Source organism: Mytilus trossulus, chromosome 2, assembly GCF_036588685.1.
Source record: "Mytilus trossulus isolate FHL-02 chromosome 2, PNRI_Mtr1.1.1.hap1, whole genome shotgun sequence".
Taxonomy (NCBI): Eukaryota; Metazoa; Mollusca; class Bivalvia; order Mytilida; family Mytilidae; genus Mytilus; species Mytilus trossulus.
In genome coordinates, this window is record NC_086374.1 from 24,554,496 (window position 1) to 24,759,959 (window position 205,464).

The following is a 205,464-nucleotide window of genomic DNA, read 5'->3' on the forward strand; positions in this document are numbered from 1 at the left end:
TAACATACCCAAACGTGTTATTCGCCAAAAGTTGCCACTAAAAAGGCCAGAACATCTAACAACATCTAGTACTTAGATGACCTCAGTGACATCAATAACCATTACAGAAAATCAATGATTTTGTTCCGTCATTTATACGGTTCTTTCATTTTCTGTTTTTATTACTAGTCACATGAAAATTCAGGTATTCAAGAAAAACACTTCAACGGGGAATCAACTAGTAATTACTTTTACTCATCAAAATAAAAACAAGGTATTAGATAATGGTAAAGATGTATTTACAATCTTTTAAGATATGTCAAAGGCCTTTGATAAAATTTGATTCAAAGACCTGATTCTTCAAACTTAAACAATTTGGCATCTTATTGTTTTCTGGTGTAAAGCATTTTTTGCTGCAATCAAAATGTGTTTTGTTATTGCAAAGTATGTTTTATCCCTTCTTAAACAAGATATTTGTATCTGCAATGTCATTTTTTTTTTCAATTCATTCATGCAACAATTATCACCAATTTAATTATCAAGAAAACTAAACATGTGACCATGTTGTTAGTTATATTATGACCTGGAATGAAATTCCTTTCATGAATAATCAGCTTCAACTTGTTTTGTTCAAGATGTTTGATGCAGTGGTCATCCGGATAAGATACGAATGCAACGTAATCATATTCACTTGAGTCTTCATTCTCATTCTCTATAGAAGTATATTTCATTTTAGCTGTATAGTACAGATAGCGAAGTTTCCATTGTTGTTTATAGATAACTACTGCATGTTTGAGTTAAACATAGCAAAAAGGGAAAGTACTCATTCAAGGTGTCTTCTTTGAGAAAAAGGCTAACAAAAGATTTATGGCTAGTTGTGTGTAAACATATTTAAAAGAAATCATCATTTATTCAATACCCGCACAACGAAATTGGCAATAGGTACCAAGATTATAATATAGTACGCCAGACGCGCTTTTCGTCTAAAACTCATCAGTGACGCTCATATCAAAGTATTTATAAAGCCAAAAAAGTATAAAGTTGAAGAGGATTGAGGATCCAAAATTCCAAAAAGTTGTGCCAAAAAAGTCTAGGTAATCTATGCCTGGGATGAGAAAATCCTTAGTTTTCCGATAAAATCAAAATTGTGTAAACAGGAAATTTATAAATATGACCACATTATTGATATTCATGTCAACACCGAAGTGTTGACTACTGGGCTGGTGATACACTCGGGGACGAAACGTCCACCAGCAGTGGCATCCTTCTTTTCTTATGGAAAATCAGTAATGCTATATATGCGTAATTCAAAACAAAAATGGACTTATATCAAATGGGAAGAGGAGGTAGACCAAAGAATATTTTCAACCTTGCAATGGGTTCTCCATATTTTACTTAAAATTTACAAGCACTTCTGTGACATCTATGGATTTATAAAAACTGTTCAAAGATAACAATGTTACATTAAACGGTATGCAAAACATGCACTTTTCTTAAAAAAACTCATCAATTGCATAAGAATGCTTGCTGCTGAAATTGAAATAAACATCTTCATATCAGATGTCTAACTCAATTAATAATAAAGACTTAAAAACTAACGAACGGAAGTGGGGTTGTTTTTTTTTAGTTGAAAGGTAACAAATTACAATATTTGCTAGAAAAAAAATGTTATTAAAAAAAAAGAATGTTATACTGTGAAAATTGATAAGAGATTTTACCAATTGTGCAGTAATCCGGGTTAAAGACTTTAGCTTGCACATCCAAAGGGTCAATGAAGTTGGTCGGAGACGGGTACATTTGATGGACAAATAAAGTAGGTCAAGGATTATTACAAATTGCAAGACCAGATCAAAGTCAAGAACATCTGAAGTGTCAATAAAGTTTGTCAGCCATTAGAACATCTGATGTCCAGTGCAGTTGTTCAATGACTAGACATCTAATGTCCAGTGCAGTTGGTCAATGACTAGTACATCTGATGTCCAGTGCAGTTGGTCAATGACTAGTACAGTACATCGTATGACAAGTGCAGTTGGTCCATGACTAGTACAGTTGGTCAATGACTAGTACAGTACATCGTATGACCAGTTAAGATGGTCAATGACTAGTACAGTACATCGTATGACCAGTGCAGTTGGTCCATGACTAGTACAGTACATCGTATGCACAGTGAAGTTGGTCAATGACTAGTACAGTACATCGTATGACAAGTGCAGTCGGTCAATGACTAGTACAGTACATCGTACGACAAGTGCGGTTGGTCAATGACTTGTACAGTACATCGTATGACAAGTGCAGTTGGTCAATGACTAGTACAGTACATCGTATGACAAGTGAGGTTGGTCAATGACTAGTACAGTACATCGTATGACAAGTGCAGTTGGTCAATGACAAGTACAGTACATCGTATGACAAGTGCAGTTGGTCAATGACTAGTACAGTACATCGTATGACAAGTGCAGTTGGTCAATGACAAGTACAGTACATCGTATGACCAGTGAAGTTGGTCAATGACTAGTACAGTACATCGTATGACAAGTGCAGTCGGTCAATGACTAGTACAGTACATCGTATGACAAGTGAGGTTGGTCAATGACTTGTACAGTACATCGTATGTCAAGTGCAGTTGGTCAATGACTAGTACAGTACATCGTATGACAAGTGAGGTTGGTCAATGACTTGTACAGTACATCGTATGACAAGTGCAGTCGGTCAATGACTAGTACAGTACATCGTATGACAAGTGAGGTTGGTCAATGACTTGTACAGTACATCGTATGACAAGTGCAGTTGGTCAATGACTAGTACAGTACATCGTATGACAAGTGCAGTTGGTCAATGACTAGTACAGTACATCGTATGACAAGTGCAGTTGGTCAACGACAAGTACAGTACATCGTATGACAAGTGCAGTTGGTCAATGAATAGTACAGTACATCGTATGACAAGTGACGTTGTTGGTCAATGACTTGTACAGTACATCGTATAACAAGTGCAGTTGGTCAATGACTAGTACAGTACATCGTATGACAAGTGCAGTCGGTCAATGACTAGTACAGTACATCGTATGACAAGTGCAGTTGGTCAATTGTTACGGCCAGAAATCGCCTTTAAATTGTAGCCAACAAAAGACACAAATCAATAGTAAAATTTAACAATATTTATTATACAAAAGTTTACAAGAAGTATTTTACAAATATAAATGTTAACTTAACTGTCAAAATATGAGTCCACTCTTTTATCTGTATCCGGAAATCTTTCGGAATCCAATCTGAATATTACGTTCACTACTAATGTCACAATCCAGTATGATGTTGTTTGTAGAATAAAAGTGTCAATCCAAATGCTGTGAATACTAATGTCTATCAAAGTCTATGTCCAAGTTTAATTATGAGAGTTTAACTTTAGTGTCTGTATATATATAGTTGTGACGGATTATTCTAGAACACGCTAGAACGGAACATTGTGGAAAATCCTGGAAAGTTACAACGGAAGTTTCTGGAATAACGTAGAAGTTTAAATTACGCATCTTTTATAAGGATTATTCTAGAAAGTTCTAATCATTCTGTGATTGTTCCAGTGATTCCTAAACTGCACAGTTATAAGATTATTTGGTAAACAACTATCAGGCCATACAACACAAATTAGGCCAACATAAATAAACATAATAATTACCATATCATAACACCTCCCCCCTTAAAAGAAGTTTTAGTGTAACCAAAACATATCATGAATAATATGAACAAAAATACATAATATATACAAAGTTATTTAATAAGCTCTAGATAAAGCATCTGCTATTACATTATCTTTACCCTTAATATGTTTTACAATTACATCATATTCCTGTAACAATAAACTCCACCTAGTAAACCTCTGATTCTTGTTTCTCATTTTATGCATGAAGGTGAGAGGATTATGATCAGTATAAACAAGAATAGGATGCACAGTTGGATTCAAATATACATCAAAATGTTGAAGTGCTGACAACATTGCAAAACACTCTTTTTCAATAGTTGAATAATTTTTCTGATGTTTATCTAATTTGTTAGAAAAATATGATATAGGTTTTTCAACATTATCATCTGTCTCTTGATATAAAACAGCTCCTATTCCTACATCGCTTGCATCAACGGCAAGTTTAAATTGCAAAGTCTGGAGTAATCAGAACTGGACTATTAATTAAAAGTGATTTGCTATTTTCCAAAGCGTTTTGACAATTTTCACTCCAGATAAATTTAGAGTCTTTTCGTAAAAGATGAGTCAATGGTTGAACAACAGTAGCAAAATTTGAACAAAATTTCCTGTAAAATCCAATCATGCCTAAATATCTCATAAGTTGTTTTGGAAATAGCTTCCACTTTAGCCATTATAGGTTTTACTTGACCTTGGCCAACTGTATGCCCTAAATAATCAACAGTGGCCTGACAAAATTCACTTTTACCAAGATTAACAGTCAAATTTGATTTTGACAATCTATCAAAAGTATCATACAAATGTGTTAAATGCTGTTCCCAGCGATCACTACATACAATTAGATCATCAATATAAGCATAACAACAGTCTAAATCTTTTATAACATTATTGATCATTCTTTGAAATGTAGCTGGAGCACTTTTCATGCCAAACGGCATTACAGTATATTGAAATAAGCCATCTGGTGTAACAAAAGCTGATATTTCACGAGCTCTCTGTGTCAATGGAACTTGCCAATAACCTTTCAATAAATCAAATTTACTCACAAATTTTGCTTGACCAATATTGTCAATACAATCGTCTATCCTTGGAATCGGATATGAATCAGATTTTGAGACTGAATTTACTTTTCTGAAATCAGTCACGAAACGAAAGATTTTATCTGGTTTTGGCACAAGGAGACAAGGAGAGCTCCATTCACTGTTACTCGGCTCAATAATATTATTGTCAAGCATATATTTAATTTCTTTTCTCATAACTTCAAGTTTGAGTGGATTGAGCCGGTAAGGATGTTGCTTAATTGGAGAAGCATCTCCTACATCAACATCATGACAAACAGAAGTGGTTTTGTTTGGCACATCTGGAAAAAGATTTTTAAAAGAAAATACCAAAGTTTTTATTTCTTCTCTACGATCAAAAGACAGATGTGCAACTTTTGAGTCTAAATTTGACAAAATTCCTGAATTTTTCAATCTAACTGTCTCTTCCATAGATTTAGAACTAAAAGGTTGTTCAATTACATCTGGTTTGTCATGATTGTTCTCAAATTGAACCATGCCTAAAGTGGCAACTGGTTTACTATCACATACATTAGTACGCTCAAAATATGGTTTTAACATATTAATATGACACACTCTATTTTGTTTGCGCCGACCAGGAGTTTTTACAATATAATTCAAATCATTAATTTTACTCTCTATTGTATAAGGACCACAATATTTAGCCTGTAAAGGATGTCCAGGGACAGGCAGAAATACAAGTACCTTATCACCAGGCTCAAAAACTCTGTCCCTGGCATCTTTATCATACCATATTTTCATCTTGTTCTGTACATTTTTTAAGTTTTTCTGAGCAATTTGACAAGCAGTATACAATTTTTCTTTAAATCTAGATACATAGTCTAAAAGATTCAAGTCAGTATGTTCAGTAAGCCACTTTTCCTTAATCAATTTTAACGGTCCCCTTACAGTATGACCAAATACCAACTCAAAGGGACTAAATCCAAGGGATTCTTGAACAGCCTCTCGAACCGCAAAAAGTAGAAAGTGAACTCCATCATCCCAGTCTCTGTCAAATTGAAGACAAAAAGTTCTAATCATGTTCTTCAATGTTTGATGAAAACGTTCTAAGGCACCTTGAGATTCTGGATGATAAGCACTTGATCTGTACTGAGCAATCCCTAACTGGTATACGACTTGCTGAAATAAACCTGACATGAAATTTGATCCCTGGTCGGACTGTATAGACTTGGGAAGTCCTACTAATGTGAAAAATTTGATCAAAGCTTTGACGATAGTAGGTGTCTTGATATTTCTGAGCGGAATAGCTTCAGGAAAGCGGGTAGATGTACACATGATTGTCAATAAATATGCATTTCCAGTCTTGGTATTTGGTAAAGGTCCAACACAGTCAATTAGAACTCTGCTGAAAGGTTCGTCAAAGGCTGGAATAGGCAGAAGTGGTGCTGGTGGTATTTTCTGGTTAGGTTTACCAACAACCTGGCATATATGACATGATTTGCAGTATTCTGCAACATCATTTCTAAGTTTAGGCCAGTAAAAATGCTGCAAGATCTTAAGGCTAGTCTTTCTGATACCTAAGTGTCCAGCCAAGGGGGTGTCATGGGCAAGACCAATAATTTCTTGCCTATAAACTTTAGGCACCACCACTTGGTACACCACTCTCCATTCCTCCTCTGGGGTAGCATCAGGAGGCCTCCACTTTCTCATTAAAATGCCGTCCTGATGGTAATAGCATTCGGCCACTTTGTCTGCTTCGTCCTGTGGTTGAGCTCTCAGGCTGAGCTGGAGAACCTCAGGGTCTTTATGTTGTTCTTCAGATAAATTCTTTCGGTCTAATGAATGGCTGTTAACGTCTGGCCATGGCATAATAACATTCTTGTTAACACTAGGTGGTTTTATAATGGCCTTTTCTGAGTTACCAGGATCTTCAATATCAGCTATAAAAGTGTCAGAAAGGTCCATGTAATCAAATTTGTCTTCTTTCAAATTATCATCTTGTTGTTTTCTAGCCATCGCCCTAGTAACAACACAAGCTGGATACAATTCAGCATCATCTTCAGGTGATTTGACATCCACCACCGGTTCACTGGTAACAATTGGTTCAGCAACCACTTTGTTCCTAGCTAGATCATTTCCTAGCAATAATGTAACACCCTCAACAGGGAGATTAGGACGAACACCTACAACAACTGGTCCAGTTACCAAATCTGACTTCAGATAAATTCGATGGAGAGGAACATCTATACAACCTAACTCTACACCTTGTAACAAAACGGAGGCACCAACAGAAGTCTTCTCAGACAAAGGCAACACACCTTCTAACAATAAAGACTGAGAAGCTCCAGTGTCCCGTAAAATCTTAATAGACTGAAGAGTGGTATCATCAACAATAGCAACAAACCCATCAGACATAAAGGGTTTGTATTCCTCCATATAATCACAAAAACTGGACTTAAAAGCCTGACTCGCAGGACATTCCAATGTACTGGTAATATAAGGTGTCGTACAAGCACTGGTCTTCGGCTTATTATCTCGTTCATTCTTCTTCTGGAGTCTAAAACAATCAGCCATCAGGTGACCAATCTTCTTACAATAAGCACAAGTCAGTGACTTCTTCTCAAAAGTATCAAATTTTGGACTAGACATATTATAACTGGACTGACTCTTATTCTGTGGAACAGGCTTACTATCAGTATGATCAGTGCTTTGATTTTTGTAATTTCCACTGGAAGTATTAACATTTTGACCCTTGAAACTTCTTTTATGTGAAAGAGTATAATTATCTGAAATAACAGCTGCATCATGTATTGACTCAACAGTTTTGTCGTCTAAATGTGTTTTTAAGTCTAAATGAACACATTGTTTGAACTCTTCTAATAACATCAATTGTCTTAGGTTATCAAAATTGTTATCTGTTTTCTTTGAAGTAAGCCATTTATCAAATAGATCTTCTTTTTCCCGAGCAAATTCCACATAGGTTTGCGAATCAAACTTTTTATAAGATCTAAATTTCTGTCTATATGCTTCTGGTACTAGCTCATAGGCTTTCAAAACTTCCTGTTTCACTGTGTCATAATCAGAACTTTTTTCTGATGGAAGTGCAGAATATATTTCAGCGGCCTTGCCCTCAAAAACACTTTGCAGCATCGTAGTCCAATATGGCTTTGGCCATTTCAAATTATTAGCAATTTTCTCAAACTGTGGAAAATATTTATCAACTGTTTTTACACAAAATTTCGGAACCAAACGTATGTTTTTTGCTGCATCAAAATAATCTGATTTTGACTGGACTTTAGTGTTGCTTTCTTCTTTGACCATTTCAATTTTCAGTTTTTCCATCTCTAGCCTTTCTCTCATTTCAAGTTCTTTTAATTTAAATTCATCTTCTTTTTCTTTTTTTTCCATTTCTAACCTTTCCTTCATTTCCAATTCTGCTTGCAATTGTTTTAATTTAAATTCATGGTCTAATTCAAGCTGTTTTAATTTAAAGGCATCAACATGTTCGACCTTAAGATCAAGAGCCTCTTCACCTAAAATTTCTTCGTCAACTAATTTGTCTATAACCAAATTTTTTATAATTTGTTTTCTCATAGATACTTTAAAAACTAATTTCAGTTGTTTAGCAAGCAACACTAATTCCTCTTTCTTTAAATTATCAAAACTCTCCAGGTCTGGCGTTTTCAAAAATTTACCGGCATCAAATGCCATTTTGTAGAATTTTGTTGGCTAGTTATAATAAAAATATTAAACAAATTTTGATTAAAATATTTTTAAGATATCCCGGACGAGCCCCCAATTTCTGTTACGGCCAGAAATCGCCTTTAAATTGTAGCCAACAAAAGACACAAATCAATAGTAAAATTTAACAATATTTATTATACAAAGGTTTACAAGAAGTATTTTACAAATATAAATGTTAACTTAACTGTCAAAATATGAGTCCACTCTTTTATCTGTATCCGGAAATCTTTCGGAATCCAATCTGAATATTACGTTCACTACTAATGTCACAATCCAGTATGATGTTGTTTGTAGAATAAAAGTGTCAATCCAAATGCTGTGAATACTAATGTCTATCAAAGTCTATGTCCAAGTTTAATTATGAGAGTTTAACTTTAGTGTCTGTATATATATAGTTGTGACGGATTATTCTAGAACACGCTAGAACGGAACATTGTGGAAAATCCTGGAAAGTTACAACGGAAGTTTCTGGAATAACGTAGAAGTTTAAATTACGCATCTTTTATAAGGATTATTCTAGAAAGTTCTAATCATTCTGTGATTGTTCCAGTGATTCCTAAACTGCACAGTTATAAGATTATTTGGTAAACAACTATCAGGCCATACAACACAAATTAGGCCAACATAAATAAACATAATAATTACCATATCATAACACAATGACTAGTACAGAATATCGTATGACAAGTGCAGTTGGTCAATGACAAGTACAGTACATCGTATGACCAGTGCAGTTGGTCAATGACTAGTACAGTACATCGTATGACCAGCGCAGTTGGTCCATGACTAGTACAGTACATCGTATGACCAGTACAGTTGGTCAATGAATAGTACAGTACATCGAATGACTACTAGTCATTGACCAACTGTACTTGTCATACGATGCACTGTACAAGTCGTATGACCAGTTAAGTTGGTCAATGACTAGTACAGTACATCGTATGACCAGTGAAGTTGGTCAATGACTAGAACAGTACATCGTATGACCAGTGCAGTTGGTCCATGACTAGTACAGTACATCGTATGACAAGTACAGTTGGTCAATGACTAGTACAGTACATCGTTTGACCAGTGAAGTTGGTCAATGACTAGTACAGTACATCGTATGACAAGTGAAGTTGGTCAATGACTAGTACAGTACATCGTATGACCAGTGCAGTTGGTCCATGACTAGTACAGTACATCGTATGACCAGAACAGTTGGTCAATGACAAGTACAGTATATCGTATGACCAGTGAAGTTGGTCAATGACTAGTACAGTACATCGTATGACCAGTGAAGTTGGTCAATGACTTGTACAGTACATCGTATGACAAGTGCAGTTGGTCAATGACTAGTACAGTACATCGTTTGACAAGTGCAGTTGGTCAATGACTAGTACAGAACATCGTATGACAAGTGCAGTCGGTCAATGACTTGTACAGTACATCGTATGACAAGTGAGGTTGGTCAATGACTTGTACAGTGCATCGTATGACAAGTGAGGTCGGTCAATGACTAGAACAGTACATCGTATTACAAGTGAGGTTGGTCAATGACTTGTACAGTGCATCGTATGACAAGTACAGTTGGTCAATGACTAGTACAGTACATCGTATGACAAGTACAGTTGGTCAATGACTAGTACAGTACATCGTATGACCAGTGAAGTTGGTCAATGACTAGTACAGAACATCGTATGACAAGTGCAGTCGGTCAATGACTAGTACAGTACATCGTATGACAAGTGAGGTTGGTCAATGACTTTTACAGTACATCGTATGACCAGTGAAGTTGGTCAATGACTAGAACAGTACATCGCATGACAATTGAAGTTGGTCAATGACTAGTACAGTACATCGTATGACCAGTGAAGTTGGTCCATGACTAGTACAGTACATCGTATGACCAGTGAAGTTGGTCAATGACTAGAACAGTACATCGTATGACAATTGAAGTTGGTCAATGACTAGAACAGTACAATCAGTGAAGTTGGTCAATGATTAGTACAGTACATCGTATGACCAGTGAAGTTGGTCAATGACTAGAACAGTACATCGTATGACCAGTGAAGTTGGTCAATGACTAGTACAGTACATCGTATGACAAGTGCAGTTGGTCAATGACTAGAACAGTACATCGTATGACAAGTGCAGTTGGTCAATGACTAGTACAGTACATTGTATGACAAGTGCAGTTGGTCAATGACTAGAACAGTACATCGTATGACAAGTGCAGTTGATCAAAGACTAGAACAGTACATCGTATGACAAGTGCAGTTGGTCAATGACTAGTACAGTACATCGTATGACCAGTGAAATTGGTCAATGACTAGTACAGTACATCGTATGACAAGTGAAGTTGGTCAATGTCTAGTACAGTACATCGTATGACAAGTTGTGATATACCTGACTTAGGTTTTGGGGACAAAAGACGAAGTATATATATTGCAAATAAAAAGAAGAACTTTCAAATTATGATCCTTTACTTTGGATTCAAACGCCAAAAGAGGCTGATACATGTAATCACCACAACAATCATGGTAAAGACAATACAACGTTTCCGGAAAGTACGGATTCAACATACAGATATATAACAAAGTGCAGTTGGTCAATGACTAGTACAGTACATCGTATGACCAGTGCAGTTGGTCCATGACTAGTACAGTACATCGTATGACCAGTTAAGTTGGTCAATGACTAGTACAGTACATCGTATGACCAGTGAAGTTGGTCAATGACTAGTACAGTACATCGTATGACCAGTGAAGTTGGTCAATGACTAGTACAGTACATCGTATGACCAGTACAGTTGGTCAATGACTTGTACAGTACATCGTATGACCAGTTAAGTTGGTCAATGACTAGTACAGTACATCGTATGACCAGTGAAGTTGGTCAATGACTTGTACAGTACATCGTATGACCAGCGCAGTTGGTCCATGACTAGTACAGTACATCGTATGACCAGTACAGTTGGTCAATGACTAGTACAGTACATCGTTTGACCAGTGAAGTTGGTCAATGACTAGTACAGTACATCGTATGACCAGTGAAGTTGGTCAATGACTAGCACAGTATATCGTATGACAAGTGAAGTTGGTCAATGACTAGTACAGTACATCGTATGACCAGTGCAGTTGGTCCATGACTGGTACAGTACATCGTATGACCAGTACAGCTGGTCAATGACAAGTACAGTACATCGTATGACAAGTGAAGTTGGTCAATGACTAGTACAGTACATCGTATGACCAGTGCAGTTGGTCCATGACTAGTACAGTACATCGTATGACAAGTGCAGTTGGTCAATGACTAGTTCAGTACATCGTTTGACCAGTGAAGTTGGTCAATGACTAGTACAGAACATCGTATGACAAGTGCAGTCGGTCAATGACTAGTACAGTACATCGTATGACAAGTGAGGTTGGTCAATGACTAGTACAGAACATCGTATGACAAGTGCAGTCGGTCAATGACTAGTACAGTACATCGTATGACAAGTGAGGTTGGTCAATTACTTGTACAGTGCATCGTATGACAAGTACAGTTGGTCAATGACTAGTACAGTACATCGTATGACAAGTGAAGTTGGTCAATGTCTAGTACAGTACATCGTATGTCAAGTGCAGTTGGTCAATGACTTGTACAGTACATCGTATGACCAGTGAAGTTGGTCAATGACAAGTACAGTACATCGTATGACCAGTGAAGTTGGTCAATGACAAGTACAGTACATCGTATGACCAGTGAAGTTGGTCAATGACTAGTACAGTACATCGTTTGACCAGTGAAGTTGGTCAATAACTTGTACAGTACATCGTATGACAAGTGATGTTGGTCAATGACTAGTACAGAACATCGTATGACAAGTGCAGTTGATCAATGACTAGTACAGTACATCGTTTGACCAGTGAAGTTGGTCAATGACTAGTACATTACATCTGATGACCAGTGAAGCTGCTAAGAAACTTATTCTGTTACATTTGAAGGGCCATTCAGGTCCGTAACTAGGTTTTTTTTCTCTCAGTAAAATGGCTTAAAAAGTCTGTTTTCCTTACTTTAAATAAAATCAGTATTGCTTGAACCTGGAAGCAGTTTTATGCAAAAAGAAGCTGAGATTGCTGTTCGGTGGTGAGCCAAGGCGTCTTGAAGACCGTACTTTGACCTATAATTAACATTAAATACATTGTAAATGCGGATTTTTTTCTCAATAAACCAATAACCAATTTTTAAACCTGGTACTTTACTTGGCATGTGGCTAGCAGAAAAGGTCCTTATTCCCGTCAGATTTTCACTTGACCTCAACCTCATATCATGGACCACTTAACAAGGTTTCTTGTGGTCATGTCCATATCTTAGATACTATAAGCAATATGTTTACTATATTTGGTGTATGTAATTATAGTAAGGTGTACAGGTGTCATCTCATCATCAAACCTCATTTTCAGGGTTCATTGTACAATGTTGATTTTTTGTTGTTTGATCCGTTTCTCGGGTACTATAAGCGATAGGACCATTACAATTTGTGCATGGAATTATTGTAAGGTGCACACGTCTGTCTAGCATTGTTCTCATTTTCATAGAACATTGCATTGTTCTCATTTTCATAGAACATTGTTGATGTTAAGTTTATGTGATAATTGTAATAAAACAATATGGACAACTGGCATTTACCACCATGGTCTTTTTTTAGCCATGTCTGCCATGTTGGTTGGCAGGTGGGGTCATTGGACATATTGTTTAAACTACATATCCAATTGTTTCGAAGAAGATTTTTGTTGAAGTTGACATACAACAATGACCACCACTAAGTCAAGTGAAAAGCTCACTTAGCCTTTGGGTTCAAAAGATTAAAAAATGTCAATATTGTTTGGAAAGGTACTTGAAATACATGCATTTTAATTTTAATTTTGTTTATTTAGACCTTTGATCAATATTCATGATGTTATCATCAACATAAATGAGGAATGTGTCCACGGGACACAGATGATGCCCAGCTTGACAATAATGTTAGGAAGGGACATTACTCAAGAATGGTATAAAAGAACAGAATCCCAATGTCCCCACCATTGCACATAGTTTATCTGTAATTCATCTATTCCAAGGAAAAAGGGCAATAACACGACCAAGCCATTGCTAATATAAACCTATAATTGAAGTTTCATAAAAATCTGGAGAGAATTGAGCAAATAAGGGCAATAACAATACAGTAACTTGACCTGTATTGGTTTACTTTTGTGAATTGTGACTTGAAAGGAGAGTTGTCTCATTGGCACTCATACCAAATCTTCCTATATATATTTTCCATAAAATAAATGTTTTAAAGTGGCATAATAACTCATTAAAAAGTAACTGATCAGCACTGATTCTCAAACTCATTTAAGCCATTGCTCATATAAAACAGAGATATAAGTTTTTCAAAAAAATCTAGCTAGACTTATACAAAAGACAGCCCTAACGATACAATTTTCAATAAAATTAATTTTCCAAGGGCAAATCTCTTCTAAAAATAATTGATGGATACTGATTTTTGAACTCGGCCAAGACATTGTTGATATAAACCTAAGATATATAAGTTTCATAAAAATCTGGCAAGAATCGTACCAGTTAGAGCCCTGCAAAGATGGACAGACAGATCATGACCGACACAAGGTGTTTGTTATGTGGGAGACAAAAATCAAATCTAAAAGTCTGGTAACTCAATTTCTTTGTCATAATGAAAGAAATTCATATACTGTATATCTTTTTAATCCTGTGTCATAAAAATTTCCATCATAATCATAAAGAACATTTTCAAAAAACTTTAAATAGCACTTTTTGATGCCATATTTAACAAATTGTTTATCCTTTCTTCTAATTTCCTCTTTTACTCACAAGTGTTTTTATTACAGACAAGTTTGCATACAATATTTTATTTCCTATAATAGTCATACGTATAACTGATGAGACATTTTTCAGTCATACAACTATTTTTTTGTCTGATTTTAACCTACATCCTATTCAAAGCAATTTATGAAAATAAAACATAAAGCAACAACCTGTCTATATAAACATACAATTTTCTTACACTCATTTAATAATCTTACAATCAACAAATCCCAATGTTTACATTTTACAAATTTTCTAGCTTTCATGCAATACACATTTATAGATATACACAAAACAAATTAAAAATCAAAATAAGAGTTGACACTTAAAAATGTCTTGACTGCTACAATATTTGGTTTACTGTGAATCAAATTTTTGAGAAACATGTAACAATGTCAAGATCACAAATACATTATTTCCCATCATAAATTTCTTTTGCATTATTTGTGTGCAGAATTATTAGAAACCAAATATTTAACTTTATCTCAACAATCATTTTAATAATGTATGCAATATTTACTAAATTAACAGTAATTTGATGGTCGATAAGATTTGAAATGAGACCATAATCACATGATACCTGTCAAAACCACAAATGTTTTTAATAAAGAACTTTCACAAAGTTTGTCAATCAAGTATAATTTGTTAGATTGTAATAAAAACAAACACAACTTACATTTAGATTATGTAACGGAGATCATAGCCATGTGATTTGGATAAATTTCTGACAACAAAAACACATGCTAAAAATTGTCAACCTATGATGTATAATTACCCAGAAAAGGACATTTAACCTGATAATTGGATGAAAAAGAGAACAAGGTCAAATATAACATTAACAAATCTGATAAACATTTTTTCATGTACAAAATTTTACTGACTTATCTATCATATGTCATTACTGATAAAATTGACTTCCACACTTAGGTTGTCGTCCCTAATTCCTGACACACTTTGCATACACATTGAAATCTTAATGTTACCTCATGTTTAGTTCATATCTATTCCTTACAACAAATCCATTTAATGAATATTGGTAAGCATCTATCTAAAGGTCAAAGCCTTTTGACATGCAAAACATAATACTTGTTTGAACCAACCAACTATCAGATATATTTGACCAATAATGAATTTGTGTTTGATTATTTAGGATAAATAAAATCAAACAATACGTCAAGTAAGTAGGTACTGCATAGTGGGTCATCTCGAATTGAGGACATAGAATTTTGTTTTAACCAACTATTGTTAATCTGTTATGCAGATCTACTGAAGATCTTGAATCTGACAACTAAATGGTGAAAGTGAAGTTAAAGATATACAATTGAAGTCAAATGAATACTCCAATATACTCCTCAGCACATTCAAATACCAAACATTGATGACCTGACCTCTGCATCATGAAAATGAGGTCAAAGTCATATGACATAAAAGAGAGTATGACAATTTGAAAGATCGAAGATGGTTAATCTTTATTTAACAGGGAGTGTACCTATCCATGAAGAGTTAATCTACATACCCAGGCATAAACATTAGAGACAATAATTGGTTAAAAAAGTCTCAAGATCAAAAACAACCATACAAAAATAAGTTTACTTAAATGAGAATGAGAACAATATATAAGGATATTTGTAAATGCATAATGCCATAATTCAAGAAAAGTATAACCTGCATCACTTATTTCACCAATTTATGTTAACATATCATACTGTGGACTCATTATTATTCCTAGAATACCATTTTGGTGAGTTCCATGAGTAGTGGTGGACCACAAATTTAAATATTCAACAAAATGCTTTCTAGGCTTGTATGCAGACATGAGTAAAACCACACATTCAAGTGTCCATAAAACACAAGTTTCCCTTAACCCACAAAATTGGTAACTATGAAAATAAATGAATCAACAGTAGTCTATATAGCTTCTGCACTACTTATGGAAACTATTGTATTGTTTATTAAAAACAAGTCTGGTTAAACATGGCTTGTCAAATATAACCCAGATAAATATTATATATATTGATTTCTGTTCACACACAAAGCTATGCCCTCTTTGTTTATTGAAAAATATTGATGTTTATTTTTGCATTCAGCTATCAAAAGTACATCCTCATCTACTGTAACTGAGCAACTAACGTTTTATAATAACCTAGTCTAAACAAGAAGACATTTTACCTACAAAATGTCACCAATATAAGAGGTAAGATATATGCATGTGAACTAAAACCATTAACACTGAAAATTGATGATTTTGTAATGTTGAACAAGGACTAGAACTGTTTCATATTTTAAGAAAACTGTATTGATACAATCAGATAACAAAAATAGCATATCACAATGAATACGGAGTAAACCTTAGATAAATATCACATTGCATAAAGTTTATTAATTTATATGGAATTCATATTTCTATAAAAATTGAAAAAAAATCAACAAAGAATGAGTAGAAAGCTGCATTGAAAATTTGAAATATACAAGTCATTTTCTTAAATCATGAAGAAAATTTCATGTTTGTCTATGATAATCACAACAAACAATAGCTAAAACTAAACAATTACTGACCTTGTCCAAATTAGCAATGCATTTTGTTTATCATATTTCATTTATCACATTCACAAGAACACCACACTCAAGCATAAAATTTAATGTCAACATTTTATTTTGGTTATTGTACAGTGACAAGCTATCTAAAACATCTAAGTCATTACTGGCAATAGAGAGGTTGACAGAAAAATCTAATAACAACTTTCACATACAAAACAATGCCCCCTTTGTTTTGAAATAAAGCAACAATCTAAAATCCCATTGGCTTGTGAGTACTAACTGATAGTGATTAGTGCATGTAAATTCTAATCAAGTCTATTGCAAAAATGGTGACAGTAATAGTGGTTCTATAGTACCATGAATATGATGTGACTTGTCAAATATATGAAGTACCGTAATTTAAACATTCTTTTTTACCTTCTGTGAATGCTTCTTTATGAAACTGTTTTCAATTTTATGTTTAAATGAAATGAACCTACACAACATGTAGAAAAATTATTTCTAAGTAAAAGAACTATAGCACTTTATTATTTAACATAAACAAACCAGATCAATAAATGAATTAAATATATCAGAAATGGTATAAACATATGTATCAATAAATTATGAAAATTGTAACAAGTTAGACTTTATAGACGTTTCACAAGTCTTTATCATTTTAACTAGAAAATGACTAAAAAGAAATATCAACAGTGACACCAGTGTAGATCTACATCACAGCTGATCTTCCAGTAATGAAATAATCCTAAAAGGAGCATATATCAATCCTGAAGAGACGAATATCTGTTACCAAGTGATAACTGTTGGTTAACTTTATTAGAATCGTCTATATTTCTACCTCCGGACTGTACTTTTTCAAAATCTCCTCTAGATCCACTAAAAGATAATAAAACATTTTAATAAGATGAAACAGACCTGTCATACAAAGGATTTTTGGTTTACTTCATATTTTGAGGGGCCATACATAATTGAATTCTTAGAATCGGTTTTGTCTACATAATTTATATACTTCTAACTTTCAATTTTTAACTTTATTAATAGAAACAAGCATTAGTATCATCACTGTATGTATAAGTTTTGTACCTGTAACCATTTGAGTGAGGTTAGCTAAAGTAACAATACAGAAATTGAAAGTGACACCACAAAATACAAACTTGATCTATCTTGTAATACCATCATTGATTTTCCCCTATTAGTTTTTGTTAAATTTGCACTTTTCAGAAAATTGTGCAGAATTTCTCTTCAATTCAAATAAAAAAATACTTGGCATGAGAAAAGTTTCATCCTGTCCAGTACTATTGACGAAATATCACATAACAAATCATTGCATATAAGAAAATGACCATCACTGGAAGTTAACCAATCAAATGTTCACCTCTTTTATTATAACCCTAAAATTCAATCCAACCTTCCTTTTGAGGTACAGAACCTTGTTATGCTTGTGGTACAATTTCAAAGAGACCCATACACTTGTTCTCAAAGTCATTGTCTGGAAACCAAATGTCTTCAGACAATGACGATATTAAAGTTAAACCATTATATAGTTGCAAAAAAATTGCTTTCAGATAACATTATTTCAGAATATCACATGCATTATTTACTTATAAAACTGAAGTTTATATACGATACATGTATACTTTTAATATCTACACACCCTGAGCTTCCCCAACTGTTAATCTCTGGAGCGTTGCCCCCTCCTAATGTAGGGAAATCGTCTTCACTGTGTAAATTTGGAGCATTTTTTTTCCTTCTTGGTGTAGGTCTTGTTGGTGTTCCTGTTGCTGACTGGCCTCCTGATCTTGCACCAGGAGGAACATACTTTCCTAGTTTTGGTTTGTCATCTTTGGAAGGTTCAGGTTCAGGTGGTGGAGGTTCTGGCATTGCTGTTGATGCTACTTGTACTAAAACAACAAATTATCTATTAAAAAATTGTAAAGGTTCTGCAGAACCAGGGCTTCCAAAATTTTTCTGAGCCAGCCGGACATTTTATATCTGATCCGAATTTTAATTCCTAAGACAAAAGTCACAAAAGGCAATTATGGTAATCAGATGGCCATCCCAATGATTGACATCAAATTAAAATCGATATTAAACTTTACTTTGATATGAATTTGATGTTCTGACATAAACTGTTAAAATTGGCATTGCATCATTCAAAGTGTGCACATCAGCGTGCTCATATCTGCATTAGACTCTTTATTTGTGCAAAATGAAGTTGTCTAGAACTTTACTTTCGTTTTTAAAGTCACATTTTTCAAAACCGGATGTTGACTTGACAATGGTAAAACATGGACCATAAACAGATACGTAAAATCCGTGTACGTTAACATAGAACTACTGAGCGAAGAAGCTCTTTCTACGTTATTTCTTCAACAAAATACTTGAAATGAACGTTAGATACAGGTATCAATGATACTTTTAGAATTTTTGAAGAAATGTAGGATGCATAATTGAATTTCCCACCTGTGCACATGCGCACACGTGTTCTTGTTCATACAACGTAGTGCTGACGATTTTTCATTTAAAACCTTTTCAAATGATTTATCAAATCATGTTTATAAATGTATTTATTATATATTTTAAATGAATTAGATACAAGCTGCTGAAATGTACGAAAATAATTGTGAATGGACCGATTAATTTATACGATGTCCGGTACTGAAAATAGTTTACCTGCCACCTGAACAGGTAGTTTTCAGCTGTCCAACAACTAATTAGCCTTGATTAAAATTAGAAAGTATTTAAGTAGGGGTTGTTTTGATAGTTATTAATAGTAATTAATCATCATGTCACTTTTATGACCGGAAATGTATAGCTGTTAAAGGCAAAATGTTGGGTCAAAAAAATCGTGAATTTATATGTTAAAATGACCGAAAAAGCCTTTGAAACTAAAAAGTATATGACCGTTTCATGCTTTGCCCAGCCGGTCTTTTACCGGACATTAAACAAATGACCGGCATATATGACCGTTTTGGAAGCCTTGTGCAGAACCCAGTGTCTTGCCTACTTTTGCTGAAACCAAAAAAAGTTGCAGGCTCAACAAAAATGTGGAGAAAATATGTGATATGCATCAAGTTCAACTGATGTTTAAATTATTTCTAAGGGGTACCAATTTTCATGGATAGGGGAACAAGAGTGTTCACACTGGATTTTTCGCCTTCTTTACTATAAACCATTGATAGTATATTGACATTCCTTAATATTAAGCTTTACTACAATTATCAGATAAACTTAACATAATCCAAGAAAATGTGGTCAAGGTCATATAAACCAACAGGGTTTCCCCTGGGTCAATTATTTTTTTCGCCACCTCTTTCGCCAAAACAATATATTTTTTTCGCCAAGTAACACAAATATATTTTTCTTTTAAAATTTTCCTTTTTTTCAGCCCCCCCCTTCCAATCATCTTATCACTTAGAATTGATCCCTGGTGTAAAGTGTAGTCATACAGCATTGAAGGGTTACTCTCATGCCAACCTTTTGAATAGATTTCTTCAAACCGACAGTTTTCTTTTCATGACCATCGTAAATAAGTAAAACTATATGCTTGAAACGACTTTGAAGTACCCAATCAAATCAATGATCTATATGAAAGTTAAATGATAAAGTTTTAAATCAGAGAACTTTCTTGCTTTTGAACATTTTTTGTCATAACAACAATTTTCATTTCTGGACTATCATTAAAAGAAGGACTAAAGAGGAAGCGTAAACATTTTGTTTCAAAAACGTGCGTCGCAAAGTGGTTAATAAATCCCTTTTGTGACATGTGACAGAAGCCATTTAACCATATCATTTTGTCATATCATACAATCAAAGACCACACCTTTATTAATTAGTCCTTTGATGTCGATAGCTATGAATGCAATCAGCTGATTATTGATTTTCTGTCAAAATCTTAACGAGTTCAAGGTGAATTCCGAGTATTGCCTGATCGGTAAAGACAGAGAAATCCGAAAAAGGTAAATAAACAAGATGGCTGAAATAAATATATCTCTTTCGCCAAATTCTTTCGCCAATGAGGAATTTTAATCGCCATAATTATTATTTTTTCGCAAATTGCGAAAATGGCGACCGCCAGCGGAAACCCTGTAAACCAAACAAGAAATACATGTAGTACACCTTACGATCATTCAATATACTTAATTTAGTTGACCTATTGCTTACAGTAAGAAACAGACTTTACCAATAAAACTAAATATTCACCAATTAACCATAATATGAGGTAAAGGTCATATGAACCATGCCAGGCAGACAATAGCTTTCGATCGTTCCACAGCAGTCTTACATGTATCTCCTAAATCATACACTTTGTTATACTATTTGTATTGTATTGAATTAAACATTTCAAAATGTCTCTCCTGCTTCACTCATTAAGATTTATTTAATGTTGAGAGTCTTCTGATAAACTTTTAGGAGTATAACAAAAACTTAATGTTATCAATGATCCATGTAGATGAGGTCAATATCAGATGAAACCTGTCAAATGAACAGGTACAACTAAGCTACTATTTTGAGGGCTAAGGTAGTCATTGTATTAGGTCATATCTGTCAAATGACCTGTATTTGGCAGGTTTGACCTTAGATTCAGATGTGCTCTAACTTCTTCGAAGGATAATAAACAGTAGAAGTGAATATATTGAATGGCTGTGCATTTTGTTTACAATTCTGCACCATGTAGAGATGATTGAAAAGGGAAACATTAAATGGGGTTATGTATGGAAATATTATCATACAATATTAGTTAATGTACCGGTAGTCAAAATCACCTTCCCTTAACTGTTAATAGAAAATAATCAAAATCAGTAAAAACAAACAAACCAGGGTGAGAAGACTGTTGGGAACCATGCCAAGGGCCTGAGGCAGCTTCTCTCTTTTCTTTAGTCTCTCCATCTTCTTCGTTTTCATTTTCATTTTCTTCAACTTCTCCTTCCTCTTCTTTGCTGTGAATAGAAAGTATTTCTTCATTTACCTATATGCACTCATACATAATTTAACAAGATGCTTTTAAGACTAAAGAGCCTCACATAAAATCAAAATTGTCATCTTTAAAAATTTAGTATTTGTTTAGTATTTATCATCACACCGATTTCAAAAGGACACTTTAGTAATGATGAAGGATTTGTTTAGTGTTCTTCATAATTATTATAAGTTTCAAAAGGGCATTTAGTAATGATTTAGGATTTGTTCAGTGTTCCATCATCATACAGGTTTCAAAGGGAATTTAGTTATGATTTAGGATTTTAGTGTTCATCATCACACAGGTTTTAAAAGACCAGCTGTCATTTTTAAGCATTTAGTAATGATTTAATGTTTGTTTAGAGATCAAGCAGTCTTCAAAAGGGCAGGGAAATTACTAACTCAGACACTGGGCACAATTGATGAATCTTCACTTGAAGGACTACATCTTCAGGCCACATTTAATAAATGCTGTTTTGATTGGGATTCCATTCAAACAAAATATTACTCTATCATTGTGACATATTTCATGTAAAAAGATAGACATACAATGTATATAGATATAGGAAGATGTGGTGTGAGTGCCAATGAGACAACTCTCCATCCAAATAACAATTTAAAAAGTAAACCATTATAGGTTAAAGTACGGCCTTCAACACGGAGCCTTGGCTCACACCGAACAACAAGCTATAAAGGGCCCCAAAATTGCTAGTGTAAAACCATTCAAACGACAACTACTGTACATCAGATTACATTTGTGTATACATTTATTACCATTTTCATAAAAATACAACAGTGTGACATTGCCAAAAAAAATGGCCTTACTTAGATATTTGTAAATTCTGTATCCTCAACCCACTGTAGTCTGTTTCTGTTTCTGCTTCAAAGTCAACCCATTCTTCATCATCTTTCTTCATGAAAAAAAAAGAATCAAAATGCAAAATTAATTATTGTTAAATATGTTTTTATATCAGGAATTGCCATTACCTGTTTTTTTGCAGCTGGTGCAGATCGATTCTGACCAGCTCTGGAATTTTTGCTAATTGTAATTTTTTTTACTTTTCTTTTTGTTTTTACACTCAACAACAAGGCACTCTAGTTTATTATTTATATTATCAAAATAGTGTATTTCTTAAAGCACACATGTGATAAAAATTAACTGTCACCTTTTTTATCTTCAAAATGGTTAACATACATTTGTATGTTAAATAATTCAAGGACAGGTTCAAATGTATTTTAACTTACTGGCCAAGCAGACTAACACTTTTAATTAATTTGCACTTCCAGATTTTAACTGGCCCTATAAAATTGAAAAATTATTGCCTCTTGGATCTGAAGTTATGTTTACAATATAAAAATATATCATATCTACATTTATGGATGACCCCTAATTTCTAAAATTGTTGAGCTTCAGCATCAGAGCTTGCCCCATATCAAATCAAAGCGCTGTAAGCACTGTAGGCAGTTAACCAAAAACCAAGGCAAACATAATTATGAAAACTGTGGCAATGTTGCTTCAACTTTTTTTTAAAGATTTAAAAGAACAAACATTAAACATTCATATATAATTGTGCATTTATGTTCATTTAATGAATTAAACATTAAGGCAAATAATTCATATTTTATCAAGGTTTTCAATAGCAACGCACATGACCACGAATGGTCATGAGTCTTTCACGAGTCAGCAGTGGTACAAATTTGCAATGATTGCAGTTCTTCTAGTTGAGCATAATTGTTCGTATTAGTTGACTGTTAGTAGTTCAAGTTGACTTTAGTACGAGCTTGTAAAAGTATGAATGGACTGGCTTCCCTGGAAAGAAAATTGAGTTTGTGTTTTACAGTACAAAAGTTATGAGACACAAATCAGACAAATGTTTACTACTAGTACTACAGGGATCAATGGTGAGGTCTGACTGACCTGTCCATAGTAAATGTAAATGACTCCCACCTTCACCCCAAGTCCATGATGTCTAAGTTTAGACTGATAGCAAAGTGATATGCATATGTGTCGCCTATGAGATTGACCTTGTATGTCATTCAATCTTTTTGAAATGAAAAACAGGAATGAATATGGTTTAGGCGTTGGTATCTAAATCTTTTACATGTTTTACAAGTTCTCAAAACACACACAAGAGGGTGTGGCGTGACCCTAGGGACTACCCCTATTTTTCATTTGATTTTTTATATTGTCCCATACATGAATATTATATACATGTATGGTTGATGGGTGGGGATCTAAACCGTTATCAATTTTTCAAACAGGAGGGGTGGGGGAACCCACTGACTTCCCCTATATTTCATTTGATTTGTTATATTGTCCAATACATGAATATATATTGTTGAGGGTGGGGATCTCACCAGTTTCTAAGTATCAAACAGGAGTGGGTAGGGTGACCCTAAGGACTCTCCCTATATATTTCAGTTCTCATATATGGTTTAATTTAAAGGTGGGGATCTCGACTGTTTCCAATTTCTCAATCAGATGACTGCAGGGACTTCCCCTATATTTCATTTAATTTAGACTGACCTATCAAAATTGAGAAGAAAAGAATACCCCTTGAAATTGCAGTAATACGTTTAACTTGAAAAGCATTAAACATGCATTACCAACATTTATCACTGATAAAAAAAAAATTATACTGTTACCAGGAACATATATATTGTTAGATCAACTGTTCCCAGCTGTCACTTGTACTGGATTTTGACATTAAAATTGGTGTACAAAATATTTTCTGCTTTTTCTTTCTTTTAAACAATTTTGGTTTTCAATTCTAGTGTTTATATTTATTTACCATGCATAGCCGTATTTTGTCACCTGTCTGGATTTTTTTAGTTGATAGCCCCAAAACCCGTGATTACCCTTATCCGCTTCCGGAATCAGATCCGATATTGTAATCTCGCAGCAGCCATTTTGTTTACAATGTTGTTTTTGACAGAAAGTGAGATACGATTTTACTCTGATTTACACATTATTTATCGGCGATTTTCTGTATAAAGCTAGCGATTGAACAAATTGAACATCGCTGTCATAAATAGTAATGATGAAAATAAGTTTGAGATCGTTTTTTAGGAAACTTTGGTAAAAATGTTTGCAAAGTTATTTTTTTATTTTCTTCCAACTCAAGGTCTGTCGGCCGGCGTAACTAGTTATTAAGTAGAAAGTCCGACTGCAAAAGTGGAAGGTCACAGACCCCGGACCACCGCTAATTTGAACCCCTGCGTCCAAATTAAAAGATTCGAAAATTTCGTCTTCTAATTCAAAATTGCCGCCAACAGCATGATCAGTTAAACTTATATACGTAGTTGACTACGTATTTAACGACAAACAATATTCCTACGAGTTTTGCAATTTGGGAAATCTTAACTACTTGTCTTTAGAGATTTTCGGCGATTAAATATTTCATACATTTGTTCTTTGACATCTTAGCCAAAAGCTCAGGGGATAATAAACTTCATAAGGATTCCTAATGTGCTCTACTTCCTATGGGCAACTTCAAAATTTTTGGGAAAATCGACGATCATTTAAGTTTTTTCTGGTCATATTTTTGGTAATCCAGAATGAAAAGTATGAAAAAACTGTCCAATAAGTTATAAATAATATAGTAGCCAGCTAGATGATAATAATGGCACGTATTTCAGCATTTATTGGGTAGCACACAAATCCAGGGTGCTCACAAAGATTAAACAAGCAGTTACACAAACCAGGTTTCTTGTGAAGAAAAAACTGTTTAAAACAACAAACACTGAAAACCAACATGAAATGAACAGGCATTTTCAGGTAAAAACCTTTCTAACAAAACCTGCATGAAACTTAACATAGTGAAAAAATTATGTATAGGCACGTGCCTCAAGTGCCTAACAGCAGCTACGCCCCTGTCAAACTACATCAAGTTAATTAGAAAATCGAGAAATAAAATCGCCACGAAGTGGACTAGCTGGGGATAAACGCGAAATAAAGTATCCGGGAAAATAAGTTGGTTTACAGGATTTCTTCTCTCCTGTTGGTTAAACCCAAACTGATTTGAAGTATAAACCATTGATTACAGTAATTTTGAAAGCTATTACAAACTTTATAACTTCTTCTAAACGTGTAACTGGTTAAGCTAGTCCGAGTTTACTCTGAAGTCCAACGGCTGTTTTGCCATCAAGCTAGGGCAGTGGGACGTCAGGGCTTGTCCCATATCAAAAAGTTAATATTTTTCCGTTCAAAATGGATGCCTGCTTCATTGCTTCTGGGACAGACTGACAACCTTGGATCAATATAAATCGGGCCTCAATTTGTTTATTTTTCATTTATCTTTTCATTTAGGTAAGTTTCATCTACCTGCCACCCTTTATTTTCTCTTATTTAGACAGTTTTCACAGTGACCCCTCGATTCCGTCATTTTAACCTTCATTTTTAAAGATTGTCATGTGATCAATTAGAAAAAGTAAGGCACAAGGGATTATGGGAGCATACATGTATATATGCAAATGACCCTAGGTAAATATGAAAACATAAAGTCATAACACCTTGTTCATTTACAATGCAAATAAGGTTGATCTGCTTCCGATTGTTAAAATGGTTGGCTTCTAATTATTCAAATCTGATCTCCTATAAGAGGCTGAAGAAATATAAGGAATACCGAAATTAGCATAAATATTTGCATAATTTTAGTCTTGGGGCGGTGAAGTGCTTTACCAGTGAAGTCTCTAGTAACTTGACGTTCATTTGAAAATGAAAGAAAAAATGTCTGTATTAATGGGCTACTGTGAAAGCTTTCTAAATATGACAAAATAAAGGTTGGCAGGTACATAAAACAATTTTAATTGGTTTTGTGTTTAATAACTTTGTAATCAAGTTTTGGCAAGTAGGGTGTATTCTTAAAAGTATAATTGATTTCATTGTCTCAAAACAAATCGAGACAGCATTTTTTATGTGTTGAATAAATCTTAATCATGTTTTTGAGAGTGTATTGTTAAAGAAAATAAATTATTCCTTTCTAATTAAAGTGGGATTCTGTCAACGTTTTATTTTGTGTTGAATAACACTTAATCATGTTTTGTTTAGTGTATTACCTATAACTTTGTTTCAAAATGAAGTGAGATTCTGACTACGTTTTTTTGTGTGCGTTGAATGAATTTTATCATGTTTTGGTTTATATTATAGTGTATTGCCAGAGACATATATACACATATATATGTGTATATATGTCTCTGGTATTGCTATATTTTATTATTTAATTGTTTCAGATCAAAGGGACCAATTAAGCTGTTAAAAACAATTATCTTTTGTGTTTTTCATTTAAAATATTTAATATTTTACTCATACCAAGCTATAAATACATTCAGTATTTACATCAAAGCAATTAAAACAAAAATCATGATTTTTCAATTATTCAACTGGAATTTGAATTAAAATTGGGCGCGAACGTGTAGAGTGCTAACAGACCTTGGGTGCGAACGTGTAGGGTGCGAAAGTATATTGGGCGCGAACGGACCTGATACCAAAATCGTCAGTCTTTCCCAGAAGCAACAAATCATCGCATCCATTTAGGATGGGAAAATATCTTCTTTGTGATATGGGACAAGCTCTGACGTCCCACTGCCCCAGTTTGTCTGTCAAAACAGCTATTTGATGTTAGAGTAATCTGGGACTATGGTTTAGCATGCATCTTGTGGTACCGACTGCAACATATGCCAGGCTACAAATTGATTGTAACAAGCAAAAAGTTGTGTCAAAAGGTTACCATGTTAGTGACTAATGACCTGAGCTAAGATTACATTGGTAGTTTTTCTTTCTTCTGATTGTGCTTCGTTTTCTTTATCTTGTTTCTTCTTTGACTTCTTGATACCGGCTTCCTGTTGGGCTAGGAAGTCACTTGGGGTTAATTTTGATTTGCTCTTCTTTTTTGTTTTGTCTTTCTTGGCAAAAAAATCATCCAGACTATTGTCCTCCATGTTGTTAATGTTTCTTTCTTATCGACAAATAAAAATCCTCACAGAAATGCACAAATACGCAGTTTATTTAATGGATCAAACGTGCAAGTGTTGCCCTCCATGCGCAAGAAAAACAGTACCGCAGATAACAGGACCGTGCAGTATTTATTTATGGATCTGTAAATGATACGAATAAAAAACTTGTGTCTTATAAAATTCGAATTAAAGGGTATTGTTTTTATCATGATATAATTTAAAACATTTAAAGAAAATAATCACTAGATTTGTTATTCATCATAAAGGGGCCATATTTTTTCTGTTCTGTACAGGTATTCACCTCCGTTTAATCGGAGCACTCCACTTATCGGATGAGCAATTTAATTTACACACCGAGATTGCGGATATCTTTATATTTACATTAAAATATGTACGACTAAAAGAAATATTTTAAAAGTCTTAAAATATTACGACGATAAGTTAAAAATATTATGTACACATCACAATTGCGGTAATAAGAATCAACACGATATCACGGTAAAAATGTATGCAGCTAATGTTCACCACTTGTATCACAATAAAAATGTACACAGCACAAGTTGCAAATACTATATCACGATAAGAAATGTACACAGAACTATTGCGGCAATAGCGTTCTCCACTATGTTATGATAAAAATGTTATTTACAGCTTATTTAATAAAACTATAAGTGCCCTGCCAAGGCTATCATTAAAAAGTATAAATCACGCACTTCTTGATAGACTGATACAAGTTAGCTTGGCATCCCATGCAGACTGTACAGACTATATTGGATATTGCTCTTGATTTGAAGATATTATAGAGTGTACTAGTTAGCTTGGCATCCCATGCAGACAGTACACACCATATATTTACGATTTCGGTGTTACATTACTTGAAAACTTTAATAGTTAATATCTAGAACATTTTAGTAAGACTTATTTGCTATTTCAGTATTTAAATATATACTTTAGATTTATAAAAGTTAAAATCTAAAATAATTAGAGCCTTCATACATTTCTTTTACTTGATGTCACATAAAAGTTTTGTTCGCTTTATATGTAACTGGTAGCAAAGATCTTGTGTTTGCCTTTCTATATCCAGTAGCTTGTCCATTGGCTGATTATTCAGTATATTTGTCTTAGAACAATCCAGTATAATTTCTATCAGTATTTCATCATTACTGACGTCGATTGTACCACCCCCTTCTATCTCTCTTAGCTTGTTGACTAGCTTCGCCATGCATTTTTGTCGTACATAACCGAGCCTAGTACATTCCAGGAGAAAATGTTCAAGGGTTTCATCATTGTCCTTACATAGCTTACAGTCAGGCAGTACTATATTTTTACTGAATTTTGCTTTTATACTTTGAAGCATGTATGTACCAGTTACTAGCTTACATTTCAATTCCGCTTTTTTGATGTCATATTGATTATTTCGAACACATTTCCAAATGTTATGCGGATTATTTACCGGATTATTTTGCAACGATAAATGTTTGAGTGTTGGTTTTGTATTACATTCTTCTGTCCAAATTGAAGACCAGTAATCATTTATGGCTTTTTGAAGTTGTTTTTTCCAAATATATTTTGATGGAGGATTTTTCATAATTTCTTCTGCTGTTGGGAGTTGATATTTTTGTAAAATTTTGCTTATACGACAGATGAAGGAATTGTCAAATTCTGTGCTGATTTCTAGTTCCCATTCTAGGATTTGATGTTCTATTGAGCCATCTAGGCGAGAAATTGAAAGAAATAAGGCTAGCATGTTTTTGTCCAGTACCGATTCAATGGGTTCAGCTCCTATTAGTATATATACTGCTGCAGATGCTGTCCTATCTGGTAGACATTGAAATTGTTTGAACATTTTCCTCTGTAACTTTTCTAGTTCAGATACATCCTTTTTCATGCATATTTGTACTTCGAGCCCATAAAGATAACGGGGGACAACATATGTTTTCCAGATCTTTTTAAGTACCAGCGGTGACATTCCTGTTCTGGCATGTAGGCCAGAACCTAGCAAGGCATATATAGTTTGCCGGCCAGTTTTTAGCCTTTCGTCCAAGTTGACTTTGCTATTTGTTGCCCTGGTGATACCTAGATGCTTCAGCTTTTCTACTCTTTTTATTTCTTTTCCATTGAAGCTGTATGAATGCGTTTGTTGCTTTAATCCTTTAGATACGCACATTATTTCTGATTTGTCTGGATTAATTTTAACCATGTCTCTTTTAGTGTGGAAGTCTATAATATTGAGCATTGCCTGTAAATCTGACCGCTCACCCAGTAAGGCAATATCGTCCGCACATGTAGGAGAGCCTACTTGTATGTTGCCTATTTTTGCGCCTAGATTACTACTGGATATTGCATTGAGAATGGTATCATTGTATCGCTTGTATAGCAGAGATGATAATTTTGCTCCTTGACGAACCCCTTGCATGATATTAATACTTTCTGATGTTTCATTATTCCACTTGATTTTGAGAGACAGATCTTGATAGATGTTCCGTAGTAGGATCCACATATCTCCCTCAATTCCATCATGATAAAGCTTATTTAACATGATCTCATGACTCAGGGTGTCAAATGCCTTTTCTGCATCCAGTGGAACAAGTTCTAATAATATTTGAAGAAGACGATATATTAGAATAGTTTCAGTTGTAATAAAGGCTGCAAAGAGGCTTGATGCGCCCTCTGTAAACCCTCTCTGTAATGGATTTTGCGATGGTAGTAGCTCATATTCTAGTCTTCCTTTAATGATTGATTCAAAGATTTTAGAAAAGATACTTGTTACAACAATTCCCCTGTAATTTCCAGGTACGGTTTTATCCTTCTTCTTTTTAAGAACAGGTGTTAATAAACCATTTTTTAGATTTTTTGGAACATCCAAATCGGAGAAAATATCATTGATTATGCTTGCGATTTCTTCTGATAATTCATCTACAGCATATTTGTAATGTTCAGAACTTATACCATTTTCGTCTGATGTTTTGCCAGTGCTTAGGTTCTTAATTGCACTTTTAACTTCTTCAGGTGTTGCTTGTTTAATTTCTTTTTTGGAATGTTGATTTTCAAAAATGATGTCATTTTGTAATTTAGCCAAGTGGAAGCGTTCCAGGTCAAAGATATTTTTGTCATGATTTGGTGTTCCGAGTTTTTCGAAATGTATTGTCCATGCTTTTAGAATACTTTCTCCTTCAAATTTCTCATTTCCAATGTAAAGAACGTCAGTATTTGATGAATGATTAGATCGTTGTTGCTTTATTAATTTATGGAATGTTTTGCTGTCTTTTTCTGAAGCTTGCATGATTTCATTTATGAACTTTTCCTTCTTTGATGCATGTGCCTGTCTCTGTAGTTGTCTCAGATGACGTTTTTTGTTTTTGAGAGCCAGCTTTTCTTGATCTGCATCCTCATTTTTGTTGGTTTTATCTATCCAGTTCCTATGTGCAGACTTTGCTTCTTTAGATGCTTGGCTAATTTTGCTATTCCATATGCCTTTCCCAACAGATTTTAGTTTTTTCAGCTTCCTGTAGCTCGGAATAGATTTTGTACCAGCTTTATGAAGTGTTAATTCCAATTTTTGTATACGTGATTCTACGGTACCCGAGAATTTCTTTTCTCCAGATGTATTGTCTAGACTACTTTCAATAGTTGACTTGTAGAGGCTTTTGTCGCATTTTCTCCAGTTTGGCCTTGTATATATTTTGACAGGTCGTAGAGAACATCTTTTAACCTTTAGAGCCATATTTGCAGTGACTAGAGTATGATCAGAGGTATTTGTAGGATCAAAATCAAAATGTATTTCTTTCATTCATGACAATCTCAAAGCAGAAAAAAATGACTCCTAGATATTTCGGCCTATACATGACCAACTCGGACTATAATAAAATCGGCCTCTCAAACCCTTTGACTATTCTTTCAGTTTCAACCATTGTTTTCTATACAATTGTGTCCAATTCTACAAACAGCAAACAGTTGCCCTATTAATATAGCCTAAAAAGAAAAGCAATAGTGAAAGACATAATCCATCAATAAAGGCCATGATAACCTGGATGCGCTATAATAATTAGTTATTTTAACCAAAAAAATAACTGGAAGTAAAATTAAAAGGAAATCACAATTTACATATGTTAATTCGTAAACATAATAAGGAACTGTCCCTAATATTTGGAATATCAGTGGGGCTGACCCATACAACCAAAGTTCAAGTAATATGGTTATTCTTATTCAATTTAAAATGCTCAAGTGACACCGAGGCCACTCGAAATGCTCATCTCCAGTGTCAGAGGTCTTGATTATGAAAAAAAAAACATATTTCAATACTACCAATTATGCAACATTCAAGCAGAATAAATTACTCATTTTATAAGTTTGACTGATGTGAAAAGCTTCAACTGCCAAGACACAAGTAATCGCAATTATTCAAGACAAAGAGTGAAATCTGTTCGTATTTATAGTAACAAGCAAGTTATCTGTATTAGTACAGGAATTACATGATTGTCAGTGAAGACAAACTTTACATTGAATCGTACAGAATATAACTATAATGTCCTTACATTTAAGCGGAATACTGTTTTATATTTGTCTCTGATAATAGTCATTGACGTTACGCACGTGTTGGGTGCCACTATCTGGCTTAGGAGGATAATTAAGACAATCTCACTTTTGATCGCATTTTCTTTTTTCAGTGTATCTTGCTTTTATAAAGTGGGAGTGTGGTCATTAGTAAGATATCTCTTTGTTATACCTCCGGGGCATTGTCTTTATGAAATATCAGAGTTAAACATTTCGACATCTTATATGCATAAATTAATGCAGATCTGTATTTTCATGCATATTAAACGAGAACTTTATTTTATATAGATCAGACCATTTCATGAAATTATGTTATGATAAATATGCAAGAAAATTCGTATACAGTTTAACGTTTATATGATAACGCGAACGTTAAATTACGGTTACGGTTACATTTCATTGGACATCTTAGATCGTTTCGGATTTTCTACCTGCAACTCAAACAAAAGTTCATATCATATATCATTTTAAAGGAAATTAAATGTATCTTCCATTCATATCAGGTGTTAACAAATTTGAGATCATATATATAATAGTAGAATTTCGTTTTATAAAAAGCCTCTGACTTATTCTTTGTCACGGTTATCATAGTTTTGTCCATCGGGACATTATATTGGACACGGGAAAAATGACGATGTCAGTTTTAAACGGTGATAAGACCGCAGTTACATAATGATGACTTCAGATAGCTTCTTCGGGACATGTTTAATTTTTCTGATATCATTAAAATCCATTTTCGTTCGTTATATCTTATGAAAATGAAGACAGAAAGTTTGTTTACGGGTTGAGCAGCTAATTGGGACATTTTTACACTTTTTTTATTTAAACTCTTCTGACAATCTTCCTTCTCTTACAGTTAAAAACGTCTATTACTTCATATAACGTATAATGTAAACACTACATTTGTAAAATTTTAAACCATTCTACTTTAATACTAGTGAATCTGCACTGTGATTTCAAAGGCGCACATAAAACAAAATTGTAACAGCGGGACACCCTTAAAATGACGTTTAATATAGGCATCGAAATGAGCAAAGTTTTCATTAAAAAATATCCAAAGCACAAAATCATCTATGTAATTGATTTCTATGGCTTATTTCCTTTCGAATGATATGCATTACATGGCCATTTATTGTATATGATAAGAGATTTATTTTGAATAACCCGCCTTCTAATCCATATTTCCAAAGTGACACCAATATCGTGCGCAATTACATTATAAATTATCAGTGGCGGATCCAAAAGGGGGAAAAGGGGGGGGGGGGGGGGGGTAACTTCCTTTTTTGGACGATAAATGCATTTCAATGGGAGCATATAGTTACCCCCCTTTTACCCTGGGTTGGAACCCCCCTTTTAAAATCGCTGGATCAGCCCCTGATTATGATGTTTTTGTATCTGATAAGTGGGTTGGTTATTGATGCAACAATCATCATTCCTGGACGTCAGATAAGCTGAACAGCTATGAACACCGAGTTCATACATATATAAAATATTTACAAATGGAGACCTACATTTGATCCTTTGTTTTGTAATAACTATGAATTGGGTTATAGGTTATATCAATAAAGACAAATAAATCCTGATTAGAGTAGTAGATAATTATCGTCCTAGATAACATATTGGTTAAAAAGAAATAGGATAAGACTGCATATTGTCAATCCCAATTTTAATTTCCTTCTTAAAAGGTCTATTTTTTTGAGAAAAAAAGTTAACTATAGGTACAATGAACTACAATTTTAACACAATCTTCCCGATTCATGATTTTTTTCAAAATTAACTCATTGCTAGTATTTATTTATTTTGATTTAAGTTCTATCAATATTGTACATTTCTCATTCTTTGCAAATTCTCTCTTTTCCGAATCAAATGTGATCATATGACAAATTATAGTTAAATTCCAACTAGCTTTAATAACAGTGTCCTTAAATATTATTGTCAGACAGAAACATGATAATCAAACTCTTCATGCTCTATTCAATAAATAAGAACAAAAGTGAATCTAGAGTACGGTGGCTTACAGTTGTTACTTTCTTTGTCATAATCTGGCGGGGTTAAACATGTTAGCGGGATTCCAACCCTCCCCTAACATGGGACAGTGCGACATAACAACGAACTATAAAAATTAAATCAGTTGAAAAAGGCTTAACTCATCAGATGGACAAAAATACAAGCGGACGTGGCCGGGTACTTGTACATCCCAACAACAAAAAGACACTACGAACAGAAATGAGAGTACTCGCAGTTAACTGACAACTATTTCAAAGCCAATAACAACTAATAAAAAAATCATGCATCTAAGACTAAATTATCAATCAACACACATCCAACATATAATCATTTAGTGTAAAAATGTAATAAACAGTCAGAGAAAACCAGTCTTTGAGTTGATACCTGTATCTTGGCATTACACAAGACTGGTTTTCTCTGACTCAGACGACAGATTGTAGATCCATAAATGTGTTTATGTGAATAACATACTAGTAAATTTTAGTTTGCTTTTAATTTAATGATAACAAAATCAATAATTATACCAATGAAAAAAATATTCAATGATCTTATTACAGTGTTTAATTGGTAACCTTTTAGAATAAGTTTATTTAAAGGAGCGATAAGTTTACCAGCATCATTTCTAAATTTCCGGACACGGTTAACAACTTTTCCGTAAAAATGAGGATGTGCTATCCCGTTTGGGATAAGTTTTCTAAAGGTACAACCAAACTTCAAAACCAAATATTTATCTATGGAAAAATTTAGTAAAGGTTTTAAGTAGTTTATGGTAAAGATATCCCTGGTTTAATAATTTACCAGTTAATAAACTCATCATAGATACCAGGACTAAATTGTGTATATACGCCAGATGCGCGTTTCACCTACAAAAGACTCATCAGTGACGCTCGAATCCAAAAAAGTTAAAAAGGCCAAATAAAGTACGAAGTTGAACATTGAGGACCAAAATTCCTTATAGTTTTGCCAAATCCATCTAAGATAATCTATACCTGAGGTAGAAAAGTAATAGTATTTCAAAAATTCTTAATTTTATAAACAGTTGATTTATAAATATAACCATACTACATAGATTACGTTCGTTAAAGTAAAGAGAGGTAACAACAGACACGGGCATGGCGAACGAGCTGTGAAATATAAACACCGTAAGATGGTGCCAAAGGAACATCACCATCTAAAACTACAAAATCAACAATAGGGAATGAAAAATCGTCCCTTTTGTCGTAAATTTTAGTGTGGAGTTTCCCGTTTAAAACCGAAATATCTAAATCTAGGAAAGGACAGTTATTGTCGTTTACATTTAATTTATTTAAAGTAAGTTCCATGGGGTAAATTTTGGCAGTATATTGAGAAAATTCTTGATTATTTAACGAAATAATATTATCAAGATAACAGTAAGTGTTGTTGAATTTATCAATTAAATGCAATTTCGTGACATGTTTTACTTTGTTGGGCAATATTAACAAAATATGCCGTATGTTATCCCAAACTTAATTTTTAGATCGACGACCAGTGTGCTCATGACAAGTGCATCGAGTAGAACGTTTTTCAGGCATGATCGAAGTTGTTTGCATCAAAAGTGCTTAAAAAACTTTACCAGACATGTCAAGTTTTTTTTAAGCATGACAAGACTTAATAATTAGTCTGTCATATAGTTATTTCCACCTCCGAGTAGTGCTGGGCTAAAATTGGCGTGGTATTTTTCATTTCCTTATATGCATTTCTTGTACTGCAATACTTTCAAACCCTTTAATTGCAGTGGTCATGCATAAACAATCCAATTAAAATATATAACTCTGATTTCGCTACACTACATTAGAGCGAAATCGGAGTTCTATATTTTAATTAGATTGATACATATCGTGCATTAAAATTCCTGTTATTATAAATGTCCACATTAAATCTATATTGTTATATATGAATTATAATCATTTGAGTTAGAGCACCTGAAGTACCTTACATATGTGGCATCGCTGTGTAAGTCAATATATCAACATATTGATAAAAATTTATCTGGTGTACGGGTACAATCTGGACATAGATATGTCTGTACCTAACATTTATATATCTAATACTTTAAACTTTGTATCTTTACTATTATTTGCCATTCATCTTCAATGAGGTTCCTATGGGAAAAAGAAAAAAAAACACCAAATTAATGTAAAGTTATTTAACCGAAGTTGCAAAAGTAAATATTGATTATGCTAATATATATATAAAATGTGAAAAAAAGTAACTTTTTAAAGTGAAAATTCATTCATATTCTTTGCGCGAATTAAATACGTTTATCAAAAGCAACTCCCCATTTCCTCCTCTTAAAACTCCCTTTACTCAACCGCATATCTAAAATTTTCTGTATTCTCCCCATGTAGAATGTAAAATGATGGTGCCTTTTAATTCATTACGGATTTTGATTACTTTTTGTTTGATATGTATAATCTCAGGTATGATTTTTCTTAATGCAGGTTCTGATAGCTCTATTTCTTTGAAATACTCATTTGATTTTCAATGCTAATTTGATCATTTGATATTTACCCGTGGGACAAATATGATATACCCCCACAAATCGAAAAAGAGTAACTAAGGTTTCTACGAAAGTGTTGGCCATTTCGATCTCAAAACTTCAAAAAATACAAAAATCTGCGATGAATAATCTTGATTATTTCTTGATTTTAGTATGAATCCGTCTTTATTGATCATGATATAAAATAAATGTACAAATGAATGATGTGATTTTAAATGAATATGTTCTGCTTTCATGCATTACTTATAATTTTCAAAGAAAAAAATGTTTTGTATTCTGTAACTTTTAAAAGATTTTGACAAAGTTAACCACATATGTCTTGTATACAAACTATATAAAGCTTATAGTACTGACAAAAGCTTATTACATTGCCAGGAAGATTATCTGCATGAAGGAAATCTGATGTTCAGTAGTTGTCGTTTGTTTATGTGGTTCATAGGTGTTTCTCATTTTTTTTATATAGATTAGACCGTTGGTTTTCCCGTTTGAAAGGTTTTACACTGGTAATTTTTTGGGGACCTTTATAGCTTGCTGTTCGGTGTGAGCCAAGCTCCGTGTTGAAGACTGAACCTTGACCTATAATGGTTTACTTTTATATATTGTGACTTGGATTGACAGTTGTCTTATTGGCACTTATGCCACATAATCCTATATTATATGAGTAGTGCAGCATACTTCGTCTTATTCCTGTTGTAATCTATTCTTTCTATCTTTCGCTTTTACACTTGATGACCAGTTTCCTGTCTTCTGTATGGTATCCACTGGTCCATATACCTTCTCTTTGAGTGGTGTTTCGGGTGATATTTTTGTCTATCAGTGCCTGATGTATCTTGCATGACTGTAAAAAGGTTTGTAGTATCTTGCTCTGCTACTCCACAAGGGCAGATTGGAGATGGAACAACTTTTATGCTTTTTAGATGTTAATTGAGTCTGTTGTGTCCTGTCCTCAGTCTGAAGATGGTAGTTTGTTCAGATCTTGTTAGCTGGTGGTAACTGTCTTGTTGCTGAGTGGTGTTGAACAGAAATTTGATGATAGTCTTCATCTCCGTGTAGCAGATCCAACATGTTAATGCGGTTAGGATATTGAGGACATTCACCATTTTTCTTTAATTGTTCTTTTTATTTAAATGAAAGGGTCATTCTGATAAATAGCCTCAGCTGGCTTCTCGAAGGCTACAATTAAAACTATTGGTTGTTGGAAAAGAGACGCTTTCCTATGATCAAAATATGTGCAAATTGGTAAACACGTGTTTTGTTTTATAAAGAGATCAAAGTTATTTGTCGTAGTATAGTATCAACATAGTTAAAACGCACATCATTATCATTATCATCTTTCTTGTAACCTCTATCGTTATTTCTTCATCCCCTGTCTTTTTCCCCAAGTAAAGTTAAATAATAAATATGTTGTTTATATTATATATTCGTGCTCACATTCAGTTTGTATTTTTATATATATTGTATTGTGGAGAAGACTTTAAATGTATGGTCTATTGTGTCTGATCCTTTTTGCTTTGAGCAAATAAAATATTTTTCAAACTAAATCGGTGAAGCAGACTGGACTTTCCTCCTGTTGTTGTTCAGCACCATTCTTTACTAAGTTATCGGCTTGTTCATTACCCCAAGATCCACAGTGGAAAGGGATATACTGAAGTAATGTTTTAGACGTTTGATGATGTATAGAGCTTGTCCGAGCTGGGTTAGCTTGACGTGTGTCAAAGCTTGTAGCACAGAGAGGGCATCAATCAGGCATAATACTTGAGTTGCGTTATCAATTTAAAAAAAGAAAATGTGGTCTGATTGCCAATGAGACAACTATCCACAAAAGACCAAAATGTCACAAAAATTAACAACTATAGGTCACCGTACGGTCTTCAACAATGCCCATACCGCATAGTCAGCTATAAAAGGCCCCTATAAGACAATTTTAAAACAATTCAAACGAGAAAACTAACGGCTTTATTTATGTAAAAAAATGAACGAAAAACAAATATGTAACACATTAACAAACGACAACCACTGAAATGCAGGCTCCTGACTTGGGACAGGCACATTCACAAATAATGTGGCGGGGTTAAATATGTTAGCGGGATCCCAACCCTCCCCTAACCTGGGACAGTGGTATAATAGTACAACATAAGAACGAACTATAAAAATCAGTTGAAAAAGGCTTAACTCTTAAGATGGACAAAAAAAAAACTTTGTTTTTCTGGGTTTTGCAGCATGAATAAGAGCGTCTTGTTCAGCTCTGTAGTTTTAGTAATGTAGGCTTGTTGCATGGTATTGCCTTTGATTGATGATCTCCGTTAGGGTACGTAATGTATATTGTAATGTTTGAGGTAATTTTCACGAGGGATCTGTTCTAAGCCCTCTTCAATTTGTTTTATGTATTAATGATATTGCTGATAGGTTTACATCACTATATCGGCTTATTGTTGATGACACCACATTAAAAATTTCTTGTAAGTATGGAAACCAGATTATAGCAAGTATCCACATAATTACATATCTTAAACACTGGGGAGTTACTTTCAGTAGTGACGCAAAACGGAACTAACTTTTTGAAAGAAAATTAAACATTTTTTCGTTCACTTTTTTCGACTTTCCTCAAATTAATTTTGAAAAATTTAACCTACTAGGTTTTTTTCGACCAATTTTTCAATATCGGCCTCGGAAGTGTAGGACAATTGTGGAATATGTTTTTCATAATAATTCGAAAACCAGGTCTACCAATTTTCACTACGGAAAGTGAAACCTTGTACTGGTCCGGCTATCGTTTGGCGTCAGATATTTATGCCAAGAAATCCTCGCTAAAAATTCCGGTCGACCTCTTACGGCACCCATTAGTAGTTAAAGATTTGATTTCATTCAACAAATTAATTTATGACCTTCATGCACGTGTCGTTTAGAATACGGCAATATACCAAATGGTCAATATTAATCATCCATCTAATTTTATTCATGGGTATTTGCAGAATTTCAACGGAGGCAATTTCTTGGCATGGGTGCCGATCTATGTCTTTCAGATCATGTTGTATTCTAGACAGCATGCATAGCCTATTTTGTTTCCTGCGGTCTTCAAGGCCAATTTTAATGAGTTTACCATGTATGTTTAATACACAGCCAGGTGTACGGTCTGTTTAATTTTTATTAACAAATATTCTAGCTGCTATTTTATGCATTTGTTCAATTGCATTTATTTTAATCTGTTTTGCTCGGTCCCATACCGTGCGTGTATATTCAACATACGGTCTTACTATTGTTTAATATACTAGTTCTTTATCCGTTTTAGTGCAGTCTTTTAGGTTCCTTCTTAGCCTAGTGCAAGTTTTGTTGCCTTTGACCTCTATATTGTCAATATGTCTGTCCCAGGTTATGTTATCACTGATTGTTACTCCTAGGTATTTGCTGGCTTCAATGGTGTCTAATGTGTGTGCATGTAGACTGTAAATAGTTTATATCACAGGACGGTTCTTGGATTGTATTCGGATTACAATGCATTTTTTTCGCATTGTTCAAAGCTCATATGCCATTTATTTACCCAGTCAGTCCTCTAATGATGTTAAATCTTTCTGCAGTAGTTTACTTTCTGATTGGTTGTTGTTGTAATGGTTCCAGTATAGAGGAGGTTGTCGTCCGAAAATAGTGTGATCTCTGATGATGTTGCTGTTTCTGGCATGTCGTTTATGTAGGCCTATGCAGGCAAGGGGAGAGAGTTCTGCATGGTAAATGTCCACAGACAGCACCCTCTAATAACGCTTTGTATCCTGTTTTTTGTTTAGGGTAAATTCTGTTATACTCAGGTTTATGAAACTTTATCAAACGATTTTGCTAAATCTATTAAGATGATTATCTACTTGGCTGTTCCAAGTACCTTGCCTGCCAAGTCAACTCCGAAAAATAAAGAAAAGTCATGCTTTTATGTTAGTTTATCCACTGACCGGAAAATTTTAAGCGAGTGAAATCGATAAAGTTAAGCATGCAGGTTGTCTGTAAAAAGTAGTAAAAACACAATAAAAACACCTATAACACAATTAAAAATCTTGTTCTCGGGATACAAAATCTTGTTTTCGGGATATTATGTTGTTCTCGTAGTTCTCGGGAAATCGTGGTACCGGGTTGTCTATGATTATCTAGAAATGATGTCCATGGTGATTGCAAATAAAAGAAAGAATAATAAGTTGGTTTGTGAAAACTTTATCCTTAATTATCCGGAAAATCAACATATAAATTAGAGACAAAACAATTAAAGTCAACTCATTTTTCAAAACGCAAAGTGTGCTTCATAGACCGTACCATATCATGAGACCTGTCAGCCGCTATTCGCGAAAGGTTATTTTTGAATTTCGAATTCTGATGTGTATTACCGTAGGGCTTTAATTATATCTGGTATTATTTTGTTGTTGATTTTGGGGGGTTCTGTACTTTCCAGTTTTCTGCAATTCTTGAAGTGTAATCATAAATAAGCAATCAAAAATTTTCAGTCCAACATTTGGTAAGAAGAGGACACCTCATATGAATATCCAAACACACCCAGATTTCTTCTAATGACATTCGGATATCCTTTCGGAACTACAAAAACCGCGGGAAAGTATAATAGAACATAAACAAAGTTTCTAACGAAAATGCAGAGTTACTGCATTGTATTTGCAAGAAATTGACGAATTATTGTAAGTATTTGACAATACACACTAAGATGTAACCTAACCGGCGAAATGAAATGAAATGAAACAATTTTTAGCATTCCTTAAAAAGTTAAAATTAAAAGACTAAACTGCTAAAAGCATAAAAATGCATAGTCCGAGTGACTCTGAGATTACTCTGTTACTCTGACGTCTAGTCCAACGGCTGTTTTGCCAGACAAGCTGGGTCTGTTGTCCCATGGCCCCAGCTTGCCTGGCAAAACACTCCTTGGATGTTCCTGATCCTGATCCTAAGGTCAATAATTGACATGTCTTGTCTATCTTGTACTAAATATTCCTCATACAGTGCACCATTTCTCCTGGTAATTTCTTGTAAGTACTTAGAAAATTAGTTTAGGCGCAGGATCAGGTATCAGGACTTTCTATAGTTCTTGAAAACGCCCTGATTTAAATATATATATATTCTCCTAATATGAGGCAGTAATTACCTGTGAATGGGGACGAAGTCTATGATTTTTTTGTAAATCAACAATGTTAAAAAGAGAAACGGAAATACCGTCACGTTTCCGATATTGGGTCTGTTGTTAGGGATTTTAGTTGTGACGTTATTCAAGGTATGATTTCATATTCAATGTAAACAAAGAAACGCTGTCAACAGGTAACATTTTTTTAATAACAAACATTTTTTTAAAATGAATTAGTATTAGTTCCTTTTTTAGACTGATAAATATACATTTTATTCATAGTCTCATGGAAACAAGACCGGAAACGGAAGTAGATTTCTGCGCCGATCCGGAAATTCAAAAACACGACAAAAAAAAATTGAACCATTTTGAGTTCATTAGTACAATGAAAAATTTTCCTGATTTTTAAAAATTTTCTACTGTAATAGGGGACTTCGTCCCCATATAATTTGTGCAATTTTTTCGTATGTTTCTCTCTTTGATGGTGAAAATATTGATTGGATGTCCAGTGGAATTTTAACTAGTTCTAGTTATCTTTTTAAATCCTCTCTTTCTTGGTGGTATCTTGGACAGTATATCAGATAGTGTTCTATTGTTTCTTCTTCTCCGCATTCACAATATGGTGTGAGGGATTGACCTAACTGGTTTCTGTATTTGTTTAGTCTGCTGTAGCCTGTTCTTAATTCTGATAGTATTCTTTCAATTTGAGTGTTAGGGAGGTCTAGTTGAACTATTTTTCCAACAATAAGCACCAGATCATATAGGTGTCTTCCTGTTTCACCAATTGTCCATCTGCTTTGCTATTTCAGTCTTGTAGACATCTTGATTGCACTTCTGACATTTGACATAGTTATAACATTATATTGTTCATTTAGTGATGAGGCTTCCTTTGCAGCATCTTTCGCCAACAGGTCCGCTATCTCATTCCCGTCTCTATTAGCATGGCCTGGGATCCAAGATAGGGTTGTTAGTATGTCTTTCCCAAGAGTGTCCCCATACTTTCCTTAATGTCTGTTATGGTATCTACAGCCTACAGCAGTCTGGCTATCTGATAGTATTTTGACCTCCGAAAACTGGACGTCAGAGTAATCTTGGACTGAAAAATGCCTAGTCCAAAAATTATGACATTTGGCAAGGCTATTTTTCTTCTTCTGGGATGTCTTCCTAACGACGAAGGACTCCCAGAAAAAAAGGCAGATATTATTATTTGGACTAAAAAAATGCCTGTATTTCTACAATTTATCATGTTGGAATTTAGTCCAAATATTTATGATGTCTTGGAAGGCTAATTTAAATTTTTGCTTTGACACTTTCCTGCAATGTAAGGCATCAAAGAAATAAAAAATAATAGCCTGTCAAGATGTCATAAATATTTGGACTAGTTGGGATTTATCTAGTCCAAATAGTTATGACACCTTGCAAGGCTATTTTTTTCTATGAGCCTTCCTAAGATATCCAAATAATTATGACGTCTGGCAAGGCTATTTTTTCTTTTATCAGGGATGCCTTCCTATGATGTTACCAGAAACCAGTTATTCCAATTTCACGGCTTTAATTTTTTTTAAAGATTTTCACAGCTTGAAAAAACATTCAAGATAAAATGCAAATGAAATTTATACTGAAAAGCCTTAGCTATCAGTTTTATTTTCCATTAGATATACTGTTCCCAGCTCCATGTAAATTTGTTTTGTGTTAGTTATGAGAAGAAAAATGATTGGTGCCTTACTATATGTACACTGTATAGATACTAAAGAATATTCGAATACCTGCAATTTATCATATTTTAGGTTTTATCTATCATCCTATTAAAAATATACCATGCATGTACAGAATGCACAGTACATGTATGATCAAATAATAGAATTCCCACGAAAATATGAGTTATAACAGCACTGGATTTTCTATATCAAAATCATTCTAAAGACATTTTCAGCTTCAGCATTCTTTTTATTTAAAAGTAATATACATTGCAGAATATCTGTTAGAAAGAAAGAGTATCATGATACAATCATACCTTTTTGCAGTCAATAATATTTTAAAGCATCATTTTACAATATATATGAGAAATTATAAGAGATATGATGTTTTATGTACCATTAATTTATCAGTGTATCACCTTTGTAGTTTCAGGTCAGAAATGTCCATTGTATTGGCAACAACGTGGGACTATATGTTATAGATTTAGATATGTCAACCTTATGTCTTGGAATGATGCTGAAAATTGGTGTAAATCTCAGACTGCACATCTTGTCAAGTTTGAAAATACTAATGAAAGGGTAAGATATATAAATAAAGCCATTAAAAATTTATTTTATTAACAGGGTTTCCTCATTTTATTTTGCAGACTTGAAGACAAAATTATCTTGAATAACAGGTTGAGGAAATTTAATCTTTGATTGATTTTTCCTGTAAACTGTACCTAAAAATTAACATGGGGCATATTCTATTGCTGAGAAAACAATATGGATTCATTGGGTTGGTTTGTATAGGCAGCAATTTACAGTAGTTATATTTAATGATTGTTTTGTTAAAGACTATATTTTCTGTTTTTATTCCTGAAAGTCTTGATTAATTTGTATTAAAACATTTGAACTCCTCCCATGGCTCATTCAAAAGATACAATGGCATGGCATATATATGTCATTTAATGTCTAGGCCAAATAAGCATGATAAGATAGTATACATGCATGTGGTTTCAGATATATCTAACAAAAAAGTTAGGGTAGGTAGGTAGTTAGTTTTAAATTTTTATGTTTTTGTTACATAGAGTCTATGGGAAGAATATTCTGACTTTATCAGTGCTTAATAAAAAAAAATGAAAACAAAATCTTCTTGTTGGGCGTAAGTTAAGACTAAAAAAGTAGGGTAGGTAGGTAAATGGAACAACACATACAATTTTATTTGGCTCTATCTATTATGGTGGTTAATTTAAATTGTTTTCACTTGTGCTCTCATGTGAATATAAGCATTGTTTCTACATGTTCTACAGCTATAAATAGTCTCCCATTAAATATTTGATAAAGCCTCAAATTTTTTTTTTGGAGAACTGCTAAATTTTAGGAATGTAATGATTATGATTATAGCATTCCGTTTCTTCACTGTTTTACCTCATTCAATCCTTCATTCATCTGTCAGTCCATCCATCCATCCGTCAGTCCATCCATCTGTTAGTTAGTCCATCCATCTGTTCGTCAGTCCATCCATCCATCAGTTCATCCATCTGTTAGTCAGTCCATCCATCCGTCAGTCCATCCATCTGTTAGTCAGTCCATCCGTCTGTCAGTCCATCTATCTGTTAGTCAGTCCATCCATCTGTTAGTCAGTCCATCCATCTTTTTGTCAGTCCATCCATCGGTTAGTCAGTCTATCCATCTGTATGTCAGTCCACCCATCTGTTTGTCAGTCCATCCATCTGTTAGTCAGTCCATCCATCTGTTAGTCAGTCCATTCATCTGTTTGTCAGTCCACCCATCTGTCAGTCCATCCATCTGTTTGTCAGACCATCCATCTGTTTGTCAGTCCATCCATCTGTCAGACCATCCATCTGTTAGTTGTCAGTCCATCCATCTGTTAGTCAGTCCATCCATCTGTTTGTCAGTCCATCCATCTGTTAGTCAGTCCATTCATCTGTTTGTCAGTCCATCCATCTGTTAGTCAGTTTATCCATCTGTTTGTCAGTCCATCCATCTGTCACACCATCCATCTGTAAGTCAGTCCATCCATCTTTTAGTCAGTCCATCCATCTGTTTGTCAGTCCACCCATCTGTCAGTCCATCCATCTGTTTGTCAGACCATCCATCTCTTAGTCAGTCCATCCATCTGTTTGTCAGTCCATCCATCTGTCAGACCATCCATCTGTTAGTTGTCAGTCCATCCATCTGTTAGTCAGTCCATCCATCTGTTTGTCAGTCCATCCATCTGTTTGTCAGTCCATCCATCTGTTAGACGATCCATCTGTTTTTCAGACTATCCATCTGTTTGTCAGACCATCCATCTGTTAGTCAGTCCATCCATCTGTTTGTAAGTCCATCCATCTGTTAGTCAGTCCACCCATCTGTTTGTCAGTCCATCCATCTGTTTGTCAGTCCATCCATCTGTCAGACCATCCATCTGTTAGTCAGTCCATCCTTTTGTTTGATAGTCAATCCATATGTTAGTCATTCCATCCATCCATCTGTCAGACCATCCATCTGTTAGTCAGTCCATCCATCTGTTTGTTAGTCCATCCATCTGTTTGTCAGACCATCCATATGTTTGTCAGTCCATCCATCTGTTAGTCAGTCCATCTATCTGTTAGTCAGTCCATCCATCTGTTAGTCCATCCATCCATCCGTCAGTCCATCAATCTGTTTGTCAGTACATCCATCTGTTTGTCAGTCCATCCATCTGTTTGTCAGTCCATCCATCTGTTTGTCAGTCCATCCAACAGACATTTATGTCTTTAATTATACCCCCACTTAAGAGAACTTGTAACATTTTACAAATGATAGTCAGATTGAAATTTTTTTGTCACATCTTTCTCAGGAACTACAATAGAAGGATTTCTGAAAAAAACATGTGATATTTTTTTCAGATTCATCACTCAACAACTTCCTGTTTACCTAAATATTTGGGCGGGATGTCATCAGTGAGCAGAAGCTCACACTTTCACTTGTTTTTTTTTCATAATAAAAAACAAATAAATAAATTATCTACAAGAACCCAATAAAATAACAAACAAGATGACAAAAATGTTAATAAGATTTGTTGACATTTCATTTTGATTATTTTTATCTGCAGAGTTGGATGATGAGTAGAACAACACAAATCTTAACTCAAATCAAAAAGCCGAATTATAGATTTTGGACTGGATTGAACAATTTAGATCAGAGTACATCAGTGTATACGTGGGCTGATGGCAGTCCTGTCAGTCCTCTTGTAACGTAAGTACATTTCTCTTGGATTTGTTTGTGTCACTGGGTTGCTATCTTTTTAACCTATTCAAATATCTCATTTAACTTATCTTGTACACAGAAAATCTTGGAGTATTTGCATGCATAGTGAGGAGTGAATTTCCATCAATGTACATCCCTGTTAATTGTTAGTAATGTCTATAAGTCTTATTTGATTTAGTTTGTTTATTTCATGAAAAATATATAATGAAAGAACTCATCATGAATTAATATTAAAGGAGTCAAATACATGATTTTTATAATTAAATTTTACTCTGTTTACTTCATTTATTTATTTCAAATTTCAGGCGAGGTCAAGCAATATCTCCCAGTTCAACCAATCATTGTGTTAAAATAGATGGAAATAGATTAAGAAATGTGAACTGTAATACCAAGTTAGCATATATATGTGAAAGACACATAGGTAATTACACTTTAACCTGATTAGTTTTTAAAAGTAACTCATGTTTATGTGGCTGCTATGATTTATTTCTAAAATTCAATGCATTTTTCAAGATATTTATCAATTTAAGCAATTTTTAATTCTTAAAACAAACAAAAAAGGATATGAGCTTTCCTTATCACTTGGCGTCTGTCTTCTTTATCTGTTAACTTTTTGAAAATTATTCTAAATACTAGGGCAAAAGAAATTGGCAAAAATCATCCTTAGGGTATCTATTTTTTTGTCAAGCCTGCAATTATGTTGCAGAAAGCTCAACATAGGGATAGTGATCCGACAGTGGGGGGCGCATCTTCGCTAGCCAAGGGTTACGATCCACTCCCGCTCTCTTCACCCTTGGCGGATTGAGATAAAATTTCGGAGACACAAGATAAGGATTTTTATTGGTTGCAGTCAAAACTCGCTGCATCCAATCAAAATGCGCCTGTAACATGATCACGTGTAAATGTAGAAAGTGTTTGTAAACAATTGCCACGTGTTTTTTGTGCAACAAGCCTTTACATCCCTAAACATACGACTATATTTAGTGAAAACTTGAATGTTTTTGATCAACAAATGGAAGTTCATGTGTATGTTTCATGCACAAATGCATGAATGTTGACGTATGCTTTCATTTCCGGCTTTACCAAGTGTGTAGCATCTAGACGCTACCGTGTTTTTACCTCCAAGCTGAAGAGTTCAAGTGCTACCATTGGTCAAGACTAATGTATTCGGAATTGGCGTGGTTTTTATCTTCCGATAGATGGCGCAACATTGTTATCACAAATGTTGGCTCAATCCGCCAAGGGTGAAGAGAGCGGGAGTGCAGGGGTTAAAAAATTTTGTTACAGCTAACTAGCCCAGGACTTGTTGGCAGGAGGATTATACTAGCCCTGTTTCAAGAACTGCTAGCCCATCAAAACCAACCTGCTAGCCCAAGTATCACTTACAAATCACTCAGGGTTTGCTGCATAAGACGCTGGGAATGTGTGTCATGTTTTGAAGGCATTTGTACACTATAATTTAATAAAATAATATACATAGTCTCAGGCTTTTCATCCTCAACAACCGACCTTGCCCACGGGAATCTTTCATTCCTTGTCGCTATGAACGTTCTTTTTCGCTTGTCCCGATCGTACTTTCTATTTTTTTTTAGATGTATCAGCCTCATAAGAATCCCCTTCATTTGCCGATTTTCGTGTTGAACTTGAAGTTGATGAAGTTTCTGCGCTTGCCGTAGTAAAATATGTTGATATATTTTGTTGCATTGACATAGTTTCGTGTTCCCGGCTTAAACAGTTGTCCGACAAGAGTCTAGACGGATCAATACCTATCAATACATTATACCCCCCGGTACCGTTAATTGAAAAACTCGACAGAACCAATGAAAAATATCCCCGTTATAAATCGATATTGAAAGTACAATAACTGTGATCAATACATGATACCGGGCCACCCGGAGTTATTTGTTCTATTTTTAAAACATCTATTTTTAAAACATGTTACTGTGCATGAGGTGAGAACCTGTACAAACCAGTTCTGATTGGCTAAGACAGAAAAGTGATGAAGGGATTTTCCACTTTCTATTTTAGACATGCCAAGATTTTTTTGTTACTAGTCCGTCGGGCATACTGGGTTATAAGTTTTGGTTGCCCGAGACGTAAATGTCTAGTCCCGGGCGTCAGGCTAGTGGATTTTTTAACCCCTGGAGTGGATCGTAACCCTTGGCTAGCGAAGATGTGGGGGGCGGTGCTAGTTAACTATTTAAAAGGTTGAAATTTTAGAAGGTGAAAGACCTTGATGCTTCATACTTTGTATATAGATGCCTCATGTTACGAAGTTTCTGTCAGTCACATGTCAAATGTCATTGACCTCTTTTTCATAATTCAGTGACCACTGGAAAAAAAAGTTCAGAATTTTTGTAAAGTTTAATGCTCTCTTATTATAAGTAATAGTAGGATAACTATATTTGGTATGTGCGTACTTTGCAAGGTACTCATGCCCGTCAGACAGTTTTCACTTGACAACGACCTCATTTCATGGATCAGTGAACAAGGTTAAGTTTTGGTGGTCAAGTCCATATCTCATATACATTGTACTGTAAGCAATAGGGCTAGTATATTTGGTGTATGGAAGGACTGTAAGGTGTACATGTCCAACTGGCAGGTGCCATATGATCTTGGCCTCATTTTCATGGTTCAGTGGTTATAGCTAAGTTTTTGTGTTTTGGTCTGTTTTTCTCATACTTTATGCAATAGGTCTACTATATTTGTTGTATAGAATGATTGTAAGGTGTACATGTCTAGCGGGCAGATGTTATCAGACCTTGACCTAATTTTCATGGTTCAGTGGTAAAAGTTAAGTTTTTAAGTTTTGGTCTTTTTTATCTAATATTATATGCCAAAGGTCAACTATATTAGGTGTATGGAAATATATTATGATCTATATGTCAGTCACACAGGTTTTATTTGACCATGACCTCAATTTCACGGTTCATTGCACTGTGTTAAGATTTTGTGTTTTGGTTTATTTTTTTTTTAAACTATAAGTAATAGGTCAACTTTATTTGTTGTATGGAAGCATTGTTAGCTGTACATGTCTGCATGGCATGGTTCATCTCACCTTGACCTCATTTCATGGTTCATTGATCTTTGTTTAGCTATCTTGGTTAATGTTAAGTTTATGTGACAGTTGTAATAAAACTTTATACTTAGTACTATCAACATAATATCAATGATTAGTAAAGAAGGGGAGACATTTCAGTGTGTACACTCTTGTTAAAATGTATCTGATGACCCAGCCAATCAACCAAGATGGTAATGATGGCTAAAAATAGTACATGTGGGTAAAATGCAGTTTTTGGCTTATATCTATGAAAATGTTCATCAGGTTAACTTCTATCTTCCCTGAATTTTTGAGACACATCAGACAACCGGTTAAATAGATGCTGCCCCTGAATTGTTATTTTTCAGGAAGTTTTGCAGTTTTTGGTTATTATCTTGCATATAATAATACATAGATATAAACTTTTAACAGCTCAGTTAGATCTACAAATAAGCCAACATGACTAAAATTGTCAATTGACCCCATTATAAGGAATTATTGTAAAAATGAAGTTTGGCGTATACCTCTGAAACCAAAGCATAAAGAGCAAATATGACATGGGTTGAATATGATCAGGTCAAGACCTATTTGCTCTGAAATTTTCAGATGCATCAAACAACCTGTTGTTTGGGTTTTGAATTGGTTATTTTAAGGAAATTTTTCAGATTTTGGGTGTTATCTTGAATATTATAAAAGATAGACTTAAACTGTAAACAGCTAAAATGTTCATCAAAGTATGCTCAACAAATAAGTCAACATAAACCAAATTATTTAGTGACCCCTTAAGGAGTTGTTGGCCTTTGTAGTTAATTTTTAACAATTTTGGCGTAAATTTTGTTATTTTTTGCAATAATCTTCTACTCTGAAACTATTTGGCCATCAGTAGGATATGCAGTTTTAAAATTATGTACAATGAACTCTACTGTCAACCTACATGGCCTACATGGCTAAACATAGAACATAGGGAAAAAAAAACGTTTTTTGACTTATTATTCTGAAACTTAAGCATTTAGAGTCAATCTGAAATGGGGTAAAATGTTCATCTGCTTAAGATCTATCTGTCATGAAATTTGATCATGTTATTTCGATACATCCTACATGTCCTATCCATGAACATTTCCAGAAATTTATCAATGTTATATATGCACAGATATTCAAGTTACAAAATCATGTTGTACTTGTTATGAAAATTTTATTACCTTTGCAAGCTTAAGGTGCAGGAATATTATATCTGTTCTTAAAATATAAATGATGTTATTGTCAAAGTCATCTTGAAGATTGGAGTTATATTCCTTTGTCTAGAACTGTTGATAAATCAACTACAACCAATGCCTTAATGCAATTTTTGTTTCGCCTTGACAGAGTAAAAAAGCGAGACATAGGTAGCTTTTTCCGGCGTCACAGTCAGCATTGGCGACCGCGGCATTGGCGTCAACAATGTATTAGTTTGTGATTAGGTCTAGTTTATGGGGAACCACAAGTGGTAGGTCAATCATATTTGGTATGCAGTTGCATAAGTATTGGCACATCTCATTTCCATAGAGATTATTTGGCCCTGTCCCCTCAGTCATGGTCTAATGACTTAGAAAGTTTTGATTATTTTACATGTATTAGTTTGTGATTAGGTCAGTTTATAGGGAACCACAAGTGGTAGGTCAATGATATTTGTTATGCAGTGGTATAAGCATTGGCATATCTTATTTCCATGGAGATGATTTGGCTCTGCCCCTTTAGTCATGGTCTATTGACTTTGATTTTTTTTTCTTATTTTTAATACATGTATTAGTTTGTGAATAGGTCAGTTAATCGGGAACCACAAGTGGTAGGTCAATGATATTTGGTATGCAGTTGTCTAAGCATTGGCATATCTCATTTCTATGGAGATAATTTGGCTCTGCCCTCTTAGTCATGGTCTATTGACTTTGATCATTTTTCTTAGTTATCATGTATTAGTTTGTGATTAGGTCATTTCAAGGGGAACCATTAGTGGTAGGCCAATGTTGATTGGAGATTGTTTAGCCATGCAACTCAGTTATGTTTCATTGACTTGGAGAATATTTGCATAACTTGTGTAAGATGTTAAAGTATTGCTATTTTGATTTCAGCATTTCCATTATGAAAATTACAAAAAGGCAAGACATATATCTCTGTGATAACAGTTTATTAATTTTATTTCCAACTGATTAATTAAAGGAATCTTTATCCTTCAGTGCCTTCAAGCACTCTGACTTGCTTATATCTCTAAAACTAAAGCACTAAGAACAAATCTGGCATGCAGTAAAAATGTTTTATAGGTTCAGATCTATCTGCCCTGACATTTTCAGACAAATCAGGTAACACACTGTCTGATTGCTGCTCCTGAATTTGTAATCACAAGGACATTTTGCAGTATTTGGATTTAACATGACCAAAATCTTCAAATGACATCTCATTAGAGTTATTGTCTCTCAAAGTCATTTTCTACTATTTATTGCTAATTTTTGTATTTAAAAAAAAAAGATCTGCCCTTAACTAAATTTCGAAGCCAAATTAAATCAAACTAAGCCTCAATCATTATTTAGGGATCTAATACTATTTATTATGATTTAAACTTATTTTACATGATTTCCCAAACCCTTGTAGATACCAGTGATCGACATATGATCTTGAGAGCTTTAACTTTTTTACAGGTATTCCACTCACCTGCAACAGAGATGCTGGGTGGCAGTCTTTTAACAACTTCTGTTATAAAGTATTTAATAGGAACACTAACAATTGGAATGGAGCTCAGTAAGTTAAAATACACTTTATGCATTTATATGTCCCATTTATGGGCATTATGTTTTTTTTTTAGTCAGTCAGTTCGTTCGTCTGTCGGTCTGTTTGTCCTGCCTGCTTCAGAAAAAAATTGTTGGTCGAGGTATTTTTTTATGAAGTTGAAGTCCAATCAACTTCAAACTTAGTACACATGTTTCGTATGAGATGATCTTTCTAATTTAAATGCCAAATTGTAGATTTTTCCCTATTTTCACAGTCCACTGAACTAAGAAAATGATAGGGAGGATGGGGCATCTGTGTACTGGGAACACATTCTTTTTTCAAATTAGAATGATAATAATTTTGAAGATAACATCTTCATAGTTTGTTGATTTAATAAGTGACAGATTCAAAAGTTGCAGCCTGTAAATCTGTGGAAATTAATGCTGATTGCAGAAAATTTCATTTCATGGTTTAATATTACTGTGCGATAAATGAAATCCACTTAAAGTGTGCCATCCATCACTAAAATAGTATATTCTTGTACAGGCTGTAGATTAGTTTTCCTTTGTCAACATTAACAAGACTCAAGTCTAGACTGAGAGATTACATAAATCATGAACAAGAATTATGTTGACATTTAGTGCTAGTATAGGGAAATAAACTTACAATACAATTTCAAAGCCCATGGATAATTAATAAATGCTGCCATTACATGAATATTACAATGATATGAACTGGCATTCTGATTCTTATACATGTACATATATTTGTATGTAGATTTTCCTGAAATCTCATTAATAAAACTTTGATTTCTGTCCATTCTTTAATGTCAAATGTCAATAATAAATGCACACAATATTTTTTGAGTTTACAGTATTTATCAGTGGTATGCTCTTCACTATCTTACTCTTAATAGCTTGTACATGTGTAATATGAATTAAAAGGAGATGGATGAAGTTCTGTCTGTCATATAATTTTTTAAACCATTTATAAAAATTTTGAAGAATGATACACTACAAATGATTAGTCAGTTTACTACACCTGTCATGCTGTAGTAATTTAATTTGTTTTAGAACAATTTGTAACAAACTGGGAGGAAATATATTTACAGCAGAAAGTACCGCAGAAGAACAAATTATACATGATTTTGCCAAGACTACTCATAAAAATTACTGGATTGGTATAAAAGCTTATCAACAGGTAATAATATAAATGTATAAAGGAAATAGAGCTTCTAGTGATCACAATGTGTAACTGAAGAAGCATTATATTTGAAAACAATTCAATATTTTAAATTTGTTAATGTCTCACCTAATGTATCAAATTACACAATACAATTATAAAAGATATATTCTATATACGTAAGGGTACTCTCCCCCTGTCAAGATTAGTACCGATTATCAGGTTATCTGCATGTTGATATCGTAAAATATCAGCTGTGAGACATAGTATGAAGCTATTTGTCGAGTGAGCAAAGCGAACGAGATCAAAAAGCCTTCATATAATGTCAAGCAGTTGATATTTTACAATATCAATATGCAGATAATCTGATAATCGATTTATCGGGCTATATTTGCGTGTTTCAGAAGTGTTTTCTTTGTTTCACTAGCACACAAAAGATGACTTGATAAGTTCGGGTCAAAGTTATTAACGTCGGTTCAAACATTATGACGTCGCTGATATGTCCGGGTCAAAGTTTTTAAGGCCGGGTCAATGTATTTGACGTCACAAAGCCATGATACGGAATAATATTAAGAGCTGAACAGAGAGATATAGACAGTGGGATCACAAATAATACCAAATACAACATTGTATGCTGATATTCTCCATATAATTGCTAGAATGAGCTAATCTCATGCCAAAGTAAAGTGAAAAAAAACTTTGTTTGAATATTTTGATTATTGAAAAATTATTACATGGAAAGCAAAAAGAATTTATAAACTCAACAATTTTCAAACAGCCAAATTGAGATCTACAAACCATTTCAGTGGTTAATATTTTATTTTAAGGAGGGGTCTCTAAAATTGATGGCTAAAAAAAATGTCATTTTTAGTATTGCATATTTTTGCCCCATGAGAAATTCAGGCTTATTTGGATGCTAAGGAGAAAATAATGACATACTTTGTTTTCATTGACCAAAGTCTTTGTATAACCATTATGATATGGATACATTTGACAAAAATTGCATTGACAGTTCAGTGGATCTTTAAGAATGCCATGAACTACAATGACTTGTTTCCCATGCTGAGATTTTTGTCTATTTCAGGGTGGTTCCTATGCTTGGCTGCAACTTCCCAACAATACTGTAGTAAATCCTGTATTTTGGGCTAGAACACCTCATTTACAACGGTTTGTATATTTATATTTTTAGAAAGATAAAGTGAATAATGCACTTTGAATTTGAAATCTTTCAATATGTCTCTGATTTGAAATCTTTTAATATGTCTCTGATTTGAAATCTTTTAATATGTCTCTGATTTGAAAGGTATCATTGATAATTTAAGATTTTTGGATAATAAAATCTCGCATCTTGGCACACATACACTACAAGTTTCTTTTACTTATAAACATTTTACAACCTTTTAAATTTTCATTAAATTATTTTTTAATATTTAAGCTATACTTTATTGTAGTTTTAACATGGGTAGGCGTTATATTCATGATTATTTTTGCCCAAGTGATAGTGAGCAAATGTGGCAATGTTTTGAACAACATGAATGAACGGTTGTATACATATACTGGTGTATATTTTTCAGAAGTCAGTATAACAGGACCTGTGCAGCAGTTCTGTATTCCAGATCATCATCAGACATAGCATGGCAACCTGTCAGATGTAATGCAAGGCAAAACTTTGTCTGTAAAAAGGCTGAAGGTAGGAAGATGTGTTTAGTCTGCAATAGTCATCTTTACTGGTTGCAGGCTGTCCAAAAAATGATAACACATATATTAAAAACATTTCCTTTGCTTTTTTTCTGGATTTTCCGAGAGAAAAACCCCCAATTAAATTAAAAAATTCTTACAGTAATTATTTTTTCTATTTGAAAGTATTGACAGGACTTTTACCATACCAGGAAGTATTTTCATTTTGCAGTTTTTGCAATCTTTGCATTTACTAAAATGGTGATAGTTAAATCACTCACAAAAAATAACACAAAAACTGTATTATTTTGCAGGATCATGTCAGCCTGGATGGGTTGCACATCAAAACAGATGCTACCAATTCAACACAAGATATTTATTGTCATGGCAACAGTCAATGCAGTTCTGTAGAGGCCAGGGAGCTAGAATGGTAGAATCATATGGGTCAGTATAAAAAAACAGTGTTGACCATCACTTGGAATATATAATCATTGCTTTGGGGATTATTGTTTATAATTATTTGTTTGTTTGCTTAGAGCTTAGAGGTGAAATGTGTAGTTGAAGAAGCATTTTAAATTAATATGTTATATCATGACATTGCTAAGAAAGAAAAAGATTTTCTGTACAATTTTTTATATCCACTTTTTAAAACTAAACATTATATAAATATTGATTAGCAATACCAATCAAAAGTTGATATCTTATTCAATGACAAATTCAACTTTTTGTATATTTTGTTTTATATCAGAAATACTTTTGAACACAATAATGACTATACTATCCCTATTTAAAAAAAAAGTTTCAAAAGGTTTTTCTTGCAGAAAGCTCGACATAGGGATAGTGATCCGGCGGCGGCGTTAGGTAACTTCTTAAAAGCTTTATATTTTAGAAGGTAGAAGACCTGGATGCTTCATAATTTGTATATAGATGCCTCATGTTACGAAGTTTCCAGCAGTCACATGTCAAATGTGCTTGACCTAATTTTCATGGTTCAGTGACCACTGAAAAAAAAGTTCAGATTTTTTTGTAATGTTGAATTCTCTCTTATTATGAGTAATAGGATGATTATATTTGGTATGTGCGTACCTTGCGAGGTCCTCATGCCCATCAGACAGTTTTCACTTGACCTCAATCTCATTTCATGGATCAGTGAACAAGGTTAAGTTTTGGTGGTCAAGTCCATATCTCAGATACTATAAGCAATGGGGCTTGTACATTCAGTGTATGGAAGGACTGTAAGGTGTACATGTCCAACTGGCAGGTGTCATCTGACCTTGACCTCATTTTCATGGTTCAGTGGTTATAGTTAAGTTTTTTTGTTTTGGTCTTTTATTCTCATACTTTATGCAATAGATCTACTATATTTGTTGTATGGAATGATTGTAAGTTGTACATGTCTAGCAGGTAGATTTCATCTGACCTTGACCTCATTTTCATGGTTGAGTGGTCAAAATTAAGTTTTTGAGTTTTGGTCTTTTTATCTAATACTATGCCATAGGTCAACTATATTTGGTGTACAGAAATATTTTATGATCTATATGTCAGTTGCGCAGGTTTTATTTGACCTTGACCTCATTTTCACGGTTCATTGCTCAGTGTTTAGTTTTTTGTGTTTTGGTCTATTTTTCTTAAACTATACGTAATAAGTCAACTATATTTGTTGTATGGAAGCATTGTTAGCTGTACATGTCTGCCTGGCATGGATCATCTAACCTTGACCTCATTTTCATGGTTCATTGGTCTTTGTTTTGTTATCTTGGTTAATATTAAGTTTATGTGACAGTTTTTAATAAAGCTCTATACTTAGGACTTTCAAAATAACACCAATGATTAGTAAAGAAGGCGAGACATGTCAGCGTGTGCACTCTTGTGTACATTAACCACATGTTATAATTCACAGGGAAGTCTGACTTATTAGAGGGGAGTATGAAGTTTTGTTAATGTTGGATCATCTTAACTAATCAAACGTTGATTTTATTTATCAATATTTACATTCAGTGGAATAAAATATTTTATTTTGGATGCTTCAGGTTGATTGTATTTTTTTTGTTTTTGAAAGGAATACTGCTACTAATTTTTTGAAATCGTATGCCGATGAATTGCGGTCAGCTGGTGTTGGTACTTATTGGATAGGAGCTACAGGTAAATAGATCAAATTATTCAGCTCTTAAAAACAGAAATTTGGTTCTTTGAACTCAGTTTATTGCCTGTAAAGATCAAATAGAAATTTAGAAAATCATTTATAACTTAAATGTAAATTGAAACATTTGATAAAATTCTTCATTACATTTAAAGAAACTTTATAAGCACCAGTTTTTCTAGAAAGGTCACTTTTCAAATATGTATTAAATATGTTTTTCATACCTCGTTAGCTATTGTGAAATGACCAAAATGAATATTTTCAGAAGAGTAATATTTTTTTTCAGATAACAACACTAATACTTACAAGTGGTCCATTGGAGCTGCTATAAAATATCAGCATTGGGTTCATAATCCACCAACAAATACAAACAATAGACAAGACTGTGTTTATGTCAGTACAAGTAAGTCATTACCTTGAAATAATGTAGATTAATGTGACAGCATAAAGTCAATTCATAGAAATAAGTGGACCCAGCAATGAAGGATGTGTAAGTCATTACAAATTCATCTGGATGTTAAAGAATATAGAAATAAGAAGATGTGGTATGATTGCGGATGACACAGAAATTTACAACTATTGGTCACTGGACAGCCTTCAACAATGACTCATCAGATAGATACAAATTCCCACATCAAAATGACACTATGTACAGATCTGAAAGTACTTGCAGATACTGACAGCTAGTTCAAAGCCAATAACTAATAAAAAAAAATCATGCATCTGAGACTAAAATATCAATCGGTAAACACATCCAACATCCAATGGATTTAGATAAAGATGTCATAAACAGATGAGAAAAACATGACCTTGTGTAATGGCAAGATAAACTTATCAACAGATTGTAGAGCCATGAATCTCAGTAGACAACATTTCAGTGAGAGTTGTCTTCAGGTACACCAAACTTCAAAACCAAATCTTTATATCTATGGAAGAATTTGAGAAAAGGTTTTAAGTAACTTTCCGTAACAAAATTCCTGACTTTTACTAATTTACCAGTTATACATAGATTACGTTTTAAGAAATCCAAAACGTTGCAACAGACTTGGGCATTCTAACCGAGTTGTGATTTTAATATAACCTCCTTTAGATGGTGACAAAGAAAAATCACTGCCAAAAAAGGGAAAATTAACTGTCATTTTGGAGGTCTTTTATGTGCTTTATTTCCTTTCTCAATTTTATTAATGGGTTAACTAGAGTTAAAGAAATGTAGTATCACACTGGATAAGGTTGTGTTTCTCTATAAATGACTTTTAGATAATATGTAGTGCAACTTAATCTGTTTTTTGTGATATTCTTTCTATGTGACATCATCAGCATGGCTTCCTTTTTCTTGACAATACAATAGTGAAACAAGTTTGAGCTTTCTAAAAAACTAAGGACTGCTTCATACTATCCTAATTTATGGTTATATGTGTGCATGTTGTTGTTAATTTATTTTTGGAAATGTGGTATTTTAGATATTGATTGATATAAATTGGATTAACCTTAAGATTGTGTGTTTTACACCCATGCTTAAATCAAAAATCACTTTACTGGTTGAAACACATTTACAAATAGACACGACTCTGGAGGTGTGCCGCTCTGTAGGTTTGGCCTAGATAAGCGAAAATTATGAAATACAGATAATGCATTTTTGTAAAATTGTATAGGAACATTTAATGTCAAAACAAACTGTGCTTATTGCAGATTAACAAATCAAATAAACACGCATTTATAATTGATATTTCATATTGAATTCAGTGCGCAATATATGAAAACCAAAATGAACATGAATTACTGACAATTGATCAGAACTGTAATACACATAGATAATTTTTGGCATTTGATGCCTTATCCTAAGACGAGAAAAGTCTGTAATTCTTTATCTCATATAGGCCAATAGCTGTTGCTGTAACTCAGTCGCATTATAAAGCAACCAATCAATCTATTTATGATGAGAAGTATGTCGACTGAAACTAATAGCTCCAAACCGTGATGCGAAGCAAAACAAATGAAATCCAGAAAATTTGATGTTTTTATTGGATTTAAATAAATGAAAAACTGATCAAGAGAACCATGCAAAACACATTATGACTTAAAAACAAATATGAATTATAAGTCCCCAGTTGCCATATTGTAAATAAATGCATATACTTTTAGATTCTTGAATAAATAATAGTTTAGTACTTAGTCTTTATATATATTAATATACTTCTCATCACACTTACAGTTTATTACAAACTTCAGACATTTGTCCTTTAGAAATTGAGATTTGGGTTTATGCTTATGAGACAGCAAATCAAGGCATTATTATAATTTCTGTGTTAAAGAGTGTATGGGTGAACAAAGAGACATTTATTTGGTATTAGATATAACCACTTATAATAAATCAAGAACAAGTGAAGTCATAAAATTAAAATTATATTTATTATAATTGGAGTTTATTATGAACTTGTCATCTCACTCTATTGGGTAGTTAATTATCTTTGCACACGGTCTATGATGTCACAGTGCACATTCCATTCTTATCTATATTGCTACGTCATTACTTCTCACGATGTTGGTGTATGATATCTGATGCAAGGAATACATGAACTTCTATTGTTTTGGTCAGCTTTTTGCCACCATCTCCCCACCACTCTCCTTGCTGTCAGTGCCATGAGGACTTTCATTGATGTTATATATGTGGTGTACAAGTTTCGATTTTGTACAGGTTATAACATGTACAAAAATGTTGTACATGTTATAACTTGTATGATGCAAAAATACAAGTTATAACATGTACAAAAGTACCCCATACTGGTTATTTTGATGTTTTAAATATATATCCTCTACTTTGAAAGCATTTATTTGTAGCCTTTGGATGTTTTATGCTCCATTGGCGGGTTGTTGTCGTTAGACACATGTCCCATTTCAATTCCCAATTTTATTTGTATTTACACATCTATCCTGGCCTTCCTCTAATGTCTTTTAGTGTCAACTAAAATGAAAGTATTTTACTATTGCCTTCAAAGTGGACACTCACAATTGTAATTCATCAAATAAAGATATGTTCATAGATAGTCATAAGAGGATCATAAGACATGTCCAAAGATATATATCTTAGGACAGGTCTTCGGAATGCTTTGTAATACCAACCCCTGGACATTAACTGTATCAAAAAAGGACAATACACACTAACATGAAGGAATTATACAGTAAAAAAGTTATGAAAATATTATTGAGGTCAATATCATCTGTTATTCCATATTGGTATTATTTTAGTAGTTTTCTCTATATGAATAGGATTTTGAATAAAAAAGCATATTCACCTGAGAAAGTATTATTGACCGCGCTAAAAGTCACTCACTTTTACATGCTACGTTATGGTAAAATGTTTCATGTAAAATTTGTTTTGGTATATGTTTGTCATCAAATACATTTTCTTTCCTCGGAAAATGGAATAAAACAATTACTGTCTTTTGTTTCGGTAAATACGGGGTTTTATTGACTTTGAAAAACTGATATTCACCTTTTTCAAAAGTAAATAAAACTGCATATTTACCTCATCAAAAGACAGTAATTGTATATCATTCTGTTGCAATAATAAAAACATATTCTTATTTTTTGATTTTGTACAAGTTAAAACCATTTTTAAGCAATATTTTGTACAGGTTATAACATGTATGAGGTACTTTTGTACATGTTATAACTTGTATTTTTGCATTATACAAGTTATAACATGTACAATATTTTTGTACATGTTATAAACTGTACAAAATCGCAACTTGTACACGACATATATATTGTTACATAGTGTGATGATTATGTTATATACTTTTTGTTTAGTATTAGAATTTTACAATTGCTTGTCATTATTTTACTTGATTAAATTTTTTATTTTCTTTGTATTGTAATAACAAATAATATTAACAATTGAATCAATTTTTGATACCATACTGATGTATGGTCTAAATACCTTATTGTTAACACCATACTACTTGGTCTTTGTACCTCTTTTTGACACCATACTGACGTATGGTTTAATTTTCATTGTACCTTGATACTTATTACATATTTCTGATACCATACTGACGTATGGCCTGGTTACCTTTCTATGGCACCATACTGACGTATGGTTTAAATGCATCATTTGACACCATACTAACATATGGTTTTAATTTCTTATTTTGACACCATAATGACTTATGGTTTAAATTACCTTTTGACACCATACTGACGTATGGTCTAAGCACCTCTTTTTGACACTATACTGACGTATGGTTTAAGCACCTCTTTTTGACACCATACTGACGTATGGTTTAAGCACCTCTTTTTGACACCATACTGACGTATGGTCTAAACATCCTATTTTTGATACATACTAACGTATGGTTTAAACATCTTGTTATTTTATACCATTTTTTGTTTGGTTTATACTTCTATACAATGTATTGTTGGAACAATATACTTATGAACCTTTTATATTTGTTTGTTAAAATCTTACTTTTTCATCTATTTTATGAATGGCTATTTCAATACAAAATTTTTAGTCAATCTATGAAAAATTATCTCAATTCCAAGTTTCAAGATTTAGTTAGAGTTATCTCCCTTTGCATCTGGAGATAGAACATTATACATTATTGGTTTTTAATTGCGGTTGTATAAGTTCCCAGTTGCTATATTGTAAATAAATGCATATACTTTTAGATTCTTGAATAAATAATAGTTTAGTACTTAGTCTTTATATATATTAATATACTTTTCATCACACTTACAAACTTCAGACATTTGTCCTTTAGAAATTGAGATTTGGGTTTATGCTTATGAGACAGCAACTCAAGGCATTATTATAATTTCTGTGTTAAAGAGTGTATGGGTGAACAAAGAGACATTTATTTGGTATTAGATATAACCACTTATAATAAATCAAGAACAAGTGAAGTCATAACTAAGGGAAACTATGAATTAGCTTTGATTAATAAAAAAGATATTTTTGTTAATGTATAACCTGCTTTGCAAAAAAACATACATTTCAGATGATAGAAATGGTTTATGGCGACCCACACCAAACTGTGGAACTAAGAGGGCCTTTATCTGCACTATAGGATTTAACAGACCTGTCAAAACAATTACTACTCCAAGACGTAAGTTCTTTTTCTCATTTACAAACAGTTACTTCTGATAATTGCACTCTAACTTAAGTTTGTCTCATTTAAAGGTTATGAAAACCAAACACATTGCTATAAAGCACAAGAAAAATAGAATCCTTTAAAAACTAGCAATGAAAACAAATGGTCTCAATAAGTATTAATACATATCACAATCAAGCTTTTTTCAGTGTTTGCTGTTCTGGATTGACATTTATTCTTTTCAGGATTCATGGTTGTTGTTGTGTTTTCAGTAAAAGACAGCTTTCCAAATCAGCAGTGGTCACAGTGATATATCACAAAATTGTCATACTACCTAATCCATGAGTTAGAGGAGAGTCATACCACATCTCCCTATTTTTATTTTATTCATCATTTCCTAATTAGACAAAACAACAAAAATGACTAGTGTATCCATAAGACAACCAATAATTGAAAAGTTTATTCCTTTTATGAACTTTATATTAATAAAACCCCTGATTCAATCAATTAGAGTGAATTTTGCTAGTTGTTACCATTTAGCTTCAATATATTTTAGATATATTTTTTTTCAAGTCCTTGTTTCAATCCAGACTATGTTGTTTTTTAAACTTTGCAGCAACACTGAAGTGTGATGCCCGTTGGACTTTGAATAGTGGAAATTGTTACCAATTTAATGACGCCAAGAGGAACTGGGATAGTGCTCGACAAGATTGCAAAAACCAAGGAGGAGATTTAGCTACAATTAACACAAACAGACTTCATAGCTTTGTTATCAGTAAGGAAATATAATATAATGATAATACATAATAAAAAAAATCATCTTCATGATTTTTATTAAAAGATCCTTTTTCACAAGGCAACTTTGTACTTTTAAGGAAAATTAAATGAATTTAAATCAACATTAGTGAAGGTACTTTGTACCACCTTAAAATCAAAAGCAGTATGATATATTCCTGAGGAATTTGCTCATTTAATTCATTCAAATCATTACAGTTCTAAACTGTTATGTTCCACAAAATATCCGTTCACATTTAAGGTCAAGGCTATTGTTACTAAAAGTAGACAAAATTTGTGCAAGAACATGGTTTCTGGATGCTAAATACTTAAGTGGGAATTCAACAATATCTGGATAAAGAATAATATTTGTGTAACAATGATCCATTAGCTGTCAACTTTTCAAACCTATGCAGATGAAGATTGGTGAAGAACAATTTTTGATGGAAGAAGAAGGATTATTACTTGACACAAACACCAAAGCAATTTTATTACTGAATTTTTGGCTTCACAATGAGGCTTAATCACATACTTGCCAACCTCTGACAATGGAAAATCATGTCATGACATGACATGACATGTCAAAAAGCGTGTGAAAACGCGTGATGTAGATGCGGAGTTTTTAATATGAATGTGGTAATGTTCATAATTTCACATACAAATTTGTTTATATAAAAAAACTATATATTCTACTGTAAACTTTTTTTGTATTAAGTGGTTTGTTACTGTATTTTACTTTTAAAGCAACAATCCATGGCACATATTTAAAACAACTGCCAGTTTCAAGTTTAGCTACATTTATTTGATAATTTCATATAACAGCACTCAATATAAATGTAACATAGTCAAGTTCTGATCAGAATTCAGTGTCAATTTCTTTATAATTGAAAATGCTCTCCCACAGTAGGGATTGGTATTTGACTGAATAAGCTTCTTCAAGATTTAAAAGAATCTCATAATGTTTTGTTCATTTTGCATTATCTCTGCCATTGCTTCCATTGCCTGGTCAAAGCTGGGTAGTTCATCAGATGATAGTTGGTATTATGAGAGCTGATCCAACAGTTCTGTGATATTTTTATCCCCATGACCTGTAGAATTCTGTTGGTTAGATTTGAATTTGAAATTGAAAAAGGAAAATGTTTTATGAATTTGATTTCCATTAAATAAACGTGTTAAATGCTTATTTAAATAGCTGCATTGTATTTCTCCTCTCACACGTATTGTTATAATCAATGCAACATAGAATGCACAATGCGTTACTTGTCACACGATCATTTAAACTCGAACTCCAAAATATATAAATCTTGAATCTTGGTACCGTACATATACATCGTTTTGGCTTATCAATTATCGGCTCTTTAGACGACGGTACATGCCATGAAAGCGACCTATTTCTGTGCACATTATCCTTACAAAGTGAATTTGAAAGAAAGTCATAAAATCGTAAAAACTAATCACAAACTACTTACCTTTTATTGTTTGTTCATATAGAAAAATAAACAATATGGCAGCCAAACAAAAACTTCGAATTTTTCGGTATTTATTGCCGAATAAGGAAAAAACCCGAGAATAGCGATATCACTAACGACCAAAAAATGAAAAGAACGAAAAAGCGTGTTATTGCGTGTAAAGTGTTGAAAAGCGTGTACACGCCATGTGACAAAATTCACACGTGTAAAACGTTGAAAAAGCGTGTATTACACGCGAATATCATGTCACTTGACATGTATGCTTAATCCCCAAAGTAACAACACAACCAACAACCCAAATTCTTTGTGAAAAACTATTTTTAGAGTCCAAAAACTATGGGAGGTGACACCTATATCATATTACTTTAGTAAGACTTATTTTTGAAGCACAAGTAGGTTATGTTACCAGTACGTTTTTAACAATGATGATCGAATCCTCACTTTAAATGAGATACTGTTTCCATATATAAGACTTTTAAAGACATGTAAATAATTTCTTAGTTAGAATACCAATTACTTATGACCTGTTTAAGCCTGATGACACAATTTTACTTATCTTTTAACAGATCGTATACGTACACAAGAATATTGGATTGGTTTGAATGATAAAACTCAGAACAGAAAATTTATATGGGCATCAACAGGTTTGCAGGTAATGATAATAATTTAAACAGAAAACAGGAAATTGTATTTTGTGGTATTTAAAGATTTTGTAAAACAATGTCTGTCATAATGAAAACTTGAAATCTTATAGAAAACAGTTGGATCATGAGGTAATTTTTGAATGAAATAAATAAAAAAAAAATTAAATGATAAATGATCTCCCTTTTACAAAGTCTTGAAGGGTACAACACATAGTGATCCTAAATTATGACCTTTATTCCACTGTCATCAACAGTATGTAAACCTTTTATTATTGTATTTCAAAATTTCTAATATGAATTCAATATTAAACTAAACTGTTTTCTTGTCTTTTGCTTGTATCAAAGCAAAAGCTTAAACGACAGGGGTATCCATTGCAGTAGTTGTAAAAACATTGCTTGCTATTTATTATCAAACCTTAGCCAAGGTCTTAATAAAGGGAAGGCATGAGAAAAGCAATTATTTAGCCCATAGTGAAAATGGACATAAATTCTACACTTTTATGACAATATCAAGAGCATGAAAAAACTCAAAATTAACAAGACTTTTAAAGAATTTTTCAGTTGTGTAATGTTTTACCATTAGTTTTGATAGTATAGATAATCCTATTTACAGATCATAATTGGAAGTATATAGTCTTGTTTCTGATCTGATTATTCAACAATGTACCTTATAAGAATTGACTTTTCAGACAAAATTTAATAAATGGTGTCCTCATGAACCTAATGATGATGGAACCGAGAACTGTATTGAATACAAAAATCGATGCTGGAATGATAAGTAATGTTAAGCTGGATTAAAATTTATTTGTCAGAAACCTCCGAGTAGGTATTGAATAGTAGGAACAAAGGTCAAGGATATCCATTTTTCAGGCTCCATGTAATTTTGTAGCTAAAAGAAATTTTGGTCACAATTGTTATCTACTTTCATGTAAATACCAATTAAGAAGACCGTTGAATATTTATTATCTGTTAAAATATTCTGTTCAACTTTTTGATACAAAGTTGCAACGAAAAAGAATAGAAAAGATACAGAAGTTGATATTTCTGAAAATAAAATGCAGCCTGGGAAGTGTTAATATTTATTTGACCTTATAACATTAACAAAATATTTGTACAACTTATATTATGATCTTTCACATACATAATTCATTCCAGACAAAATTTAGAAAATGGTGTCCAAGGGAACCAAATGAAAGAGGAGGACAGGAAAATTGTATTGAATACAAAAATCAATGTTGGAATGACCAGGGGTGTAGCACAGGACGGAAATTTGTTTGTCAGAAACCACCAAGTATATCTTTGTTTTTTTCGTCAGAAATTTTATCCCATTTCCATTTATAAATACTGGCAGTGTGGTGGTGGAATTTATTTATGCACTTATTAAATGTTGTCTTCTTACCTGCTGAATAATCATTTCATATAGATTCCAAATATTTCACTATTAAAGTTACATATGCATAAATTGTGTTAAGTAATGTTTTCAGGTTGCTTTATTTTTTACTTAAAATTTGATTTAAATGTTTCAATAATAATTGCAATTTTTATTTTTTTTTATTTTAAATACTTCAGAAGTATATTTTATTAAAAAATAGATGCAGTTTCTTTAAAATGAGAAATGGTAAATGGAATTGATTGTATTTTACATTTCATGATAGTAAATTTGAACAATTTTCTTTTTGGATGGTACTAATTTCTTTCTTCTTTTTTCCTGCCGTTAATTATTTGCCATTCACCTGTCTGTTGATTTTTTGTCCTTGACACATTTTTGGGACATAGAAATACAGGGCATCTATCTGTGTGTCTTCCTATCATCAATGTCTTGATCTATAATTTTTGCAGGAGTTATGTCTTTTATTCATGTTTATGTTAAAATTGCATTGTTAGCACTCCCACGCCTATATATATAATTTTATTTATAGTGCAGCCTGATATAACAATTATTTTACATACATTAATACGTCAATCAGTCAGCCTTCAAAGGCTTACAAAGCATTGTCAATTAATATCTATAATTTGCGCTAATATAGAAGATATGAAATTAATACTTCAAGAACATTTTAAAACAAGATTATTTAAATATCACAATGAGAAAGTAACTGAGTTCTGATTTTTGAAATATTGAATATATAGTTTGACACTAGTTTACAGTCTGTAGTTAGCAATTTAATGAGTATTTCGTCATCAGAAAGAACGGAAAAGTCTACGTTGTTACGTTGCTGAAAGTCAGCGAAGGCATTGTTTCTTTCACACAAATATAAAGGACATTTAACTAAAAAATGTTTTTCGTCCTCAACAGATACATTGTCATTACAAACTTTACAAAAACGTCTATTTGACGGGATACCACGATAACGCCCAAGTTCTAATTCCAACGGAAAAGTCCCACAATGCATTCTGGCTAAAGTCGATCTCTGTTGTCGTGTCATATTAGTGGTAATGTACTGCTGTTTTTCAAAGTTTGTTTCAAGACATCTAAAAGTTCGTAATTTTGGCATGTTCACAATATCCAGTTTCCATTTATCGTGATGTTTTTGACGGAGCAAAAGTTCTGAGTAGTTAGCAATAAATTTTACATTTAGTCCATTTGTGTAGTTATTGTTAAATAGTTCCAAAAGTTCACATTTTTCCATCACTGATTTTAGCTTTTAGCTCGTTATACCATGTTTTCTTATATTTTTCTGATAAAGTTGAATCCCATTGGAAAATACGATTTGGAATTCGACCTATGTGCATACTTGTTATTCTATGCCAAAGTCTTATCATGTTACACTGGCGACGGATATTTGCAGGGGTCCAACCCATATCACCACAAATAGCCGGAATCGGACTACATTTTCCAACTCCCATAAATGTCCTGATTGCTCTGTATTGGAGTCTTTCAATATTATCGTAAGGCTCGTAACCCCAGACACCCGATGCATAGTCCATGATTGGAACAACTGTACTTGTAAATAATTTTGTGTATGTTTTGTAATCAAAACCATCCACCAGAAAATATTTTGATGATAAGGCACCAAGTGCTCTACTACTAGCTGCGATTAAGAATAGAACTAAACATTTTGGCAACAGTTGACAGTAAGCTTATACCACGATATCCAAGTGGATCACGATAGTCTTTTCCATCTTTTAATATAGGATGAATAAAAATTTTGTTACAAAGAATTTCGTTTGGTAAATTATCAACACCTACTGCTTTACCTAGTTTCACAAGTCTCATTGCTTCTTCTGTTTCTTCAATTGAAATATTTTCATTAAAAAGTTTGACCGCTAAAATCTCATCATCTTCATCGGTTACGCTATTGAATTCGCTCCAATTGTTCAGTTAGTTCGCTTAAATTGTCAACGAATGTATCTTTTACCAGTGTATTGTCTAATTTAAATAGTTTGGAATATTCGCTTTTCCATCTTTTGAGGATTGTTTCCTGGTCTGTAGAGAAGCTTCCATCCTCCATACGGACACTGTCAATATCTGGTCTATGTTTTTGCGGCCCTAGCTTATCGATTTCTCTCCAAAATTTCTTCAGATTTGAATCATTTAAATTCTTAATTCTGTCACGAATCGATGCCTGATGAGTGCGTTCACACTGCCGTAATCGATTGTCAAATTGTTTTCTTTTTTCGATAAAATTGCTCCTGAGAAAATCCTGTGTCCGTTTACACCCTTTACATTTTAGATAATCCTTTTCGGATCGGTTAACTTTAGTAAGTAGTTCTCTTAACTCAGTATTCCAATATGGTTTTTGAATTTGTTTTCTCCGTTTTTTTGTAACATATCCTCCGGCATCTTTAAAGGGTAAATGATTATTCATTTCACTATGAAGTACAGTTACAAAGTTTCGGTATAATTTATCGATTTCGTTTTTAACATTTAGACAACTTTTTGTTCAATAACACTTAGAATAGCTCTCGTGCATCGTTGATTTGCGAAAATATCATTCGGAACATTACATACATTATACTTGCGTCTTTTGGAACATACATTACATTACCTATATTTCTTTTGAATTATTATGAATTTTATGTCAGAAAAGTCATGGAAGAGTGTCACCCAACTAATTATAACATGAGTTATGTCATATGGGATAGAAATAAATGAAAAATAACATAGTAGGAATCTCTTGCAAGATTTTTATTAAAAGTTTAAAAGAAGCAAAATGATTTTTTTTTTTTAATAATTATTCCTGTTGGTGTTGGATAGATGAAATATATGCAATGCATTGAACTCTGTATTTCTTATGGTTGCATTTTCACTTTGAGTATATAAGCACCCAACCAATAACATAGATATATATTAGTATAAGAAACCAACAATAATATCATAAAAATACAAAATTTAATAGTATGGATTTTATAGCTGTTCATCATTTGGCGAGTTACTGGATATGGGCACTAGCTTTTTATTCTGTAGGAATTCTTTTTAAAAAAATCTCCTGCTTAAAAGTGGCTTTACATCATGATCAACAAAAACATAAAGTTCTCTTCAAATTAGATCATGATTTTAATTAAATATTCATCAACAATGAATTATTTATTTTTCAGAATCTATTCCATTAGGCCCACCAATAACAACTACTCCAAGTAAGTTACTATTAATTAGTCTTTAGGTTGAACTTTATTTATTAAAGACAAAAATCAGTATCCAAATCAGTTCCTTTGCATCTCGTGCAACTTGAGTGTCATGAAATTATGAAAATGTTAAGTTTACTTTATCTTTAAGACTTTCAACTTTCATCATGGTCAGTTAAGTAGTCGAGACATTTTAACGTGTGCACAGCTGCTATATTTGGTGTAAGATCCAGATCAATTCACATTCTTAAATTATAGCAAATTTTCGTAATATTCTATATAAATGAGAAGACGTGGTTTGAGTGCCAATGAGACAAAGTTCACATGTATACATGTTAAGATGTGTGCATCTCTATTCAATTATTATACTGTAAATTCAGAAATTATTGCTATTTTTTTTATTATTGCAAACAATGCAGCTTGTTTATTATCGCAATAAATTTAAACTCACATTTGGATTTTTTTAATATGAATTAAACATGATTTTTCTCAAATATTGCAAAAATTAAAATCCCATTTTAGTCCAAAATGAAAAAATCCAAATCATAAATTTCTTAATTTACAGTATTTTGGATTTAATACAAGGGCTGATATGACTATACTGGTAATGAGTTTATTCTTTTTCTTTAAATAATTTATATTAACTTTTGAAATTTGAACTTTTTAGTGCCATTTAGTTTACATTGTGGAGTTGGATGGGAAGAGGATCCATCATCAAAGTATTGTTATCAGTTCCGTGATGACCAGATGTCATGGAATGATGCACGTCTGGCTTGTAAGAGAATGGGTGGGGACCTGGCCAGCATTCATGATAGAGAAACACAGGTTTATATAAACAGTACGTTTACAATACATGGTCTCTTATCATTCAAGATGAGAGCAATTCAATAATTACATAGAAAACTGTATTATAACCAAACAACCATACACTTGTATAGCCTTTATGTAATATAATATAATATATAAAGTTCGTATAATGAACTGGTTAATCCAGTTGTGCTGTCAACTTGCATAGTCTCACTAGAATAGAATTTTTAAATTGAAGCACTTCTGTTGATTTTCTTTTAATATTTTTTCAAAATTTGTGTATATTTTAATTATTTTTGATGAATAATTTTTTAATTTTCATATAATGAGTTGTACAGTTTCTGTTTTGATTCCATTTTTAGATTTGTTTATAAATACTTGTATCATTGTTTTTTATGCATTGTAAATGTGAAAACACAAAAATACTAAACTCTGAGGAAAATTCAAAAAGGAAAATCAAAAATCAAAAGGCAAAGCGCTTAGGGTAAATGTTCATTTAGATAAGTGCCATATAAGCACTGTAAATAATAATAAATAATAATAATAATAATAATAGTCACAGTAAAGGAAGACTTCCTCAAGACAATTAATAAATTTTCCATTTCTATATATGAGGGTGTGGATGGTGAGGTCTGTTATTCTGTAAACAATTAATTTTCACCCCTTTTTTCTCTAATCTTGAAAAAATTAGACCACACATTTCTCTAATCTTCATTTTTTTTGCCCGTTATTCTCTAATCTTCATTTTTTAAGGGCATTATTCTTTAATCATTTAACCCCATCCAAACCCTAATATATGTACAAATTGATTCACTGAATTTATCTGATATGGCAGATATTTATGAACCAAACAAAGTTTAAAAACTCATCAAGTTGATGGGTTTGTATTTCAAATATTGACTCTACATTTATATTATTTTTTCATTACAGCAAGATCTGCTACAATGAATTCAGTAGCTTTATGGCTTGGTGGAACTGACACGTCAAAGGAAGGCGGATGGACATGGAGTGATAGAACACCATTTAATTATGTCAACTGGGCACCAAGTACATATTTATAAGATATAAAGCTGTATTGATAGTCTATCTATACCAGACAAACATACAACCACATGCTTTGGAGAGGTTTTGAAACATACAAAACAGTAGCAAATCAAACAATATATATAATACATTTCAAAACATACACACAATAAAACATTCAATCAAGAGTTTAGCTCAGGCAAACATGAAACACAAATGTTTGATTTGGCAGCTTTTAAACACATGTTGACTTGAGGCAGGTACATGATTTAGTGGTATGGTTAAACTTAAATAGGTTTTGTGATGATGAACTGTGTGCTTTAACTTCTTAAAACTGGTCAAGACGGCCCCTGATATCAACTAAAGTCATGTTCTTTGATATTCATTTTTGGCAGCTATCAGTTTATGCAAATTACTAAGTCAACACGGTTAAATTGTTTATTTTATTTAAAAAAATACAAAGAGTAGCCAAGAATACAGTTGGATTGTTTATTTTATTTCTAAATAATACAAAGAGTTGTCAAGAATACATTATAACATTGACAACACATGATGTTTCTGTTTCTTGGCCAAACCTCGTTCAACATCGTATCCGAACTCTGGAAAAAAAAGGTCATGAAATCCTATAGTACTGCATAGTCCGCACCCCTTCCATCAATTTCATTCCCAGGGTAAAAAACCGCGGACTATACACCCCTTTATACGGTATTTTTTGTATATTTAATAAACTGACCTGATTTTGTTTAGGGCAACCAGACGATGCCAGACATAATGAGGACTGTATGGGGTACTATGTACAGCAAGGTCACACATGGAATGATTTCCCATGTAACTACAGGAATGGATTCATATGTAAAAAATATTGTACGTATATTAATTGTTTCCCTAATATGTTATAAATAAATACCTCATCTATGCAGATTTATTAAAATGATTTGAATTCAAATTGCAGGTTAATTTAATGTTATTTGGTTTAATTGTAATAAATTGAATAGGAAGAAAGGTTTGACTTTCTTGTTGCAAGGATGTTATTATTTTAAATAAATTATTGCTAATTTAGGTCAATTTCATAGTTCTGGTGACATTGCTATTCACAGCTTTGGGTGTCAATCTGCCATCTAGTGATGTACTGTAATTATAGTTTATCGTTGATTATCTCAATGATGATTGATTTTCTGGCTTGAGCTGGTACAGCGAAGGTGAGAAAAGCAATCTAGTTGAGATGACCAATGATAATCTGTTTATCACTATTTCACCTGTGACGATCGATGTTGTCGATTTCAATGTCAATTTCGTTAGCAGCGCCAAGTGGCCTCCTTAGTTTCTAGCAATAATTTTTCCATCTCAAGCGAGAAGCATGATATGAAAATTATCACAAAAAAAGATTTAACCCTTTCCTCCATAATGACACCTTTTGACGCCACCCCCTTTACTCCATAGTGACGCCTTTTGACGCCTGTGTAGTACCTCAGTTGAAACACTTTGACTGCAAAGTGTCTGCAGTTGACTTAATAAAATTTGTATCTAATATGAAAAGGAATATCATAGGAATATCTGACTTACATTTATTTGATAAAATAGTTGTTTTTCGCAATGCCTTAATACTTTAAAGCATATGTTTAGCATTTTATCAAAAAAATCCAATATGCGAATGCAAAAAAAAAAATTCAATGGAGGAAAGGGTTAAGGAAAAATGCACAAAATAGCGATTATGTAAATTAGAGATGTGGTTTGATTGCCAATGAGACAAATATTCATGTTAGTACAAAAGCACTGCCTATCAAGCTGATGGTACCTTCTGGGAATTAATGTCCACTATCTGCTGTACCAACCCAGTGCTAGTAAAAGAATAAACACTTGTGGTTTTTGTGAGTCAAAAGAGCTTTTCTTGATTTACCATCACATGCATCAAGAATGCTCAAACCTGAACATTTGGAAATAATGGAAGTTTCAAAATGGTGCAACATCAGGAGCTTTATGACCAAAAAGGATGTTTACAGAATGGCCAAATTCATCTAGGTCAACTTTGTCTAATGGAGTTTAATTTCTTAGTTTAAGAAGTAATATTTCACTTTATTGATTAGATATTTGGTAACATGGTCTTCGTTGGTCATTAATGTGTAGTTGTCGTATTGGCTATTAAACCATATCTCTTCATTTTACATTCTGGTATATCAAAAGATGGCAGATTTGAGTCACATTTAAACAGGGGTATCATCTATGTTCCATGGACACATTATACATATATTTAAATTTCTGTTAAAATATATAGATTGAAATGTAAATTTATTTAACATATTATCAGAAGTGTTTAACTTCTCCAATAAATGTATCAATTCTGATTACATATGTAAACAAACTGTAAATCTTTTTACAGGGGGACCCAGAACAACAATTAAACCAAGACCAACTCCACGAGTTCCAGGTAAGAATAATCTATTGTTAAGAAAGCTTAATTTCCAAAGACAAACATACAAACTGCATGTATTTCAACTAAATGGTATCCTGAATAACATTTTAGCGTAAGATATACATATATGGTATATCATCTCTGTTTGACCATAGAATTTACATAATTGAATTTCATGTTCCCTTATTTATTTTATATTTAATTGAAAAAAGGTTAACATATATCAATCTATCTTAGCATAGATCATATCAAAAAGCAGTTCTTTTGTAATCATACCCAAAAGATAAAAAAAAAAAAATTATTGCAAGTTTGAAATACACTTTATCTTTAAAAGTAATTCTTGGCAGATTTTGGCTATGAAATAGCAAACTATGTCTTCTTGAAACTTGAAAAAAAACATTTCCTCATTACACAAATTATTAAAAATAATTTCTACATTCCATACTTTGTAAAATAGATCACAAATTGCATATTATTGGCATTCTAACGACACATGTTTTTCATTTCAATTACATCTAAATTTTTTCCTCAATGAAAAGATAACCTTTCATGTACATCTATACTTTCATATCTAATTGGAGAAACACTTGCTTTTAATTTATCATATGCACTTCTGTATTTACATGACATAGTAAAACTTATCTATACTAAGTACTATCTTACAGCTGGACAGTTTTTGGGATGTCCATTTGGATGGAAAAAACATGCAAACTCATGTTGGGCTTTTATTAGAAAAAATATGACTGCAACTGCTGCAAGAACAGAATGCCAGCGGAGAGGTGGTTACCTAGCAACAGTCAACAGTCGGGATGAGCAAAATTTCATACAGGCCAATTTACCTAGACGTATGTTTAGATATTTCTAAGTATTACTTTATATAATTTCTTATAATGCTGAGGTCCATTCCCTAAAGAGGGAAACATTTAACATATGATGCAGAACTGCAATGTGCAAAAGAATCCTCAACTTAAGATATTGCCTTTTTAAAATATTAAGAGTATGAACAAATAATTCATTAGCTATGATCTTGTATTAATATTAAGTAGCTATGATCTTCTATTTATTTGAAGCTTTGATCTTCTATTTATTTGAAGCTTTGATCTTTTTATTTATTTGAAGCTATGATCTTCTATTTATTTGAAGCTTTGATCTTCTATTTATTTGAAGCTTTGATCTTCTATTTATTTGAAGCTTTGATCTTCTATTTATTTGAAGCTTTGATCTTCTATTTATTTGAAGCTTTGATCTTCTATTTTTTTGAAGCTATGATCTTCTATTTATTTGAAGCTATGATCTTCTATTTATTTGAAGCTTTGATCTTTTTATTTATTTGAAGCTATGATCTTCTATTTATTTGAAGCTTTGATCTTCTATTTATTTGAAGCTTTGATCTTCTATTTATTTGAAGCTTTGATCTTCTATTTATTTGAAGCTTTGATCTTCTATTTATTTGAAGCTTTGATCTTCTATTTATTTGAAGCTTTGATCTTCTATTTTTTTGAAGCTATGATCTTCTATTTATTTGAAGCTATGATCTTCTATTTATTTGAAGCTTTGATCTTTTTATTTATTTGAAGCTATGATCTTCTATTTATTTGAAGCTTTGATCTTCTATTTATTTGAAGCTTTGATCTTCTATTTATTTGAAGCTTTGATCTTCTATTTATTTGAAGCTTTGATCTTCTATTTATTTGAAGCTTTGATCTTCTATTTATTTGAAGCTATGATCTTCTATTTATTTGAAGCTTTGATCTTCTATTTATTTGAAGCTTTGATCTTCTTTTTATTTGAAGCTTTGATCTTCTATTTATTTGAAGCTATGATCTTCTATTTATTTGAAGCTTTGATCTTCTATTTATTTGAAGCTTTGATCTTCTATTTATTTGAAGCTTTGATCTTGTATTAATTAATCAGCTATGATCTTCTATTTATTTGATATGATCCTCTATATTTTTGTAGCTATGATCTTCTATTTATATATAGCTGTGATCTTTTATTTATATGAAGCAATGATCTTGTATTTATTTATAGCAATGAAAGGACTGTTCTTAGGTGGTAGTTACTGGATAGGACTTAGTGACAGAGTTGTTGAGAATTATTTTGTCTGGGATGATGGAACACCAGTGTTGTATACAAACTGGAATAGTAAAGAGCCTAACAACTGGAGGAATATGAATGAAGATTGTGTCAGTGTTTGGCTCCAGGTAAGCTGGGTTTTAAGATATATTTTGACACTGATCCAAGTCTGTGCCAATGTTTGCAAGGCTAACTTATAAAATATGTTTTTCTAATATATATATATATATTTATTTTCATACACTTCTTAAATCATTTAGACTCCATACTCAGTATGCTAGTCATCAGAATATTTAGGAGAAAATTGAATATTAAACTGTGAGTTGATTTATTTTCATGGATACTAATTTTTGTGAACTGAATGAAACTTGCAGTTTCAAGGGTATTTGATTTGATGGTTTAGCCAAAGTTTCCATTAAGTGTAAAGAAAATTTGTAATGTGTTGTTTTTAAAAAAGATTTTCAAATAGGCCTATAGGCTGTATCCACAAAATTCATCAAAAATGGTATCTCACAAAAAAATAAGGATTCTACAGTACTGTAATTTCTCAATTACAATTCCGTGTGGAAGAGAGGTTGAAGGGAAATATCAGTTGAGGGTTTAAAATTATCTTCTTGTATAAGTAAAAGCTCAATACTTGTCCCTTAGCTATGCTGACCTATGAATCCTATTTGAACTGGATATGCTCATGCTCACCTTTTTGAGCATCAGATTTTTTGTTAAATTACAACATCCCTGCCTTAATTTCTTTTAGATGTTGTCTATTTGCCATACACCTGTCTTTAATATGATTCTATTGTTTATTTATTGTATTTTTTACTTTGTTGTCTATTTTATTTCATTAACTGTCATAGTTTTATATTTGTAATTTTAGGGAAGAGGTTGGAATGATATGCCATGTAACACTGTATCTCAGGGTTACGTGTGTAGAAAAGGTGTACAGGTAGTAGCTACTACTGGACAGAATCCATTATTCCAGGGATGTACAAACCCTGTAAGTACTACAGTATTTAAATAGAATGAGCCACATCCATATATTTCTGAAATTTAATTTAGTAAAATGTTTATAAAGATACCAAAAAGCCTTACAAATTTCTCTCATAGTTGAAGTCTTCAGGCTTGTAGCCAGGAATTTCCAGGGCGATACAATTATAATTAACTTTAACAGTTACATTTCAAACAGAACGTCAACTTTAACAGTGCTTATTTGTATTTGAGGGGGTGTCACAAGCCCCTCCAATCCCCCTTATATATATATAAGTACATATAAACAAATGTATATTCATAATTCTTTCATCCTCACATTGCATTATGCATATTTACTTCTTTTAGAGGAAATCAATGTATAACATCTTAATTTTTTGGGGGTTATTTTGCTGAATAAATAAAAAAATATTTTTTTTAGTTATGTGGTCATTTAAACTTAAAGTAAATATCAAATTCTTCTGATTTACAGTGGAGAGGATATGGATTTGGAGCATCATGCTATGCTTTGTTGGATCAAAATAATGCCCAACGTCTAACATGGCAGGCAGCCCAAGCCTCATGTCAATCAAAGTATAAAGGTCAGCTGGCAACAGTAAATGACAGGTAACCACACACATATATATTGTAAATAATGCCCAACGTCTCACATGGCAGGCAGCCCAAGCCTCATGTCAATCAAAGTATAAAGGTCAGCTGGCAACAGTAAATGACAGGTAACCACACACATATTTATTGTTAAGTAAAGGAAAAGAGGATTGTGAATATCATAACTCTTCGTTTGATTCAAAGGAAAATGAAACCTATTTCCAAAGGCAGCCTTCATTTTATCAAAGATTGGCAATTTTTTTTTTGGAATTTCTTTGTGATATGATCTTCATGTATGAAAGCAAAGGATATATTTATTCAATTATGTATGTAATTATGTATCACTACTAATCCAATTATTTTTCTTATACAGACTCCAGATATTCTCTTGTTATTCAAATCTTGAAATAGCTATAGGGTACATTTGTATTTGGACAGGTATGTTCAATCTTTCCTAGCCAGTTACATAGACACCAGAACAGATGTCTTTTGGATTGGACTAACAGATAAATCTACCCCAGGGACTTATAGTTGGATACAAGGACAAACAGATTACTTTACATTCTGGGACAACACACATATAGGTAATATCTAAGACAGATTACTTTACATTCTGGGACAACACACATACAGGTAATATCTAAGACAGATTACTTTACATTCTGGGACAACACACATACAGGTAATATCTAAGACAGATTACTTTACATTCTGGGACAACACACATACAGGTAATATCTAAGACAGATTACTTTACATTCTGGGACAACACACATACAGGTAATATCTAAGACAGATTTTGATAAGGTTTTTTCTGATATGGTTCAAGACAATGTAAAATAAATGTATTCAATATTTTTAGAAATGCTTGTGCAAAATCAGCTTGAATCATGAACACTGTAGATATTTAAATGACTGCAGATATTTAAAATGAATACAAGACAAATGTTGAAAATTGTAAAAAAATATTAAAAAAGGGCAAAAGAAGTAATGTTATACCAGTAAACTATTTCACATCAGATATATTGCACTATACCTATTAGCATAACCAGGATTTCCGAATATACCCTCCATTCATATTCAAATCTGAAACTATCTTAATATTTAAAGCAGCATTTGATAATTTGATAAATGTAATTGTCTTTATAATATTTAAAGTTAAAAACAGTAATTCATATTTATTGAAATGCAAAAAAAACCACTATTTTCTTCAGGGAATGAAAAGAATACTTGTGTAGCCATGAGAACAACTCATCCAATTGGATTATGGGGAAATAAGCAGTGTACTGAGCTCCACAACTACATTTGTGAAACACCAAGGACAGGCTTCACTGCACCTCCATCAACAATTCCACCCAATGTTCCCTGTCCTACAGGTTGGAACCAGTATTCGTCCTACTGTTATAAAGTATGCTGTTTATTATTGTAACATACAGTACGCCCAGAGAGTTTGTAATCGCAAACTTTTATCACCGATTTCCGAGTGTAGCGGTGTGACACCGCGAATCACGGATTCTACTCCCAATTTCCTCCAAAGATTCTCTCCCAACACCGCGTGGCTGTTAATTGGTTTATTGCCCATCGGATGAACTGAAAATTAATGACGCGTGACAACATAATCGGATTAGCCAGATTTATTACCTTTGTACATTTAATCGATCTTGATAGCACCTGTGTGCTTTAAAATACGTTATTTAAATGTCCATTCATTGTCAGATAAAAGTGTGACATTTTTATTTAAAATAAGATGATTATTCTTGTATGCATATGCCCATGTCAATGTCATATGAAATAAAACGTAAAAACGTATAAAAATACGAATAAAATACTTATTTAGTATTTTCATTATAGTCCGATCAGTTCATAATTTTTGTTTTTTCAACAAAGTTTCATCAAAGATGATTTTACCACAATTAGAACCTTTTATGGCCTACTCAGTGAGCAATATCCGGTTCATTAATAGTTCAATATTATATAATTAATATCAACTGGCTTAAAACAAAATGATGTTTTTACGGTAATTTGTCCAATCTAAATCAAACCCTAAAGTTAATTTATCGGACCAACAAGTGAACTCTGTTACTTTCAATTTATTTTAAAATGTAAAATATTATGTTCCACTACCTCGGTAGATTACCGACTTGAAATATTTGAATTTAAAAAAGAAACTTCAAAGTGACAAATAGTTTTGTATGCAATGTGGCAGCCCTATATTCATAAATACTGAGGTAATTCCCCGCCCAGACACAACACAATAATCACAACCTTATTTAATTATATGAAGAAATAAAATCACGTGTTTTTTTATCTGTTATTGATCTTTTATTATTTAAAATAAAATTGGATTGGCGCAATCCGTATTTTACTGCTCGTTAAAAGTCCTAGTTATAAATATAAAAAGAAGTATTTCAACAATTTATACTATAGAATATTAAAATGAAATTATATCGTACAAGAATGAAATATGTAAAAAAAAATGTGGATCGGATTTTTACGATTTTTACATGCATCCTGTTTTCATCTACCATTAATGTATAGTGTTGACTATGGAAGTATAAATAATGTCCAGGTTTATGTCCTCTGTTGACTGAGAAACGTATAAATAAAAGGCTGATGTTCGTTTATTCAGAAAAGGAATAAAATTTAGAATCCGGTTAATTAATTGCAAAAGGACCTTCTAGAGCCTCAATCTTAACGCACACAAATGTCAATCATTACAAAGCAAGTTTAAACCTTCAATGAATTTTCCCACGGTTATCCAGAAAGGTCACCTGAGTTTACTGTTACATGATACTATTTCCCGCCAAATAAAAATCTCGTGGACAAAATTAATGTCACTATTTTTAGCATTCAATATTGTGAGGGAGGTCAAGTTCAAGTTGAACCACGCACTGTTGATCACTGAGATGCGTGTCGTCTTCCCACGGCAATTAATTGTTTTAAAAATATTTAAAGATCACTGTTCTAAATACAACACAAAAGTTTACATTCATTGTGCGTAAATGAATATTATGCAACGACGAGTTGATGCAGCTATAGATGTATTCCTGTTGCAGCCGAAATGTATTATATATATCCTAAAGTAATGCTAATCGTGAAGTGAAAATGCCGTAGACTTATTAAGCATAACGAATGGTGAATAGTATTTTCTTTTTTACTTGCATATATACAAGTTTTAAGACACGTAATTTTCTTTAAACTCACTGCTCACATTTTATACCTTCAGCGTTAGTTTCCGTTTATTTTCACGCAAGTATGTCTCTTTTCGTAAGTTATATCAATTACCGATAAATAAAAAACGAGGTCATAATCAAGTATAGATTTTTTTTTATAATACTTAATACAATTGAAAGCATTAACAACAACGTTTTGGATTTTAAAACTTTTATTTTGTAATCGTAAAATGGAAATGGCGTAGAATAATTAGCATAACATATAGTGAATAATATTTTCTTTTTTACTTGTAGTATAAAAATTTTGAGACGTGTAATTTTTCTTTAAACTGCCCTCATTTATTCAGCGTTAGTCTCCGTTTATTGTTGCACAATTATATCTCTTTTAGTAAATTAAATATTTATTTACTGATAAAAAAACGGAAGTCAAAATCAAATATAGCTGTTTAAAAACTTGATTAAAATGTACAGTGTAATTGAAAGAATTAACAACAACGTTTTGCTTTTTATTTTAATCTTTCATTTGTTTCAAGCAATCAGATATAACCTGATAATCAGTAGACAGGAAATACAATTGTTTAATTACATTAGAAATCTCACATACCTTGACTGTCACGTGCCGGCATAGATCAGACGGATTAGGGCAATTAATTACCTGGTGTCACACCGCGCCACACCAGACTGGGAGAGATGTCGCTAATACAATAAACAAAAGGTAGCGGATTTACGCGGAAGTCGGAGGGAATATTCCCAAATTTCTCCGAGAATTTTGGGAGGGATGTCGGAGTTTCCTGGTGTTACACCAGCAAAAATATCGGAGTATGGAGTTTGGGATTACAAACTCCTTGGGCGTACTGTACATTCTTTTGGGAGGGAGGAAATGTGTGCATGTCTAACATGGTTGTAAGAAAGTCTTTATATATGAAAAAAGGTAGAGCTACAAAAAGAGGAAGTGTCTCTTGCCATATATAAATGGGATGTTTTATGTTATCCTCACTTATTTTTTTAGAGCAGGCTAACTAGTTTGTGATGTTTTCTGATGTAGTATCCATGCTGACCTATAGTTGTTAATGTCTGTGTCATTTTGGTCTTTTGTGGATAGTTGTCTCATTGGCAACCATACCACATCTTCTTTTTTATATCATGTTTACCGGTATTTGTGTTAAAGTTTTATAAGGCCCTATTTAACTATGTTTTATTTTTCAGAAATACTCATCAGCAGCACAGAAATTAACCTGGGAAGCATCAAGAGATTTTTGTAGAGGTCTTGGTGGTGACTTACTCAGTATACATGATCAGAATGAATTAAACTATATAAAGACTACTTTACTGATGTAAGTGGATAAATTAGAGTAAATTTCCTTCTATCCTTCTGTTGTTGTATTGTCCCTTTTTCTATCAACTATTTTATGTATTTGATGGGGTCTATGTTTCTCAATACTCATGCAGTATATTTTAGATGATTGCTTGCCATTTCCCCTTTTCTCTCTTGCTCATATGTTGTTTGTCTGTGGACATATGCTATTGGTTGCCTCTTGGTATAGTCATATTTTTCTGCAACATTTAAGGGCATTATGTTTTTTGGTCTGTGAGTCCATTCGTCCATCTGACTGTCGCGCTTAAGGTTAAAGGTTTTAAAAAAGTTAAGGTCAATTTCACGATCCACTGAACATACAAAATGATATTGTGAATATGGCTTCCATGTTCTATGGACACATTCTTGTTTTCTTTTGCATTTTAAATTAAGTTTGTTTACAGTTTTCAGTAAAGTCTCTACCTAATGCTTGTAACACATGTAAAATATATAATGACATCATAATTGTTACCAATGGTGTAATTTTTAACTATTTTTTATCATAATATTTTAGATATTGTTAAATCTTTCTTGATTTAGTTCTGTTTTTTATTATAGAGATGACACAACTTACTGGACTGGACTCAATGATCGTGTTAATGAGACAGGATATGTTTGGAGTGATGGATCTGGATTTGATTTTACAGCCTGGGCTCCCAATGAACCTAATAATTTTAACAATGAAGACTGTGGACAGATTGTAGGCTATACCACACAGAAAGGACTTTGGAATGACAATAACTGTTATCTGTCTCTCAACTATATCTGTAAGATACAGAGAGGTAAGTTTGTGCCTTTATCAGTTACACATGAGAGATACAGATAGAATTATCACATTTTTGTTTAAGGGCATACGATACAGTTACTGGGGAGGTAACAACTTTGCTAACGTTAATTGTTATTTTTGCGAAGTAAAACTATGACATATCGGGAAAAAGATTCATTTATCGACTGATTTTTATCATTCAAACTGATTTAATTTGCATGGACCCCTATTTTTTAAAACATCATTTTGTTTCATTTTGCAGGAAGATTATGTGGACCAAATTTTATAAAACTGTAAACAGTGCATTTTTTTTTATTTTGATAAAAATACAGCAAAAAGTACATTTTTTTCTCAATTCATGACCATTTGATAAACATGAGTTATTACTGAATAAAACATGCATACGTTTTTAGGATACTTATAAAATACAGAAATTACAAATTATTTAACAAAAAACAATGTGTTTATCTTTTTAAACAAAAAAGTTATGGCTTTTTTGAAAGGGAAAATACGTACACAAATCTGAATTTTGAGCAAATATACAAAATTTCAACCTCATTTAGCTACAAAATTGGCACATGAATATTTGATTAAATCAGGCAAAAAATAGCTTATATGGAAATTTTTGTCAAACTGTGAATATGGGATCAAAACTGTATTGTATGCCCTAAATAACGTACTTTAACAAGTTGGCCTGCAATGGTAAGCTGATTAAGTTGGTATGGAAAAATAATATGTCAATAATCTTCTTTTTTATGTCCCATTTTTAGCTCACCTTGCCTTAAGGGCTAAGTGAGCTTTTCTCATCACATTGCGTCCGGCGTCGGCATCGTCAATCGTTGTTAAGTTTTACAAACATTATCTCGTCTGAAACTACTGGGCAAAATTAAACCAAACTTGGGCACAATCATCATTGCGGTATCTAGTTTAAAAAATGTGTGGCATGACCCAGCCAACCAATCAAGATAGCCCCCATGGCTAAAAATAGAACATAGGGGTAAAATGTAGATTTTGGCTTATAACTTTGAAACCAAAGCATCTAGAGCAAATCTGACATTGGGTTAAATTGTTTTTACAACAAAAAAATAGATTTTTACCACAATTTCCAGTCCACTGACTGAACATAGAAAGTGATAGTGCGATTGCATGGGGCATCCATGTACTATGGACGCATTCTTGTTTTTTATCATTTTATCTCCACAACATTTTCTTTCGTAAAATAGAAAATTACATGAAGTTCCGAAAAATATATCTATTACAAGTTCAAATGAACAGTTGTCTGGTTGTATGAATGATTTAGCTACAGTTCATTGACAGATTGATGTGGATTATACATGGACACAACATATTGCTGCATTAATGTATGTGGCATTATTAATTTACATATTTAAAGAATCACTTCCTGTATGAAATCCCCCCCCCCCCCCCCTAAATCAGTCTGTAGGATGATTGGAAAAAGGTACAGAGAGATACAATCAGATAATGATGCCTTTTACATTTTATTTCATTAAGAAAAAAGTCACCAAGTATTACTTAAATAGATATTAAATTGTTGGACATTTTTAGTGTACTGGAGGCTTTACATAATTTCAATTTAATAATTTTTCAGGAACAGTACTTCAAACTACTGCTGCTCCAGTGACCGGTGTTACATGTAAGTTGATGAGTATAGATAAGCAATAATGTCACTACAGTAAAGAAAATAAATTGTTAATTCAATAGTAATGGCACACATTGATGACTTTAAAAAGCATCTTATGAATATAAAAATTAGAAGATTTGAGATGCCAATAAAACAACTATTTACCATAGATAAAATGTATGAATATAGCCCAGGACATGGACTTCATTGAGATGACATGTATCATTTATGCCATATATAAACCATGTTTTTAAGGAAGCTGGCTTTTCATGTTTTGGATTTTTTGTCATATTTTCGGAATCCTCTGGTTTTATCCATTTGCATGCCTTGAAAAAATTTGCCTGGTGACCCCCATTTTTCTTCATATAAATATTTTACATGTATAATTATAAGTCATCTGCAAATGTCTTATAAAATTTTAATTATTTTTTAATAGTTTTTGAGAACTTAAACTTGTCAAGGATAAAGCTATGAAAAGTCAAGAGAGAATATTTTCCCGCCAAAATTTCAATGGCTAATATCTCGAAAACAAGCACGGTGACCTATATCTTTTTTTTTGCTTTTTGGATTCCTTTATTAGTCCCCTATCAATATAAACTAGTGGTTTGAAAGTTAATTACTTTTGAAACGAGAAGCGAGCTCCCTTAATTAATATAAAGACATCGGGATAAACAGATAGCAGAAATACACGTAAAAAGTGAACAAGTAAGAATAGTAAAATTTTGATAATCTCTGACATCATTGTCAACTCATTTTATATTTGCTGCTAAACCTTGATTATCTCAAAATTGTATTTTCAATTAGTTCTTTTTTTTGTTTTTTTGTTTTTCAAATTGTGTAAGTAATACTGTGATAAGTATTGAATGTGAAAGCTCTAAACTATTTCAATTATAGCTGCTCAGTGTGGGGCAGGCTCCTGGGAGTTGTTCAATGGAGCATGCTATATGACCAATCCACCAGATGGTGCTAATTCGTCACTATCATGGTACCAAGCCCAACAGTTTTGTTTAGCTAATAAAGCTAATTTAGCCAGTATTCATGCTCGGGATGAAAACAATCTTTTATTAGGCATGGTAAGTTAAATTTAAAGATTCATTTAAAGCTTTAAAGTAGTCTTGCCACCCTTTTACTATGTCAGAAGGACCGGGTATGGAATACCAAGAATGTTGAGTTGTTAGTCAGAGCATTTTTCAATTTTAGAGATTTTTATGCCCCACCTACGATAGTAGAGGGGCATTATGTTTTCTGGTCTGTGCCTCCGTTCGTTCGTCCGTCTGTGCGTCTGTTAGCTTCAGGTTAAAGTTTTTGGTCAAGGTAGATTTTGAAGAAGTTGAAGTCCAATCAACTTGATATTTAGTACACGTGTTCCCCATGATATGATATTCCTAATTTTAATGCCAAATTATAGTTTTGACCCCAATTTCATGGTCCACTGAACACAGAAAATGATAGTGCAAAGTTCAGGTTAAAGTTTTTGGTCAAGGTAGTTTTTCATGAAGTTAAAGTTACATCAACTTGAAACTTAGTACACATGTTCCCTATGATATGATCTTTCTAATTTTAATGCCACATTAAAGTTTTGACCCCTTTTTCACGGTCCACTGAACATAGAAAATGATAGTGCGAGTGGGACATCCGTGTACTATGGACACATTCTTGTTTTATCAAAAAAGCCAAAATGCATAGAGTAAATGCTGTTATCAGAGATGCTATTTTCGGAGAGAAATTAAAATTTTGGAAAGATAATCACTAATAAACCTCAATTACAATTTTATTTAAAAAAGGTATTGATATTAAATAAGCCTGTTGAAATATTATGAAGCTGTGTAAATTTATATGCATGATAATTTTTATGCTCCACCTACGATAGTAGAGGGGCATTATGTTTTCTGGTCTGTGCATCCGTCCTTCCGTCTGTCCTTCCGTCCGTTCGTTCAGGTTAAAGTTTTTGGTCAAGGTAGTTTTTGATGAAGTTTAAGTCCAATCAACTTCAAACTTAGTACACATGTTCCCTATGATATGATCTTTCTAATTTAATTGTCAAATTAGACTTTTTACCCCAATTTCACGGTCCACTGAACATAGAAAATAATAGTGCAAGTTTCAGGTTAAAGTTTTTGGTCAAGGTTGTTTTTGATGAAGTTGAAGTCCAATCAACTTCAAACTTAGTATATATGTTCCTTATGATATGATATGATCTTTTTAATTTTATTGTCAAATTAGACTTTTGACCCCAATTTCACGGTCCACTGAACATAGAAAATAATAGTGCAAGTTTCAGGTTAAAGTTTTTGGTCAAGGTAGTTTTTGATGAAGTTAAGGTCCAATCAACTTCAAAACTTAGTACACATGTTCCCTATGATATGATCTTTCTAATTTAATTGCCAAATTAGACTTTTGACCCCAATTTCACAGTCCACTGAACATAGAAAATGATAATGCGAGTGGGGCATCCGTGTACTATGGACACATTCTTGTTCTAATATGAAAGCAACAGTATTTTATGCCCCATTTATGGGCATTTTGTTTTCTGGTCTGTTCGTTTGTTTGTTTGTTCGTCTGTCCAGCTTCAGGTTAAACTTTTTGGCCTAGATAGTGTTTGATTATGTGGAAGTCCAATCAACTTGAAACTTAGTACACATGTTCCTTATGCTATGATATTTCTAATTTTAATGCCAAATTAGAGATGTTTTTTTCCATTTCAACGGTTCATTGAACATAGAAAATGATCGTGTGGATGGGGCATCCATGTACTACGGACACTTTCTTATTTATTTGTGTTTCTTTGTTGAAATTAATTGATACATTTTGAGGTATTATATCAATATTGATAGATGTTGCCTAGCTAAGAAGACTTAGATTTTTTTTCGATTTTTTTAGACTTCTAAGTTGAATCAAGATGAATTTTGGATAGGTCTGAATGAACTTGAGAAGCCTGGAAAATATAAGTAAGTAAATTTCAACTAGATTGTAAAATATCTTAACATAACTTGTATTAATAGCAAAACTTATTTAGAATTTGTCTTGCGCTTAAAACCTTATGAAATATCCAGATAAGACTTGCATTTGTATCTAGAATAGAGAATTGAAACAGGGAATGTATCCAAGACACAATAACCCTACTTAAGATTGAAAAACAACCTCCAATGGGTCTTCAAAGCAGCGAGAAAATTCTGCATCCAAAGGGGAGCTACCCCCTTAACAATAATGTATACTAGTTCAGCAAAATGGAAGGATCTATATATTTCATTATTTGTCTTCGTTTTGACTATATCACTCTGCTCAGTTCTTCATATAATTACATCACAAGTTAAATATCATACTGACTGATAAGTGATTTTAACCTTATTTAACAAATCATTATGACCGTTTACCAGTCTTTGGTCTTTCTCATCAATCATTTGAGGATCTTGATTTTTTCCAGTGGAACAACTTCTTCTTTTCTTAAGGTGAGCAAGCTACATAAAGACTGCTTTAATAACGCAAAACATTGATAAGAAAATTCTACCTGTATTAAAGGAAAATATTTTATTTGAGGATCTATTTATAGGTGGAGTGACGGCTCTGTACTTGATTTTGATAGCTGGAATGGAAACGAACCCAATGACGCATTTGGAGGTGAAAGATGTGCAGGATTGCTTTCCTCTAATGGTTAGTTCATTATTAAACTGATTACTAGCTTCTATTTTCCATATTCCAAGTGACCTTAGCATGACCCCTCTTGTTAAAATCTGGTGATTGCAATATGCATGGATCTGTCATTTTAATAATCTATTATTTGATTGTACAAGTTATACACGTGCTCAATATCCTTGTTTTTTGTTGATCGTTTACTATAAGGCTTCAAAACACAAAAATTAATGAGAGGCCATACTTTGAATTCATAACAGACAGAGAAAAAAAAAGATGACTATATGAAATTTTATGTAAAAAATGATAAAATAGTGCACAGAAGATTTAGTTTATGATATACATGCATTGGTTCAAGAATTGGATAAACATTATTTTTCACCACTCACTCGTTTCATACGACTTTAAAGGTTTTTAAACTGGTTTTGGAAAGCAAAGGAATGAATCACATAAAAATGGTTTTTTTTGGTGAAATATGTATAGTACATGTGTTTAATTCATATTATATATATTCATATTTTATGCCACTTTATGAGCATTTTGTTTTCTGGTCTGTGGGTTGATTCTCTGTCTGTCTGTTCATTCTTTAGTTCCTTTGTTTTTGTTCTTCAATTCATGCCGCTTCAGGTTAAAGATTTTGGTCGGGTAGTTTTTTTTATGAACGTTGAAGTCCAATCAACTTAAAACTTGGTACACATGATCCCTATGATAGGATCTTTCTAATTGTAATGCCAAATTAGATATTTTCTGCCATTTCAACGATCCATTAAGCATAGAAAATAGTAGTGGGGATGGGGCATCTGTGTACTGGGGACACATTCTTGTTTTACATACATCTTTCATGAAATTTGTTAGTAAATTCAATTGGGTTTCATTATTGTGAAATGCTGAGGGTAAAGTGAATGAACAATTTATGCAGTTTTACAATGGTTTTAATAGGGAACTGGAATGATGACAATTGCAACCAACAAATAGGATTTATCTGCAAAAAACAAGTAGGCTCTGTTGGGCCTGTAACTCCTGCACCACCACAGTTAATCTCTGGAGGTTGTTCTGTCAATGGATTTGTACCAGAACCATATGGTAGGTTGTAATACTGTAGTGTAAGTGTATATGGTAAGTTGTAACACTAGTGTAAGTGTATATGGTAAGTTGTATGACTAGTCTAAGTGTATATGGTTAGTTGTATGACTGTAGTGTAAGTATATATGGAAAGTTGTACAACTAGTGTAAGTGTATATATGGTAAGTTGTATGACTGTAGTGTAAGTGTATATTGTAAGTTGTATGACTAGTCTAAGTGTATATGGGTAGTTGTACGACTGTAGTGTAAGTGCATATGGTAAGTTATATGACTGTGTAAGTGTAAATGGTAAGTTGTACGACTAGTTTAAGTGTAATTGGTTAGTTGTACGACTAGTGTTAGTGTAAATGGTAAGTTGTAACACTGTGGTGTAAGTGTATATGGTAAATTGTATGACTGTAGTGTAAGTGTATATGGTAAGTTGTACGACTAATCTAAGGGTATATGGTAAGTTGTACAACTGTAGTAAAAGTGTTTATGGTAAGTTGATAAATTCATGTAGTAATTTGTTTATTCTGTTTTCTGGATTGGTAATTTCTTGTGGTTTGTTGTATCTTGTTACATATGTACTATATCTTCAGGTAATATTAATGTTAATCTAAATAGAATGTTGTCAAAAAAAGTCTTGTGGTGCATTAAATTATGTGAACTACATCTTAAGTTGATAATACGGTGTGCAGATCTACATTATTTAAGAAATGGCTGTTATATTTTTTCTGTCTATGAAGAAATAACATAAAAAATGTGGTGCACACTGAATAAAGGGCGTAGTGGGTTATTTAACAGTGTGCACCACATTTTTTATGTTATTTCGAATAGACAGATAAAATATTACAGTCATTTCTTATAATTTAATTCTAAATTCCATTTTAAACCGTAGAAAACCATGAAAATACGTTGATGACGTCACGGTCACATGACTAAATTATGTCTATGGGCTCATAACAAAATAACATCAGCCAATCAGAAGACGCGTAACATCCAAAATTAAATTATGTGTTGATATATGCCTTTTACTTACATAACATTTTTCTTCTTCAGGTAACAAATGTTTTTATGCCAATAACAACACAACTCCAACAGATTGGAACTCAGCTGTGAAGTTTTGTAGAAACTTTGGTAATGGATACGACATTGCTGCAGTCAACAATGAAATTGAACAAGGTAGAATATCATATGAACAGTCATCTTTGCTAGCCAAGAGCTTTACGATCCACTCCACTCTCTCCACCCTGGGAGGATTGAGATCATGTGTAAAAGTAGAAGGTGTTTGTAAACAATTGCCGCATGTTTATTGTGCAACAAGTCTTTACATCCCTAAACACACAACTATATTTAGTGACAACTTGAGAATGTTTTTAATCAACTAATAGAAGTTCCTGTGTATGTTTCATGTACAAATCCATGAATGTTGATGTATATTATCGTTTCTGGCTTAACCAAGTGTGTAGAATCAAGACGCTACCATGTTTTTACCTCCAAATTGAAGAGTTCAAGTGCTACCATTGGTCAAGAATAATGTATTTGGAAGAGGCGTGACTTTAATCTTTCGATAGATGGCACAACATTGTTTTCACAAATGTTAGCTTAATCTGCCAAGGGTGGAGAGAGCAGGAGTGGATCGTAACCCTTGGCTAGCGAAGATAATGTACGGTAACATTAGGAATAAATAGAGGTCTATAAACTTGCATAAAATGTGCACACTGGGTTAAAAAAGCTGTTCTCATATGCTTTATCGCAGGCTTAATATCTATATTTAACCAGATTTTTGTGACAAAAATGTCGGTTATTGATTTGGGGATGCTCGGCGGGCGGGCGGCAATCAAATGTTGTCCGTGCATTAACTCATGAACCGTTCAACCAAAGCTTTTAAAATTTTAATATGTTGTTACTTACAACTAAATGAAGGTCAAGTTCAATAATGGTGATTTTGACTTTTACCGTTCAGGAGTTATGGTTCTTGAAAGATTGAAAAATGGTGTTTCCAGTAGTGTCCGTGCATTTACGCATGAACTGTTCTACCAAAGCTTCCCAAATTTTAATATGTTGTTACCGATGACAAAATAGAGGTCAAGTTCAATAATGATGATTTGGACCTTTACCGTTCAGGAGTTATGGTTCTTGAAAGATCGTAAAATGGTTTTTCCATTCACTTTGTTGCATTTACTCACAAACCATTCAATCTAAGCTTTTCAAATTTTAATATGTTGATACTGATGATAAAATAGAGGTCAAATTTGATATTGACTATTTTCACTTTCAACAATCATCAGTAATGGTTCTTGTGATATTGCCATGACACAAATAAATGCTAATTAATCCGGTTTGCTGTCATTGTGACAGCCTCTTGTTTTTTATAAATTGTACCAAAATATGCTGAATGAGTTGAAGATGAAATGCTGTTTTGTTCATGTGACTGAATACTAAAATAATGCATTCTGTGACTCAAATTAAAGTTGATATTTAAGATAAAAAATCAAAAACTGACTGACATAAATGTTCAGCAGACTTCACCCTTTTCAATACCAATAGGAAGACAGGATTATGTGCCCCAAATCAAATACTGTTTCTTCCAGTACAAATCCAAGGAGTTTTTATCTTATGCTTCTGCTTTATTCCATTTTTTTGCCTATAGAACTAATTGTCCATTGTTTTTTACATTTTACCTTCTTTAGCTTTCCTCACTTCCTTGATACAAGGATTTACAACAAATCTATGGATTGGACTGAACAATTTGAGACATAACAATAGATTTAATTGGCAAGATAACTCAGCATTTTTCTACTCTAACTGGAATGCAGGAGAACCTAATGGTAACTCACAACGTGGACTGGGGAGAACAGTAAGTAACATAAACAAACTTACAATTATAAGCTGGAAATACATTCACTGGTCAATTGCAAAGTTTGTGACATCAATAAAATCTTAAATTAAGGAAATTCATAAAAAATGTCATTTCATGGAACATTTAATCAATCACTGAATCTATTTGATTTAGGTATTTTTCTGATCAAATTGTTGGGAAAAGTACGCCAAAATATAAATAACACTGACAGTGTGATATTCAGATTTATTGCCTTGTAAGGGATTGTCATCTATTTATTTAGAATTTGTCATTGTTAACTAATCACAAAATGAGAACAAGAGACAAGTATGATGGGACCAAAACTACAGCAATGAACATTTATTTGCATTTAATATCTTTTTTTTTCAGGAAGATTGTGTAGAAATGTATGTGAAAAGTGTTATAGCCGGTTCTTGGAATGATCAACAGTGTAACACACCTCGTAATATTTTATGTCAAGGGCCAAAAGGTAAAAAAATGGTTCTCTTTAACCGTCTTAAAGATTTTGTTCTTAACTGATTTGAAATCCAGGTTTCAAGATATTAAGAGTACCAAAACCTATAATGGATCAAGATTCAAATGGGTTTAGAACCATTAAACACATTTTTGCATTTACCATAACATATATTTTGGTATGTACCATTTAACACTTTTTTGCATGTACCATTCAAGCATTCTTCTTTCTAGTAAATAACTAGAAGATTACATTTTCACAATTGTTACTCGATTGCTGTACCAGTTCAATCCAGAAAATCAATCTCGTTGAGATAATCAACGATAATCTATAAGTATATAATAGTGTATAAGTGACATACAATATATAAGGGTGAGTAAATTCCTTATGGGGTGAGAGCAAAGCTCAAATTTTCATTTTGAATTTGTATTAGGTCACTTGCACACTGTATAACAAAATTATCTCACCAACTATCTTAAGATGGTACCCAACGCATTCACTGAAATTTATTTGGCTCGTTTAATGGGGTTTTTAATTTTCATAAAAGTTTCACAATTGATTTCCTTTGACTATGACAAAAATATAAAAATTTCCAAAAATTTGAACCAACCATTTTATCAGAAAAATTACCCTGGTTATATAGCAGTTTGACAAACACTAATTTTGATCATTGAGAAGCTTAATATTCCTTTAACAGCACAAAGTAATTAAAACGTTTAGCTGATTTTACAGAGTTATCTCCCTGTAGTGTTAGGTACCACCTTAACCAGGGCTTCTTAAAATATATTTGAGCTACCTGGACATATTTTGTCTTATCCTGATTTCAATTCCCTAAGTCATAGTAACAAAGGCAAGCATTTTAATCAGTTGGGCATCCTACATGTATATCAATATTGATTGACACAAAATCAAATTTAAACTTGATTTTTTATCTATGTTTTGAGGTAAACTGTTCAATTGACGGTATATTAATATCTGCCTGAGACTCTTAAAAACATTGAAGTATAATGTAAAATATCAAGGTCAAAATGAATTTGAAAAAGTGGAGTCTTTTGAATAAAGTCTTACTATCTTCTAAACTATGCAAATGACTTTATATCAAAATATGATCTTGTAATTTTTTTTTTCAGCTGTAGGTCAGGCTACTCCATCCCCACAGAAAAATTGTAGAGCAGGATATGTCTCCCATGGAACAAGTTGTTATAAGTTTGTAAAGACACCAGTCCAATCATGGCAACTGGCAGAAAATTTCTGTCAAGGTGATGGTGGTGTTCTTGCATCTATCAATTCTAATTATGAGAACTCATTTATAGAATCTCAAATGGGACCAAACTTTGATTACTGGATAGGACTACAATTTGACCAGGTATAACTTCTTATCCTGTCCATGTATAACTGATTTTCCAGTTTTACCTATTTTTATTTTGTTATTGTTTTTGGAATAGCCCTAGATTTTTATTGACTTAACTTTTTATATTTTTACAATTTATTTCTAACTGTAACATATTGAATTATAACTGTTAATAAATTATGAATAGCAGCTACTGATGAAATTACTGTGGATTAGTTTATTGATTGATTATTTGAATTGGTGGTTCACTTGAACCAACAATACCCATGATATCCACAGTAACAGATATTGCTTTTTTAGCTCACCTGGCCAGAAGGGCCAAGTGAGCTTTTCTCATCACTTGGCGTCCGTCGTCCGTCGTCGTCGTCCGTCGTCGTTAACTTTTACAAAAATCTTCTCCTCTGAAACTACTGGGCCAAATCAAACCAAAATTGGCCACAATCATCATTGGGGTATCTAGTTTAAAAAATGTGGCGTGACCCGGTCAACCAACCAAGATGGCCGCCACGGCTAAAAATAGAACGTAGGGGTAAAATGCAGTTTTTGGCTTATAACTCAAAAACCAAAGCATTTAGAGCAAATCTGACATGGGGTAAAAATGTTTATCAGGTCAAGATCTATCTGCCCTGAAATTTTCAGATGAATCGGTCAATCGGTTGTTGGGTTGCTGCCCCTGAATTGGTAATTTTGAAGAAATTTTGCTGTTTTTGGTTATTATCTTGAATATTATTATAGTTAGAGATAAACTGTAAACACCAATAATGTTCAGCAAAGTAAGATTTACAAATAAGTCAACATGACCAAAATGGTCAGTTGACCCGTTTAGGAGTTATTGCCCTTTATAGTCAATTTTTAACCATTTTTCGTTAATTAAAGTAATCTTTTACAAAAATCTTCTCCTCTGAAACTACTTGGCCAAATTAATCCAAACTTGGCCACAATCATCTTTGGGGTATCTAGTTTAAAAAATGTGTGGCGTGACCTGGTCAACCAACCAAGATGGCCGCCACGGCTAAAAATAGTACAAAGGGGTAAAATGCAGTTTTTGGCTTATAACTCAAAAACCAAAGCATTTTGAGGAAATCTGACATGGGATAAAAATGTTTATCAGGTCAAGATCTATCTGCCCTAAAATTTTCAGATGAATCGGTCAATTGGTTGTTGGGTTGCTGCCCCTGAATTGGTAATTTTGAGGAAATTTTGCTGTTTTTGGTTATTATCTTGAATATTATTATAGATAGAGATAAATTGTAAACAGCAATAATGTTCAGCAAAGTAAGATCTACAAATAAGTCAACATGACCAAAATGGTCAGTTGACCCCTTTAGGAGTTATTGCCCTTTATAGTCAATCTTTAACCATTTTTCATAAATCTAAGTAATCTTTTACAAAATCTCCACTGAAACTACTAGGCCACAATCATCTTTTGGGTATCTAGTTTGAAAAATGTGTCTGATGACCTGGCCATTCAACCAAGATGGCCGCCACGGCTAAAAATAGAACATAGGGGTAAAATGCAGTTTTTTGCTTATAACTATGAAACCAAAGCATCTAGAGCAAATCTGACAAGAAGTTAAATTGTTAATCAAGTCAATATCTATCTGCCCTGAATTTTTCAGATGAATTGGACAACTGGTTGTTGGGTTGCTGCCCTCCTATTGGTAATTTTTAAAGAAATTTTGCCGTTTTTGGTTATCTTGAATACTATTATAGATAGCGATAAACTGTAAACAGCAATAATGTTCAGCAAAGTAAGATCTACAAATAAGTCAACATGACCTAAATGGTCAATTGACCCCTTAAGGAGTTATTGCCCTTTATAGTCAATTTTTAACAATTTTCATTAATTTGGTAAATTTATGTAAATTTTTACCAAATATAGTTCTCTGTTACTAATGGGCAAAGTTCATGATAGATATAATTGTAAGAAGCAAAATCGTTCAGTAAAGTAAGAACTCAAACACATCACCATCACCAAAATACAATTTTGTCATGAATCCATTTGTGTCCTTTGTTTAATATGCACATAGACCAAGGTGAGCGACACAGGCTCTTTAGAGCCTCTAGTTTTGGCTGACAGTTAAAATATCTAACAGACCCAATGGTGCAACTTAGGCTGTATAGCCAGTCAAGGTTGTTAAAACTTCCATCATTATTTTATAACAAATATTGCTTTTTATAAACCCCAAAGTAAAAATATAACATATATGACAAAAGTTTACACCTTACAAAAAGAAAATGTTACAGATTAAGGAAAGACTGATTTGTGAAAAAAAAAAAAAGATAGATAAAAGTCAATTGGTACTTTAAAAGATAATTGATTTGAATCATGGTTTGAAATACAGCCTTATAATTACACTGATAATTAAAAAATGTTTATATATATGTATTTTGATATATTCTTCCCAGTTTAAAGGTACTTATCACTGGCAAAAGAGTTGGCCTGTTACATTTACAAACTGGGGTTATGGTGAACCAAGTCAGGCACCATCAGACAGGTGTGTTAAGTCAAAAAATGGACTATGGGATGATACGACCTGTTCTCTTACTCTAGGATACGTCTGTGAAATCAATTCTGGTAGGTTCGAGTGTATTGACAATAATTAATCATAAACACATACTGAACTATAGAGGTCATAACAAAGTTTGGCAGCCTAAAATGTTGGGGTCATTTATTCTTAATACACATTGAACTGCAGGGAATATTGAAATAAAAAAAAATATATTAAAAAAGGTCAATAGGACTTTAGATTATTACCTTTTCAAGATTTAAATTTTTTCAATATTATTTGATTTTAACCTTTCATAATGGTCATTATTTCCACTACTTGCATTGTTATAAAAATAAGAAAATGTGATATGATTGCCAATGGAATAACTCTTCAACAAAATGCCCAGAAATAAAACAACATTTTGTATTTTGTTAAGTTTCCTACAGGTATGAAAGGTTGGTTTTGTTATAATCAAACTTTACCTGAATGTGCTTTAGAGCAGCTTAATTGAAAATTGTGTGCAAGAATTTGATGCATGATCAATTAACATGGCTGAAATTTCTAAAATAGAGTAGAGTGGTTAGCATATGCTTTTGAATATTGTCTCAATATTTATAAAAGATATATATATAAAAAAAACTGCTACCTAAAATCGATGAAGATGCCAATATTTGGTTTTTGATGAGCCTGCAACATTTGTCAGAAAGCAAGACATAAGGATGGTAAGGGCAGTGCTAAGGTAGTTTCCTTAAAGATTAATATTTCATAAGGTAGATGATCTGGCTTCATACTTTATATATAGATGGCAGCATCATCATGCCTTATTTTGTTAAGTTTCTGTCTGTTATATGTTAATTTTCCTTTACCTTATTTTCTTTTACATCTTTTTCCTGGTTCTCCCTTATAATGTGAATAAATAGACTAATAGTAAAATGTTTGGTTTTGCATACCTTGTAAGGTCCTCATGTCTGTCAGAAAGTTTTCACTTGACTTATACCTCACTTTATTAATAAGGGAATAAGATTCAGTGTAAGTTTTCGTGGTTAAGCCCATATCTCTGATACTATTGTATAAACAATAGGTGTGCTGCATATTTTTATGGTTGATCTTTTTGGTAGATATAATAAACAATAGGTCAATTATATTTTGTGTATGGAAAGTTTGTATGGTGTTCATGTCTGTTTGGCAGCGTTCATATGACTTTCACCTCATCTTCATGGTAATTGGTCATTGACAAATTTTCATTATTTTGTCAGCTTATAAAATACTATAATATACCAATACCATAGTTCAGATATATTTGGTGTAATGAATGATTGTAAGGTTTACATGTAATTCAGGAAAGGTTCAAATGAATATGACCTCATTTTCATGATTCATTGGTCAATAATAAGATTTTGTTGTTTTATCTAGTTCTCAGGTACTATAAGCTACACAACCACTATTTTTGGCGAATGGAATAATAGTATGTTGTACATGTCAGGCTGGCATAGTTTGAATTTGTTATGTTTATTTGATACGTGAAGGTAAACCTTTATATTACAGACTTTTAACATGAAATCAAGGATAAGTAAAGCTAAGGTACATTATTAACAATTCCAAATATTGGGTGACTTATTTACACAGTATGAGTTTTTATTCAAATGTATTTTAAAGTGGGCTGCAGTCTTATAATGTCTAGTTCTATTTATAGCTCAGCCTCCAATTCCAACACCTGCACCACCAGGACATTGTCGTAACCCTGGTGAAATAATCAATGGAGACTACTGCTACTATTTTAGTCCATTTACATACAAGGACTGGCCATCAGCTAGATATGCATGTACTAGACGCTTGATGGATCTTGTCAGTATCACTTCTCAAGTTGACCAGGATTATGTTTATATGGTTATGTTGAATGCTAGGTCACCTACTGCACAACATACAGCACAGAATATCTGGGTTGGTCTCACAAAAGGAATAAACAGTAAGCATTTATTTCTCATTTGATTTGATTATATTTAATTTGCATGCATTTTGTCATGTAAGGAGCCATCACATGATGTATATTGTATTCATTTGAAGATAATGTTTTCCCTTTATAACACATTCCTTCATCTTGGAAAATCAACTCACCAAAAACCTGTGCTGACTTAGGTAAATCAGATTGGATTACTTGTCACACTTCTCTAATGCCAAGGCTGTAACTAGGCTTCTTATTTTAGTGAGGCAAAGTAATTGAGCCGATCGAAGCGAGGCGAATTTTTTTTTTGAGGGTATGAAATGAATGGTGCAAAATCCTGCATTCTAGGCATTTTCAGAGAGTTTGATAATGTTTTGAATTTGGACATTTTTTTTATAAATTTTCATATTTTAAGACTTTTACTAACACCAAATTTTTAACAACTTTTTAAAATTTATATGTAAGATAATCATCCAAATATCACTGATTTGGGTCTGCTGCCAGAACATAAAACAAACATCGATTCAGTAGAGTTTGCCAAATATTTCTATGGCCGGTTCAGTCAAATCGTTGTAGAATCATAATTTGGTCTGCTGATATCCTTATCGCGATGAACATGGAACATGGCAAGACGCACAATCTCTTGCCACTCATGAATGCTCTTTTCCAATTTTCAGTCGTTTCAGGGCAGTCTTTGTTTCTAAAGGTAGCACATTATCATCAACAAAATGATCAATGTCTTCTTCCAATTCCTTCTCCATCAGCAATTCGGTAGCAGCATCAGTAGTAACAGTTTTGTTTGCAACAGGGAATTAAGCTTGCCTGTAAGCACCATCATACAGTTGCAGTTACAAAATATTAAACTCGCTTTTATGCTGACAAAGAGTAGACAAACTAGGAATAGAATGAGATAAGATACATGTATATGTATAATGATTTTTGTATATGATATGGGTACAGGGGAATTGAAATGGAGTTTTTGACGTTTACATGTAGGTCCGTTATTTCAAATCAATTCTGGAAATAGTTGGTGATATTTTAGTTCAAGAATCTATAATTTGGGTTAGGGTTTGGGGTGTCCGATTCCCAAACCCAGAATATAAAGAAACAAAATTACCTAGTCTTGAATAAGTAAAGACAAAATCCTGGGTTAAAGGTTCTTCCATTCCTCAATAATATCAAATTGGAATATATGATATTCTTTCAATTTTTAAGGTTAAAGAAACATAGATAAAAACTAATCCATGCATGTTTCATATCTTTTATATTTTATTTATCTGTAAAGAGAAAGATTAAAGATCATGAAAGAATACACAGACAGGACTGTCCCCTTGCGATACCAAGTACTTGATTTGTCAAAAATTGATGAAACGGAAAAATGAATACGCAGACAGGACTGCCCCCTTCCGAAGACCAGTACTTGATTTGTCAGTCTACTTATCGTTTTTGATTGTTCTAATGAAGTTGTATGCAATACTCAGACTTTGTTCATAAAACACTTGTTTACTAGAAGTATTCCTTCTTTACCTTCAGTGTCGCTTTTCTAGCTTTTTCTGCAAGTGCCTGTTTTAAACTATAGATCCATGATGATTATCGTTCACAAGCACTTGTCTCAGATTTTTTTTTTCTATATACCTTAATATCAAGGTATATAGGATTTTTTTTCTGAAACAAGTGCCTGTGTTATCGTTACTAGGTTAATGTTATCGAAAAACATCACCCTTAGAGATGCTGAGTTATATCCAGGAAGAATAGTTTAAAAGGAATGATGACAACTAAAAGAAATTAAGGTTGAGACAGAACAACAAATGACTATTATGTTTATATATGTGTATAAAAAAAAAAATCAGTGTCGAAATTTTAGTGAGGCAATCCTCAAGGGTAGTTAAGGCCTTGAATGCATTCTTTAAAGTTCTTTCTTGGAATGAAAAAGATTCAAAAGTGTCTATCTGAGTATGGATCTGCAGTTTTGGTAAGTCATTTTTCAGGCTAAAATAAATATTGAAGAGAATGTTACTTTCTATTTGCGGTTAACTTATTTCTGTGTAAGTTTTTTATTAGAGATCATATATTTGAAATTGTAGAATAGATGAACAACCTGTATTGTCTTATCACATAGAGGTATACTGTAATCCATAGTCTAGCATCTAGATATAAATAGAATTGTGAAGATTTATGTATTCATGACTTCATTAGAGTTGTTTTAAGATATGTTCAAAATTGATACCCCACCAAAGGTCTTGCTTTGTAAATTGTTAACATCAGTATTAATCATCTGTTTCTGTGCCTCACCCGAAATTCCCAAGCCAGGGCTCTTGCTGTCATATTCGTTTTCTAGTTGATGGTGTATGTTCTATCAAATTTGACATGCAACATGACTTTAAACTTTACCACAAACAAAAATTAAAAAGACATGATATGGGGTATCCATCCTTGACACAAAATCAATATATGCACAGCAAAATTCACAAAAAGCAAAGGAACAGAGCTTTTATTGCTGTTTTTCATATCAAAGTCACGGTGAGACCTTCAGCATGGAGCAAAACACACATCTCACTGGTAGTTTAGGTTGTCCCTAGCACAAGTCTATATGTTTCATCACAGTAGTAGATAAGTGCTCAGACACCTTAGACAACACATGTTTTTAAATCTTTGTTCCTTCAGGTATTTAGGCATTCCATAAGTTTATTTTGTCATTGGAATTGTAGGTGGTTTTATGTGGTCAGACAATACTGCTGTAAGCTACACTAATTGGAACGCTGGTGAACCATCAGATCCTGTGAATGCAACCAACGAAGAATGTGTAGAAATGTACAGAGACACTGGCAAATGGAATGATATCCCCTGTGACCAGAAAAAATCTTTTGTTTGTAAAGGCAGAGCATGTAAGTGATATTAATGTAACCAATCTTTGGTATACAAAGGCCAAGACTTAGATGAAAGAATTTTCTTGTGTTTGAGAAATTTTCTTTCCACATAATCCATTTCAATAATTATTTGCATTTCCCTTTTATTTTTCATTGATATATTATTTCTTAAATTCCAATATCTATCTGCTGACCAGCATATGAAAAATAAAAATGTATTAAAAAATGATTTGTACAGCTTGTTACAAAACTTACTTGAATTAGGTCTTTAAAAAAAGGACTTTGTTAAAATACACCTAGAAATGGTCTATACATTTTTGACAAATAAATTCCTTTAACTCTGGAAAGACAATGGAATTGATATATTTGAAATCATAGATATAATAAAATAAAGCTTTTCTTGAGAAAGGGAAACATTAACCAATCGTTTTGTTATGATCCAATAAAGCAAATTTGTGCAATCCTGAGATCTAAATCCCAATATTTACAGGTTTAAATTCATTACATCCATGAAACAAAACATGGTTCTGCTTATATGATATCACATTTGATAGACAAATGAAATATATTTGTTAAGTATTTTAAGTGTGCCCCAAAAGAAAAGCATTGAATAATGATAATGGTTCAACACAAGCACTATAATGAGATACATTGTACTTAAAACTAGAATTACATATTTAAAAAGAGACATACCTGCATATTCATACCTACTACCAGTACTTGCAAAGGAGAAAGTGACTTATGAATATGTTTTGAAACTGAGTGAACTGAAAGCTGCTAACAGAAATCCAAAGATTTCCACAATGTAGTACCTTCCTGATTTACACAAAAAACCCTGATACATTACATGAACCCCATCACTTTAAAATGGATCTTTCAGTAAATGTGTGTGAAGAAATACACAGCACACATATAATTAAACCACATGCATATTAAAAGCAACCTGCATAAATCAAAGCAAGCAAGCTAAAAAACAATTTTGAGTGAACTTGAATCTGTTAATTATACATAAGTAATTATATTTGATGCACCAATTTGTGACAGTTTTGGAGGAAGTCATTGGTTGAAATATTGATGTAATTATTTTTGTTTGCAGTACTAGGAGCTGGAACAGTACCTGTAACCACACTAGCTCCAATTACACCACCAAACGTTGGTCCAGTGACTCAACCTAATGTTGGTCCAGCAACACAGCCTATTGTTGGTCCAGGGTCTACTAGTAAACCAAATGTTGGTCCTGTAACTTTCCCAACATTTCCGAATGTGTTTCCCACACGAAATACACCAGCACCAAATAAGAATAATGTGCCATATGTACAGCCAACTGGATTTATAAATGGTCCAAAAAATCAAGCTCAGACAAGGGTATTAAGTAAGTAGAACTCATTGTTACTTAGTATTTTACTTAAGACTTAGATTTTTGTTTCAAGTGATGAAAAAGTGTTTACTGGAGAAAGAATGAATCAGCTAAGAATTAGATAAAATTTAACTGTACTTATAAAAGGAAGAAAAAAGTAAAAATATTATACAAAAAGGAGATTTAATTTTTGTTAAAAAAAGGGTACTTCCTTCCTGTATCTTGTGTGTTGGAAGGTATGCTATTATCTCATTATAATATTCAGATTACTTGAAACTCAGATTTTACTTAATTTTGATATGTTTGTACTTGAAACTCAAATTTCACAAGTTTCGTTGTAAACAAGTTATATCCTTTGTAGGTAATAAGACTGGGTTATCAGGTGGAGGCTTGGTAGGTGTTTTAATCACTGTTATAGTAGTGTTAGGTGTGGTTGCAGTGGTAGGCATGCTATTCTATAAGAAACGTAATCCATCGCCCGGTGGTGGTGTTGGTGGTGGTGCCGGCAGTTTTGACAATGCGTTGTACTATAAAGGTAATGAAGAAGTTAACATCAATAGCAGTGGTGACTCAGGTGAAGCAGATGCATGATCTGACAGGTCAAGGTTGAATTAGTTGTCATGTGACTCATGTTGCCTGGGAATAACATACAATATACAATGTTATTGGAGGAACATTCAAAGACTGAGTATGTTTTATAGGGCACAATACAAGAACAGTTTTAATCGAATTTTAAATAGTTTGTTTCATTTTGACACATCAGAATTTTTTTGCCACTGAAAGCAAATTTGCACTGAATAACTTTTATTCTTTTTTTTTTGCAAAAGTTTAATCATAGAACAGAAAATCAAGGCTCTCAGTGCATAACATGCTCAATAAGTTTAATAGCTGTTTTTCTATGTCTGTTACATTCCTATTTTTTCAGTGAGATGCTTTTATCTTATTATCTATGCATCACAAAAGGGTTCAATTACATGATAACCATTATATAAAGATCAACATGACATTGAAATAATATTAGGTTTCTGAAAAATTTCGGGAAAAAATTCAAAATGCGTGACAGAGTTTTATGTTTCCCCTGTTTCTAAGCAGCATTCTTGTATGTTCTTTATGACATTTAAAATTTCACTTTTATTGCCTTAGGATTTTTTTTACAAGATTAACAGATTAACATATACAAACTAATTGATCATATTTCCATATTGTAAATAAATTTGCACATTTAAACTCAAGTTGTAAATGATGTAATGTTCGCCAGTTTTGTATGCTGTATATTGCTATTTGTGTTTATATTTTAATTACTGGTCAGCTTTTTATTTTTATTGAAAATCTATAAACCAAGAAGAAAACACGAAATGTGACCTTAAGACCTGATGACAATGCAGTTAGATATTATATTTCATTTGTGTACATATATTTGCGACTAGCATTTGTTTAGTAGTGAACATTGTATCGAGTTTTGTTTATATAGACTGGTATGCAATTGTGCAATAACACTCATTTTTTCCATTTTTTTCTATTCATTTGTGCAATAATGTGTGTTTTATAAACTTTTGTGCAATAATATTTTAATTTCTCAGTTTTTTCTGAGCATTTGTGCAATATGTTTTAGACTGCTGTGATTTAGTGTAATTGTTTTCCTATCAATCATTTGTGCAATTAACTCAAATACATTGTGATTACATTGTTGTGTTTGAATAGATTTATAAACATCATATTTGTTTTTATTACCACTTTTCCCAATAGACAAGAAATGTATTCTTCATGAACTAGTTCAATGACTTTAAAATATTGTCAAGTTTTACATAGGTGTATAAAATCAGTGCAAGTAACCAATGGTTGTAAGAGTGGGGAGGGGATCCAAAATCCCAGGATTTAAAACATGAAATCCTGAGGTCCTGAATTTAAAAAAAAATAAATCTGGACCCTGAAAGGATCAATCCAGAAAAATCCAGAGCTTAAAAACACCCGATATCTGACGTCCTGAAAAAGGTCCTGCCCCCATTCTTGTAAATAAAAATTGTAGAAACAAAGAATTACATGCCTTGTGAAAAGAATACACTGCCACTTTCTGTTGGGATAAGAATATTGACGTCCTTAGTTGGGAGAATGTCTAGCCTTCAGTAGGTAGAAGAAAGTAGCATAATGCTTTTAGGAACCTGTAGGTAATTGATTGTAGACAAAATTTCTGCATCAAGCCAAAATAAAGTCCTTTGTCAATGGCAATCTAAAAGTCTTGTAACAACTGTTCCCTCATATTTAATATGGCATTGTTGAGATCAATTTCATGTTCAAATGGTTAGCTTAGTGTTCATGATTAAGTATGTGCCTAATGAATTAAACATATATCAGTTACAGTGTTCTTAAAAGGTTTATGACCCCTTCTGTAGCCATTTTTGTACGAACTTTTCAAACTTCAATTGTATAAAAACTACAGATATTATGAATAATGGAGATATGCCATTTTGTATATATACGAAGGGGAAACTTGATGCAAAGCATTATTACTTACTGTTTCATTGCGATTAATAGAAAAAGAGTACTTTGTTGCAAATAAACCAAGATTTTTATAGAAAACCCACAGCCTTTAAGACAGAGATTTTTGTTATAAACTTGAAACATAGATTACGCACTTGCTTTTCTATGATGTGCTAGTGTTTATTTTTTACAAAAAGTTCTAATCAACCTGTAAATTCCAAAATACCTCGTGCTGAGTCACTAAAGTCACCCTAAAAGGTATACTTGATCTGGTCCATATTTTTATTTGATAACTATATTAATAAAATTATTTTAAGGAAATCAATGCTAGCACTGCATGCAGTAATCCTATACCTATCAGTCATCAAATTGCCAAATATGAGAGTACATGACAAGGATTAAGGCAGTGGATTTTCTATAAAATTTCCATATGGTTAGCATTGATTCAACACAAGGGTACATAATCATGAAGTTTAGTATGCTATTTGATGTTTTAGGGGTTGTTACAAAAAATATCTTTACACAGTATATCTCTGGAGCTAATTCGAAAGTACCGGCTTAAATATACACATATACAGATGCAAGCTATGTCATTCAGACTGTCAAAGTATATTTGTTCCACCTATCAGAAGTTCCACTTTGTTATAAACATTATGAAGGAACTTCTATTCTGTGACACTGTTGAATACCTGTGACAACTTGATACATGTATTAATCTGACAAAATATCAAAACAGTGAGTTTGCTGCATTTGGTAATATTTCTAGCTTTAGGAACATTCACCAAGACAATCTCCAAGGAATAAAAAAAAGTCTGCACAATGCTGAAGGAACAATAAAAAAAATATTTATTTTTTGCTATATATAAAGCTTTATATTTCCGAATAAGACCCAGATGATTATACCTTGTTTGCCTTATGTTACAAGTTTCTGCCTCACATGCCCATTATTCTTGATCTCATTTTCATGGTTCTTTGATTATATGATTTTTTTATAGTTTTTTTGTCATGTGAAATAATCACTTATCACTAGTAACAGGATAATTATATTTGGTAAATATGATCCTTGTAGTGCCTAAATATCAGTCCGAGAGGGTTCACTTGACCTTGATCAGTGATCAAAGTTATGTTTTCGAGATTAATCATATCTCAGATCCTATGATCAATAGGTTAACTATATTAAGTGGTATGGAATGATTGTAAGATGTTCATGTCAACTAGCAGGTTATCTGATTTTTATCTCATTTTAATGGTTCATTGAACAATAATAAGTTTTCGTGGTTTGGTTGACTTCTCAGACAATATATTCTTTTTCTGGAAGGGTTGTAAGGTGAACATCTCTGACAGGTTTCATATGACATGAATTTATTTCTGTGGTTCATTGGTTCATGCTAAGTTTCAGTCATGTTTTTTATTTATAGTTTATAAAAGGTTTATTTATATAGGGCAGGGTGCAAAAAAATGATTGATTGCATATGGAACCAGATGCTCCGCAGGGCGTAGCTTTATACGACCGCAGAGGTTGAACCCTGAACGGTTGGGGCAAGTATGGACACAACATTCAAGCTGGATTCAGCTCTAAATTTGGATTGTGATTAAATAGTTGACACAGCATAGGTTTCTGACACAGAATGAATGTGTTCTAATGAACTTAAAATTTTTGTTTTCTCTTAGAGCAATTCACTATGCAGTTGAATATTAATCCTCTCAAAAAAATGTTTGAAGAAATTTTCTTTTTATTTATGAAATTTCAAATGAGAAAAATTGAACCCAATTTTTTAAAACACATCCCCCTTTCCCTTATTCCAAAACTAATCTCAATTAAAATATTCTAATGGAGTTTGCAACAATAACTACTCATTTAAATACATCATAAAATATTAAGATGTAAAAAAACTGCTTGTTATCACTGAATGGTAAAGATTATTTAAATTTATCAGTTGGTAGTAAAAAGTGAATATACATTGTATATTGTATATGACAAAGATTTAAGTTGATTCTGGACAAAGAAAGATAACTCCAATTAAAAAAAATTCTTGCTATTGCACAATAAGATATTTCTTGCTTACTATTCTGGACAAAGAAAGATAACTCTAATTAATTTTTTTTTTGCTATTTTGCAATTAGATATTTCTTGCCATTGCACAATACTGTGCAATTGAACAGACTTGCTATTGCACAATACTTAATATAATAATTTTAGATCCTGATTTGGACCAACTTGAAAACTGGGTCCATAATCAAAAATCTAAGTACATGTTAAGATTCAGCATATCAAAGAGGCCCAAGAATTCAATTTTTGTTAAAATCAAACTTAGTTTAATTTTGGACCCTTTGGACTTTAATGTAGACCAATTTGAAAACAGGACAAAAAATGAAGAATCTACATACGCAGTTAGATTTGGCATATCAAAGAACCCCAAGATTCAATTTTTGATGAAATCAAACAAAGTTTAATTTTGGACCCCGATTTGGACCAACTTGAAAACTGGGCCAATAATCAAGAATCTAAGTACATTTTTAGATTCAACATATCAAAGAACCCAACCGATTCATTCTTTGTCAAAATCAAACTAAGTTTAATTTTGGACCCTTTGGACCTTAATGTAGACCAATTTGAAAACGGGACCAAAAGTTGAGAATCACATATACAGTTAGATTCGGCATATCAAAGACCCTCAATTATTCAATTTTGATGAAATCAAACAAAGTTTAATTTTGGACCCTTTGGGCCCCTTTTTCCCTAAACTGTTGGGACCAAACTCCCAAAATTAATACCAACCTTCCTTTCATGGTCATAAACCTTGTGTTTAAATTTCATAGATTTCTATTTACTTATACTAACGTTATGGTGCGAAAACCAAGAAAAATGCTTATTTGGGCCCCTTTTTGGCCCCTTATTCCTAAACTGTTGGGTCCTAATCTCCCAAAATCAATACCAACCTTCCTTTTGTGGTCATAAACATTGTGTTTAAATTTCATTGATTTCTATTTACTTAAACTAAAGTTATTGTGTGAAAACCAAGAAAAATGCTTATTTGGGCCCTTTATTGGCCCCTTATTCCTAAACTGTTGAAACCAAAACTCCCAAAATCAATCCCAACCTTTCTTTTGTGGTCATAAACCTTGTGTCAAAATTTCATAGATTTCTATTAACTTAAACTAAAGTTATGGTGCGAAAACCAAGAAAATGCTTATTTGGGCCCTTTTTGGCCCCTAATTCCTAAAATGTTGGGACCAAAACTCCCAAAATCAATACCAACCTTCCTTTTATGGTCATAAACCTTGTGTTAAAATTTCATAGATTTCTATTCACTTTTACTAAAGTTAGAGTGCGAAAACTAAAAGTATTCGGACGACGACGACGACGCAGACGACGACGCCAACGTGATAGCAATATACGACGAAATTTTTTTCAAAATTTTCGGTCGTATAATAACTAAAGCATGACTGGATTTGACTTCCTCATTAGCAGTCTGTGCCCCTCCACCCTTATGAAAATTTCCACCCTTATGAAAATTTGTAGATCCGCCACTGTTTATGAGACTACAATTACACATATCAGTCTAGTGTTTATCAGGTACTAAAAGCAATAGGTCAATTATATTTTGTGAAAGGTGAACATCTGTATGGCCAGGTTCATCTTCTTTCTTAACTTGACCTCGTTTTCATGGTTCATTGGTCAATGTTCAGCTTTAGTACTTGGGTCTATTTCTTAGATGCTACTAGTAGCTATATTAGGTTTATGGTATGATTTTTAAGGTGAACATATTTATCTGTCATGGTTCCTCTGACCACCAGCTTGACCTCATTCACATTGATTCATTGATTATGTACATAAAGGCAACAGTAGTATACTACTATTCGAAATTCATAAATTGATTGGGAAAAAAACAAATCCAGGATACAAACTTAAACTGAGGGAAACACATCAAATACGACACAACAGAAACACAATACTAAAAAAAGTAACACACACAGAAACCAACTATTATATAATGGCCATTTTCCTGACTTGGTACAGGACATTTTTAGAAAAGAAAAATGGTGGGTTGGACCAGGTTTTGTTATTACTGTTTGTAACCAAAGACTGAATATGTTCAAACTCTTTTATGTAATTTTTAGTTACAACAAACAAAAGAACTATGTCAATTGGACATGCTTTGATACCATAACTGCCCCTGAATTTTAACTATAGTGCCTAACAAGATTTTGTGAGGTAGACGAAATTGACTTTAAAACGATCGTATTGACTTTTAATGTGCAGAAATAGGCAGATCGGACATATTTTGACTTTATTTACTTACTTCTTAAGTTTATTATGATAGATTATAATTTTACCTGCCGTAGTCGTGCGTAAAATATATATCGGCATTTCTCTTACGAAAATGACTTGTTTAATAGAACAAAACGTATTATTTGTAAACTTTCTCTTTAATCTTCACAATAGGCTTTAAAAAAAAATAACCTTTCAACTGTATATTCCGAAAATTTTGTGAAAATAGAATAAGTGGCAATTCTTACCTTTCATACCTTAACTTTCATTGATAAAACTTGATATTGACTCGTCCAGTGTCCAGTTTGAAGGTCATTTTAGTTACCATACACATTCATGCACGTTCTAATTAATCAATAGTCATGCATGAAAAGCATAAACAAGTTTGAAGTTAAACTATAATAACAACTTAATCCAATCAAATCGCCTACGATTCAATAACAATGACCAGTCCACATCATAAAAATGTATAGGGGTAAACTAAGTAGGGATAAAATGTCAGATATTTTAAGTTTATTATTTTGCAATAACGAATAAAAAAATTTTAACCAATAGATTTGTTATAATTTCTTAAACATGTCGTTATGTATTGGTATAGTTTTTGGATCTTTCATTAGCGTATTCAAGGCTGTAGAAAGTTTGGCCTTCAAAAGTCAACATAATCATTGACTTTATACAGGAAATTCGTCTTTTTAAAACATTGACTTTTTCACAAATAATACTCGAAAACAAATCAAAATCATTTCTTAAAATACTGCAAAAAAAATAATTCTGATTGATGCAGTGGTATTGTCATAAATTGCACTGTAGTAAACAGTGGTACAGCAAACGTCGAATTCCCTCACACAATGTTATCACACACTATAGATAACATTTTTGTTCGCTTTGGAGGTTCCGTTTATCGTCAAGTTATCGAAATTCCAATGTGAACTAACTGTGCACCACTGATTGTGGACATGTTTCTGTATTGTTTTGAGTTACAGTTTATGACTGAAATCAACAAAACCCCATCGAAACAACATCTGATACAAACATTTTACAATATTTTTAGATATTTGGATGATCTATTGGCTCTCAATAATGACGACTTCAGTATGTTTACTAAAGGAATTTTTCCTGTTGAACAAACTTTAAATAAAGCTAATACTATCAATGACCACTGTCCTTTCCTCGATCTTACAGTGCTTACCCAGTGACCTTTGGGGTATCACATTAGCAATGACTAAAACAGTTTACCAAATTGCAGTTAGATTTCTACTCCAACTAACTCATTAACTGGTCAAATATTTTAACAGATTGCTCAAGTGAAATGTTAGTAAGAAGTGAGTGCTGTAAATTAAAAAGTTATACTTTCCATCCAGACTTAGTTAGTTGATACCTTTGTCAATCATTTCTAACACAAATAATATCTTACTATAGTATGAGTCACTGAATAAAAAGGTATAATTTTGACATGGAAACTTCTATCATAGATAAATATTATAAATGAATAGTTCAAAACATTGTTTTGTAGGTGTATATTTTATAGCTTTGTCTTCTCAGATGAAATTATTGTGCAATTGTGATTCGAATAACATTTTCTATACAAATAACTGATCTGCTGGTATTAAAGGGAAAAAAAAGAGCTTTCGGTGGCCATATGTTACCTTTCCACGTCAGTTTTAATCTAGCGGCGTACTACAGTACATGATATATTAGGCATGAAGATGTTATTGTTACAGATCAGCTAAATTATCTATAGTAAAGGATCCTACAAATTAATGTAAGATACAGTCACAGAAAATAATTATATTCATAAGTACGTCTGAGTCAGTGACAACCCTACAACAGATGTGTCCATCGGATCGCCATCAATGATGGTGATACATGGCTGTGTACATAATGTATATACAACTCGTCTAAACATCAACCCAACAATGTTAGATCTGTAAATTTGCTTTCGCAAATTTTTGGTTCTTCCCTCGCCGGGATTCGAACCCATGCTACTGTGATATCGTGACACCAAATCGCCTGCACTGCAGCCGTCCCGCTAGACCACACGACCACCTGGGCTCTCAAAAAAAGAGCTTTCGGTGGCCATATGTTACCTTTCCACGTCAGTTTTAATCTAGCGGCGTACTACAGTACATGATATATTAGGTGGCCATATGTCCATCGGATCGCCATCAATGATGGTGATACATGGCTGTGTACATAATGTATATACAACTCGTCTAAACATCAACCCAACAATGTTAGATCTGTAAATTTGCTTTCGCATATATCATGTACTGTAGTACGCCGCTAGATTAAAACTGACGTGGAAAGGTAACATATGGCCACCGAAAGCTCTTTTTTTGAGAGCCCAGGTGGTCGTGTGGTCTAGCGGGACGGCTGCAGTGCAGGCGATTTGGTGTCACGATATCACAGTAGCATGGGTTCGAATCCCGGCGAGGGAAGAACCAAAAATTTGCGAAAGCAAATTTACAGATCTAACATTGTTGGGTTGATGTTTAGACGAGTTGTATATACATTATGTACACAGCCATGTATCACCATCATTGATGGCGATCCGATGGACACATCTGTTGTAGGGTTGTCACTGACTCAGACGTACTTATGAATATAATTATTTTCTGTGACTGTATCTTACATTAATTTGTAGGATCCTTTACTATAGATAATTTAGCTGATCTGTAACAATAACATCTTCATGCCTAATATATCATGTACTGTAGTACGCCGCTAGATTAAAACTGACGTGGAAAGGTAACATATGGCCACCGAAAGCTCTTTTTTTGAGAGCCCAGGTGGTCGTGTGGTCTAGCGGGACGGCTGCAGTGCAGGCGATTTGGTGTCACGATATCACAGTAGCATGGGTTCGAATCCCGGCGAGGGAAGAACCAAAAATTTGCGAAAGCAAATTTACAGATCTAACATTGTTGGGTTGATGTTTAGACGAGTTGTATATACATTATGTACACAGCCATGTATCACCATCATTGATGGCGATCCGATGGACACATCTGTTGTAGGGTTGTCACTGACTCAGACGTACTTATGAATATAATTATTTTCTGTGACTGTATCTTACATTAATTTGTAGGATCCTTTACTATAGATAATTTAGCTGATCTGTAACAATAACATCTTCATGCCTAATATATCATGTACTGTAGTACGCCGCTAGATTAAAACTGACGTGGAAAGGTAACATATGGCCACCGAAAGCTCTTTTTTTGAGAGCCCAGGTGGTCGTGTGGTCTAGCGGGACGGCTGCAGTGCAGGCGATTTGGTGTCACGATATCACAGTAGCATGGGTTCGAATCCCGGCGAGGGAAGAACCAAAAATTTGCGAAAGCAAATTTACAGATCTAACATTGTTGGGTTGATGTTTAGACGAGTTGTATATACATTATGTACACAGCCATGTATCACCATCATTGATGGCGATCCGATGGACACATCTGTTGTAGGGTTGTCACTGACTCAGACGTACTTATGAATATAATTATTTTCTGTGACTGTATCTTACATTAATTTGTAGGATCCTTTACTATAGATAATTTAGCTGATCTGTAACAATAACATCTTCATGCCTAATATATCATGTACTGTAGTACGCCGCTAGATTAAAACTGACGTGGAAAGGTAACATATGGCCACCGAAAGCTCTTTTTTTGAGAGCCCAGGTGGTCGTGTGGTCTAGCGGGACGGCTGCAGTGCAGGCGATTTGGTGTCACGATATCACAGTAGCATGGGTTCGAATCCCGGCGAGGGAAGAACCAAAAATTTGCGAAAGCAAATTTACAGATCTAACATTGTTGGGTTGATGTTTAGACGAGTTGTATATATATATATATATATATATATATGTATATATAGTTACGACACTGTTGTCAGGTCATTAAAGATTGCATATTTTGGTTTTAATATTGATTCAACTATAGGGCCTTTGCATCGGAATTATTAGTTATTCTAAAACCAGTTGTCGGCTTGATACGGGTTATGTTCTTCTCATATATTTTGGAAATTAATTTATGATGGTATAATACTAAACACCTAACGGGAGGGAGTGTGCTTGATAATCATATGACAAAGACATGATCTTTCAATCAGATGTCTGGAGCTGGAATGTCAGTAACTGCTAGTAGTCCTTTGTTAATTTATGTATCATTGTCATTTCGTTAAGTTTCTTTTATTACCTATTCTGACATCGTAATCGGACTTCTTTAAAACTGAGTTTAACTGTGCGTATTGTTTTGTGAGTGTTTTCTTCATTGGCTAGAGTTATAGGGGGAGGATTGAGATATCAAAAAACAAGTTTAACCCCTCCGCATTTTTGCGCCTGTCCCAGTCAGAAGCCTGTGTTATGATTTTTAATTTTAGTTTCTTTTATATATTTTGGAGTTTAGTATGACTTCTATTATCACTCAACTAGTATACATTTTTGATAAGGGACAGCTGAAGCAAGCCCCCGGGTGGGGATTATATAGCTGCAATAAAGACCCATGTGTGGCCTTTGGTTGATATTTGCTCTCTGGTTGGGCTGTTGTCTCTTTGACACATTTCCCATTTCAATTCTCAGTTTTATAATGACATTACTAAACTAAGTAATCGAAATGACTCACTTTTACTGTTAAACCCGGACACAAAATGCACAACCGCTATATTTGTCGACTTGTTTCCGGTTTTTGGATTTGAAATATTGATTAAGATTCTATAAAAGAAATAATGTCATGTTTAGCTCACATGCACCATAGTGAACTTAATTGGCCATACACACATGCAATACGCATGTTAACTGATTCCAATGAGCTGTATAGTAATATCTTACTATACAAATCCTTGACTATGCCTGCAATTTAAAACAAGTAAAATATAATTTAGCTGATCTATTTATGATCTATGAAATGCAAACGTATCCGGATTGTTCCCTTTGATGACCTCTCCCCTTATGAGATGTACCAGAATGGCGGTTACTATTTGTACGATACCCCCTATACCGGCTGGTACCAGGGAAAAGGGGAAATCATAATAGTGGTCTGCATTTCTGGTATGCAGGTTCTTGTTGGCGGTTAATGTTGCGGTTAAAATTCTTCCACAAGCAACCAGTATGATTAATCCTACAAGAAAAAGTAAATTCTGTATACTTACTATCAACTCATACCTACGGAAGCGAATTAGTCAGTGCCACTCATTTTTATGCCCCACCTACGATAGTAGAGGGGCATAATGTTTTCTGGTCTGTGCGTCCGTGCGTCCGTTCGTCCGTCCGTTCGTCCGTCCGTCCGTCCGTCTGTCCCGCCTCAGGTTAAAGTTTTTGGTCAAGGTCGTTTTTGATGAAGTTGAAGTCCAATCGACTTCAAACTTAGTACACATGTTGCCTATGATATGATCTTTCTAATTTTAATGCCAAATTAGAGATTTTACCCCAATTTCACGGTCCACTGAACATAGAAAATGATTATGCGAGTGGGGCATTCGTGTACTGAGGACACATTCTTGTTTATAATATTTTATATGTTATATGCGTTTGTCTCATTGTCAATCAAACCACACCTCATTTTATGCACAGTATGGAAAAAGTATTAATAATGAACATTTAGTACTCATGAAATAGGTAAAAAAAACCACTTACAATAGTATTGTTAACATGATTTTGGTTCTCTTTACGACGACGACGCAATCAGTTAAAAGTGAAATCACAAAAATACTGAACTTTCGAGGAAAATCTAATCGGAGAGTGACTCGGTCCATAATCACATGGCAAAATCAAACAACAAAACACATAAAAAACGAATGGACAAGAACTGTCACATTCTTAACTTGATACACACAAACATAATAAATAAAATAGTCAGACTATGAGTACAGCAGTCATCTTAGACCTGATTATAATTAATTTATGTTGAGTTTTCTCTTCCCTTAAAACAGAGACCTACCTCCAATAACAAACAATATAACGGAGGCCAGTAGTAATCTGTGTGTCCTGTTGCCTTTACGGTACACACACAGAATGATGACACCTATGGTACAAATAACAACAGACAACATCACCTCCACTTGAAACTCTATCATCCAAAAAACTGTTCTACAATAAATTAAAAATGATATTTCACTCACACTGTTGCATATTTTACGAATATCATTAATCATTCTAAATTTTGAGAACCATTTGTTTGCATATGTATTGACAATGTAAAATCTTACAATCATTTTCTTATATACTTTATGTGCTACACGACTCGTGCGCTTAGATCATGTAAATAAAGGAATCGCACAAGATAACCACAGCAAGGTGTATTTACAATATACTGGACACAGAAATTTTATGCATTGTAAACAAATGTGTAGGGCCAACTTTCTATGAAAGTTTGCCAAAATGTATTTAAATCTACTTTTCACAGCTTCAGACTGTTGCTGTAACTCGTTTTGTAATTCTATTATTACAAATTTTGAGATTTGTTTTTATAAAATACTCTATAATGAACTGTATTAACTAATATCGCTATGACAATAAATCTATTTCGAATTATAAAAAGAATTTTATACTTGATGTATTAAAATACTTATCCCGAGTAATATAACATGCTCAAAACAATACGGGTCGTCAAAGCAATTCAGAGGTATTATTTGTTTTGTAATGATAATTATGTTATCCTTTTCTTATTTCAATTTCCATACAATAGGTCAAAAGTGAGATTTTTCTGGGAGTGACCTGCGACCATTAGCTTCACCTCCCCATTTTAACTCTTCATACGCAGTTCATTGGCTACAATAACTTGTGTTTTAACGGGGGTTTCTGGAATAAAAAGTATTGATTATTTCATAGATCACCCCACAGCTGCATTATATATATGTCATGGTCGCCATTTTGGATTTTTTTAACAGAGCAAATCAGTTAAAAGAGAAGAAAGAAATGTATCCCAATAATGGTTTCATCTGCCATAATGTATCAATCGGTCTATTTCATTTAGCTTATTAGCCAGGAAATGGATTGCCATAAATTAGTGTTACATTTATTTTAACTAAAGTGGCATAAAAAATCTTGATCAGGTTTTTTTTAACACTATAGTTCTGTAGATGAACAGTTGATATCTTTCTATTTGGAGAAAATGTACAAACGGCGAAATCATTGTTATTGATTATTTAAACCTAAAAACAATCTAAACGAGAGAACTAAAGGCCTTATTTCTGTACAAAATAATGAATCGAAAAACAAATATGTTACACAGCAACAAACAACAAAGATACACACAGAATGTGGTAGGGTTTGACTAGATAGATTTTGACAAGGCCTACCATAATAAAATTAACGGTACCAATTTTCTTGCACCAGATGCGCATTTCGACAATTCATGTCTCTTCAGTGATGCTCGTGGCCAAAATATTTGAAACCCAAAGCTTATATAAATGATGAAGAGCTATAATCCAAAAGGTCCAAAAAGTATAGCCAAATCCGTGAAAGGAATCAGAGCTTTGCATGAGGGAGATACATTCCTTAATTTATAATAATTTCTAATATTTCGTAACAGCAAATTTAAATAACACAAAAAAATCCGTATTTTCATGCCAGTACCGAAGTACTGGCTACTGTGCTGGTGATACCCTCGGGGACTAATAGTCCACCAGCAGAGGCATCGACCCAGTGGTAGTAATAAATCAAATGGTCAATATTTCATACATTTTTCTTACATTTGATAAAAAAAAAACATTCAATGTAAAAACTCAATTCAAAGCTGTATACTTTTGAAACATAAAATAGTACAACATAAGAAAACAGAAAAAAAATCAGTTGAAAAAGGCTTAAATTTTTGTGGATTGGTTGTGACAAAGTAAGGAATCAAAATGGTTACTTACGAACTTTGTCTGTTATTGTACTGGTATATTTCATAATAAGTTGATATTTGACACGATGTTGAACATGTTAATCCATAAAATAAGCTAAAATAAAGACGATGAGTGACAGAAGGGTACTCCACGACAAACCATCCAGGTATAAATGCTGCAATTGCTATGAAAATAGCAGCACATATGCCTAGTACTAACGGTATCGCACTGTTAATCATAATTTAACCAAATAAAGATTGAACGTAGTAAATATCTTAATATTTAATTCATCTAATTATAAGTGTGTCTTTTGAGTTTCCGGATTTTTTCACCCTTTTCCTGTTTACAAGTGTTTTCTTATTTACACATTTTGCATACAGTATATTAACATTAAATACATTTATTTTATAAATTAAAATCTTATTATGTAATTAAATCTTAAATAGGACTGCATTACATTTACCAACCAAACCATTACTTTTCTCTTGGAAAATGTATAAAACTCATCTATATATGCAATATTGTCATTATTCAATGACTAAATTTTGTATATACGCCAGACGCGCATTTCGTCTACAAAAGACTCATCACCGACGTTCGAATCCAAAAAAGTTAAAAGGCCAAATAAAGTACGAAGTTGAAGAGCATTGAGACCAAAATTCCTAAAAGTTTTGCCAAATACAGCTAAGGAAATCTATCATCTTTGATTCTAGTCAGGTTTTCTTTCTTTGTGACTGTGTGTATAAATAATAGTGAACATCATTGAGTTACACTTCAAGAAAAGATATAAAGTATATCTATGACAGTATGTAACACACACAGTTTGATATAAAAACACTGATAATATACATAATATATATATACTTATTGTGTCAAGAGTCAATTAATGATACTATTTATTAAAACGCATTTGGTCTTGTAGACCCAAATCTATGTGTTAACAAATGTGCCGACTGTTTACACTATATTTAAATGGCCTTTCACCACAACTCCTACTTAGTACTGTTATAGACAAAAGGTTCCGTGGTAGATTTTAGCTTAAACACATGACAAAGAATCGTAAAGTTGCCCAAAATCAAACAAAATGTCCACTGCAAAGATTAATTAAAATTGATCCGTATACACGAACTGACCACATGGTTTCTAAAATGACATGGATGCAGATCTTCATTTTAGACACGACTGTGGTTACAATTAATAACAACAATAAACTGTATATTATACGATAATGCATGCCTGAAAACATTTTTTTTAAACGTTTTTTTTTATGTTTCAAAAGTATACAGCTTTGAATTGAGTTTTTACATTGAATGTTTTTTTTTTATCAAATGTAAGAAAAATGTATGAGATATTGACCATTTGATTTACATATTTTACAAGCAATATGAATTATAACTGTCAACCAAAAAGTGACTCAATCACACTTAGACAAATGTCTCTTGTGAATTTCTATTCACAAAAATATGTTCAGCGATAGAGTTTGTGAGAACATTACAACAGACTATTCGTATTATTTACCCTTTTTAAAACATTTACCACCATTCAAAACGCAATGACCAACATACTCTTTTTGTTGGTTTAACATGTACAATATCTTAATGTTGCTTTTTTTATTTTATTTTTAAATAATGATTCTGTTTTTTTCGATACAAAGATCTTCATTGATACTGCATTTCATAAGAGATTAATGTTCTACAAGTTGAGATGTATGTGTGCCGATGAAAGGGACTAAAAAGTATGCACTAGTTTACTTTGTGCATCACAATCTGATTTATATCTGTAGTGATTGACATATCTATATCAAAGTTTGTTCGATCATATACCCTGTAATCGTACCCATTTGTGTATATTACATATCAGTTTAATCCATTTTATGAACCGAGGTGCTTCAGGGGAGAACGTCTCTATATTTTATTTTTCTCTAATTTAATTAAATAAAACACTATTTAGCAACTCAATCAAAAAGAGTACCATATTTGAAGTTTTCTGGTTAAAAGATATTTGAAATCTAATTGGATACCCGCTTGGATATTTGTACAAATTTTGAAGAATATTAAGGCATACGTTTTATACATTATTTCGTAGATATCTATAATTTACCAGCAGTTTACCTTCAAGATACCCCAATTATCATTATTATTGTTAGCCCCTTATTTTCTCATTTACTGTCCTTAAGTGTGTTCATTGACTATGGTGTAATGTGTTTCATCAACTGTTTACGGGTTTTTATTAGCATATGTCTTATCATTGGAATCTCAGGTAAGATAACGTATTTCTCTTTTGATGTTACATGCTTTTCCCCTTTGTCATGCACAAAATAATGGGGAGGGGGAGAGGGTTTGTACTCGCTTTCCTCACAATCACGAAATTTGGTTCACATTACATGAAACATCAGTGAAAAAAAAGGTTCATTAATACCTTTGCTTGTATGGCATTTTGGTGACTTTTAATGCTTCAATTCTTGTAAAGAACAAACAGAAAACGAACAAAGGAACGAATTATTAATTCTAAAGATAATTCTATTTAAGAAGAACAAAAAAGAAAGTATCACATTTTAATAAGGCAGCAACCCAACATCACAGCATGAGACTAAAAAAACAAAATATGTCAAATTCAAATGATTTCTCAATCGGAATAGTGTGGTTGAATATCAATTATACAGTGATTAATTGATTGGTAACTACTTAACACCAGTCAGTAAATGTTGCATGCATTTTCATGAAAATAATGTTACGAACAAGAAATATACTAGGTTTTTGACCGACAAGCTGAGTCTAATTTTTAAAAGTGCTATCTTACATGACTCATATCTCGACTTTCATCCAGAAAATGACAATTAGGGTTGGTTGAGTGACTTCAAAATAATTGACTCAGCTTTCCAATTGTGAATTGTTCATTTCTGTGTAGCAACCTTCCAGTAGCGTCTGCAAATGGAGTACTGTGTCTTCCAGTTTATACGATACTCTTGGGCCTGCGTTTTCTGCCATGATTTATATAATGAATGGTTCCTACTTATAAGGGCTTGTATGCTGTAATTGAAATTATTCATTGAAAGTTTTCTGTAATCACGAGTTGGTTGACCATTATGAAATATCTTGTTCGAAAAATGACCACGGATGTGTTTTAATTGTCGTAGCTCCATTCACTTTCTCTTTTCCTCCACTGTAAAAGTTCTAAACGAGATATATCAAGACAGATGCAATTCATCGCACCTTTATTGCTCCATTGGCTTCTCCCTGTTTCTCATACAGTTCCCATTTCTTCCTTATTTAAATCCCCTCGGCTTCTTCATAGTTCTTTATTCAAGAAGATAATAAATGTTACGTGACAAATATTCTCGAGAAATTTCATTTTACAAGAAAAATATATATATGAAGTTTGATAAGGAATGCTATTTTGCACTGGATAAAGTCAGCGCATATATATATATGTATATACCGTAATGCTGGTTTAACACTATGACTCTCTTTCAGAATTAGGTGGTAGCATTACACTGTATCCGAATGACCTCTCAAGATTACCATGTAAAAATGTACAATCTATGCAGTGAAAGTTTCAGCAATTTTCTTTTTATTGATTGATATATCTGTATGTCTTCCGTTTAAAGTATTCAGATTGTGTTGATCTATTTTGCAAGTACTTTTTTAATTGTCATTTAAAACAAATGTTTTTTTGATATTACTGTGAGTTTAACATAACTGATTTGATATTATTCAGTGACTGATATTTAAATAAATATTCATATCATACACATATACGAACTATCATATCCTTTTAGAAATTGACCTTTTGGTTGAATTTTTAATCTCATTTTTACTGACTAAATTGCATCAATATGATTGTTACATCTTGTTTTGTAGTGAATTTTCTTTTTCTTTATTTTAGGTCTAAGATGTCCCCTATACTGGCAATTACAGAATGGCGATTCCTGTTACCGGTTTAGATTTAGAAATTTGTTATCATGGGGGGCTGCGGAAGCATGGTGTCAATCTCAAAACGCACATCTAGTCAAATTAGAAACTGCCACGGAAAGGGTAATGTCACACAACATAATAACTTAATCTTGAATGACTTTATTTCTAGTCAAGTAAGAAACGACCACGGAATTCCTTTAAAAAAAAGTGATTAAACAAGGATACTGGTTGAAGTGACAAGTGGACAGTTTGACATAATTATGTCTATTTATTGAGTTCAATATTTCTGGTCTTTGTTTAAAATTTTGTTCCTATATTTTGAAGCTTAGTTTCACATCCCTTTTTACTGAACTAGTACATATTTTTGTTCAGTTTAGTTTAAACAGTATTTTATTTGAACAAATTGAATTGGATTGAGCAAGAGGCATTGCCAATGTTAGCCCTTCACAAAACAAGGTACAATATATTACACTCAAACAAAGCAACGCATACACAAACATAATTGGCAATATAGAATTGATTTTTCAAAAATATTTCTTAGCTGAATGATTCTTCAAATAGTTAACTCAGATAAAAAGCATGTCTATTTTAAGAATGCTTCTAATCGTTAACTCAGAAAAAGAAAAAAAAGAAGAAAAAAATAGATATAAAAGTTTTTATATTCTGAGTACTAAAAAAAAGTAATAAACTCCTACATTGAGTTAGAGGCCGTGCATTAAATTAAAAAGTCTCCAGTGAGCAATATGATAGGTTAAATAACTAATTTTTCAAAACAATTTGTTTTATACCTTGTACTTATTTGACTTAGCAATGTCTTTTATCATCTGTTAATTTGATGGATGCTCCCAGTTCTAGCTGGATATTTATTACAATGTAAACCTTTTAGGGCATAAAGATAGGAGAGCATCTTGCTGTTTTTTTATAATAATAAAAAAATACATTCTGTTATTCTTGAAGAACAAAATTTAGTAAAAATAACTAAATTTACAGAAACACATATATCACAACACAAATAAACATAAGCATTTTGTTATAAACGAGGTCGACTATACTATATGGGGATTTTGTCATTGTTAAAGGCTTGCGATTGCATATTACTGCTTCCATCCACTTCTTTTTAACTTAAATGAATTGTTTATTGCCAATCATGTATACCAAATCTCTTTATTTTTATATAAACAATTACCATAAGCAAATAAACATACACACAATTATTGAAAATACTCAAGTTATTATGTCCAGTCTATGAATACAATTGCAAATGCGGACCTTGGTGGCCAAATTCTAAGTAGTTCTAATACTGTTATCACTAGCCAGTCAGTCAACACTGAGGTTGTTTGTGCACACGACTCCAATCTTTTTTGACTAGGATTGTCAGTTTTCCTATCGAAGGTTGGTGGTTTTCTCAGGAAATAGCCTAAAGCGCTTAAAAGTGGCGTTAAAACACCAACACAATCAATCAACTGCAATTGCTTTTATCGAATCGGTTTATTTATTTCAGGACTGGGTAGCAGGCAATTTACTGAAAGTACAACAAAATAGTATACGCAACAACACCAGTATTACATCATTTTGGACTGGGTTGAATAACAATGGAACCTCAGGTGGAAACTTTGTATGGGCAGACGGATCGGCAGTCGATCCTACAGTAGTGTTAGTTAATTTTAGAAAACCTGATGCTTAAGGTGATACCTAACACTACAGGGAGATAACTCTGTAAAACCAGCTAAACGTTTTAATTACTTTCTGTTGTAAATAGAATATTAAGCTTCCCAATGATCAAAATTAGTGTTTGTCAAACTGCTATATAACCAGTGTAATTTTTCTGATAAAATGGTTGGTTCAAATTTTTTGAACTTTTTGTATTTTTGTCAAAGGGTCGAAGCAAATACTTTGTCAAAATTTTATGAAAATTAAACGAGCCAAATTAATTTTAGTGAAAGTGTTGGGTACCACCTTAATTTCTAAAAAATGTTGGGTTTTTTTTGGTTTTTTTTCGATATGTGCTACAATCAAACATTTATGACTTGGTCATCTGTTAAGAAAGTCAAAAACATTAGCCTTAGGGGAAAATTTTGCCTTTGATCTATCTGTCGATGAAATTAGAAGTTTACTGAAGTCCTACTATACATCCTGGTCGTTAAGATCACGTGTTTTAAGCTATGATTAATATGATATATGTTATACAAGTGGTGAATCTGAATATGCACGTAAAAATGCAAAAAAATAGATTTTTTCAAAGGGATGTGGGTTGTTCATGTATCAATAATATAGCACTTTGAGCAAAAACAACCAATTGTTGTCCCTGACCTCGTATTAAAGTAAACGGGGATATAAATTTCGTAACGCAATGTATTCTTAGATAAAAAAAAAAAAAAAACAAACCCGAACCTTTTCATGCCTATTGAGTTTGCAACAATGATTTTGCATAGGAAGGTTTTCACTATACACATTGTTGCTTTGAATAACTTCCTTTGTATTGTTTTACCTTTTCGATTGTTAGGTGTTTTTCTTTCGTTTCACCTCCCACCAATCCCCCCCAAAAAAAACCCAATATTATGCCATCTTTATATAAAATTTGTTTCAGGAAAGGACAGTCTATTGTTATATCTGCACAACGAGGAAGATGTGTAAAATTTGTAAACAACAAATTGACGAATGTCAAATGTGCAGAATCAAACGGTTACATTTGCGAGCGACATATTGGTATGTGAAAGTTTATATGTATTGTGTACTGTTTGTTAAATCTGTATTCAAGATAATATTTAAAGTTTAAAAGTCAAATAGTACTATACATAAGAAGACAGACACGGAGGGATTTTGTTTTAAAAAGAGGGAGGAAAGATACCAAAGGGACAGTCAAACTCATATATCTTAAACAAAAAGACAAACAATAGTAGACATGACACAACATAGAAAACTAAAGAATAAACAACACGAACCCAACCAAAAACTAGGGGTGATCTCAGGTAAAATCGAGATACCGATTTGGTTGTTTTTTAGCACAAAAACGAATATCTATAAATTATTGTAAGTATAAAGCAATTTATGTTTGACAGTGTTTTTTGACAAAAAAGTTCCCTTGTTAAATTTCAAATAAGCATATAATTTCACATGCTGTGTAATTGTGTTTAATTTGTATATTTACGAAAGAATATATATAGGCCTTCTAGCAAACTTTTTGGATAACATTGACATAGACGGTAACTGATACTGTATGCACATAAATTACTCGCAAAACGAAATCAGATATATTTTAATATCACCAATCATGTTTAATATTGTGGAAAAAAGTCACATATTTTACAAACCACCATTATTCTACTTAGGAGATATTGACTCCATTCCTTTCGTTGTTTAAAACTTTTCTAGTAAATTCTTTCTTAAATATGCAAATAAACTAGGATTACATTTTTGTATTTACATCAGACGCTTTTCGTATACAAAAATCTCATCAGTGACTCTCGAATCCCAAAAAGTTGGAAAGGCCAAAAAAACTACAAGTTTGAAGAGCATTGAGGACCCAAATTCCTAAAGTTTTGCCAAATGCAGCTAAGGTAAAATATTCATGAGGTAGAAAAACCGTAGTATTTCAAAAAATCAAAAGTTTTGTAAACAGTTAATTTATAAATATGACCATATCGATGATAATTCACGTCAACATTGAAGTGCTGTCTTCTGGGCTGGTGATACCCTCGGGGAAACAAAACCCCAACCAGCAGTGTAATCGACCCAGTGGTTGTAAAAAAATTCATCATAGATACTAGGATTAAATTTTGTATTTACGCCAGACGCGCATATCGTCTACAAAAGACCCATTAGTGATAGTCGAATCGAAAAAAGTTAAAAATGCCAAATAAAGTACAAAGTTCGAAATAATTACAAATCATGCGAATAGATACTTTTATTGTGAATTAAAAAAAAAAAATAAGTAGCGTACCCTGTTATTACAGGTTTATGTCAGGTGTTAAAAAATATCAATAAAAACAATGTTTCTTATATTGTAATATAGGTTTTGTATACTGTTGTTTTGTCTTTTTCGTGTTTTTTTTTTAACATGGCGTTGTCAATTTGTTTTCGATTTATGAGTGAGAATGTCTCTTTGATATATTTTGCTTCTCATTTATACTTGTAACAGGTACAATTACATTTTGGAAAATACAACTGTGAAAATAGAGTGGTTATTTCAATACAGCATTTTTTATATAAAGAAATTGATATCATCATGTGTATATAGATAGCATGAGTGACACTTGGATCAGTATATGTAACAGGACGAATAAACTATATGTGTCTGTAAATTCTGCAAATAGTGTATGAATATATTTGATTTAATCAGAATGCAATGGTTATTCAAACTCATTTTAAGTTTATAATACATCTTTATGTTGGCAATTTAACACACACACAATATACAATACTGCTTACGGTTAGAATTTAAGATGCAAATGTTACAAATGAACGTACCCGTTGCATAAAACAAATCAACAAAAGTAAAATAATATATGAGGCCAATTTTGTATGTTTTGTTTAAAAGTGAAAAAACTAATAATTGAATATTTGAGAATCTATCAAAGTGTTTCTTGGCCTGTTTAACTGGGCTACCGTAGATCTACGGGTCAATTCAGTACACAACAATATATTTTAGATTTTTGGTGGTAATTTTACAACCTTTGAAATAATGCCATACCGGTTATTTAGAGGTAGATTTTTTTTTGTTAAACATGAACAATTACTTGTATCTGTAATCTGTCAATGCACAGATGAAAAATATATAGAAATTTTTCTTCGTCTTCTTAAGACATATATCCATACTCTTGCTTTTCTAAACGAAAACTCTAGTAGAGTGAAAATGGTAACAGAAAGGTCAAATTATCGAATGATATATACAAAATGTTTCAATTTACTATTGAACAACATTATGAAAGGACTCCTTTGTTCAAAAAGTGTTCTACGTATGTTTTGATTTCCTTTAAAAAATTACAACTTGTTACATAACTTTGTTTTATTAAATTAAGCAGTTTATCTGTGGATTTTTAAAAATATTTGCCAGTTTCCCTACATATTGAAATAGTGTTTTTTTAAAACTGCAACTGTATGCTAATTATTTTATGAATATTTTGACAGGAATTCCACTGACGTGTGAAGCCGATAGAAAATGGCAGTCGTTTAATAATTTCTGTTACAGAGTATATGGTCAAAACGGCGCCACCTGGGATGGAGCCCAGTAAGTAACGTTAAGTATATATTTTCTATTTCCAATGCTTATTACTCTTACATTCACTCAAAATGTTCTAAAAATGGGCAAGATATAAAAAAGGAACAATCTGCAATTGTATTTGAATTTTATGTAAATTTATTTTTTTGAGTAATTTCAATTTTCGATAAATAATTTCTTCTGATTCATTCATTCAAAATCAACAAACGAAATTTCAAACTATTATTCAATGTGAAATAAATTTTGTCAAAACAAAAGCAAATATTTTGATATATAATTGTTTTGCACTTTATTTTTATACAAATTACAGAACTATCTACTCCTTATGCTACTAATAACAATATTGACAAGATTTAATATTCTAACATTCTAGACAGCAGTGTGATCAACAAGGAGGGAACCTGTTTACCGTAGAAAGTTCTTCCGAGGAAACTGTAATACACGACTTCAGTGTAAATCTTCAGAAAGATTTTTGGATAGGGGTTAAGTCATATCCTCAGGTAAACAAAAATTTAACCCGTTTAAAATATGTTTTATTTTTGGAAATTGAATTACAATTTAGATATAGTATGTAATTTTTAACATTTAGATTACATAATTAGAAGAGCTTTGTATAATTCAACACTTGACCATTTATTCATATTAGCTCGTTACTGACTTAAATCTTGTTTCGGAGGAAGAAAGAAAAGAAGGTAGCATTGTTATTTAACGGTGAGGATTCACTACGAACATGTCTTCTTTCGAAATAATTGGAAGTTGGTGACCATTACTGAATTTAAAATTAAGAACATCACAGTTATAGTCTCATATCCTTTGTTACATCGAGGAATTGACTCGATTAAGACAAAATATTTACAACAAAAAGGATTATTTAGCTCTCGAATTGTGTACTTTCCATTTCTTTGAAGCAATTACAACAGGGCCTGCTTCTTTGTACTTCTTTCCAAAAAAAAAATACGAACGCCTTCACGAGTTTGTTAACCGTTATGGATTATCCCTGACACCGATGATAAGGGTTATGTTTAAATTCCAACGGTAAACACAATACCGTCCTTTTATCATCGATTATACCATCAGCAATGAGGCTCATCAACGAATTTGCACTTTTAATGATTATCAGTCAGTCACTTAAAGCCTGCCTTCACTGCGGAATTTTCTTTCTGCGTTGGCGACCCATTGTGACATTTGACTGCTTTCTAATCTTTAGTTAGGTTATTGTCTAAATGACACATTTGTAGTGCCTTATGAACCTGCTTGTCTCTTCGTTGTCTTAAGAGTTTTGCCATGACCATGATGACATTGTCAGTTTCTCAGTTTCTTTAGACTTATGATTTTTTAATCTTTCCTAGGTATCTTCCGCCCTTTTAAGATTTTCAGTTGCATATTACACCGGATTCATGCTTAACTGAAGATGCTTACACAAATGACATCTCTTTATAACAAAATATCTTGTTTTATCTTCTAAGTATTTCCGTAGTCTTACCAAAGTATATATTACTTCTTCGATGAATGTATCTAATTACTGCTTAGAAAGCATGACAATTTTAATTGCAGGGGAATAGTTATACCTGGTTATTGGCAAAAGGCAATGAAACTTTAACCCAAAGGTTAGCTTACTGGTCACCGATACCTGTTCTTCAAAGGTATGCAAATAAAAAGTGTGCGTCGTTACAGAAATCATGAGTGAGTGATTATGACAAAAGACTTCTGCCACATATAAAGAAAAATATATACTGTAAAAAGTAAAATAAAAAAAATACTGAACTCCGAGGAAAATTAAAAGCGGAAAGTACCTATATAAAGCAAAATATATACTGTTATAACGATCGTTTGTATTTGTTATAATGCAATGCTAATTTTTATAAAAAAAGAAAAAAAACGCTTATAAATTGTATTCGTTCAAAGCACTTTACTGGATTTCATGATTTTTTATAGGGTTCACTTTACAGCTTGCAATCATTAATTATCTGGTTGAAAATGCTTTGATTATGTTTTTTTGTTAACGCATCGATATTTGTACTATACTGCATGTGTGAACTATCTTCTATATAGATGTAGGAAGATGTGGTGTGAGTACCAATGAGACAACTCTCCATCCAAATAACAATTTATAAAAGTAAACCATTATAACTTGAACATTAAATTTTTTTATGATGTACATTTTTTTTACCGTTTTACATATCTCCATAAAATCAAATTTTTACTTAGCGCTACAAGGTGGTAAATAATGTTTTTTGAAGCAACATATCACAGTAACGTTTTCGGATTTGCAATTTGCAATTTGCATTTAAGGACTTCTCTTGCCAAAACCAAACGATTTGTATTGTAAAAAGAGACTTGTCACTAAGTTTAACCATATTTATTATATTTGACTGTTTTTTTGGCTATCCTCAAGCATTTATAATTTAGTCATATGTTTAGAAACAAACCATGACATTAATTGTAAGAACCTCAAAATAATAAACATATATGAATCTGTGATATTGAGAATTTGGATAAAGAATCATAGACTCTTTGATTATGACCGGGTTTGCAATAAATTCACAGGACATTGATATTTCATATAGATCATGTATTTGTATTTGTAAAATTTGGCATCGAATAATATGTCTAACTAAAAACAAAATTGTATACGAACGACCTTATGTTGCTTGTTCTCGAAGTAATTTTAGTTTTGGGATTAATAATTGCAAAATTATTTAAAATTCTAGTAATCTGTTGTTTAACCTTTGATTTGTATCAAATGATTTATTTTTTTTATCATTATGTATACTTAACAGCTCTCAGTATAACAATACGTGTGTGTATGTAAAATATAGCACCGATTCATCTGCTGTAGCATGGACAACAGATACGTGTGCAACAAAAAGAAATTTCGTGTGTAAAAAACCAGAAGGTGAGAATTTTGATTGATATAACTCTCACACTAATTACAAGCATTTATTATGCACTTTATGTTCGGTGTGTTTATAACTCTCTTTGAGTTATGAAGAGCGGCTTTTACAATTTGATAGCCGTGCACCCTTTATCTATTTAATCTATCATTAAATGTTGATCAATTTCGATTTTTATCTCAAATTCATCATCAACTTGTTTTTCATGGATATAAAGTTCCATATAGGTCATTATATTTATGGAAGGAAGTACTATTTGTTTCTGAAAAAAAAACCATTTTGATTTTTGTTTGTATGAATTACATATATTTTTACCGAAAGGAACAAAAATTCCACTAATAAAAAAAAACCCAGACAATAAGTCATAAGCCTCCATATTTCAGACTACCTTGTCGTTTGTATAACTGCAATATTTCGCCGTTTTCGCTCACATATTATAAATTGTATAAGAAGCTCACATTTTTCTGTCACTTGAATAAAAAAAATGTGGTGTAATTACCAATGAGACAACTCTTCACAAGAGACTAAATGACACAGAAATTTACAAAGAACTATAGGTGTTGGTGTTTTACCGATACTTGGAGTAAGGCAATGAATCGTAGTTTTGAAATATTATACATACAAATAAATTATATGAGCAATCAATGCAGTTCCTATCTACAATAAATTTGGAAACACGTACTTGGCTAATAAAAAGCTCAGTGGTTTTTATGTATACAGCCCCTTTTTCTGAACGCAATTGTTTAATCGCAATTAAGTCCTCTTCACGTATACACGTACTTATACATCCTGGGCTTCAAATTATTCTCTGATTTTTAGCGTTCAGACAAAAGCTTTTCATCAAAACTTTCAAATCATATTTGAACTCAGATTTTCTGATTTTACATTTCGAATTCCAAAGGCAAATATTCAAGTAATGAATTCTCATTTCAAAATGAGAACTTAATTTTATAATAATAAACTGAAAAAATAAATTGGACTTTTTCAATAAGCTTACAGAGCTAAGTCAGCTTTCTCCTCACTTGGAGTCCGTCGTCGTTTGTTGTCCATCATCATCTGTTAACTGCCAAAAATTCTTCTGCTTTAAAAATACTCGATCAAATTCAAACAAACTTAATCACAATTTTTATTAGTGTGTTGACCCGATTGCCAACAAATTTGGTCGACTTGGCTAACATAGAGCATAGAGGTGAAATACATTTTTTTTAAATTTGTTTATCAAACTGCTAGAAATAGAAAAAAATCATATAGAATGATAAGTGTTCAAACTGTTAATCTCTGCTGACCGTTTACAAATAAAGCAAAATGTCTCCAGATGAAAGGTATTGCCCTTTAATGACGATTTCTATTATGTTTTACGTTTATACTTTACATCAGAAAACACAAACTATAGTAGATGAACAGAAACGTAAATGAGCAAAAATGATCAGCATGTTCTTTTATATTTTTTTTATTTTGCTTTTTGCCATATATCTGGAAAACTATAATGAATAGATGAAACTTTAATAACTGAAATAGAATAGAAGTCAATATTTTGAAATACATCAAGATTGTTGAAATGGTAACTTACATTGGAGTTGTTATCCTTCAATGACGAGTTTACCATTTTATAGCATTTTTGCCTGATACATAAAAACTCTAAAAGATAGGTAGATACTTAATACAGTAAAATGATCAGAAGATTAGACTTCGAATAAATCAACACAGCCGAAATCGTCAGTCAATGTTTATAATTCCTTATCGAAATACAAGATCTACAAATGAGTAAAATGTTGCCGAAGTATACTCTTTAATGACTTTTTAGAAGTGATTGCACTTACAAGACAATTTGTTCACCAATTTTTGTGTTTTGGGAAAAAACAAAAGACGACAGAGCGAAACTGTAAACAGAAAACAAATGATCATCAATGCAAGATCAACAAAAATAGACTGAGATGTTTGTCAACAATTCCATTTAGTCCACAATGTTTGATAGTAACCATTGTTGAATATGCACGTAGACCTAGATGAGCGACACAAGACTCTTTAGGTGCTCTAGTTAAAAATAACATGTTAATTAACAGTGCCCGGGAGATCAATCAACGGAGATTTGCGGTATACGTCAATGACATGCAAACACTAAATATATCGTGAGGACTGAACAGTAAAAGTATTACTTGCCCTGTGTCTAGAAAATACATTTATGCGCTTTTAAATATTCTTTTATCTATACCCTTTCAATATATTATCAGGAACTTGTCAGCCAGGTTGGTTAGCTCACCAAAATAGATGTTACCAGTTCAACACACAATATACGTTGTCATGGCAACAGTCCGACCAATATTGTAAAACCCAAGGCGGAAGATTAGTAGAATCATATGGGTATTTAAAGAAATTTTTATGCAACAGTTGTTAGGGTTCTCTATATACTACCATGGAAGTAAAATGAAGGTCAATATTAAATATTCCAGGATATCACGCATAAATTCGATAGAATTATTAATGCAATAAAATTTATTGTCAAGCATCAGAAGCATAAAAATTGTTTATAAAGTTTACTGATTGAAATTATTTTTCTATGGTAATAGTTTACATACTTTTATTTCCTGACTTGTCAATACTTAATTTCATATGTTGCATGTCAATCGCCAATACCGGATAAAATATGCGACCGCCGTTATTTATATTGTTTTCATGCATGTATTAAAGCGTTTTTGTTTCAGAAAAACTGCCACCACTTTTATCAATTCTTACCTATCTCAGTTTCAAGATGCTCGTATCGCTTCATTCTGGATTGGTGCTACAGGTAAATATACGTTTCATTGTAAATCTTTTGTGAAGGAGAGAAGAACATTATGGTTTATGGCAGGTCATGGTTAAATTGCGTCTCGTTTTTCCATGCACTATTTTCCTGAATAAAAAAACAATTTCCAAGATTTGTTTGGAAGGTTTGTATATCAAAATATATTTCAAAGCAAAGTCATCAGTTTGCGCTTCAAAATAATGACCGATATGACAATTTCAAATGGGCGTCACGACAATTTCTCCAGAATTTGTTTTCACTCGGGGGCATACACAATGCAAAAGTACACGAATTTCAATTTAAAAAGCGTTTTAAAAGAATTTTTACAATGATACCAATCAAAATATTATTCAAAAAAAAAAATTCTATATATAATTTTGGTTAAAAAAAAAAAAAAAAAAAAAAAAAAAGGTAACAGACAAGTCTTCTCATTCCTATTTCTTTTAATGAATACTTAAAATCGGATAGAATCGTTCAATGATGAATGTTTGAGTCATCTGTGAACATTTCTTTATAACAAATTACACTGAAGTTAAAAAAAATCAACATAAATTGCTTACAGCCCCAAAGAACACATGAACCTGTGGTACTGCAGCTTTAAGAAAAGATGTATACTTTTTTTTTTGACAATCGCTATAATTTCTATGTCATGGCATAATACTTTCAATAAATGTACTTAATTTGTTTACCTTCTAAATCATGTCTGTTATTTTTTTATTCTGTAAGAAGGGGTCAATAGTTGAAACACATCTAGATATATTCTGGGATAACTACTTTTTGATACTTTTAATGCTTTTCCCGATAACATGTAAAAAATGAAAAATGAAAATTGAAAAAATAAATAAATTCTTAAACCGTATCGAAATATAATACTTACAATATATTATATTTTACAGACAACAGCACTAATAATTACACGTGGTCTTATGGACAACAGATTAAATATCAAAACTGGGCAGTTAATCCTCCTGATAATACAGCAAACAGACAAGACTGCGTCTACATCGATACAAGTTAGTAATAACGAACATGCCCTATACGACAGGGGTTTTCACTTTGTACAAATATCTTCACGTAATTCATATAAAGACAATTTTTTTTTATGTTAAAGAAATTAACATTTTATAAAGGTGAGAACAAACACAAACACAAACACACAATAACAAATGTCTTGACATGTTGGCCACTGTTAGGAAAATATATCGAAACGATCATTGCCAGATAAATGGACGACTAACTCAGTTTGAGTAAATGCGTAACAAATCATTCCTTCACTATATACTGCATGTACTACACACAGGCATGTTTTGATCGATATTTGAAAAGTGTTAACCACAATGGAAAGGTTTAATAGTTAAACTGCCGTTATTGTTCTTTCTAACTGAATTGTTTCTTTTATATTTTTGTTATTTTTGCACTACAGATGATGTAAAAGGGTTGTGGAGAACAACATCTAATTGTGGTGTAACGAAACCGTTTATTTGTATTATTGGCTTTGATCAACCCGTGCAAGCGGTGACAACACCAACACGTGAGTAATTTTATAGCATGGCTTTGATTTTAAATCATACAAGCGGCGAAAACACCAACACATAAGTACGTTCCTAATATTAACTGTTCTATTGGATATAGTCAACCCGTTCAAGCTGTGACTTCACCAACACGTGAGTTAATTTGTAATATTAGATTTTATTATACTTTTTGTTTTGTTTTGTACAAGCTGCGATTGCTCCGACACGCGTGTTCATTTATATTATTTACTTTGATCAATCCGTAGAAAACTACACCAACACCTAAATACATTTGTACTACTGGATTTGGTCAACTCGTAGTTCTAAGCGATGACTGCACCAACACGTTATTACATTGATTTTATTGAATTTAATCCACCCGTACCCGCGATGTCTACACCAATACATGTGTTAATCTGTTTTATTCAACTTGATTTACCGGTTAACGTAGCTACAGCAAAATGTGAGTAAGTTAAATGAATTCATTTTTTTGCACAACCATCTTCAATGTGAGAAGTGTACATTTTTTTTATTTGATCAGCCTGTACAAGCAGTTACATACACAAAACAGTGGTACATTTGTATTATTGGATTTTATCAAACTGGGCAAGCGGTAGCTACACTTAACGTGAGTACTAAATCGTCAAATAATCCCCTCTGTTATTGAAGATGTTTCAGACTTGTTGAAATATTGACTCAATGGCAAAATGGCAAAAAGAAAAGAAAGAAATAGAAATCACAAAATACTGAACTCCGAGGAAAATTAAAATTCAGTGTAGAACCAATGTTGAATAAACATTTTAGTTCGTTGTACATTTCGATGATGGGATTGTCTGGGTCAAAATATTAACCTACATAATTTATATTATATGATAGCTACCTTGATATGTGATGATCACTGGACATTAAATAGTGGGCGGTGCTTTCAGTTTAATGACACAAAGAAAAATTGGTTAGATGCTCGAGAGTCATGTCAGAGTCAAGGTGGTGATCTAGCTACTGTTGATACTGATGCTGTAAACAGCTTTGTCATAGGTGAGTGGTTCGAACATTTAGAATAGCTCGGTAAATTCGAAAAAGAAAATGTATATTCATAAATGTAGAAAATAATCACATTCCCTTTTATTGTAACCTGCACGGATTAAGCGATTTAATTTATTTTATTCCAGGTCTTATCAACAGAAATGACAATGAGTATTGGATTGGTCTAAACGACAGAACACAAAATAGGAAATACATTTGGATACAATCTGGTGCACAGGTTTTTATTTACTTACTCTTTTGATAAACTTGCAAATGATACATTTTATCGTGTGTCTTTTACGTTTTTGAATTTTAAAAGTATTCCAGGGAGAAAATTACAACATCCTTTTAACGAAAGCTTATTTAGATAAGATGTTTCGGTTAAATTCATGAACAAAGATACAATACAAAAGAGAGACGAAGACTAAACAGGTAAAATTCAAATATCGTCACATTTGCAGGTACTGTATGCATTCAAAAATTATTTTATTTAATCAATTTATTTAAAGATAATTTCAGCTGTTATTAGACTTATTAATTTTTATAAGATTTCTTCTATTGTCAGCTGTCTAGCTTCAACAAATGGTGTAAAAATGAACCAAATGATTATACGGGAACTGAAAGCTGTGTACAGTATTTCACTACAAACTTGTGTTGGAATGACCGAGGCTGTTCTGCACAACTGAAATATATCTGCCAGAAAAGTCCACGTATGTGAAATGTTTAATATTGTTGAGTTTGTTTAATTTATATGTTATATTTTTCAATAGACCATAATTTCACTGTAGAGATACGGAAATGTTTTGTTGTTTTGATAATTTAGTTGATCCCGTATAATTTCCTTTGTGATAATCACTAATTGAAAGTGTTGTTAAAATATATTTAATGAAGATAAAACTCATTTCTTTTAACCACTTCGTTTATTTTTAGGAAATATTCCACTTGGTCCCCCAGTAACTACAGCTGCAGGTATGACTACAATTATCCAAAAATGAAGTATCAATACCAATGAAAACACTAAGTTTAGTTTAAACATATTCATTTAAAGTGGATTGGGAAACAAGTTTTGCAAATTATATTAATCCCTTTCCACTTTGCCGGCACGAGTGCTGCCTTGTCGCTCTCTCTCAATACGGGTCAGCCATTTATCGTCCCCTTCCGACGGACTATCATCGTTTCCTCAAGACCATACTTGCAAATGGTGTCAAGGGAGAGCCGAAAATTGAGTTTCTGAAATTTTCATCCCGAACGGGAATTAAACCACCTTTATGTTAGTAGTCCAATGCACTAACCACTACACCACGGCTCTCTGGTAAACATAAAGTGCTAAACCGGTTAAAAGTATTCTGTTTTATTCTGCAACATTTGCAGAAAACTATTTATTTTAAATTGATAGCCAAATAATATCGTATAAGTTTTGTTTTCAGCTCACCTTGTCAAAAGGTAATGGGAGTATTTGCCATCTTTTTGCATTTACTGTGGGTTTTTATTCTTTTCCGATATCCACGATTCATCTAAATCTACAATATCAATAAGCGAACGCATGGTTGACATAAAATAATCTGTAAAAACTCACAGTATTGATACTAAAATGCCATAAAGGTTTTATGGACAACACTTTATGCAAATTTATAACTAAATATTTGAAAAAAACCTGTACAATTAGCACGTTTGAAGACTTTAAACTAGCCGTCGAGATTCATATAGGTCATCGAACATCAACGAAAATACCGTCGATGAAAACCATCACACTTCAATATAACCACCGCACTTTAGCGTCCTCATCCGACCTCCGATTCATACTTATATAGATATATACATAATATAATTTATTATCACAGCGCAAATTAGTGCAAAATGTGGTCTCGGTTGGCAAGAAAGACCTCAATCACAGTACTGCTATAGTTTCCAAGGTGATTTACTATCATGGCAAGATGCCAGACAAGTTTGTCAGAAGATGGGTGGTGATCTAGCCAGCGTACATGACAGAGCAGAGCAAGTATATATTCAAAGTATGTTATTGATTTGCCTATATGCAAATTTGTCCATATTATGCAGATTCAATCAGTTTGTTTTCTGCAAAAGATGCTCGTTTGAAAAATCCCAAATAAAGGTAACAGTCATAAATTGATTGAGAAAAAAAAAATCCGGGTAACAAACTAAAATTGAGGGGAACACATCAAATATAAGAGCAAAACAATGAAACAACAAAATATTAAACGATAATGCATCACACACAGAAACGAACTTTAACACATTAATTGCCATTTTCCTGACTTGGTACAGGACATTTAAAACAAAATGGTGAGTTAAACCTGTTTTTTTGGTTAACCAAACCACCCGTATATGGCACTTTTAAATATAACATTAAAATGACAACATTTTACTACAGGATACAATACAATTAAATGGATAACATTGATAATAAATCTTGAAGTCTTTGCTGAAAAAACACACCAGAATAAAACGTTCTATCTTAAAAGACCACAACAAAACCAGAATGTTTCTCGATTGGCATATTTTTCCAATTTCCCAATTGCCCATAAACAGTGACATTGATAAATCTTGTAAGACTTATAAATACACCTCAAATAACAATGATCATTAATTAATAAAATATATTTTGTGAAATTTTAAAATATAACCTTTTTGTCACAAATCGTCATTACATTGATAATAAAATCAAAGATCAACTTTTCGTTTACAAAATATTTCAGCAAAACACTTTAATTTCGGACTTAAAATACAAGGGCTTCAAATATACATTGTAGTTGTAAAAGCTCTTGTCATTTATTATTATGTGAATAAATAAGACTGGTTTATTTTTTTATGAAAATATGACTGTATCTCAATAAATGTTGCAATGACATTTATGAAATTATCAATTGTATGACACTAATAATAAATGGAGAACATTTGTAATGTGTTTTTCTTTCATATTTCGGAAAGCTTGGTAAACATCAGAATTATCCTGTGTAATTTATTTTCAAAAGTTAAGTGAGCGTTGTTCACGGTGCCTTATCAGCGATTTCATAATTTGCAGCACAATTATCATCTTCATTTTCAATGTGGATGTGGCTTGGAGGCACCGACAGATCAAAAGAAGGAGGATGGTCATGGTCAGATGGGACACCATTTCAGTTCTTGAACTGGGCAGGAGGTAACATCATTATTAAGATTTAAAACGAAAAGTACGTGTCACTTTCGAGTTAAGTACTTCAGCGAAAAAAGTCGTCAATTTTGTGCGCCTTTGTGACGTCATTAGCTAGATAGAGATGATCGCCTGTATTCGTAAGGAGTTACTCACAATTCCCTAATGATAGCTGTGCTGTATATCAAAAATAAGAATTTAAATCGTTATATATTGCTGACATAAATTGTTTTGGAGATGTTACAACGGCGAAATTTTTCTATTTTTCATCTATAGTCGCCGTCACGTAAAATTGGCACCATGTTTAAAAAAATAAATATCAGCCGCGTTTTCTCAAGCTTATGTTTCTCATTTAGCGGAAGTTAAAACCTGTCCAAATATCCAGTACTGTCCTACCTTTAATTGTGTTTGCACTGTATAATCCTGACCTTTACATTTTTCAAGAGATTACTTACATTGTGAAATCGTCATTTTGGTTTCTATGAGGATCCCTTATTCCATAACATTCGTTACTATCCGATAATATCATTGTCATTGATAATACAATACAATTTCCTACGTTTTTTACGTAAATATGACGCAAAGCTCAGAGAGACACAAGAAAAGGGAGATCACCTGGAACTCCACGGCAACACTTCCAGTAATAACAATGTCGGATTCCACCATACAAAATAATCTTGATTATGTGAAGGTCAGGATTATACAGTGCAAACACAATTAAAGGTAGGACAGTAGTGGATATTTGGACAGGATTTTTCTTCCGCTTATTGAAAAAAATTATCTTAAGAAAACGCGGTCGATATTTAAGAAAAATTTGACCAAAAAAAATGGTGCCAATTTTTCTTGACGGCGACTATAAACACGAAATTTGACAAATTTTTGCCATCAACAATAATGAAATATTTTTTATTACATACTATCATAACATATAGAAAATAGCAAAAATTAACAAACACCACATTATTGTGCTATATTAAGTTTATTGTCATAAACGGTGCACTTTAATAAAAAAAAAATATAATACGCATTGATAGTGTCTTACCATAATGTATTATACCCCACTCTTGAAAAATGATGGCTACATTGCAATCAATGTGTCCTTCCGTCCGTCACACAAATATTTGACTCTTTTCTCGAAAGGAAAGGGAAAAAAATGACTTTAAATTTGACTAGGGAAATTACAATGATGAATTGTAACATGTACATACTTTTCCGAATCTTTCAGATAAATACTTTTTGTTAGTTGATAATTTTGATTTCTCAGTATGTTGAATCAACTGGAAAAAATGACGCTTTGTTGTTCAATATAGCCGTACAGAATGAATTTTATTTTGCGAGCAGCTCAAAATTGATGACATTTTTGGACTTTTTTCCCGTTTTCTAATACTTAAAGAAAGTTACAAGAGGATATATTATTAACAAAGCAATACGTGCGTTATTGTTAATACTATTTCTAGGCGAGCCCAATGGCGATAGAAGAGAGAACTGTATACAGATATATACAACTTTAAGAGACCAACAGTGGAATGATGGACCTTGCAATGGCAGACAAGGTTTTATTTGTAAAAAAAGTTGTAAGTATAGGTTATACTTGTCAAACGGATGTAGTCAAGAGTGATTGAAGCTATTTCTGGCAACAAACCTTATTCTTATCCAACATTATATTAACATTACAGCAATAAGGAGGTAACACAAAATTTAACAAAATATTATAATAAAAGTTCTTGAACATATTACATTTTGATGGATTCAGTCGAGGATTATGCCAGGCAATGGGCTTAGTGCGCGAGAAGGAAGACGTAGACACTCTTTCCGAATGGATTAAAACAGTGAGGTCGTTGATACAAATTAGAATTAAGAAACTGAATGGGTCTATCAATGCCTATGCTACGTCAGTCTTTAAAGCCTCAAATGTTGTAAAACACTTATCCTACCTCCATGACAAATATGTTGTCCCGCAGATAAAGCCCCAAAACAACATCGTTTTGTGTGTAAAACCCATGACATTAACTGTTTGATAAACGAATTAGTTATTGACAATTCACTTAGAAACTCAACATATACCCTCACGACACTAACCAAAGAGGAAATCCTAGCAAATCTGTTCCATGTTCCTTTGGAAATTCAACCAAAGATAAAGAACTGGATCTTCCATCACTGTATTGGATACCTAACTACATAAGTGTCCTTACAAACAACGGTATATTGCTGGGTCTCTCAAGGCCCAACGACACCTCTTTCTAAATTATTTACATCTATTTTATCATCAATGAAAGAAGGGCTTCAAAGTTATTGTGAAACTGCCTATTCTAGAGGTGGCGTGAATCAGATGTAGATACTTAAAAATTCCAAAGATCTTTTCGAGTACATACAATCTAACTCTCTTTCATCTTGTAACAGTATTAAAACATTTGACTCTTCTACTATTTACACATTCCAATCTAAAAGACAAATTGATAGAGTTGGTATTGCTTTGCTTCATAAAAAAGAATGGCCAACGTATATACAAGTATCTTGTCTTAGGAAGGGATAAATCCTACTTTGTAAAGGATCACTTTGATTCAAACAAAAAGTTCTCTGAAACTGATACCATAAAGATGCTTGATTTCTTGATTGACAACATATTTGTTACGCTCGGAGGACGTGTTTTTCAACAGACTGTCGGTATTCCAATGGGAACAAATTGTACCCCTTTTCTTGCCGACTTGTTTCTTTATTATTATGAGGCTGACTTCATGCAGGAACTTCTTAGGAAGAAAGATCAGTTGTTAGCGATATCCTTTAACTCTACTTTCCGCTATGTAAATGATATTCTTTCACTAAATAGTTCAAAATTTGGTGACTATGTGGAACGCATTTATCCCATCGAGCTAGAGATAAAGGATACATATCTTGACCTACATCTAGAAAATGACAATGAGGGTCGGTTGTGAAAAAAGAGATGATTTCAGCTTTCCAATTGTGAACTTTCCATTTCTAAGTAAGAACATTCCAGCAGCACCTGCATACGGGGTATATATATCTCCCAATTGATACGATAATCCCGTGTTTATTTTCTTGATAGAGGGTTGCTGCTCTCAAGGAAGCTATTAAACCAGGAGTTCCAAATGGTGAAGTTGAAATCATCCCTTTGTAAATTTTACGGACGGCGTCACGAGTTGGTTGACCGTTATTGAATAACCGTTTCACAATTGATATCGGATATGTACCTTACGTCGAAACTACAATCCCCTTCCCTTTCATGAATATGACCTACCGAATTAGACTATTTACCGGATCACATACGACTGGTGCCACATGTGGAGCAGGATCTGCTTACCCTTCCGGGGCACCGGAGATCACCTCTAATTTTTGGTGGTGTTCGTGTTGTTTATTCTTTAGTTTACTGTTGTGTCATCTGTACTATTGTTTGTCTGTTTGTCGTTTTCATTTTTAGCCATGGCATTGTTAGTTTATTTCGATTTATGAGTTTGACTGTCCCTTTGGTTTCTTTCGACCCTCTGTTACAAAATATATAAGTTTGCACCACAATATGATCCATCAGACAGGCATGTGTAAAATCGTATTAATTAGAATAACATTTCATAATAATATTAAAAAGAAGATGTGGTATGATTGACAATGAGACAACTGTCATCAAGAGACCAAAATGACACAGACAATAACAACTATAGGTCACCGTACGGCCTTCAACAATGACCAAAGCCCATTCCGCATAGTCAGCTATAAAAGGTACCGATATGACAATGTAAAACAATTCAAACGAGAAAACTAACGGCCTGATTTATATAAAAAAGGAACGGAAAACAAATATGTAACACACAAACAAACGACAACCACTGAATTACAGGCTCCTGACTTGGAACAGGCACATACATACATAATGTGGCATGGTTAAACATGTTAGCGGGATCCCAACCCTCCCCTACCTGGGACAGTGGTATAACAGTACAACATAAGAACTAACTATAAAAATCAGTCGAAAAAGGTTGAACTCATCAGATGGACGTAAATAGTACAGTTTGACTTAAAATATCCATACACTTATATAATAAAACACCGGCAAATATTCTGTCTAACAGTAAGAACATATGTGCATATTTTTTCAAATTATTGTTAAATAGATTCCAGTTGATATGCCAAATGTCCTATGTTACTTCATTTTCAACATCAGTCTGTAAGACTCATTTTAAAAAATTAAGAAATAATGGAAGGCATGTCTTAGAGTGAAATCACCATGGGTAGAAAATACAAATGATAAAACCATTACAAACATTATTGCATTTCAATATTATTGTCATGGTTAAAAAATACATAAAAATACGACGTAACAAACTCAATTACTTGTTGTGTTGTCCTGGTGTACTGTTGTAAATTAACGAGAGGTGTCTGATCTTATTCATGTTATATTGTACTTTTTTATGTATCTAAATTACCTAATGGTGTCATTTTAGTAGGATTTTTAGCATTGCCATATAAGCGGGAGGTTTGGATTAGTATGAAACAAGGTTCAACCCACCATTTTCAACCTAAAAATGTAATGTACCAAGTCAGAAAAAAGCCATTTGTAAACAAATAATCCGGTTTGTTTTGTGTGTTGGCGTATGTCTTTGTTTCACTTTAGTGTTTTTGTGGTTCCGTTATCTTCTTCTGATAGTTCATGTGTTGCCCTCGGTTTTAGTTAGTAGCCCGGATTTGTTTTCGCTTAATCGATTGACTATTGAACAGTGGTATTCTACTGTTGCCTTTATTATATTGTAATGAGATAAGAGAATTTAAGACTGTTTGTCGAATTCTTAAATGTAGAATAAAACGGAAATGTCTTCCTCACTTATATTTATCATACATGTTGTAGATGGAACAATCACTACAATACCACCTCGTGCAACACCTCAAGTTCCAGGTATTTAGAACTATTAAAGTCATATAATTTAGTAAACTGAACAGACAGAGAAAAGCAAAATGGTATAATGAAAAACTTTTAAGTGTCCATACGATGTTACAAATAAAATAAAAGATGAATGAAGTAAATGCAATGTAAAAATTAGTTTAATTATCTTTTATCAACACAATGCGTATAAAATGTTTTCCTCTACACAGCAATATCTTTGAGATACTTGAAATAGAATTAAAAGATTTGTTTTTTGGTTATTTGATTTATCATAAAAATGAATTAGTAAAATTACACATAAATCAACAGCAAGACGGTCTCTAGAGTTGCTTCAATAAATTCATTCTGATACTTATCGATAATCGTTACCTACCGATATTTGAAGTAAATCACTTTTAACCAAAATCACGGACTCCATGTCTAAAAAACTTAAAACTAAAACTGTGGCTCACATAGGATGTAATGAAACAGTGTGATAAGAATACAATCATCTCATGAATACTCAGTCTACCTGTAACTTATATGATAAGGCAATGCATTCAATATAACTGCAAATAAGTCGTTGATATACACAATACCGTTCTTGGCATCACATAACCACCTTTAAAACATAATTTATCCCAATACTATGAACAGTTTTTGTAATTCTTTATCATCTTGACAATTGATAGATAATTTTTAGCATTGAATTGTAAAGGCACATTTCATTTAGCAAGTCAAGAAAAAATATTACATACATTTTCTGAATTTGACTATTTGAGTTTACCTTCTATTTTTAAGCTGGACAGTTTCTTGGGTGTCCTAGTTTCTGGAAGAAACATGGCACCTCCTGCTGGTTATTTGTTCAAAAGATGGTTCCTGCAGATGTTGCTAGAAAAACGTGCCAGCAATATGGTGGATACCTCGCAACGGTTAACAGTCAAGACGAACAGAACTTCATGAATGCTAATATTCCAAAACGTGTGTTTATCTTAGTATTTTTAAATATATAAATATACTGCACTTTTTTTTATAATGGATGATAGAAATAAAAATAAGGAACAAAAATGTCACCGCTGTCCAGTTCATAGATATCACATATGAAATTGATTGCTATTTGAAGAATTGACATGTTTATAACATTTTTATGCCCAACCTACGACAGTAGAGGGGCATTTTGTTTTCTGTATATGAGTTCGTCCGTTCTTCCTTTCGTCAGTCTAACATGAGGTTTTTGGTCAAGGTAGATTTTGATGAAGTTGAAGACCAATCAACTTGACATTTAGTGCACATGTTCACTAGGTTATGATCGTTCTAATTTTAATATCAAATTATAGTTTTAACCCCAATTTTACGGTCCAATGACCAAGAAAATAATAATGCGAGTGGGACATACCTGGACTAGGGACACATTCTTGTTTTTCTTAGCATAAGTAATTCCTTTCTTCACCGTTTTAACTGTTTATTTTTTGTTATGCAAGGGACTTAAGTTGCTAACTATATGGTTTTGTTTTTCGTCGATGTTGAGGGACGTTTATGACTTACGGGTACTTTCAGTGGGTTTCTGGTGAAAATTATTTCCTTGGTGTACATAATAATACTAATGACAAAGACACAACTTTCTGGAACAGTTTTCAATACGTACGCTAGAAACCAAATCCAAAAAGACAAAATATTTAAAATGTACGAAACCATGAGAAATAATAGATTCAAAGAGAATAGCCAAAACATGTAAGGTCGAATTTTTCTTAGGAGGCTACACTTTATTTGTGATAATACAACATATCTATATAATTCATTAACTAAAAATAAAATGTATCATTTGGAAGGAAGGTACCATCCCGAATCCTCAAAAGAGCTCACAAATGAAGCGACCTGAAACATTTTTCATTTTCGAATATGTTGTTTTCAGTTTTGCATTGATCTGCAAATATCCATTTATTAAAGAAATTAACTTTTATATTTATTTATAATCTAAATATGAGTATTTCAAAAGTCTCCAAACATAAAAATGTGAGGTTGTGGTTTTAATCACCTATTTATAAATTGTAAATGAGTGTTTTTTTTCTATCCTAAACCTTTTTTTTTTATATATCGAATAGGTAATTTAGCAAATGTTGAAAATAAAACCAAACAAAAAAAGAATGACTGTACTTACAACCACAAATGATAAAAACATACAACATCGATGACTGCATTTATAATTTGTTTTTAATTGTAGCAATGAAAGGAACAACAGGAATATTTAATGGTGGGGCTGTATGGATTGGTCTCAGCGATCGGATAACAGAAAACTATTTCGTATGGGATGAGGGCAGGCCTGTTACTTATACGAACTGGGGACCAGGTGAACCAAACAACTGGCAAAACAAGGACGAAGACTGTGTTGCAGTTTGGTTACTGGTAATGTAGACAAATAAATTCTACTTTCTGGTCTCTTTTGTTGGTCTTGTGATAAAGCATGCTCGCTGTGATTGGGAAGGGTATAAGTTCGACCCTGGTTGGGTTATACGAAAGTGCACTTTCGGGGATAGAGACTAGTTGGTGCTGATCGGAATACTGTCTCTTCTTCTGGTAGGATGACATGTTTTACTGTTACTGTTCCCTTGTGAATTTGTGCACAGAAAAATCTGATAAACGTATCGGGTCAGTACATAAGAGTGTTGGTGTTCATATATCATTAACATGATCGTAAAATATAAAATTGAAAAAGGAAATGGGGAATGTGTCAAATTGAAAACAACCCGACCATATAGGAAACACCAGTCGAGTCTTCTGATATGCATGGAATATTTCAGGTGGACGTTATACACCAAATTATCAGAATCATCATTGTCCTAGTCATCGTTCTCATCGTCGTCGTATTCATCCTCATTATTCAATTTTATTGAAAAAACACCAGTGTTAAAATTCTGATTATTACACATTTGGTATGATTTCATATTTGAATGCGAAAAAAGGGAAGGGTTGCATTTGAACCATCTGACATATCTTGAAGTCAAGTGTTCATTTCTTAATAAGGTCTGATAAGTAATTAAAAAGGTAATAAACGCTTTATGCAGAATACCTTGATACAGTTGCATGTACCCATGTAGTTATCCTTGTTTGGAACTAATTGCAAATGATTTTCCAATGAAATCCCCTGGTTTTATTGGTAATTAACAATACTTAGTTTCTTTAATATACAAAAGCAAAACTGTTTCAGGACGGTAGCTGGTTTGATATAACATGCAATACACCACTCCCTGGGTATGTTTGCAGAAAAAGTGCACAAGTTGTGGCGTCAACAGGAGTCGATCCACTTTTGAAAGGTTGCACAAAGCCAGTAAGTTAACTTGTATATATATATATATTACTTTAGAAATCTATTTGGGTTTGTTGAAAAACTACGACAGAATGCTATTTTCATTTCCCCATTATTGACGGTTATAGGCCCTTGAACCGAGCGATTTAGATTATTAGTATTTAGTGATGTTCACATGAGTTTATGTAGTGTTTACGAAGTATTGCACAGTCTAGACAGCAACGGAACCCAATTTTCATAGGTCGAATGCAAGTACATTGAAAGTACATCTTAAATCTGAAAAAAATAAATTTCGACAGGTGGATGGAACATACCTTAAATGTCAAATCTTATCTCCGATAGTGCGGGAAGCCATTAGAGAAATGTCACCAAACAGTATTAACAAAAACTATTACGGAGTTTGTTTGGTTTGGTTTAAAAAAAAAAATGACAAAGAAACTTGAAACTTGTTTTGAATGCGTCGTTATTTGGCATTTTCACAGAGTTTGTCATTAAAATAATTTTATTAATCTGAATTTCTCAAGTTTTTACCATGAATAATAATGATCCATATATTATGCAAGATTCTACAAAGAGAACCTGGTATCTAAAAGATGAGGAAGTATCTAAAAAATAAGTGATCATAAATATAAGGTGCATTATGTTTCAGTATAGAGGTATTGGTTATGGAGCATCATGTTATGCCTTACGTGATACTATATCAGGCGCTACACCAGTTAGTTGGCAATTAGCACAGTCAGCATGTCAAACGACATTTGGTGGACAACTAGCCACTGTTAATGACAGGTGAATATTTGAATCATTGCATGTATATTATACGTTTTTGCCAACCGATCATAACAAGGAGTACACCAATCAATTATGTTATAGAAAAACTTGCAAATGTAAGTGAAAAGTGTTTCAAGAGTTATTATCAAAATTATTTAAAAAGTAAAAATCACAAAAATACTGAACTCCGAAAAATTTCAAAACGGAAAGTCCATTTTCAAATGGCATAATGAAAGGTCCAAACACAGCAAACGAATGATTCTATTACAATTAGTTTGTATCAATGGTTCTGATTGGATGACAGTGAGAGTAAAATTATCTATCTCCTTGTCTATAACAGTTTGAATTGCTGAATGTATTGACATGTAATTTCTACAATTTTAAACCATAAAACTCACATGTTGCACCTAAAAATCCTCTTTTTTTATCAAATTTTATTACATTCTGAAGCGGCACAGAAACCAGGAAACAATCGGTGTTTATGTTTGACGCCGGAGCATATCGATGACGTCATATAGTGTTGGGACCAAAGAAGATAACATCTTTTCGCGGAAGTTTCTTAAATGAAGATTTTACACTGAATTTTGTTTGCATTAGAATAAAAATAATTGTATTGTATTTGAAGCTTTTCGGACGTCCATCGGTAGTTTAACTGTCGCAAATACCCGTTTACCTGTCTCCGCTACGTGTCGCCAGGTAAACTTAATTTGCGACAGTAAAACTACAAATGGACGTCCTTAAAGCTTTAAATATAATTCAGTTTTCTCTTAATTAACAGCTGTCATATTCCTGACTTAGTACAGGCATTTTCTTATGTAAAAAATGGTGGATTAAACCTAGCTTGTGTGACAGTTTGAGAATAAATTAATCGATTGTATATTGATGAAAGGTAAAATCACAAAAATACTGAGCTCCGAGGAAAATTCAATACAATAAGGCCGTGACCAAATTGCAAAATCAAAAGCTGAAAAACGAATGGATGACAGCTGTCATATTCCTGATGAAGATAATATTCTGTAAAAGGTTAACAATTGCACAAATTAAACATCTTATAAGTGAATTGAGACTTAAAACTAATCTAAAAGTCAATTATTCAATTAAGATTGTTAATGCTATATAATATGATTTAATATTAACAGATATGTACAGTCATTTCTGGCTAGTTATATTGATACTAGGAAGGATAACTTCTGGATTGGTCTTTCTGATCAAGTAACTCCAGGAACATACGCATGGATTCAGGGTCAAGCTGATAAGTTTACTTTCTGGAATAGTAATCATACTGGTAAATTATTTCTATGGTCATGAAAAAGTATCAAACAGACTAAGTGTAATTTTTTGTCATCTGATGATTTCAAAATGTATCAATTATAACTAGTAATATCAATATCATGCATATCAAATGGTTAACACTGGTCGTTTAAAATCAGAATAAAAGAGGTCTATGGAATAAAGATCACTCGTGCCACTCATACTTTCAAAGACCCAAATCATTATAAAAACCTGTCCTATATGTTGTTGATCACACAGAACAAAATTCTACCAACATTTTTTCCCAAAAATATATAAGCTGTTTTGATGAAAGAATTATATATTAATGATTCAGTTTGAAACCCAAAATACAATCCCTCGGCCCTTTAAAAATGGAACATCCTGTATAATAATAGGTTCTTTTTATAATCCTTTTGAATTTTAACCAAATATGAAGAACTTCTTTTCTTTACTGATATGCACATTACTTTAGTGTTCTTTAAAGCAACCTTGTATTGGTGTATCTACAAACTGTTATATGAAACCAGTTTACTATTTTGTTTTATATAGTTAATAGACATTCGGTTTTTTTCTGCTCTATGGTCGGGTTGTTGTCGCTTTGACACCTTCCCCATTTCCTTTCTCAATTTTATTCGTGGACATTGCTTCGGCGTAACTATAAAACTATATTCTTAGGCTCAATTTGATACATGTGTGGAAAATTAAGTTGTTTAAAGGTATATAAATTCAACCTCTTTTAAACCAGCAGCAAGACTTGACATGTCCTCCCTTTCCTTTAGACTTGTATCCCTATTTCTCTTATTGAACGGATTTGAAACCAAAATCACCTAATTCATGTGTTTGAAGGAAAACTTCAAACTTAGTAACATACTAATGTAAACACAATTGTTATGTTTTGGTCTGTAAAACAGAATTTTTTTTCTCAATCGATTTAAGGCTTTTGAATATCGGTATACTTCTGTTGCCTTCATTTATTGGTTTGAATTGCACACATGGTATCGGTTCAATCTTTTTGTCGTCTTCGCTAGCCAAGGGTTACGATCCAGACTCCTTCTCTCTCTCATTAACGGATTCGGATACAATTTTGGATCCACAAGGTAATGCTATTTATGTGTCGCAATTGAAACTGGCTGCATTAAATCAAAAACGAACTGTAAAATGATCACGTGTAAATGTACTAAAAATCATTACACCTTAATACCTTAGACGATATGTAGCGACAAATTAAATGTCATTAATCAATTAATTAAAGTGCTAGAATGCTAGAATGTCGCCGTATATGTTTAGTTTTTGTTTCAAGAAGGAGTAGGGGGATTTTGGCCCAAAAAAAAAAATGTTTGATAACTTTTTCAAATTGGAACATAATGTTTAGAAATGCATAGGGTCCATAAATATAAATGAAGAACATAAAGATTTTTATCTGATGACGTCACAATTACGTCAAAATATGCACTGTTTTGACAAAAACGATAAAAAAATTAAATTTATGCAGTTTATCTATCTTTATTTTCATTGTGGAAACATCATGCGGACCAAAGAAACAACAAAATAATTTAACAGAAGCTTAATTGTTATTATTGACATTATCTTACCAAATATAAAGTTATTTCTTGGGTGCGCACATATTTTTTAATATAAAATATACTTAAAGTTTGATGAAAAACGAGGAAAACCACATTTGTTTTAAAAATATGCAAATAAAGTCATGATTTGTTGACATGGCAACTTTTTCAATGACAAATTTGTTTTGTTTTTCGGAATAACTTAGTCAAGTTTTCAGTAATTTAAAAAAATGTATGATAACTTTTAAATTTGCAGTAATCTTTGGGCCAAATAAGGGCCTAATTTCCTTTACTAAACACTAGAAACAATTTTTTGACAACCAAAACCTGGCGAGAGTTCTAATCGTGCCATTGATCAGGAATGATAAAGTCGGCACGGACATGACTTTACCTTATTCTACTGGTAGAAGGGACAGAACTGATACCACGAATATTGACTTAATCTTGCAAGGGTGAGAGAAGATGACGGGATCGTAACCCTTGTCTAGCAAAGATGTCTAAAAATTAATGTTTAATAATAAGCTTTATCAGCAGAATGAATTAATCTTAAAGAATAATAAATATCAAAGCGGCAAGGAAAAGGTATATTATTAAATCATTTATCTGTATGTTATTTATATTAAAGGTAAGGTTTTAAATTTATGTAGGCAATGAAAGAAACACTTGTGTTGTCATGAGAACTATGCATCCGATTGGTTTGTGGGACAACAAACAATGTACTGAGAGTCACAATTACATTTGTGAAACACCAAGAACTGGTTTCACACCTGCGCCAACGACAGCACCTAAAATTCTTCCTTGCCCATCAGGCTGGAAATCTTTTGCAACATTTTGTTACAAGGTATTTATAAAAAAAACATATTAATTACACAAAGTTCTTCTTTAAAATCAATTGCACTTGTGGAAAAAGCGCTTTTTATTATTTGCCTTCATTGAGAGCTCAAAATTTGGAAACCAGGGATGGTTATTAAGCAATTAGTCACTTTTGGATCTTAACTTGTTTCAAATCATTTTTATTTAATACCTCAAACATATTCTTCAATTTTGTTTACTTGTTGATACAATCTTGTAAAATATTTACAAAAAAAATAAGACGCTATCATGTTAATTACAAATTAAAATCACGCATATTTAAATTCTAATCTAATCTAAGAAAGCCAGCTGCCTGGACTTAGAAATAGAAATATAACATTTAGTTTACGTTTCAAAAGTCTACATGCAAATATGTAATTTGAACAAACATTGGTGGTACTTTTAGAATTACAATAATGTTTTTTTTGCCATTTGTTGTTTGAAGCTAAGTTGATAACTTGATTAAACAAAAAAAAACACCTTTATTTCGACAATATATCATGATATATACCCATGTCAGTCAACATCCTTCATCTTTAACAAAATAGGGGAAGCCTATCTGGAGTTTATCTTAAGGTATTTGCAAAACTTGTCTTATTTCAATGTAATAAAAACAGTTGCAGGAATCTAGGACAATTATAGGAAATGGGATATGTGATGTTATAATAGCAAGAACAAATTATGACTGAAAGTATGCGGTGTAAAATAAACTCACTAAAACAACAGCAAAACGAAAAAAACCTAGAGAAATCTAAATCTGGGTTTTGATCTTTCCTTGACTTTGATCTTAATACTTGTACTTTTTAAAATTAAATATAAGGACTACCTGACATTTTTTGTCTACATTTCTTTAAAATAAAAATAAGAAATTCACAATACATAATATCATGCCCAACACTGATGTTAGTTTTAATGTACTATATTTTCAGTTATATAATCAGAGAATGACTTGGCTTCAAGGTCGTGATTATTGTAATGGTTTTGGAGGGGACCTTGTTAGTATACAGAGTCAACCGGAAGCAGACTTTATAAAGTCAAATTATATTTCGTAAGTAAAACAAAATATTTTAATGCGTGAATATAATAAAGAGGATGTGGTATGATTTCCAATGAGAAAACTCTCCACAACAGACAAAATGACACAAAAATTAACAGCTATAGATCACTGTACGGCCTTTAACAATGAGCAAATCCCATACCGCATATTCAGCTATTAAAGACCCCGAATTCACGAATGTAAATAAAATTCAAACGAGATAACTTACGGTCTGATAAATGTACAAAGACATTAATTAAAAGAAAGATGTAACACAGCATCAAAAGACAACCACATACATACAGAATGTGGCAGGGTAAAACATGTAACCGTATAGATTATAATGACACATTTATATGTATATGTGCATAAATATATGAAATAATGGTTAAATACTTTTTATGGGTTATGCCCCTTTATAGAATTTGAGCCTTAATAAAATGCTGCAATAGTTTTTCATCGCAAATACTCTGAAACCACGTAACATAATTTTACGAACCTGTACTTTATGAGGCCATGTTATGTAAACATCCACAAGAATTTATTTCAGTGGACTTATTTAATAGTTTTCATCCAAGGAATCTGAGTAGATTTTGTTTGCTTAGTGATAATGCAAAAAAGGGGGTCGTGTAGTATGTAGGCATTCGCACAAAGGTCTTTTGATATATTCTGTTAGAAGACTTGTAAATGAATCAGTTAAGACTAACAGGTTAATGAGCGAACTCTCCTATTCTTTAGTGTTCTCTAAGCAATAATTCGATGTGTAATTTATTATATTACAATAGTTTGCATGCTGATGCATTCGATATAAATAAATACCATTCTGTTAATAGTTTAGTTATAATCAATATTAAATTTTCTGTTTAACAGTAGGAACACTGCCTGGCTTGGTATAAATGACTGGGATGTTGAAAATAAATGGGTATGGAGTGACAAATCTGCAGTAACCTTTACTGCATGGAATCGGGGTGAACCAAATAACTACAACAATGAAGATTGTGCAATGGTTGTACAAAACGGAAAATGGGTTGACATTAATTGTTTTTCCAATCAACCAGTCATTTGTAAAAGACTAATGGGTAATATTAATAATATTGATACTTAATATCTATTTTTTTTATCGAACGAAATTTGTTAGTCATATCTAAAAGTCTTCTTTACTTTAATGATTTCATTGATTAACTATCGGCAGCTTTTTTTTATCGTAAATAATGCAGACATTTTTTGTATGATATCAAAGTTAAGAAAAACCATTTACTTACAAAAATCTACAGTCATACTGAAATCATTTATCTTTAAATCTTACCACTAAAACTTCACAAACTCTCTATTTTTTATAACCTGTTATATTCGATAATTATGTTTGATAATCTCCATAGTAAGCCTCTAAATGATTTTTCTGACATTGTATATAAATGCTTTAGGTACTGGTATTTGTTTTTTCCAACTAATGATTGATTTTTTGGTTCTTTAAAAGGAAGATTATTAGGCCTTCGAAATTATCAAGTTAATCAAATTATATGACTTTTTTGGACAAATGAACATTTTTTTTTATAATATACTAGTCAACAAAAGAAACGATACACGACTTTGAAATAAAATTGATCAAAAAGTATTAAATATAAAACAAAATGAGATACACTATTTTAAAAACTTTCATTTGCAATGTATGCACATTTAATAATGAAAATCAAAACTTGTCGGAAAGTATCTAAATTCCGTGAAAACGATCATAGGGTACAAATCAGTTTTGCGGAAAGTTGAATAAAAAATCGACACATAATTTTCTAAGAACTAAATAAAATTTCAAATTTCAAATTTTTTTTTTCAATATGCTTATCTGGCTATGTTTATGTTGTAACTAATGGGTTGAAATATTGCTTTTTCAATTTTTTGGGAAAAAAAGTGTTTTTTTGGAATCTCAAAAAATGCAAAAACATTATTTTTATTTTCGTCTCAAATCAATGCTTTAGATATGAAAAGAACACACCGTAAATTTGAAAACTTTCGGATTAGTTTTAAGATTGTTACCGCTTTTCAGTTGATAATGTAAACATTTTAACGATTTCTCGTGGTGCCGAACTTTGCTTATCAAATAAACGAATAAACTGTATGATTTTTAAAAACAAATTAATGGCAAACACTGTCTTCACCTTTAAATGAGAGGTTGGCATCAATAGTTGGAACTTGTGTTTTTAAATTTGTCGCTTTATGTGAATTTTGTAAAAAAAACAAAAATTCGCAAAAAAATGTCACGTAAGCAAAAAAAAGTTTGTTTTTAAACGGATTTATATTTCTATAATGATTAGGTATTACTACCTTCAATATTGGTCCAATGAACGGAAAACTTTATCTTTAATTTGAAAAAATGTCTTGTATCGTTTCTTTTGTTGACTAGTATATTAAGAGCTTAGTGAAGTCCCGAAATCGACATATTTAGACTAAAATAGCCAGTTTGAAAACAGGTTTCGGATAAATGATATGATACATGTTTAACATAAATTAACAACCTTACAACAGACATCTGATCACAAAATGTCATGATGTGTAAGGCCTTCCTAATATCAAGATCTCCAAATGTGACTATTTTGGCACTTACGCCATTTTGCACTGAATGCCAGTAGTTAAGAGCCCTAATACAAATTTGTAAGACAAAATTCTTATAACATAGATATGTGCCAGACTTAATATCTTTTGTAAACTTGAAAAAAGTCAACTATAGGACCGTAGGACCGTATACAAGGAATTCAAGGAACAAAAAAGTGGTCTGGCATGTATGATACCTTTTTCGTTGATACCCTTAGGAAGGTTAAAAAGGATGATACTGAGAAATGCCCAATGGTACTTTAAGGATGTTCGTTTGTAATGTTTATAAATTTTTGTCAAGTTTTTCGGAATCCTTGGTTTTATCCATTTGAAATTCAAATTACTTCCTACATACATATGTGTAAGTTTTTAAACGTGTCATGTGCATTATCAATTTGAAAGAACAAATTACTTTTTATTTAATTAAGACTTTTTTATCTCAATTTTAATTTCATATATTGCTAGCATCACTGTTTCATTATGATCATATCGGTCATATATTATTGTATGTTTTGCAGGTACACCTTTTGTGACAACCGTTACACCGCCAATAGGAATCACATGTAAGTTATTTTCAAATATTACAGTATACCTCCTTCATACCAATTCACAAAAAGTACTTGTGCATTAAAACGATTTCATCTTAACAAAATGTAATCAGTTTTACTAAAATCCTTCTCGATTTAGCAAATTGCACTTTTTGATGTTTCTTATTTGTGAAGATTGAATTTTACTCATATTATGAGTAAGGAATTGTCTTTTGTCCGTGTATACTTACAATTCTACCAGGTTTTAGTCTTCAAATAAGAGTTTCCCGAAGCACATTTATCTTCCTTTATCTTTCTGAAAGGATTAGAAATTTATGTTTACTAACTAAATGTTGAATTTCGAAACAAACAACAAACCTTAAAATGAATGTTACTGCATTAAGTGCATGTAATGTGTTTAGTCTCCTAACGACACAGCCTAAAGTTAGGGTACCTGGGCCTCATTCATACACAAATGATTAGTTTTTCACACTTTTTGTAGTCATTTTGTTCGAAGTACATTCGATTTTTAGCGACAGTGGACTATTTTTGCCGTGCAATACTCTCAGAATGCTGGTTATGTAATGCTATGCAAAAACAAAATATTATGAACACTTTTTAAATACATAAATTTTAAGTAAATACGTTAAATAAAACTTAGATTACTGAATCGTGTTGATGTCGAACAGGAATAATGGCCTAATATAAATTATAATTGTCACATAATAAGAAAAATATTTCATACACAAAATGTTTGTAAAACATTGTAGGCTCACAAATATTTTTTAGACAACAGTTTCAAATTATTTTCGTTAAATTTGTATTTTATATACCCTTAATGCTATCTGTTTTAACGCATATAAAAGTATATTCCGTTTCATATGAGTAAGTGATAAAGACTAACCGTTTTGAAGTTTCCTTGATGTGCGGTTTTAATATTTTCTCCTTCTCATAGGAAAGGAACACGGGTTTAAAGTTAATTCACTATGAACTTTCCGTTGTAATCTGTTCAACAGATATTTCATAACATTCGACCATTTCCTGATGGCTTCCGTACAATTTATGGAGGAAAGGGTGATTTTAACATTAACACTAGGGACTCTTTGTTTAAAGTGTCTATATGAGCAACAAACCTCTGTAAAAATCATGAAAGAAATATAAGCCTTGGAATATTGTATTAACTAGGATGCTCGCAGTGCTGCTGGAGTATTGCTACATATAAATGGAAAGTTTACAAATTGGAACCTGACATTATCTCTTTTGTTGTATTTTTTTAAAATTTTCACATGACTTTCATAGTCTTATTGTAGATGTGAGCTATAATATGAGGCAGAAGTAACTTCATCTTTTGTATTTTTTATCTCGAGTTTGAGTTAGATGCGTTCAACATAGTCACCAAAATTTGAATATTAAGTGAGAGAATGTTTATTAGTGTGTTTCTTCTAAAACCCTATCTTAACGTTGGAAAGTGGATTCAATTATATTTTGTTCAACCTTTAACTCTTCCTACAAGTAAAAAGGTATATGTGGTCGCTGTTAAACTATTTTATGAAAATGAAATAGAGGAAACTTGATATGTTAAGGTAAATCATTCAAGGATCCTTTTAAAATCGAAACCGTCTTCCCTTACACAAGATATCTAGGCACTGTACATGAAATGGTCATTCAAACTGTTATATGCTGTTATTTGGTTCCCCTATTCATATCAAACCATCTTGAAATGAAGATTGTTTGTTTGGTTTTACAGCAATTGCATGCGGTGTAGAAAATATGTGGTTGTTCTACAATGGTTCATGCTACATGACAAGTCCTGTTGGAAGAAATTCACAATTAAGTTGGTATGACGCACGAAAGTACTGTAACAGTTTTAGTTCTGATCTAGCTAGTATCCATACAAATGATGAGAACAGATTTGTGTATTCCATAGTAAGTTATCGTCTGAACTTTTGTATTGAATAACACTAGGAAGATGTTTTTTCCTGACAAAATAATCCCTGGAAAGTGAAAAAAAAAACGTAAATGTTGTATGCTTACTGGTCTCCTCAAATTCTTTTATTTAAATCAATTGAGTATGTTCCTGTTAAAGTAATATTTACAATAAAAACAATTTTTAAAAATCACTCAGAAAAATGTCTTCCAAATCCATCAAAACTTAAACTTCATCAATTGATGTAACTTTTTCCCGAAACATATCTTGATGTTGTTTTTGACGACGCTTTAATGTGTCCTTTCTCGCTCCCTCTCTTATTGAGTCTTTTTCAAACACCCAATCTTTTCCATGAGTATGAGGGACTATTATGTTATCATGATTGTGATTAGAAAGCATATCTTAACTTTATACCTGGTTCTTTTCCGCGTTATTTATGTTTTCCTCAACAATTAGAAAAAAATGTTTTCAAGGGATGTTTTATGTCAATAAATAAATAATAATTTGCAGGAGTACTAGAGGATGCTAAAGTACAAAAGTATTCAAATTCCTAAATAAAATATAATTTGCCTCGAATGGTCAAAAGGCCTATTGAGATCAACATACAGTCTTGATTGAATTTGTATATTTGACCTATTAGACAAAAGGCAAAGAATTTACAAAGGTTTAACAGATTAATTGCTGTTTCACAATATCTTTTAAATGTATTGAATTAATTTTTTGGCATGTATTTTTTTCGTTTCGCACAATAACTTTTGTAGGCAAAGAAGAATAGAGAAGAATATTGGATTGGATTAAATGAATTGGAAAATCCAGGAAAATTGAAGTAGGAAAACGCAAAATAACAAAAATACTGAACTCCGTGGAAAATTCAATCGGAAAGACCCTAATCACACGGCAAAATCAAATGACAAAACACATCAAACGAAGTGACAACAACTGTCATATTCCTGACTTGGTATTGGCATTTTCAAATGAAGAAACTGGTGAATTGAACCTGGTTTTTTTAACGTCAAACCTCTCACTTGTACGACAGTCTCATCAAATTCCTCTTCAAATATTTAGATTGAGCGGGTTCGAAAGTTATACAAAGGACCTTTAGTTGCCACGTACAATTAATTTGTAAAGATGAACTTTATATCAAATAAGGACAACTGTAGTTTCCAGTGGTTCTAAAACTTGCAAATCAATTAAGGATAGACAAATTAGATAACAACCAAATGCGGACGGAATCCCAGGAACAACATAAAAGGTCTAATTATGAATCCTGTAACTAAAATCTGATCGTAAAAATCCCTCTATAAACGTTTTGTGCAATGTCATAAACATTGTAGAAGAATCCCTTTTGTAAATACTTAGAATAAACCGTACATAATGATGATGCATAAAAACAAAACAAAACAAAATACTTTATGAGTGTCCCTTCAAAATATATCTCTGATGTAAGTTGCTAAAAATATAGTTCATTGTATATAGTGAGTTGGAGTATAATTATGTATCAATAACTAAATCATCTTCAAACGACAAATGACAAATCTTAAATATTTATGAATTATAACACCTTTACCTGCATAATAAAACATCGCTTCTAAGACCAATTGGAGATTTGATTTTTCTGCAAAATGTTACATATTAAAATTATCAAAATATGTACACGAAAAAAGTAGCTAGAAGAACGTATTGAAGCATGTTAAAAAGTCATTTCATTTATCAAAGATTGTGTAATTAAGATTACAACGCCAAAATCTGAACCAAGATAAAAAAAATAAAGGACAATATTGATATTGATAAAGTCAGTTGAGATTGATATAATTATTAATCTTTGAGTTTAAAAGCATTTTTGTCTACAATAAAATCAGATACTTAACTAGTTTGAATTATAACAAAAATAAATCGATTATATTAAAATGATTATTAACGATTTAGATGTTTACAACTGCATCAAAAGGTAAAATATCAAAAATACCGAACTTTGAGGAAAATTCTATACAAAATATCTTTAAGGAAATGGCAAAAATCGAAGCCTCAAACAAATCAAACGAAAGGATGACAACTGTGATATTCCTGACTTGGTACAGGAATTAAATGTTTTCTCAACAATTCCCGTAAAATATAAAAGACTCACTTCGATTTGCCAACTTCATCACTTGCATAAAATCAAAACATCATAAAATAGTAATTTAACCCGTTAATTTCATTAGTGAGCAAATTAATGTTAAATCAATTTTCACCAGCCATATCAATAGGAAAATAAAATATAAACCACTGGTGGTGGACTGTTTATCCGCTGGCTATCATCAGCTCAGTAGTCAGTGCATACATACTAACACTATTTATGAATTCATGTCTAAAATTCCCCGTTCTTGAATTAATAAACTATTTAAAAACCAACTACATTGAGCAAATTTTATCTTTAATGGAAGCAGTTATGTTAAAGTTTCTTTTGATCATTTAGCTCTTAATATTCAAAATATGGTTTTGATTATTATTTTTAAAGTTGATGACAAGGTCGATCCAGAAAAGTGCTGGTGATGCAAGAAATTAATAAGATATATTTGATTGATTGATTAATTGATTACCTTGATGTTCAATTGTTTGAAAAACTGACTAAACTCTTTAATTTTTTATTTTTATTTTAAAACATTCACTTTTTCAAAGCCAAGTTATTTTCGTGCACTTCTAGAATTATTTATCTACACTATAAATGCAGCAGACTCTTAGCATCTTTAACCGCGTTAATAGATTAATTGAAAAGATACATAATTATTTCAGTTATACCAAAATATTTAAGGCCACAGTTGTGAATTGTTGTTAAAAACTCGTAATATTATTTTGAATATACGCAACTATTATAGAAATACCACCGAGACAAAATTAATTATATTTTCATATGTTTTATAACGCCGGAATGAGAACGTATGCTGAACATGCGAGAAACATATAACAAAAGTTATCTAAAAAAAATCAAATGAAAAACATATACTGCAATGTATTATTGTGTATGTTTGGAAATGGTGTATTTGTATTATTGTACTTGTTAATGATCACATAATTTTGTTTACTAATTTTTAGATGGATAAACAATGATGCAGTAGATTTTATTAATTGGGATCAAAATGAACCAAATGATCAGTATGGGGCAGAAAGATGTACTGCAATGAAAGCAATTAATGGTAAGTTCAAACATAAAAAAAATCAACAAATGTGATAAAAGACTATTTAGACAACATGTTTGAACACAATAAAGCACAAGCTCCTCGAAAACACAGGTTTTTATTAAACTAAAAGCGTATTTGCCATCTGATTTCAATAAAAAAAAAAAAGAAACAATGAACATGCTTTGTATAAGTTTAAAGACATCGGTAAATGGGAGACGGGAGATGAAAAGGAATCTTCCGACTCATAAATCGTAATGCAAACTGACTACGCCGCCATTACAAATAACAATCATGAACGAAACAGAAGACAAACAATAGTACACAAAACTCAAAATAGAATAGTAAAGCCTGAGCAACACAAATCCCCCCGAAAACATGGCAGAATAAAGCCGATAAATTGCAGAAGAGCAAAGACGAATAACTACACATTTCGTATGCTATATTCTTTTTCTCTCCTATATTGATGACAGTTTTATAATATAAATAAAATTTGGTCAATTTGCATTGTGTTCCTGCTGATCGACAATAGGTTAAAATATATTAGATCAGATTCACTACCATATAAAAAACCAGATAGTTATTAAAGTCATATGAAACCTCAAATTAAAAAAAAAATAGCATAACAAAATGGATAGTTTTCATTCTTAAACTTATGTACACATACTTTTTTCTGAAAATTATTTAATTTATTGACATTTAGAAAAAGTTTACTTTTTTTTAATTGCCTGCTTCCAGGAAGCAATTCGCCTACATATTTTTCGTCTGCAAATTGACCTTAGCGTTAACCGTCTCGTTAAAACCCGGTGGTCACAATACACATTTATATGTCACTGCAATAAACTAGTTTCTGATTGTACATGTTAAACACGTGCTCAATATCCTTGCTATTTGTTGATTGTCTACTATGAGGTGACAATCGATAAACTAAGGAGTCAAAACACGACATTTAATGAGCTGACATATTTGTTGAATCATAACAGACAGAGAGAGAGAAAAAAATGACGAATATACGAAATGTGTGCATAAAAAGTAATAAAAATCGTTCTTAAAAGTCTTAGTTATTGATATATATATGCATTGATTCAAGAATTGAATAAACATTATTTTTCATCAGTCACTCGTTTGATATGACTTTAACACACATTTTAAAACAAATATGTATTAAACCATTATTATTTTTTAAACATGAAATTATTCAAAAAACCTTCATTATTGTAACTTTTAATCATAGTTTTAGTATATTATTTAAGGCAACTGGATGGATGACAATTGCAATATGAAAATGGGATTCATTTGTAAGAAAAGAGTCGGAGAAGGACCACCAACGACTACATCTCCACCTGCTCTCCCAGGAGGATGTCGTGATTCGTTTGTTCCCTCTCCATTTAGTACGTTTAAGTATTATTAAAGTGCTGTACTTTTGTAATAGCTAAACTGTAAAGGAAAAAGTAGGAGTTGACTTTATCAGAAAAAAACTACCCATCAGCTTTTATGAAACAACGGTAAAAATCCAACCGCGACTATTTAGTTCGATATCAACAAAATATTTAATAATGCAGAGTAAAATCGTTTTTTTTTTCAAAAGGATTCGAGTTTATGTCTAGTTTGACAACTTCATGGAAATATTCACATTCTTTCTTTCTAGGTCTACATTTATTACCTTTTTTACAATTAACTTATTAAAGAAAAAAAAAAACCTATTATGCAAACAGGTACACTATAAGTTTTCACATCATATTTAGACAATAGCGCTTAATGTTAAATAAAAAACGGCAAAACTTGTGTAAAACTAACATTATATCTTTGTCTCAAATATGGTGTCACATGAGATGAAGCTTGTATTGAGCAGAAGCGGTTTCAGCAAGAACACAGATCACATAAACATATATGTTAATTATTCATTGAGTCGTACTAATAAAATGAAGAAATGACAAGTATAATCGTCATCTTAGTATACTATTGGTTTGATTATTTATCTAATTGTACAATTTCTCAGTCAATTACACATTCACAAAGGTGTTATGGTCTTTTCAATACAGATGCTATATTATTTTTTTTTTCGTCTAAATTTTCAATATATTAACTGTTTCAGAGAAACAATAGTCAGTATTAAGTTTTTTCATCGCAACTAGATCAATTATATAAATTCGTCACTTGAAGTGTGTTGTTTGTCGTTGGTCTTTCGATAAATTTGACCAAAATCTTCTCCTCTGGAACTACTTGGCCAAGTAAACTTGGCTTCTACAAATATCATGAAGGTATTTAAGGTTACATAATGTGCAAGCCGACACCGCCTGCCAACACGTTAAAGCGTTCTTTTGAAAACACGAAATGAAAATAAACTGAAATTTTCTGGATCCCTACAAAAGAAATATATGCAATTGATTTTTTTTTATAGACTTGGCAGATGGTCAAGAAACTGCTTCTCCACAAATAATGTTTTTGATACCAAAATAAGGTTTTGTAGTGCAAAAACTATTCTCACATTATAAGTTATATGGTTCGCTACTGACCCCATACGGATCCATAGAGGGTTGGTAAAATCCATAGGGGTTGAAGCCTATGAATTTTATTCACCCTCTATGGATCCGTAGAGGTCAGTAGTTAACCGTATACCAAATTTATCGGACGATGGACTTTTTCTGCGGCATTTTGTTGAAAAATAAACAATGAAACACAACAACATTAAAAGATGAAGTCGCCATTAACGCGTCATGAACCCCATATGAAATTAACTAATCCCATACGGTCTCATAGGGGGTCACCACGTGACGGCGTTTAACCAATCACAACGTGAAAATTCATCTGTGGTCCGATAAAACGTATTATAAAACTTATGTTTGTTAGAAAATCAAAAGACACCTACTTATAACTTTTAACTGCGAACTTCATGGAATCTTTCAATATAATATTACTTCAATGTATAAATATGTTACAGGTAATAAATGTTTTTATCTCAGTAATTCTACAGCATTAATGACATGGAACCAGTCATTAAAATTCTGCCAGACACACTTCCAAAGGCCCTATGACATGGCATCAATTAGCGATGAGATGGAACAAGGTAAGTAAGATACATCAATTCTTTTATCATCAAAAAATCCATTTTACTGTATAAATAACGGGAAATGGTATTATATCTATAAACATGATAATGGACATATAACTGAACTAGTAAATAATTTGAATAGAAATATGCTACTCCTTTTAACCCTTCCCCAAACTAACAAAATATCTTGTAAGTTTTTTCATATCAAGTTTCTATTTCATTAAAATCTATTTGACCTAGCATTTAAATAATTATCTCAACAAGATAGAACGGCAAAATATTCTAGTAGTCATTGCAATTTCAAGTATATGCTTTATAATATTTATTTCATTTTATTATGTTTTAACAAAAAGTTTTGTATTCCACTCATCATTTATTGAAGTTATTTTTTTTTAAGCTTTTCTAACATCGTTGGTACAAGGTCTGAAAAGTAATGTTTGGATTGGTCTCAATGACCTGCGATTCTCCCGACAGTTTGTTTGGCAGGATAACTCCCAGTTTAAGTATAATAATTGGGCTGAAAGAGAACCAAACGGACGAAATCGAATAGTGAAAGGAATTGGGTTCGTTAATCAGGTAACAGATAAATTGTTTCAACTTTTGTGACAAATTATTCCTCGCTATCATCATTAAAAGTTTATTCCGTTTCATAAAGTCCAGTAAAATGACATCAATTTGAAACTATTTTGAAATCATTTATAATTATGATATATATATATATGTTTTATACAAACAAACCAAAGTTATTGCCATTTGCCGTGCCAAACCACATCGTTTAAAGCGTACTTAATTGACTGGATTATTTACAATTCGTAGGCTGTTGTCTGTTAGATAAATTGTCTGTTAGATAAATTTCATTTTTGGCAATCTTGCAATATCTTGTATATGATTATTTTTAGTATGATTTACTGGTCTATTATAGCGACGATATACTGTGTTTTTGGGTTTCAGAGTTGTTATCGAGGTTTTTTTTTATAATCGGAACTTATCAAATGAACGTTCCCTAAAAAATCAACACTGAAAACGGATATTTTGAGAAAACATAGAAATGGCTGTTCTTACATTGTGGGTTGCCATTGGAGAAAATGGTACAACGACTCATTGTAGAATATTTCAAATAAGAATCTCACTTTGGTATAAACCTCCCATGTATAATTTCTGCGTTTGATTTTTTTAAACAGTTTTGGCTTATTACTAGCGATACTTACCTCAATTAGATAATACTTTAGTAAATTTAGGCAAAGTTAGTGAAAATTCTATTGAATTATCTCGACTCTTGAGTTCACGCGATACCGACTACTCCAAACTAAGAAATGTTTGCGTGCATGGACAAATGGAATTTCTGAAGAACGGCAAAATGATTTAGTAGTCATTGCAATTTCAAGTATATGCTTCATACACAGAATGTTATCTAAGTTTAAAGTGTGAGTTTATTACAACAACTTTTACAGTAAGAAACACATCTCATAATTTCTGAATGTATATTATTACCACTACCGCGTGTGTCTGCTTTTGAGACGGGTGTTGTATATATATAAGTAGACGCCTTTTCATTGGTCGCATGTTGTCTCGATGTATTTGGAGTTCATATTTTGATTTAATTCCATGTTCTTAAATGAGTTTTTACATTTTAACATCGATAAACTACTATAATCTTTGATAATACGGAGTGAGATTATTGATTGGATATTTATCGACACCTGAGTCACGACAATTTCCTGTAAAATGGAAGCATGTCCCGCTATGCTGTCATCACTTATCATTTAACCCTGTGTTCGAAGATGGTAGTTGAAAAATAAGTATTATAAAATTTTGGAAAGTCTTTCAAAAATAAGTTTCATAATAGATTTTCTGGTAATTTATAAACCATAACAGATAAGATAAGTTTTTAAATTATTACTACCACTGGATAATTGGTCCTTACACATGCATATCTTTCATTATCTAACATAAGAAACAATTCGTTTTGACACAAGTTACTGTAGATTAACCCACATTGAAATTAATTGTAGGAAAAATGTGTAGAAATGTACACACAGGGTTATTTAGCAGGATCCTGGAATGATCAAAATTGTGATTTACAACGGTACACTATTTGTGAAGGGAAGAAAGGTAAAACCTTAATGGTAAACGTCATGTCATAACATCAACATGGTTAGAATTATTTTTATTAAAGGCAAACGGGAACAGAGAACATGATTATGACTAATAATATACTAGTATCAGGTGCCACCATGTTATCTACTCTAAAAAATTCAAACAGGATTAATATTAGGTACTCTAAGAAAGTAATTGGTTTGTTTTTCATTTTCTATTTTTATCATATCTAGCCTGCTGTTAGGCTACTGGAGCATGTGGTGTATGTTCCAAATTGGACTAAGCCTCAATGAAATTATTTAACATTCATTTTTTTTTTATAAAACGTTGGACACAAACCCAGTTTAAAACTGACCACATGTGTGCCTTAACAGAGCAAAAGACGATCGTTTTTGTTTGTTTCTACACGATAACTAGAACTGACTGCATCTATTACAAATAACATGAAAATCCTCTTTTATGATTAGCTTCTTCTAAGAGTTTAACAAATAACTAGTTATTCGACATTTTATCTTAGTACCTGGATTACCTGACACTGGTACACCAAAAGGAAGCTGTAGTAAACCGGAGTATACTTTTCGTGGAACTAGTTGCTACAAATTCATTGGATCACCAGCAGCTAATTGGCAAGATGCAGAAACAAAATGTCAAGCTGATGGTGCTGTTCTGGTAACAATAAATGATCTATATGAAAATGCCTTCGTAGAAGCCAATATGGGACCTAATGTAGACTACTGGATTGGTTTTAAATATAACAGGGTAATTGACTTCAAATCATGAATAAAACTAGAGAAACCATAAAGCATACACATTCAACAATTAAAATTTAGAATGGAAATGGGGAATGTGTCAAAAAGACAACAACCCGACCATAGAAAAAAACAACAGCAGAAGGTCACCAACAGGTCTTCAATCTAGCGAGAAAATCCCGCACCCGGAGGCGTCCTTCAGCTGGCCCCTATACAAATATATACTAGTTCAGTGATACTGAACGCCATACTAATTTCCAAATTGTACACAAGCAACTAAAATAAAAATTGTACAAGACTAACAAAGGCTAGAGTCTTCTGACATGGGACAGGTGCAAAAATGCGGCGGGGTTAAACATGTTTGTGAGATCTCAACCCTCCCCCTAAACCTCTAGCGACAGTAAAATGTAAAATTCAGTTCAGGAGAAGTCCGAGTCTGATGTCAGAAGATGTAACCAAAAAAAAATAAACAAAATGACACTAATACATAAATAACAACAGACTACTAGCAGTTAACTGACATGCCAGCTCCAGACTTCAGTTTAACTGACTGAAAGATTATGATTTCATCATATGAACAATCCTTCCCGTTAGGGGTTTAATATCATACCATCATAACATATATGAGAAGAGCATAACCCGTGCCATGCCAACAACTGTTTTTTGAATAAATGAGTTTAGTTCCGATGCAAAGACCATATAAGTGAATCAATATTAACCCCAAAATATGCAATCTTTAATGACCTGACAACAGTATCGTAACTATATCCCTTCTTAATAAGTTTATTCAAAGGTATGTTAGTTTCTGAGGTGAATATTGACACCTTTGTGCTTTATAAAGAATATTTCCATAAAAAATGGATGTGAAATACCTGAACGTATAAGAAGTATGCATATTGAGCTATATTTACAAATTATGTTCTTATACTTATGATAAAATTTAGTAAATATTTTGACTAGTTTGTGATATCGAAAACCCTGGTGTAATAATTTTTCAATAATACATAAATTTCTCTCGTTAAAATCTAAAATATTGTTACATACACGAGCGAATCGTACACGTTGAGATATATAAACACCGTAAGATGGTGACAAGGGAACGTCACCATCTAAAAATGGATAATTAACGATAGGAAATGAAAAATCATCTCTTTTATCATAAATTTTAGTATTCAGCTTTCCGTTAGTGATATAGATATCAAGATCGAAAGGTCAGTGGTCATTGCTAGTTTTAGCTTTATTTAAAGTAAGTTCAACAGGATCAATTTCTTTAGTATACATACTGAAGTCGTCATTATTGAGAGCCAAAATATCATTCAAATATCTAAAAGTATTATTAAATTTGTTTATCAGAGGTTGTTTCGATAGGTCTTTGCTTATTTTTGTCATCATTGTAACTCATAGCAATACGAAAATAAGTCCGCAATAAGTGGTGCACAGTTAGTTCCCATAATAATTCCGATAACCTGACGATAAACGAAATCCCCAAAGCGATAAAAATGTTATCTAGTAAAAATGCAAGGGCATATATAGTATCAAAGCATGTCCAATTGACATAGTTTTTTTGTTTATTGCTACTAAAACATGACCTAAAAGAGTTTGAATATATATATATTCACATTCTGACTTTTTAAATGCCCATTTAATTAGGTGTGTGAATTTTTTCTTAATGAGAATGTGAAGCAATGTAGTATACAGGGTAGAAAAATCAAAACTTTGAACAGATTCAAAATCACCAATATAAGCATGCAATGTATCAAGTACTTCCAACGAGTTCTTGATACTCCAAAAGTAATTAATTCATCTTCATTACTGAATTAAAAAAAGAGTCCAAAGTTTTTTTGTCAGTTTTTTCCCCGTTTTATCCATTTCATACAGTAAGTATGGAGTAAGTCATGGATGATATAACGACACTCGTTCCAATTAATAATTGACGGGGGACGATATTTAGGTCCTTTACTGAGGAATAATTTTAACTCCCGGTCTTGAACGATGCGAAGATCTCCTGTTATAACATGGGAAATGAGTCCATAAATATATTCGGAACTACTACAATTAGATGAAGTAGGTGTATTTTCACTGATATTAACATCTTTGCACAATTGACTATAATTAAACACGAATTTCAGGGTAGATTTCTTGTAAATATAACAAATAAGAGGTAGCTCAGTATTGTCAAAATATCCAGGAATTTGTTCTTTAACAGAATGGTCGTTAAATATACCGGCAATATTTACAAAATCAAAACCTTTATTGACATACTTTATTTCAATAGAATGTTTTTTATGATCTTCAGGGCGATCAATTTTGGGAAATAGTTTAGAATAACAATATGCCATAATAATTTGAACAATTTCATAATTAGGGCTGCTATATGAAATTGTGTTGAAATCCTTCAAAATTTTATTTAACCGGTAACGAACAGTTTTGTTAACAGATACTGCTGCCGTTGTTTTTTGAAATTGGTATGATTGGTCCGAAATTTTCTTTGATTGCGATTTGCTCTACGACCGTGAGAACGGTTTTTACGAACAGTTTTAGAAACTATATCCAAAATGTTAACGGAATCTGTTCTAGATATATTACCAACTCCCATGATATTATCATTAAGACCGAGAGGGTAGACTGTCTGTAATTTTTTAATCCAATGTAATTCAATTATTTTCCGTGGTCGTACAACCTTTTAATGAGATTCACCAGGCTATCTATTTACTACTTCTAAAGGTTGAACTGCTAAATATTTAATAGGATGATTGTGCTCCTTAAGGTGTTGATACATGATACTTTTGAATTTATTGGGTCTTTTAAAACGATACATATGTTCTTGAGTGCGTTTAGATAAATATCGTCCAGTTTCACCTTAATGAATGTAATGGATGGAAATAAACGAAGCATTATACGCTCGTTATGAACTAGGATGGTGTTTTTAACAGGTTCAACTATTTAAACAGTCAAAAGAACAGACATACGTATACTATCTGATGGTCACCTTCCTATATAGGAGAACATGTGGACTAAATATTATTAAGAGACCAAATTACAAAATACAAGTGATACATAAAAAAATAATGTTTCTTAGGAATGTCTATTATGTTTAATTGATATATTAAAATTATACATCATTTCTAGGATACAACAAGTTTTGCTTGGCAGCGTAATTGGCCTGTAAAATTTACAAATTGGGCTTTTGGGGAACCTAGTAATGGACCATTAGATTTGTGTGTCAAATCCATGAATGGACAATGGGACAGTACTGGTTGCACTCGTTCGATGGGATATGTTTGTGAAATTAATTCAGGTTTGTGAGAGTCTTAACGGAATAATTGAAAAAAAAATCAAATTTTCTTCTTGATAAAATGCGTGTACCAAGTCAGGAAAATGACAGTTGTTGTACATTTTTTGATGTGTTTGAGCTTTTGATTTTGCAATAGTTTAGAAACTTTCCGTTTTGAATTTTCCTTGCAGTTCAGTATTTTTGTATTTTAGTCTTTAATGAAAATACATTTAACTTGTTGACATTTCTACGAAAAACAAAAACAATATATAACAGAACAATGGATATATTTTATTCATGAATCCTTTGGGTTCAATTGCTTTTGAATTTTATACTTTTAAGATATTGATTTGCTTTCTTGGTAGATGGAAAAATGTAATCAGTATTTCGTATCCTTTTGATTTATACAAGATTAATAAACTAAAGATCTACACAGTATTTTGGTACAACAAGAGGTACAGTGTAAATACAGCTTTACAGATGTACAGTTCATATACAGCTTTACAGCCCTAAAGTTTATTTGCAGCTTTACGGATGTACATTTCATATGCATCTTTAGAACTGTAAATCAAGATTACTTGTACTTAAGTAGCGGTGACGTTTTATTCATATAAACTGCATTGAATTCGTGTTTATAAATATATTTATTATCATCAATACCATGGAATAAATACTTATCTTTGGGTGTTTTATTTGAAAACTAATTCGGTGAATTTTCTATATGCATTGTATCTGTCCGACAAGGATTTGAAAAGTGAGAGATAAAGCAGAAAAGAACTTAATTTGAAGAAACTTTTGTATTGTATGTATCGTTTATCTATGATGAGTTTATTGTTTTACTTTGAGGATCAAATTGGAATATATGATGTATCTAAAACATTCCAATTTCTATTAAAATCCCCACCTCGAGTATTATCCTGGTAGAGTAATCATCTAAAGTGCTGAAGGTCGTTTGTTCTACTAATCCAATAACTGAAAACTTGTGTATGCCCCTATGTGCTTAGCAAACGAAACATTATAATAAGAGCAAATACTTCGGCTTGGATAATGTCTCCAGATAAATATTAAATTTCTGTCTTTGGAGTGCTACATTAATAACTAGCATGGTATTAACAAACCGATTTAGAATGTCCGTTAAGTAAAAAGCAGCATTCATATTCATTTCAAATTTTCATTTTTTCGTCATAATATTCCTGTATATTTTGCAGCAGGATAACAAACTCTAACTAATCCGTCCATAATTTTGTAACATAATAAGAACTAACCAAAATATCCTTTTTTGGTAAAATGCGCAAGATAGCAAGACCAATATGATAATGCTCTGTTAGGCTTAGTTTCTCTTGACAGACAATTTAATGAATTTGTATCATTTATTTTATCAGCTCCTCTTCCACCTGTAACAAGTGCACCAAATGGACATTGTAAAAACCCAGACGAAACTATTTACAATAACTTCTGTTATTACTTCAGTCCACTTACATACATGGATTGGCCGTCTGCAGGTTATACTTGTACAAAGCGTGGGATGGATCTTGTTAGTATAACGAGTGCTATTGAACTGGATTATGTATTTACTACTTCGCTTAATGCAAGGAGTAGAAACGGAAAACACATAGCTCAGAATATATGGATTGGACTGAATAAAGGATTGCAAAGTAAGAATTAATTTAGTCATATTGAAATAACATTAATTTAGACATTTAAAACAAACATGTTGTTGATCATTTGGGTTTCCGATACTTTATCTCTAGTCCCCCTGACTAGAAATGAATTTTGGAAAAAAAATATATTATAATACGCCAACTGTTACTCAACATGTCAGTCAACACTACAGTATGAAAGCACAATGTTTTCTTAAGACCATTTAAGCTTAATAAATTCGTCGTCTTGATGGAGGTACCATTATTTTATTAACAGGTAGTTTCCAATGGACCGACAACACCCCCTACAGTTACAATAACTGGAATGTCGGAGAACCATCAGATCCTATCAATTCAACAACTGAGGAATGTGTAGAAATGTACAGAGATAGCGCAAAGTGGAACGACGTTAATTGTTTTAAGAAAAATGCCTTTGTATGCAAAGGCAGAGCGGGTAAAATATAAAAATCCATCAGTTTATGTGACCATTCTTCGAAATATCACACATACTTTACTCTAAAAAAGAAATTAATAAAGAATTATAATGGTTTCTCTCCGTCAGGTTTCTGCTTTTATTAATCTCTTTTGTTTTCAATTTAAAAAAGAATACTAGGAATTTGTAAAAGTCTTAAATGAGTCAAAATAATGCATATTATGATATATTGAATTGGTTATTGTTTTGATGCCCCACCTACGATAGTAGAGGGGCATTATGTTTTCTGGTCTGTGCCTCCGTTCGTCTGTGCCTCCGTTCGTCTGTGCGTCCGTACGTCCGTTCGTCTGTGCGTCTGTTCGCTTCAGGTTAAAGTTTTTGGTCAAGGTAGTTTTTGAAGAAGCTGAAGTCCAATCAACTTGAAACTGAGTACACATGTTCCCAATGATATGATCTTTCTAATTGTAATGCCAAATTATAGTTTTGACCCAAATTTCATGGTCCACTGAACATAGAACATGATAGTGCGAAGTTCAGGTTAAAGTTTTTGGTCAAGGTAGTTTTTGATGAAGTTAAAGTTACATCAACTTGAAACTTAGTACACATGTTCCCTATGATATGATCTTTCTAATTATAATTCCAAATTAAAGTTTTGACCCCAATTTCACGGTCCAATGAACATAGAAAATGATAGTGCGAGTGGGGCATCCATGTACTATGGACACATTCTTGTTTAAAACAGCAACTCAACGACACCTAGATCGCACAATAATGCAAGTTTTCTATTTATACTGGAACACTTATTCACAAGTATATTATAAAATATTAGCATTATATCATATTGAATGGGTTCATAGCATCGACGTTAAATATTGCAGAATACACAGGTCAACGAATAAAAACTATGCCTATCACAGATTGAATATATCATGCATATCATTCAAAGATTATTAATCTTCGACACAAGAAAATGCAAACAAGACGATGTTACTAAATAACTTAAAAAACCGATTAACAACAAATTTAAGATAAAAGCTTTACAAACTTGATACTTTTATATCCTTACAAAATCACAAACTTGTCTTGGAGTAAACATCACAACGGATTGAATACTTGTGTGAAATTACCTAATATTTTGTGTTGATGGAAGATTTTTTTCAAGACATAACATAAACAATTCAAGAAGCAATAGGTATTGGATCACATTAATATTTCCTAGTGGTACACGTACCTGGGATGGTACTTATCTGTTAATATCTAAGATATATGCACACCAAAACAAATAATCAAATAAAATCCTCTACAATAAAATTGAGAAAGGAAATGGGGAATGTGTCAAAGCGAAAACAACTCGACCATAGAGCAGACAACAGCCGTCATGGGTTTTCATTGTAGCGAGAATTCCCGCACCCGTAGGTGTCCTTCAGTAGGAGTAAATGTATTTGGTATAGGTCAATGCTACAGCTATATTTCGACATTAACACCATGTTTGAGATTCAATTATTGTTCCATTCAACTTTAATGGATTCAAGCGACTCTTTACATACCGCCGTTATAAAAGTTGATAGCCAAATTGTTGCATGGTGAACTTATAATCTATTGTAGTAACGATTTAGTATATCATTTGTTTGTCTCTCATAATGTTTCTTCTGTGGGAAAAAAACCTTTGACATTTACTTATTTAAATTATGTAAATGTTCATACTTCATAGCTGCATATGGTTCGACATTGTACAAATTTGAAAAGAATTAGAATAATACTAACTGCTTTAATTTTATTTTCAGTACTTCCTTCAACTTTAAACCCGCCATCGACTATAACACCTGGTGTGACATTCCCAACCTTTCCAAATATATTCCCAGTCACCACTTTTGGACCAAATGGCCAACCCGTTGGAACAACAAAACGACCAACATCAAAACCTTTATCAGGGATTACATTTGCTCAACCAACGGGTCATATGACTGGTCCAAATGGATATTTACAAGATAGATTTGTTAGTAAGTAAAAGTTCAATGTTCAAACGGAAGCATAATTAAACAAATTATTCAATTTAAAAATCTGTTTTAGAGCAGGATCGCTTGTTTTGACCAAGAAAACATCAACATTGATACAGACTTTTTTTCATTACATCTTTGCATGGTAATACTAAGTGAATCGGCTTATTCGTGGATGACTCGTATATCTTAAAATGATTTGGTGCATCCTTACAAAAAACAAGGTTGCCAGATTTGTGTTTTCTACATGGTATCCTGCACCATTCATAGCATCTGAGACAAACTGTATTAAGAGACAGCTGACATGGTTATTGTAAAACTGATTCAATACTGATTTCGTGCATACTATACGCTTTTCTAGTAAAATCTTCCATTATATTCCTTCTAGACTGAAAATTCGGAAAGCGAAACTACAAAAAATAAAAGCATCAAACAAATCATCACAAGATTTTTTATTGTGGGTTTCGAATCATATAAAACTTTAATGATTCAATAACTAATCTGAAATGGGACTATTACTTTGGAATGGAAAATATGCATAAATATGCCATCTTTATTTTCGCTGCCTTAATTGCTTAATTTCTTAAGAGAGAATAATGAAGTATTTAAAATTTTGGTACATTTTCTATAGATCATGTGAGGGGAGGGAGAGGGAACTTGTAAATATACAGGATTTTTCCCCTATAGATGACGATTTGTTATGATTAAAGTGAATATTAAAAATGATTGCCTGTTATATTAAAATCAATAACAGAAGAACAGAACAGCAGAAAGTAAAAATAATCAGCAATAGAAGATTTACAAAGCTATGGCTAAAATTGTCAACTGACCTTCTTATAAGAATTATTGTCCCTTAAAAATAAATGTTAGAGGAACAAACTTATTCATTTGCTTGCTTTTCAAACTGAATGCAATAAATTTAGAAATCGAAAAGCAAAAAATGTCAGAAATTCTTTTAAATTCATGATACATTGAAAAATGATTAAGAATTATTACTAATTGAAGACCTTTTATGCGGATTTTAAGATCTTTTTTTCTTTCTCGATACCAACAAACATGGACTCAGAAGACTTCAAACATCAAACTTAAAAAACTAATTAGATTGGTCATATATATATATTGTTGTGCCGTTTGGAGTGGAAGGTTTGATTGATTAAAGACAAATTAAGGCATCTCAAAGTACCTCTTGCTTTACGGTTCGATAAATACATTTGCATACGTGTCTTTTTCATTACATGTCAATGATCCATAGTAAGCATCTTTGATTTCATCATAAAGGTTAACTTGTCATGTAGCGGTACATATCTTTATTTAATATTCTTGTTTCGTTGAAACAACACACGAGTAATCTGGGATACTTATATTATCGTTTAGTTTTCTATAAATAAGTAATTTTAACATGTTTAATTTTAGATAAAAAGCATGGATTGACAGGCGGTCGTTTAGCTGCAGTCATCATTGTTATTGTTCTTGTCTTAGGAATAGGAGCCCTCTTCGGATTTCTATACTGGCGAAAGAGAAATCCATCTGCAAGTACAAGTGGAAACGGGGCATCAGGCGGGGGATCGGGATTTGATAACGCACTTTTTAATAAGGAAAACGAGGAAGTCAATATTGACAGTACTGCATAATGATGTTAGACTGATCGAAATAAATAATGCATATGCAATGACAAATATAACATTTTATACAAACGTTAGAAAGTAAAAGTGAATGGTTATATTTGTATGTTTAACAAGCTGTAAATGAATGCCAGCATAATTGGATATGAATCAAAGATTTAACCTTTATTTTCCACATGAAAGTTGTTGTCTTATATGTTCCCATAATACTCAAAATTCATATTTTTTCGTAAACATTAAATGTTACTAATAAAAACATAACATATGAAGACAAAATAGCAAAACTCATTTCATAAGAATGTAATTATAAATTAGTATTATGACGAAATTAAAATTGTTATTTAGAGGTTCATATATATCTTCTTTTTAATTTCATAAACTTTGTTGTTAATAGATTCAGATTACAAACGGTCTAAGTCATCTTGGCATGCAACCTACGTTGTTTGCTAGGTATAATGAAATATGTCTTCATGGGATTTGACATAAATTCGCAGCAATGTCTGAGCAGAGATTGAACGTTAAATCAAATATCTTGGATAGACCGTCCCACCCTTCTTCAAAAAAGAAAATTCTTTGACAAACGATTTGAATGATCAGTCCGATAAATGTACCACGCCAGGAATATGCACGTAATTGTCAATCCTTTATTTTGCATAAGCTTCTAAATTTGCAAGTTGATAAAGGACTGTCATATTTGAATGTTTCTTGGAGTTCGATGTTTTTGTTTTTTAAGACATTTTCCTTCACCTATCGAACGAATCCTTATTTCCAAGTATTTGTCTTAATACGCATTCTCCATCTATTTAAGTCAATCTTCTCATTCATAATTTGTTAGGTTGTCCACATATTGAATATCTACCAGAATTTCATAATGTGAATACAATACTTGAAGTGGAGGGTAAGCAAACAACAATAAATTTAACGATCTTTGAAAGGTTCTGACTACACTTTTCATAAATACTTTTGCTACAGAACTACACCGAAAAAACCCCCCAAGAAACTGTAATCCACGAAGCATTCATTCTAAGACTAAACGAACATATGAAGTAAAAAATCAATACAATTTGCATTATGTGTCTAGCAGCTGTATTTTGTACGATGCTAACAAACCGGAGAAATTACAACTGAACTTGGTATTTTCATGTGTCCAGCAAAGTTCAAATACAGATGATATTAAAAGAAATCAACACATATAGTCTTTATGCTGCAAAGTTTGGTACTATTGTTGCCTTATCATATTAGTAAACTCATTTTTATTGCAATCCATTTTCTTTTTTAAAACATTAAGTTCCAACAAGAGACAACGCTTATACAGTTAAATCGTCCTCATAATTTGATGATCGTTATGCAGGAAAGATTTAACTTTATTGATGAAGTATTGATTGTAAAGTAACCATAACAAAATATTTTCTCGCATAGTGTAAAATGTTCTTTTTCCTAGCGCTTCCGATTTGTCGGCTTCGAACGTCAAAAAATATTTAGTTGTAAATCTATTACTATAATTCTAATTGTAGGATAAATAGCTAGTAATTATTTCGAATTAAAAAAAAACCTCTTTGTAATACTGTTCATTCTTATATAAATAACGGACATAGAAAATGATCCACACAATCCTTACCCTAGTCGAATTGGCAGCATTCAATTGTATAAGTGCATATTTTGGCATAAAACACTAGATATATAAATAAAAAATAGCATATTTGTGTTCCCCAAAAAACTTACTTGTCAAACAAATAAATAACTAATAGTGTCAAAGCGTAAAATCATATGTACTACAAATTAGTCGACACCGCTATGTCAAAACAGTATATCTATCTAAGTTGGTTTGGAAGTTTAACTATACCGATTATTAATTTAAACTTGATATATCATCTGAATATTTACAATGATGTTGTTTATAGAGCAATTTTTGGTCAATCCATCTAAACTTATTGATTCTTAGTTCAAATGACTTGTTCTAAATAAATGCAAACAAACAATCAAGCTAATGACTGCAAACAAACAACAAAAACGCACAAATAAACCTTTGCGGTATTGCAATCGTTTATAGAAATATGGGGTTTCATGTTGCCAATGAGTTACAATGATGTGAATGTTAGCAATTATACGGCCTTCAACAATGAGAAACACATATCGTATAGTGGTCTAAAAAAGGCACTGGTAAACTCATTGTATTCAAAATATGCCTTACTCAATTAGATATAGAAATTAAAAATGTTTATAGTTGGTGGAAACACCTATTAGTAAAATTTGTAAAATATAAACTTCTTTATAGCTGCAAAAACAATGATCCCTTGTATAGTATGTGCTTTTAAATTTTTAATTGTTGTTTGCGCTAGCTATTCATATTGTGGTCAAGTGATGTGGTTTAACTATAAAGGTTTTATTGTGATCTTGCTTATAATTCGACAAAAAATTCAAAAGATTTATTAATGAAGTGAAATATACAGGTATCAACATATTTTTACATCTTCGTTGTCATTTATCCCAAGTCTATTATAGACGGTACTGAGAATCAATCATATAATTTCTTTTATAAGAAAAAAAAAGAATTTATTAACAATGCTTCCTTTGATATTTGGAATATCTCATTAAAATGTATTTAAGTATTAACATCATCTTCATTGTCGACAGCTTTTTGAAAATTGTCTTCTTGTTGGTCGTATAACTTGTTGACCTGTCCATCACTTCTGTTTCTCATAAACGTGATTAGATTTCCTTTCTTCCAATATATAATACCGAACACTACACCACCAACCACTAATAGTAACACTACAATAACAATTGCAGCAATTCCTCCACTGGATAAACCACTTGTATTCTTATCTGAGGATTACAATGTATATAACAATTATTGTGAATGAGGGTAGTTTCGTTTCATGTATTTAATTTCATCATTGGCTATACGAAATAAAATTTATGTGAAGATGTACAAATATGCTTTTTGTCCCATATCCACAATGAAAGAAAATAGGAGAAATAATCAAAAAAATAAATAATAGTCATGTATTTTTTTCATTCAGTTTGTCAGCTGTCAATGAATGCCTTTTATTTATTATAAAGTAAAATTACCAAAAAACATACTAAACTCCAAGGAAAAGATTGCCTATCTAACATTTTCCGTTTTTTTTTGCCTTGGCCTTGTCAGTTTGTTTCTAACTAGATTTGAATATCCCTTTGGTATCTTTCGCATCTCTTTTGAAACTAAAACAGATCACCTATACATAAGTTATAGACATAGCATTAATCTGGTCGTTCTCCCATCAAACAAATATTAATTAAATAAATGAACATTTTTTTATATAAATATACATCTATAACACGCTTTCCATGCAGAGCATTGTCCTGTTTTAAAAACAAACATATACATTTTGATATTTTTTTGATGGAAAAAATTTAATTTGGTAACATTCATTCAAATATGATCGACTTACTTTTGGTGCCACTCTGTTTTACTGGTGCCTGCGTATCAGATCCTCCTTGTTTATCAGTAACAGGTAATACACTTCCTGGAATTAATGGAGATTGAGTTGGTACTAACGTTATGAATGATGAATCTAAAACTAAAGAAAACATTCAAATCTGATAAATACTAAACGTTAATTTAAGTTTAACTTTGTGTGTACATGAAACAAACAAACTATGCAATTTTCAAATTAATTTATTTTGTTTGAAATTAAATTCATAAACGGGAATAATATTAAATGGACTAATAGCGTAATTATCTAATCAGCAGTAACACAGAATTAGTGTAATGTAACTGGTCCAATAGCATGTATGTTCCGTTGCAAACGTCTGCAGTGTTATTGATAATAATATAGTTTAGTAATGCAGTTACACATTTGCAAACCAACTTTTAGAAATTATCAAATGGTAACTATATCAACTGTTGCAAAAGTCTTAGTATAAAAATTTTGATAGCATTTCTTCCATCGACACAAGCTATAATATATCTTTATGCGAATTTCATTTATCAACATAAATATCTAAAAAAAGACTTGTAACATAATGACAATAAAGGAAAGATATATTTACACGTCAACACAACATACCAGCCTTTCCTTTGCAGACGAATGCTAATGAAATTGTGCAAGGTAAATCATTCCACTTTCCATCCGACCTTAACATTTCTACACATTCGTCATTGGTAGCATTCATGGGATCTGATGGTTCACCAGGAAGCCAATTACTAAAGCTAAATGCACTGTTATCTACCCATTGAAATCCACCTAATCAGAATAATATCATATTATAAATGTAATTCCAACAATGGAAGTATTATCTATGACATATAGGAGGAAAACAAACTTGCCAAAAGCATTGACAATTAAACAAGGAGTTTACCTCACACATACACTAGAACGACAATATTTGGATTTTAACCAATTTGTTTTACCTTTTCTTATAGCTTTGGATTGTCTTTCGACTTGCATAAGACCCTAACACTAGTGAAACAGCTTAGTGGCGATATTTTTTAATTGAAATAATTGGTATTCACTTGAAATCTTTTTTTCAAATTTTAGCTGCTCAAAAGGTATCTCATATCTCTGAATTATTTTTGCTATGAAATCAGTTGGTGACTGGAAACTTCTGGAATGAAGTATGCACAACAGTTATGTGTTAAATTTTGCCTTAAGCGCAAAAGAAGTCATTTTAGGTGTGTCTGATTATTCTGTTAACAGTAAAACAGTTAATATAAATATGTTGTTGCTATTTAAATACTAAATATACAAATACAGTAAAACAGTTCATAATATCCTGTTGCAATCTAAATACTAAATATACAAATACAGCTGTAAGAACATATTGCCGACAAAATATGTTGGGATAGAACATTCAAAATATATAATTTTGTATATAGAAACATGTATGTGTTTATTAACAAAATCAATGGTCATCCATATCTCTCTTATTTATGAATATTACGTTTACTGTTTGGTCTGTAGTCTGTGTTATCCATTTGACGTGGCTCGGTACTTATACATCCCGTTAATGTGTTTGTACTATCTTTCATTTTTTCTGGTGTGTTTTGTACGTGTGCCTTTTTGTGTTTCTTTGGAACATATGACGTGACACTATACTTTTAAAGATCCCGCTATTATGTTATTGTTCTATCATATGTTATTATGTTATTGCTCTATTATATGTCATTATGTTATTGTTCTATTATAATTTTGAAAATACTTGGAACGACAAAATTATTGTAATACGTACTGGAATTAATCATGTGTGAATTCTTAAAACATCTAAACAACTTCTGGATAATTTTAAATCTCAGTCTTTTTATGAAATTAGTTCTAACAAAACTTTTGATTTTTAACCCTATATACCTCCATTCCACATGTGAAATAATTTTTTTTTTATAATAGTTCGAACGAGAAAATTATTTTTATTATTTCTTCCTTGGAGACGTTTATAATATAGTTATAAAATTGGATAGATACTTTTTGTGCTTCTTTGTGAGATATTTGTTTGTTTTGAGATTGTGACACAGTGATGACTGCTGAACCCTATTTGACAATTTTACCTATTATGTGTCTGTTTTGTTCACACATCGTTGTAAATAAAACGGAATTTGATGCGACTATCATACAAGTGAGATGTTAAGCGCTATAAAACAAACCAGGTTCAATCCCCTTTATATACAAAATTTTATTGAAAATGCCTGTACTAAGTCTGGAATATGACAGTTGTTGTCCAATCGTCCGTCCGTCCGTCCTTCTGCCAGTCCGTCTGTCTGTTTGTCCATTTATTTTTCCGTCAGTCCGTTCATTCGTTTGTCCGTTCGTCTCGCTTCAGGTTAGAGCTTTTGGCGAGTTAGTTTATGACAAATTTGGTGTCCAATCAACTTGAAACTTAATAACATGTTCCCTATGATATGATCGCTATAATTGTAATGCAAAATTAGAGATTTCATCCCATTTTCACGATCCACTTAACATAGAAAATGATAGTGCGGATGGGGCATCAGTGTACTTGTGACACATTCTTGTTAAAAAAATTTTTTTTACCCGAACTATAGCGATTTTTGGCACAATTCGTCGGAATATTTGGGTTCTCAATGCTCTACAACTTTGAATTTCATTTGGTATTTCAACTGATTTTCATCAGCATCACTGATAAGTCTAAAATAGATCTGCTGTAAATAAAGGCAACAGTAGTATACCGCTGTTCAAAACTCATAAATCCATGGACAAAAAACAAAATCGGGGCAACAAACCAAAACCGAGCGAAACGCATCAAACACAAGAGGAGAACAACGACACAACACATTATAGTCTTGATATCTTTGAGGAGGATTAAGTTTTAAGTTTTTCTAACATTTGAAAATAAATATTATAGATATTATAAAACGCATGAATTTGTTTGAGGAAAATAAACTCACTGCTTAACCCTTTGTTCAATCCAATCCACATATTTTTTTCTGAATGGTGGTTCTGCCGATTCCTAAAATTCAGCATAACATTCCATACAAAATTTAATTCTTCTGCTGACGTTATGCTGACCAGATCCATGATACGTGTTGTGCATATATATCTTGAACTCGGCCAGGATTTGTAGTTAAACGGACTGAAGTAGTAGCAAAAATCTCCCCACAATATGTCATCGTTATGACGACAATGTCCTTGAGGGGCTGGTGTTGTGAGGGGAGGTTGAGCTAAAAGAAAGTATAACTTTATTATTTATAATTAAGGCCTAAGATATTATTGGAAATTAAATAACATTGAAATATCGAAATAGATGGCATAAATGTACAATCAAAATGCAAAGAATTGAAAAAAACAATGATTTGAACAAACAAGAGGCTCCAAAGAGCCTGTGTCGCTCACCTTGGTCTATGTGAATATAAAACAAAGGATGCAGATGGATTCATGACAAAATTGTGTTTTGGTGATGGTGATGTGTTTGTACATCTTAATTTACTGAACATTCTAGCTGCTTACAATTATCTCTATCTGTAATTAACTTGGCCAAGTAGTTTCAGAGGATTTTTGGAAAAGATTACTAAGATTTACGAAAAAGTGGTTAAAATATGACTATAAAGGGCAATAACTCCTAAAGGGGTCAACTGACAATTTCGGTCATGTTGACTTATTTGTAGATCTCACTTTGCCAACATTTATTGTTTTTTTACAGTTTATCTCTATCTATAATAATATTCAAGATAATAACCAAAAACAGCTAAATTTCCTTAAAATTACCAATTCAGGGGCGGCAACACAACAACGGGTTGTCCGATTCATCTGAAAATTTCAGGGCAGATAGATTTTGACCTGATAAATAATTTTACTCCATGTCAGATTTGCTTTAAATGCTTTGGTTTTTGAGTTATAAGCCAAAAACTGCATTTTACCCCTATGTTAAATTTTTAATCGTGGCGGTCATCTTGGTTGGTTGACCTGGTCATTCATCACATTTTCAAACTAAATACCCAAATGATGATTGTGGCCAAGTTTGGTTTAATTTGGCCTCGTAGTAGTAGAGGAGAAGATTTTTGTAAAAGATTACTAAGATTTACGAAATATTGTTAAAACATGACTATAAAGGGCAATAACTCCTAAAATGGTCAACTGACCATTTCGAGCATGTTGACTTATTTGTAAATTCTTCTTTGCTGAACATTATTGCTGTTTACAGTTTATCTCTATCTATAATATTATTCAAGATAATAACCAAAAACAGCAAAATTTCCTTAATATTACCAACTCAGGGGCAGAAACCCAACAACGGATTGTCTGATTCATCTGAAATTTTCAGGGCAGATAGGTCTTGACCTGATGAACAATTTTACCCAGTCAGATTTGCTCTAAATGCTTTGGTTTTTGAGTTATAAACCAAAAACTGCATTTTACCCCTATGTTCTATTTTTAGCTGTGGCAGCCATCTTGGTTGTTTGGCGGGGTTACGCCACTCATTTTTTAAACTAAATACCCCAATGATAGTTGTGGCCAAGTTCGGTTTAATTTTGGCCAAGTTGTTTTCAGAGGAGAAGATTTTTGTAAAAGATTACTAAGATTTACGAAAAATGGTTTAAACATGACTATAAAGGGCAATAACTCCTAAAGGGGGGTCAACTGACCATTTCGGTCATGTTGACTTATTTGAAGATCTCACTTTGCCAACATTTATTGTTTTTTTACAGTTTATCTCTATCTATAATAATATTCAAGATAATAACCAAAAACAGCTAAGTGTCCTTAAAATTACCAATTCAGGGGCAGCAACCCAACAACGATTGTCCGATTCATCTGAAAATTTCAGGGCAAATAGATCTTGACCTGATGAACAATTTTACCCTGTCAGATTTGCTCTAAATACTTCAATTTTTGAGTTAAATGTTTTTAAACAAGATACCCCAATGATAATTGTGGCCAAGTTTGGTTAAATTTGGCCCAGTAGTTTCAGAGGAGAAGATGTTTGTAAAAGTTAACGACGACGGACGACGACAGACGACGGACGACGACGGACGCCGGACGCAAAGTGATGGGAAAAGCTCACTTGGCCCTTCGGACCAGCTGAGCTTAAAAGGGTCGGGTTGCAGGTAAGACAGTTGTATGTTGTGTTAACATATCTCGTAGATGTGCATGTAGCATCATTTTGACCGCTTTCGTTTTATGATAAAAAGATTATCAAATTATTTGCTTGTCAGTATTGCCACTTGATGTAATCAGATCGGGAGACTCTCTACCTGGTGGACTTTTAGAATTTAGAAATCAGTTGGTTATACCACGTGGACACTTTCTGTGTGATAACATTTATATTTATTTACTAGAGTCATCTTTTTGTCAGCGATTTGAAAATTCAAAGGGAAACATTCACAAATGTTCTGGTACTTTACGTTACAATATTGCTTAATCCATACGGTTCTGTGTGGGGTTTTGGGATTTATGTTGTCTTTTACTCTAAGGCATGATCGTGCATTTGTTAATTCGAAATAGGTTTCTTATAATGGTTATGAATCATTCTATTTTGATGAAATGGAAGAAGAAAATAAAATCTTTCAAATTTTAGTTTGCTTACCAGAGTTGATTTCACAGACGTAGCCTGTGCTAGTAGTACAATCTGAAGCATTCCATAGACCATTTTTAGATTTTACACATGTATCAGTTGGTGCATTACTCGGTTCCCCGAAGCCCCAATTTGTGAATAGTATTGGCCAACTTCTTTGCCATGAAAAAGTATTCTGGATAACGAAAAACAGAAAACCTTTATTTATGCATATCCAACGTTTATTTCTGTCTTATTGTGTATAATTAGAAAATTCAAATTGACCCTAACATACAAAATTACAGGTATTATGTTGTATAATTCTTATTCATCAGGCAAAACTTTTTTAATCCACCATTTTTTACATGAGGAAATGTAAGAAGATTAAGGATATGACAGTGTGCATTTTCCTCAAGGCGATCGTAATTTTTTGTTATTTTACTTTTTAGATTGGCTTTGATATCAACATTCGTTTTGCTCAGCCAAACACGTATCAACTTTCCATTTAAATAAAAACCAAATCTCATAACGAGAAAACCCTATGCTAAACACATTTACCTTGTTTTTGCTGAGTCCAATCCAATAGTCTACATCTGGTCCCATCTTAGATTCAATGTAAGAGTTCTCATAAACAGAATTAACAGATACCAGTACTCCACCTTCCGTTATGCATGTGCTTGCAGCATTTTGCCATGTTTGGCCTGGGGTTTTGACAAACTTATAACAGCTTGTGCCACGAGAAACAAATCCCGTTTTGCAGTTACCTTGAAGTATTGGAGTTTGCTGCCCGGCAACTATAAAAGAGGGACGAAAGATACCAAAGGGACAGTCAAACTCATAAATCTAAAACAAACTGACAACGCCATGGCTAAAAATGAAAAAGACAAACAGAAAAATAATAGTACACAGGACACAACATAGAAAACTAAAGAATAAACAACACGAACCCCACCAAAAACTAGGGGTGATCTCAGGTGCTCCGGAAGGGTAAGCAGATCCTGCTCCACATGCGGCACCCGTCGTGTTGCTTATGTAATTACAAATCCGGTAAATAGTCTAATTCGGTAGGTCAAATTCATGAAAGGGAAGGGAATTGTAGTTACGACGAAAGGAACATATTCGATATCATTTGTGAAACGGTTATTCCATAACGGTCAACCAACTCGTGATGGCGTCCGTAAAATTTATGAAGGGATGATTTTAACTTCACCATTTGGAACTCTTGGTTTAATAGCTTCCTTGTGAGCAGTAACCCTTTATCAAGAAAATCATGATTATAATATAGAACGAAATGGTTTGATTAGAAAATCAGTGACAAGTCCTATGGAGACGAAACACAAGTTTAATTTTATAAGCATGATAGCTTTGATATGATTTTTTAAAATCTGTATTTTTACGCTATATTATAACATGCCCGGAAAATGGTAAATGGTGTCATCTTTCTTCTGTCAATTTTGTACAGTCAAAGATCCCCTTCCCCATACCACAACAAAAAAATAATATATTTACTGTACCAAAGAATTCTTGTTAAAATATCACATACATATAATAACCTATATTTTTTAACTTGATTTTGAATAAATAAAAATTACTAAAATCATCATCGATGCATGATTAAAATTGTGTACACAGAACGTGGCGTTCGTCTACAAAATACACACCAAAGGCGCTCGAATCAGAAAAGTTAAAAGACCAATATAAAGTACAAAGTTGTAGAGCATTTATTTATCTGTCAATTTGCAATGTATAGTTTTTAAATTAAATAAATCTGAAACAGTTTGTATGTTTGAGATACAAATAAGAATCTATGACAAAAGTGATGATTTTAACTTCCCACTCATCAACTTACCATTGATGAGCAGTAATATACATTGTAAAAATCTCAGTTATCGATCATGTCATATTTCCGATTGAGACATTTTGAGTGAGTGTTGAAATTTGTAATTTACTTATGATTAAAGAGGGACGAAAGAGACCAGAGGGACAGCAAAACTCTGAAATCGAAAATAAACTGACAACACTATGGCTAAAAATAAAAAAGACAAACAGACAAACAATTGTACACATGACACAACATAGAAAATAAAAAAAATAAACAACACGAACCCCACCCTACCAAAAACTAGGGGTGATCTCAGGTGCACCGGAAGCATAAAAAGATCCTGCTCCACATGTAGCACCCGTCGTGTTGCTCATGTTATTATAAATCCAGAAAAAATCCTTATTATGTAGGTCACATTCATGAAAGGGAGGAGGAGTGTGTCTCGATTCTTGTTTATTTTACCTTGGTAAGTCTTTTTTTATATGCTGTATTAAATACACATTTTGAATATATCACCTGTTGAATTATATTGATATACAGTTGCAATTGATTGTTAAGATGTTCGTTATTTTCTAATAAGCGAACTACCTTTTCTTGATTCACATATTACATTCCTAAGAGTCATACATGGCTTGTCGTTCCAAGTTCCAGCAGTGCTACCTTTCACATACATTTCTACACAATTTTCCTGCAAGGAATTTTTAAAATAAGAATTGTAACTAAGCAGAAACTAGTTTAAGTTATTTAGAATTAGATATATCTAGTGCTAGACAACTTTGATCTCTATTTGTCCCATTTAATTCATTTGATTCGAGCGTCGCTGATGTGTACCTCACAGACTATACTCGAATAAGGAATACATGACTTTTAATCCTTGTATCTATGATGTGTTTTATTTGATATATTTCTCCTTTTACAACATTTATTTTAACTGCAATGTATAGTGCAAAATTGTCATTTTATTATTTTTCTATGTCATATTATTACAAATAATTTTTAAAGTGTAATATACAATGGTTGCAATTTAAGTTTACTTTTTTTACAATTTTGAACATCACCAATAAAGAGAGTACCATTATACCATTATTCTATTTTTCTTTTAGATTCAAATATTTTAACAAGATATTTAACAAAAATATACCTCATAGATGATGTTTAAAGCTAAATATATGTATCTTAAATATTTACCCCTTTAGATGGATCATTACGAAACCTCCAATCACCGTTTGGTTCACCTCCATTCCAGTTGGTGTAAGTTGCTTGAGAATTGTCTTGCCAAATGAAATGTCTGAATTCTTTTCTACTATTGAATCCTATCCAAACATTTTCTGTAAGTCCTTCCACTAGTGAGGTTAAAAAAGCTAGAAAGACAAACAGTTATTACTGATTACATATTTTGCTACATGTCGTAGAACATATAGAAACATGTATTTAAATAACACTCTTCGATAACGACGAAATTATTTTATATTTCTTCCTATGTAACGTTTATTTTTTCAGGAGTCATACACGCGAAGCAATGCATGTGGTTTTTAAATTTGATAGATGTTTTATTGTTAAATATTTGTTTGTTTTGAGATTGTGACACAGTGATGACTGCTGTACCCATTTGTGAGTTTTATACCTATTATGTCTGTTTTGTTCATACATCGTTGTAAATACAAAGGAATTGTATGCGACTGTCATACAAGTGCGAGGTTTAGTGCTATAAAACCAGGTTCGATCCGCTATTTTCTACATTTGAACATGCCTGTACCAAGTTAGGAATATGACAGTTGTTGTCCATTCGTATAATGTGTTTTAGCTTTTGATTGTGCCATTTGATTAGGGACTTTCCGTTTTGAATTTTCCCCGGAGTTCAGTATTTTTTGTGATTTTACGTTCTTCTATGCGTGTCTCATACAGTATTTACACTAATTGATTATGTGATGTGTGGGTTGACTTGATTAGTGTTTATTTGTCCTCATCTCCTCAACAATCATCCGATTTAATCTCAGTCAGTGAGCAAACAAATCGAACATGAAATAACATGCAATAATAATAAGCACATGAACAACTGATATCTAAGTTGACAGTAAATTATTCTCGAAAAATTCAAGTACAAACAGAACAATGTTGATAAACAATACCAAACTGTTAACCCTGACTGAAATCAACCAACAATACATACTCTGTTAATAACTTATAATACTGCCCTCCTCTCTTATGTTGATGGCTGTACTTCACTGCCGTTTGGATACCCTAACGGCATTCATTGTTTATAACGAAAGGATAAAGTGCAATGCAAAGAAAAGCAAAACCCGTAAGTTATTAAGATACAATCTTCAAACTATAAATTATAGAATGGTCTCTCCAAATTGCAAGACCCATTAATTAAAACACAGGTTATTATTATCACTGAAATCAATACCGTCATTGAGTGTTGTTGAATTGTCTTAGTAATGTTAGTTTTTAAGTATTTGCTTCGTTATAAAACAAAAGTTATGTTTTTATATCGCAGTATGTGTTGTGAATAGACATATTGTTACTGAAAAATTACTACTAATACAAACATTACATTAACAATAATATTGAATAATGCTACATTGTTTTGCCTTTTCAGAAAACAATTACCATTGGCATGGAATCTTCTATATGCGGATGAAACGGATCATGACAAATAATTTATTTTTGTTATTCGGCTACATGGAGGGGGATTCAAAGTTTGAATCTTTTCATTGGATATATTTCAACAAAATAGTCAGTCATTGCTGTTATGTTACCTTGCTCGACGTCATTGCTGATGGCAGCAAGTTGAAATCCAGCCCCAAAGCTGACACAGTATTGTAGTGCTTGGTCCCATGTTTTTAGTGGTAAACTTTTGCTGACGTAGAAGCATTTATTGCCTTAAATAAATATTGATTTATCATTTATAAAAAATTCTGTAATCTATCTATAAAAGTCATCCGTATTGTTTTTTGTGTATACCATTAATGTTTGAATGCATACATTTGTTTCTTTTTAATTCGGAAATACTAGTTCGTGTATTATTCTTTGGATTCAGATTGATATTACCTATTAAAATAGCTAATTCAATATATGATACTCTATGATCTGCTTACCCTTCCGGAGCCCCTGAGACCTGGTGAGGTTCGTGATGCTTATTCTTTAGTTTTTCTGTGTTGTGTCATGTGTTCGATTGATTATCTGTTTGTCTTCTTTCATTTTGGATCAGACGTTGTCATTTTGTTTTCGATTTATGAGTTTGACTGTCCCTCTGGTATCTTCCGTCCTTCTATCTGACAATATTTCCACATTTGTGTATTTGAGATCATTTTTTTTAAAATCTAGCGTAGTAAAAGAGAAATTTCTAAAACAAATGCTCAGAAAACTCCGATCTACAAGTTGAGGAAACTAAACATATAAATCTATTCATTTCAGAATTATTACTTAAGGACTACTACATTTTTTTGTCTTTTTTATTCTCGTTAAAATCCTATACAATACCAGTAACCATACCTTTTAAATATTGCTAGTCGAGAACTTTGAAACATATTTTGTTTTTGTTTTGTAATTATACTTTCTCATAATTGCATTTTAATTGTGAAAAGGAATATCCCAGTTCAAATCAGCTTATTGCATTTAAACAAATTACCGTAAGGTGAAGGGACAAATGCTGCGTTAGAGCATCCACCTTTGATTGGCACAGGATGTTTTGGAGTAACTGTTCCTGTCCCATGGTACGGCTTCTTACAAACAAATCCATTTCTGTTATTGCAGTTAACATCTTTCCAGTATCCTGTACATACAATTATTTCTAATAGAAATGTTAAAAATATCGACAAAGGTGTCATAAGTTTACGTACACACTATCAACCGTTATATGTCATCTTTATTGTTATAATAAAAGCTACAATTGTTTTGTATTACCTAGTTTTGTCTTGATAACATTTGCTGTAATAGAATTAGTACAATGTATGTCTTTAAAATATGTAACTTAAAGTTTTGTTACTTTCATTATGCTATAGGACTATATGTATGAACATTTTTATACATTAACTGGTCTTCGTCATAAATGTAATAAGACGGGTAACTTATCATTTCACATTGTGTAGCTGGTATGATTCTTTAATAGAAACGAGTCTTCATAAAACATATGTAGCATTTTCTTTTTTAAATATGTCCTGGTTAAATAATTACTAACCATTTACTGCTTCGATTATAACACATCTTTCTCCTCCAAATGCATTGTTGGGTTCGTGAGAAGCCCAATTAATATAGTCAAGGACATTCCGACCAGCACTCCATCTGGAAAAAAACCTTTCGCCTTTGCACTTTTGCATTTATTGTAAACAATGACAAACTTAAAGATAAAAGTTGTTTTTCTATAATTACTTTCTCATTTCTGTATACCAGTATTTTCTTTAAATAACAGGTAATTTTTATTTGAGGAAATAACTACTGAAATTAAGTACAAATAAAACAATCTCATAATAAAATATTGGAGTAAGCACATATTGTGTATATATATGCAGTACATAACTGTCTAAAATTATTTGAAATTTATCAACACAAAAAAAATATATACAAAATAAATGATTTTTGGGTTAGGATATGTCAATAGGAAACTACATGTGTCAAAGCGACACGAATGGCCCCGTCCCAAAAAAGGTTGAAAAATCTGTAATTTCATTATGACAACATGTGGACACAAACTTGATGGTAGTCTCATATATAAAAAATTAGTTCAAAGACTGGAGGGGAATTATTAGAGAAAAAATCCGTATAACTGTGATTTTCAAAAAATTATCAAAGTCTAGAGCCCGTAATTGCGGCTAAAATTAGTGGAGCGGAACGAAACTTAAGCTTGACCTATAACACATCATGGTTAACTCACATACCAAAAATCAGTCCAATATCTGAAGGTATTTAGAAAAAAAAACCCGTATAACTGTGATTTTCAACAATTTCTCAAAGTCCAAAGCCCGTAATTTCGGCAAAAAATAGATGAGCATAACAAAACTTAAAATAGTTATCAAAAGTTCCAGGATTATAATTTAATATGCCAGACGCGCGTTTCGTCTACATAAGCCTCATCAGTGACGCTCATATCAGAACAGTTAAAAAGCTAAACAAGTACAAAGTTTATGAGCATTGTGGACCCAAAATTACAAAAAGTTGTGCTAAGGTACAGCTAAGGTAATCTACTCCTGGGATAAGAAAATCCTTAGTTTTTTTCAAAAATTCAAAGTATTATAAATGACGATATAATTGATATGCATGTCAACACCGAAGTTCTGACTACTGGGCTGGTAATACCCTCGGGGACAAAATGGCACCAGCAGTGGTATCGACCGAGTGGTGTAAATAACTTATCAAAGGTACCAGGATCTAGATCTTTAACTCATCATGGGTAACTCACATACCAAATATCAACCCAATATCGGAAGGCATTTAGGAAAAAAAACCTCTGTATAATGGTTTGTTGCGGAATAACGGAATGACGGAATTACTGAATGACGGAATGGCGGAATTAAGAAATGAAGGGAATGACGGACAAGGGTAAAACTATATGGCACCGACAACTTCGTTGAGGGGCCATACAAAATGATAAAAGATACAACTTTTAAAACATGTGTTAGGAATTTTTAAGAAATAAATCGAAGATTGTTTTCTTTTTAAAATCTGCGTTCAATATAAACTTTTATCCTTAAGGTTACATAGAACTTTCAATGCAGTACACATACAGTGTACATTCAAAAGCCGTGTCCCTTTAATTTAAATTTTTGCTTAAATGTTTGAACAAGATGCAGTTAAAATTTGTTGAAACACACTAATAGACCGTTGGTTTTCCCGTTTGAATGGTTTTACACTAGTAATTTTGGGGCCCTTTATAGCTTGTTGTTCGGTGTGAGCCAAGGCTCCGTGTTGAAGGCCGTACTTTAACCTATAATGGTTTACTTTTTAAATTGTTATTTGGATGGAGAGTTGTCTCATTGGCACGCACACCACATCTTCCTATATCTCATAGATATGCTGGATATTTAAGCACTTTGAAACTGAAAATTATTGAATTAAGCAAATGCGGTATTATATAACTTGTTCTTAAAATTCGAGTGCATTAGTTATGTTATAGTGTGTGATAACATTGTGTGAGGGAATTCGACGTTTGCTGTACCACTGTCCACTCCAGCGCAATTTATGACAATACTACTGCATCAATCGGAATGATTTTTTTTGCAGTGTTTTGAGAAATGATTTTACTTTGTTGTCGCGTATTATTCGTGAAACATTCAATGTTTTAAAAAGGCAGATTTTCTGTATAAAGTCGATGATTATGTTGAATTTTGAAGGCCAAACTTTCTACAGCCTTAAATACCCAAATAAAAGATCCACTCTATACCAATATATAACGGCATGTTTATAAAATGATAGCAAATCTATTGGCAAACAAATTGTTATTCGTACATGCAAAACAATGAACTTGAAATATCTGACATTTTCTCCCTACCCAGTTTTCCCTATACATTTTTATGATGTGGACTGGTCATTGTTATTGAATCGTATCCAATTTCATTGGATTAGGTTGTTATTAGTTTACCTTCAAACTTTTTTTTGCTTTTCATACATCACTATTGATTATTAGAACGTGCATGAATGTGTACGGTAACTAAAATGACCTTCAAACTAGACACTGGACGAGTCAATACTATGTTTTATCAATGAAAGTTAAGGTATGAAAGGTAAGAATTGCTACTTCTTCTATTTTCACAAAATTTTTGGAATATTTCAGTTTAAAGATTACTTTTTAAAAGCCTATTGTGGGGATAAAAGAGAAAGTTTACAAATAAGACGGTTTGTTCCTTTAAACAAGTCATTTTCTTAACAGAAATGCCGAAATATATTTTACGCACGACTACGGCAGGTAAACTCATTATTTATCATAACCAAAAAACGCATTTTTCCGTCTCATTGGAATATGATGATAACAATTAATCCAAAACTTAAGAAGTAAGTAAATAAAGTCTAACTATGTCCGATCTGCCTATTTATGCACATCAAAAGTCAATACGATCGTTTTAAAGTCAATTTCGTCTACATCACACAATTTTGTTAGGCACTATAGGGATATTAGAAAAGCATGTGTACATTTATAACGAACATATTAAGTTTGACCTGGATAAGGAAACTTAAATCATAATGCCTTTGTAAGTAATTAGTCCTTGAACTTTGGTTAAAAGATCAATAAATTTGGTTTTTGGTTTCCATAAAATTGAACTGTTTACTTTTAATTTGATACGAATTTCTATTAAAATAACTGATCAACTGATTTTAAGGAGAATGCAATTACTATAGGGTTTTGTAAAAATTTAAACGGATATAAGACTGGACGTGATAACACATCGATTACATGTTTGTTTGTGTTTATCTAAACGGATATAAGACTGGACGTGATAACACATCGCTTACATGTTTGTTTGTGTTTATCTAAACGGATATAAGACTGGACGTGATAACACATCGCTTACATGTTTGTTTGTGTTTATCTAAACGGATATAAGACTGGACGTGATAACACATCGATTACATGTTTGTTTGTGTTTATCTAAACGGATATAAGACTGGACGTGATAACACATCGCTTACATGTTTGTTTGTGTTTATCTAAACGGATATAAGACTGGACGTGATAACACATCGATTACATGTTTGTTTGTGTTTATCTAAACGGATATAAGACTGGACGTGATAACACATCGCTTACATGTTTGTTTGTTTGTGTCTTGTTTTTTTTTTTTTTTTTTTAAACAAATCAAAACAAAAACGACAAAGGAATATTTACTCATATTTTCCTGGCTGTTGTAGTTCATTCAAACCTAACCAGGTTTGTTCTTGAAATCCTACTCGAACCTGTAAATGGATAGTTTTAAAAGTTAGTTAATCAGTACTGCCGTATTTAAAAAGATATCTATTGACAACATAACCCGAAAATAAATGACGTATTTGACAAGAACTAAAGAAATATCAATCATGCAACAGTTTGGCTGTAAATGTTTAGATATTTAGAGCTAATCTAATGAAGGTATTTGCAGAATCAGGTGATGTGACATATTAAATAATCATCGCTTAAATACGTTGAAAAGGTTCAAAGAAAATATGACCTTATTAAATGTAATTTGAGAAATGCTGAAAGTCATGTTAATAAAAAATAAAAATAAATTTGGTGTCCGTCAATGACAAAGATCAGAATAAAAACACACATTTCTCAGATCAAGTTTCACTAAAATAGGTTACACGAGATTACTTTTACTCAATTACACTTATTTGCAAAGTAAGTGTTCAAGGAAATAACTTGAACATAAAAAAAGAAATATCACCAACCAAACTAAACACAAAATCGTTTTCGGCTTTTGAATGTATGTCAGCAAGTCCTCCACTATTTGCATTACAATAGTTCTGAGCATCATACCATGTTTTTGCTGAGTCCCTTCCATAGAGAGGAGCTGACATGTAACAATATCCTTTGAAACTGTACCAATTTCCAGAACCACACAGACTTGCTGGGAACACAATACACTTGTATAAAATATTTGAAACCAACAAAACAAGATAAATACATTAACCCCACTTTTGCGATTTTTTAGCAGACTTATTGCATAGAATAAATTATCGCTATTTTGTTCATTTTCCCATTGATCTTTTTTTGTGATAATTTTTTTTATCATGTAACTCACTTAAGATGATAAAATAACGCTAACAACTAAGGAGGTACGTTGCGTTGCTAATGCTGAATTTACCTTCATCACGTACGCTCAAGGTCGAATAATCTAACGCCAAGGATGTATGAGAACCTGAGATCACAATAATGTTTGACATATAAGAAGAGGTGGTATGAGTGCAAATAGGACAACTCTCCATCCAAGTCACATTTTTTTTAAATGTAAACCATTATAGACAAAAAGTACGGTCTTCAACACGGAGACGTGGCACACACCGAATAGCAAACTTCAAAGGGCCCTAAAAATGACTAGTGTTAACCATTTAAACAGGAAAATCAAAGGTTCTATCTATAAAAAAAAACCGAGAAACGAGAAACACTTATGAACCACAGCAAACAAACGACAACCACTAAACATCAGGTTGGCCTTATTAGAATATTTTTTTCTTTCTGTTTGGTAGTTTGTTTACAAGTGTTCGAATTTTTCTCTGATTTACAAAAAAAACAGAAGTGCTGCCTTACCCTCTTTCTATCAGTATTGCTTTTGATTGTATCTTTTTATTCTCAAATTAACAAAACCCATTATTGAAAGGTTTGTTTTTTTCTTGACTTTATTGTTTTGTTTATCAAGCCACTTTTTTATCGAGTTGTCCTCTTGATTTTTCTTAATGACCCAACATTCCAATTATTTAGAGTTTAAATACCATGATTGAATTGACAAAATTCCCTGTCTTGTTTTCTGTTTATGTTTGTCTGAGTAGTTTTATGATTCGGTGCAAAAACAAGTTGGTCAGTAGGAGTTTAATATTAGTAACCATTGATATACCGGCTGTTTGAAGAAAAAGTATGCCACTGAAACTAACAAATACGTTGCATATTCCAGCATTTAATTGATATCATCTTTGGTGTTTATAACGTGTGGTTCTTCGCTAATTAATTAACTACAGCAAATAATTTGTTTGTATCTACAGTTTCCATTTTGGTAAAGAATATACAATAACATTTTGTTGTCAAATATTACCTGATGCAGTAACTGGTTTTTGTGGTTTAAATGTGTTCTTTAAATGAGAACCTGGAATAAAAGTTGATTCAATTCATTACTTTGATAAAACACAATTGTAAACTGCAAATATCGTACTTATGCCAACAAGAAACTATCGACGATATTTAGTCAATCAAATAAAACTGACCTTTATATATCGATACTTTCGGATCAATCAACACAACTCACTTAGATAGCACCTTGTAAAGCTAGTACGATTTATGGGTTTGCACTACCATACTAGAAATTGCAAATACAAAATTTCTCGTAACATGACAACCGATATTCTACGCGGTGTATTACTTAGAAACTAGCAATAAAGTATCAATAATGCCTTCTTTCAAATGTGGGAGACAGTTTCAACAGTGCCTTTTGAATAGATATTCCACAAAGTTTCATTTGATAAGAAGTCAATGTTTACTTAATAAAAAAGGGATTTAATTTTAGAAAATCATTTACGACAACTGACCTTTATTTATTTTGCAGATGAACTGCAATTGTGAAAAGCAAGGAAGATCATTCCATCTGTATTTATTAGATATTTGGACACAGTCTTCTTTGCCATTATAATTGTTTGGTTCATTAGGACTCCACTTCGAAAAATCAAAAGCTGAATTATCGCTCCATCTAAATGATGATTTCTTAACAAAATCGTTCAAACCTATCCAAAACGAGTGCCTGTTTGACCTGTTAAAATGAAATATTGTAATATAACATTACAAAATAGACAGCAATGAACTATATTTGATTAGTAAGAGATAGAAAGGCGTGAATGAACATAACACTAACAACGTACCGATTTTACTGCATCAGGTGTGTATGCGTAAATAAATGTTTGAAGAAGAAACACTCCATTTCAAATGATTTTTAATTAATATAAAAACAAATTTTCGAAAAAAGATATCCATTTTTTTCATGGCCTCATCGGGGTTTTAAGCTTTGAAATCCCTCGGGGACTAACAATGCTCAATCAGTCGCTGTTATGCATGCTTATTTACTTCTAATTGTTATAATTTTACATATACAATTTCTTCATTAGTTAAGGAATGGCAATCCCACAGTTTTTAAATAAATTTAAAACAAAGTTCTCTATAGTTAAATGTCGTTTTCTAGCCATATGAATAATGATTGTTTTGTAACCAGCAATTTATTCCTGAAATAATTAATTTGTGATTAATTTTACACAATTTGTGAGTTAGCTCATGAACCTATGTTTATCTACTGTCATTAAAGAATGGTTTGTATGGTAGGGTTCCCAAAACAATAGTTGTTCACCTCAAATTTTACATATTTTATCTATGACTTTTGTAATTCACAGTTTATTATACATCAGAATTAAAAAATAAAAAAAAACACATACAACAAACGTTCAGAATTAAAAAAACCACATAAAATTCACTTGTTTGTTATATGCTGTTACGGTAGACGCTTTGTACACTATTCCTACCCTGACAAGATGTCTCTGACGAAAACAGCTTCTTGCTCACTGTGAATGCTCAGTAAATCAGCACCAATATTAACACAATATTCTCTCGCAATCAGCCAGTTTTTTTCGGTGTCATAAACCTATAATAGTAAAATGCTGCTCTTTTCAATAAACTACAATTTAATTAATTCCTCTGGTTCACATTGTCACCCTTTCATCATATATTTTAATGGTTATTTGGTTGATGCCTTTATGAGCAATAAAGAATAACCCTATTATTCACTGGCGAATAACCTTTAAGCTTGCTGATTTGTACCCATGAAAATGACGTCACAGACGTGTAAATAAACAAAATGGCAACGTTCAAGTTGCAGAAAGCCCATTAATCGAGAGAAGAGGAAATAAGGCTTTTGACGTGCATCTTGTGCCAATGATATCTCTCATAACGGTCCTTTTAAGGGCCATCAATATTTTACAAAAAGAATCTACCTGTGTTGTACATACGAGAATTCTAAGACACAAATTACATGTACTTTTGAACGCCAACTTGTGTTTGTTACTGACTCAGGTAAGGGTAAGTGCTTTTACAATGATTCAAAATGCCCTTCCACTGTTAGTTCGGTAAAACAAAATAATTGTGGCCCCTTCGAAACGATGAATATCCAAAATTATCAACCCTTAAAAGTTGTTCGGGCTGCACCCTCAGTGAAATCACCTTTTCGTGTTGACAATTTTGGATATTCACCTTTTCAACGGCCATAATTGTATATTATAGTATTTTTCGGAAGAAAACTTGTCTTAGTCATTTGTTTTACAATAAAAAAAACAGATAAAACGATAAATTTTTCATAAGTTTTGGATTTAAAAATTTGAATTTTACTGGTTTGCGCCGGTTGTGAAAAAAAAACCCAAAACGACTTTTTACTTGAACAGTAGTAGTTCGAAATCAAAAAGTTCTCTGTAGTTTTGAATTGTTAAAAAAAAAACATAGACTATTTTCCATTTCCATATATGTTCTGATTTCAAATCCACTATCAACTCTGGAAGCAGTACTGATTTTATGTCTTCATTATTGCATCTGAAACCTTTCTGACTTACTACAATGAAGTTGCGATTAGTAGAGCATTTCGTTAATGTATAAATATTTTCAATGACAATCAATTCTATCATTTACGTAAGTAGACCTACCGACACCAAAGTAACAACTCGCCGCAATTGCATCACAAACACATCTTATTTTATAGCCGTTTTTAACAGTTTCCGTTATCCCCTGACTCACCAAAAAGGTAGAGTATCTCATTAAAGATTTCACGATTAATCTTCCTGCGTCAACCAGTGTAAAATAAGAGACAATTTTAAAACAAAATATGTCTGTTTGCAAGGTTAAAAGTTTCAGCTTGCCATTATCGTTTCGAACACGATTTCAATATATCAACATTTTGTTATATATATATAAATTATTGGCTTTAAATTTCAAATGAGCTTCCAAGTATATCCCCGTTCTATATATCTTTTCCTGTTTAAATATATTTGTCCCAACTAGTTCTACTGTTAATAACTGATAATGTTTCATTGAATATGTAATCAAAACGACAATATAAGTTGGTATCAGACCTTATAGCACCAGTTTTGAAATGCAGTCCATCCTGTAGGACATGAAGTTATTGATGCAAGTGTTGTTGGAGGTCTAGTGAACCCAGTTCTTGATGATTCGCAAATGTAGTTGTGAATTTCCGAACAAGGTCTACTCTCCCATGCTCCTATAGGATGAGTTGTTCTCATGGCAGTACACGTACCTCTTTCATTCCCTGCAACATAAATATAAAAATTAATAGTAATGAAAGTCATGAGTCGTACATGATTAAAGATATCCAAATTTAATTAAACATCATGAGACCAATGTTTACATAAAAATATAAAAGAAGTTTGAATGTGATTCCTGGTTAGGCATCACTTCGTCAGTATTGTAAGGATATTCTAAGAATAAAAAAAATCTAAGGGAAATATCAAGTGCACAAATTCATGTTCACAGCTCTTAATTATATTTCCTTGTCGTTAACAAAAATTCTGTACGAGCGTTTCGGGTGTATTTAATTCCAGTTAATGTTTTGGTAAAAAAATGTACTGTTTTGAAACATTTATTTACTATAATCATTTTAGTACCTGTATGCAAATTAGACCAAAAGGTGAAAGCCACATTCTGTCCTTGAATCCATCTATATGTATTTGCTGTTTGTAAATCACTAAGACCGACCCAGAACAAGTCTTTCCTGGTGTCTAAGAAACTTGCAAGAAATGCCTGTACAAACCTGTTTCAAATGATATAATGTTTTATGTCAAATAAAAATGTAATGATCGACAACTATGTACCAAATACTAGTAATCGAGAATGTTTAGATATATACATACTATTAACAGAGATGATCTACTATGAGAACCTTCGAACTAATCTGCTTTCGTCAGATTTCTATAGCTATTCGGTCCAATGTACTAATTTTTGTCTAGACATTAGATCCATAAATTGGATGAATATAAAAATATGAATATGAAGTATGATTGCCAATAAGACAAATATCTAATAAAGTTTGAACGACGTGTATGTATGGAATTATAAACTTCCGCAAGGTCTCAACAATTATATATACCAACCTTTGTTTTTGTAATTTTTATAATTCTGCCCAAGACGAAAACAATGACAAGAATTTTCTTCCCGATAGATTGTGTACACGCCACATCTATGTATGTTCATCTTCAGCTGTTGTCCTCTCTATATTGGGTTGTTGTCTCTTTGGCACATTCCCCATTTCCATTCTCAATTTTATTACCTTGTGTTCTTTTTGTTAACACTTACATGAATAAAACAGTTGTTTAATTTCAACCTCGGATTTTTTCCACAATCAGGCGATCGCAGTTTAATTAAATATGTAACAGCAAATTATAGTTTTTTTTAAAAGTCTATGAAAATGATGTTAAACAAACCGATCATTAACGGTTGCCAAATTGCCACCAAACTGTTTCTTGCATGAGTCTTGAGCTGCTTGCCACGTTCTTGGTTGGTCAAAACGTGAATCTCTGAAAGCGTAGCATGATGCTCCGTAACCTATACCTCTTGACTGGGGACAAGAAAAAAAAACCATATACAATTTATTAATGTTTACAATTAATCATTTATAATTTTTTGCGATAAATGCAGGGAGTATAAATAATATTATTATTGAAAGCATTACATCCGAGCAATATTTTAAACAAATATATCTTTCTCGTTAAATCTAAACTGTTGAATAAGTTAAGCTCTTACAGGATAAGAACAACCTTGCAGAAACGGACTTTGACCAGTGGTATCTACTACTTTGACAGCTTTCTTACAAACATAACCCTGTCCTGGTGTATTACACGTCATATCTAGCCAACCACCATGCTAAAACATAAAAAAAATAATATGCAGAATAGACATTTCATTCTTTAGACGAAGAGACAGACTCATAACATTTTTATTTCTAGTTGTTTATAGTGCAACATTTGTTACCTCTCTGAATAAAATCCGTTTTGTAGAAAATTCTAAAAGGCGATACAAGGAATATATACAAATTAACAATGATGAAATAGAAATCAGATTTAAAAAAAACCATAATGAATGTGCTTGGTGTTTTAAAAATATATTTTTTTCTTAAATGTATGTAAGATCATTAAATGAATTCACAATCTTACTTCTAACCAAACGGCACCACAATCTTCGTTTAATTTCATCCAATTGTTTGGTTCACCAGCCTCCCAGTTTGTGTACATTATTGGTGTACCATCATCCCAAACAAAAGAGTTCTCAACAATCCTATCACTAATACCGATCCAAATACTACCTCCTTTGAAGTATATGGACGTATTGAAAGCTATTGAAATAAAATAGATGTTAGAATATCAATTGATCTAAAATGTAATTTCCCCATGGTCTTAATATGTTTCACTAAAAAAAAAAAAATTTGCACTGAAAATCCTTAGAAATACTAAAACTTAATCTTAACATAGAACCATTAACAATATATTAAATCCCCATTTGAAAAATTTATCTAAAATATGTCAACCCACGTTTAATGTTTGATTCCGAAAAAAGGTACTGAATGGTTGCTTTCAGAAACATCAATTCTTATCATAGCATATAGGTATTTAAATGATCCGTTTAACTCGTCCAAGTCAAATGAAATTTAACAATCTTTCAAATCAATTCGAAAGAAGATGAAAATTGATCAACAAGACTGGTGTCAAAACTCGTAGATAGATATTAAATACCAAAGAACGATAAGGAGCATCTAATTATAATATATACACTTTACACACATGTAGTAATTGAAAGTCACTGTGATGAAAGAGTAATTATTCTATCTTTCACTTGAATTACTATGATTACATTTGATGTCGATGAACGGCTCTTTAAAGTCAAGCGGCAAACTTAAAGCATATTAAGCCTGAAAACATGTTGATGTGATAAATGTGTTTTTTTTTGCAACGTCATGTACTGAGGAACTGCAAATACAACAACAATTGGAAGTTTTTAACGACATTGACTGGTTATCCAGCCCTTGCACGGTATGATGCAAATACAAGTCCCCTTTTCTGTCCGACTAGGATACGTATCGACCTACTCTCGCAGTTTAGCTTAGTATGCGATCTTATGACATACCCGGCTGTGGTTTAAATGCATTTAACGTCCATTTTGGCGATCAAATTAAATTGCAGACTACAACGTCATTGGATATTTTAAGTAACAGTGTGAAATTGTTTATAGGTCAAACTATTTAGTAATTGATTTAGTGACGGTATACATGATACTGCACTAGATGTGTATGTCGACACAATTAATTGTTTCTTCAAAGATTATAACCCAATGTTGACTGCTGAATCCCTATTTTGGACATTTTTACCTACTAGTATTCTGTCTGTTTGTTTCGTTAAAACATCGTTGTTATCATAATGGAATTTGATGTGACTGTCAAACAAGTGAGAAGTTAAGCTTGCTTTAAATAAAGGCAACAGTAGTATACCGCTGATCAAAACTCATAAATCCATTGACAAAATACAAAATCGGGGTAATAAACTAAAACTGAGGGAAACGCATTAAATATAAGATGAGAGAGTATCACAAGGCCGAGAAGTAATTTTTAAAATTACTGCAGTTTTAAGGTTTTGCCGTGATATTATCCGATAAAATTAATTCCAATAAAGGTCGTCATTTCCTAACAGCAATAGACATAAACAACACCTACGCCTGGGCATGTTTGCGACAAGGAAGTTTTGTTCATCTTGGCTGTTTACAGTTGCTAGGTATCCTCCCCGTCTCATGCAATCAGTTCTTGCCGCATCTGCAGTTATATTCTTTTTCACAAAAAGCCAACAAGATCGTCCGTGTTGCTTCCAGAAAGGTGGACATCCTAAATACTTTCCAGCTACAAAAATAGAAAAATTTAACATCATCAATATTTTTGAATAATCCCATTTGAAGTAATGAAAGTGTCCTTTCAAATGAGTTTCTAAAAATCTGCATATAACATTAAAAAAAAGTAGATAACTATTGTTTATTTAAAATTGTTGAGAAATTTTGTTAGCATTTAAATGCCGACAGCTCGAAATGACAGTTACATACCTGGAACTCTTGGAGTAGGACGTGGTGTAGGTGTTGTGATAGAACCATCTATAAAGGTAAAGCAAATACAAATTATAATTTTGAACGTTATAATTAAAGTTGTTTTAACTTGTAGACATACTTCTTATACGAATATATATTATCAAGCCAAAATATAATGTTATTTATTTTTAAAAAAAGAAGGTTTTCCCCTATTCAGACAGTGTATTGGAGTTGAACGTGGTGTCTATGTTGTAATAGAACAATATATAAAAGGTAAAAGTGTATCCCTAAAATATTATGACGACTACAAAATGACATTCTATTTAATCGAATGATAATTTGAATTCCTTAAAAATATCTAGGAAGAATAACGCAAATAAGAAAAAGTTCTAACTTTCAATGGAAATAAACATGAGTCAGGGAAGACATTGTTTGCTACGCAAAATTTTAATTAGGGTAACTTTCTTAGTCTGTTATTAATAAAATAAAGAATTGGAGTAAATTTGGTAATGAATTGGGCTGATACTGTTCCTTTAAACTAACATTTGAATACATGGGATAAAGCCAGGTTAAATCCACCATTTTCTACATTTGAAAATGCCTGTACCAAGTCAGGAATATGACAGTTGTCCATTAGTTTGCTATGTTTTGTCATTTGATTTTGTCATGTGATAAGGGACTTTCTGTTTTGAATTTTCCTCGGATTTCAGTATTTTTGTGATTTTACTTTTTTCAAGGTCACGTACATGACTTTTTACAGACGAAACCATTTCTAGCGTTACATGTCCAGTCATTCCATCCATTCTTCTGACTAACATAAACATTGATGCAGTTTTCACTGTGAGTTTTGTCGCTTGGAGCTCCTAGGAAAAAGATTATTCTCATTAGTACAAGAAATATGAGAAATGTTTATTCAAAACATTGATAAGTTTTACTCTAGTTCAATCATCTGCCATTACTTATTTTTCGAAAATTCATACATCCATTTCTCAATACTACAGATTATTTTCATGCAATTTTGAGCGCTTGAGTCTTCAAATCTATGGACTTAAATCATCACAAAAAAGACATATAAATATGTACACATGTTAGCAATTATAAAAACATGCACATCTACGTTAAAATGAATGTTACCTGGCACCCAGTTTACTTTATTAAATGGGCTGCCATCTGACCATTGCCATCCACCTTCCTGATGATTATCGTTTCCTCCTAACCATACTGCGATGCAATTAAACGGGGATATTCTAGCTGTAACAAAAAGAAATCGAAAACAAAATTACCCCTAGCGTGCAAGCGTTTTAGACAGACTTTAGAGGAAGACTGACTTTAATCCAGGCTACATAAGTTTTGTGATGTGTCTGTGTCTCGCTTGAGTTCGTTCTTTTTGTCTATAACATTCTGTTTCTCTTTTTGATCGATTCATGAGATTTGAATTTCGAACAGTTTATCTTTTATATACTTTTACTGCCCAGCTATTGTGATATTAATATTATCTCTAATATAATATTACATTATTATTATAAATGATCAAAATATTTGACTTTATTGCAGAGTTTCATATTTAAGGTATTCCTTGTTTCTATTTCAAGTATTGTAATTTTTGTTTGATTCTTTTTCCATATTTTGGGTTTGGTGAACCTCTTTTATTTAATATCATTTTGAAGGGAAATTTTCAAGGTTACGTTTGATCAAAGTTAAGTTCCGTTTATTCCAAAAGAGAAGCGAAATATACTAATGGTATATTCAAGAATCAGATGTAACTATGCTGCACATTTATATTTTTTTAGAAAAGAAATTCTTAGTCATGGTAAATTTGGACCGACATCAATAAAGAAAGCTCAATTGTTTTGTTCTGCTGCCATGTTACATTTTTTCGACTTCTAAGAAAAGACTTTTAAATTGTACAAGATTTTTTCCCAGCATTTTACAAACTTTATACATACTAAAACTTTAACTACTGGTAAGACATGAGTCGCTGATAGGCAGATCATATTAATAAATTTAACGGAACGTTTAGTATGGTACTATTTCAGCGTAGTACTTGTATTTTCGTATAATGCATGAAGATTAGTTCTTAATATTTACGTTTCAACGCGTCTTTGCTGTGCAACCGTAAAATTTATTTCCTCCGTTATGTGTTGATCTGCATTAATTGTTTCTAGAATCTGAATGTGATCGCTGAACGAATGTAAAAATTGAAAGGTTTTTGGCATGATATATAAGAGACTCTATGATTACCCTTAATATAGGTTTCCTCGTCGTCACTATGAACACTAGCAAGGTCACCACCCATATTTTTACAAACTTCTCTTGCATCCAACCATGATAGCTGATCTTGATGAAATGAATAGCAATACTGCGATAAAGGACGTTCTTCCCAACCAGGACCACAATTTACGCTGAATGATACAGCTGCAAGAGAAATCATATTTCTGATGTACAAATAACAGACTTCTATTAAAAAGGTATTTCAGTATAAATGAGGTTGGAACAACTTATATCAAATAAAGGCAACAGTAGTATACCGCTGTTCAAAACTTATAAATCCATGGACAAAAAACAAAATCGGGGTAACAAACTAAATCTGAGAGAAACACATTAAATATAAGAGGAGAACAACGACACAACACTTAAATGTAACTTACACAGAAACGGACCAAGCATCAGACAAAATCCCACGAGAATAACAAACATAACAGCAAAACCAAATACATGAATATTGGATAGACAAGTACCGTGACACGTCTTATCGCAACGTGAATTAATGCTAAAAAATAGAGAAAACAAGCGACGCAACCTTTAAATGTAACACACACAAACTCGAACTATAATTTAACAATGGCCATATTCCTGACTTGGTACAGGACATTTTTTAAGGAAAAAATGGTGGGTTGAACCTGGTTTTGTGGCATGCCAAACCTCCCTCTTTAATAGCCATGTGAAATATAACATCAAAATGACAACACAACACCACAAGACTGCAATATAAATAAATTGGAGAACACAATTGACAAAGAAACACACGAACAACAGCCAACAAAAGGCATCAAGTTCAAAGTTTTAATAC

The 205,464-nt window shown here is 32.4% G+C and overlaps 5 protein-coding genes across 7 annotated transcripts; 2 read left to right on the forward strand and 3 right to left on the reverse strand.

Moving 5' to 3' along the window:
* Positions 1–14,147: 14,147 nt before the first annotated feature.
* Positions 14,148–27,855, reverse strand: LOC134706812 (protein CDV3 homolog). Of its 2 annotated transcripts, none has more exons than XM_063566107.1 (5): positions 27,528–27,855; positions 22,605–22,690; positions 21,642–21,763; positions 18,478–18,724; positions 14,148–17,699 (listed from the first exon to the last, which is right to left on the reverse strand). In XM_063566107.1, the coding sequence occupies exons 1-5, from the start codon at positions 27,717–27,719 to the stop codon at positions 17,585–17,587; spliced, it is 762 nt and encodes a 253-aa protein (XP_063422177.1). In that variant the 5' UTR covers positions 27,720–27,855; the 3' UTR covers positions 14,148–17,584. The 2 variants fall into 2 exon arrangements, with proteins under 2 accessions (XP_063422177.1, XP_063422178.1); XM_063566108.1 differs by having other exon boundaries at positions 27,543–27,854.
* An 8,774-nt stretch (positions 27,856–36,629) lies between these two features.
* Positions 36,630–104,662, forward strand: LOC134706814 (macrophage mannose receptor 1-like). Of its 2 annotated transcripts, none has more exons than XM_063566109.1 (42): positions 36,630–36,736; positions 44,045–44,196; positions 46,700–46,842; positions 47,160–47,275; positions 52,564–52,663; positions 53,707–53,833; positions 54,900–54,982; positions 55,390–55,505; positions 55,807–55,936; positions 57,552–57,634; positions 57,919–58,035; positions 62,633–62,740; positions 63,342–63,500; positions 65,535–65,620; positions 66,768–66,903; positions 70,152–70,190; positions 70,846–71,016; positions 71,916–72,032; positions 72,756–72,872; positions 74,386–74,433; positions 75,084–75,263; positions 76,450–76,622; positions 77,369–77,488; positions 77,951–78,084; positions 78,505–78,650; positions 79,281–79,474; positions 82,446–82,573; positions 83,152–83,375; positions 84,969–85,013; positions 85,896–86,074; positions 87,882–87,949; positions 88,552–88,652; positions 89,571–89,714; positions 90,756–90,878; positions 92,390–92,556; positions 92,929–93,028; positions 94,144–94,379; positions 96,774–96,942; positions 98,550–98,822; positions 101,507–101,683; positions 102,762–103,037; positions 103,384–104,662. In XM_063566109.1, the coding sequence occupies exons 1-42, from the start codon at positions 36,673–36,675 to the stop codon at positions 103,611–103,613; spliced, it is 5,799 nt and encodes a 1,932-aa protein (XP_063422179.1). In that variant the 5' UTR covers positions 36,630–36,672; the 3' UTR covers positions 103,614–104,662. The 2 variants fall into 2 exon arrangements, with proteins under 2 accessions (XP_063422179.1, XP_063422180.1); XM_063566110.1 differs by lacking the exon at positions 36,630–36,736 and adding an exon at positions 41,371–41,483.
* A 9,970-nt stretch (positions 104,663–114,632) lies between these two features.
* Positions 114,633–117,916, reverse strand: LOC134706816 (uncharacterized). The gene is made up of 3 exons (XM_063566113.1): positions 117,616–117,916; positions 115,698–115,846; positions 114,633–114,878 (listed from the first exon to the last, which is right to left on the reverse strand). The coding sequence occupies exons 1-3, from the start codon at positions 117,822–117,824 to the stop codon at positions 114,652–114,654; spliced, it is 585 nt and encodes a 194-aa protein (XP_063422183.1). The 5' UTR covers positions 117,825–117,916; the 3' UTR covers positions 114,633–114,651.
* Positions 117,917–119,740: 1,824 nt separating this feature from the next.
* LOC134706815 (macrophage mannose receptor 1-like) lies at positions 119,741–175,153 on the forward strand. Its single transcript, XM_063566111.1, has 42 exons — positions 119,741–119,844; positions 121,471–121,619; positions 123,001–123,152; positions 124,087–124,205; positions 126,627–126,726; positions 127,091–127,217; positions 128,272–128,360; positions 129,498–129,613; positions 131,843–131,972; positions 132,314–132,396; positions 133,290–133,406; positions 133,817–133,924; positions 134,781–134,939; positions 135,074–135,165; positions 135,493–135,637; positions 135,858–135,896; positions 136,769–136,939; positions 137,971–138,087; positions 139,536–139,652; positions 142,934–142,981; positions 143,750–143,929; positions 145,170–145,351; positions 146,154–146,273; positions 146,902–147,038; positions 148,160–148,305; positions 150,502–150,695; positions 151,636–151,754; positions 152,613–152,821; positions 154,847–154,891; positions 156,603–156,781; positions 157,544–157,608; positions 159,855–159,955; positions 161,191–161,328; positions 162,879–163,004; positions 163,387–163,565; positions 165,002–165,101; positions 165,604–165,845; positions 168,965–169,133; positions 170,492–170,764; positions 171,027–171,203; positions 172,967–173,182; positions 174,593–175,153. Exons 1-42 carry the CDS (start codon positions 119,784–119,786, stop codon positions 174,808–174,810), a joined length of 5,754 nt encoding a protein of 1,917 aa, XP_063422181.1. The 5' UTR covers positions 119,741–119,783; the 3' UTR covers positions 174,811–175,153.
* A 2,134-nt stretch (positions 175,154–177,287) lies between these two features.
* LOC134705673 (macrophage mannose receptor 1-like) lies at positions 177,288–204,825 on the reverse strand. The gene is made up of 26 exons (XM_063564392.1): positions 204,636–204,825; positions 203,529–203,645; positions 203,141–203,257; positions 202,413–202,460; positions 202,036–202,215; positions 200,486–200,664; positions 200,076–200,195; positions 199,757–199,890; positions 198,941–199,086; positions 198,392–198,585; positions 196,799–196,917; positions 195,821–196,038; positions 195,331–195,381; positions 193,973–194,151; positions 193,434–193,501; positions 189,795–189,898; positions 189,246–189,389; positions 188,374–188,496; positions 186,800–186,972; positions 186,200–186,299; positions 184,348–184,583; positions 183,823–183,985; positions 181,187–181,459; positions 178,854–179,030; positions 178,236–178,364; positions 177,288–177,627 (listed from the first exon to the last, which is right to left on the reverse strand). The coding sequence occupies exons 1-26, from the start codon at positions 204,823–204,825 to the stop codon at positions 177,404–177,406; spliced, it is 3,906 nt and encodes a 1,301-aa protein (XP_063420462.1). The 3' UTR covers positions 177,288–177,403.
* Between the last annotated feature and the right edge of the window lie 639 nt (positions 204,826–205,464).

Excerpts from the sequence above, each read along its gene's own strand:
- LOC134706812 (XM_063566107.1), bottom strand. The coding sequence starts at position 27,719 with ATGGAGGACAATAGTCTGGATGATTTTTTTGCCAAGAAAGACAAAACA. Across the intron at positions 22,691-27,527 it reads CCAATGTAATCTTAGCTCAG|AAAGATGATGAAGAATGGGT; the intron begins GTCATTAGTCAC and ends TTTTTCATGAAG. Across the intron at positions 17,700-18,477 it reads AACAGTTGGGGAAGCTCAGG|TGGATCTAGAGGAGATTTTG; the intron begins GTGTGTAGATAT and ends ATTATCTTTTAG.
- LOC134706815 (XM_063566111.1), top strand. The coding sequence starts at position 119,784 with ATGTGTTTCATCAACTGTTTACGGGTTTTTATTAGCATATGTCTTATC. Across the intron at positions 128,361-129,497 it reads CCGATACCTGTTCTTCAAAG|CTCTCAGTATAACAATACGT; the intron begins GTATGCAAATAA and ends TATACTTAACAG. Across the intron at positions 142,982-143,749 it reads TGCAACACCTCAAGTTCCAG|CTGGACAGTTTCTTGGGTGT; the intron begins GTATTTAGAACT and ends TCTATTTTTAAG.
- LOC134705673 (XM_063564392.1), bottom strand. The coding sequence starts at position 204,825 with ATGATTTCTCTTGCAGCTGTATCATTCAGCGTAAATTGTGGTCCTGGT. Across the intron at positions 193,502-193,972 it reads ACGATTTTGTGTTTAGTTTG|GTTCGAGTAGGATTTCAAGA; the intron begins GTTGGTGATATT and ends ATCCATTTACAG. Across the intron at positions 189,390-189,794 it reads TATAATCGAAGCAGTAAATG|GATACTGGAAAGATGTTAAC; the intron begins GTTAGTAATTAT and ends TTGTATGTACAG.
- LOC134706814 (XM_063566109.1), top strand. The coding sequence starts at position 36,673 with ATGATGGTGCCTTTTAATTCATTACGGATTTTGATTACTTTTTGTTTG. Across the intron at positions 76,623-77,368 it reads GTGTCAGTGTTTGGCTCCAG|GGAAGAGGTTGGAATGATAT; the intron begins GTAAGCTGGGTT and ends TTGTAATTTTAG. Across the intron at positions 93,029-94,143 it reads TTTATGTCAAGGGCCAAAAG|CTGTAGGTCAGGCTACTCCA; the intron begins GTAAAAAAATGG and ends TTTTTTTTTCAG.
- LOC134706816 (XM_063566113.1), bottom strand. The coding sequence starts at position 117,824 with ATGATTAACAGTGCGATACCGTTAGTACTAGGCATATGTGCTGCTATT. Across the intron at positions 115,847-117,615 it reads TACAATAACAGACAAAGTTC|AACAGTTTTTTGGATGATAG; the intron begins GTAAGTAACCAT and ends AATTTATTGTAG. Across the intron at positions 114,879-115,697 it reads TATATTGTTTGTTATTGGAG|GATTAATCATACTGGTTGCT; the intron begins GTAGGTCTCTGT and ends TTTTTCTTGTAG.